At 44.3% G+C, this 288358-nt stretch overlaps 2 protein-coding genes across 2 annotated transcripts; one reads left to right on the forward strand and one right to left on the reverse strand.

The window, feature by feature from the left end:
* Positions 1–50833: 50833 nt before the first annotated feature.
* vwa5b1 (von Willebrand factor A domain containing 5B1) lies at positions 50834–214489 on the reverse strand. The gene is made up of 22 exons (XM_063033000.1): positions 214414–214489; positions 180540–180725; positions 173629–173784; positions 169032–169251; positions 164743–164897; positions 162537–162668; positions 141903–142027; positions 140649–140825; positions 138490–138600; positions 125311–125513; positions 119945–120059; positions 116770–116955; positions 114763–114913; positions 108833–109032; positions 103282–103513; positions 90678–90986; positions 85591–85728; positions 80804–80938; positions 65992–66060; positions 61510–61570; positions 56244–56367; positions 50834–51571 (listed from the first exon to the last, which is right to left on the reverse strand). The coding sequence occupies exons 2-22, from the start codon at positions 180676–180678 to the stop codon at positions 50834–50836; spliced, it is 3876 nt and encodes a 1291-aa protein (XP_062889070.1). The 5' UTR covers positions 180679–180725; positions 214414–214489.
* A 9263-nt stretch (positions 214490–223752) lies between these two features.
* LOC134337858 (ATP-dependent RNA helicase DDX19A-like) lies at positions 223753–284098 on the forward strand. The gene is made up of 12 exons (XM_063033170.1): positions 223753–223884; positions 231018–231069; positions 232916–233014; positions 235571–235706; positions 249439–249531; positions 250096–250198; positions 255314–255428; positions 257300–257477; positions 261665–261902; positions 262576–262738; positions 272200–272391; positions 281529–284098. The coding sequence occupies exons 1-12, from the start codon at positions 223828–223830 to the stop codon at positions 281588–281590; spliced, it is 1488 nt and encodes a 495-aa protein (XP_062889240.1). The 5' UTR covers positions 223753–223827; the 3' UTR covers positions 281591–284098.
* Positions 284099–288358: the final 4260 nt, after the last annotated feature.

Consider the following 288358-nt stretch of genomic DNA (forward strand, 5'->3'; position numbering starts at 1 on the left):
AAAGGAGCATATTAATTTCTGCTAATTTAAGGAGATATGTGTCTCAGCTGACACTGCCCAGTACTAATTGACATCACAACTGCTGTGTATTTAATATTTTAGTAGTCTTTGAGTAATATTGTTAATATATTGTTTCATTAAGGATTCTTTGTTGCTTGCATAATGCATTGTGGGTTATCTGTGAAAGTACATAAATGGCATATGTCATCATGTCACCACGTGATAACTGTGCTCCTTGTTAAAAGTAAAAACAAACTAAAGCTCGTATCTCTCGGCCCCCTTGTTTTTCTTTCAAATAGTTTTTTATGTTTTGGAGTTATGAAACAGAACAGTGGTGACAAGGAGCAGCACATTTTCTTGCAAATAGAAAAATGACTGAGTAAAATGATGGCAAAAAACAGAAGAATTCATGGGTTTGTAAACAGTAAGTACGAGGTGATAAAAATCATTAAAAAGAAAAGAGCAGAAATGGAAATTTTGATGTGTTTGATTACACAACAGATAACTGGATATTATATATGGAGCGGATTGAGCAGTATTTTAAAGCAAATGGAATAGCCAATGAGAAACAAGAATCAGGTGCTGAGTGCACTGGATTTAATGGCATACAATTTGCTTAGAAATTTAACTGCTCCATCCAAGCCAGCTGAAATGAACCGTGCTGATATTGTGAAAGTAATGCAGGAGTATTTAGAAAAGAAAACATTGCTGATTGCAGAACATGTCAGTGGAATCAAAAGGAAGGGGAATCCATTTCAGCGTTTGTAGCTGAATTGAAGAGACTGTCTGAGCATTGTCAGTTCAGTGATGGGCTTAATGAAGCATTGAGATATTGTTTAGTTTGTGGGATCTTACAAGAAATTATTCATAAATGGCTCCTAACTGAAACCCAACTTACATTTAAAAGATCAGTTGAAATAGCTGTATCAATGGAAACAGCAGACCGAGATGCAGTTGAGTTGCAGTCAGGAATGAAATGAGCATGGACAAAATTGCAATGAGAAAACAGAAACCAGCCTGTTCTATTATGGCAAGGGCTCACACACACCAGTCCAGTGCAGGTTTAAAAGTGAAACTTGCAGAAAATGCAACAAAGTAGGACACATACAAAGACCATGCTGGGTAGACAAAAATAAGTAGACTGCAGAGGGAAGCAATGAAGATAAAATGCCAAGTTGCAGTTTCAAAGAGAGCACTAATCTGCATGCTGTTGATGAAGAATCTGATACTGATGAGAGTGACTCAGGAATGGCTGGCCTAGATAGTTACAGTGTTAAAACGAACAATAGTCAAGCCATATGGCTTATAGCAGAAGTGAATGGCAAATTAATTAAAATGGAATTGGACGCTGGTTTGGCTGTTTCAGGCATTCCACAAAATGAGTTTGAGTGGCATTTCAAAGATACTGAACTGAAGCCTGCAGATATCCAACTAAGAACTTATGCTGAAGAAAAGATAACTCCTGTGGGAATGACATTCATAACAGTAAAATGTAATCACCAACAAGCCACATTGAGCTTGTATGTGGTAAGAACAGGAGGACCAGCATTGTGGGAGGCATAATTGGCTGAGATGTCTACAACTAGACTGGAGATCCATCCACAATTTGCATGCCACATCCCCTGCGATGAAACCATATCAAAGTGAATTAACTGGATGATGCCACAGCAGTGTTCAAGGATGGCATTGGAGGACCCAAACATAAAGGGTAAAACAGTGTTAAATGAAAGTGCTGCACCCAAGTTTTACAAAGCCCATCCAGTTCCTTTTACCATCTATGATAAAATAGCCAGTGAGCTACATGACATGGAGGCTGAAGGATTTCTTTCCAAGGCTGAGTGGAGCCCATGGGCAATGCCAGTGGTCCCAGTGGCCAAGAAGAATGGGTCTGTCAGGATCAACTCAGTACAGAGAGTAGATCAATGCCCTCTGTCCAGGATAGAAGATATCTTTGCAAACCTTTCTGGAGGAAAACACTTCAGGAAAGTGGACTTACTTATGGAAGGAGATGGAAGAAGAGTCCAAACTGTTTCCCACTCTAAACACTCAGAAAGGGCTTTATCGCTATAATAGGCTTATCTTTGGAGTAGCATCTGCACCTGCACTCTGGCTTAAAGCTATGAACCTCAGGTGCCTCAAGGCTACCCGTGCATTCTGTATTACCTTAATCGCATAATTGTTACTGGTAAGGATGACAAGGAACATCTCAAAAATCTCAAAACAATGTTAAAACTTTAGAAGATTATGGGCTCAGAGCATGACACAACAAGTGTGAATTCTTTAAACCAAGCATCACTTACTGCGGTTGCACCATTGATGCACAAGTGTACTGAGGAAATTCAAGCAGAGGTGGTTGCTCCAAGGCTAAAGGACATGTCACAGTTGCAGTCCTTTTTAGGATTTGTCAATTACTATAATAGAGTTCTGCCAAACCTTGCTACTGTGCTCCAGTCCTTGAATTCATTATTACAGATCAGGAAGAAATGGCAATGGACAAAGTAGTGTGAGGTGGCTTTCCAAAAGGTAAAAGAAATGTTGACATCTGACACTGTACTGACACATTATGATCCTCATCATCCAGTGAAGCTTGTCTGTGATGCCTCATTTTATGATCTAGGTCAGTCATGTCACGTGTCATGACTGATGGAAGGGAACGCCTCACAGTCTTTGCATCACATTCCCTTACCGCTGCAGAGAAAAATTACATACAGATTGACAGAGGAACCTTAAGAATGTTTTGTTGGTGTAAAACATTTTAACCAGTACGTGTATGGGAGAGAGTTTACCCTCATTACAGATCTTCCTTATTGCTTGTACATAGTGACGGAGATGCAACTAAAGATTTTACTCCCTCATGTTGTGAGATGGATGTAAGAAATAAAAAGTTCTAATTCTTATTCTAATTCTAATTCCAATTCCAATCAAACACTAGTGAGTATTTTCCATCCACAGAAGGGTGTTCCATTAACAGCAGCAGCATGAATGCAGAGGTGGGCTCTGTTTCTTGGAGGACATCATTACAAGATTGAATTCATAGAAGTGGTGATGGATTGTCCTGTTTACCCTTTGAAAAGGAAATATCTGAAAAATTTACAAAAGAGGACACTCCTCTTGACCTATTCTCCCTAATGCAAATTGAAAGTCTCCTTATTAAGATGGAGGAGCAGAATTCGGCCACTTGGCCAGTCGAGTCTGCTCCATGGAGTTTATTATGTCAGAGATGGTCCAAAGGGAAACCAGAAAAAATACTCCACACAGTCTCAGGTCTAAGATGGCTGGAATGTGCAGCTGGAGCACCAGTTCCTCCATTTTCACCATCCCCGGGATGAACCTGCCCTTGATGGAGGTTGTCTTATGTGGGGATTGAGAGTTGTTGTACCATCCAAGCTGAGAGACTAAGTGCTAGAGGAGCTATGTACCGATCATCTAATCATCGTCAAAGTGAAAGCGTTGGCTCAAAGCTTTGTCTGGTGGCCTGGGATAGATCAGCAGGTCAAGCAGCTTACCATGCACTGTTAGGGATGGCAACACATCCGGAAGATGCCAAGAGCAGTACCTCGCCATCCCTGGGAATGGCCTGCACTACCCTGGCAGAGGATTCGTGAGGATTTTGCCAGATCGTTCATGGGCAACAATTTCTTGGTAGCAGTGGATGCAGCTACAAAGTGGCTAGAAGTGTTCCCAATGGCCTCCACCACAGTCCTGCACACTGTTGGTGTGCTGAGATGCCTCATTGCAAGGACTGATGATCGAGAACTTAGTCAGAGACAACGTTGCAAAACAGTTTCAGTCATTCCTGAAAATTAATGGAATGAGACATATTACATCTGCACTCTCCCACCCAGCTGCAAATAACTTGGTGGAAAGGTTTGTCCAGGGTCTAAAGACCACACTGTGAGCGGCGTCAGTAGAACACACGACACTGACACTGAATCAGAAGCTCACCAATTTCCTCCTTGCCTATCATAATGCATCACATTCCACAACTGACAACTCACCAGCTATGCTGTTCCCAGGTCGTCCCTTAGTCAAACCCAACCTCGGAAGGAGTTTGCAGGACAAACATCTGAGACAAAATGAAGGCTCTTCAAACAAGGAGGCTCAATGCTTCATTCCTGGACAAGCAGTCCTGGCGAGCAACTACAGAGTTGATTGGAGGTAAGGTAATCAGAAAGATTAAGGACAGAACTGGACCACTCTCCTACACAGTGGAGACGGTGTCTGATATCATCTGGAGGTGACACATTGATCATTTGAGGAGAGCGGAGTCAATTGTTAGAGAAGAAAGCTGGCCAGAGCTGGAGGCCCCGGAAACTGAGATTGTTTCACAGCCACAAAGTCTTGGCTGCGAAGTGGAGCGACTCCCCATTTGCTAGGAAAGATGTATTCCCAGAAGAGTAAGAAATCCTCCACAGCAATTGCCTTTTGGCCTGAATGGCACAACTTAAAATTTACTCTGCTATGGATGTCTGTATATAGTAGTTGTATTATGTAGTGTACTGAGTATATAGTTGAGATGCATTCTATAGTGAGTTGGAGGAGGGAGGAGTGTTATGTATTTCAGTGATATTGTAAATATATTGTTTGATTAAGCATTCCTTGTTGGTTACATAATGCATTGCGGGTTATCTATAAAAGTATGTGAATGGCCTACATCATCACGTCACCACATGAGAAGCGTGAACCTCACTTAAAGTCAAAAAAACAAACTAATCTCCTGGCTCCCTAGTTTTCCTTTCAATTTCCTTTTATTCTTTGGAATTACAAAACAAAACGGCAACCCTCTCGTGTGTTACTCTGACTCCATCCGCACTCACCGGGTGTGAATGAGCCAGCTTGCAAACGACAACAGATTAGAACCTTTGTGCAGCTAAACTAGGTAGTTATTTTAATATCCCTTGCTAAGCAAATCTGATTTAGAGTGATGTTGCCATAGCAGTGCACTACAGATTTATCCCTATGAAAAATGCAAGTGTTCACAAATATTTTGATGTTACTTAAAGTGGCCTAGATTTCTGAAACCTTTTACAGTTTTATGAGGTGATTTAGCATATGGTGTGGTGGCCTTCATTAGTCATGGGATTGAGGTCAAGAGCTGTGATGTGATGTTGCAGCTCTATAAGGCCAGGGTTAGATCTCAATTGGAATATTGTATTCAGTTCTGGTCACCTCATTACAGGAAGGATGTGGAAGCTTTAGAGAGGGTGCAGAGGAGATTTACCAGGATGCTGCCTGGATTGGAGAACATGTCTTATGGAGGATAGGGCTTTTCTCTTTGGAGTGAAGGAGATGACATGATAGAGGTGTACAAGATGATAAGAAGCATAGATCGAGTGGACAGCCAGAGATTTTTCCCCGGGCAGAATACGAGGGGGCATATTTTTAGGTAATTGGAGGAAAGTATAGTAGAAGTGTCAGTAGTACAGTAGTAGATCTTTTACACAGAGACCAGTGGCTGTATGGAATGCACTACCGGGGTTGATGGATGAAAGAAAGATGGAGGGATATGTGGAAGGGAAGAGTTAGATTAATCTTAGCATAGGTTGAAAGGTTTGCACAACATCGTCGGCCAAAGGGCCTGTACTGTTCTATAATGTTCTATGATCTATGTTCAACTTGATGTCAAAGTCCATGTGAAGTGTCTAGACCTTCACATTGGAGTCGGAATCGGGATCGGAATTGGGATCGGGATCAGGATCAGGATCAGGATCAGGATATAAAACTTATTAAAATTAATATAAGTTAAATTAAGAAATGCTGAACATAAAAAGTAAATAAAAGTAAAAAGAGTGAAACAGTGAGGTGATGTTCATGGATTCACGGACTGTTCAAAAATCTGAAGGTGGACGGGAGGAATCCTTTCCTAAAACATTGAGTGTAGGTCTTCCATCATTAATCCTTTCCTAAGATATCGAGTGTATGTCTTCCGTCACTAAAGACCCTCAGCATCTAGGAAAACACCTACTCCTACAGGGACAGGAGCCGGAAGACTCCCTCTCAAGGCTTAAGAGCAGCTTCTCCCCCTCCATCATCGGATTTCTGAATGGCCCACGAAACCAGAGGCACTTCCTCAGTATTTGTTTTCTATTTTTGCACTAGCAATGTTGAATCTTTGTTCCAATTTAATGCGAATGCAGACAGAATCAGAATCAGGTTTGTTACCACTGACAGGTGTCATGACATTTCTTGCTTTGTGGCAGCAGTACAGAGAAATGCATAAAATATATATTAAATCACAATAAGAAATGTATCTAAAATATATAAGTTGTGCAAAAAGAGAGCAAAGATAGTGAAGCATGTTTTCATCGACTGCACAGAAACCTGTTGGCAGAGGGGAAGAAGCTGTTCCTAAAACGGTCAGTGTGGGTCTTCAGTTCTTGTCATTAGAAGCAGGCTGATGGAAGTGAGTGTTTTACAGGATGAGCCTGCAGTCAATATCTTCCTGCAGGGTTAATCCACCAGGAAGTGATGACACCCTCCGTTAATGTAAACGGACAGCATCAGCTTTGCCAGGTGGAGTACCGCTGATTGATGGATTATAACTGGTGAATCAATCACGAGTTCTATGTCATAGAAGAAGAAGATTAATGACACATTTATCTTGGCCTCAGCCCGCAGCCCAATGCTGACAGTACCAAATACACGTTGATACACGCACACGTAGACTTGTTCCCTCTCCTTTTGCACTACCTATTTAACTTTATATATATATATATATAGATACTGTAGATAGATAGATCGATCTTCTGTACATGTAAAAAAAATCTGTAAAGTGAAGATGCTTCCAAAAATAATGAAATGAGAAGTTTCTAAACATCAAAGAATTACTATAAAGAGCAATAAACAGTAAAAAGCTAAATCAAATCAATAATTGGTGTGACCACCCTTTGCTTTTACATGCAGACAAGTGTGAGATGTTGTACTTTGGTAGGACCAATCAGATTAGGTTTTACACAATGAGTGGCAGGGCACTGAGGGTTGCTGTAGAACAAAGGGACCCAGCAACACAGGTCCATAATTCATTGAGAGCGGCATTACAAGTAGAGAGGGTCTTAAAGAAAGCTTTTGGAACATTGCCCTTCATAAATCAAAGTATTGAATATAGGAGATGGGATGTTATGTTGAAGTTGTATAAGACACAGTAAGGTCTAATTTGAAAGATGTATATAAGGTACAGGGAAGATGTAAATAAGGTTGAAAGAGTACAGAGAAAATTTACAAGGATGTTGCCGGGTCTGGAGGACCTGAGTTATAAGGGAAAACTGAAGAGGTTAGGACTGTATTCTTTAGAATGTAGACGATTGAGAGATTTGATGGAAGTATATAAAATGATGAGGGGTGTAGATGGGGTAAATGCACGTAGCCTTTCTCCATTGAGGTTTGGTGGGATTACACCTAGAGGTCATGGGTTAAGGGTGTAATGTGAAAAGTTTAAAGGGAACATGAGGGGAAACTTCTTCACTCAGAGGATCATGAAAATGTGGAACAAGCTCCCAGTGTAAGTGGTGCTTACGAATTCGATTTCAATGTTTAAGAGAAGTTTGGATGGGTACCTGGATGGTAGGGGTATGGAGGGCTATGGTCCCGGTGCAAGTCGATGGGAGTAGACATTTTACATGGTTTTGGCATGGACTAGATGGGCTGAAGGGCCTATTTCTGTGCTGTACTTCTCTATGACTCCATAGCTCTAATTCACTGTTGTGCAGTTTTATAAGAACATTGGCTGATTGAATGATTAGCTGATTATTTTCCAAGCATCTTGGAGAACTTGCTACGGATCTCCTGCAAACTTTGGCAGTCTCGCCTGCGTCTGCCTCTCCAGGGAGTTCCAGACAGCCTGGATGATGTTGAGATCAGGGTGCTGTGAAGGCCATCTCTTCTCAAACTGTATAAAAATCTAGCTGCCTAGGACTTTTGCACAGTACTGCATAAACTTCTGAGAGTAATTTACAGTTTTGATTATTATGTATTGCAATGTTCTGCAGGAAAACAGCACATTTCATGACATACATCAGTGATATTAAACCTGATTTTGATCTGGAGACATCCTTCTGTGAACTTGCTGCCTATGCATAACTTTCAAGTTTCATTTTATGATCTTAGGCTTGCATACACAGGATATCAATTCCACAACATCAAACACTGCCTTAGGTTCCAAACATTAATTGTACACCAGAGACTAACAAAGCTAATGAGCTGATTCCAGCTTCAGTATAAAGAACCATTTACACATCTTTGCAACCAATATGAATACAAATGTAAATGGCTCTATATAATATGCCATCAATTCTGTGTTCCACTATCTGTTCGTACTAATTCCCCTGTGTGGTAAAGCACTAACCTGATAACTGTAGTAGTGCGGCCACTCGAGTTGCGAATGGTGTTCTCCCAAGGGGTTGTCTCCTTAATGGAGATCACTTGTGTGTGACTTTGTTTGGCATGGGGAGGCAGATGCATGGGCAGCCATAACTCAGTCCCTGTCAGACCAGGGTCAGGGATGACATGGGAAACAAGATGACCAGGGACCCTTCACTGCTACAGCCTCCCTCTGCCTTTGCTGTCATTGCGGTCTGTCATCTTCCGCCAGCCCCACCTTGAGCTCTTGGTTGGATCTTTCTTTGTCTTGAACATTCCCCTTGACCTTACCACAACGGGTAGCCTTACCATGACCAAAATAACCCTAGTAGTGTGAACACTTGAGTTGAGTATGCTGTTCTCCCAGGGGTTTGTTTCCTAAATGGAGAATGCCCGTGTGTGATGTTGTTTAACGTGTGGAAGCTGACGCATGGGCAGCCACCACTTGATCCTTGGCAGATTGGGGTCACGGTCCAGTGGTGTGGCATCCAAGAAAACTGGGGACCCTTTACTGCCCTTGTGATGTGTCATAATCTTCTGCCAGCTCCACCGTTGAGGTCTTGGTTGGATCAGTTTTTTCCTGGGACATTCTCCTCGACCTTAGCTGCCATGGGTGACCCTACCAGGAGCTAAGGTCCAGACGGCATCAGTCTTGGGATTTCAGGAGCTTACAAGCCTCTCAACCAAGACAAAGTGATGGTCCTGGAGAAGTCACAAAAATTAACTTACTGAAGCAGCAACACATTATAGACATGGCAAACTTAGACTCAAGATACTAACACAACAAAAAAACTAAAATATAAAATATAACAGCAGCAAACTTATTGTATTTATTTTTACTTACAGATACCAGATGGAAACAAGGTGAAAGAAGGAAGGAATCTAGTCTGGGGTGGTGTTCAGGTTGGTTCAGGAACCTGACGGTGATGGGAGAGAAGTTGTTATTGAACCCTGACCTGTGAGTCTTCAGGTGCCTGATGCAGCTATGAGAAGAGGGAATGGCCCAAATGGCGGCAGGTCCCTGCTGATGTATGTCTCCTTCCGAAGACAGCGCCCCTTGTAGATGCCCTTGATGGTGCGGGCAGCTGTACTGGTGTTAGAATCAGAAGCAGAATCCTTTAATATCGCCAAGTATGTGGACACGTACAGGGAATTTGATGCCAGTTTCCCTGAGCTCTCGCTGTACAGAATCAAAAAGCAAACAAAACAATAGTGCAAATAATCGTGAACTATATACAATGAGGTATACCTGTGTATGTACAGGTGGACTTGGTTTATAATAAACTGAAATTCAAGTGTTCATAAGACTGATGGCATACGGAAAGAAACTGTTCTTGTGCCTATTTGTCCTGGCATACAGTGATCTGAAGCGCCTACCAGAAGGAAGGAGTTGGAACAGGTGATGTCCAGGGTGTGATGGGTCTACAATGATGCTGCTTGCTCGCTTCCTGACTCTAGATGCATATAAATCCTGGATCGAGGGCAGCTTCACACCAATAATCCTTTCCACAGCCCTGACGGTTCTTTGGAGTCTATTCTTGTCTTGTTTGGTAGCTGATCCAAACCAGACAGTGATAGACGAACGGACAACAGACTGGATTATTCCTGAATAGAATTGAATCAGCAGCTCCTGAGGCAGGTTGTATTTCCTGAGTTGATGTGAGAAATACAACCTCTGCTGAGCCTTTTTGATAAGAGTGTCCGCGTTGGGTGTCCACTTCAGGTCCTGGGAGATTGTGACACCCAGAAACCTGAAGGTCTCCACAGCAGACACAGAACTGTTGAGTATAGTGAGTGGGGGGAGTATTAGTGAGCGGGGGGAGAATGGGCTGAGCCTACCAGCCTCTGTAGTCTCTTGCGTTCCTGTAGGTTGGTGTTTCCAAACCAGGCTGTGATGCAACCAGCGTGCAGAGCCTTTGGTGGGAACAGCTTTATACTGATGACTGTGTGGCTAAGCACATCTCCGATACCATATCTGAGTTTGCTGATGACACCACTGTCAGTGGCCGAGTCAAAAGTGGTGACGAATCAGCATACAGGAGGGAGACAGAAATCCTGTCTGAGTTGTGCCAAAACAACAAACTCTCTCTAAATCTCAGCAAGATCAAAAAGCTGATTTTGTGGTGTATAAGAGCAAAAGGCCACATCATTAGCTCTTATGTGCTTGGCTCTAGGAACACTAAGCAAACCGGTATTCGTGGATCTAAGATTACAATTAGGGATGTAAGGGGATACTAGACACTAGACACTAGAATACTACAGCACAGTACAGGCCTTGTGGCCCTCGATGTTGGGCCGACCCATATATTCCTTAAAAAAAAAACGTACTAAACCCACACTACCCCGTAACCCTCTATTTTTCTTTCATCCATGTGCCTGTACAAGAGGCTCTTAAAAACCCCTAATGTTTTAGCCTCCAGCACCATCCCTGGCAAGTCATTCCAGGCACCCACAACCCTCTGTGTAAAAAACTTACCCCTGATGTCTCCCCTAAACTTCCCTCCCTTAACTTTGTACATATTCTCTCTGGTGTTTGCTACTCGTGCCCTGGGAAACAGGTACTGGCTATCCACCCTATCTGTGCCTTTCTAATCTTGTAGACCTCTATCAAGTCCCCTCTCATCCTTCTACACTCCAAAGAGAAAAGTCCCAGCTCTGCTAACCTTGCCTTCGTCCTGACGAAGGGTCTCGGCCTGAAACGTCGACTGCGCCTCTTCCTATAGATGCTGCTTGGCCTGCTGCGTTCACCAGCAACTTTGATGTATGTTGCCTCATAAGACTTGTTTTCCAATCCAGGCAACATCCTGGTAAATCTCCTCTGCATCCTCTCCATAGCTTCCACATCCTTCCGATAATGAGGTGACCAGAACTGAACACAATACTCTCAGTGTGGTCTCTGCAGAGATTTGTAGAGTTGCAACATGACCTCTCTACTCTTGAACTCAATCCCCCTATTAATGAAGCCTAGCATCCCATAGGCGTTCCGAACTATCCTATCAACCTGTGCAGTGACCTTGAGGGATGTATGGATTTGAACCCCAAGGTCCCTCTGTTCATTCGCACTCTTAAGTAACCAACTATTAACCCTGTACTCAGCCTTTTGGTTTGTCCTTCCAAAATGCATCACCTCACACTTATACGGATTAAAATCCATCTGCCACTTTTCTGCCCAACTCTGCATCCTGACTATATCCTCTTATAACCTTCAACAACCTACAGCTCCATCATCAACTCCTCCAATCTTCATGTCATCTGCAAACGTACTCACCCATCCTTCTGCCTCTTCATTCAGGTCATTTATAAAAATCACAAAGAGCCGGGGTCCCAGGACAGATCCTTGCGGCACTCCACTAGTCACCGACCTCCAGGCAGAATATTTTCCTTCCACTACTACCCTCTGCTTTCTTCCTGTAAGCTAATTTTTTATCCAAACAGCCAAGGTTCCACTGATCCCATGCCTCATGACTTTCTGGATGAGTCTCTCATGGGGGACCTTGTCAAATGCCTTGCTAAAATCCATGTACACCACATCTACCACCTTACCCTCATCAATTTCTTTTGTTACCTCTTCAAAAAACTCAATTAGGCTCGTGAGGCACGACCTTCCCTTCACAAAGACACTCCAAAATATACAAAGCTAGATAAAGAACACAATAATAAAAAAAACATAATAAATATAAATACATAAGATTGCTTATATATATATTGATTGCATGTCCATAAAGTGACACAAGGCACAGGAGTATTTGTACATAAGGTGACAAGTTTACCCCTGGCCTTTCCTCTATTCCCCGCTCTGATCTTTTACCTCCTCTGACCTGCCTGTCACTTTCTCCTGGTGCCCCCTACTCCTCCCTTTCTCCTATGGTCCTCTCCTATCAGATTCCTTCCTTTCTAGCCCTTGACCTTTCTCACCCATCTGGCTTCACCTATCACCTTCCAGCTAGCCTCCTTCTCCTTCCCCTACCTTCTTATTCTGGCATCTCTCCCCTTCTTTCTCAGTCCTGAAGAAGGGTGTCGGCCTGAAACGTTGACTATCTATTCATTTCCATAGATGCTGCCTGACCTGCTGAGTTCCTCCAGCATTTTGTGTGCATTGCTTCTGTATATATGTCCTTGATGGTGGGTAGGCTGGAGCTGGTGATGCGTTGGGCAGTTTTGACTGCCCGTTGTAGCTCCTTCCTGTCTGCTGCAGTTCAGTTTCCGCACCATGCAGTGATGCAGCTGGTTAGGATGCTCTCTACTGTGCAGCTGTAGAAGGACGTGATGTATAGATCACTCATTAAAGTTGTGATTAATCTAATTCTAACCTTACCTCTGCATTGTAACCTTTCTTCACCTTGTTTATCAACCATCTATCGGGGCTCACCAGCTGCGGCTGGCGGCTCATCCAGAACGAAATCTCTGATCTCAAACCTCTGTGGCCTTGTCTCTATACCCAGTCATGGGGAAGGGTTTGGGAGTAAACCCTGAGGAAAACTCCAGAGCTGGAGCCCCTAACGCACTCCCACTTTGAGCTCATCACTGACTGACAACTCCTGCAATGCTGTTGGTACCAAACTTTGGAGTTGTCAGCTGCATGGAGAGGGTGAGCCTGTTGCATGGGCAACAGCTTGCTCTCCATATCATACTGCCCTGGCTTGCCTATTGACTTCAATAGCTAGGATGCAACATCTGTGGTTGATTCCAACCATCGGAGGGCCACCATCTGCCATGAAGAGTCCAATGGGTTAAGAGCTTTGAAAAGATTTGCGATTCTTTGTCTTATGGTGCTGTGCTCCCGCACTTGAACACTATCTCTGCCTGAATTTTTCTTCATGCTGGTAGAAACCTCTACAGAGACTAGGATGCAGTTTTCTCTTGTATTTGAAGTCTATTTTTATTAGAAGGTGCACCAGCATTGACTGCCATCCTTAAATAATAAAGGAGATCGACTGTTGTGTTTTATTTAACTCTGCGGAATGGAAAGTAACAATCTCACCTCTTGTAACAAGATTAGAAGTTCAAAGTTCAAAGGTCAACCTAAATGTATTTGCAAAATAAATGTATTTGCAAAATAAATGTATGTCACCATATGCAACCCTGAGATTCATTTTCTTGTGGGCATACTCAGTATATCCAATAACTAGAATAGAATCAATGAAAGACCTGTACCCAATAGGACGGACAAACAGCCAACGTGCAAAGGACAGCGAACTGTGCAAATACAAAGGAAAAAAAATTAATAATAAATATATAAGCAATAAATATCAAGAGCATAAGCTGAAGAGTCCTTGAAAATGAGTCCATAGGTTGTGTGAACAGTTCAGTGTTGGGGTGAATGAAGTTATCATCTGTGGTTCAACATCCTGAGGGGTTGAGGGGTAGTAACTGTTCCTGAAGCTGGATGCGTGAGGCTTGAGACTCCCGTACCTTCTTCCTGATGGCAGCTTTAAAATGATAAATGAGTTGGAGAACCAAATCCAATATTGGGATTTGTAACAAAGTGGATATCATATTGGACCTCAGATGTGTGAGCAAGTAATGCAAACGTACTGGTTTTGAGTTCCACCAGAGTGGGCGGTTTTTAAAAGGGACGGCAACATGGCGGTTAGCACACTTTCTTCATAGCACCAACAATCATTGTTTAGTGTTCAATTCCCACTGCTGTCTGTAAGGAGTTTGTACGTTCTCCTCAATATCGCATGGGTTTCCTCTGGGTGCCCTGGTTTCCTCCCACAGTCCAATGGTTTATGGTTAGATGTGGACCTGCTTTATTGACACTAGAAGCATGGCTACTCTTGAGGCCTGCACGCCCAGCACAATCCTCGGGCTGTGTTGGTCACTGGAGCAACTGAGGCATCTTACCGTATGTTTGGGGCGCCATGGTACTGTAGCAGTTGACACAACACGATTACAGTTCAGGGCTTCGGGGTTCAAAGTTCAATTCTAGCATCCGCTGTAAGAGATTTGTATGTATTTTGTGTGGGATTCCTCTAGGTGCTCCTGCTTCCTGCCACAACCCAAAGATGTACCGACTGGTAGGTTAATTGGACATTGTAAAATGTCTTGTGACTAGGCTAGGGTTAAATCTGTGGGTTGGTGGTGTTGCAGCTCGTTGGGCTGGATGGCCTGTTCTATGCTGTATCTCTGAATAAATAAATTAATGTCCAGATCCTTAACAATCAACCTCAAAGAGGAAAATGAACAGAGCAGCACAGGACATACACAGGCCCTTCAGCCCATCTAGTCCATGTTGAACTGCGATTCTACCCAGTCCCTTTCACCATTGCCTCCGTACCCCTCCCATCCATGTGCTTACCGAATAATGTTGCAACCATTCTTTGGTACAATAAAAGGAACTCTTGATCGGACAATCTACTCGGTATGACCTTGCACCTTGCTGTTTACCTGCACTTTCTCTGTAACTGTTACACTTCATTCTGCATCCTGTTATTGATTTTCCTTGTTCTATCTCAATGCACTGTGTAATCATCTGATCTGTGTGAACAGTTTGCATGACAAGCTTTTTACTGTATCTCTGTACATGTGACAATAATAAACCAATTAAAATTTGAACACACACACACAGAGCATGCACACACATATACACACACACACATACACACACACCTATACACACACACACACACCCACCCATACACACACGCACCCACGCACACGCACACGCGCGCGCACACACACACACACACACACACACACACACACACACACACATACACATTCGAATCCACATCTGCCACTTACACTGGCAGCTCATTCCACACTCTCACCACCCTCTGAGTGAAGAAGTTCCCCTTAAACCTTTCACTTTTCACCCTCAACCTATGACTTCTAGTTACACCATAAGGCCATAAGGTATAGGAGCAGAATCAGGCTATTCTATCATGGCTGATTTATTTTCCCTCTTAACCCCATTCTCCCTATTGACAGCCTGATTAATCGAGAGCTTATCACACCTCTGCTTTAAACATACCCAATGATTTAGCCTCCACGACCACTCCCTGGTTAAATAAATACATCCTCCTCTCTTTTAAAGGGATGTCCCTCTATTTTGAGTCTGCTCGCTCTGGTCCTGGTCTCCCCCCCCCCCCACCATGGGCAACATCCCCTCCACTTCCTCTCTATCCAGCCCTTTCAATATTCTAATAGTTGACTGTTTGTTCCCCTCCACAGATGCTGCCTGACCTGCTGAGTTCCTCCAGCATTGCGTGTGTGTGTTGCTCTAGATTTCCAGCGTCTGCCAAATCTCTTGTGTTTATAAATACATACACATAATGTAAGTGTGTGGGTGAGAGGGGGAAGGTGTGAGCAGGTGGGGGGGGGAGGTTTTGAGGGAGATGTTGGGAGGGGTAGAGAATAGGAAGGGGAGGGTATATATTGGGCAGATGGATTACCGGGTGTGAAAGAAGTTTGAGTTCAAGTTCTTTAGTTGCCATAGGCAGGCATGTATGGGGAAATGTCAGAAAAATTTGCTTTTTTCAGCAGCAGAAGTGGCCGTGTGGGAGGACTTCAGGCAACTTCTTACATAACACCAGAGTGTGTGAAACGTGTTAAAGAAGGCAGCACTGAATCTTCCCTGCTTACGTCAGTTCTGGTTGGTTAAAGATCTGTACTTTCTCTCTCTCTCTCTCTCTCTCAGGCTATCAGGCCTCTCAACATTGCGTTGGAAATGTCACCGATTCATCTGCACTGTACCTGAAAATATTTAACTTATGCACTTTACTTTGTTTATTTATGCATAACTCATTTGTAGATTTAAATCTATCCTCAGCTTTCTTTCTACCCTTTTTCTCCAGTCCTGCTGAAGGATCTCGGTACGAAACGTCAACTGTGCTCTTTTCCATGCATGCTGCCTGGTCTGTTGAGTTCCTCCAGCACTTTGTGCGTGTTGTAGATTTAATCCTTACGTACCCAAGTTATCGTGTGTTCTATGTACTGTAGTACTTTACACCCCAGTCCACAGAAACGTTGTCTCATTTGACAGTATACGGAACTTGTATATAGTTAAATGACAATAAACTTGACCTGATTTATTTACTTACAATACCCTAACCATATATATACATATATATATACGCCTAAGACTTTTGCACAGACTATATTTCTTTATTATTATTATTACTTGATTCTTTTCGTATTTGCACAATTTGTCAGTCTTTGTGTGTAGTCTTTCATTGATTCTATTGTACTTCTTTGTCCAACTATGAATGCCCACAAGAAAATGAATCTCAGGGTAGAATTTGGTGACGTATACGTACCTCGATAACAAATTTACTTTAAACATGTACTGAGGTAGAGTGAAAAACATTGTTTTGCATACCGTTCATTAGCTTAGTTGGAAGATCTCTGAGTTTAGTGGGTAGATCTCTGGGTATACTGGGTAGATCTCTGGGTTTATTCGGGAAGATCTCTGGGTTTAGTTGGAAGATCTCTGGGTTTAGTCGGGAAGATCTCTGGGTTTAGTTGGGAAGATCTCTCTGTTTAGTTGGGAAGATCTCTGGGTTTAGTCGGGAAGATCTCTGGGTTTAGTCGGGAAGATCTCTGGGTTTAGTTGGGAAGATCTCTGGGTTTAGTTGGAAGATCTCTGGGTTTAGTCGGGAAGATCTCTGGGTTTAGTTGGGAAGATCTCTCTGTTTAGTTGGGAAGATCTCTGGGTTTAGTCGGGAAGATCTCTGGGTTTAGTTGGGAAGATCTCTGGGTATACTGAGTAGATCTCTGGGTTTAGTTGGGTAGATGCTCTGTCTCAGCCTAGGACAGGGTACTCGACAGAGCAGGCGCAATATGCCAAGTGGCCTAAATCTGCTCCTCTGTCTGATGGTCTTATAAGACCAGAATGCGGCCATTTGGCCCATCAAGTCTGCTCCATCATTTCATCATGGCTGATTCAATTTTCCTCTCAGCCCCAATCTCTCGTCTTCAACACGTATCCTTTCATGCCCTGACCAAACAAGAATCTATCAACCTCTGCCTTAAGTATGCATAAAGACTTTGCCTCCACAGCTGCCTGTGGCAAGGAATCCACAGATTCACCTCTCCCTGCTACTGCAAACAGGCGCGCTGCAAGGCAGGGTGGCTCTGTGGGCCACGTGAGCCTGTGCTGTGCTGTATCTCTAAATAAGCAGATAAATAAATATGATTGAAGAAATGCTTGTGGGGAAGATGCTTTGTGTTTCGTCGGGTTTCAGCCTGAGGCAGGGCTCTGTTACACTTGCCTTTCTCAACACACTGACTCAAACAACAGGCTTGCAAGATGTTCACAACCTTAGTGTGTTGCCAACATCAAGTCCTGAATATTCATCAAGCCTTAACTATCTGCACAATAAACAAGACAAAAATAAACCCAAGCAAATCAAAGTTACCAATCACTTAAACGTATTCTCTCCAAAACCCCACCCTCCAAGCCATGCTCTTCTCTCGCTGCTGCCATCAGGAAGGAGGTACAGGAGCCTCAGGACTCACACTTCCAGGTTCAGGAACAGTTACTACCCCTCAACCATCAGGCTCTTGACCCAGAGGGGATAACTTCACTCAACTTCACTTGCCCCATCACTGAACTGTTCCCACAACCAAAAGACTCACTTTCAAAAATGCTTCATTTCATGTTGTCGATATTTATTGTTTATTTATTATTATTATTATCATCATTTATTTTTGTATTTGCACAGTTTTTTGTCTTTTGCACACTGGACGTCTGTCTTTGTTATCTCCGGCCTTTCACCAATTCTATTGTTTCTTGTATTTACTGGGAATACCCACGAAAAAATGATTCTCCGGGCTGAATATGGTGACATGTTTGTACTTTGATAATAACTTAACTTTGATGAGCATGTTGACGAAGATGGAGACTCAAGCGACTGAAAATTCTGAAATCTGCTGCTCTCACCTCAACGCAGAATGGATTCCACAGCTGCGGCCTGCAGGTACCAGGCTCCTGGTCCGGCTGCACTCAGCTCAATGCTGGAGTGGCCTTTGGGCTCCTGGACTAGCTTCATTCACATCAGCGCTGAACTGGCTCTGTGGCTGTGGACTCATTTTCAGGAAATCTGAACACTCCCTTCCGGCCCTTCAAACCGTGCCTTCCAGAACCCCTGACAACACCCAGTTTCACCCTAGCCTAATCATGGGACAGTTTACAATAACCAAATTAACCTACTAATCAGTACATCTGTGGACTGAGGGAGGAAACTGGAGCACCTGGGAAAACCGACGCAGTCATGGTGAGAACATACGAACTCCTTATAGGCAGCGTCAGAATTCAATTCCAAACTCCACTGCCCTGAGTAGCATCACTCTAACTGCTACGCTACCATGGCAACCCCGTGTTCTGTGTGTTATTTATTTGCATTTATTTTTGTTTGCACGATCTGTTCTCTTCTCGTACCTTGGCTGTTTGATGGTCTTTGTGGTGTGGAATTTTTCATGGATTCTCGTGTTCCTTCATTTTGTGGATGCCCGAAAGAAGACGAATCTCAAGGCTCTGTATGGCGTACATACTTTGACAATGAATGCCCTTTGAACTTTGAACTTTGAATCAACAGGTCGGGCAGCATCTGCGGTGGGAAATGGACAGTCAGTGTTTCGATCCTGCATTGGTGAGACAGGGACACGCCTGTCCTAGCATGTGAAGTCAGCTCTGGCGAACTAGCCGGATGTGATCTACAGTGAGGTTCAACAGCCAGGAAGGTGGTCCTGCAGTTCTGGCGTGGAGAGTGAAGGTCACGGTGAGGCACAGAAGAGGTCATGGTCATCCACTGCAATTGGCTATCTGTACCACTGGGCCCAGACTTCCAAGGTTAAGAGAGTGGAACTCCCCCAGTACAACAGCCTTCCCACTTTAAAAACTCCCACAAAGGTCACCTGTCATCGTTGGATATGATGGACAACCATCAAAGGTTAAAGATTACCTTCATTTGTCACATGTACGTCAAAGCATTGACACATTCATTATTTGTCCATCTTGTTGTCTGTAGTCTTGCACTGATTCCTTTGTGTTTCTTTGTCCTACTGTGAATGCCGGCAAGAAAATGAATCTCAGGGTTGTATATAGTGACATATATGTACTGTTACGTAACCGGCAACAATGAATATCAACCGAGTCAGGTGATATAAAAACAACCAAACATTTATTAAACACTGATAAACAATAAAAAACAAACAAAAACCTCAACCGGAAATTAACCGCTATGCGGACATTCTACAAACCGCCACTCAATACTGGTTGTTAAAGTGATAAATGCGAAAACAGTTCTTAAAACGGTAAAGTCAAACACAGTTCTTAAAATGGTAAATTCAAAAGTCCAAGAGATTTATACAGTCAATTAGGAGAGACTTCTCTGGAGAAGGATTTCTTCATAGACGCGACTTTCCTGCTGGTTCTGTCCAAAGGATTCACGATGAAGGAAATAAACGGCTTAAAAACAATTGACCTTTCTTCTGGCGAGCAAATCCTGCATGAACTTCCTTGCTCTTTTGGCAAGAGTTATCTTCGACGCAGGTTGCTACTTCTTCAACGAAGACTCAATAAGGTCGATCCTTTGTTAAGCTGCTGAACGATACCAACTTCTCTTAATCCTTCAGGTCCTGTACTCAATAAAGTCTTCACTCTCCAATACTACTGAAAAGGTACATCAACAAATCTGGCAGAGATTGCCAGTCCAGCACTATTGTACCTTACAATAGAACGTAAAACTCCGCTTTAAAAATGAAACTGCGTCATAAAAAAAAACACGTAATGGAGCGGAGCCTCAGGCTAACGTTCTAGCTGAAAACTAACTGCGTCACCAGGGGTCTTCCCTTTTATACCCATGGTGAACATGTCATCACATGACCTCACATCGGCGGGAAAATTACATCAGGTGACCGCCAAAAGACCATTACATCATTCTCACAAGAAAGTCACAAGATCTCCTTGAGGTATGTAACAGTACTTTGATAATAAATTTACTTTGAACTTTAAACTTTCATTCACATTATGCACAAGAATACTGACCCAAACGACAGACCATGTCTGCGATGATTCACTTAACTGACAATTTTACCCCCAAATTGTTTGAGGACACACAACCAGCTTGGTCAAACTCTCTGTCAATTCCAGTCACATCCACAGTAACAACTTACATCAGGAAAACAATATGAGTTTTGCACTAAAAACTACCATCTGATTGTTGGAAGTGAGAATCAGAATCAGGTTTAATACCACTGGCATATGTCATAAAAATTGTTGATTTGTGACAGCAGTACAGTGCAATATATAATTTTAAAAACTATAATTTACCTTACGAAATATATATAGCAATTAATTTTAATAAGTAGTGTGAAAAGAGAGTAAAAAATAGTGACACAGTGTTCATGGGTTCATTGTCCATACAGAAATCTGATGACAAAGGGGAAGAAGCTGTTCTTGAATAGTTGATTGTGTGTCTTCAGGCTCCTGTACCTTCTCCTTGACAGTAGCAATGAGAAGAGAGCATGTCCTGGGTGATGGGACCATAATAATGGATGCTGCCTTTTTGAGGCATCGCCTTTTGAAGATGTCCTTGAAGCTGAGGAGGCCAATGCCCATGATGGAGCTGGTTGAGTTTACAACCCGGTGCAGCTTTATCCAATCCCGAGCAGTGCCCCCCCCCCTCATACCAGATGGTGATGCAACCAGTTCGAATGCTCTCCATGGTGCATCGATAGAAATTTCCTAAATGTCTCCGACTTGCTCACCCTTACAACCATTCCTTGTATCCACAACACGTTCTTGGACATTGCACAGAGTCACTTCCAATAGCTACAATGCATTTTGGTACAAAGTCAGTCAGAATTAATTTGCCTCCTAAACTGGAGTGGACAGTTCATTGCCACATCTGGCTGTGGAGGAAACGTCATTGGGTATATTTAAAACAGAAGTTGATAGGTTCCTGATTAGTCAGGGTGTCTAAGGTTATGGGGAGAAGAGAGGAGCATGGGGTTGAGAGGGAAGATACCAAAGATGAGAAGGAATTTCTTTCGCCAGTGTGGTGTATCTGTGGAATTTATTGCTATAGACGGCTGTGGAGGCCAAATCATTGGGTATATTTAAATTGGAGTTTGATAGTTTCTTGTTTAGTCAGGGCATTATGGGTTATGGTGATAAGGCAGGAGAATCGGGTTGAGAGGGATAATAAATCGGCCATGATGGAATGCAGAGCATTTTGATGGGCCGAATAGCCTAATGTTGACCTTTGTCTTATGGTTCTGTGGACGGTGCAACTTCAATGAAGAGGACTAACTGACCTTTGGGATCACACTTTGTGAGTTAATTTCTGTGGTGGGACATCATGGCAGTCTAACAGTTAGCACACCGCTGTACAGTACCAGTAGCCTGGGTTCAATCCTCACTGCTGTCCATAAGGAGTTTGTACTTTCTCCCCATGACCGTGTGGGTTTCCTCCAGGGGATCTGCTTTCCATGCACATTCCAAAGACGTACGGGTAGGGTTAGTGAGTTGCGGGCATGCTTTGTCAGTGCAGGAAGCACAGCGACACTTGCCGGCTGCCCTCGGCACATCCTCGGACTCTGTTGGTCATTGCAAAGACTCATTTCACTGAACGCTTCAATGTTTTGACAAAAATATCTCGCCTTTATTAATTTTATTTAGAGGAGCAAGCAGTGACAAGCCCTTCCGTCCCACTCCATTACATAAATATGACTAATTAACCTACTATCCCGTATGTCTTTGCAATGTGATTAGATTAGATTCAAATTTATTATCATTGTGCTGAGTACAGATACAAAGCCAATGAAATGCAGTTAGCATCTAACCAGAAATGCAAAGAATAGTGTTATTTACAAAACAACTGCAAATAAAAAGTGCTATAGCACACAAATATAAAAGTACTGAGACAGTACAATACGGGTGCAATACTGCTTAGCGCTGTGATGTGAGGTTCAGCAGGGTCATAGCCTCAGGGAAGAAGCTCTTCTTCTGCCTGCTGCTGCGGGAGCGGAGGCTCCTGTAGCGCCTACCGGATGGGAGGAGAGTAAAAAGTCCATGGTTAGGGTGAGATGCATCCTTGATAATGCTTTTCGCCCTGCCCAGGCAGCGTTTATGGTAGATGTTCTCAATGGTGGGCAATTGGGTGCCAATAATCTACTGGGCAGTTTTCACCACATGCTGGAGTGCTTTGTGGTCCAATATGGGACAATTGCCATACCACACTGAGATGCAGTTGGTGAGTATGCTCTCAATGGTACAGCGGTAAAAGTCCGTCAGTATCCTGGGACAGAGGTGAGCTTTCTTGATGCTCCGCAGGAAATAAAGGCGCTGTTGCACCTTTTGATCAGGATGGAGGAGTTCAGGGACCAGGTGAGATCCTCGGAAATGTGGACACCAAGGAATTTGAAGCTTGATACACACTCCACTACAGCTCTGTTGATGTAGATGGGGACGTGAGTGTGGCTCCTAGCATGCCTGAAATCCACAATGATCTCCTTGGTCTTCTGGGTGTTAATGACCAGGTTGTTGTCGGCACACCACACAGCCAGGTGCTGGACCTCGTTTCTGTAGGCCGTCTCATTATCCCCTCTGATCAGGCCAACCACCGTGGTGTCATCTGCGAACTTGATTATGGAGTTAGAACCATGTACAGGAACACAGTCATAGGTGGGGAAGACCCACGCAGTCCTGGCGAGAATGTACAAGCTCCTTACAGACAGTGGTGGCTATTGAACCCGAGTCGTGGATGCTGTAAAAGTGTTACACTAACCAGTGTGCTACGCAGTCAATTACTTCATATCCAGTGGATTCTGGTTAATTAGGACACATCAGAACCAATACATTTTGACCCAATTTAGCAGATCCCCCAATTTACCAAAGTTTCATGGAGAAATTTAAAAAGATAAAAAATTACAAACTGAGTAACAAATTATCTATTTAGATGAAATACAGACAAATTAGAACACTACCAATATTACTACAGTACTATAAAACTGTGTATTAGTTCCTAATAGTTATTGATGGAGACATTAATCCAGTGTACATTGCCATGTTCTTTTGATTGACTGTAAATTTACAAGATCGGTGTCGACACCTAGTGCAGATAATGAACTGCCTTCATACAATGCTTTTGACGATTTCATCCTCCAAATCTTCGTTTCCATTATAACATTCAAGATGACTGCTGATGCCTTCGAATTCTTCATAGTTTCTAACTTGTCGAAGCAGAGAAACTATTTCATTTTCACCCTCGGCTGTTTCTGGCATCTCCAAGTCTGAACGCTTATTATCTCCAAGTCTGAAATCACAGTGAGCAAAGCAGTTCAGACTTGTCTCACTGCTTATTTCTTGCCAACTATCAGTGACAAAAATTGCTACTTTTTGAACTCAAGCACACACAACTGAAGCAATTTAAAAATTGTTCGCTCTAAGCATGTATCTAACAGCCACAGAACGAGCACACGATTAACGCTAGTTAGAAACTGTTCGGTAACACCCCCTTGTCCCAATTAAATGACATAGCATCCCAAATAAATGAAGGGAGTCCTGGCTAATTTATTGATTAGTTTTTTTTTCTTTATGAATTGTCCCAAATATGTGGCTGCCCTGATTAACCAATGGCTCAGTTAACTGGAATCCACTGTATTTCAAAGGTACTCATGGTGAGATTACTGGTACTGCTTTGAACTGGAGTTGACAGGTAGCAAATGAAGTTCTAATGGCAGCAGCTTCTGACAATGTGGTAGGATCTTTATCACAAGCAGTTGGCCTCTGTTTAAGAGCAGCTTCAACTTTCCACCCACCTGGAGATAGTTATCCCCACTCAGTCTAACAATACTGAGATCAGTCTCATCACCAGGTCTTTCCTAACATACTTTTATCTGCCTGGATTAAAGTGCGTGTGCTCTAAGATTCATCAGATGGACCGACAGCGGAGGAGCTGTGTGACCGCGGTTGTGGTGCGGACCGGCCTTCGAGCCGCAGTGTGCATTAGGTTTAGATAAGTCTCTACCAAAGGAGGTGTAAGGCACTGCTTCCCTCCGCTAGCCTGCAGGCCGCCCTTGGGCACCCGCTTAGCCCCTGATCAGGGTCACATGAAGCCATGGAAACAGGTGGTGGATGGTCGTATGAGCAGCCGGTACACATCACAAGTCCTGGTTACGCGACCACTGACGCCAGGCAGACAATCTCTGAAGAGTATTGATAACGGCTGAGGTCACCAGTCTTGTAAAGACACTGCCCAGAAGAAGACAATGGCAAATCACTTCTGTAGAAATATTTGTCAAGAACAATCATGGTCATGGATAGAGAAAAGAAAAAGAACAACAGTGTGAATGGGGTCCTCAGCACAAACAATGATCAGATTAAGGACTAGTGGGAGACTATGACTGCCCACATGGCACATAATGATGATGATATTTGTAATTTATAGTAATTTTTAAGTCTTGCACTGTATTGCGATCACTCGAATTGAGTATGATGCTCTCCCAAGAAGTTAGTCCTTTAATGGAGAAAGTGTGTGTGTAACTTCATTTAATAAAGTGAGCAGTCATCACAAGGTCTTTGACAGATCGGGGTCAGGGTCCAGATTGGGTTCATGGAATGTAGACGTCTGGGGACCCTTCCCTGCTGCAGCCTTCCTCCACCATCGCTGCCCTTGTGATGTCTCATCACCTTCCAGCAGCTCCACCACTGAGGCTTTGGTTGAATCGCTCTTGTCTACAGCCCCCTCTTGAGCCTACTGCCAAGGGTGACCCTACCAGGAGCAAAGCTCCGGACAACGTTGTTCTCGGGATCTCAGGAGCTCACAGGCCTCTCCACCAATCTCGGAGGAGATTGTACCGTACTGCTGCCACAAAACAACAAATTTCATGAAACATGTCAGTGATAATAAACCTGATTCTAATCTTAAAAAATAAAATCATTGTTACCAGTTACATTTTGCAGAGATTAAAGAATTTGCTTATTTCTACTTTGTAATCTTCCTCATTTGAAGGACACGTGGTAACCTTGCCTTTTCATTTCTTTAGCATTTTTGTCTGTGTAACATGCCGTACTGTAATGGTTTCTCTGTAATGTTCCACTGCTGAGGTAATGGTTTCTCTGTAGCAGCAATGTTTGGGTTATGACTAGAGATAACGGGGCATGCTAGCCAATGAGAAGGATGTTGTTCTTTCTTGTGTGTCTGGGAGCTGGGAATTCGCGTTCTTTTGCCGGGGAAAGGTCGAGAGATCAGGGGAGAAGAGGCAAATGGGGAGAGTTGGAAGACCACCGGACAGAGTAGATTAGGAACGAGGGTCTGAAGGTCACAGGAGGTCGATGGTGGACGAACGGCCTTATCAGTGAGTTTCAATGTTGTGCATTAGACTGTCTCATGAGAATGCACCCTTTTTTTTTGTTTTTTTACTAACTATAGTCAATTAAGAATTATAAAGCTCAATCGTTCAATGACATATCGTAACAGGGGACGTATCACACAGCATCCACCCAAACGAGATTTCTTAAGTTTGGCCAGGCCAGGGGGCTATCATACCCTATATTAGGCCGCTAGCCGAACCAAGGGTTACATCTGTTTTTTCTGAGACCGAGTTGCTAGCTCAGCCATACCCAACACAGATGGAAAGCATGTAAGGAGCTGGCCAGATTCGAACCCAGGACTATTAGCCTCAAAGCCCAGAGCTGGTGCCACTACACCACCAGCCAGCTAATGACTAATTGTAATGTAGGGACAGTATTTTGGATTTTAGGACCAGATATTTAGAAATATAGTGTTGATATAAATGCTTAACCTGATATTTCTTTCAGAGTGCTGACATTTTACACTAATTTTCTGTAATGACTATAATCATTTTCTAATTAAGCAAAGTGCTAGGGTTTAGTTGTGAAGAAAATTATGAGTAATATCCAAATTAACCCTTCACCGTTTTCCTCCAGATAGTTTAACACAAAAGCAGTCAGCCATAGATTGCCTGCAATGGGATTGTCTGCCACAGCTGTAATTTCGGCCGGTTCCAGTCACCGGCCTGAGCTGATTTAGACACTCCTCCAAGGATTGTCACTTTGTACAGGAAATGACATTAAAAAATTTGTAAACTTGAATCTTGAATCTAGATCTTGAACTTTGCATCTAAGTCAACTGTATATTCCACAGAGTGTCCGAGGGGACATTGCAAACAGGACCAAGATAATTTTCTATCCTTAGCAATCATGGGCATATTCCTTATATTTCCCCTGAGAATTCCAGATTGATTAAATTACACCCCACCACTCAATTTGAATTTGACTTGTGCTCATGATGCAGTCTAATAACAAACCAGATTCAGATTCATTTATTTATCACGTGTACATCGAGACAGTGAAATATTTCGTTTGTGTTGTGTTAGCAACCAACACAACCTGAGGATGTGCTTGGTTCATCCCCGCAAGTGTCTCCACATATCCTGGTGCCAATATAGCATACCCACAATGCTCCGCAACGCAACACTGGACACAACAAGCAACAGAACAACAGCAGCAAAACCAGCCTTGCACCCACCAACCCACCAATGCCCTTACAGTGTCCCCCAAACCCAGGACAGGCCGTTTCTGGCCTCTGTTGGACTCTGATGTTTTCACTCCAAGGCTTTTTCAGAAGTCAGGGAAGAGACGCAAAACTTGTTGCTTCACAATCATTTTATTAAGCATTAATAGAACAAAGAGAATTGGAAACGTAGAATAGTGAAAGTCTAGTGGCTAAGATCAAGGAACAGGAAAAGAATAAAGAAGGTGGGGCTTGTACTCCATAGATAAGGAACACTCCGTTCAAATTTGTAGATAGGAGTTAACCAGTCAGGTAGCTTCTATATAAATAATGTGATACCAAGAAGCTTCCAGAAAGAGACATGACTAACAACTAGGGGACAACTGAACAACTGCATATACATACTGTGACCACTAGGGGACACATGAACAATTGCATATACATATTATGATCACTAGAGGGACACACTGAACAATTGCATATACACACTGTGACCACTAGGAAACATACTAAACAGTTACACTTATATAGGTAGTTATATGTAATCCAAGCAAACAATTAATTGTTAAATTGAAAATAACAATTAAGCAGACTAATCCTACAGCTCCAACCTCCAGAATTCAGTAGACTTGCAGATTCGTAGACACTGGGGTTTAATATCCCCAGTGGAAATCTACATATCTACACAGCTACTGCATTCACATGAGATGATCATTGTTAACAGTCAACGTTTATCTCACAATTAGAAGGTTACAAGAAAATACCATCTGTACAGACATCAACACCAAACACCGATGCCAGACGAAATGTAAAATAGTAGAGATGTTGGAAGTTTTGAAATGAAATGAAATTTTTAGGCAGATATGTTTAGTTGAAGCTCAAGTTTATTGTATTCTGACTGTACATGTATACAACCAAATTGTTCCTCCAGACCACAGTGCACCCACAAAGCATACATCACACTCAGCACATAAAACAAAATATCACCACAAATAAGTTAATAAAATATAATTGAAAATGCATGTGAAGTGCTCAGCACAGGTAAGCTGTAAACAAGATAGTAAATAGCTCATTGTCCTAGTGACAGACTGTTAGATAGGTACTGTCCATGGATGAAAGATACAAAAGTTTGAAAGCATGTACCATTTGGCACAGGGACAGCTTCTATCCCACTGTTATAGACTTTTAAATAGTCCCCTAGTATAATAAGGTGGATCCTTGTCCTCACATTTACCTTGTTATGGCCTTTCACCTACTATCTGCACTCTCTCTGTAACCATAACACTTTATTCTGCATTCTGTTACGGTTTTCCCCTGTACTACCTCTGTGCACTGTGTAATGAACTGATCTGTGAGAAGGAGCAGTTTTTCACTGTACCTTGATACGTGTGGTGTTAGTACACCAATTTAGCGATTTATATTCCTTTACTAATTGTGTTTTTGTGGACTTTAAAACCACACAGGACATGTCAACATTCACAAAACACAACCCTCAACCTCTTAATTTCTCTACACAACTACAACACGCGACCTCTCTCCATCACAGAAACAGAGCCACGTACTCCACTCACACACCCACAGTCTACAGTGTATGCAGACACACACACACACGCGCACACACACACACCCACAGCGTCCAGCATACACACGCAGACACATACTCAAAGACATGTTCACACTCACATTCTCTCTCGCTTCTTTCACACAGACACACACAAACACACACAGAGACACACACACATAGCTGTAGCCACACAATAAGACACACACACACACACACACGCACACGCACACACACACATATTATTCATTGTTTCTCAAGAAGTCTTTAAATATCCACAAACAAAATTGATGTACTTGCAAATAGTAAGATGGAATAAATGAGAATCAATCACTCTTTGATTCACAGGTTTGACTTAGTTTGATTTCTGAAGCCAGCAATTGAAACGATTGAGTGATGAAGAGGCTCCGCTCAATTCATTTCAATTTGACTTCCCATTCTCATTCTGTCATGTCGGTGGTCCATTGCCTCCTCTTCTGCCACGATGATGCCAAATTCAAGCTGGAGGAGGAACACTTCATATTTCATCTGGGTAGCCCCCAACCTGATGGCATGAACATCAATTTCTCCAACTTCTGATAATTTCTCCCCCTGCCCTTCTCTCTTTTTCCATTCTCCCTCACCTTGCCAGCCGGCGTGTACTCCTTCTCCTCTCCCCACCTTTTATTCTGACTTCCTCCCCCTTCCTTTCCAGCGCTGATAAAGGGTCTCGGCCTGAAACATCGACTGGTTATTTCCCTCCGAAGATGCTGCCTGACCTGCTGAGTTCCCCTAATGTTTTATGTGTGTTGCTCACTGGATGTATTGATGGGTAATTGGTTTAGAGTGCACTGAGATACGGTGTTGTTACATGTAGAGAGATTACAGCGTTGAACAGACCTTTCCAGCCCAACAAGCTGCACTGCCCAATTTTACAATGGCCAATTAGCCTGCTAACTTTGTCTTTGGACTGTGGGAGGAAACTGAAGCACCCGGAGGAAACCCACGTGTTCGCAGGGAGAAGGTACAAGCTCCTTACAGCTGGCAGTGGAATTGAACTCCGAACTCCGATGCTCTGAGCTGTATTTGTGTTGCGCCAACCAACGCATTGTCGTGACACCAGGGTGAGGAACGTTATCTACACGCCAAGCAGACCAATCGTTTCACCTCATCAGTATGTCAAGGTAGTACAAAGGAAGGCACCGGGGGGCACAGCCTCAGAACAGGACAATATCCCCTTTAGTACAGAGACGAGGAGGGATTTGTATGCGTCCAGTAGAACAATTTAGCCAGAGGGAGATGAATTTTGGAATTCATTGTCACAGTTGCTTGTGAAGGCCAAATTATTTCCTATATTTAAAGCAGAAGTTGATAGTTTCTTGATTAGTCAGCGTGTCAAAGGTTACAGGGAGAATACGAGGTTACAGCTGAGAGGGAAAATAAATAAGCCATAATGGAATAGTAGAGCAGATTCAATGGGCCGAATGGCCTAATTCTGCTCAGATGCCTTATGGTCTCATAGAAAACAATAACAGAATGGAGAATGAAGTGTTACAATTCCACGGGAAGTGCAAAGCAGGCTGGAGTCCAATGGCTGAAGATTAGCAATTCCTTCTGAACCTGGTGGTGTGGGACCCAAAGCTCCTTCCTGATGGCAGCAGTGAGATTGGGGCATGGCCTGGGTGCTGGGGGTCCCTGATTGTGAATAGTGTGTTAAACAGAAATATCAAAGTGTAATGGTAAGAGCTTGCTTTCTGCATTAATGGATCAATTGTTCTTAAATCTGAATACAGTTATCTTTAAAAAAGTGAGAATGGATTAGCCCCTACATTTCTAGATACGGCAGAAAAGCCTGATATAACCTTGACCTACAAAGCAGGTCAGAGGAAAGGAAAAATATGCTCAGGTTCAGTTGTTGTTCAGAGCAAACAGCAGAATGGGGAAGACTTTGACTGTGGAATGAGTGTTGGTGCCAGATGGGGTGGTTTGAGGATCTCTGAAGCTGCTGATCCCCTGGGACTTTCATGCACAACAGTCTTTAGGGTTTACAGTTAATGCTGCGAAACACAAAACAAAACACCCAGCGAGTAGCTGTTCTGTGGGTGAAGGTACCTTGATAATGAGAGGGGTCAGAGGAGAATGGCCAGACTGGTTCAAGCTGACAGGAAGGTGACAGTAACTCAAGTAACCACACGATACAACAGTGGTGTGCAGAAGAGCATCTCTGAACAAACAACACGTTGAACTCTGAAATGGATGGGCTACAGCCCATGAAGACCACACCAAGTTTATTTACTTACTTATTTATTGAGATACAGCGCAGAATTGGCCCTTCTGGCCCTTGGAGGCACACTACCCAGCAACTCCCAATTTAACCCTAGCCTAATCATGGGACAAGTTGCAGTGACCAATTAACCTGCCAATCGGGACTTTGGGAGGAAACCACGGGGAGATCATACAATCTCCTTACAGGCAGCAGTGGGAATTGAACCCAGGTCACCTGTACCGTAAAGCATTGTGCTGACCACCATACTCCTGTACTTAATAAAGTGGCCACTGAGTGTAAGCCTGTCATTCGAGCACTGGTGCTGTGTGCAGTTCTGTCACTTTGATTCCTGCTGGGAGGTTAAGCATTAACTAACCTTGTCTTCTCTTCGTGTCTCCCATGCTGCTTCTTTGCTGGGTTCCAATTAGTGCTCCAGAAATCCGGAAACAATTCAGCCTTTCTTAGAGAACAAAACGCTCCAAGCCCAAGCAGGAAGAAATGAAGAAAGGTTCTGTAAATAAAAATCGTTGATAAAGGTGTGAGGTTAATTGGACATTCTGAAAGCAATGTGCACCAATAAACAAATTAGCCAACATTTATTTTCTTGCAACTTACTGTTTCCTGCGGCATGTTGCGAAGACCGAGGCCTGAGACCCTCCTTTGATCAGGGTTGCCCATCGGTAGCTGTCTACCTGATATGCAAGCCTGGGCAATACCATATGGAGAGCAAGCCATTGCTCGTGCTGCAGTCTCCCCTTCTTCACACAACTAATGAATCCAAAGGAATGGCAGCGACCCATACCGTTTGGCACCTGCAGTGTCACCAGAATTGCCAGTCAATGTTGAACTCAACATAAGGCTGCCTTAGGGGTTCCTGCTCTGGATTTTTCCTTGGGGTTTATTCCCGAAGCCTTTCCCATGAGTGGGTATGGCAGCAAGGCAGCGGAGACTTGAGATCAGAGCTTTCCTTCTCCTAGGTGAGCTGCCAGCCACAGCGGACAAGCCCCACCTGTCCAGAAAGACCGATCTTAACCCGACTTTCCCCCTTCTGCTGTCAGTACAAATGGTTCCACTGGGCTTAGTAGCTAAGCCACACGTGAAGGCCAGGAAGTGGACTTGGTTGTCAGAGGCTATTCGAGACACGTGTCATTGGGAACATTTAATAGGTAGTGGGAGCTTATCCTCACTACCTCCCCCACCCTCAGCTATGACAGCCTTAAGGAACCACAATGCTAACTGTAGAGTTGTTGATGTTGAGTGGGTGCATGGTGCAACATTCCCCGATAATTTTATTAAACCATGAGAAATTTAGCTGCTCCTTCAGCAAGGTTCTCAGAGTAGCTCAGTGTTTTAGATCCATGGGGGTCTCCTACACGGAAATAGGCCATTTGGCCCATTGAGTCCTCACTGGCCAGTAAGCACTAGGTTGCATTTTGACATCCAGGATCCTGGGCATTATTATTTCACAGGATCATATCTCCTTTATTAACAGAAGGCTCCACAGTGCATGTCCTTCTTGCTGCAATTCTACACTGCCTTCAGCGAGAATATCCTCACACCAGCCATTACTGTCTGGTTTGGTGCGGCATCCTCTCACAACGTACAAAAACTACAGTGAACTGTCAGGGCAGCAGAAAAGGTCAAGGGTTGCAGACTACCATCACTCTATGTGTCTGGGACAAAGAAGCGGGCAGGAAAAAAATCATTGTGGGTACTACCCACCCTGAGAACTGCCTTTCTCAAAAGATCCTGGCTGGAAATTCTGATAGGGCTGTTAAAACAAAATCTTCACACCATTTTAAAAGTTTCTTCCCCCCACACATTTAATCTGATCAACCATATTCATTAGCCCACCCCATCCTCCTCTATTACATATTACTATTTAACTATTTATGGTTTTATTACTATTTGATTATTTATGGTGCAACTGTAACAAAAGCCAATTTCCCCCGGGATCAATAAAGTATGACTATGACTATGACTATCTATTACCCCAGTCGCTGCGCTGTAAACATTTTAAACCACTTTTGAAAATGACATTTACATTTTGAATACATGCTAGTATTTGTGTATTTTATTCCCTATCTATACTTTGATTTAATTTTTTTATTTCTTATTCCTTATAATTGATGTCTCAGTTGTAGTGAGAACTAGGCCTTAAGCCTCAGGCTTGCCTGCGCTGCAGACCAGGTGAGGGACATGGAAGTGTTTACAGCATGGGGTCCGAGCTCAGCTGGGGCCTGGCCTCTCCTGTTGGTGCTGCCCTCTATTGTTCGAGTGGTGGAATAACAGGCTGGATTGCATGCATCTGCACACTTCCAGGAGACTGTGCCATTGATTGCCGGTCCTTGTTGCTCGAAGTCTTGGACTATACATGTATGTTTCTTTTTGACTGAAAATGCTTCTTTGCTCACTATTTCGAATTACATTACTTGCTATTTTTGAAAGTTTGCTTGCTACTTTGAATGCTTTACACTTTGACCCCCGAGGAATACTGTCTCAATCAGCTGTATCTATGTACGGTTCGAATGAGAATTAAACCTAATTTCACGTTTTCACATTTACCTGTCATTCATTCTTTCATTCTTTGGGGCACTTCTCTGTTTTCGTGGATGTTTTGCGAAGAAAAAGCATTTCAGGATGTACGTATATTGTATACATTACTCACACATTAAATTGAACCTTTGATATGATTTGATTTGATTTGATATGATATATTTTTATTGTTGCATGTCTCACCCCGACCAACACACCACAGCAAGTTCCTAATCCATGTAAATGTATATGGAGAATAAAGCTGATCCTTGATTCTTATTCTCCAGATATTTTCATCCACACCCCAGATTCTACCACACTCAGACCATAAGGCATAGGAGCAGAGCTAGGCCATTCAGCCCATCAAGACTACTCTGCCATTCCATCATGGCTGATTTATTTTTCTCTCTCAACCCCCTTTCTCCTGTCTTCTTCTTTCACACCCTGACTAGTCAAGAACCTATCAACTTCTGCTTTAAGTATACCCAATAGCTTGGCCTCCATGGCCATCTGTGGCAATGAATTTCACAAATTCACCCGCCTCTGGCTAAAGGGCGAGAGCATCAAATGCACCTCTCGTGCTATCCCCATCATTTCCAGGATCCTTCTTTTCACCCTTCACTGGACTCTCTCCAAAGCCAGCACATCCCTTCTCAGATAAGGGGCACAAAACTGCTCGCGACACTCCAAGTGCGGTCGGAACAATGCCCCAGTCAAAGTCAAGTCATGTTCAAGTTTATATCAGTTGACTATACCTATATACAGCCAAATGAAACAATGTTCCTCTGGACTACAGTGCACTCTCAAAACAGGCGTCACATACAGCACAATAAAATAAAAATATTACCGTGAATGAGTTAATAAATATCAATTCCATGTGCATGTAGTGTGCAGCGCAGGTAAACAGTAAACAGATCACTGGCCTAGTGATGAGATCTCAGTGGTGGCAGGGTATTCATTATTCTCACAGCCTGAGAGAAGAAGCTGTTACCCAGTCTGTCAGTCTAGTCCTGATGCTCCTGTACCTCCTTCCTGATGGTGGTGGATCAAAGATTGTGGGAATAAAAAAAAAGAATGGGGGGGGGAGGAAGGAGGATGGCTAGCAGATAGAAGCCAGGTGGGTGGGAAAGGTAAAGGGCTGGAGATGAAGGAGTCTGATAGGAGAGGAGAGTGGACTACAGGAGAAAGGGAAGGAGGTGGGACACCAGGGCAGGCGATAGGCAGGTGAGAAGAAATAAGAGGCCAGAGTGGGGAATAGAGGAAAAGGGGAGGGGGAGAAAATGTCTTTAATATAAGGAAAGGTCATGCCATCAGGTTGGAGGCTACCCAGATGTGATATAAGGTGTTGCTTCTCCACCCCGAGGGGGGCCTCTGTAGGATCTTGCGGTCCGATACCTTGCAGCTTCCGTACCACACGTTGATGAAGCCAGACATGCCACTCTCAATGGAACTCCCGTAGGAAGTTGTTAGAATGGGGACAGGGAGCCTTGCCTGTCACTATCTCCTTAGAAAGTGTAGGCGCTGCTGTGCCTTCTTGACTAATGAGGAAGTGTGGTGGGTCCAAGTTAGATCATCCATTACGTGCGCACACAGGAACACTCAATGTGTGTCGCTGAGGGACAATTTAGAGCATCCACTTACTAACCTGCCAACGTGCACGCGTTTGGAATCGAGAAGAAAACTGAGGATCCTGGGGAAATGTACGCGGTAACAGGGAGGCAGCAAACGCAGCACAGAGGTGTTCAAGGTCAAGGTTATCGTCATCTGCACGATACAGAGCTGCAATGAAGAACTTACTTGCTGCACGATCACAGGCACACAGCCTCAGAGGCTCAACATCCAGAAGGAAAACATCAATTACACAACATTTTACAAGAAAAAACACAATTAGGACAAAAAGATTTTAGAAAATACTGCAGTGTTTTCATTGGAAGCAAACAGTTTCTTCAATATACTGGTATATAAAACATTGATTTCTCCAGCTTTCAGTAATTTCTCCCCTTCCCCTTTCCTCTTCTTCAATTCCTTACCCTGGCTCCCCTCTTACCCCTTCTCTTCTCCTCACCTGCCTATCCCCTGCTCTTTCCCCTTCTCTCCTATCAGATTCCTTCTTCTTCAGCCCTTTACCTTTTCCACTGATCGCGTCCCATCTTCTTTCTTCATTTCCCCTTACCCCCACCCACCTGGTCTCACCTATCATCTTCCAGCGTGTCCGCCTTCCCCTCTCGCCACTTCCTTACTCTGTCTTCTTTCTAGTGCTGTTGAGGGGTTTGGGTCAGAAGCATCGACTGTTTATTCATTTCTATAGATGTGCCTGACCTGCTGAGCTTCTCCAGTATTCTGTGCGCGTTGCTCTGCTCTGTAAACCTCTGGTTGCAAGAACTTTCCAGCCTGGAACTCTGACCTGACCTCCAACTCCTCCTCAACCCCGTCACTTTTCTCAGTTCCTTCCAAACCTATTGAGTCTTTTTGGTTTGATGAGGGAAGGACGGTTATTCCGTCTTCTCCGAGGATCGTCATCTTGTCGTGGTGAAGAGGCTTGTGAATTCTTGAGATGCCAAGAGTGATGCTGTCTGGAGCTTAGCCCCTGGGAGGGTCACCCATGGCAGTAAGGCCAAGGGGAAGATTCCAGACAGAACGATCAGAATCAGGTTTAAAATCACTGGTGTATGTTGTGAAATTTGTTGTTTATGGCAGCAGTTCTTTGCAATACATAATAAAAACTGTAAATTACAGCGAGAAGTATATATATAACATGTTAAATTAGATAAGTAATGCAAAAAGAGAAAAAATGTAGTAAGGTGGATAAATATTTTAAGTGCCTTAACATGATGTTTTCATACTGTATTGGCCATGGCTGTAGCTGTGGGTTTCAGCTGCAGCTGTCTAAAACAGGAATATTTGATGATTTTTATCATAGCTGCTCGCCCAAGTCACCTTCTCAATGGTGCCAGCAGCAATTCCTGAGTGGTGGATCTGGCAGAAGATGATACGTAATGACGGTGAAGAAAGGTGGCGGCAGCGAAGGGTCCCCAGTTGTCTTGCATTCCATGTCACTGGACCCTGACCCCGATCTGTCGAGGTCTGTGTGGTGGCTGCCCGTTCATCAGCCTCCACATGTCATCAAAGCCACGCATAGACTTTGCCCATGAAGGGAATAACCCCTTTGGAGAATGTTATATGCAACTTGAGTACCCACACTGCTACTGTGATCAGTTTAACGCATTACTACACAGAGAAGTTAATATGAACAGATAGTGGAACACAGAATTGATGGCATATTATATAGAGCCATTTACATTTGTATTCATAGTGTTTGCAAAGATGTGTAAATGGTTCTTTATACCGAAACTGGAATCAGCTCATTAGCTCTGTTAGTTTCTGGTGTACAATTAATGTTCGGAACCTGAGTCAGGTTTTGATTTTGTTCCAGGGGTATTTGGAATACAAAGTATTAAAGCAATTTTTCATGCTGTTAGAATGCATACAATTATAACCTGTAGACAACGTCATGTTGGAACACTCAGTGCTGTAGCGGAGAGCGACGGTGAAGGGGTTGCTGTAACATTTCAATTAGAGTATCAAGTTGTAGTTCTGTTTCAATTCTCTTTCCCCGTGACCTTTTTTTTAATGACTTTAAGATTTAACATTGTTTAAGATTATTCAATGTCATTTCCTGTACACAAGTCTAAAGGAGAACAAAATAATTGTTACTCCAGATCCAATGCAGCACAAAAAAAACACAGTAAGATAAAGATCAGAATATTAATTTAAAAACACAATAAATATAATTACATAAGATAGTTTATATATGTAGATTGACTGCATGTCCATAAAGTGACGCTAGGCACAAGAGGGGGCTTGACAGGAAATGATAAAGTAGTGGAGTTTGGGGGTGTGGAGAGGTGCGTTTGTGGGTGGAGGTGTTGATCAGCCTTACCCATAGCCATCTTGTAGGCAATCTAGAAATTCCCCCTCTTGGAATCCCACACCAACCTGATTTTCCCAACCTACCTGCATATTGAAATCCCCCATGCCATTGCAACATCAGTCTTTTGGCGTGCATTTTCTATCTCCCATTGCAATTTGTAGAACACATCCTTACTACTGTTTGGGGTCAGTGTATAACTCCCATCAGGGTCTTTTTACCCTTGTGGTTCCTTAGCTTGACCCACAACAATTCATCACCGTCCCACCTTATGTCATCTCTTTCCAATGATTTAACTTCACTTTTTATCAACAGAGCTAACACCATCCCCTCTGCATTCCTGCCTGTCCTTTCTATACAATGTGGATCCTTGGACATTAAGCTCCCAGCTACAATCTCCTTTCAGCCATGATTCAGTGATGTCTACAACATCATACATTCCAATCTGTAACTGTGCTGCAAGTTCATCTACCTTATTCCATATACTGTGCGCATTCAACTATAACACCTACAGTCCTGTGTTCGATTCACCTTTCTCAATTTTGTCCACCTTTTATGTTGCAGTTCATTCTGCTGGCTGCAATTTTGCCCCATCATCTGCCTCTCCTTGCTAGGAGTCTCATTACACATTACCTCTGTTTGTAATCCAACTACCTCATCTCCAGCACTATCACTCCAGTTCCCAGCCCCCTGCCAAATTAGTTTAAACCCACCCAAACAACTCTAGTCAAACTGTCCACAACGATATTGGGTCCCCTCAGGTTTCGGTGTAACCTGTCCCTTTTGTACAGGTCAGATCTTCCCCAGAAGAAATCCCAATGATCCAGAAATCTGAACCCCTGGCCCCTCCACCAGTTCCTCAGCCATGCAGTCACCTGCCAAAAACATCCTATTCTTACCCTCACTGGCACTTGGCACAGGCAGCAATCCAGAAATTACTACCCTGGAGGTCCTGTTTCTCAGTTTTCTACCTAGCTCCCTAAGCTCTCTCTTCAGGACCTCCTCACCTTGTCTACCTATGTCATTGGTGCCAACATGTATCAACATTTCTGACTGCTGACCCTCACCCTTGAGAATGCCACAGACCCGATCAGAGCCACCCGTGACCCTGGCTCCAGGGAGGCAACATACCATCCGGGTGTCTCTATCATTCCCACAGAACTCTGTTACATACCTCAAGGAGATCTTGTGATTTTCTTGTGAGAATGATGTAATGGTCTTTTGGAGGTCACCTGATGTAATTTTCCCGCCGATGTGAGATCACGTGATGACATGTTCACCACGGGTATAGAAGGGAAGACCCGTAGTGACGCAGTTAGTTTTCCAGCTATAACGTTAGTCAGTGTCTCTGTTCCGTTGCGTATTTGTTTTATGACGCAGTTTCATTTTTAAAACGGAGTGTTATGTTCTATTGTAAGGTCCAATAGTGCTGGACTGGCAATTTCTGCCAGGTTTGTTGATGTGCTTTTTCAGTAGTATTGGAGAGTGAAGACTTTATCGAAGTACAGGACCTGAAGGATTAAGAGGAGTTGGTATCGTTCAGCAGCTTAACAAAGGATCGACCTTATTGAGTCTTCGTTGAAGAAGTAGCAACCTGCGTCAAAGATAACTCTTGCCAAAAGAGCAAGGAAGTTCATGCAGGATTTGCTCGCCAGAAGAAAGGTCAGTTGTTTTTTAGCCGTTTATTTCCTTCATCGTGAATCCTTCGGACAGAACCAGCAGGAAAGTCGCGTCTATGAAGAAATCCTTCTCCAGAGAAGTCTCTCCCAATTGAATGTATAAATCAGTTGGACTTTCGAATTTACCATTTTAAGAACTGTATTTGACTTTACTGCTTTAAGAACTGTTTTCGCATTTATCGCTTTAAGAACCAGTACTGAGTGACGATTTGTAGAATGGCCGCATAGCGGTTAACTTCCAGTTAAGGTTTTCGTTTGTTTTTTATTGTTTATCCGTGTTTAATAAATGTTTGTTTGCTTTTATATAACCTGTCTCGATTGACATTCATTGTTGCCGGTTACGTAACAACTTCATCTCTGTTCCTCTGTCTATCATCACCGCAGCCCTCTTCACCTCCCTGCTCTTCTGAGTCACATCACCAGACTCAGTGCCAGAGACACGGTCACTGTGGCTCCCCCCAGAAATTCATTCCCCTCAAAAGTATCTAACGTTATATTCTTGTTATTGAGGGAACTGCCACAGGAGTAGTCTGCACTGGCTGTGCTTTCCCCCTCCTTCTCCTGAGAGTCACCCAGTTATCTTGGGGTAACTATCTCCCCGTAGCTCCCGTCTTGCCACTCCTTTTTCTCTCGTATGAGTCAAAGGTCACTGAGCTGCAGCTCCCGTTCCTGAGTACATCCTCCCAGGAGCTGCAGCTCAGTGCACCTGACACTGTATAAAACACTGCTGAGGCCTCACTTGGAGTATGAGCAGGTTTGGGCCCCTTATCTTAGAAAGGATGTGCTGACACTGGAGAGGGTTCAAAGGAGGTTCATGAAAATGATTCCAGGATTGAATGGCTTGTCATATGAAGAGCGTTTGATGGCTCTGGGCCTGTATTCACTAGAATTCAGAAGAATGAGGGGTGACTTCATTGAAACCTATCAAATGGTAAAAGGCCTTGATGGAGTGGATGTGCAGAGGATGTTTCCTATGATGGGAGAGTCTCGGACCAGTGGACACAGACTCAAAAGAGCGAGGCATCCTTTTAGCCTGGAGATCAGAAGGAATTTCTTTAGCTAGAGAGTGATGGAGCTGTGGAATTCATTGCCACTGATAGCTGTGGAGGCCAAGTCTTTATATATATTTAAGGCAGAGGCTGGTAGATTCTTGATTGGTCTAGCCATGAAGGGATACGGGGAGAAGGCAGGGAATTGGTGCTGAGATGAAAATTGGATAAGCCATGATGAAATGGTGGAGGCAGACTCAATGGGCCAGATAGCCTAATTCTGCTCCTATTTATTATAGTCCAATGGAAACTCTGCCTTTAAAATCTCAATCACTGTAAAAGTCGCTCTTTTTACACACTCCTGATGTGGATTGTCCGGCTGAGAGAAAACTGGCTAAAATCTCCGCATTTTAATTCTCGAACATGGACCTGACTGTAAGGTAGCTCTTCATTATGCGTTGCCTCTCGCTGATTGGTCATTCCTCAACTCAGGGGAACTGCCGCGAAACTCTGCCGTTAAAATCTCGATCACCGCCCTGGTTAAAAAGTAGCTCATTTTACGCACCCCAGCTGTGAATCTTCCAGAAATAGTAGGGGACAGAGGGTCCAGTGGGATGGAGGAACTGAGGGAAATACATGTTAGTAGGGAAGTGGTGTTAGGTAAATTGAAGGGATTGAAGGCAGATAAATCCCCAGGGCCAGATGGTCTGCATCCTAGGGTGCTTAAGGAAGTAGCCCAAGAAATAGTGGATGCATTAGTGATAATTTTTCAAAACTCGTTAGATTCTGGACTAGTTCCTGAGGATTGGAGGGTGGCTAATGTAACTCCACTTTTTAAAAAAGGAGGGAGAGAGAAACCGGGGAATTATAGACCGGTTAGCCTAACGTCGGTGGTGGGGAAACTGCTGGAGTCAGTTATCAAGGATGTGATAACAGCACATTTGGAAAGCAGTGAAATGATCGGACAAAGTCAGCATGGATTTGTGAAAGGAAAATCATGTCTGACGAATCTCATAGAATTTTTTGAGAATGTAACTAGTAGAGTGGATAGGGGAGAACCAGTGGATGTAGTATATTTGGATTTTCAAAATGCTTTTGACAAGGTCCCACACAGGAGATTAGTGTGCAAACTTAAAGCACACGGTATTGGGGGTAAGGTATTGGTGTGGGTGGAGAATTGGTTAGCAGACAGGAAGCAAAGAGTGGGAATAAACGGGACCTTTTCAGAATGGCAGGCAGTGACTAGTGGGGTACCGCAAGGCTCAGTGCTGGGACCCCAGTTGTTTACAATATATATTAATGACTTGGATGAGGGAATTAAATGCAGCATCTCCAAGTTTGCGGATGACACGAAGCTGGGTGGCAGTGTTAGTTGTGAGGAGGATGCTAAGAGGATGCAGGGTGACTTGGATAGGTTGGGTGAGTGGGAAAATTCATGGCAGATGCAATTTAATGTGGATAAATGTGAAGTTATCCACTTTGGTGGCAAAAATAGGAAAACAGATTATTATCTGAATGGTGGCTGATTAGGAAATGGGGAGGTGCAACAAGACCTGGGTGTCATTACACACCAGTCATTGAAAGTGGGCATGAAGGTACAGCAGGCGGTGAAAAAGGCGAATGGTATGCTGGCATTTATAGCGAGAGGATTCGAGTACAGGAGCAGGGAGGTACTACTGCAGTTGTACAAGGCCTTGGTGAGACCACACCTGGAGTATTGTGTGCAGTTTTGGTCCCCTAATCTGAGGAAAGACATCCTTGCCATAGAGGGAGTACAAAGAAGGTTCACCAGATTGATTCCTGGGATGGCAGGACTTTCATATGAAGAAAGACTGGATGAACTGGGCTTGTACTCGTTGGAATTTAGAAGATTGAGGGGGGATCTGATTGAAACGTATAAGATCCTAAAGGGATTGGACAGGCTAGATGCAGGAAGATTGTTCCCGATGTTGGGGAAGTCCAGAACGAGGGGCCACAGTTTGAGGATAAAGGGGAAGCCTTTTAGGACCGAGATTAGGAAAAACTTCTTCACACAGAGAGTGGTGAATCTGTGGAATTCTCTGCCACAGGAAACAGTTGAGGCCAGTTCATTGGCTATATTTAAGAGGGAGTTAGATATGGCCCTTGTGGCTATGGGGGTCAGGGGGTATGGAGGGAAGGCTGGGGCGGGGTTCTGAGTTGGGATCAGCCATGATCATAATAAATGGCGGTGCAGGCTCGAAGGGCCGAATGGCCTACTCCTGCACCTATTTTCTATGTTTCTATGTTTCTATGTAACTCAGCAGAACCAGCAACATCTTTGTAAACTTTCTCTGTACACTTTGTACACTTTCAATCTTATTAAACCTGTAGCTAGCTGACCAGAACTGCACTCGATACTGCTAGTTAGGCCTCAGCAATGTCCTATACACCTTCAACAGAACATTCCGACTCCAGTACTCAGTAGCCAGAGAAAATCCGGGCAACACACACAAACCGCTGGAGGAACTCAGCAGGCCAGGCAGCGTCCATGGAAAGTGATCTTGTCATTACAGTGGAGGACGTCATGGATGGACATATTGGAATGGGAATGGGAAGTGGAATTAAAATGAATTAAAATTAAACTTCCTGGTCCCACTCCCATGCCCCCCAACCCCCTCCATCACAGTTTTCCATCCCCTTTTCCCTCTCTCACCTTATCTCCTTGCCCACCCATCGCCTCCCTCTGTTGTTCCTTACCCCTTTTCTTTCTTCCATGGCCTTCTGCCTCTTTCACCAATCAACTTCCCAGCTCTTTACTTCATCCCTCCCCCTCCCCCTCCAGGTTTCACCTGTCACCTGGTGGTTCTCTCTCCCCTCCCTCCACCTTTTAAATCTACTCCTCGGCTTTTTTTCTCCAGTCCTGCGGAAGGGTTTCAGCCCGAAACGTCGACTGTACTCTTTTCCTAGATGCTGCCTGGCCTGCTAAGATCCCTCTGTTCTACCACAGTCCACAGTGCTCTGTTGCTCACTGTGTAAGATCTACCCTGGTGGGTCCACTTCACACTTACCTGCATTAAATTCCATCTGCCATTTCTCAGCCCATTCTTCCAGCTGGTCCAGACCGCCCTGCGAGCCATGATAGTCTATCTCTCTGTCCACTACATCCCTAGTCTTGGTGTCATCCACGAACTATCTGATATAGTTAACCACATTTTCATCCAGGTCATCGGTATAGACGGCAAACAACAATGGACCCAGCACCGAACCCTGCTGCAGTCTCTAGTCACAGGTCTCTAGTCAGAGAGGCAACCATCTACTCCCATGTGATCGAAATCCTGAAACTTCCTCCCCAAAAGCAGCCTGGTGTACTCTCTCCTGAGGATCCGTCCACTCACTGTCACAGACAGGACGTTGACAGAGAGGTACAATATATTCCCTTCCGCGAGGATCATCACCTTGTGTGAATGGGTGTCACTGCTGAAGCAAATTGGAACATTCAACATTGTTTAATATCATTTCCTGTACACAAGTGTAAAGGAGAATGAAATATTTGTTACTCTGGATCTGAAGCGTCACAAGAAAACTCAATGGCGGGTAGGCTGAAGGTGATGTGTGTCCTGCTAGACATATCAAGCTGTCAGTAAGTGCTGGCTGGGAGTATGCTGGCTCTCCTCTCCCATACAACATAACCATCGAGCCACTGAGAGAGATTCAGATAAAGGTAGAGAGAGACATTGTCAACCCTCCCTGTTGTTGACTCCTTTCTTTATTAACACAACTCTGCAGACGTAAACCATAGAGTTTTAATTAAAGCCTGCATTGGGCATTAATGAGGTTCCCGCCTAGATCCGAAGCTCCTGGCTGGAAATAAAAAATCCATTGACTGCTTTCACGCAGGGGCACTGCTGTCACTGTAAATTGAACACAGGACATAGGACACGGGACATGGACGCGAGACATACGACATGGAACATTGGGACACAGGACACAGGACAAAGAACACAGGACATAGAACGTAGAACATAGAATTCAGTGCAGTACGTGCCCTTCAGCCCCCAAAGCTGTGCTGGCCTTTCAACCTACTCCAAGATCTATCTAACCCTTCCCCCCCCCCCACAGAGCCCTCCATTTTTCTAACATCCATGTGCCTATCTAATGTACTGTCCCTAATGTAGAGTATCTTCCTCTACTACCACCCCAAGCAGAGTGTTCCACGTCCCCACCGCTCTCTGTGGCCGGCTTGTGGCGCAGTGAGATCAGTGCCGGACTCCGGAGTGAAGGCTCCCGAGTTCGAATCCAGGTCGGGGCCCCCCCACCCCCCGAGCACGCTTTCCATCCGTGCCAGGTTGAGAATCGAGCTAGCCACTCGGCCTCATTAAAAAAAAGGGTCGAGTCAGGAACGTTCATATCGTGACCTGGTTAATCCGAAAGGAGATCAATCCTGACACCACGTGCCAGACAAGAATGGCTGACTGGTGTGACACGCTAAAAAAACACTCTCTGTGCAGATTTCCCATTACTTAACTCAAATCACCTCAACTTACCATCTCCCGTATTAGGCACTTGCGTCCTGGGAGAATGTCTCTGGCGTCCATTCCATCAATGCCTCTTATCATCTTGTACACCTCTATCAAGTCACCTCCCATCCTCCGTCACTCCAAAGAGAGAAGTTGTAGCTCACTCAATCTACCTTCATAAGACGTGTCCTAGACCCTAGATGAGGACCTGAAACACTAGGCCTTGAACCGCTCACTCTCCGATGACCAGAACTCCAAACACGAGGCCCCAGTGTCTGGACTCCTTGGTGATCATATTTTGCATTTAATATTTCAGTAATATTCGAGTAATATTGAGACCATATTGTTTTATTAAGTATCCTTTGTTGTTTAAATAATTCATTCCAGGTTATATAGAAACATACATGAATTGCATACGTCATGACGCTACTAGGTGATAAGTGCTCAGCTTGCTTGAAGTAAAACTTAACGTACCTGAGTTATTTCCTGGTTTTAGAGTTCCAAAACATAATGGACCAGAACCACAAAAACTAGGCCGTGAACGCCAGACTCTCTGATAACCAGGACCCCAAACACTAGGCCTCGAAATCCTGACTCTCCAATGACCAGAACCCTGAACACTAGGCCTTGAACGCCGGACTCTCTGATGACCAGGACCCCAAACACTAGGCCTTGAACGCTAGACACTTTAATGACAAGCAACCCAAACTCTAGATCTTGAACGCCGGACTCTCCGATGACCAGGACCCCAAACACTAGGCCTTGAACGCTAGACGCTTTAATGACAAGCAACCCAAAGTCTAGATCTTGAACGCCGGACTCTCCGATGACCAGGACCTTGAACACCAGGCCTCAAATGCTGGAATCCCTGATGACTGAGACCCCGAATTAGGCCTGGAACTCTGTTCTCGCCAACTTCCCTGCCAAGGAGGGGTCACTGATACTTACCTCCATGGAATCCTGATCTCTTTCCACATCAACTGCCAAATTGTGAGTTAAGCATCAACAGATCCAACAATTATATTTTGAGGGGTGTAGACAGGGTAAATGCCAGTAGGCTTTTTCCACTGAGGTTGGGTGAGATTAGAATTAGACATCATGGGTTAAGGGTTAATGGTGTATTTTTTAAGGAGAACATGAGAGGGAAATTCTCCACTCAGAATTTGGTGAGAGTATGGAATGAGTTGCCAGCAGAAGTTCGATTTCAACATTTAATAGAAATTTGGACAGGTACATATATGGGAGAGGGATGGAGGGCTATGACCAGGAGGAGGTTGATGGGAGTAGACAGAATAATAGTCAGCATAGACTAGATGGGCCAAAGGGCCTGTTTCTGTACTGTAGTGTTCCATGACTATTTTCTTTGCAATAAAAAAGACTAACTCTGAGGTAGTGAACCAGTTACTGTTTAATGCATCGTACTCTTTTCCAAGGAAGGCCAACGTTAATTACTGCCATGGATTTGTTGAAACATTAAGCAAACATTCTTGTCAGCATTACTTTCAAACACCCAACAGAATAAGAAACAGAGAAGAACAAACTGATTATTTTCCATCCCATTACCAATGCAGCTCCTTCAGAACATCGGTGTGGAGCACTCTGATATACGTGTCACCTGTAAACATTCATCCCACTTTCATCTTCAGTTTTACATTTACACAATGACACTACTTAGGCACTTCATGAAGATCAAGGTGAACCAGAAATGACAAACTCTCACAGCACAGAACACACCATTTATCTTATTATATCTGGGTTGGCTCTTTTAGATCATAAAACATAGAGATAGAATTAGGCCATTCAGCCCATCAAGTCTGCTATACCATTCCATCATGCTGATTTATTACCCCTCACAACCCCATTCTCCTGCCTTCTCCCCATAATCTTTGACACCCTATTCAATCAAGAACCTATCAACCTCCTCTTTAAATGTACTCAATGACTTGGCCTCGACAGCCCTCTGTAGCAATGAATTCCACAGATTCACCATCCTCCAGCTAAAGAAATTCCTCCTCATCTCTATTCTGAAGGGACGTCCTTGCCTCCCGATCCTAGATTCTCCCACTATTGGAAACATCCTCTCCACATCCACTCAAACACATCCTTTCAATATTCGATAGGTTCCAGTGAAATCCCCCTTCATTCAGCTAAACTCCAGCAAGTACAGGGCCAGAGGCATCAAACACTGCTCATACATTAACCTTTTCATATCTGGGATCATTTTTGTGAACCTCCTCTGGAACCTCTCCAATGCCAGCACATCTTTTCCTGGACATGTGGCCCAATTTTATAAAGCTCTCTGCTCTCTCCCTCCCTCCTGAACTTTTCCCACAGCCCTGTAATTTTTCCTTTCATTTATCCCAATTTCTTCCATCCAATATTTCAAGCAGTGCGAGTCAGATTACAGTAACTTGTTGCATAGATCCTCACCTCCTGCTGTTGTCCCTCGTCGATCACCTTAACCTTGTGTCTATTGTTCTCAAGCCTCCAGTTAGTGCAGTCAATAGAATAATGGTAAAACTTCTACATAACTTCTGCTACTCAAAAGCAATTGATCTAGTCACTTTCTGTCTTCGAGGTTCCTCGAGATTTGGAATCACTTGAATGAGGGTTGAGAAATTCAACACATCTAAAACGCTCCCAGGGACAGGCCCAAGCCCGGTTGCAAAAGGAGTAGGATTGCGCACAGGACTAGAAACCCCATCTTACAAAACCCAGAGCTACAGAATCACCAACAGAAGCTCCAAAAACCTCACCCCTGGGAGAGGAAGGATCTTCAAAGATGGTTTACACCTGGGGACAGTTTGAAGGACTGGCCAGGAGAGAGGACTCTGGTGAACTGCCTAGTAGGGGTGATGGGCTCAAGAAGAAGAGAAGAACAAGATGGTGGCAGAGATGCTTACATCTAATCAAGAATTTCTTAAGCTCTTTAGATCTTCATCCATACCATGGGCACAATGCATTTCTCTGAGCTGTTGGGCAGTACACTAAATTCATTTGGTACAAGAACAGTGTCAGACAAATATGACTCATTTAGGAGAATGAGGGAAATCTCATTGAAACCTCTTGAATATTGAAAGGTCTTGATAGTGTGGACGTGGAGAAAGTGATTCCTATGATGGGGGACTCTAGGATCAGAGGGCAGAACCTCAGAACACAAGGATGTCTCTTTAAAACAGAGATGAGGTAAATTTTCCTTAGCTGAAGGGTGATGAATCTGTGGAATTCATTGCCACAGATAGTCGTGGAGGTCAAATCATTGGGTATATTTAGAGTGGAGGTTCGTAGGCTCTTGATTAGTAAGGGCATCAAAGGCTACAGGGAGAAGGCAGCAGAATGGGATTGAGAGGGATAATACATCAGCCATGATGGAATGCTGGAGCAGACTCAATGGGCTGAATGGCCTAATTCTGCTCCAATTGTATGTTTCACAATGAGTGACTTCTGCAGAGTGTGTCCAGGACTGGTGAGATGGCTGGAATAAAACTGACGTGTCTTCAGCACACATTACCATTGTGTACTTCACTTTGCAATCAAGCATTGGCAAGCCAAATCACAGAAGCAGGAAATGACAGAGGAAAACGCCAGACTGATGTCTCCCAGTCGCGAACACAGAGTGCTGAAATGGTTCACTACCCGTTTCACAATATTCCGAAAACGACAGTATTCGCATGCAGGCCATTCGGTAAGCAGAGTTGCCCTGGCATTCAGGACTGCCTTCAAAAATCAAAAACGAACATGATGCTGAAAGTTTACTTCATTTACCTGACAACACAGATCTGATAATCCGCATACCTACTTGCTGATCTGCAGTATGTACAGATTTACTCTGGGCTAAGCCATGAGGCGATTTGATCAGGACATTGTGGTGCCATTTAGCATAGCGGTTAACACAATGCTATAACAGCGCCAGCAGTCAGGGTTAAACTCCCGCCAATGTCCATATAGGGCAATTTATATATATAGTTGTGTAGCAGTCAGAAAAACACTATTTCAGTGCTAGCGAAGTGGGGTTCAGGTCCTGCAGCAGCTTGTTCGGAGTTTGCATGTTCTTCCCATGAATGCATCCGTTTCCTCCGGGTGCTCTGCTTTCCTCCCACATTCCAAAGGCATCCATGTTAAGGCTGGTCAGTACATTATGAGCACACCACGCAGGAAGCATGGTGACACTTGCAGGCTGCCCCCAACACGTTCACAGACTGTGTCGTCTGTTGACACAAACGAGGCATTTCACTGTCTGTTTTGATGTAAGTATGACAATTACACTCAGTGGCCACTTTATTAGGTACCTCCAGCATGTTTGCATGTTCATGGACTTCTGCTGCTGTAGCCCATCCGTTTCAAGGTTTGACGTGTTCTGCATTCAGAGATGCTCTTCTGCACACCGCTGTTGTAACGTGTGGTTATTTGAGTTACTGTCACCTTCCTGTCAGCTTGAACCAGGCTGGCCATTCTCCTCTGACCTCTCTCATTAACAGGGTGTTCTCACTCACAGAACTGCCACTCACCGGTTGTTTTTTTTGTTTTTCGCACCACTCTCTGTAAACTCTAGAGACTGTTCTGCGTGAAAATCCCAGGAGATCAGCAGTTTCTGAGATACTCAAACCACCCCATCTGGCACCAACAATCATTCAATAGTCAAAGTCACTTAGATCAGATTTCTTCCCCATTCTGATATTTTGTCTGAGCAACAACTGAGTCTTTTGACCACGTCTACATGCTTTTATACATTGAGTTGCTGCTACATGATTGGCTGTTAGATACTTGCATTAATGAGCAGGTGTACAGGTGTACCTAATAAAGTGGCTATTGAGTTTAAAGCTAATATTGAATGGTACTGATGCAGGCAATGATCCAGAAGTCAGAAGCAGTCATATTAAAGCAGAGAATTTACTGGACTTTACCCATTAACTTTAACCCTTGGACTGCCAGCACACATCATGAGCAATGAAAATAAGAAGAGACGGACTTGCAGTTGTTGTTCAGACCAAACATCAGAATGGGAAGAAATGTGATCTAAGTGACTTTGACTGTGGAATGATTGTTGGTGCCAGATGGGGTGGTTTGAGTATATTGGAAACTGCTGATCTCCTGGGATTTTCACGCACAGCAGTCTCTAGAGTTTATAGAGAATGAAAAACATCCAGTGAGCAGCAGTTTTGTGGGGGAAAAAAACACTGTGTCAATCAGAGAGGTTGGAGGAGAATGGCCAGACTGGTTCAAGCTGACAGGAAGGTGACAGTAACTCTAATAGCCACAGGTTACAACACATCAAACCTTGAAGTGGATGGGTTACAGCAGCAGAAGACCATGAACATACACTCAGTGACATGGAGGTGGGAACCTTCATGAACACTACCTCCACTTACTATTAGGTAGAGGTAAATACCTCACTGTTTTTTTGCCCTCTTTTAACACTGCTTACTTAATTTAATTTTTTATATATATTTCTTATTGTAATTTTTAGTTTAAAAAATTAAGTATTACCATGTACTGCTGACATGGAACAGCAAATTTCTCATCATCTGGCAATGATATTAAACCTAATTCTGATTCTGATTAGGTACAGGAGGTAGCTAATAAAGTGGCCGTTGAGTTTAGATGCAACAGCCCTCCAACCAGGTAATGTCTGTGGCAAGCAAAAGATTCATAAGGCAAAAGGTTCTGCCGAGAATCTGCTGAACAATTACTCAAGAGCTGGGTTTGAAATGTGGAGCAATAATTTCTTCTGGGAGATACAGTCAGTAAACACAGCACTATACCCAAATACTGTCCCATCTCTATCACCACCCACATAACAGCAGCGTCATAGGTGAAGGAGTCCGCTGAGTGTGGTGTAAATCTAAAGTTATGGAAAACTTGTCTGTAAAGTTAAAGTAGCAATGCACTTGGACACAGCTGCCTCCATGGGCCTGATGCTGGACCTTAAGAACTTCGAGTATGGCAGTCCTTCCCCATCAGCAAGCTGCTGGCTGGTGCAGGAACTGAAGAAACTGGATCAGACAGGCTTCGGAGTCTGCGCACAAAGGCGGTGTGCAGTCTGACAACAACTGTTCATCTCAGTCATTTTTCTGGTGATTGGACATTGGTAATGTGGAATATCGCAAGTCCAGTTGATGGGTTTATTGGCGGGTGACGGCGGGGCGGGGGTGGATGTGTGACCTCGGCTGTAGCACAGACTAGGCCTCATGCCGCAGTGATGCCTGTGGCAGATGCCCAGGAGAGGTGACTCTGTAGCCGGTGTGGCATGGTATCAATGCTGGCGTCGGTGCTGCTCTCTAGTGTTCGCTCAGTCGAAGACAAGCTGGATTGTGTTTGTCTGCAGTCTGTTGCAGGCTTGTTCTTTCTGACAGCGTTCATTGACATTATTGTGTGGCTGTCTTTTACTGCTGTCTTATATGTGCCTTGTGCCGTGTCTGACTGTTGGTACTGTGTTTTGCACCTTGGTCCCAGAGTAATGTTTTGTTTGGCTGTATTCATGGGTATTCATGTATAGTTGAATAACAATTAAACTTGAATTGGAGTTACACTGAGGATAAATACTGACTCGGCTGCCTAGGGACTCTGAGGCAAAGCTGTTAAACACTGTTTGGGTTGTAGCACAACATATTCAGCTGTAGGTTTTCATCCCAGTGACGTAACAGGACAAAGAGTTGCCTGGCTGACGCTTTGACAGAGGCGAGGTCCCGCTCCTCCGGTATCTCCTGGGCCTCCAGCCACATGCAGGCCTTGGCGGCCACCAGCTCCCACTCAATGAAGTACGCGGCCGACCGGTGCTCCAGCCAGGCCAGGGCCACCGCCGTGGACCAGACGGCTCCCTCAGCCTGCGGAGGCTGCTGCCGCTCACCGGGGGCGGTCAGGAGCGGACCGCTGCCGCCACCCGGCTCGGGAGCGCCGTCGGTCTGCGTGGCACTTGGGGCCTGGGAGATCCCCGGGGAGGAAGATCGGCGAACAGGAACTGGCGGACAGAGCAGCTCGCAGCTTCCACTGGCATCCCCCGACTGGATCTCCACCAGGCTGCTTGAGAAGTGGCGTGACCTCAACCGGTTGGACTCTCCCCTGACCCCATCTATGTCCAAGTAACTCAGAGTCCCCGCGTTCCCTGATTCCTTCTGAGGAGCGCTCTCTGCAGACCCGTTCCTCTGGGCTGCCCTCTTGCTGGCGAACCTGCGGGCGTGTGCGTGTGAAGTGGGACTGACGCTGGAGCGGTGGCACATGAAGGGGGAGGTCCACTTTAGCTGATCCATGGAGATGTTGATGGCTTCGCAGAACGCTGGGCTAAGCAGGAAGGCTCCGGATGCCAACTGCAAGTTCACCTGCACAATGGAACAACATTAACCCTTTCACAAGTGTAATAGGCACAGCGTGATACAGACGCACATCTGTGTTTCACCATAAGACCATAAGATACAGGAGCAGAATTAGGTAATTTGGCCCATAGGATCTGCTCTACCATTCCAATATGGCTGAGTTATTAATTCTCTCAAGCCTACTCCCCTGTCTTCTCCCCGTAACTTTTGGCACCCTCAGTGACGGGAGAGAAAAATAAACTGAAAATTGTGTTTATTCACAAAAATATCTGCAGGTGATGGAAAATCAGAATATCAAATACAAAATGCTGGAGGAACTCAGCAGGTCAGACAGCATCTATGGAGAGGGATAAACAGTTGACGTTTTTGGCTGAGGCCCTTCATCAGGACTGGAAGGGAAAGGGAAGAAGGCGGGGGAGGGGAAGGAGTACAAGCCGGCAGGTGATGGGTGAGACCAGGTGAGAGGAAAGGTGGAGGAGGGAAGAGAGAAGCTGGGATGGGATAGGTGGAAAAGGTAAAGGACTGAAGAAGAGGAATCTGATAGGAGAGGAAAACGGGTTGACGCTACTCCTTCCCTTTCTCCCATGGTCCACTCTCCAATGAGATTCCTTCTTGTCAGCCCTTTACCTCTTCCACCTATCACCTTTTTGCTTTTCACATCATTCCCCTGCCCCCCCAAACCACATTCCCCCTCTCACATGCCAGCTAGTACTTCTTCCCCAATCACACTTTCTTATTCTGGCTTCTGCCTCCTTCCTTTCCAGTCCTGATGAAGGGTCTCAACCCAAAACTTCGACTGTTCCCCTCTACACATACTGCCTGACCTGCTGAGTTCCTCCAGCATTTTGTGTTTACAATCATTTCTGACTAATTCTGAAATCAGGTTACTTGGAAACATCATTAAGGCTCCATTGTATGGATTTGACTTTGGGAGATCGAAGAAGCATTGTAAATAAGCACATTCAAAGGTATAGAACATCAAGCTATGAATTACAAAAGGTGCATATTAAATAGTCACCATTGTCTGCTTATTGGGAAGGGTCAATTCCAAATGGGCATTGCGCAAAGGTCTTTGTTTTGGTCCAACTCGTAACATATTCAGACAATAAGATCATGAGACATGGGAGCAGAATTAGGCCATTGGGCCCATTGAGTTGTTCCACCATTCCATCATGGCAGAATTATTATCTCTCTCAACTCCATTCTCCTGCCTTCTCCCCGTAACCATTGATGCCCTGAATTATCAAAAGCCTGTCAACCTCCACTTCAAATAGACACAGTGACTTGGCCTCCACAGTCATCTGTGGCAATGAATTCCACAAAGCCACCACTTTCTGGCTAAAGAAATTCCTCCTCATCTCTGTTCTAAAGGGATGTCCTTGTATTCTGAGGCTGTGCCCTCTGGTCCTAGACTCCCCCACTATAGGCAACGTCCTCTCCACATCCACTCTATCTATGCCTTTTAAAATTCAATAGGTTTCAATGAGCTCCCTCTCATTCTCCTAAACTTCAGTGAGTACAGGCCCAGGATCTTCAAACATCCCTTGTTTGTTAACCCTTTCATTCCCAAGATCATTCCCGTGAACCTCCTCTGACCCTCTCCAAAGCCAGCACAATCTTTCTTAGGTAAGCGGCCCAACACTACTCACAATACTCCAAATGTGGGCTGATGCTTTGCTGCTGCATGTGCATAGGAGGGGGGAGAGGGGTTTTGGGGTTCTAACATTTTTCTGTCATTCATTATTTGGGGTTCTCATGGATGTCTGTGAAGAGTAAGAATTTCTGGTTGTATATTGTATACATTGTCTGATATTAAATTGAACCGTTGAAGCAAACTCTCGTCAATCATCAGCATTATGTCCTTGCTTCTATATCCTAGAACCATGGTGGCGTAGTGGTTAGCACGACGCTATTACAGGTTGGCGCGTCAGAGCTTTGAGATCAATCCTGGCATCCTCTGTAAAGAGCGTCTCTATGTCCTCCCCATGGAATGTGTGGCTTTCCTTTGGGTGCCCCAGCTTCCTCCTACAGTCCAAGGATGTATTGGGCAGGCTAATTGATCACTTCAAATTATCCTGTTAGGTTAGGGGTAAATCAAGGTTGTTGGGGGTTGCTGGGCAGAGCGGCTTGAAGCGCCGGAAGGGTCTATCCGCACTGTATCGCTAAATAACAATAAAATAAATAAACACTTGAAATTAATTTGAACAATGGATTTGCTAAACGAATATTTAATTATGATATTTCCCTCTCTCTGCACCGTTGTTGTGCCTATTGCTTCGGTGTTTTAATCATTGATGAGGCAGACAGCCCTCCCATGGTCTGTCAGTTCACGTGAGAGACTATGCCAACAGAATCAGTGCTTGTAGAATGTGTCAATTTAAGGTGTGGACACGCCTTTCTCTGCTGCCCTAGACGCCGTCAACGTAACAGGCAGTAATTATCTAACACCTTTCTCTCTGAAGCGATTGTTTAATGTAAGTGTCATTTCCAGTATGCAAGTGTAATGGAGAACAAAGTAATTGTTACTCTGGATCCAATACAGAACAAAAAAAAACACAATAACATAAAGAAGACAATAAATAGAAATATAAATAAAAAAAACAAAGACTTTTGTGCAATACTCATTTGGAACTGACTGTTGCCAATAACAAACTATTACACTGGGGTAGTTCCACACTCTCGACCTTTGAAGTACAGTTCCAGTGCTACACATCTTCCTTGGTTACAGTGGATGACCATGACTTCTTCTGTGCCTTGTCATGCCCTTGGCTCTCCGCAAATACACAAGATATTTTATATACATTAATTGTTTGCATCCCCATAAAGTGACGCTGGTCACATCACTTGTCTGTACATGAGGTGACTCTGATAGGAAATGATAAAGTAGTGGTGATTGGGGGTGTGGAGGGGTGGGTTGGCGGGTGGAGGTGTTGATCAGCCTCACTGCTTGGAGAAAGTAACTGTTTTTGAGTCTGGTGGTCCTGGGGTGGATGCCTCGTAGCCTCCTCCCTGATGGGAGTGGGACAAACAGTCCATGAGCAGAGTGGGTGGGATCCCTCATGATGTTACTGGCCCTTTTCTATACATACAGTGCTTATAAAAAGTATTGACCCCAACCCCCGGAAGTTTTCATGTTTATTGTTTTACAACATTGAATCACAGTGGATTTAACTTGGCTTTTTTTGGGACAAGAATCAGCAGAAAGAGACTCTTTCATGTCAAAGTGAAAATAGATCTCTACAAAGCTTTGTAAATCAATTACACACAGAAAACACAAAATAATTGATTGCATAAGTATTCATCCCCTTCAAGTCAGTATTTAGTAGAGGCACCTTTGGCAGCAATTACAGCCTTGAGCCTGTCTGGGTAGGTCTTTATCAGCTTTGTACATCTGGACATTGCAATTTTTCCCTATTCTTCTTTACAAAACTGCTCAAACTCCATCAGATTGCATGGGGATTGTGAGTGAACAGCCCTTTTCAAGTTCAGCCACAAATTCTCAATTAGATTGTGGTCTGGACTCTGACTTGGCTGCTCTAGGACATTAATTTTGTTGTTTTTAAGTTATTCCTGTGTAGCTTTGGCTTTCTGCTTGGGTTTATTGTCTTGCTGGAAAACAATTCTCCCAAGTCGCAGTTCTCTTGCAGACGGCATCAGGTTTTCCTCCAGGATTTCCCTGTATTTTGCTGCATTCTACCCTCTACCTTCACAACCCTTCCAGGGCCTGCTACAGTGAAGCATCCCCACAGCATGATGCAGCCACCACCGTGCTTCACAGTAGGAATGGTGTGTTTTTGATGATGAGCAGTGTTTGGCTTATGCCAAACATAGCATTTTAGTCTGATGATCAAAAAGCTCAATTTTGGTTTCATCTGACCATAGAAACTTCTTCCAGCTGACTTCAGAATCTCTCACATGCATTCTGGCAAACTCTAGCCAAGATTTCATGTGAGTTTTTTTCAACAGTGCCTTTCTCTTTGGCACTCTCTCATAAAATCCGACTGGTAAAGCACCTGGGCCACAGTTGTCTGCACAATCTCTCCCATCTCAGCTACTGAAGCTTGTAACTCCTCCAGAGTTGTCATAAGTCTCTTGTGGCCTCCCTCACTTCTTGCATGGTCTCAGTTTTTGATGACAGCCTGCTCTGGGCAGATTTACAGCTGTGCCATATTCTTTCCATTTCTTGATGATTGACTTAACTGTACTCCAAGAGGTATTCAGTGACTTGGATCTTTTCTTGTATCCATCTCCTGACGTGTGCTTTTCAATAGTTTTTTGCAGAGTTGCCAGGAGAGTTCTTTTGTCTTCATGATGTAGTTTTTGCCAGGATACTGACTCACCAGCAGTTGGACTTTCCAGATGCAGTTGTGTTTTTACTACCATCAATTGAAACACCTTGACTGCACACAGTGATCTCCATTTAACTAATTATGTGACTTCTAAAGCCAATTGGTTGCACTAGTGATGACTTGGTGTGACATATTAAAGGGGGTGTTTAAAAAAAGCCAAATTAAATCCACTGTGATTCAATGTTGTAAAACAATAAAACATGAATGTTTCCAGGAAGTGAATACTTTTAATAGGCACTGTATCTCCTTGATGGTGGGTAAGCTGGTGCTGGTAATGTATTAGGCATCTTTCAACAGTGGAATGAGCCCAAAACAATATTATTTCTCACCAGAGGTGCGTAGTCGTTGTTCTCGGTCTCCGGCTCACAAATCGACTCACTCATCTTGCTGGGTGACCGGGACATGAAGCCTTTTGCAGCCAGGGACAACATTCGAGTCTTGTTGAAGCTCAATCTGGAACAAAAGACAAGAGAAAGATTCTTCAGAGTTCTACCTGTGCTTGGCAAGATGCTATTGACAACAACTGGGCAGTTTACTCCTTGATTTAATTCTGGTATTTGTACATGCAGGAACCAAATGAAACTCCAATACTGGACTGAGCACGAGATCCAAAAAGAAATGTCTGGTGGATATTTCAAATGTTTACTATTAAAAAATAACATTTCAATGTTTTCTGATGTTAATCATCATTTGCAAATCCTTGAACAAGTTCAATCAAACATTTTAAGATGACTTGATAATAGTGCAAGCTTAATCACAATCATTGAGCACTATAGCAGAGAAACAGACCCTTCAGTCTATCTAGCCCGTGCTAGCATGGTCTGCCCAGTCCCAATGACCCACACCCAGACCAAAGCCCTCCTTACCCTCCCATCCATGTTCCTATCTGAACTTCTCTTAAACGTTGAGATCAGCCCTGCATCCACCACTTGCTCTGGCAGCTTGTAGCACGTTTGCACTACTGGAATGGAAGCATAGTGATTAGCGTAACACTGTTACAGCACCAGTGATGATGGTTCATGTTCCGCCACTGTCTCCAAGGAGGTTGTCCGTTCTTCCCTTTACCATGTGGGCTTCCACCAGCATCTCCGGTTTCCTCCCACATTCCAAAGACGTCCGGGTTAGGGTTAGTGAATTATGGGCATGCTGTGTTGTTCTTGTTTCGTATGGCAGATGCTTTCCTCTTCACACTTCCAAATAGTTCTTTGCAAGACCCCCCTCCAGCTCGTGGCTGCATTGATGGACTGTGGCAAGGCCATCTTGGATCTCGGTGAGAGGGCATGTTTGGACCAAGTGGAGGGCATCCTGGGTTGCGGCAAGCTGGGGTTTATGGTGGCTCTGAAGGGTGGTGACTCTTGCAGGCTGCCCCCAGGACATCCTTGATGCAAAATGACACAATTCACTAGATGCGTCGATGTTTTGATGTACATAAGGCCATAGACTATAAGAAATAGGAGCAGAATTAGACCATTTGGTCCATCGACTCTGCTCCACCATTTCATCATTTCATCAATTTTCCTCTCAGCCCCAGTCTTCTGCCTTCTACCCATATCCCTTCATGCCCTGACTAATCAAGAATAATCACCTTCTGGCCCAGGCAGACGAGATTCCGTGCCTGTACAACTGGCCCAGATGCGAGGGTGGATCACGCTGGGTGCCCAGCTGATTTGAAGAGCTTCGGGCTGGGTGTTGAAATCTGGGCCCAGAGCAAGTCGCTGGGTGACGTGGTCCAGGCCCAGAGCATTTTGCTGCAGCAGTGCCTAGCTCCTACTGTGAGGTACGATTTGCGGTTTAGACAATTTAAACGCTGGCCCGGATCGGAGTCGAGAGCCGATTTCGCTCGATCTGCACAATGTTCACTCCTCTCTCCGGGACGCGGAGCCTTTAGCTGTTCTGTTGTTTGGTCAATTAAAATGCTGGCCCACATAGACTGAAAAGTCAGGGTTTCGGGATTGGGGTCGAGAGCCAATTTCACTTGTTCTCCATGATGGTCACTCCTCTCTCCATGGCTCTGAGGCTATGAGGACTACCCCAGCTGCTGTGCTCCATGTCTGCCAATATGATGAACTGATGAACGAGGCTTATCGACTCTGGGCTGCTCCGGAATTTGGATCTGCGGACTCACTTTTGGTTCGAAATGCTACTGTTTGCATGATCTATGTTTTTTTTTACCTCTTGCATGTTAGGTGTTGGTCTTTTATTTTATTTTTATTCTTGTTTTTCTTTAATTGGTTTCTTTCAGGTTTCTTGCTTTGTGGCTACCTGTAAGCAAGCAAATCTCAAGTTTGTGTAATTTATACATTCATTGATGTACTTTGAATCTTTGAATTTTAAATATACCCAATGACTTGGCCTTCACAGCCGGAAGTGGCAATGGATTCCACAGATTCACCGCCCTCTGGCTAAAGAAATTCCTCCTTGTCCCTCTTCTAAAAGGATGCCCCTTTATTATGAGGCTGTGCCCTCTGGTCCTAGGCTCCCCCCACCAAAGGAAGGATCTTCTCCACATCCACTCTGTCGAGGCCTTTCAACGTTTGATAGGCTTACTGTATATGTGACAAATAAAACTAATTTTTAAAGTCCTTGTCAAGATATTCCATTGGAATTTCTACTTGGTTTTATGTTCGTCAACAGGGCACTAATTTTAAATGGCTGTGCAGAAATGTGATGTGGACATGGGGTGGCTCAGAGAATGGAGAACAAGCAGGAAAATGGAGTAAAGATGAGATTCAACCAGCTATGAGTTTATTGAAAGTGGAACAGAAAGTGAATAACCCCCTCTTCCTCAATGATCAATGACCTTGGATCTTAGATTAAGAAGAGTTAGGGAGGTGATAGGCAGATGAGGAGAAGAAAATAGGCAAGCGATGAACCAGAATGGGGGATGAAAAAAGAGAGAAGGGGAAAGGGAGAAATTCGTGCAATTGACGTTTATGCTATGAAATTACTGGATTTCAGTAATTACTGAAATAACTGGAATTAGGAGGAGAAATTACTGGAAGTTAGTGAAATTATGTTTACACCATCCGGTTGGAGGCCACTCAGATGGAATGTGAGGTGTTGCTCCTCCAATCTGAGTTTGACCTCATCGCGGCAGAAGAGGACGATATGGACCGACATTTCAGAATGGGAATGGATATTTGAACTGAAAAGACAAAGAAGAGAAAATCTGCAGATGCCCGATATGTCGACTGTACTTTTTTCCAAAGATGCTGCCTGGCCTGCTGAGTTCCTCCAGCGTTTTGTGTGTGTTGCTTGAACTGAAATGGTTGGCCACTGGGAGATCCTGCCTTTTGTGGCAGACGGTGTGAAGGTGCTTGATGAAACAGTCCTCCAGTCCGCATTGGGGTGTCACCAATGTGTAGAAGGCCACAGCGGGAGCACTGGATACAGTGGACGACTCCAGTACGGGTCACTCTGTAGTGCACCTTGCACCCTGAGATCCCTCCGCGGGACCATGGACAGAAACCTTTCAGAATGAGAACGCTTGGATATTCTCCTGCCATCAGGCAAACGTTACAGGAGCATCAAAACTAAAACCACAAGGCTACTAAACAGTTTCCTCCCACAGGCAGTCAGACTGCTAAATAGCTGCTCCACCTGACTCTGCTTTGGACACTTTTAACTCGCACTGGACACTTATAACTTGATTTTAACTGACATGTGGCTGTTGTGTTTTACTATTTATTGTTACGTTTATTATTTAGTTTTGCATTTGTTATGTTATGATTGCACTGCTCCTGGGAAACGCTGTCTCATTCTGCCCTGAAGAGGGGATGTACGGTTAGAATGACAATAAAGTTTTTTGAATCTTTTGTAAAGCAGCCAGAAGTCTCCTCTTCCCTTGCCTCCTGCCTCCCCCATTTGTGACGTTTACCAGGAGCATTGTTGAGGATCCCTACCACCCATCCCACAATCTCTTTGACCCACTACCATCAGGAAGGAGGTACAGGAGCATCAGGACTTGGACTGACAGACTGGGGAACAGCTTCTTCCCTCAGACTGTGAGACTAATGAATACCCTGACACCACCGAAGTCTTGTCACTAGGACAGTGAGATGTTTACTGTTTACATGCACTTTGAATTCTGTTTTATTAACTTATTTATGGTAATATTTTATTATTATGTACTGTACGTGATACGTGTATTATGGGTGCACCACGGTTTGGAGGAACTTATTTTCATTTGGTTGTATATATGTACAGTGAGATGAGAATAAACTTGAACTTGAGAAGTGAAAATGTTTCCCTCTCTCCCTGGATCTCCCTCTTTCCCTACAATGAGAGCAGCGACGAGGTTTTTCTGTGCCCCATGGTTGGGTATCAGTTAGCACAACCCTTGGGCCTTTCTGGAGGTCAGAGTTCATTTCCACTGTCACTCGTAAGGAGTCTGTACGTGTTCCCTGTGGAATGCATGGATTTTCTCCCAGTGTTCCGATTTCCACCCACAGCCCTACAATGTACACTGTAGGTTAATTGATGATTGTAAATTGTCCCGTGATAAGATTAGGGTTAAATTGGGATTGTTGAGGGTTGCTGTGCTGTGCGGTTGGAAGCGCCTATTGGGTGCTGCATCTCAATAAATAAATAGCAGGATTGAAAGTGACTCCATGATGGGTCAGCACACACGCATAGAAACACCGTAAAAAAGCCAATCAGGCATTCCTGCAATTCCATCTCTACCCCCTAACTGAAATAAAAGTGCAAATAATTTCACTGCCTGCAGCTCAGAAAGAAACAAACAAGCATTTCTTTTTGTGAATGTATTTGTTTAACGTTTTATGGAGCTGGTTAATGTTTAAAAGCTGGGAAAAGAAAACAATGAGGCCTTGTTGGAGGCTTAGAAAAATGAACTGTCTTCTGGCAATGCAATCAAATTGTAGTTTAGCAATTCCCACATAGACTAATGATAAATTAGTGTGACTAATTGATTCTCATTCCAAGAGTCTGCTGCAGAGAACGGGATTGGAAGACGGAGAGAGTTTTCTTTTATTGAGGAAGGCATTGAAATGTTACTGGGAACCATGAAACTGCAGGTACACGAGGAACGACAGGTACACATGGAGCGGTAAGCACATGGTGGACAGCAGATACACAGGGGAAACTACTGGTAACCACAGGTGCACTAGTAAAGAATAGCTTTATCTTTATTTGTCACGTTAGATTGCAACTTATAGTGAAATGCTTCACTTGTTTTGGGGATGTGCTGGGAATGCACAAATTCTTTACAGATATGTACAAGGAAACTACAGGTGACTCCAGGTGCACAAGGAACTTTAAATGACTACAGGTGAACCAGGGATCTACAGGTGACTGCAGATGCACAAGGGACTGTAAATGCCCACAGGTACACAGAGACTATTGTCTACAACCCCCTCAGCGACCGAGGAGTGCAGCAAGCAACAACCATTTGTGGACCCGAAACAGACTCAAAACTTGAAAAACAGCAATGCAAAGAATTCCTAAAGCAAGGAAGTCCCAAGTTAGTGATATTTTAGATGGCACCCGGAGGGGGGCAACAATAGTTCACTGGTGGACTGGGAATGGATAGCATCCAGTAAGAATTAAGTTAATAAAGACATTAATTTCAGCTACCTTGCAGAAAAGAGGCTCTCGGTGGATCGTTGTGATGAAATTGAAGGACTTTTCAGCAAAGCTGTAAGACACAGAGAGAAAGTAGTCAGAAATTTCAAGGTGACTGGTTTGCCTAGTAGTAAATTGTGTCTCAGAATCCATTGTAGATGTATGTAAAACTTCACCAGAAAGTCTTGAAGATAAGATTAGTTTTATTGTCACATGTACATTGAAGCATTCAGTGAAATGCATCATTTGCGTCAAATCAAATCAGAGTGGGCTGTGCTGGGCAGCTTGCTTGTGTCTCCATACTTCCAGTGCCAACAGCTTACTAACCCTAACCCTCACCTACCACGCCATGAGCTTCCACATCCAACACATCAGAACTTCTGCCATCTTCAATGGGATCCTACCACCAAACCCATCTTTACCTGCCCCACCCCCCACACTACCCACATTTTGCAGGGATTGCTTGTCCATTCGTCCCTCCCCACCAATCTTCCCCCCGGCACCTATCCCTGAAAGTGGCAGAGGTGCTAGACCTGCCCATTCACCTCCTCCCCCACCTCCATTCCCAAACAGTCCTTCTAGGTGAGGCAACACGCCACCTGTGAGCCTGTTGGGGCCGCCCAATGCTCCCAATGTATCCAGTGCTCCCAATGTGGTCTCCTGGATATTGGTGAGGCCCTGATGATGATTGGGGGACCACTTTGTTGAACACCTTTGCTCCATTTGCAAATTGCAGGATTTCCTATCCCTATTCCTGTTCTGACATGTCGGTCCATCTACTACCATGATGAGACCACTCTCAGGTTCGAGGAACAACACCTCATATTCCGTCTAGGTAGCTTCCAACCTGATGGTATGAGTATCGATTTCTCCAACTTCTGCTAAATTTTCCCTTCCCCCTTCCCTCTTCCTTTATTTCCCACTTTGGCCGCTTACCTCTTCTGCCCATTACCTCCCCCAGTTGCCCCTCCTCCTTCCCTTTCTCCTGTAGTCCACTCTCCTCTCCTATCAGATTCCTTCTTCTTCAACCCTTTACACTTTTCACCTATCACCTCCCAGTTTCTTACTTCATCCCCTGTTCCCCACCCATCTGGCTTCACCTATCACCTTCTAGATTGTCTTCCTATCCCCACCCCACCCCTGTCCCCCATCTTCTTATTCTGGCGTCTTCCTTTCCAGTCCAGATGAAGGGTCTGGGCCCAAAATGTTGACTGCTTATTCCTCTCTATAGATGCTCCCTAATCTGTTGGGTTCCTCCTGTATTTTAAGTGTGTAACCCTAACCACACGTCTTAGGAATGTAGGAGGAAACTGGAGCACCTGGAGGAAACCCATGCAGTCATGGGGAAGACGTGCAAAGAGAGAGCAGTGGGAATCGAACCCTAATCGCTGGCACTGTAAAATATTATACTAACGCCTATATATAGTGAAGTAGTGTACATGGGTTCATTGTTCATTCAGAAATCTGATGGCGAAGGAATCATTGAGTGTGTCTTCAGGCTCCTGTAACTTCTCCGTGATTGTAGTAATGAGAAGGAGCATGTCCTGACTGGTGAGGATCTTTAATGAAGAATGGTGACTTATTGAAGAAGATGTCCTCAATGTTAGGGTGCCTAGTGCCATGATAGAGATGGCTGAGGTTAGAACCTCCTGCAGCTTTTTCCCATCCTGTTCATTGGAGCCTTGATGCCAAATGGTGGTGTAACCAGTCAGGATACTTTCCACTGTAGAGCCATAGAAATTTGCTAGGGTCTTTGGTGACACATTAAATTTCCTCAAACTCCTGATGAGGCATAGTCACTGGTGTACCTTCTTCATGATTCCATCATTATGTTGCGACCAGGATAGATCTTCAGAGATGTTGACACCCAGGATCTTGAAATTTCTGTGATCCTTTGATCCAATGAATTTGTCATTCAATGATTCCTCCAACCTATCCACTATAATAATGAAGGTATTTAAGATCGTTGACATAAATGTTATTTACACTCAGTGGCCATGTTATTAGGTACAGGAGTGGAACCTAGTGTGATCTGCTGCTGGTGTAGCCCATCTACTTCAAGGTTCGATGTGTTGTGTATTCAGAGATCCTCCTCTTCTGCACACCACTGTTGTAACGTGTGGTTATCTGAGATACTGTCATCTTTCTGTCAGCTTGAACCAGTCCGGCCATTCTCCTCTGACCTCTCTCATTAACAAGGCATTTTTGTCCACAGAACTACCACTCACTGGATGTTCTTTGGTTTTTCACACCATTCTCTGTAAACTCTAGATATTGTTGTGCATGAAAATCCCAGGAGATCAGCAGTTTCTGAGATACTCAAACCACCCTATCTGGCACCAACAATCATTCTATGGCCAAAGTCACTTTGATCACATTTCTTCCCCATTCTGATGTCTGGTCTGAACAACAAATGAACCTTTGACCATGTCTGCATGTTTTTATGCATTGAGTTGCTGCCACACGATTGGCTGATTAGATATTTGCATTAATGAGCAGTAGAGATGTACCTAATAAAGTGGCCACTGAATGTATACTCCCATGGGAGCTGCCTCACTCTAAAGGCCAATTTATACTTGTGCATCAAATCGACGCCGTAGGTATGGCATAGCCACGTACCCTACACCGTACCCTACCCCATAGCCTGATGCGCACCTCCCCAAAAATGTAACTACGCGTTGATGCGATGCAGACTGCAACAACTGTGACTGGTCCACTTGGTAACATCACGTTTCCTCCTACACTGCAATAGCTTCCCACTGGGCGACTGAAGGGCAGGGAAGGAACTCTGGCTGCAATGCTTTCCATAAAGCTTTACAGACCTCCGAAATTATGGAGGACCCTGTGCTTGACGCCAGTTTGTAGCTAGCTGCTGCAGCCTGTTGACTTCCACCTGAAGCTAAAACTTGAATGGTGATTGCCAGTCTCTGAGTATACTGTGCGTACACTGATGCAAAATAAATGGTTGGAGACGATGAACCAAATCGTCAAGTCTACCTGCCGACATCCGAAAATATTTGAAATGCATTTCCTCGTCCATGTCTGTCAGTGGCCGGACAAGCACAGAAAATTCACCCCCCTTCAGTTTCAGTCGCCATTGTTTGAAGTTTGAGTTTCTTTGTGTTGAGTTTCAACACAAAGAAACTCAACACAGTGGCATAGAAACCCCACCGTCAACTAGCGTTTTGGCAGTGAATTGCAGAGCGACGCACAGACACCAACACACAAGTATAAATGCTCACAACGGCGTAGCCCACTTGCATAGGCTAAGGCGTAAGCTAGTAAGCACAAGTATAAATTAGCCTTAAAATGTGCCACATTTCACTCCTCAGCCATTTGAGGTGTTAACGTACATCAAAACAGAGCAAACATGAAAGAGTCCCATCACCATGGCAATAAGATTTAGTTAATTAGATACTGTATTTCTCTGACCTCTTATACTGATCTTCTCCAGCGAGTGAAAGCCTAATATTACATAAAAATAAGATTTAATATTCTCCACACAAGTTAATTAAATATTCTGGACGTATTTGAGTCACAGGCTGATGTTGAAATCTATTATGCGAAAGGCAAATCACACAAGCAGTCACAGTCCCACCGCGGGTGGCATATTAGCATTCGGTTAGTGTAACATTATCACAGCATCAGTGACCCCGGTTCAATTCCCACCACAGTCTGTCGGGAGCTTGTATGTTCTCCATGTGACCACGTGCGATTTCTCTGGGTGCTCTGGTTTCTTCCCGCATTCTAAAGGCTAGAGTCAGGAAGTTGTAGGAATGCTACGTTGGTGGTGACATTTGCTGGATGCTTCGTACAATCTTTGCTGCCTTGATTTGATGCAGACGAGGCACTTTACTGTATGTTTTGACGTCGATGTAACAAGTAAAAATGAGTTTACGATAAAACTATTCATAGGACGGCACAGTAACATTTTTTTTAAGGCATCCGTTAGTCTTGCGAGACCATGGATCTGCGCCTGGAAAGTCTTCACTCTCCAGGGCGCAGGCCTGGGCAAGGTTGTATGGAAGACCGGCAGTTGCCCATGCTGCAAGTCTCTCCTCTCCACAACACTGATGTTGTCCAAGGGAAGGGCAAGGGCCGATACAGCTTGGCACCAGTGTCGTCGCAGAGCACTGTGTGGTTAAGTGCCTTGCTCAAGGACAGAACACGCTGCCTCGGCTGGGGCTCGAACTCACGACCGCTAGTCAAATACCTTAACCACTTGGCCACGTGCCCACACGTGGCACAGTAACATTGTGGTTACAATAACGGTATCACCGCACTTGCAGCCCAAGTTCAATTCCCACCACAGTCCGTAAGAAGTTTGTACGTTCTCCCCATGGCTTCCCACATTCCAAAGATGTACTGATTGATAGGTTAGGGTTCAGTCAGATAGGTAACTGGACAGCGCAGGCTCACTGGGCTGACAGCACCTGTTACTGTGCTGTACATCTCAATAAGCAAAAATAAAGAGTGAATTTATCTAGTCCATACCTTCAGTGTTTCTCTCCCACCCCAAAGAGGAAGGAGATGTGCAGGGCGATTGTCTGGTATTCTCTGATGCTGAAAAATATACAAACACATAAAATATCTCATCAGAATTAGGTTAATTATCACTGCAATACATAAAATATTACTGTAAATCACAATAGGAATATATAAAAAAAGAAGTGGTGCTAAAAAACAGAGTAAAATATTGAGGTAGTGCTCATGGATTCATTGTCCATTCAGAAATCTGATGGCGGAGGGGAAGAGGATGTTCCTGAAATGTTGAGTGTGTGTCTTCAGACTCCTGTTCCTCCTCCCTGATGGTGGTAATGAGAAGAGGTCATCTCCAGGTCCTTATTGATGCACGCCGACTTTTTAAGGCATCACCTTTTGAAGATGACCTTGGTGGGGGGGAAAGATGTGTCCGTGATGGAGCTGTCTGAGTTAACAGCCCTCCTCAGCTTTTTCCAATCCTCTGCAGTGGCCCCTCAATAACAGACAACGATGCAACGTTAGAGTGTTCTCCACAGTACAAAGTTTGGATTTGGCCTTGGCAGAGAAATGTTACGGCCCTCTGGTCCATGCATGTGGGCACTCCCCTGGATACAAAGAGGAACTGAATACTCTTGGAAAGTGATGCAGTGCTGGGGCCCACCTCCAGAATATGCCTGAACAAGAACTTGTGCCACGCATCAAAACTGTGAAAGATTGTCGAAACTGCCCAATGCCTCGCCGGCACCAGCCTACCCACCATCAAGGACGTATATACAGAAAGATGCGGGCAAAGGGCCAGAACTTCATGAAGGATCCCACCCACCCTGCTCATGGACTGTTTGTCCCACTCCCATCAGGGAGGAGGCTACATGGCATCCACACCAGGACCACCAGACTCAAAACCAGTTACTTTCCCCAAGCAGTAAGGCTGATCAACACCTCCACCCACTAACTCCACCACTTCTTTATATTTCCCATCAATCACCTGATATATAGCCCAGTGCCACTTTATGGACATGCAGTCAATCTGTGTATATAAGCTATCTTATGTATTTATATTTATTGTATGTGTTTTTACTACTATTGTTTTCTTTATCTTAATGTGTTTTTTTTTGTGCTGCATCAGATATGGAATAACAATTATTTCATTCTCCTTTCACTTGTGTACAGGAAATTACATTAAACAATCCTGAATATTGAAATATTAAGGTAAAGTAAAAATTAATGCTTCCCCATCTCCCGATCAGTAATCCTTGAACGCTAGTGTGTCTAATTCTAGACTGTTGTTGGATTCAGGTGATAGCTCCAGATGGACTGCCAGGGAATTCCAGCGAGACAGGGCTCTACCATTGAACCCTGTGGCACAGAGCTTGGAGGTACAGTAGCGTAGCTGGTAGAGATGCTGCCTTGCAGAGCCAGAGTCTCAGGTTCAATCCTGACTTCGGGTGCTGTCAGTGTGGAGCTTGCATGTTCTCCCTGTAACCACAAGAGTTTCCTCTGGGTTTCCTGGTTTCCTCTCATGTCCCAGGAGATGAGCGTTGATTCAAGTACAGTCCAAAGACAGTTTCTACCTCTCAACCATCAGGCTCGAACAAAAGGGGATAAGGCAATTACAGCACCAGTTCAATTCCGCCACTGTCTGTAAGGAGATTTTGTGTTCTCGTCTAATTTTTCTCCTATCTGTTATGATCATAGCAAGTTCAAGTATATTGTCATTCAACCGTACATATGTATTCTGTTAAACTAGACAACATTCCTCCGGACCAAGACACACAGCACTGTACATATAACTCACACGCAAAACACACAGCTCAAATGCATAACACACAACTCACACGCATAACACACAAAGTAATATTACATATTACAGCAATATTTCATAACATGTAAGTAATATTACCACAAATAAGTTAACAAAAATAAATAACAAATATGATCTTATGGATTTAGACCCAGCGATGACGAAGGACTGGTGACATATTTCCAAATCAGGATGACATGGGTCTTGAGGGGATAGAAGGTGTGGAGATGATAATCTTCTCCTGCATCTGCTGGTCCACATTTTGGGGAGAGGTCACATAGTTGAGAAGTGCTGTATATTCCTGCCTTTATATTTCGTGAGCCATTGTCATGTCGTCAGAACTGTTACGAGCTATATATTCCAGATTTAATTAATTACTTGATTTCAAATTCACCAGCTACCGTGGTGAGAGTTGAAATTCCACCCATGGATTAAAAATTAAATAGCTGAACAGTAACTTCATCACGATATTGCCATACTCTGATTCATTAACTTGTAAAGTATAATCATGTGAAATCTCTTCAGGTTGCTAAGTGTTTTTTTTTGGTATTAAATTTGTTAAATTTGCCTTTGAAATTCTTTAAATGTTTAATTACCTTCGGGTTGTATTCAGCGGTGAATTAAACAAGGCAAAAGTCGTACATTACTCAGAAATAACCTACTTTCACCTGTAAAATTGTCTCTCTTTGTTCTTGTTTCTATCTAATGTTCTGCCAGGCAGTCAGACCACACATGGGACAAGGATGTAGAAAAATGTGGTGTCTACAGAAAGTGGTGGACCCATCGCAGTCCACTGAGCACGTGTACCATACGAGGAGAGCTGCCATGCTGCTGGCATCAGGGACCCCCACCACCCAGGCCATGCCCTCTTCTTGCTGCTGCCATTGGGCAAGAGGTACAGGAGCCTCAGGACTCACACCACCAGGTTCAGGAATAGGTATTATCCCTCAACCTTCAGGCTGCTGAACCAGCGTGAATAACTTCACTAGCCTGAACGTTGAACTGATTCCACAACCTACAGGCTCACTTTCAAAGACTCTACAACCACGTTCTCAGGTTCTCAGCCCGAAACGTCAACTGTGCTTCTTCCTATAGATGCTGCCTGGCCCACTGCGTTCCACCGGCATTTTGTGTGTGTTCTTGAATTTCCAGCATCTGCAGATTTCCTCGTGTCTGCGTGATGTTCGCAGTATTGTTTATTTATTTTTATTTGCAGAATTGTCTTTTCTTTTGGTTGTTTGTCAGTCTTTGTGTATAGTTTTTCATAAATTCTACTGCATTTCTTTATTTTTCTGTAAATGCCTGCAAAGAATGACTCTCAGGTGGTATAAGATGACGTATACCTACTTTGACAATAAATTTATTTTGACTTTGACTGTGGAGAAGCGCAGGAAAGATTCACCAGAAGGCTGCCTCAATTAGAGGGTATGGTTTTAAAAGACTCTCAGATGGACACAAGCATGTAAGAAAAATGGAAGATTATGACCCTGTGTAGGAGGGAAGGGTTAGATTTATCAATATGTTTCTTTCCCTCCACCCCACCTTCTTATTCTGGCCTCTTCCCCACCCCCCACCCCCACAGTCCTGAAGAAGGGTCTCAGCCCAAAACGTCAACTGTTTATTAATTTCTGTTGATGCTGCCTGACCTGCTGAGTTCCTCCAGCATTTTGTGCGTGCTGCGATGATGAGATTGTTTAGTTATTGCAAGACAGTCTTCTGCACGGGTTAAATGGCTGAATCTATGTGCAGAAAGAGGTAAGTGGGAAATCATAAACACAGGAGATGCTGCAGACGCTGGAAATCCAGAGCAACACACACAAAATGCTGGAGGAACTCAGCAGGTCAGGCAGCATCTGTGGAGAGGTCTGGTAAAGATGGCAGATTTTCTTTCCTGAAGATCTCAGGAAATCAGAAGCTTCACAGCCATCATTACAAAGATGTGATATTTTTAAAATACTGAAGTATTTAATAAACTGGGTTTAAATTTCACAGTTACTACAAACTTTAAACACAACGAAATCTGCAGATGCTGGAGATCTTGAGCAACACACAGACACACACACACTCAGGCCAGGCAGTATCTATGCAGGGAAATAAACAGTTGACGTTTCGGACCAAGACTCTTATCAAGTAATTCGTTAATCATTATACATTGCAATCATCCATAAGTTGACATATTGTTAGCCTGCTTTTCAAAAGTAAAATTTGATAGACTGCAGATGATGCGAAAGTCTGGTTAAGAAGTTATACAGTGTGTTGGTCTTCATCAGTCAGGGGACTAAGTTCAAGAGCACCAGGTAACGTCACAGCTCTATGAAACTGTGGGTAGGCCACACTTGGAATATTGTGTTCCATTCTGGTCACCTCATTATTGGAAGGATGCGGAAGCTCTTGGGGGGGTGGGGGTTGCAGAGGAGATTTACCAGGACGATGCCTGGATTAGAGAGCAAAGCTTTTGAGGACAGAGTGAGCAAGCTAGGGCTTCTCTCTTTGAAGAGAAGGAGGATGAGAGGTGACCTGATAGAGGTTTACAAGATGATCAAGTGGATAGCCTGAAGCTTTTTTCCCAGGGCAGAAATGGTTAATACGTGAGGGCATACTTTTAAAGTAGTTGGAGGAAAGTGCAGAGTTAGGTATTTTACACTGCAGTGGTGAGTGAGTGTGTGAGATGTGCCGTCGGGGTGGTGATAGAGACAGATGCATTGGAGACTCTCACATAGGCACCTGGATGATAGAAAAATGAAGAGCTATAGGGAAGGGTTAGGTTGATCGTAGAGTTGGTTAAAAGTTGGCACAACATGATGGGCTGAAGGGGCTGTATTGTGCTCTATTGTTCTGTTTTCTATGATAATACCCAAAGGCTGGGGCAACAAAAATAGCAAAGACAGAAGATGCACGAGCATTATCTCAGGATCCCTGAATAAACGCAGCCATTTCCCTGGACACTGAGATTAATGTTTTGTTGTTGGCTTTTGCAGTTCGATATTAATCTGTTGAGCTGTGTGTTCGGACAGAGACTGAAATTCTTCTGCACTGCCTAACTCACTGAATCAGCAATATACTGGAATTGAGCAAACACACACAAAATGCCAGAAAAACTCAGCAGGCCGGGGAGTATCTATGGAAAAGAGTAAACAGTTGACATTTTGGGCCGGGAAGCTTCATCAGGACTGGAAAGGATGGGGGAAGAAGCTGGGGGGAGGGGAAGGAGTACAAGCTGGCAGGTGGTAGGTGAGATCAGGTGGGTGGGGGAGGGGGTGAAGAAAAGAAGCTGGGAGGTGATAGGTGGAAGAGGTGAAGGGCTGAAGAAGAAGGAATCTGATTGGAGAGGAGAGTGGACCATGGGAGAAAGGGAGGGAGAAGGGACATCAAAGGGAGGTGAGGAGAAGAGAGGGGAGAGAGGGGAACCAGAATGGGGGATGGAAAAAGAGGGAGAAGGGGGATATGGAGAAATCAAGATTCATGCCATCAGGTTGGAGGATACTCAGACAGAATACGAGGTGTTTCCTCTCCAACCTGTGCGAAGCACTGATATCTGGTACATTGTGCCTGGGTGGCTTATCTCAAGACCCAGGTGTTCAAGATTCAAGTTTATTTATCATGCGTACATCAAAACATACAGTGAAAGGTGTTGTTTGCATTGACGACCAACACGGCCGAGGGTGCGCTGGGGCTAACCACACAATCCTTCACTGCTCGTTGGTCTGTCTGTCGGAGAGTGAAGCTGCCGGCTGCCACCCTCTCCGGCTGAAAAGGGTCAATTTCTAAACTGCTAATCACAAATAACTACACGTCCACATACGTGCACACCCACACCTTCTCCAATTCATGTGCTTCATTAAAGTATATTGAACCTTAATAGAAACCTAATCTGCTTCATCACTGCAGTCTAATGTCATTATATCACACTCCCACACAAACACACATACTGTACTGGTCTTTATGGAGCGATGTCTTGAGCTGTTATTAGTACACACTATACTAATCAAGTATACAGGAGTAGAATTAGGCCATTCAACCTACTGGGTCTGCTCTGCAATTCCATCATGGCTAATTTATTATCCCTCTCAACCCCACTCTCCTAATAGCGTAGCCGTTGGCGCAACATTATTACAGCTTGGGGTGTTCTGGAATTTGGAATTCAGTTCCCGTGCTGCTCTGTAAGGAGTGTCTGCACCCATTGAATGTGTGGGTTTTCTGCAGGTCCTCCTCGTTCCTCCCACAGGCCAAGGACCTACCAGGCAGATTAAGTAGTGATTGTAAACTGTCCCGTGATTACATTAGGGCTAATGGGGGCTGTGGGGTTGCTGAGGCGGTGCGGCTCGAAGGGCCGTAAGGGCCCACTCCACACTGTATCGGAAAAGAAATGAATAATCAGAATGTATTAACCTCCCCTTTCAATAGACCCATTGTCTTGGGCTCCACAGCCATCTGTAGCAATGAATTCCACAGACTCACCAGCCTCCGGCTAAAGAAATTCCTCCTCACGTCTGTTCTAAATGGATATCCCTCTATTCTGAGGCTGCTCTCACCGGTCCTAGACTCCAACACACTTGGAAACATCTGCTCTGCATCCATTCTATCCATACCTTTCAATATTTGATAGGTTTTAATGAGGTCTCCCCTCATTCTTCTAAACTCCATCAAACACAGGCCAAGAGTCATCAAACACTCCTCATTATTAACTCTTTTAGTCCCAAGAGCATTCTCGTGAAGCTCCTCTGGACCCTCTCCAATGCCAGAACATCCTCGGCTTGTAGCAAATAATCACTATGTAACGCCCTGGGAAAGGTTTTACTGCTAATGTAGCTGCAGTGTTTGGGTTATGACTGGAGATAATGGGGGCTTTGGAATGTGCGCTGCCCAATGAGGGGAGGTTTTTCTTCCTTGCATGCCCGAGAGCGAGGAATTCGCGGGCTTTTGTTTGGCGGAAGATGGAGAGAGAAGATGCCAGAATGGAGTGGTCGTAGACTGCAGGACAGAGTGGACGTAGAATGGGGCGGGAAGTCAACGATGCCCCGGGGGAATCGATGGAGAACTAACGGACGGGAAAAACATGAGCTCCAACGTGAACAATGGATTCCCTTTTTCTTTTTGTTTTTCTTTACTAACCCTCTAGTCAAATTAAGAATTATTAAGCTAAATCGTTTAGTTGCATGTGAGGGACTGTTTGTTATTTTGTGGCACTGATTTGTAACAGGGGAAAACATCACACAGCACCCACGCAAACGAGATTTCACAAATTTGGCGGGGCTGGAGACTGCCTTCTCCTAGACTAATGGTGCTGGTCGAACTTAAGGGTTACAACTATTTGAACAATAACTTCCTAACCAGGTCTAAGAGCTCAAAGGAATAATGCACAGGATTATAAACACAAGAGGTTGTGCAGACGCTGGAAATCTAGAGCAACACACATAATGCTGGAGGAACTCAGCAGGTCAGGCAGAATCTAAGGAAATGAAAACCAGTCTATGTTTCAGCCGAGTCCCTTCATAAGGACTGGTCATGTGTAGAGGATTAGCATCCTAGATTGATAGCCTCTCTCTGACATTGCCTTCTGAAAATCCAAGCACACAACATTAACTGATTCTCCTTTGTCTATCCTGCTCGTTACTTCTTCCATAACTCCAACAGATTTGTCAGGCAAGACTTTCCCTTGAGGAAACCATGCTGACTACAACCTATTTTATCATGTGCCTCCAAGTACCCTGATTAGTAATCGACTCCAACATCTTCTCAACCACTGAGGTCAGAACAGCTGGCCTATAGTTTCCTTTTCTGGTCTTCTGGAACCATTCCAGAATCTAGTGATTCTTGAAAGATAATATTAATGCAAATTTACATGGAAAACTCAGGGCAAATGTTCAAAGGTTTGTTTCCCTGGTGGAAAGGATCATATTATGCTCTCCAGGCAGTCTGCGAAATAATTGTATGATTCAGCCAATTGTTCTTTGGACAATGTTAGCTTGAAACACATTAGTGTGCTCCATCTACTATCAGAATAATTTAGCTGCATACCTCAAATGAGCCAGTAACTCTGGAAAGATGGAGATTAAATATTTTTTGTTCATGATGACAGGGGAATTTGTTACTTATTATTTGTTTGTTGAGATATAGCAATAAAAAAATTCCAGCCCTTCGAACTGCGCTGCTCAGCAACCACCGATTTATCACTCACCTAAGCACGGGGACATTAACAATGATCAATTAACCTACTAACCAGTGCATGTTTGGAGTGTGGGAGGGAACCAGAGCACCCGGAGAAAACCCCGGCGTTCCACAGGGAGGGCGTACAGACTCCTTACAGATGATGTCGGAATTGAACTCTAGTCTGATGCCCTGAGCTGTGATAGTGCCATTAATCGCTAACTGCCTACTCTCAGGCAGCAGAGTTGAAGTTTTTAACTAAAGGGTAGTCAGAGAGCATAGCACTAGTACAGTGCCAGCAACCTGGGTACAATTCCCACCGCGGTCTGTAAGGAGCTTGCATGTTCTGCGTGGGTTGTCTCTGTGTGCTCTGCTTTCCTCCCACATTACAAAGACGTACAGCTTACATTTGTGAGCTTTATTTATTTATTCGGATACAGTGCCGATTGGGGGTTGCCGGACAGTAAGGCTCGAAGGGCTCATTCCACACTGTACGTCTAAAATAAAAATTTAAAAAAATAACATGAATGTGATGATCAACTTATTCTTAAAATTGAAAAAAATACATCAGCAAACCCTCATTAATTAAGCTGTAGTGATTGCATAAACTAGTTTTAATCAGGGGAAATGGCATTCCTGCAAAATCTTAAACTGTGCGCAGCGACACTTTCACAAATCCCAGTAGAATAACAGTCAAAGTTCCTGCATTTTCGAAATAACATGATGGTTGCAATAAATTGATTGCCTTGCAAGTAATATAAAGATATTTTTAAAAATGGAATATTCTTCAATGGGAAAGGAGAGAAATGAAGTTAATATTAAGTTGCAGTGGGAGTGGGGAAGGGGTGGATAGGGCAAAGTCTACATTCAGTGGTCACTTTATTAGGTTCATCTGTACCCCTGCTCATAAATGCAACTATCTAATCAGCCAATCATGCAGCAGTAACTCAATGTATAAAAACATGCAGTCACAGGCTGCATCACTGTCTAGTATGGAGGGGCTACTGCACAGGACCGAAAGGAGCTGCAGAGGATTGTAAATTTAGTCAGTTCCATCTTAGGTACTAGTCTACAAAGTACCCAGGACATCTTTAGGGAGCGGTGTCTCAGAAAGGCAGCGTCCATTATTAAGGACCTCCAGCACCCAGGACATGCCCTTTTCTCACTGTTACCATCAGGGAGGAGGTACAGAAGCCTGAAGGCACACACTCAGCGATTCAGGAACAGCTTCTTCCCCTCTGCCATCCGATTCCTAAATGGACATTGAATCTTTGGACACTACTTCACTATTTATAATATACAGTATTTCTGTTTTTGCACATTTTTAAAAAAATCTATTCAATATACTGTACGTATACCGTAATTGATTTACTTATTTATTATTTCTTTTAGATTTTTTTTTCTCTGCTAGATTATGTATTGCATTGAACTGCTGCTGCTAAGTTAACAAATTTCACGTCACATGCCAGTGATAATAAACCTGATTCTGATTCTGGTCAAGAGGTTCAGCTGTTGTTCCAACCAAACATCGGAATGGGGAAGAAATGTGATCCAAGTGACTCTGACCATGGAGCCAGACGAGGTGATTCTCAGAGAATCTAATGACCTCCTGGGATCTTCACGCACAATAGTCTCTGGAATTTACAGAGAATGTTGCAAAAAACAAAAAAACATCCAGCGAGCAGCAGTTCTGTGGGTTAATGAGAGAGGTCAGAGGAGAATGGCCAGACTGGTTCAAGTTAACAGGAAGGTGACAGAAACTCAAATAACCACACGTTACAACAGTAGTGTGCAGAAGAGGATCTGTGAAAGCACAGCATTTCAAACCTTGAAGTGGATGGGCTACATCAGCTGAAGACTACAAACATACACTCAATAGCCACTTTATTAGGTGCGGGAGGTACCCAATAAAGTGGCCACTGTATGTATATTGGTTTATAACTGAGGAGTGCTTCCCTGTGAACTTGTGCTGAGAATTCATTTTCCATGATAGTATCGGCTGCTCTTGATTTATTGAGTGTCATCGATCAACATTCAGTAACTCCTAGTGAACTGAAGAAGATTGCCCCAGGTTACAGTCACTTTCAGAAAGCTGTGATAGTATTAGACTTGGTACTTTAACTTGCAAGACCAGATGAATTAAAGTAGTTTTTTTTTGTTGGTAGGGTTGCTTGCCAAGCCTGGAGGTTAGGTCGCAAATGTTTCATCACCATTCGAGGTGACATCATCAGTACTCAATCTCACTTGATGTCTTCTCAACTGCTGATGAAACGTGGGGGGCTTCACCTCCAGGCTCGGCAAACAACCGAACAAACAAGCAGCCAACCCAAGCTACCACCCTGCTCTTTCATTTCAAACTTATTACTTATTTACTGATTTAGGGATATGGCATGGAACAGACCCTTCCTGACCTTCGAGCCACCTGAATTCGACCCTCACCTAATCACAGGACAAGTTACAATGACCAGCTAACTGGTACGTCTTTGGACTGTGGGAGAAACTGGAGCACCCGGGGAAAATCTGTGCATTCCATGGGGAGGAGGCTGGGAACGCCAATGCCCTGAGCTGTAACAGTATCACACTAACCACTACACTACCACAGCGCCCTTAATGATTTAATATGGTCATTTAAAGATGATCCGGGTCCTGCACTGAGCTGATCTGTTTGTCGATGCCGAATTCTTCGTGAAGATTCTTGGAACATCGTCTGTGAAAATGGCTTTAAAGAATAAAAATCCCTTCAATTTTAGGGTATTCAGCACCATTTCATTGTTTTACAAGCTGTGGACTCACTTTCAAGGACTCTTCATCTCATGTTCTCTATATTTATTGTTTATTATTATTATTATTATTATTATTTTCTTTTTGTATTTGCTCAGTTTGCCATCTTTTTCACATTGGTCATTTGTCCATCATGATGTGCATGGTTTTTTCCATTGATTCTATTGTGGTTGTTTGTGTTTACTGTGAATACCCACAAGAAAATGAATCTCAGGGTTGTATATGCTGACGTGTACAGTACTGTGCAAAAGACTTAGGCACATATATATATAGCTAGGGTACTGTAGTAATTTTATGTATTGCACTGCACTGTTGCCACCAAAACAAATTTCATGACTTATGTGAGTGATGATAAACCTGACTCTGATATGGGTGTCTGTTGTGGACTGAGAGCGGGAAGGGGGTATTAGACTGACTTCAGGAATGAAGGAGTTAACATATGAGGAACGTTTGATGGCTCAGGGCCTGTACTCACTGGAGCTTAGAAGAATGAAGGGGGATCTCATTGAAACCTATCAAATATTGAAAGGTCCAGATACAATGGATGTAGGGAAGATGTTTTCTGTAGCAGGTGAGTCCAGGACCAGAGGATACAGCCTCAAACTAGAGAGACGTCCATTTAGAACAGAGATGAGGAATTTCTTTAGCCAGAGGGTGGTGAATTTGTGGAATTCATTGCCACAGACGGCCGTGGAGGCCAAATCATTGAGTATTTTTGAAGCGGAGTTTGATAGGTTCTTAATTAATCAGGGCATCAAAGGTTACAGGGAGAAGGCAGAAGAATGGAGTTGAGAGAGACAATAAATCAGCCATGATCAGACTCAATAGGTCAAATAGCATAATTCAAAATTAATTCAGAACAAACCTTCTCCCATAATCGGCATCAATCTCCACTTCAGAGAATCACCAAACTTGGAAACTGATCTGTCGGGGTAGACTTGAACAGAGGAAATAAAAGCGGAGAAGGAAAGTGATGTTGGGAGTATGAGGTACTAAAAAAGTTCTTTTATTTCTCTTTCCTCAATCTTGATTCACCTCCCCCTGCTTAAATCTTCTTCGCATTTCATTTCAGTTTCGTTGGTATAGATTTGCTGAGACTCATTACAACATGATTCGAACTCCTTCATGGGTGGTCCCAAGCTTAGTTGTGAAAGGAGGAGAACTGGGAATGGGGCTAGCAACCTCATCCCATAAAAACCCAGAACTACTGAAACGCCAACAGAAGCTTCAAAGACCTTATTCCTGGGAGAGGAACGATGTTTGCCCAGAAGGCGTGTCGTAAGAAATGCTCGTCGGTGGAAGTAACAGGATCGATCAACTTTCTACCATCCAGGACTACCACCAGACTGGCCCAGGACAGAGGACTCCGGCCAGCGGCTATTAGCGGCCTTTGCCCCAGTAGGAATAATGGGCTTAACTATCTAACTACAACATGCTTCAAGGACCAGTTCATTCAGCTCAAACATCCATGCTCAACACTGGTAAACTCACCAATACAACTGTGACAAAGACCCCAGTGAAATACAAAAAGATTTCTTCAGCTTCTAGGAGAAAACGTGTCCTTTCAATTGCCTAGTTCAATTTGCTTTTGAAATCCTTTACCAAGATGTACAATTTCAGTATTTACTGTAGTTTAGACTCACCGCTGGAAAGATGTCAGTTCTGAGCTGATATCAGAGATAATAATTGGATGCTTTCTCATCACTGTATAAACAGTGTAATCGTTGCCACAGCAACACACACCAAGTGCTGGAGGAACTCAGCCGGTCAGGCGGTATCTGTGGAGATGAATAAACAGTCAACATTTCAGGCCGAGATGAAGAGATGAAGGGTCTCGGCCCGAAATGTCGACCTGCCGAGTTTCTCCAGTATTTTGCGTGTGTTGCTTTCGATTCCCTGCATTTTCAGAATCTCTTGTGTTTATTGTACAGTTTGTAGTGACTACACAGCTTGGTGTAGGGATCCATAGACCAGTCAAGACAAAGTCAAAAAAAAGTTATTATCAAAGTTCATAAATCTCACCGTGTACTACCTTGGGATTCATTTCCTTGCAAACATTTACAGGAAAATAAAGGAATATAATAGAACTTAGGAAAATATACACATAAGCAAAGACGACAACTAATTTGCGAAAGCCAATGAACTGTGTAAATAAAAACTAGATAACACAAAGCATATGAGCTGTAAAGTCCTCCACTGTACAATTAAAGGGTAGGGTAATCGGTCATTTTAAATTGCCTCATGATTATGTTAGGGTTAATCGGGGTTGAAGGGTTGTTGGGGCAGCACAGACCGAAGGGCAGGAAGGGCCTATCACAATAAAAAGAAATGAATAAGAAGGTGAGCCTGTAGGTTGTGGAATCAGTTTAGTGTTAGGTGAGTGACGTTATCCATGCCAGTTCAGGAGCCTGATGGTTGAAGGGTGATAACATTTCCTGAACCTGGTGGTGTGGGACCTAAGGCTTCTTTACCTCCTTTCTGATGGTGGCAGTAAGACAAGATCATGGCCTGGGTGGTGGGGGTACATGATTGAATGATTAGCATGCCAAAGTCTCCTCTAACGGAACCACCACTTCAGTGATCTGGAGAGCTAGTTTGTCTGGAGTCAAGACTTTATGCTTTGGCTCTTGGTAGGGTCTCCATACCAAGTAGGTCAAAGGGTAGAGGCCAGACTAAGAGTGGTCCACCGGTCCTCCAGGTACAGGGATTCAACTCAGGGCAAACAAACAAAATTTTTACAGAAACAGGAATGAAGAACCATTCTATATCTGAGCACGAAGGTATTCCTAATTCTCCATCGGGACTTGCATGACTGACACGAGTGAAAAACGAGCTACTGACATGACGAAGGAAGTCCTGGGTACCACCAGAAATGGAGGACCTCCGTTGCTGTCCTAAACGCCAGCGGTGTTACGGGTAGTCGAGAGTAGAAATGCAAAGTTCTCAAACAATTCAAAGCCTTATTGTTCTCTTTGTAAGTACAATAAATCAATAATATAAGTCATATTATGTCAGCAACAATGCACAAGTATTCTTCTGGCACTGAAGATCTGTAATATAAACTACCAGACAGTGTCTGTGATGTTGGTATCTCCTGAGTGAGCAAGTACTGATGCACTGATGCCCTGGTTCCAAGAACAAGTTTTAAAACTGGTGCTGACGTCTTTGAGGTCAGTGAGACCCACCTTCAGGAGAGGTGAGTTCTGATCACTGTTGCCTCACGGTTGAACCCCCAGAGCAGTCTGCTAACGGAAGTCCCCCCAATCTTACAGCTCAGATGTAGATAGAGTATTAGCCCTGCATGTGAACCTCAGCATCTCCGCGTTGTGAATGTGTTTGTAGTTGTTGCAGTTCTAGAACCTACACTCAGTGAACACTTTATTAGGTGCACCTGTGCACCTGCTCATTGATGCAAATATCTAATCAGCCAATCATAAGGCAGCAGACACGGTCAAGAGGGTCAGCTGTTGTTCAGACCAAACATCAGAATGGGGAAGAAATGTGATCTAAGTGACTTTGACTGTGGAATGATGGTTGGTGTCAGATAGGGTGGTTTGAGTATCTCAGAAACTGCTGATCTCCTGGGATTTTCACACACAACAGTCTCTAACGTTTACACAGAATGGTGTGAAAAATAAAAAAACATTCAGTGAGTGGAAGTTCTATATGTGAAAATGCCTTGTTAATGAGAGAGGTCAGAGGAGAATGGCCAGATTGGTTCAAGCTGACAGCAACAGTAACTCAAATAACCACACGTTACAACAGTGGTGTGCAGAACAGCATCTCTGAACACACACCACGTTGAACCTTGAAGTGGATGGGCTACAGCAGCAGAAGACCATGGACTTCTTTATGTACAGGAGGTACCTTATGAAGTGGCCACTGGTTTACAGAGTATGTCAGGATGCCAGGGTAACAACCTTCAAAAGTGCAAGTTCTGCATAATAATTATTGAAAGGTTGGCTGTGCGGTATTGTAATGTTGATGTAAATAGGTCACCATGGACACGATGGGCCAAATGGCCTGTTCCTGTGCTGTATGATACTGTGACTCTATGACTGTCACAATCAAATAATGAAAGTCTTGGGGCCTTACTCAGAACGGACAAAGCATCTTCTGTTCCATCGGATGTGTATTCAGACTGGGAGTGTCCAAGGCTCCCAGAGTATGTTCTGTGCCTCCGACTTCCTGAGTGTGACCTCCTGTGACTTCCTGGCTTTGACCCAACAGCTATTGATGAAAAATAAAACAGAATTGGTTATTAATTCTGCCAAACAACACTGTTTCAAAGCACTGCTGTTTAGCACATCGGTAATCCATTCTGCACCTTCACTTCCAACTTCAGCAGATACTTGTGTCCCATTAGATTCTCCCATTATTGTAAACATCCTCTTCATATCCACTCTATCTAGGCCTTCCAATATTTGATCGGTTGCAATAAGATCTCCTCCTCATCCTTCTAAACTCCAATGAGTACCGGCTCTGTTGTAATCACTACAGTTTAGCAACACTATGACTATTCAGATCACTTTGTATTAAAATGTTTTTATTCTGATTGCAATCATTCCAGCATCTCTATAAAATCTAGTTATTTATTTATTCATTGAGATACAGTGCAGAACAGGCCCTTCCAGCCCTTCGATCCACGTTGCCCAGCAACTCCCAATTTATGATGACCAATTAACCTAACCGGTATGTCTTTGTACTGTGGGAGGGAACCAAGAGCACTCGGAGGAAACCCATGTGGTCACAGGGAGAACGTACAAAGTCCTTACAGAGAGTGGTGGGAATTGAACCCGAGTCTCTAACTACTACGTTACCATGGCGCCCTAACCACCGACTTTGGTGGGACTTGAACCCAAAACCTTCGAATTAGTTCATCACACCGCCTATGAGGGTGGTCTAACTAAATCTTGATTAGATCACGCTTGTAGTATTCTGTTCAGTTCTCGTTACCTCATTATAGGAAGGATGCAGTGGAGATTTACCAGGATGCTGACTGGACTAGAGAGCATGTCTTATGAGGAAGGGTTGAGTGAGCTAGGGCTTTTCTCTTTGGAGAGAAGGAGGATGAGAGATGACTTGATAGAGGTGTACAAGATGATAAGAAGTAACTTAAGTTCAAGACCTCGTGGCTTTTGAACTCAATTTCCCAACTAATGAAAACCAACATAACCTACCTTCATAACCACCCTGTCAACTTGCCCAGCAACTTTGATGGTTCTATGCATGTTCCTCCACATTGCCAAAAATCCTGCTATTAATCTTGTACTCTGCCTTCTGGATGTTGGGGTGGAAATATCCCTCTACCAACAGAGTTGTAAGGTGCTCCTTCCCTCCACTAGTCTGCAGGTCACCCCTGGGCAAGATGTAGCACCTGCTTAGCCCCCAATCAATGTCATGTGAAGCCATGGGATCAGGTGGTGGATGGTCGTATGAGCAGCTGGTGCATATCACGTCCTGGTTATGCGACCACTGACACCAGGCAGACAATCTCTGAAGAGTATTGATAATGGCTGGGGTCACCCGTCTTGTAAAGACACTGCCCAGAAGAAGGCAATGGCAAACCACTTCTGTAGAAAAATTTGCCAAGTACAATCACAATCATGAAACCATGATTGTCATGTCATACGACACAGCACATAATAACAATGATGACTCTACTTTCAAGTTCAAACTTCCAAAGTGAATCACTTCACACTTTTCTGGATTGAACTCCATTTGTCACTTCTCAGCCCAGCTCTCTACCCTGTCAATATCCCATCAGAAAACCTATGACAACTTTCTACACTATCCTCAACACCACTACATCTGGAGTACTGTATACAGTATTGGTCTACATCTAGGGTCAGAGTATCACATAGAAATGAAACAAACCATTCGGCCCAGCTGCTTCATCCCAACCCAGATACCTGTCCATAGTTGTCCCATTTGCCAGCATTTTGCCCATTTCCTTCTCTGGACTGATTATTCCAAGTGGGGTCTAACCAGGGTTTTATAGACCTGCAAGATTACTTTGAGGCTCTCGAGCTCAATCCCCTGTTTAATAAAGGACAACACACATTACACCTTCTTAACCACTCTATCAATTTGCGTGGCAACTTCGTCAGATCTATGGACATGAACCCCAAGATCCCTCTGTTCCTCCTCTCTGCTAATTCCTGCCATTACCCTGTACTCTCCAGGTTTGACCTTCCAACTGAATTACTTCATTCTTTTCTGGATTGAACTCCAGCTGCCACTTCTCAGCCCAGCTCTGCATCCTATCAAAGTCTGGCCGTGACCCTTGACAACCTTCTACACCGCCTACAACACCATCAAACTTTGTATCATTCTTTGGACATTGTGAATGTAAAGTGAATGAACAGAATGCCGGATGAGACAGAGCGATGACTCATAAAGATTAAAAGTTATGAAATGGTAACTAACGCTAATGTCTAATTTAATAATTCAGAGACCCTGTTGGATTGCCAGAGCGAAACAAACAATGATTAAATGTTCAATTAAATGAGTACATTCTAATACCTTTGATTTTCTTAATACTTCCAGGAAATCTAAATGAAAAATTATTCACTAGCTGCTGAGCTGTGATAAAGTTTCCACAGGAATACTGAGGGTAACTGTAATATTAATTGTTCCTGACGGACTACAATAACATGTGTCTGTCTATTCCATCTGAACCTTTCAATCAGTGATGCAAAGAATAGCTTTCAATGTGCATTTGATTTCATTCCACTGTTCCACCAACGCTGAACAAACTTCACTGAGAAAGCCCCTGAGACTCAGTCTTATGTCTTTCCAAACTTCACAGGTAAACAGAGTGCTGAAGAGAGCTTTTGATACATTTTGACCAATCCTGATAAAGGGTCTCAGCCCGAAACGATGACTGCTTCTTCCCTCCTGATTGAGGAGTTCCCCCACTGTTTTGTGTGTATTGCTCTGGATTTCCAGCATCTGAAGTTTTGACATGTTGGCTCTCGTAAATCAGACCTGGCTTCAACTGTCACCTTCCAGCTTGTACTCCTCCTCTTCCCCCCCTCTTATTCCAGCTTCTTCCCCCTTCCTTTTCATTCCTGATGAGGGGTCTCAGCTTGCAGTGAGCATTCTTTATTCCTTTCGTAGAGTCACAGAGCACTACAGCACAGAAACAGGCCCTTTGGCCCAGCGAGTCTATGCCGAACTATTAATCTGCCTAGTGCCATCAAACTGCATCTGGACATAGCCCTCCATACCCCCTACATCCATATATTTGTCCAAATTTCTCTTAAGTATTGAAATCAAACCCACAATCACCACTTCCACTGGCAGTTCGTTCCACACTCTCACCACACTCTGAGTGAAGAAGTTCCCCCTCGTGTTCCCCTTAAACATTTCATCTTTCACCCTTAACCCTTGACCTCTCGTTGTAGTCTCACCCAATCTCAGTGGGAAAAGTCTGCTTGCATTTACCCTGTTTATACCCTCGTAATTCTGAATACCTCTATCAAATCTCCCCTCATTTTCCTACGCTCCAGGGAATAAAGTACAAACCTATTCAGCCTTTCCCTGTTCCTCGGCTCCTCAAATCCTGGCAACAGCCTTGGAAGTTTTCCTTGCGTTCAGAGATGATTTCCATAGATTCTGCCTGACCTGTTGAGTTCCTCCAGCATGTTGTGCGTGTCACTCTGGATATCCAGCACCCACACAATATCTCGTGTTGAGTACAGGAATTGGGATGTTATGTTGAATTTATATAACTTGTTAGTGAGGCTACATTTGGAGTATTGTTTGCAGTTCTGGTCACCTTCCTACGGGAAAGATATCAATAAGATCGAAAGAATATAAAGAAAATCTGCAAGGATGTTGCCAGGACTTGAGGATCTGAGTTATGGGGAGAGGGTGAATAGATTAGGACTTTGCCTGAAGTGCAGAAGAGAGAAGGGAGATTTGATAGAGGGTTACAAAAGTATGTGGGGTATAGATCGGGTAGATGCAAGCAGACTTTTTTTTCACTGACTTGGGTGAGGTTAGAACTAAAGGGCATAGGTTAAGGGTGAAAGGTAAAATACTTAAGGGGAATCTGAGGGTGGTGTAAGCGTGATAAAGCTAGTGATGAAGATTTAGGTTTACTTGTCACATGGAGACATGGAACCTTAAAGTGAAATACATCATTTCTGTCAAATCAAATCAAATCAGTGAGGATTGTGCTGGGCAGCCCGCAAATGTTGCCGAGCTTCCAGCACCAACACAGCATGGCCACAGCTAACTAACCCTAACCTTTGGAATGTGGGAGGAAACCAGAGCACCTGGCGGAGGAAAGCCACGTGGCCAGGGAAGAGAACAAACAAACTCCTCACAGACAGCAGCGGGAATTGAACTCTGATTAATCATCGATCATCATCAATCTGATCAATCATCACTGGTGTCGTAAAGCAATGCTCCTAACCACTATGCTGCCATGCGCCAGTGGAACTGATTGATACGGGTACGATTATATCATCTAAAGAGAAGCTGGCATAAGTATATGGATGGAAAAGGTATGGAGGGCTATGGGGTGGGTCATCGGGACTAGGCAGAGTAACAGGTTGGCACAGACTAGATGGGCAGAAGGGCCTGTTTCTGTGCTGTAGTTCTCTACGACTCTATGGTTCAATGTGCAGGTGTTTTGCAACAGTATTAATCCTGGGTTGACAGGAAGGCAACAGTAACTCAAGTAACCACACGTTACAACTGTGGTGTGCAGATTGGATGCAAATTGCTAACGTGGGGGTGTCCAAAGAATGGAAGAATTTCCTTTTTGTAACTGCGATCATTCCTTCTCAATCGCTTGGACCTACCGTTAAATAAAGAGCAATATACTGAAGAACCTGTTGAAATTAGGTCAGCATTGCACAGCGTATTACCTGGACTTGAATACTCGATAACGTTCGGTAGATATTCTTTGTTGTCGAGATAGATAGGGACAAAAGCTGTGTACTTGCTGATGACGTTGCACGCCTTGCTGGTTTGAATTGCGTTCAGCTGGTATCTTCGTCCAGAGCCTGCAGCCCAAAGGCAAAAATCACATGCACATTTGGTAATCTGAACTTTGGTGTACTGATAAGATCATTGTAGAGAAATACTCTCAGTGGCCACTTTATTAGGTGTACCTGTACACCAGCTTGTTAATGCAAATATCTAATCAGCCAATCGTGTTGCAGCAACTCGATGTATTAAAGCATGCAGACATGGTCAAGAGGTTCAGTTGTTGTTCAGACCAAATATCAGAATGGGGAAGAATATAATCTGAGTGTTGGTGCCAGACAGGGTGGTTTGAGTATCTCAGAAACTGTGATCTCCTGGGATTTTCATGTAGAACAGTCTCTAAAGTTTACAGACAATGGTGTGAAAAACAAAAAAAAAAATCCAGTGAGTGGTATCTGTGGGTGAAAAAACTTTGATTGGGAGAGAGATCAGAGGAGAATGGCCAGACTGGTTCAAGCTGACAGGAAGGTGACAGTAACTCAAATAACCACACGTTACAACAGTTGTGTGCAGAAGAGCATCTCTGAATGGAGAGCACATCAAACCCTGAAGTGGATGGGCTACAGCAGCAGAAGACCACGAACATACAATCAGTGACTGCATTATTAGGTACAGGAGGTAACAAACAACATGACCAATTCTATATATCTATTCATTTAAATTAAATAATATATATATCTGTTATGATCAACCATGGCCACTTCTGGTCTTGTTTAGCATTCACACAAAACAAAATTTGTTAATGACAAAACATAGACACTCCCCATAGCATATCCATGGGATAAATAACAATTAAATTATATTTCAGTAACTCTGTGACAATTCATTATCTGCACGAAATGCTAGAGGAACTCAGCAGGGCGGGCAGCATCTATGAAAAGAGCACAGTTGATGTTTCGAGCCAAGACCCTTCAGCAGGAATATTGCGTTCAGTTTTGGTCACCTCGTTATAGGAAGAACGTGGAAGTTTTAGAGGGGACGCAGATGATATTTACCAGGATGCTCCCTGGATTAGAGGGCATGTCTAATGAGAATATGATGAGCAAACTGGGGCTTTTCTCTCTAGAGCAAAGGAGGATGAGAAGAGACTTGATAGAGATGTATAAGATGATGAGGCAAAAATAGACAGCAGAGACTTTTTACCCTGTATGGAAATGGCTAATATGAGAGGGCATATTTCTAGGAGATTGTTGGCAAGTATAGAGGTAATGTCACAGGTAGGTTTTTTACACAGAGAGTGGGACGCATTGCTGGGGAGATGGCAGAGGCAGATACATTAGGGACATTTAAGAAATTCTTAACACAGGCACATGGATGAAAGAAAAATGGAGGACTATGTGGAAGGGAAGGGTTAGATAGATCTTAGTGTAGGTTAAAAGGTTGGCACAACATTGTGAACGAAAAGCTCTGTACTGTGTTGTAACATTCTACGTTTAAGAATGGTTTGTAGAGCTGTGGGAAAGGACAGAAATGTTCTACAAAAAAGGGGAACCTCAGTGCTTTAAGTTCTTTGTGAAAACTGAATTGGGACATGGGAGGCAAAGTGCTGTGAGTAGAGTCACTCACTGGGAGTAGATTAATTTGCAGACGTAAATTGTGTTTCCCAGACATCAATTAATTCTCGGGCTCCAGGCAATCCATTATGCACAGACAGGGGAAATAAACACAAAGGAAACACAATTAAAAAGCAGTATTTACAAGAGATTCTGCTGATGCTGGAAATCCTGAACAATACACACACAAGGCTGGAGGAACTCAGCAGGGCAGGCAGCATCTATGGAGGGGAATAAAAGGTCAAACTTTTGTGAAGCGACCCTTCATCAGGACTGGAAAGGAAGGGAGCATGAGGCAGAACAACAGGGTGGGGGGGGGGGAGCAGCCAGAATAACAGGGAGGGAGGGGAGGAGGAGGAGTACAAACTAACAAGTGATAGGTGAGGGGGGAGGTGGGTGGGGGAGGAGGGATGAAATAAAAAACTGGAAGGTGATATGTGGAAGATGTAAGGGTTGAAAAAGAAGGAATCTGATAGGAGAGGAGAGTGGACCATGGGGGAAATGGAAGAAGGAGGGGAATCAGATGGAACTGAATGGAAGGGGTATGAGAGGAGCCGGAATGGAGCATGGAAAAAGAGAGAAGGGTGAAGGAGAGGAAATTACTGGATGTTGGAGAAATTAATGTTCATGCTATCATGTTGGAGGCTACCCAGGTGGAATATGAGGTGATGCTCCTCCAACCTGAGAGTGGCCTCATCGTGGCAGTGGGGAAGGCCATGGACCAACAGGTAGGTACGGGAAGTTTAATTGAAATGGGTGGCCACCACGAAACACACCTTTTGTGTTGGATGGAGTGAAGGTGTTCAACAAAGCAGTCGGCAAAAAGGAATAGGGAGTGCTGAAATATGCATTATTTCAGATGCAATTGGTAGCATTAACTCAAATTTCCCAGGACATTGATTTGATGGCTGCTCATTGACATTTTCTGAATGAACAATGTGGTCATGCTTGTAACTGAATGTAACAGACCTCACGTCACGCACTGAATGCAAGTATTTCTCTATTTACAAACATTCTAATCATACATTTTCACTGGCACGGTGATACCGGTGCTGTGAGCAGTCTACTTACAAATGACAACTCTTTTTTTCATCATCTTGAACGGTGCAGTGCTCTCTGCCCAAGAATATACTTTCCAAAATACTATTAGTGTTCTGGCTTCTAGAGGGGCAGTTCAGTTTGTATGAACATCATTTCCTGTTTTATATCACTTCCTGCACAGATAGTTTTTATTCTGATTTGAGGCGTACAGTGGAAAGATATTCATCTCTATCCACTCTTTACTTGCTCTTGAAACAACACCATCTTTAAAACTCTACTGCTTTCAGAGTGAGAAACACAATTAAAAATGAATACGGTGGATTCTGATTAATTCAGGCACTTCGAGACCAGTACATTTTGGCCTGACTAGCTGAAGTTTCATGGAAATAGTTAAAAATATATAAAAGAGATGAACTACCATTTAACTGAGTAACAAATTATGCATTTAACTGAAATACAGAACAAATTAGAACACTACCAATACTACTACAGTACTATAAAACTGTGTATTAGTTCCTAACAGTTATCGACGGAGGAAATCATCTTGTGTACACTGCCATGTTTTTACAATTGACCGTGAACATATTGGCACAGACACCTAGGGCAGATAATGGACTGCTTTTATACAATGTGTTTGATGATTTCATCCTCCAAATCTTCATTTTCATTGTAACATTCAAGGTGATTGATGTTACCTTCAAATTCTTTGTAGTTCTTAAATTGTTGAAGTAGTGAAATCGTTTCATTTTCACTCCCAGCTTTTTCTGGCATCTCCAGAATGTTTGAAACTACAGTGAGCGAAACAGTTCTGAATTGTCTTACTGCTTATTTCTTCTCAATTATAACCATATAACCATATAACAATTACAGCACGGAAACAGGCCATCTCGGCCCTTCTAGTCTGTGCTGAACTCTTTCTCTCACCTAGTCCCACTGACCTGCACTCGGCCCATAACCCTCCATTCCTTTCCTGTCCATATATCTATCCAATTTAACTTTAAACGACAACATCGAACCTGCCTCAACCACTTTTGCTGGAAGCTCGTTCCACACAGCTACCATTCTCTGAGTAAAGAAGTTTCCCCTCATGTTACCCCTAAACTTTTGCCTTTTAACTCCCAACTCATGTCCTCTTGTTTGAATCTCCCCCACTCTCAATGGAAAAAGCCTATCCACGTCAGCTCTATCAATCCCCCTCATAATTTTAAACACCTGTATCAAGTTCCCCCTCAACCTTCTATGCTCCAAAGAATAAAGACCTAACTTGTTCAAACTAAATTATTATCTAGGTTGTTATCAGCGACAAAAATCACTATTTCTTGAACACAAACACATACCACTGACGCTATTTAAAAACTGTTCGCTCTAAGTATGATGTAGTGTTTAGCAGCCATGTGACTGATGCTAGTTAGAAACTGCAGCAACAATCTCCTGACCCAATTTAGTGGCATAGTGTCTCAAGTAAGTGAAAGGAATCCAGGCTTTCTTTATCAATAAGTTTTTGTTCTTTAAGAATTGTCCTAAATAAGTGACTGCCCCAATTAACCAATGGTCCAATTAACTGGAATCCACTGTATTTACAAGAGGTCCTGCAGATGCTGTGCATGTGGACACAACTATGCAGCAAGCAAAAACATCTTCTCATTAAAAACCCTGAAAGGAAGTTTCCATCTTGTGTCATTTTTGGTAAGTTGTTTAGCTCACTGCATAGCTGTGTCTACATGCACAGTGAGGGTAACAGAAATAAAACTTTTTGACCAACCATTTCAACACGGAATTTTACTTGACAAAGCAGTTTTTAGAAACACAACCTTCCGTAACTTGAAAAATGATTGTTCTCTTTATGGTCATCATGTAGAGATGAGTTCTTCCTATCCAATACAAGTCAATGCAGAGAAAATTTACAAGGACATTGCCAGCTCTTGAGGACCTGAGTTTTAGGGAAATGTTAAATAGGCTAGGACTTTATTCCGTTGAGGAATGGGGGAAGATTTGATAGAGGTAAACAAGATTATGTGGGGTATAATTAGGGTACACGCAAACAGGTTTTTTCCACTGAGGCTGCGTGAGACTAGGAATAAAGGTCATGGGTTAAGGGTGAAAGGTGAAATGTTTAAGGGGAACATAAGAGGAAACCTCTTCACTCAGAGGGTGATGAGAGTGTGGAAGGAGCTGTTAGAGGGAGTGGTGAATATAGGTTCGATTTCAACGTTTAAGAGAAATTTGGATGGGTATGTGGATGGGGAGGCATGTAAGGCAATGGTCTGGGTACAGATCGATGGGACTAATAGTTTTGCATGGACTAGATGGGCCAAAGGGCCTGTTTCTGTGCTGTCCTGTTCTACGACTCTATGACCCCTTCATGTCCTTACCCTGTTCTATCTCAGTCTCTTTTTCGGCCAATTGCTCAAAGTCCCGGATAAGCGACTTGGCCGCTAGCTGGTGGATTGTTTCATTCCACAAGTCTTCCTGGGACGTCTTACAGTTTGCCCGGTGATTGAGAAGTGACTGAAGATCGAACGTGACTTCCCACTCAGTGACTTTGCCGCAGAGCAACCCAGAAATGACTGCCTTGCAATCGAACTTGCTCTGAAGGCAGTCTGCATTACAAATCTGTGACTGCCCCTGGAGCTCAAATGATGGCTCGTCTTCGAGAGTTGAGGATCGATCGTGAAAATATCCTAAAAACAAGATTCAAGAAATAGTGTTTCAAAAGAGATATTAAAATACAGACAAATCCACAGATGTGCTAATCTAATGTGTCACAGTCAAAGTCAATTATCAATATAATATAATAATATTAGAATATAATATTATACACTCAATGGCCACTTTATTAGGTACATCTGTGCTACAGCTCGTTAATGTAAATATCTAATCAGTCAATCATTTGGCAGCAACTCAATACATAAAAACATGCAGACATGGTCAGACCAAACATCAGAATGGGGAAGAAATGTGATCCAAGTGACTTTGATCATGGAATGATTGTTGGTGCCAGATGGGGTGGTTTGAGTATCTCAGAAACTGCTGATCTCCTGGGATTTTCACTCATAGCATTCTCCAGAGTTCACAGAAAATGGAGTGAAAAAGAAAAAAAAAACAATGTCCAGTGAACGGCAATTCCCGTGGGTGAAAACACCTTGTTAATGAGAGAGGTCAGAGGAGAATGGCCAGACTGGTTCAAGCTGACAGGAAGGTGACAGTAACTCAAATAACCACACGTTACAACAGTGCTGTGCAGAAGAGCGTCTCTGAACACACATGTCGAACTTTGTGAAGCCGGTGGGCTACGGCAGCAGAAGACCATGGACACACACACGCAGTGGCCACTTTATTAGGTACAGGAGGCCACAGAGTGTATTAACAGGTGTGTCAAACAGGACGAGCCAAGTGTCAAAGTTCAAAGTAAATTTATTATCGAAGTACATTTATCTCGTCACATACAACTCTGAGATTAATTTTCTTGTGGGCATTCACAATAAATCATAATAGAAAAATAACGATGAAAGACCGCACAAACTTGAGTGTTCAACCAGCATGCAAGAGACAACAAAGTGTGAAAGTAAAAAAAGAAAGAAAGAATAATGATAAATAAATAAGCAATAAATATCGAGAACATGAGATGTCAAGTCCTTGAAAGTGCGTCCATAGGTTTTGGGAACATATACAGGGGGCGAGTGAAGTTGAATGAAGTTATCCCCTTTGTTTCAAGATCCTGATGGTTGAGGGTAATAACTGTTCCTGAACTTGGTGGTGTGAGTCCTGAAGCTTTTGTATTTCTTTCTGATGGCAGCTGTGAGAGAGAGAATGTGCTGGGTGCTGGGGTCCCTGATGATGGACGCTGCTTTCCTGTGACAACGTTTCTTGTAACCATGGTTTCTCAATGGTGGGGAGGGCTTTATCTGTGATGGACTGGCCGTATCTACTGCTTTTTGTAGGATTTCCTTTTTTAGGATTATATAATGTAGTAATAAAATATAGTATTATAATAGTAAATTCATTACCATAATAGTTGTCCTATAAGCTCCCAAGACAGGTGAAGTGAGGATATGACAGAAGAAAATAAAAATAAGATTTAAAAAAATACTTTGAGGAAGGTGGACATTCTTCAAGGAGATTAGGGCTTGATCCATTGGCGCATAGGAGAAAGAGTGGAGATCCTATAGAGGGATACAAAATTATTAGGGGCAGAGACAGGGTGAATGCTTGCAGGCATTTTCCCCTCAGGCTGGGTGAGACTGGAACTAGAAGTCATACGTTCAAGGTGACAGGTGAAATATTGAAGTAATCCCCTTCAGATTCCCTTTAAAAATAAGGGAAATTACTTTATAAGGAAAAGTAAGATAAGACTTAAGGGGAACCTGAGGGGAAACTTCTTCACTCAGAGGGCCCCGCAGGTGTGGAACAAGCTGCCAGTGGAAAAGGTAGATGCAGATTCAATTGTAACATTTAAGAGAAGTTCCGACTGGTATGTAGATGAGAGGGGTATGGAAGGCTATGATTCAGGTGCTGGTAGATGGGACTAGGGAGAAGACCAGGTTGGCATTCCCTAAATGGGCCGAGTGGCCTGTTTCTGTGCTGCAATATTTTATGACACTGAGAATGGAAAGCAGATAATAATTTTTAAAAAGATTGCTTTCATACTTCCTTAAAACCGTTACCTCTCAGCTATGATGAAAGTTCATCAGCAAGTTTATTTGGATAACACTCTTCAAACACAAGACAGTTCAAAGTACTTTACATAAAAGAAGATATAAAAATCATACATCAAATTTCAGACAATATATAAGAGAATAAAATCACACAAAAATAGACTTGTTAAATAAAATTTACAGTGCAGAACATTCTAATTAAAAGCTACAGCAAAAAGAAAAGTTTTAAGCCTCAACTTAAAACAGCTAAAAGTTGGGGCAGACTTCAGATCCTCTGGAAGGTTATTCCAGATATGTGGAGCAGAGTTACTAAATGCTCCCTACCATGTTTAGATTTGACCCTGGGGATGGTAACCCGTCCCAGACAACCTGTGATCTCGGGAAGGTTTGTAATACATCAAGAGATCAGAGATGTATTTTGGCCCTAGACCATTCAGTGCTTTCGGGCTGAATCATCTTTCTTGAGGCAAAGAATTCTATCATTCCATGATATTCTCATCCTGTATGTGAATTGTTTACGTATAGCTTTTCATAAAAATCTATTGTATTTCTTCATCTTCTTGCAAATGCCTGGAAGAAAATGAATCTCAGGGTAATATATGGTGACATACATGTACCTTGATAATAAATTGACTTTGGCTTTGTCATTGAATTGGACCATAGGTGCAGAATTAGGCCATTTGGCCCATCGAGTCTGCTCCACCATTTCATCATTCCCTCGCAGTTGATCCATTTCCCTCTCAACCCCATTCTCCTGCCTTCTCCCCGTCACCTTTCATGCCCTGACTAATCACGAATTTATCAACCTCCGCCTTAAATGCACCCAATGACTTGGCCTCTGAGGGCTATGAATTTCACAGATTTACCGTCCTCTAGCTGAAGAAATTCCTTTTCATCTCTGTTCTAAATGGACATCCCTCTATTTTGAGGTTGTGCCCTCTGGTCCTACACCTACTCACCATAAGAAACATCCTCTCCACATCAACTCTATCAAGGGCTTTCAACATTCAATATGTTTCAATGAGATCCCCCCTCATTCTTTTAAATCCCAGCAAGTTCAGGCCCAGAACCTTCAAACACTGCTCATATGATAACCCTTCCATTCCCATAATCCTTCTCATGAACCTCCTCTGAACCCTCTCTACTGTCGCTCCGATATTGGGTTAATTGGTGAAGGAATCTCACAGTACTCTGTAGTACGGTGTTGAGTAATCCCAAACTCCTTGAATGACCTGTGTGTGTGGCTCGGTTCCAGTTAATGACAGTGGAATTATTGATTTATGTATATCTAGACCACTAGTTTAACAAATATCCTCTTAAAGAAACAAACTAATATTTCCTGATATTCTCCATAAGAAATGAATCAATTTATATGTAACATAAATTAAATCTCTGCCTTATATTAGATGCACCATTGATTTTTGAGAACAGAAATAAGATAATCGTTTCCATATAGACCATAGGAGTAGAATTAGGCCATTCCGCCCATCAAGTCTGCTCTGTCATTCCATCATGGCTGATTTTTTTATCCCACGCAACTCTATTCTTCTGCTCTCACCTCATAACCTTTGACACCCTTACTAATCAAGAACCAGTCAGTCTCCATGTTAAATATACCCAATATCTTGGCCTTCATAGCCATCTGTAGCAATGAATTCCACAGATTCCTCACCTTCTGGCTAAAGAAATTCCTATCATCCCTGTTCTAAATGGACATCCCTCTATTCTGAGGCTGTGCCCTCTGGTCCACGACTCCCCCACTACAGGACATGTCCTGTCCACATCCACTCTGTCTAGGCCTTTCAATATTTGATAGGTTTCAATGAGAACCCCCCCCCCTTTATTCTTCTAAACTCCAGCAAGCACAGGCCCAGAGCCATCTAATGCTCTTCATATAATACCCCCCTTCATTCCTGGAATAATTTTCATGAACCTCCTCTGACCCTCTCCAATGTCAGCACATCCTTTCTTAGATAACTGGCCCAAAACTGCCCACAATACTCCCAGTGAGACCTCACCAGTGCTTTAAAATTCCTCAACATTACATCCTCGCTATTATATTCTAGTCCTCTCGAAATGAACGCTCAGATTGCATTTGCCTTCATTACCAACAACTCAACCTTCAAGATAACCTTCAGGGAATCCTGCACCAGGACTCCCAAGTCCCCTTGCGCCTCTGATTCTTTCTCCCTATTTAGAAAATAGTCTATGCATTTATTCCTTCTATCAAAATGCAACAAAAGCAGTATTCGCAAGAAAAGCAATAAGCATTTAATGCCACTGCAGTGTTGTGTGTCTCTGTGCTAACTCGATTTCCCTCTCTGCAGATCCAGCCTAATCTGCTGAAGATTTCCAGCAGATTTATTACGGAACAGTCAGCACTGTACTTCCTCCCTTCAGATAGTCACAAGGCTCTCAGGCAGATGGAAAACTGTCTCCAGCCTCTGTTGGGGCCATCTAGACTTCAGTGCCTAAAGCCACATCCAAGAATTTAATTTGAGCCCAGCCCCTGCACCGTGTTGTGACTGGCTGTGTTCTCAGAGATTTCAGATCTCTGTAATTTCCCAACCAGACCGGCTAATGTTCGCAATGTCTGTCACCAATACCACCCCAATTAGATTAACTGGCTGTTAAATCAGATCACTCAGTGCACAGCAGGGATGGACTGAAGCTAGCTTATTATGTTTTATCGCTGTTAATTAAATCTTGTTGCAAGCCACATCCTTACTAACAGTGAGTTTGAATAAACTCCTTTTATATAAAGTTGTTGAGTCAATTCAATAAAACTTCGTGGGTTTATGGATAGTGGCCCTGTGATGTTGTTGAGTGGAGTAGTGGGTAGCTTCATCAGTCTTACTGGAGGGAGATGAATATAGTGACTCATCAAATCCTGGTCAAGATATCAATAAGACTGCAAGAATACAGAGAAGATTTGCAAGGTGTTGCCAAAACTTCAGCACCTGAGTTACAGGTAAAGGTTGAATAGGTTAGGACTTTATTCACTGGTGCGCAGGAGAATGAGCTCAAAGTTCAAAGTAAATTTATTATCAACGTACGTTTATACCACTATATACAACCTTGAGATTCATTTTCTTGCAGGCATTCACAATAGAACAAAGAAACACAATAGAATCAATGAAAAACTACACACAAACTGACAATCAATGTGCAAAAGTAGATAAATTGTGTAAGCACAAAAAAAATAATGTTAATAATTAATTAATAAACAAACAAATAATAATGAGAACGTGAGATTAATTTTCTTGCAGTCATTTACAGAAAAATAAAGAAATACAGCATAATTTATGAAAAACTATACACAAAGACTGACAAACAACCAAAAGAAAAGACAATTCTGCAATTAAAAATAAACAATATTGAGAACATGGCTGTAGAGTCTTTGAAAGTGAGCCTGTAGGTCGTGGAATCAGTTCAGAGTTCAGGTGAGTGGTTAGATTAGATTATGAGGACACTCAGTCCTCATTTATTGTCATTTAGAAGTGCATGCATTAAAAAATGATACAACGTTCCTCCAGAATGCTATCACAAGAAAGTTATGCATTCTGGTTCAGGAGCCTGAAGGTTGAGGGGTAATAACTGTTCCTGAACCTGGTGGTGTGGGACCTGAGGTTCTTGTACCCACTGGCAGCAGTAAGAAGTGAGCATAGTCTAGATGGTGAGGGTCATTGATGATGGGTGCTGCTTTCTTGTGGAATAAAGGGAGATTTGTTTAGGTATACAAAATTATGAGGGGTATAGATAGGCTACATGAAAGTGGGCCTTTTCCCAATGAGTTTGGCTGAGACTAAGAAGAGTTCATAGGAAAGGTGAAATATTTAAGAGGAAACTAAGGGGGAGGGTTTTCACTCAGAGAGTGGTGTGAGCATGGAACAAGCCACCAGAGGAAGTGGTAGATGTGGGTTCGATATCAACATTTGGATGGTCCAACTGTGGGTCGATGGGTTAAGCAGAATAGCAGCTTGGCTCAGACCAGATGGACCAAAGGGCTTGCTTCTGTGCTATGGTGCTGTACGGCTCTAACCAGTTATCAAAGTGATGTGCTGAATATTTCTGTCCTTTTCGGGTTCAGATTTTCAGTGTCCCAGGTACTGGGCTTTGGTGTTGATGTGAGGACCTCTCCTTGAATTCTTATCCATTAGGAAGCATAAAAGGATAAAGATTCCTTATGCTGGCTCATTCTGCACCTGGCATAATATGATCTCAACGTAGATCGTAGAACACTACGGTGTAGTGCAGGCCTTTTGGCCCACAGTGGAGGTCCAACAACAGAGCTTCCCTCTGCTAGATGAGCTGCCAACCATGGCCGATTATCCCGCCATATCTGCCTCTACCACCATCCCAGCAGCGTCTTCCACGCACCCACCACTCTCTATGTAAAGAACTTACTTCTGACATCCCATCCCCTGTATTCTCTTCCAATCATTTTTAAAGTTTGACCCCTGAAATTAGCCATTACTGTCCTGGGGAAAAAGTCTCTGTCTGTCCACTCGATCTGTGCCTCTTACTATCTTGTACACCTCCATCAGGTCACCTCTCATCCTCCTTCACTCCAAAGAGAAAAGCCCTAGCTCACTCCACCTATCCTCACAAGACACGCTCTCTAATCCAGACAGCATCCTGGCAAATCTCCTCTGCACCCTCTCTAAAGCTTCCACATCCTTCCGATAATGAGGCAACTCGAAGTGATCGGAATAGTCCAGGTGTGAACCAACCGGAGACTTTGTGAGCTGTGATACTACCTCGCTGCCCTTGAACTTGTGGGTTTTCTCTGGGTGTTCTAGTTTCCGTCCACGTCCCGAAGACGTACGGGTTTAGGTTAGTGAGTTGTGGGTGTGCTGTATCGGTGCCAGATGCACGGAGACATTTTGGGCAGTCCACAATCACAATGTAGGTTATTGACGCAAACTATGCATTTCACTTCATGTTTTGATGTGCGCATGACAAATAAAGCTGATCTTTTAAAAATCTTTTTTTTGTTAATGCTGAATAGAGAAGAGTGATCTCTGAAGTATTTCATGGCATATATTTCTACGATGACAGCCTTCCGTTTTCTTTCATTCTTGTACTCAGAAGCATAAACAATACCAGCTGCACAAAGAGGCAAGCAACAGGCGTACGAAGACCGTACTTTATAACCACAATAAATCAGTGCAGCTCCACCACTTCCCCTGTCTAGATTCCAATTGTGTTGAATTCTCAACACTATTAAAGAGAAGTGTCTCATTAAAACAAGTGCATCACATAAAAGATGCATTTTATAACTAATTAGATTCTCTGTGCATATCCTATTGTTACTCAGAACAATAGCTTGCAACCATGAGCACGCTGTGGAAGATTAGAAGTCAGCTACTTTCCTGTGGGTTACCTATGATTCATATTACTAAACACAACCTCTCCCTACAGTGTCACCCCACCTCCTTCTCACAAGCCCGACCTTCATCCAGCTTCTCTAGTGGTTTCCTCTAAGCCTGACCTCGCTTTAGCAAATCCCTCCTGTGACACTAATTTACATTTATTTTCCTTTCTTCGTCAGTTTCCCCCTCTCATTTAATTTGAAATGGAGTGACTATTACATGGCTCTTGTACTCGACAAAGTCAACATCACTGTCGAAAACACAAGAGATGCTGGTAATCGGACAAAATACTGGAGGAACTCAGCAGGCCTATGGAGAGAATAAACTGTCGACATTTCGGGCCGAGGCCCTTCGTCAGGACTGGAAAGGAAGGGGGAAGAGGCCAGAATGAGAAACTGGAGCGAGGGGGAGGAGGCCGAGCTGGCAGGTGATAGGAGAGACCAGATGGGGGAGGGGAATGAAGTAAGAAGCTGGGAGGTGATAGGTGGAAAAGGTAAAGGGCTGAAAGAAGAAGGAACCTGATAGGAGAGGAGAGTGGACCATGGGAGATAGGGAAGGAGGAGGGTCTCCAGGGGAAGGTGATGGGCAGCTGAGAAGAGATGAGAGGAAGGGCCAGGATGAGGGAAGGGAGTTGGAGAAATCAATCTTGTTGTCATATGCACGAGATCAAAAGAAGCTAAAGGACTGGTCAAAGAACACTGAGGCTGTCTACAAGAAGGGTCAGACCCGTCTCTATTTGCTGAGGAGACTGAGGTCCTTTAACATTTGCTGGACGATGCAGAGGATGTTCTACGAGTCTGTGGTGGCCAGTGCAATCATGTTTGCTGTTGTGTGCTGGGGCAGCAGGCTGAGGGTGGCAGACACCAACAGAATCAACAAACTCATTCGTAAGGCCAGTGATGTTGTGGGGATGGAACTGGACTCTCTGACGGTGGTGTCTGAAAAGAGGATGCTGTCTAAGTTGCATGCCATCTTGGTCAATGTCTCCCATCCACTACATAATGTTCTGGTTGGGCACAGGAGTACATTCAGCCAGAGACTCATTCCACCGAGATGCAGCACTGAGTGTCATAGGAAGTCATTCCTGCCTGTGGCCATCAAACTTTACAACTCCTCCCATGGAGGGTCAGACACCCTGAGCCGATAGGCTGGTCCTGGACTTATTTCATAATTTACTGGCATAATTTACATATTACTATTTAACTATTTATGGTTTTATTACTATTTATTATTTATTGTGCAACTGTAACGAAAACCAATTTCCCCCGGGATCAATAAAGTTTGATTATGACTATGACTATGGCTATAAAGACAGTTTTAAACATAGTCAGCTCCATCATGGGTACTAGTATCCAAGACATCCTCAAGCAATGGTGCCCCAGGAAGGCAGCGTCCATTATTCAGGACTACCACCACTCAGGACGTGCTCTCTTCTTATTGTTACTGTCAGGAAGGAAGGTACGGAAGCCCGAAGGCACACACTCCGATATCCTTCCTATCATGGGGTGACCAGAACTGACCATACTACTGCCAGTGTGGTGTAACCTGGGTTTTATACATCTGCAACATTACCTCGTGGCTCTTGAATTCAGTTCCCCCCCAGTAATGAACACAGCAGGTTCTTGAACTCAGTCTTTCAACAAAGGGATTGGAGCAGACATGATGGGCTGAATGGTCCAATTCTGCCCCCAGCTCTTATGGTGTAGTCTGACAAATCTCAGACAGTTTATCACGCACATACTCTGAATCCGTAATTCAGTGAACTGCAAACAGACATTCCTTCCCCAAGACTCACATCACAGTGACTTCTGTACATAAAAAAGGCAGGAATTCAATTTGGTTCTTAAAAATTAATCTGAAGAATCAAAATTCAGAGAAGAAAATCTTGAGCCGAGGCATCTTACCTCACTCCTCATGTTAATTTGCTGATTATTTCACTTTTTAAAAAGCTGGATAACATCCAGTTTGCAGCTACCCAACGCATATTCCTGATTAATTATTCATATACCAGTTTATAAGTTCTAGCATCCGTCTTTAACTCTTTTGGGGCATGTGGGACTGAGCCATTAAGGCATTAATAAATATGTGTCTGATCAACCATGTCAATTGTGAATAGCCTTCTGCAATCAACAGTGAATGCGAGTTGAGATGTCCACGTGACAAACGGAGCTGCTTTTTTGTCAGAATCAGCCAACAAAGCATCTCCCTGGCCTGATCCAAAATTGATACGTCTGATAAACTTGTTATTATTTCATGACAAAGCCTTCCTCCCTAAACAAAGCAGATAACCACAAATTCAAAATTAAAATGCTGCTGTGGGAAACCTCGACATTTAATAAGAAGTCAGTTTATGTGTGATTTTCTGACATGTTCCGTGAACTTTAGAGATTCCGTATAATGTCCTTGCTGACGTAAGAGCTGTCTATTAACTCTCAGAATTGGTTCAGATTGAATTTCAGGTTTATTTATCACAGTGATAACAACTGACACAACTTTGGGATCAGCTAGGGGCAGCCCACAAGTGCCACCACTCATTCTGGTGCCAACAGGGCATACCCACAATGCTCGGCAGAAAAGACAAAACGCATCCCGCAATAAGATATGTGCTTTCCTCCCATGGGATCCAGACCTTATGAAGCTTATCATATGAGGACCGTTTGTTGGCTCTTGGCCTCAGCTCACTGGAATTCAGAAGAAAGAGGGGTGGCCTCATTGACACCTATCGAATGTTGAATGGCCTCAAAAGAGTGGATGGGGAGAGGTTCGTTCTGCTGGAAGGGTTTGTCCTGAGCTGTATCTCAATAAATAGATAGATAGATAGTACAAGTCTTCCTTCTCCAGGAGAGGATCCTGCCTGCTTGCTTCTCACACGTTCAGAAACTTCTATCAAGTCTCCCCATCAGCCTGAGGAGCTCCAGAGTGAATAACCCAACTTGCTCTGCGCATCTTTACACATTCCCCCTTCACCTTACACACACTCTTCATTCTGCACTATCTCTCATGGTCCCAGAACAAATCTTACACAGACAAGAAAGTTCACCAACTCTCTGAGGAGGCTGAAGAGAGCTGGACGATGCACGTCTATACTCGCGTCATTTTTAAGGTAGGGACATGTTCGGCACGACTTTGTGGGCCGAAGGGTCTGTATTGGGCTGTAGGTTTTCTATGTTTCTATGTTACAGATGTGCAGGAGAGAGCGCCCTAACAAGCTGCGTCACTGCTTGGTTATGGAAAATGCACTGAGGCAGACAGGAAGTCTCTACAATGGGTAGTCAAAGCAGCCCAGCACGTCACCAGCACCAGCCTACCCACCATCAAGGACACATACACAGAAAGGTGCTGGAAAAGGGCCGGTAACATCATGAAGGATCCCACCCTCCCTGCTCGTGGGCTGTTTGTCCCACTCCCATCAGAGAGGAGGCTACGTAGCATCCACACCAGGACCACCGGACTCAAAAACAGTTACCTTCCCCAAGCAGTAAGGCTGATCAACATCTCCACCCACTACTTTATTATTTCCGGTCAGTCACCTTATGTCATTTTATGAACATACAATCAATCTATATATATAAGCTATCTTATGTATTTTTATTTATTGAATTGTTATTATTATGTTCTTTATCTTTTGTGATTTTGTTTTGTGCTGCATCGGATCCAGACTAAGAATTATTTTATTCTCTTTACACTGTATACAGGAAGTGACATTAAACTATATTGAATCTTGAAGTTTGAAGTGCAGATCCTCTCCTATTTGATTCTAGTATTCTATTTGTGTTTGACTGGTGAACCCTGCTTCTTCACATAATATGAGCTAATATTGAACAAAGAGGGGTCACTGACAATGGGCTGCTTGTAAAGGATCAGGAAAGAGCTCGAGCCACAAGGAACACATTTATTGTTATAACAAAGACATATAAATTGACAGTACAGGGCTAATGACAGGATTCTTCGCATTTTGGAGGAACAGAGGGACATTGGGGTCCATGTCTATAGAACCCTCGAAGTTGCCATGCAAGTTGTTTGGGTTATTATGAAGGCATATGGTGTGTTGGCTTCATTAGTTGGGGGATTGAGTTCAAGAGCCATGAGGTAATGTTGCAGATCTATAAAACTCTGATTAGACCACGCTTGGAATATTGTGTTCAGTTCTGCCTGTCTCATTAGAGGAAGGATGTGGAAGCTTTCGAGAAGCTGCAGAGGAGATTTACCAGAGATTTAGAGAGTGTGTCTTATGAGGATAGGCTGAGCAAGCGAGGGCTTTTCTCTTTGGAGAGAAGGAGGATGAGAGGTGATTTGATGGAGGTGTATAGGATAGGAAGAGGCATTGATCGTGAAGATAGCCAGATACCTTTTCCCCAGATGAAAGTGGCTAATACGGGGAAGGGTTAATTTTAAGGTAATTGGAGGAAAATCTGAGGGGTATGTCAAAGATACGTTCCTTACACTGAGTGACGAGTGTATAAAATGTCCTGCTAGAGGTGGCGATAGAGGCAGATACATTACTCTCCTCCATAGATGAGACTATACAATATAGGAGCAGAATTAGGCCATTCAGCCTATCGAGTCTACTCTGCCATTCCATCATGGATTATTTATTATTCCTCTCAACCCCATTTTCCTGCCTTCTCCCCATACCCTTTGACACCCTGAATTATCAACCTTCACTTTAAATATACTCATTGACTTGGCCTCAACAGCTGCCTGTGACAAAGAAATTCACAGATCCATCATCCTCTGGTTAATCTCCATTCTAAGATGCTGTCTGACATTGAGTTTCTCCAGTATTTTGTATGAGTTATTCAACATTCCCAGCATCTGCAGAACCTTTTGTGTTTTTTCACCACTCTATCAGCCTGTGACTCCAGAATCTTCCAACCCCAGGCTCCCATTAGCTGCCTCATCCCACTTCACCCACCCACCCTCCACGTCCCGGTGCCTTGTCTCACCAGGTTCGGTGCTGCTGCCAAAGGACGCACTTTCTGTAGATGACCTGGAGGTGAGGCTCCCCTCGCAGGGCGACATGCCCCTCGCTGAGGGTCCCTGCTGACTGCTACAATGTATCTGGGAGGACTCCAAATCCTGACTGTTTGAGACACAGCTCTGATGCAGCAAGGATGGTCTCATCTTCCCACCGAGGCTCGACCCCTTGAAGTTCATGTACGAGCCTGCTCCATCTCTCTGCAGAGAAACAAAACATAGTTAAAGAGATTAAAGATTAAAGATTAGCTTTATTTTGTCACCTCTGCATAGAAACATACAGTGAAGTAAACAACCAGCACAATCCAACATAGCATGTCCAGACTCTTTAGCCTGAACCCGTAAGTCTTTGGAATATGTGAGGAAACAAGAACATCCAGGGAGAGACCAGTGGTCTCAAGGAGAACGTACAACCTCATTACAACCAGCAGCGGGAATGGAAGCCCAATCACTAGCACTCTAATAGTGTTACATATGCCATCCCCATGCTCAAAACAGAATTATTGAAAGGATTGTTCAGCGGAAATTCAGAAAAAAACTTTGATATAGTAAAGTCCCTAGTGCTGGACAGACGTAACTTAGCAGGTGGCGGTTCCAAAAACTCTCTTCTGGAAAGTGCTATCGGGCTACTAAAACGAAAACTGCATGCCATGTTAGAAGTGTCTTCAGCCAGGCAGTTAATCTGATCAACCATTCTAGTTAGCAGTTCCTCCAGTGCTACCAGATCATCCAGGAAACAGTGCTTTTTTTTCCCCTTTTCAAGGTGGCTTGGCTCCTGTAGGAGTCCGTGATCTACAGCTGACACTCAAACTATGTTCTTCACTGGCAGTGGGTTCACACTCTCGGAATCCACCTAGTGGCCTGGCGGTCTGGGACCTTCAGGCGGGGCCTGGAAGACCGGTGCCTTCGGGGTGAGCTCCTGTGGATGACCTGATTCCTCACCAACGTTGCCAACTGGAGCGTCACGGGAGATTGAAACGTCGAGACAGCGGGTGGTGTGCACCGCTGTCAGACGCCCCGGCACCCGAGCAATCTCTCTGTCTCTCAATGGTGAGCAAGACTCTGCTGGTCTCCGAGCCAGGAGGCTCAGAGAAGTGACACTGCAGATTGGAATGCTGGAGCAGCGAGCTTCCGGTCTCCCCTCTTGTTTGTTGCAGGAGTGGTATCTCGCTCCCTCACTAGTGCATTCTAATGCATTTCTATCATTCATTCTTTGAGTTTTTTTCTCTCTGTTTTGTGGATGTCTGCAAAGAGTAAGAATCTCAGGTTGTATACTGTATACATTCTCTGACTTTATTTGAACCATTGAACCATTGAATGCTACTTTTTGTTGCAAGCCATGTCTGAGCAACGCACCACAGCAAATTCCTAATATATGTAAACGTATACGATGAGTAAAGTTGATCCTCGATCCTTTGGTGTTGATCTTTGCATTCTCGCTGACCACAGGACTAATACCTAAAGTTTGAAGGGTGGCAAATATTATTCCTTTGTACAAGAAAGGGAGTAGGGATAACCTTGAGAATTATAGACCAATGAGTCTTACTTCAGCGGTGGGAGAATTATTGGAGAAGGTTCCTAGAGACAGGATTTGTGAGCATTTGGAGAAGCATTGGCTGATTAGGGATTGTCAGGGTATAAGGTACAAGGTATAAGGCAGGAACAGGATACTGATTGTGGATGATCAGCCATGATCACAGTGAATGGTGGTGCTGGCTCGAAGGGCCGAATGGCCTACTCCTGCACCTATTGTCTATTGTCAGCCTGTCTTTGTGAGGGGCATTCGTGCCTTATAAGCCTGATTGCCTTTTTTGAGGAAGTTACAAAACAAATTGATGAAGACAGTGCAACAGATGTGGTGCATATGGATTTTAGTAAGGCATTTGACAAGTTTCCACATGGTAGGCTCATTCAGAAAGTCAGGAGGCATGGGATCCAGGGAAACTTGGCTGTGTGGATTTGGATTTGGCTTGCCCACAGAAGGCAGAGGGTGATAGTAGATATTCTGATTGGAGGTCAGTGAGCAGCAGTATTCCACAGGGATCTGTTGTGGGACCCCTTCTCTTAGTGTTTTTATAAACAATTTGGATGAGGAGGTGGAAGGGAAAATTAGTAAGTTTACAAATGACATGAAGTTTGGTGGAGTTAATGGATAGTGTAGATGGTTGTCGTAGATTATAATGGAATTGACAGGATGCAGAGCTGGGCTCTGAAGTGGAGGGTGAAGGTCAACCCAGAAAAGTGTAAGTTATTCACTTTGGAGGGCTGAATTTTAAGGTAAAGATATAGAGTTAATGACAGGACTCTTAACAGTGTGGAGGAACAGAGGGATCATGGGGTCCACGTCCATAGGTCGCTCCAAGATGGTATGCAATCTTGAGGGTTGATAGAATTGTTAAAAGCCATATGGTACGTTGGCCTTCATTAATTGGAGCATTGAGTTCAAGAGTTGCGAGATAATGTTTTGGCTCTATAAAACCCTGCTTAGACCACACTTGGAACATTGAGTTCAGCTCTGGTTGCCTCATTATAAGGATGTAGAAGCTTTAGAGAGGGTGCAGAGGAGATTTACCAGGATGCTGCCTGGATTAGAGAGCGTGAGGATAGTTTGAGTGAGCTGGGATTTTTCTCTTTGGAGTGAAAGAGGATGAGAGGTGACTTGATAGAGATGTACAAGACGATAAGAGGCATAGATCAAGTGGATAGTCAGAGACTTTTTTCCAGGGTGGAAATGGCTAATAGGTGGGGGCATAATTTTAAGGAGACTGGTGAAAAGTATAGGTGAATCACAGAATTAAGTATTTTACAGAGCCGTGAGTGCATGGAATGTGCTGCCAGGGGTGGTGGTAGAGGCAGAGTCATTAGGGTCATTTGAAAGACTCTTAGACAGGCACATGGATGATAGAAAAACAGAGGGCTCTATGGGAGGGAAGGGTTAGATTGATCTTGGAGTATGTTAAAAGGTCAGCACAACATCACGGGCCGAATGGCCTGTACTGTGCTCTACGGTTACATGCTCTACGTTCTAGTCTAACCCAACACTTAATTTGTCTCATCTAGAGATAAAGACTGGCTTTGTTAGTCACAAGTACATCGAAACATATAATGAAATGCATTGTTTTGCGTCAACAAACAACACAGTTCGGTGCTTTGCTGAGGACAACCCACTATTGTCACCATGCTTCAGACGCCAACGTAGAATGCCCACAGTTTACTGACCCTAACTCTAACCTCTTTGAAAGATGGGAGGAACCTGGAGCACCTGGACGGTCAGAGGGAAAACGCGGACAGCAGCGAGAATTGAACTCAGGTAGCTGGCATAGTAACAGTGTTGTGCTAACTGCTGACTCCACTGTGTGCTACAATGCTGCCCCACCATGGGGAATGCATTCCCTACCCCACCCACTAACCCCAACAGAGAGGGACCACTTAGTGCCGTTGGCAAATGCAGTCGGAGTTTTGCCAATTATAAAGACTTCACAGATTATAACAATGGTGCCCAATTAAGCTCATTTGTAATTTGCAGTGTAGTTTTTCCTTCGGTACACATTAGATGCCCTTCATTAAATGTTGCTTCAACACACTCAAATGTCAAACACATGACATTTAGAGTTCTACAGGATTAATACCTTACTCACTAAATGCCAGAGACAACGGTTAAAATAGGAAACAATGTTCAGCATTGAGTTTGGAGACTTGCACAACATTAGCTCAACGGATTCAAGCTCAGACTTTATAAGGCATTGGTCGGACCACGCTTGCAGCATCGTGGGCAGACTTGGGCTCCTTATCTAAGAAAGGGCATTGGAGAGGGTGCAGAGCAGGTTCACGAGAATGATTCCTGGAATGAAAAGGTTAACATATGAGGAGTCCTGATGAAGGGTCTCAGCCCAAAATGTCGACTGTTTACTCTTTTCTATAGATGCTGTCTGGCCTGCTGATTTCCTCCAGCATTTTGTGTGTGTTGCTTTGATTTCCAGTATCTGCAGATTTTCTTGTGTATGAGGGATGTTTGATGTCTCTGGGCTTATATTCGCTGAAGTTCAGAAGAATGAGGGGCGGTGTCTCATTGAAACCTATCGAATACTGAAAGGCCTGGATAGAGTGGCTGTGAAGAAGGCGTTTCCAGTGGTGGGGGAGTTTAGGACCTGAGGGATAGCCTAAAAATAGAGATGAGGAGGAATTTCTATAGCCAGAGGGACATAAATGTGTGGAATTCATTGCCACAGATGTCTGTGCAGGCCAGGTTATTGGGTATGGTTAAAGTGGAGGGTGATAGGTTCTTGATTAGTCAGGGTGTCAAAGGTTACAGGGAGAAGGCAGGAGAATGGGATTGAGTGAGATAAAGAAAAAATCAGCCATGATGGAGCAGACTCGATGGGCTGAATACCCTAATTCAGCTCCTGCATCGCATGGTCTTATGGTCATATGGATTCATGGAACTCACTTTTCCGGATTGCTGGAGTTGATCTAAGCTTAGAGTTTTGATGGAAGTTGCATTGACTGAAATGTTGTATTTGGGAATAGAACCATCGAATTACTACTGCACTGAAGCAGTTGACATTATACAAAAGGTTTTAGTAAGGCCACTTCAATCAAACCCACTCCCCATACAGCCCCCATAATTCCACAGCTTCAAGTCCCTGGGTGTCAACATCTCTGGATCTATCCTGAGCCCAACATACTGATGCAATTACCAACGGATGAAATTCCACAGATGCACCATGGAGAGCACTTGGAACAGTTGCATCGCCATCTGCTCCAGAAGGGCCACTGCGCAGGATGGGAAAGAGCTGCAGAGGGCTGTAAGCACATCCAGCTCCATCACTGGCACCATCCTCCCCAGCATCGAGGTCACCTTCAAAAGCCGATGCCTCAAAGAGCTGGCATCCATCATTAAGGACCCACATCACCCAGGACATGCCCTCTTCTCATCGATACCAACAGGGAGGAGGTACAGGAGCCTGAAGACACACACACTCAATGATCTAGGAACAGCTTCTTCCCCTCTGCAATCAGATTTCTGAATGGACAATAAATCCATGAACACTATATCACCATTTGCACTACTGACTAAATTTATATATACAGTATTTCTTAATGTAGTTTACCATAATACAAATTTTTATTGTAATTTATACTAATAGCACTGTACTGCTGCTGCAAAACAACAATTTCATGACATAGCAACACACATCAAAGTTGCTGGTGAACGCAGCAGGCCAGGCAGCATCTCTAGGAAGAGGTGCAGTCGACGTTTTGGGCCGAGACCCTTCGTCAGATCCAACCCGAAACGTCGACTGTACCTCTTCCTAGAGATGCTGCCTGGCCTGCTGCATTCACCAGCAACTTTGATGTGTGTGGCTTGAATTTCCAGCATCTGCAGAATTCTTCATGTTTAGATTTCATGACATATGTCAGTGATATTAAATCTGTCCTAATTCTAATATACATTTTGAGTTGCAGGAAAATCAGTTCTTCATTCATTTTTGCAGAAGTGTGGAGATGAAGGAAAATTACCTGGAAGTCCCCTGGAGATGGAGAGAGTCGTTCCGGGCTGCTCCCTCCCACAAGCTGCTGGGCACGTGCCCTTCGAAGAGGGTTTTTATTGAACACTGACCCCGGGTCACTGGGCGTGAAAGCTCTCTTGGAGGCACGCTGTCTGCCAATGCAATTGCTACTGAAAGCTCGTCTTCTGTGAGCGGTTTCTGTGTGGACACCTGGAAATACTGAACTTGACAGGATTTAACGTCAACCATCATTCCATAAATCTGCTGATTATTATACTCTTTCCCGAGATTAGTTTCCAGTCACCAGATTGGCTTTATTTGCAACATATATTTTGAAACATACAGTGAAATGAGGTTTGCCTTCAAGGTTAGGTGAGACTAGAACTAGAGATCAGAGGTTAAGGGTGAAAGGTAACACTCACAACACGCTGGAGAAACGATGAGTCGATGTCTCCACGGATGCTGCACGACCCGCTGAGTTCCTCCAGCGTGTTGTGAGTGTTGCTTTGACCCCAGCATCTGCAGATTATTTTGTGTTAAGGGTGAAAGGTGAAACATTTAAGGGGAATCTGAGAGGGAAACACTTCACTCAGAAGCTGGTGAGAGTGTGGAACGAGCTGCCTGCGGAAGTGGTGGATGTGGGTTCAACTGTTATCTTTTTTAGAGGTTTTGGATAAGCACAGGACGGGTATGGAGGGCTCTGACCCAGATGGGATTAGATAGAATTTCAGTTTTTTTAAAGATGAACTTTATTTGTCACAGGTACATCAAAGCAGACAGTGAAATGTGTTGTTTGCATCAATGGCCGACACAGTCCGAAGGTGTGCCAGGGACAGCCAACAAGTGTTACCATGCTTCCGGTGCCAACAACTTACTATCCGCAACTTGTAAAACTTTGGAATGTGGGAGGAAACCGAAGCACTCGGAGGAAACCCACAAGGTCATGGGGTGAACGTGCAAGCTCCTTACAGGCGGCGGTGGGAATTGAAGTCTGATCGGTAATCACTGACGCTGCAAAGCATTACTATGATACTGGACCATTCCTACTATCTAAACATCATGAAGGCCAACTCTGGTCAAGGTGAACCATAGAACCATAGAAACTACAGCACAGAAACAGGCCTTTTGGCCCTTCTTGGCTGTGCTGAACCATTTTCTGCCTACTCCCACTGACCTGCACACGGACCATATCCCTCCATACACCTCCCATCCATGTATCTGTCCAATTTATTCTTAAATGTTAAAAAAGAACCCGCATTTACCACCTCGTCTGGCAGCTCATTCCATACTCCCACCACCCTCTGTGTGAAGAAGCCCCCCCAATGTTTCCTTTAAACTTTTCCCCCCTCACCCTTAACCCATGTCCTCTGGTTTTTTTCTCCCTTTGCCTCAGTGGAAAAAGCCTGCTTGCATTCACTCTATCTATACCCATCATAATTTTATATAACTCTATCAAATCTCCCCTCATTCTTCTACGCTCCAGGGAATAAAGTCCTAACCTATTCAACCTTTCTCTGTAACTGAGTTTCTCAAGTCCTGGCAACATCCTTGTAAACCTTCCCTGCATTCTTTCAACCTTATTTATATCCTTCCTGTAATTTGGTGACCAAAACTGAACACAATACACAATACACCATCAACTCCTGGGCCCTCAGAGGCTCCATCTTCCTCTCACCCCAACCCTCCCCTCTCCATTGACACCCCCAGCCTCCCCCCTCCCCCCTCTGATCCCAGCTCTCATCCGTGCCGGGTCTTTACCATCCCCTCCGACCTTCAACTGTCGGAGGCAGAACGCTCTGTTCTCAGTAAGGGCCTCACGTTTGTCCCCCTTCGCCCACACCTCAGCGAGTTCCGTGTTCGCCACGATGCCGAACTTTTCTTCCGCCGTCTCCGTCTCCGAGCCTACTTCTTCGGCAAGGACTCTTCCACCCCCACCGATGACCCCTTCTCCCGTCTTCAACCCTCCTCTTCTTCATGGACACCCCGCTCTGGTCTTCTGCCTGCTCTGGATCTCTTTATTCCCAACTGCCGACGGGACATTAACCGTCTCGACTTCACCGCACCTTGACCCCATTCCAACCTCACTCCTTCGGAACGCTCTGCTCTCCACTCCCTCCGCACTAATCCTAACATTATTATTAAACCCGCTGATAAGGGGGGTGCTGTTGTAGTCTGGCGTACTGACCTCTACCTTGCCGAGGCACAGCGACAACTCACGGATACCTCCTCTTATTTACCCCTCGATCGTGACCCCACTAAGGAGCACCAGGCCATTGTCTCCCACACTATCACCGACTTTATCCGCTCAGGGGATCTCCCATCCACTGCTACCAACCTTATAGTTCCCACACCCCGCACTTCCCGTTTCTACCTCCTACCCAAGATCCACAAACCTGCCTGTCCTGGCCGACCTATTGTCTCAGCTTGCTCCTGCCCCACCGAACTCATTTCTGCATACCTCGACACTGTTTTATCACCCCTTGTTCAATCCCTTCCGACCAATGTTCGTGACACTTCTCACGCTCTTAAACTTTTCGATGATTTTAAGTTCCCTGGCCCCCACCGCTTTATTTTCACCATGGATGTCCAGTCCCTATATACTTCCATCCCCCATCAGGAAGGTCTCAAAGCTCTACGCTTCTTTTTGGATTCCAGACCTAATCAGTTCCCCTCTACCACCACTCTGCTCCATCTAGCGGAATTACTCCTTACTCTTAATAATTTCTCCTTTTGCTCCTCCCATTTCCTCCAAACTAAAGGTGTAGCTATGGGCACCCGTATGGGTCCTAGCTATGCCTGCCTTTTTGTTGGCTTTGTGGAACAATCTATGTTCCGTGCCTATTCTGGTATCTGTCCCCCACTTTTCCTTCGCTACATCGACGACTGCATTGGCGCTGCTTCCTGCAGGCATGCAGAACTCGTTGACTTTATTAACTTTGCCTCCAACTTTCACCCTGCCCTCAAGTTTACCTGGTCCATTTCCGACACCTCCCTCCCCTTTCTAGATCTTTCTGTCTCTGTCTCTGTCTCTGGAGACAGCTTATACACTGATGTCTACTATAAGCCTACTGACTCTCACAGCTATCTGGACTATTCCTCTTCTCATCCTGTCTCTTGCAAAAACGCCATCCCCTTCTCGCAATTCCTCCGTCTCCGCCGCATCTGCTCTCAGGATGAGGCTTTTCATTCTAGGACGAGGGAGATGTCTTCATTTTTTAAAGAAAGGGGCTTCCCTTCCTCCACTATCAACTCTGCTCTTAAACGCATCTCCCCCATTTCACGTACATCTGCTCTCACTCCATCCTCCCACCACCCCACTAGGAATAGGGTTCCCCTGGTCCTCACCTACCACCCCACCAGCCTCCGGGTCCAACATATTATTCTCCGTAACTTCCGCCACCTCCAACGGGATCCCACCACTAGGCACATCTTTCCCTCCCCCACTCTCTCTGCATTCCGCGGGGATCGCTCCCTACACAACTCCCTTGTCCATTCGTCCCCACCATCCCTCCCCACTGATCTTCCTCCTGGCACTTATCCGTGTAAGCGGAACAAGTGCTACACATGCCCTTACACTTCCTCCCTTACCACCATTCAGGGCCCCAAACAGTCCTTCCAGGTGAGGCATCACTTCACCTGTGAGTCGACTGGGGTGATATACTGCGTCCGGTGCTCCCGATGTGGCCTTTTATATATTGGTGAGACCCGACGCAGACTGGGAGACCGCTTTGCTGAACATCTACGCTCTGTCCGCCAGAGAAAGCAGGATCTCCCAGTGGCCACACATTTTAATTCCACATCCCATTCCCATTCTGACATGTCTATCCACGGCCTCCTCTACTGTAAAGATGAAGCCACACTCAGGTTGGAGGAACAACACCTTATATTCCGTCTGGGTAGCCTCCAACCTGATGGCATGAACATTGACTTCTCTAACTTCCGCTAAGGCCCCACCTCCCCCTCGTACCCCATCTGTTACTCATTTTTATGCACACATTCTTTCTCTCACTCTCCTTTTTCTCCCTCTGTCCCTCTGAATTTACCTCTTGCCCATCCTCTGGGTCACCCCCCCCTTGTCTTTCTTCCCGGACCTCCTGTCCCATGATCCTCTCGTATCCCCTTTTACCTATCACCTGTCCAGCTCTCGGCTCCATCCCTCCCCCTCCTGTCTTCTCCTATCATTTTGCATCTCCCCCTCCCCCTCCAGCTTTCAAATCCCTTACTCACTCTTCCTTCAGTTAGTCCTGACGAAGGGTCTCGGCCTGAAACGTCGACTGCGCCTCTTCCTATAGATGCTGCTTGGCCTGCTGCGTTCACCAGCAACTTTGATGTATGTTGCTTGTCACAATACTCCAGATTTGGCCTCACCAATGCCTTATACAACCTCATCATAACATTCCAGCTCTTATACTCAATACTTTGATTAATAAAGGCCAATGTACCAAAAGCTCTCTTTACGACCCTATCTACCTGTGACGCCACTTTTAGGGAATTTTGTATCTGTATTCCCAGATCCCTCTGTTCCACTGCACTCCTCAGTGCCTTACCATTAACCCTGTATGTTCTACCTTGGTTTGACCTTCCAACGTGCAATACCTCACACTTGTCTGTATTAAACTCCATCTGCCATTTTTCAGCCCATTTTTCCAGCTGGTCCAAGTCCCTCTGCAGGCTCTGAAAACCTTCCTCACTGTCTACTACACCTCCAATCTTTGTATCATCAGCAAATTTGCTGATCCAATTTACCACATTATCATCCAGATCATTGATATAGATGACAAATAACAATGGACCCAGCACTGATCCCTGTGGCACACCACTAGTCACAGGCCTCCACTTGGAGAAGCAATTCTCTACTACCACTCTTTGGCTTCTTCCATTGAGCCAATGTCTAATCCAATTTATCACCTCTCCATGTATACCTAGCGACTGAATTTTCCTAAATAACCTCCCATGCGGGACCTTGTCAAAGGCCTTATTGAAATCCATGTAGACAATATCCACTGCCTTCCCTTCATCCACTTTCCTGGTAACCTCCTCGAAAAACTCCAATAGATTGGTCAAACATGACCTACCATGCACAAAGCCATGTTGACTCTCCCTAATAAGTCCCAGTCTATCCAAATGCTTGTAGATTCTGTCTCTTAGTACTCCCTCCAATAACTTACCTACTACTGACGTTAAACTTACTGGCCTATAATTTCCCGGATTACTTTTCGATCCTTTTTTAAACAACGGAACAACATGAGCCACTCTCCAATCCTCCGGCACCTCACCCGTAGACAGCGACATTTTAAATATTTCTGCCAGGGCCCCTGCAATTTCAACACTAGTCTCCTTCAAGGTCCGAGGGAACACTCTGTCAGGTCCCGGGGATTTATCCACTTTAATTTTCCTCAAGACAGCAAGCACCTCCTCCTTTTCAATCTGTACAGTTTCCATGATCTCACTACTTGATTCCCTTAATTCCATAGACTTCATGCTAGTTTCCTTAGTAAATACAGACGCAAAAAACCCATTTAAGATCTCCCCCATTTCCTTTGGTTCCGCACATAGCTGACCACTCTGATCTTCAAGAGGACCAATTTTATCCCTTACAATCCTTTTGCTCTTAATATACCTGTAAAAGCTCTTTGGAATATCCTTCACTTTGACTGCCAAGGCAACCTCATGTCTTCTTTTAGCCCTCCTGATTTCTTTCTTAAGTATTTTCTTGCACTTCTTATACTCCTCAAGCACCTGATTTACTCCCTGTTTCCTATACATTTCATACAACTCCCTCTTCTTCTTTATCAGAGTTGCAATATCCCTTGAGAACCAAGGTTCCTTATTTCTGTTTCCGTGAACTTCAGTATTTCATTGACTCCTGGTTCCTGCTGGGTATTTGGGACTCTGTAACATTAAACTCTGCTTGAAGTTCCCCAACCCCAACCAGCTTACCTTCCTTCTCAGGGTCATCAATCACGGAGGTGGTTTCCCGGGCAGAATCTCGGCACCCTCTCCAGTTCTCATCGTCCTCCTCTTGCGAGTGGTAAAAGACCGAGCTGCTGGACTGCTGAGACCAGGTCTGGCTGTACTTCCACTCATCGCTCTCAAACAAGACAAGAGAAAGTGTCCTTGTAAAGCCTGCTCCACTCTTCAGCAAGATCGAAGACCATAAGAAATAGGAGCAGAATTGAGCCATTTGGCTAAACGAGTCTGCTCCGCCAGTTCATCGTGGCTGACTTATTATCCCTCTCAACCCCATTCTCCTGCCTTCTCCCCCGTAACCTTCAGCACCCTTACTAACCCAAAATCTATCAACCTCCACTTTAAATATATCCAGTAACTTGGCATCCACAGCTACCTGTGGCAATGAATTCCACAGATTCATCACCCTCTAGCTACAGAAATTCCTCCTCATCTCTGTTCTAAATGGACTTCCCTCTCTTCTGAGGCTTTGCGCTCTGGTCCTAGATACCCCCCGCGATAGGAAACATCCTGACCACGTCCACTTTATCTCAATGTTCAACAAGTTTCAATGAGATCCTCTCTTATTATTCTAAACTCCAGTGAGTACAGGCCCAGAGCCATCAAAGCCTCTTCATATGTTAACCCTTTCATTTCTGGGATCATACTCGTGAACCTCCTGTGGACCTGCTCCAAAGCCAGCACATATTTTCATAGATAAGGGGCCCAAAAATGCTGACAATATTCCAAGTGCGGCCTGATCAATGCCTGAGAAAGCCTCGGGGTGATGAGCCTTGATCAGGCAATCAAGGCTGTTTCAGTCTTGGTATCAAACCCACACTCAGTGGAGAGGACATTTAAGAGACTCTTTGGGAGGCACATTGACGATAGGCACATGGAGGGCAGTGTGTGAGGGAAGGGATTGATCTTGGAGTAGATTAAAAGGTCGGCACAACATCATGACCCAAAGGGCTGCAATGCTGTAATACTCTATATTCTAGATTCTCTTAATCTTTACTGATCTACCAATTTCTTCCAGGATTTCACAGAAGTTGCATCGTCAAAACACTCGCACGGAATTAATTCTGAAAACAAACAACTGTCATGCAGGAGCTCAACACTGAAGAGATTTATGACAGAACTGCAGGCTTGTTGTGGCCAAAGAAGGCCATTCAACTCATCCAGAATATGCCAGCTCCTTGTAAAGCAATCCAGTGGAGTCCTTTTGCTAGACACAAGAAGCCCTGTGGTTTCTTCCATCAATAGCTGATCTACACAGGTGATTATGTACCCATGCACCATCAAGCTTCAGGCCATATTGGGCTAATATTATTTCTTGTGACTGCATTGTATGTGCTATTGTAACTTTGTGTTATGTGTGGTGTGTGACTGTATGCACTGTGTGTGACTATGTACTGTGTGTGACTGTATGTATTGTATGTGACTGTATGTGCTGTGTGTGACTGTATGCACTGTGTGTGACTACGTACTGTGTGTGACTGTACATACCGTGTGACTGTATGTGCTGTGTGACTGTATGTGCTGTGAATGACTGAATGTGCTGTGTTTGAATGTATGTGCTGTGTCTGACTATACATACTGTGTGTAACTGTACATATTGTGTGTGACTGTATGCGCTGTGTGACTGTATGCACTGTGCATGACTGTACGTATTGTGTGTGACTATACGTATTGTGTGTGACTGTATGCGCTGTGTGACTGTACATACTGTGTGTGACTGTATGTGCTGTGTCTGACTGTACATACTGTGTGTGACTGTATGTGCTGTGTATGTCTGTCAGTACTGTGTTCCACACCTTGGCCCTGGAGGTACACTCTTTTGTTGAGCTGTATACATGAGTTGAATGACAGTTAAGCTTGAACTTGAACTTATCACCATAGTTTGTGATTAATTCAATCTGATTAGTGCAAACTTATCACTTTAAGTGACTCAGTAACTGGTGTGCAAAAGAACAAAATGCAGGATTTCATACTTACTGACTTGGAGTTGGACTGATATCTTGAAGTGTCACACACAACGCAATATTCGATTAATCTGTCTCCAGGGAACAGAAAACTCGTCCCTATTGGAGACGGGAGAACTTCGGTTGTCACAGGAAAGAACCAATCAACAGTGACGTCACTGAGGAAGGGGGCCATTGCTTTCTTCAGGGATTTTACCATCTACAAAACAGAAAACAGAGCAATTAATCCATCCATCACTGTCATTTAATGTATGTCTCTCCTCCTGAAGATACATTGCTTCTGCACCATAACAATCAGTGGCTATATTTCATTGGGAGTTTGAGCAGACTGGGTGTGTCCCCAAAGACCCTCACAAATTTCTATGAATGTACCATAGAGAACATTCTGACTGGTTGCATCACCAACTGAATGGACTTTTTCAAAGACCCTACAAATTAGTTTCTCAATATTATTTATTTATTTAGTTATTTTTACTTAATTACTTTTTATCCTCAGCTGAAGCTGGTAAAACCTGAGGTACGGGCATAGCTAAGCACGCTCATTTCTCAATTGCTAGGAACTTTCAGACTATTCTAGTGGTGTTTAATATTGTGGCTTTCTGAAGGTTTACATAAATATTGCTGATGCACCACCAATAACTCCAAAAGACTGGAAATAGAGTAAATACTGAAAGGTTTTTATTAGCAGTAAAATGTGACCTCCACCATGCTGAGTATCTGCCCCTGGACTGAGAGGAGGAGCAATGGCACAATCGCCTTTATTCAGGGGTCTGTGGGAGGAGCCATGGGGCAGTCAGCAGAGGGACGTGTCCAGACAGGTAATCCAGTTACAACATATATGTATGGTTTACCACAATTGCTGTGTAAGATTAATTGTATAATGCTATTGTGTGGTGACTTTGGGATGATACCAGCTGTAGGTATAGCTATTGGGACAATATATACCCTGTTCATGTTCCATAGTCTTTCAATTTTCCCTTTTAATTCAGTGTTTTTCTGGTTTTTTATTGATTTCTGTATGTTTTGTGTGTTTGGAATGGCTGTATTGATTAAATAACTTGTTCTTCTTTGTTTATCCTGCATTATTATATCCAGAATGGTTATTATGGATTGTTGTACCTGTAATAATGGATCAGTCATAATATAATTTGTAGGACTCTGACTCTAAAACTGGATGTCTTACATTTAAAGTAAGATATGGTATCTTTTATGAGTTAGTATTTTAAAGCAAGGTTTTGGTGAATGATGTTTGCCACTTGATTGTGCCTGTGTAAGTAATCAGATTGAGTTAAACTGCTGCGGGATCCTGTAATGTGTTGGATTATCTCTAGCTATTATTACTATTATTATTATTAGTTGTTGTTTTGTATTTGTAGTTTGTCTTTCTTTGCATATTGGTTGTTTGTCCATCTTTGTACGTAATTTTTATTAATTCTGTTGTGTTTCTTTATATTTACTGTGAATGCCTGCAAGAAAATGCATCTCAGGGTCGTATATGGTGACAGATACGTACTTTGATAATAAACTTACTTTGAACTTTGAACCTTGGTACAGAGGCACCAGTGCACAGGATTGGAAAAAGCTGTAGAGGGTTGTAAACTCAGCGATCTCGATCAACCTTCCCACCATTGAGGACATCCTCAAAAGACAATGCCTCAAGAAGGCAGCATCCACATGACCCAGAACATGCCCTCTTCTCATTACTACCATCATAGATGGGGTGGACGAACTTGAAGACACGCACTCAACATTTTAGAAACAGCTTCTACACCTCCTCTATCAAACTTCAGAAATGTCCATGAACACTAAAAACCTATTTCCTCATTTTTGTACTACTTATTTTTCATGATTTTAATTGTAAGCCATAGTAACTTTTTTATGTATTATACTGTACTGCTGCTGCAAAACAACAAATTTAATGACTTATGTCAGAGGCAATAACCTTGATTCTGAATCTGATCCCATTCACATGGCCTATAGACTATCCAAGAGGTTCCAATCAGAACATTTAATGCAACAGGACCTCAGGAATGAATTAATACAGCCTTGTGATTGTTTGTCAGTTTCTTCATTTCATTTATTTAATAATTACTCTGCTTGTTAGTCTTGGAAATTGAAATTATTTTTATTTTTTATTTTATTTGGAGATACAGCACAGTGACAGGCCCTTCTGGCCCAATGAGCCTGCACTGCTCAATTACACTTGTGGGACCAACTAACTGACCAACCCTTATGTCTTTGGGACGTGGAAGGAAAGCATTGCACCCACAGCAAACCAACGTGGTCATGGGGAGCTCGTGCAGGCTCTGTACAGACCTCTGGACAGGAACTGAACCTGGGTCACCAGCTCTGAAATAGTGTTATGTTATTGTGAAGACAGAGTACAAGACTGAGACGAGGACAGGGTGCTAGATGAGAATTCAGAGTTGAGCTGATGATTCAGCACCGAACCTCAGTTCAGGGTGCTCTTTAAATATTAAAACCCTGGCATCAAAACATGGCCACCAGTTAGCGGGGTGGGCCTGAATCTTTAAAGGGGCCACCGATCCATATTCCCAGGAGTTGGAGTGTCTAAACCCTGGGAGTTGGCGTGGCCGGGTGCGTATCATAACAGACACCTCAAAAAGATGATTGGCTTTAAAGCTTAGCTTTATTTGTCATAGGTACATTGAAACATACAGTGAAATGTGTTGTCTGCATCAACGGCTAACACAGTCCAACAATGTGCTGGGGGCAGCCTGCAAGGGTCGCTGTGCTCCCAGCGCCTACATGGCACGCACACAACATACTAACCCAAATCCATTCATAGACCATAAGACCATAACACACAGGACCAAAATTAGGCCATTTGGCCCATTAAGTCTGTTCCACTATTCCATCAAGGCTGCTTTGTTATCCAACTCAACCCCATCCTCCTGGCCTCTCCCTGTAACCTTTGATGCCCTCACTAATGAGGAAGCTATGCTTTACCACATACTGTATCTGGAATGTGGGTGGAAACCAGAGCACCTGGAGCTAACACACGTGTTCAGGGGAGAGCATTTACTGAAATGGAATGTTTACTAAAATTCCAAATTTTAGCTTAATCCATGTGACGCTTCAGGTGACTGTTACACGTTTAACTTCCTCACATTTAATCAGACTGAGCTCAGCTGCAGTAAGATTCTGCAAAACGTCTGCTCTCGTACCTTTGTCTGCAATCTTTCCCCTTCGTCCAGAAACTCAGCCGCACCTTTCAAAGCAGAGGCAAGTCCCAGGACGAGTCTTCTGGAGGCGTTCTGTCCAATACCAAAACTATAGCACCTGGGGAGAGTAACGATTCCAGATTGGAGATTCAGATTCGAGATACTTTATGTCATTCTTCAGTACACGATTGTAAACGAGACAAAACAATTGTTACTTCAGATCCAATGCAGCATAAAGAACTCAACAAATATAAAAACAATCCTATAAAACACAAGGCACAAGTAACTGTTTGAGTGCGGCCATATTTACATAAGATTGGTTTATACACACAGGTATGCAGATAAAGTGACGTGAGGTGAGGAGTTTCTGAACATTGGGTGACCCTGTCAGGAGATGATAAAGTGACAATGTGACCCTTGACAAGAGGAATTCTTCTAGGTTGCAGGGCCAATGGAAACACAGTAGGACAGTGACTGTGTCAGTGTGGGTATGAGGTGTGGAGTGTCAGTGTGGAGTGACAGTGAATGGGGGGATGAAGGGGGTGGTGAGGGACTGTGGAGAGGAGTGTGTCAGTGTGGGTGTGAGGTGTGGAGTGTCAGTGTAAAGTGACAGTGAATGGGGGGATGAAGGGGGTGGTGAGGGACTGTGGAGAGGAGTGTGTCAGTGTCGGTATGAGGTGTGGACTGTCAGTGTGAAGTGACAGTGAATGGGGGGATGAAGGGGGTGGTGAGGGACTGTGGAGAGGAGTGTGTCAGTGTGGGTATGAGGTGTGGAGTGTCAGTGTGAAGTGACAGTGAATGGGGGGGATGAAGGGGGTGGTGAGGGACTGTGGAGAGGAGTGTGTCAGTGTGGGTATGAGGTGTGGACTGTCAGTGTGAAGTGACAGTGAATGGGGGGGATGAAGGGGGTGGTGAGGGACTGTGGAGAGGAGTGTGTCAGTGTAGGTATGAGGTGTGGAGTGTCAGTGTAAAGTGACCAGTGAATGGGGGATGAAGGGGTGGTGAGGGACTGTGGAGAGGAGTGTGTCAGTGTGGGTATGAGGTGTGGTGTGTCAGTGTACAGTGACAGTGAATGGGGATGAAGAGGGTGGTGAGGGACTGTGGAGAGGAGTGTGTCAGTGTGGGTATGTGGTGTGGTGTGTCAGTGTACAGTAACAGTGAATGGGGGGGATGAAGGGGGTGGTGAGGGACTGTGGAGAGGAGTGTGTCCATGTGGGTATGAGGTGTGGAGTGTCAGTGTGGAGTGACAGTGAATGGGGGGATGAAGGGGGTGGTGAGGGACTGTGGAGATGAGTGTGTCAGTGTGGGTATGAGGTGTGGAGTGTCAGTGTGGAGTGACAGTGAATGGGGGATGAAAGGGGTGGTGAGGGACTGTGGAGAGGAGTGTGTCAGTGTGGGTGTGAGGTGTGGAGTGTCAGTGTGGAGTGACAGTGAATGGAGGGATGAAGGGGGTGGTGAGGGACTGTGGAGATGAGTGTGTCCGTGTGGATATGAGGTGTGGAGGTCAGTGTAAAGTGACAGTGTACAGGGCAGTGCATTGAGGTGTTCTGCTCGAATTCTAGGCGGGAATGTGGCAGAGACTAAAGTGGGGTTTGTATAAGACTGGTGTAAATGGGTGCTTGGTGGCCTGTATGATACAATGGGCTGAAGAGCCTGTGTCCGTGCTGCCTGACGTAAATCAGCTATCAGAGAAGATCCTGGAGCCGTTGGCCGCCCCTCTTTCACCGTTACCACAGCACCATCACTGTGGAGATGCGTCATTGCCAGTGGAGGGATTTGGGACATCTGGAGGTCATGGCCGGTGGTGGCGAAATGCAGGTAGATTCTTCATCTTCCCTTGGCATGATGAGGAAGTTCATCCAGACACCACCTCCACTCAGGACTACAGTGTGGTCTGCCAAGAGATGTTGTGTGTGGTGTTCTGAGTGCCTCATTCTGAGTATCCCCGAGCCACTGAAAGAAACAAGGCAGCCATTTTGTCAGCTATACATTAGCTGATTCCAACACCACCACAGCGTTTAGCGCGACACTAATACAGCTCAGCGCGTTGGAGTTCAGAGCTCAATCCAAGGGTCTTCGCACGGAGTCTCTGTCTGTCCTCCCTGTGGAATGTGCTGGTTTTCAAAGACATACCAGTTCGGTTAATTGTCCTGTGATTAGGCCAGGGTTAAATCAGTGGGTTGCCGGATGATGCTGGAAAGACCTATTCTGCATTGTATCTCTAATTAAATAAAAATAATACCCGAGGTTGTATTTTAATTGAAACTGGTTGATCGGATGAAAATTAAAGCCTGGTCAAAAGAGAACATTTGACCCTGGTGCAGGCTTAGATAAGGATTTATATTCTTGTACTTTGTAGGAAAACCATTAAGACATAGGAGCAGAATTAGGCCATTCAGCGCATCGATTCTGTTCTGCCATTCCATCATGGATGACTTATTATCTCTCTCAATCCCATTCTCCTGCAGCCTTTGGCACCCTGACTAATCATGAAACTCAAGAAACTATCCACCTCCACTTAAATATACCCAATAACCTGGCCTCCACAGCCCCCCGTGGCAATGAATTCTGCAGATTCACCAGCCTCTGGCTAAAGAAACTCTTCCTCACCTCTGTTCTAAATGGACGTCCCTCTACTCTGAGGCTGTGCCCTCTGGTCCTAGACTCTCCCCACTATAGGAAATATCCTCTCCACCTCCACACACTACCTAGGCTTTTCAAAAACTCATCTGGACAAAGTCATGGAGGAGTTCAGGATGATAAGGGAAATTAATAATGGACTATAAAGCTATCAGCTAAATAACTGAAGGAACAGGGTCTTTGTGACGGTGTGACATAGTCACCTCATTTGTACGATTTCTAGAACATAGAACATAGAACATTACAGCACAGTAAGGCCCTTCAGCACAGGATGTTGTGCCAACCATATAACCTACCGCAATATCAATCTACCCCTTCCCTCCTACATAGCCCTCCACATTTCTATCATCCATGAGCCTATCTATGAGCTTCTTAAATCTCCCTAATGTATCTGCCTCAATGACCACTCCTGGCAGTCCAAGCACCCACCAACCTCTGTCATTCTTCCTATGCTTCCCTCCAATCACTTTTAAATTAACGTACACCTCCTCATATTAGTCATTTCCGTCCTGGGAAAAAGTCTCTCGGTCTCTGCCTTTTATCATCTTGTACACCTCTATCATAAAGTCTCTTCTTATCCTCCTTTGTGTTCCAAAGGGAAAAGCCCTGGCTTGCTCAGTCTATCCTCATAACACATGCCCCCTAATCCAGACAGCATCCTGGTAAATCTCCTCTGTACCCTCTCCAAAGCTTCTACATCCTTCCTATAATGAGGCATCCAGAACTGAACACTTTAACGTGAGTTTTATAGAACTGCTACATTACCTCATAGCTCTTAAAATCAATCCCTCGATGAAAATAGGCCAACACACCTTACACCTTTTTAATAACCTTATCAATTTGCTCAGCAACTTTGAGGATTCTATGGACATGGACCTCGAGATCCGTCTGTTCCTCCACACTGTTAAGAAACTTGCCATTAGCTCTGTATTCGATCTTTACATTCAACCCTCCAAAGTGAATCACTTCACTCCTTTCCAGACTGAACTCCATCTGCCACTTCTCAGCCCAGATCTGCATCCTGTCTATGACAACCTTGAACACTAATTTTTGACTGGAAAACATTTAATCTGGAAGGTGACACCGTTCCTATCCATACAAGTGTCTAAGTGCTTTTTAAATACTATAATTTTATCTGCCTCTCCAGCTTGTCCCATAGACTCAATACCTTCCATCTAACAAAGTTGCCCCTCATGTCACTTTTAAATCTTCAAAGTTAAACCACTTTAAACCTACTTCCCTCAATTCCCAGTACTAAGGGGAAAAGACTGTCAACTTTTGCTTTATCTACACTCCTCATAAATTGATAAACAACTGTCAGCGCACCCTTCAACCTTCTACATTCAAGGAAGAAAAACCCAGCCCATCCGTCCCTTCTCCTATGATCTACTCCCCTCTCTTAACAGAATCCTTCTTCTTCAACCCCTTACCCTTTCCACCCATCCTCTGTCAGTTTCCTCATTCAAACCCCTCCCCCACCTACCATCCTCCCCTTTCACCTGGCTTCACCCATCACCTGCCAGCTTGTACTCCTTCCCCATCCCCTTTTTATGGCTCCTTCCCCCTTCCTTTCCAGCCCACAATATCAATTAAATGATTATCCCACTCCATAGAAGCTGCCTGACTTGAAGAGTATTTTGTGTGCGTTGCTCTGGATTTCCAGCAACTGCCGAGTCTCTTGTGATTCAGATTTCCAGAACATCTAATCTCTCCATATAACTCAAGCCATGTCCTTGTGTCAACTTATAAGAGAAAGGCCCATTATGACCAAAATTTTATTAAAATCAAGATAGAAGTTTGAAAGACAAATTTTCAGAGAAAAAGAACATTATCTCCTTATTCACATCCCATAAATGCATTTCATTGGCTTTGTATCTGTACTCGGCACAATGACAATAAAGTTGAATCTAATCTAATCTAATATAACTGGACTGAAAAATATCACACAGTGGCAAACTCAACAGAATTTTCTTAAACACACAAAATGCTGGTGAACGCAGCAGGCCAGAGAGCATCTATAGGAAGAAGTACAGTCGACGTTTCGGGCTGAGACCCTTCGTCAGGACTCACTGTATCTCTTCTTTCAGTTAGTCCTGACGAAGGGGCTCGGCCCGAAACGTCGACTGTACTTCTTCCTATAGATGCTCTCTGGCCTGCTGCGTTCACCAGCATTTTGTGTGTGTTGCTTGAATTTCCAGCAGTTCCTTGTGTTTGGGAATTTTCTTAAAGTTCTTTTCAGAGATACAGCACAGAACAGGCCCTTCTTGCCTAGGGAACCAGGCCACCCAGCAACCTACCGATTTAACCCTAGTCTAATCACAGGACAATTTACAATGACCGATTATCCTACCAGCTAGTGTGTCTTTGGACTGTCGGAGGAAACCAGAGCACCCAGAGGAAGCACACACACTCGCACAGTACTTACAGATAGCGCCGTAAATGAACTCTGAACTCTGACGTCACAAGCTGTAATAGCGTCACGCTAACTGCTACATCCTGCCATGGACAGTCCCAAGCTCAGCTGCAAATGGAGGAGGGTCATTCATGGGACTGACAGTCCCAGCCCTAAAATCTCAGTGTTACAGAAAAGCCAAAGGAAGCTCTGGGAGATCATTCATGGGGTGAGGAGGCTTAACTAACTGACTAACCACTGTCGCGCCCAAGATACCAAGACGAACAGGACACTGGGGGTATTTTGAATTCAGGAACCAAATGCGCTGGTGTGGTACCTGCAGGTCTGTGCGTGGCTGCGGATGAGAGCGATCACTTTCCCCACGTTACTGACGGAGCCGTCCGTCAGCAGGAACAGGAGGCGGGGGTGACCCCTGTGGACGGGCTGCCGGAAGATCCAGTTCAGTGGAGCCAGCAGGTTTGTGGATCCCATGTCAGCCCTGACCTTCCTGATGTAGTCACAAGCTGCAGCCAGCGACTCCTGCAGGGGATTACAGAGTCACAGCACTGTACAGCACAGAGGAACAGTTCGGATTAAATTTATTATCAAAGTACATATAGGTCAGCACTTGTCATCTCTTCCCACTGCTACCATTGGCTAGGAGGTACAGGAGTCTTAGATCCCGCAGCACAAGAATGTTTGGTGTAATTTCCAGCACACTAGTGTAAAGCAGAATGAAATAATTGTTACTCCTGATCTGATTCAACAAAACAAACACAATAACATAAACCAAAGTTGCTGGTGAACGCAGCAGGTCAGACAGCATCCATAGGAAGAGGTACAGTCGACGTTTCGGGCCGAGACCCTTCGTCAGGGCTAACTGAAGGAAGAGATACAGTTAGTCCTGACGAAGGGTCTCGGCCCAAAACGTCGACTGTACCTCTTCCTAGATATGCTGCCTGGCCTGCTGTGTTCACCAGCAACTTTGATGTGTGTTGCTTGAATTTCCAGCATCTGCAGAATTCCTCGTGTTTGCGACAATAACATAAAGAACACTATAACAAAAAAAACACAGTAAATATAAATACATAAGATAGCTTATATACATACATTTGTGGATTGATTGTATGTCCATAAAGTGACACTAGACACAGGAATGTCTGTACATAAGGGGACTCTGACAGGAAATGATAAAGTAGTGGTGGTTGGGGGTGTGGAGGGGTGGGTTAGTGGGTGGAGGTGTTGATCAGCCTCACTGCTTGGGGGAAGTAACTGACTTTGAGTCTGGTGGTCCTGGTGTGGATGCTACGTAGCCTCCTCCCTGATGGGAGTGGGACAAACAGTCCATGAGCAGGGAGGGTGGGATCCTTCATGATGTTACTGACCCTTTTCTGGCACCTTTCTGTAGAAATGTCCTTGATGGCAAGTAGGCTGGTGCCAGAGTTGCGATGGGCAGTTTTGACGACCCACTGGGGAGCCTTCCTGTCTGCCGCAGTGCAGTTTCTTCTCAGTTATCTGGGCCAGCCTCATGTTTGCATCAAAGATTATTTCCACGGCTATAAAGGAAAAGCAAAATTAAGGCAAATTGTGTCTGCTGTTGGACTCGAGCTGTGAGCTATGTGCAGTAGTAATGATGCTTAATTGGACTCTGTGTTGGAGAAAGATCTTTGATCTTGAGATGTGTGGGTGGATGGTTAGTACAAGCGATAGTCTGCTTGCTTCCCGTGGACATGTCTTTGGCCCTGTGAGAATGTGCAAGCGAATATCATTAGCTTTCTGCTAGGCAGTTGCGAGGGAGAGTAAACATAAAAAGTGTGGAGTGTTGGGGGTGACAAGTCCAAAGCAAATCAGCGGCAGATCAGAGAACGGCTGCCTTAGTTGTTGGGATTAATCACTGTGTTATAATGGACCTGTCCACTATGGACAAATCACAGATAGAAATGAAATGAAACACAGACCCATACGGTGAAAACAACCACGATCTGATCTAGCCTTTGACTGTTTTGAGTCATACAGCACAGAAACAGGCTCTTCGGCCCATCTAGTTGATGCTGACCAAGACGCCCCATTCACATTAGCCCCATTTGCCAGCATTTGACCCATAACCTTCGAAACCATTAGACCATGATACCATAAGATATAGGAGCCGAATTAGGTCACCCAGATCATCGTCTGCTCCACTATTTCATCATGGCTGATTTATTATCCCTCTCAGTCCCATTCTCCTGTCTTCTCCCCGTAACCCTTGACACCCTGATTAATCAAGAACCTGTTTAACCGCATTAAACATACCCAATAACCTGGCCTCCACAGCCACCTGTGGCAATGAATTCCATAGATTCACCACCCTCTGGCTAAAGAAATTCCTCCTCATCTCAGTTCTAAAATTATTCTGAGACTGCACCCTCTGGTCCTAGACTCCACCACTATAGCAAACACCTTCTCCACATGCACTCTATCTAGGCCTTTCAATATTCAACAGGTTTCATTCTTGTAAACTCCAGTGAGTAGAGGGAGCCATAAAACACTCCTCATATATTAACCATTTCATTCCCAGAATCATTCTTGTGACCCTCCTCTGTACTGGCTCCAATGCCAGCACATTTTTTCTTAGATAAGGGGCCCAAAACTGCTCACAATACTCCAAGTGTGGTCTGACTGATGCATTTCATATCCATGCCTCTGTCCAACTATCTTTTAAAAGTTGCTTCAACCTCTTCCTCTGGCAGCTCATTTCACACAGACACTACCTTTGTGTAATAAAAGTTGTTCCTCTAGTTCCCTTTATACTTCTGCCCTTAAACCTTTGCTTCCTAGTCTTGATTCCCCAACCAGGATAAAAACACTGAGACTGTTAACTTAATTTCCTTAATAACAATAGAATTGTACGCAAGTCTACTGGTGTGCAGTGGAGAGCATTTGAACAAGCTGCATCACTGCATGGTACGGAAATGGCACCGTGGTGGGCAGGCGAGCTCTACAATGGGTAGTCAAAACTGCCCAATACATCACCGGCACCAGCCCACCCACTATCAAGGACATATGTACAGAAAGCTGCCGGAGAAGGGCCGGTTACATCATGAACGACCCCATGCACCCTGCTCATGGGCTGTTTGTCCCACTCCCATCAGAGTTACTTTCCCCAAGCAGTAAGGCTGATCAACACCCCCACCCACTAACCCACCCCTCCACACCCCCAACCACCACTACTTTATCATCTCCTGTCAGAGTCACCTTATGTACAGACACTTCTATGTCGAGACTCACTTTATGGGCATACAATCAATCTATGTGTATAAACTATCTTATCTATTTATATTTATTGTGTTTTTTATCATTGCGATTTATTTATCTTATTGTATTTTTTGTGCTGCATCGGATCTGGAGTAACAATTATTTTGTCTCCTTTACACTTGTGCACTGGAAATGACATTAAGCAGACTTGAATACATAAAAATCTGTTGTTAACATGTCATCTGGACAGACAGTGCAATATATAAGTACATATGTAAGGGGAAAAAAAGCAAAATAAAAACATAGTGTTGTAGCTACAGAGAAAGTGCAGTGCGGCTAAACCAAGTTCAAAGGTCACAAAGAGGTAGATTAGGAGATCAAGTGTTCATCATTTAGTGTTTGAGAAGCCCCGTCAAGAATCTGATCCTTCGGTTAAATTTGAAGAGACTTGGAAACCATTTATTCAACATTTTCATATGATGTAATTTGACCTTTCCGAATCCTTCTTATTAACTTAAAATATATGAATAGAGGAGCGGAGTTGACGATATTACTGAACGTGTTTGATTTAAGATAATGGTCTAGCCTTGTTCTGTTCCATTTGTTTTCTTTTTTTTTGTGTTTAGTATTTAGTTTTTTTTTGTTTTTCTTTTGGGGTTTTTCTTTGTAATTTTTTTCTTTTTATTTCTTTTTTCTCTGAGATTAATTATATCAAGAGTCTAGAAGTCCATTATACTTGTATTGTTTGAATTTTTTTTGTGTATGCTTATCAACAATAAAATTATTCCAATCTCTCTGTATCAACATTGTTATTCTGTTTATAATTTTGGAAAATTAATAAAAAGATTTAAAAAGAAAGAAGAAGAATCTGATAACAGTGGGATTGAGTCTGGTGCTGTCAGCCTGTTCCCTCTGACATCTCCCAGCCTGCAAGTGCAGGCACCTCCCAGTCTCCACCCGGTTAATAGGATTCACTTGCCACTCGTTCCAGACACGTCACCTGCAGCCCATTGAACCCCAGTTCTCACAGTCCTTGTTCACCCATCAAACCAGCCGGCTTCAACCGTTTTCACTCTCCTCGCCTAAAGTTTACCTTGTTGTCTGCTCGCTCTTGTTTTGTGGCCCCCTGTGGCCTGTTAGTTTGCAATCTATTATTTACTGGTAAATCATCTCCGCTGCTCTGCTTTTGGCTCAAGCCTCCTTGTTATGGCCCTGACCGAAAAGTGGCAGGCATTCAAGTTTCGGAATTCCAATTCCCCGGAGTACGGTCAGCTGCCACTGTCCCTTTAAGGATCAGACTGACAATTATTCCCTGCCATATTCTTCCATGGAAAGCCTGTACTTAAAGGCCTCGTCCTGAGCACTCAGTGCTCAATCATAGGAGTTCCATTTCTAATACTACTGCTTGTGATTTTGACTTTGGATTTTGTTTGAGTTGTCTTAATTCATCTGAGTCTGAGTTAATTCTAGATGTTTCTCTACGCTTAGGTTCACCACCATTCACGGCTCTCTCGTTACACTCCTCTGCAATTCCTGACAGGCAGTCATGCCTTCAGGCTTTTGCATTTTTGCCTAACAGGAGAGGGAAAAGAGAGAAGGTCTGGGGTGAGAGGGGTCCTTGATTACATTGGTACTGGGAACTGTAGATGGGGTGGCTGGTTTTGCTGATATACTGACCATGGGGACCATGTCCACAACTCTGTAGCTTCTTACGATCTTGGGCAGAGCAGCTGCCGTACCATCCAGTGGCACATTAACGTAGACTTTCTATGGATCATCTGGAAAAACTGGTAAGTTATTGAGGACGTGTCAAATTTCCTCAGCCTTATGAGGAAGTAGAAATGTTGGTGTACTTTCTTGGCTGCGTATGCAGTGCACACAGAGACAGATTGTTTGCAAGAGATTGATTTTAACAGAAAAATAAATCACTTTATTTTTCATGAGCTGAGGGTTCTGGTTTTCAGGGTTGTCTTTTTGAAGATTGCTTTTCTGAGCGCGCTTGACCTCAGCCTAGAGTGAAGCAGTCACTCCCTTTCACACAGTCTAATTAACTCCTGGCCCTGGAATCTCGTCGATTTCCTTTGGGTTAGAGTGGCATGTTAAAATTAATAATAAAAATAATAAATACTTTATTGACCCACAGTGGGAAATTCCTTCGTTACAGCAGCAACATTTAAAAACACACTTAGCAGACTTAACTAATAAAGTACAAAATAATGATTTGCCGATGTGCAGTAATTTGTAATGGTAACGTACTAAATAAAACAAAGGCTATTGTTAGCGTAGCAGCGTGATGTTTTACAATGTCGGCAGTGCGGGTTCAGTTCCTGCCGCTGACTGTAGGAGAGTGTACTGTATATTCTCCCCATGAACCTGTGCTAGCGTTTCCTCCCACATTCCAAAGATGTGTGAGTGTGTGGGTTAATCGGCCATCTGGGTGTATTTGTGCAGCTTGGGCTCGTTGGGATGGAAGTGCCTGTTATCATAGAAACATAGAAAATAGGTGCAGGAGTAGGCCATTTGGCCCTTCGAGCTTGCACTGCCATTCAGTATGATCATGGCTGATCTTCCAACTCAGAACCCTGTACCTGCCTTCTCTCCATACCCCTTGATCCCTTTAGCCACAAGGGCCATATCTAACTCAATTATCGTGCTATATCTTTAAATAAATAAAAGAATTCACCAGATGCGTGGGTGGTGAAGAAGGCAAATGCAATGTTAGCATTCATTTCAAGAGAACTAGAATTTAAAAACAGGAACGTAACGCTGAGGCTTTCTATCGCATTGGTTGGACCACATCTGGAACACCAGGAACAACTCTGGCACCTGTATCTAAGATGCAATTGCTCTGGAGAGGGTCCAGAGGAGGTTCACAAGATGATCTGAGGAATGAAAGGGTTAACATATGAGCAGCATTTAATGTCTCTGGGCCAGTAGTCACTGGAGTTTAAAAGAATGGGGGAGGATCTTTTTGAAACCCAATGATTTCTAAAAGGCCTGGGTGGAGTGGATTTGGAGAGGATCTCTCCATTAGCAGGAAGGTCAAAGCTCAGGGGCGCAGCCTCGTAATAAAGGAAAATCCCTTCAGAATTGGTATTAGGAGCAATTTTTTTTTAGCCAAGAGGTGGCAAATCTGTGGAATTCTTTGCTACAGATGGCTGTGGAGGTCATGTCGTTGGGTATCCTTAAGACAGAGTTTGAGAAGTTCTTGATCAAGGACTTCAGGGAAGGGGCAGGAAAATGGGGTTGAAAAAAATTATCTGTCATGACTGAATGATACAGCAGTCTCAATAAACCAAATGGCCTAATTCCGCTCTTAGGTCTTATGATCGCATACCCAGACACCCCACAGAGTTGGCCTCTGAATCGTTTTGCTTATCATCACAGCATCTCGAACATCGAGGACAAGATGCTACTATAGAGACACTGATGCTCTGCAAGCACCTTACAAGGTGCAGTCCAAAACCACCAGGTTCTTGAACCAGTGGGGATAACGTCACTCAACTCCAGTTGCCCCACCACTGAACTGTTCCCACAAACTACGTCCTCACTTTCAAGGACTCTTCATCTCATATTATCAATATCTATTGATTATTTATTCTTTATTATTCTTGTATTTTTATTTTTTCTCAGCTCAGTTAAAACCTAAGGTTCGGGCATAGCCAAACATGCTCATTTGTCAATTGTAGGAACTTTTAGAAGTGGCTTTCTGAAGATTTACATAAACGTTGCTGTGCAGACTTAATCGTTTAATGCTATTGTGTGGTGACTTTGGGATGATAGAAGTTGTAGCTATTACTATCAGGACAATGCATGCCCTGTTCATGTTCCAAAGTCCTTCAATTTCCTCTTTTAATTCAGCATATTTCTGGTGGTTTTCACTTATCTATGTTTGGAATGGTTAGATCTATAAAGTACATTGTTCTTGCTTGTTTATCGTGTAATATTATATCCAAAGGTTCAAAAGTCCAACTTAATGTCAGAGAAATGTATAAAATATACATCCAGAAATGCTTTTTCTTCACAAGCATCCACGAAAACAGAGAAGTGCCCCAAAGAATGAACTACAGATAAACGTACGAACTGGAAGTCCCCCACCCCCAGCTCCCCCCTCCCGTGTGGAAGCGGCAGTGAGCAAACATCCTGGCCCCCACTGGCAAAATAAAAGCATCACCAAGCACTCAAGCGTGAGCGTCCAAACCGCTATTATGGGTTGTAATATAATTTGTAGGACTCTGCCTCTAAAACTGGACCAGATTGTATTTATAGTAAGGTACGGTGTCTTTTATGAGTTTGTATTTTAAAGAAGAACTTTGGTGGATGGTGTTTGCCACTTGATTGTGCCTGTATACATATTCATATTGAGTATTATTATTATTATTCCTTCTCTTTCTTCTTTCTTTTTGTATTTCCACAATTTGTTGTCTTCTACACATTGCAGAATATGATTTCTTCAGGGGAAAGAGGATTGAAGAAAAACTTGCAAGAAACATCATCCATCATCAGGGACCCCCACCATCCAGGTCATGCTCTCTTCTCACTGCTGCCATCAGGAAGAAGGTTCAGATGCTTCAGGACCCACACCAGCAGGTTCAGGGACAGGTATGACCCCTCAGCCATCAGGTTACTGAACCAGAGGGGATAACTTCACTCAACTTCACTTACCCAATTTCCCTCGGGATCAATAAAGTATATCTATCATTCTAAAATGTTTCTACAACCAGTTGACTCACTTTCAAGGACCTATTCATCTCATGTTCTCAAAGTTCATTGCTTATTTATATATTATTATTATTTTGTATGTTTTTTTTGCTTCTTTGTATTTACTGTGAATGCCTGCAAGAAAATGGATCTCAGGATTGTACGAGGTTACATGTATGTGCTTTGATAATAAATTTACCCTGAACTTTGAACTTTTCGTTGAGTCTTTCCCCTTCCAGTTGGGTCAGGTCTCCATGCATCACATCACCCTCATGACTGAGGCAGATTTAGAGCGTTGTTTCAGGACTTTACGTCACTTTGAATTATCTGAGGATGTTTGCTTTGAGGATTGAAGTCATTATTTGTTTTTATTGCCGCTGTGCACTGTACATGATTATGGCCGGGGTCAGGTGCGGCTGTTACTCGCTCAGCCGTGCGGATGGGAGTCTCTGATCCTGATTTATTCAACCTGAACATTTCCGATGGAGATGCAGAGCGCAGCTTGCAAATTCGTCAGAAGCCAGCTGCTTCTCTAGTGCAGCAGAACTGGCCTTTCACACAAGGTGCTCAGTGATGGAGGGGGGTGACTGGAAGCAGCTTGGGTAGAAATCAAGGTGAGGAAGGAGCCAGGATGCAGAGAATTAAAACAGTGCTTTCTGACGGCTCCAGTTCCAACTGGTCTCCGTAACTGAATAAACAGTGGGAGTAATTCACTGCTACCAACGAAAGATCCTCAGGTGCTCGGCTTACAAATCAAAGTTGTTTTGTTTTCACCTCATAATCAACAATTTAAACATAACTGATTGCAACAAACAAATACACTCAGTCCACTTTATTAGGTACCTTAATCACCCTAAGCTTAATCCCCCTCGTATTAGCCATTTCCGCACTGCGAGAAAAGTTTCTGTCTGTTTACTCGATCTAGGCCTCTTATCATCTTGTACACCTCTAACAGTGGACCTCGCATTCTCCTCTCCGGTCTAACCAGGGTCTTATAGAGCTGCAACAATACTTCGTGGCTCTTGAAGTCACTCTTGACAACCAGCACACCATACGCCATCTTAACCACCCTAAGAGGCCTCATTGGAGAGTTAGCCAATAGGAGTGTTGTCATGCTTACTTCTTTGCCCAAGTTCATGTGAACCACGTCCTGACAATTCAGTAACTTTAGCTTGGCCATGCAGAGAATATTAATCAATATTGAAGCAGGTCTGTCCAGCGTTTGGCACAATATTATGGGCCAAAGGGCTTGTATTGTTCGATACTCAGTGGCTCCTTTATTGGCTACCTCCTGTACCTAATAAAGTGGCCACTGAATGTGCTGTTCATAGTCTTCTGTTGCTGTAGCCTATTCACTTCAAGGATCGATGTGCTGTACATTCACAGATGCTCACCACTGTTGTAACGTGTGGTTATTTGAGTTACTGTCACCTTCCTGTCAGCTTGAATCAGTCTGGCCATTCTCCCCTGACCTCTCTCATTAACAGGACATTTTCACCCACAGAACTGCTGCTCACTGGATGTTTTTTATTGTTTTTCACACCATCCTCTGTAAACTCTGAAGACTGTTGTGTGTGAAAACCCCAGGAGATCAGCAGTTTCTGAGATACTCAAACCGCCCCATCTAGCACCAAGAATCAATCCAGAGTCAAAGTCCCTGAGGTCACATTCTTCCCCATTCTGTCATTTGGTCTGAACAACATCTGAACCTCTTGACCAGGTTTGCATGCTTTTATGCATTGGGCTGCTGCCACGTGATGGACTGATCAGATACTTATATGGTGATACACTGCAAAATAGGCCCTTCCAGTCCTTTACACCACTCTGCAACAACTACACAACCCCGATTAACCCTAACCTAATAACGGGACAATTTAAATGATCAATTAACCTACTAACCGGTAACCAGTTAACCTACTAACCAGTCTTTGGACTGTGGGAGGAAACTGGAGCACCCGGGGAAAATCCACACATTCTGCGGACAGAGACTCCTTACAGAATGGTGCTGGAATTGAAATCCGGAGCCCGGAACGCCACAAGCTGTAACAACGCTGCACCAACCGTTACACTACCATAGCGCCCACTGCAGCATTGGCAAGCGGGTGTACCTAATAAAGTGGCCATTGAGTGTGTACTGATAAAGCAGTATGACCATGTTATGATTCCCTGTCTGTCAATAGTCAGAAATTCTTTTAAATTATTCACAGAAGGTGAATAATGCAGACAGGGCAGACAAACACATGAACACACAAATTAGGAGCAGGATTAGGCCACTCAACCTTCGAGCCTGTTTCACAATTCAATAAGATCTGATTCGAGCTCAGACTTTGCATTCCAACCTGCGACATGATACTTATCAAGGCAACACAGAAAACATCCTATCTGCTCTGCCCGTGACAGCAAGAAACTGCAGAGGACTTCTTGCTGCCTCAGTAAAGCAGCTAAAATAATCCGAGATTCCACCCACCCTGGATGTCTCCCTTCTCCCCCTCCCATTGGGCAGAAGATAAAAAAGTCCAAGAGCACATCCCACCAACGTTCAATATTTAAAGGAAATTTATTATCAAAGTACATATATATCACCATATACAACCCTGAGATTCACTTTCTTGTGGGCATTCACAGTAATTACAAAGAAACATGATAGAATCAATGAGAAACCACACCCATCAAGATAGACAAACAACCAGTGATGCAAAAGACAACGGACTATGCAAATACTAAAAGAAAAATAATAATACAAACCCTAGCCCCCACCGCCCCCACCGCCCCCACCACCCAGGCCATGCTCTCTTCTCACTGCTGCCATCAGGAAGAAGTTACAGGAGCCTCAGGACCCACACTACCAGGTTCAGGAACAGTCATTACCCCTCAACCATCAGGCTCGTGACCAAAGGGGATAACTTCACTCAACTTCACTTGCCCCATCATTGAAATCTTCCCACATCCTATGGACTCACTTTCAAAGACTCTTCGTCTCGTGTTCTTGATACTTATTGCTTATTTATTTATTTATCAGCTTCCTGAGGAAGCTAAGGAAATTTGGCCTGTCCCCTGAAACCCTCACTAATTTTTATAGATGCACCGTAGAAAGCATTCTTCTGGGGTGCATCACAACTTGGTATGGAAGTTGTCCTGTCCAAGACCAGAAGAAGCTGAAGAAGATTGTGAACACAGCCCAGCACATCACACAAACCAATCTTCCGTCCTTGGACTCACTTTACAACGCATGCTGTTGGAGCAGTGCTGCCAGGATAATCAAGGACACGACCAACCCAGCCAACACACCTTTCGTCCCTCTTCCCTCCGGGAGAAGGTTTAGGAGCTTGAAGAGTCGTACGGCCAGATTTGGGAACAGCTTCTTTCCAACTGTGATAAGACTGCTGAACAGATCCTGACCCGGATCTGGGCTGTACCCTCCAAATATCCGGACCTGCCTCTTGGTTTTTTTGCACTGCCTTACTTTCCCTTTTCTATTTTCTATTTATGATTTATAATTTAATTTAAAATTTTAATATTTACTATCAATTTGTACTCCAGGGAGCATGAAGAGCAGAATCAAATATCGCTGTGATGATTGTACGCTCTAGTATCAATTGTTTGGTGACAATAAAGTATAAAGTATTATTATTTCTTTCTTTTTGTATTTGCACAGCTTGTAGTCTTTTGCACATCGTTTGAACACCTAAGTTGGTGAAGTCTTTCACTGATACTATTATGGTTATTATTCTATGGATTTATGGAGAATGCCCACAAGACAATGGATCTCAGGGCTGTATGTGGTGACATTTATGTACTTTGATAATATATTTATTTTGCACTTTGAATTTTTGGTAATAATGATAAATAGATAAGCAATAAATATCAAGAACATAGGTTAAAGATTCTATTCACTGTTACAAGACTATTGGACGGTTCTCTAGCACATTAAGATGGACTCTCGATCTCACATGATGATGATGATGATCATCATCATCATCATCATCATTATCATCATCATCATCATCATCATCATCAACTTGATCTCACAACCTACCTCATCATGGCTTAGAACCTTATTGTCTGCCTGCACTGCACTTTCTTGGTAACTGTAACACACTCCACAAGCAGACAGGAGATTCTGCAGATGCTGGAAATGTTGAGCACCACACACAAAATGCTGGAGGAACCCAGCCGGTCAGGCAGCGTCTGTGGACCAGATGAAGGGGAATCAGCCAGAACCCTAAACTGAGTCCCTACACAGAAGCTGCTCGGCTGCCCGAATTCCTCCAGCATTTTGTGTGACTCTGCATTATGTTAACGTTTTCCCTCGTACTACCTCAACGCATTGATGTGATGCAATAATCTGTATGCGTTGCAGCTAAAACCAAGTGTTTCACTGCTCCCTGGTACGCGTGATGGTAATAAACTAATTAGACACATTAAATACAATTATGTGTAACAATAAACCAATTATACCAAAACAAAAACTGACAAGCAATCAATGTTAAAAAGAAGACACATTGTGCAAATAAAAAATAGCATGAGAACATGAGTTGTAAATGCAATGTTATAAAAGCAGGGATGTAACGTAAGACTGCATCCAGCCTACTGCGAGCAGCTTTGTGCCCTTTATCGAAGAAAGGATGTACTGACATTGGAGAAGGTTCAGAGGAGTTTCACGAGAACGATTCCAGGAATGACAGGGTTAACGTATGAGGAGTGTTTGTTGGCCCTGGGCCTGAGTTCGCTGGAGCTTAGAAGAACGAGGAGAAACTTCAATGAAAGCTATTGAATGTTGAAAAGCCTGGATAGAGTGGATGTGGAGAGGATGTTTCCTATAGTAAGGGAGTCGAGGACCAGAGGGCACAGCCTCAGAATAGAGGGACGGCCCTATAGAACAGGGGTTCCCAGCCTTGGTACACGGACCCCATGCTTAAAACATAAAAAAAGAGCAAGATGAAGAGGAATTTCTTCAGTCAGAGGGTGGTGAATCTAAGGAATTCATCGCCACAGACGGCTGTAGAGGGCAAATCACTTGGTATATTGAAAGTGGAGGTTGATAGTTTTTTGATTAGTAAGGGTGTCAAAGGTTATGTGGTGAAAGCAGGAGAATTGGGTTGAAAGGGATAATAAATCAGCCATGATGGAGGGGCAGAGCAGACTCAATGGGCCAAATGGCCTAGTTCTGTTCCTATGTTTTTGGCCTTATGGTCTAAAGAGTCTTTAAAAGTGAGTCTGTACACTGTGGAATCAGTTCGGAATTGTGGTGAGTGAAGTCGTACATGCCGGTTGAGTAGATTGAACCAAGATTATTGAGAGCAAGAGACGTTCAGAAGGTTAACGAACATTGATAAAATAGCAAGAAAAATGCGTATGATGTGGAGAATAAGATGTCTGACAATGAGCATTAGCATCAATGAAAAGGCCAAAGTTTGTGCCAGTCCCATTAACACCAATTATTTTTCTAACAGCTTTTACACTTGATATTCAATTACGTATTCTTAATGAATGTTGAAAAGTAATTTAAATCAGTTCAAAAATACAAGCAGCCTCTTGATGTGTGATTTTTCATGATAAATTGACAAAGATAACGACTTACGTCATTGTAAGACCTGCTTGCTGGGAACAAGGTCCGGAACGTGGAGCCAAATCCGATGATATTAAACAGACACGATGGTACCAGGCTCTTCAGAACAACCAGCATTGCTTCCTTTACAACAGCAAGAAAGGGTGGAGAGTTAGGGTAAACCGTACTCACCAGGTCTGAAGCTGAACAATGGTGTGCTGGTCAAACATTGCACAATTCAGCAGGCCAGGTGGCAACTATGGAGGGGAAATGTACTGATCAGGACTAGAAAGGAAGCGGGCAGAAGCCAGAATATGAAGGTAGGAGGAGGGGAAGGATTACAAGCTGATAAGGTTGGAGAAGCAACTCTTCATATTTTGTCTGGGTAGCCTCCAACCGAATGGCATGAATATTGGTTTCTCTATCTTCTAGTAATTCTGGCCACCCTCCCCATTTCTCTCTTTCTCCATTCCCTAATCTGGCTCCCCTCCTACTTCTTCTCCTCACCTGCCTATCACCTCCCCCCCCACCCCCGGTGCCCCTCCTCCTCCCCGGTCCACTCTCCTCTCCTATCAGGTTCCTTCTTCTTCAGTCTTTCCCCCTCACATGATCTCACCTATCACCTGCCAGCTTGTACCGCCCCCCTCCCTCTTCTCCCAATCATCTTAGAACAGCTGGTTAACTCACCTGTACGTCTTGGAGTTGTGAAAGGAAATGAGAGACTAGAAGTCGACCCGTGTGGCCACAGGTAGAACATGCAAACTCCACACAGACAGCACCCAAGGTGAGGATGAACACAGGTCACTGACCCCCTGAGGGGACAACTCTGCTGGCCACACCACTGACAGCACACAGAGGGCCATTCTACCCCTTCAGTCTGTACTAGCTCTTTCTGTTTGTAAGGAGTTTCCTCTCCATTCCGAATATGTATGGGTGAGGATTAGTAAATTGTGAGCATGCTATGTTGGCGCCAGATTTGTGGCAACACTCGTGGTCTTCTGCCAACACAGTCCTTGGACTGTATTGGTTGTTGATGCAACCAACGCACTTGACCGTATGTTTCAAAGTTTCAATGTTAATATGACAAATAACACCAAACTAATAAAACTAAAGTTACAAGCACAAGAGATTCAGCAGATGCTGGAAATCCAGAGTAACTCAGAGGTTTTGACGGAGGATCACGGCCCGAAATGTCAACTGCTTATTCCTCTCCATAGGTGCTGCCTGACCTGCTGAGCTCCTCCAGCATTTTGTGTGTTTTGCTCTGGATTTCCAACCTCTGCAGAATCACTTGTGTTTATAATTTTAATTGTGCCGGCTGCTTTACTGAGGCAGTGAGAAGTGTAGACAGAGTCCACGAGTCAAACGTACAGATGCTCATCGCCAGCCAAGGCAGGATATGTCCTCCAGGCAGGCCAACTCTCAAAGTCGTGCTGACTTCTTCCCCCTTGCTTTCCAATCCTAATAAAGGGTTTCTGTCTGAAATGATGACTGTTTGTTTCCCCTCCAGAGGTGCTGCCTGACCTGCTGAGGTCCTCCAGCATTTTACGTGTCAGAGTTACAAGCAGGTATAATATCACAGGCTTACGTCATGAAATGTGTTAACGTTGCGGCAGCCGTACAATGCAATACATAATAATAGAGAAAAAAGACTGTGAATTACAGGAAGTATATGTATATTAAATAGTTAAATTAAATAAGTAATGCAAAAATAGAAATAAAAAAAGGTAGTGAGGTAGTGTTCATGGGTTCAATGTCCGTTCAGAAATCAGATGGCAGAGGGGAAGAAGCTGATCCTGAAACGTTGAGTGTGTGCCTTCAGCCTCCTGTACCTCCCTCCTGATGTTAGCAATGAGAAGACAGCATGTCCTGGGTGATGAGGGTTTTTAATGATGGGTGTGCTTTTTTGAGGCATCGTTCCTTGAAGATGTCCTGAATACTACAGAGGCTAGTGCCCATGATGGGGCTGACTACGTTTACAACTCTCGGTGGCTTACTTTGATACTCTGCAGTAGCCCCTCACCCCCACACCAGACAGTGATGCAGCCAGTTAGAATGCTAAACGTATGTCACCAGAGCTAACACTGTGTGCCATGTCAAGTTGCAGAGTGTTGGGATTTTTCTGGGAATGGCTTTGGGTGGGGAGACTTTCACCGGCTGTGAATGGGAATGTTCGAAGCGGTCATTGTTACCTTAACTCGACTGATGTTTATCCCACTCATACTTCCACTGCGGTCAATGAGGAAAATGAATTCTCCCTGGGCCATCCTTAGGTCAGGGTGGGAGCTCTTTAAGTCTGGGCAGAAATTCAGCATGACGACAGGGTGGTGCCCAATGTCCTTGTTCAGGCGTTTTCTAATTATCTCCTTCTGTCAGAGAATGAAAAGACCAGCTGAGGGAACATACGTGCAGTGACACAGGTCCGCAAGGGGATTTTGGCCAGTTCCTCGCTGACCATCAGCACAAGGAGGTATGCCTGGCTCTCCTTACACCCACGACTGTGAGGCCAAGCACAGCTCCAACACTACCTACAGCTTCATCAATGACACAACTGTTGGCCGAATCACAGTTAAACATTCAGTGGCCACCTTGTTAGGCACAGCTGTACACATTAATGCAGACATCTAATCAGCCAATCGTGTGACAGCCACACAAAACATAAAAAGCATGCAGTCATAGTCAAGAGGTTCAGTTGTTGCTCAGACCAAACATCAGAATGGGGAGGAAATGAAATCTAAGGGACTTTGACTGTGGAATGATTGTTGGTGTCAGATGGGGTGGTTTGAGTAATTTAGAAACTGCTGATCTCCTGAGATTTTCATGCACAGCAGTCTCTAGAGTTTACAGAAAATGATGCAAAAACCAAAAACAATCCAGCCAGTGCAGTTCTGTGTGGAAAAAATGCCTTGTTAATCAGAGGTCAGAGGAGAATGGCCAGACTGGTTCAAGATGATGGGAAGGCGACAGTAACTCAAATAACCACTCGTTACAACAATAGTGCACAGAAGAGCATCTCTGAACGCACAACACATTGAACTTTGAACTAGGTGGGCTACAGCAGCAGAAGACCATGAACTTACACTCAGTGGCCACTTTATTAGGTGCAGGAGCGACCTTGTAAGTGGCGTCTGTGTGTAGAGCCATGGGACTGAACAGCATGAATACAGGCCCTCCGGCCTAGCCAATCCATGCTGAGCACATTGCCATGGTGACTACCAGTGACATAGAAAGTCTGGGTGAGTGGAGACATAATAACAATCTCTCTGCTGATCTCCAGCACAAAAAGCTAGACTACAGCCCAACAAGTCCACTGACCACGTTACCCACCCTGCTAGTCCTTGTTTCCCGTGTTCAAAGCCTGTCTCTCCAGGCCTCGCCCCTCTGTTAGAAATACTCCTGATTTGAAACTAAAGACATTCTGCAAACTTCTTGCTGCTAGTTGTTACCTTCTTTTCTGAGCTCGGATTCTTTAGGGTTCCTTTGACAAAATCACTTTTTCCTTTTAAAAGTTGCTCATATTCATCAGCTGCCATATCTCCGCTCTCCATCAAGACATGAGGCACATGTGGTTCTGAAAAGAGATGGTCGCAATAATAAATCAGGGAATAATAAGGTTAAAGACCTTAACAATTAGCTTTATTTGTCACATGTACAGTACTGTGCAAAGATCTTAGACACACACATACATACATACATACATATATATATATATATATATATATATATACATATATATATAAAACTAGGGGGCCTAAAACTTTTGCACAGTATTGTAACTGTCCATATGGAGCAGAGGGCAAGTTTGTAAAATCTGGCAGGAACAAAGGATGTTGGGAATGGCGAGGGTGGAGACCTGCGGGAGGGGTGTGGGACCTGTGGAAGGGGTGTGGAGCCCGCGGAAGGGGTTTGGGGCCCCACGGGAGGTGGTGTGGGACAGGTGGCAGAGGAGGAGTGCTAGGGATGGGTGGGTGGTGAGGGTGCAGACACAGCCAGTCCTGGTCATTTGGCAAGGTCATTTGATTCCATACAATTTGTTTATTAATCATTACAAAATGTCTCTCCGGGTATTCCTGCTCCCTCCCCTCTCCCTTCCCCTTTTCCCAACTGTGATTCCCCTCTCCCTGCCCCCTTCCCACTCTCAGTCCACAATAGAGACCCACATCAGAATCAGGTTTATCATCACTCACATGTCATGAAATTAAGTTTTTTTTTGCAGCAGTACAGAGCAATACATAAAATGAATACCATGCTGTGTTAGGCACCTAGCTATATATACGTACCTGAGACTTCTGCGTCATTTGCATCACTGATGATCGCAGTCCGAAGATGTGCTGGGGCCGCCCTCAAGTGTCGGTATGTTTCTGGTGGCAGCACAGCGTACCCACACCTTACTAACCCTTACCCGTACGTACAGCGTACCCACACCCTACTAACCCTTACCCGTACGTACAGCGTATCCACACCTTACTAACCCTTACCCGTACGTACAGCGTACCCACACCTTACTAACCCTTACCCGTACGTACAGCGTACCCACACCTTACTAACCCTTACCCGTACGTACAGCATACCCACACCTTACTAACCCTTACCCGTACGTACAGCGTACCCACACCTTACTAACTCTTACCCGTACGTACAGCGTACCCACACCTTACTAACCCTTACCCGTACGTACAGCGTACCCACACCTTACTAACTCTTACCCATACGTACAGCGTACCCACACCTTACTAACTCTTACCCGTACGTACAGCGTACCCACACCTTACTAACCCTTACCCGTACGTACAGCGTACCCACACCTTACTAACCCTTACCTATACGTATAGCATACCCACACCTTACTAACCCTTACCCGTACGTACAGCATACCCACACCTTACTAACCCTTACCCGTACGTACAGCGTACCCACACCCTACTAACCCTTACCCGTACGTACAGCATACCCACACCTTACTAACCCTTACCCGTACGTACAGCATACCCACACCTTACTAACCCTTACCCGTACGTACAGCATACCCACACCTTACTAACCCTTACCCGTACGTACAGCATACCCACACCTTACTAACCCTTACCTATATGTATAGCATACCCACACCTTACTAACCCTTACCCATATGTAGACCATAAGACCATAGGTACAGGAGAAGAATTGGGCCATTCAGCCCATCACGTCTGCTCCACCATTCCAACATGGCTGATTTATTATCCCTCTCAACCCCACTCTCCTGCACTAACCCTAACCCGTACCCTTTTTTTGGAATGTAGGAGGAAACTAGAGAATCCACAGGATCGTGGAGAGACAAGCAAACTCCTTTCGGACAGCAGCAATGTCTCCCATGCCATCTTGGCCAATGTCTCCCATCCACTACATAATGTACTGGGTGGGCACAGGAGTACATTCAGCCAGAGACTCATTCCACCGAGATGCAACACAGAGCGTCATAGGAAGTCATTCCTGTCTGTGGCCATCAAACTTTACAACTCCTCCCTTGGAGGGTCAGACACCCTGAGCCAATAGGCTAGTCCTGGACTTATTTCATAATTTACTGGCATAATTTACATATTACTATTTAACTATTTATGGTTCTATTACTATTTATTATTTATGGTGCAACTGTAATGAAAACCAATCAATAAAGTATGACTATGACTATGATCAGTAACTGAAGCTCGATCACTGATCACTAGCGCAGTTAGGCGTAACGCTAACCACTGCGCTGTATTGGTAAGCGGTGTCTATGTGCAACAGGACATGGCCAACAGGCCACCTCGTTAAGGACGGCAGACCTGCGTTGAGGATCCAGACAGCAATGTTGATCTTTGAGCATCTTTGTTATGTGTCTGGGTGGGTGGGAGGGGGGAACGGGGCTTGTTTTGCTGTCATTGTTTCATTGCTTGTTGTGTTCTGTGTTGTTCTGCCCAGCACTGTGAGTGAGCTGTGTTGGCACCGGAATGCACGGTGATTCCTGCAGGCAGCCCCCAGCACACCTTTTGGTTGTGCAGGTTGTTAAAGCAAATGACACATTTCACTGCAGGCCAGGCAGCATCTCTAGGAAGAGGTCCAGTCGACGTTTCGGGCCGAGACCCTTCGTCAGGACTAACTGAAGGAAGAGCTAGTAAGAGATTTGAAAGTGGGAGGACGAGGGGGAGATCCAAAATGATAGGAGGAGGGGGAGGGATGGAACCAAGAGCTGGACAGGTGATTGGCAAAAGGGATACGAGAGGATCATGGGACAGGAGGCCCAGGGAGAAAGAAAAGGGGGAGGGGGGAAGCCCAGAGGATAGGCAAGGGGTATAGTGAGAGGGACAGAGGGAGAAAAAGGAGAGAGAGAGAAAGAATGTGTGTATATAAATAAATAACGGATGGGGTACGAGGGGGAGGTGGGGCATTAGCGGAAGTTAGAGAAGTCAATGTTCATGCCATCAGGTTGGAGGCTACCCAGACGGAATATAAGGTGTTGTTCCTCCAACCTGAGTGTGGCTTCATCTTTACAGTAGATGAGGCCGTGGATAGACATATCAGAATGGGAATGGGACGTGGAATTAAAATGTGTGTTGCTTGAAATTCCAGCATCTGCAGATTTCCTCGTGTTTGCGTGTGGCTCCATGAACACCTGGATCCAAACTTCAGAACACTTTGGTGATCGGGACCACGTTCTTCCCCTTCTGTGATTCAAGAATGAGTTAGAGAATTTAGATGGTTGTGAAGCAGCAAGCATTAAAAGTTTTGACAAAAAAATACTTGAAGTCAAAAAGTACTTCATCAAGTCAACATTAATAGGTTTGTCTGCAGAACTCTGCGTTTGCAATCTCTGGCGTGTACCACTTTAGAATACACCGTCCTTCAAGGATCATTTCTTGAACTAATCAGCAAGAAATGGGATTGTTCAAGTGTGTCAGTTTGAGCACTGCCTCGATAGCAGCAAGCGTACTGCCTGAATTTGATCGGGGTAGTTCAGATGCATTGATCTGAAATAATGCAGACAGAGCCTGACATGGTATAAACTGAAATATAGTTGATAAATCGTCTAGCACGTCACGCATCCAAGCACAAGGGTGTGCGCCCACTAGTAACCTCGTTCATTCACGCTGAAATAGTGCACAGTTTACCTGTCACTTCTGGCCGCCGTTTAAAAGATCCTGTGCCAGGATTCTGAAGTAGTCAGTTGGAGGCCTCCATCAGTCACAGCTGACCATGGATATTGTGTCCTAGTTGTCTAGATATGCAAGCCTGGGCAGTACAATATGAAGAGGAAGCTGTTGCCCATGTAGCAAGCTCCCCCTCTCCACACATCTGATGAACCCAAAAAGGAACGGCAGAGGCCGATACAGTTTGGTACCAGCAGCATCGCAGGAGTTGTCAGCCAGTGTTGAACTCAATGTAGGACTGCTTAAGGACTGCTGATCTGGATTTTTCCTTGGGGTTTGCTCCCGAAGCCTTCCCTAGGAGTGGGTATAACTGCAAGGCAGTGGAGTTTTGAGATCAGAGTTTTCCTTCTCCTAGATGAGCTGCCAATCACGGCTGACGAGTCCCATCTGCCCGTTTCTGAAGCACAGGGCCCAGAAACAGTCGGTTTACTGGCGATGGAAGCAGAGGTTAAACAAGCAGCAATAATATTTCATATTTGTTTCAGAGTGAGATTAAAATCAACGTTCCATAAGGCAAAAGCCTCCTTCAAAAGGCCGCGCCTCCATGCATTAAGGTCCCCCACCACCCAGGACATGCCCTCTTCTCATTGCTACTGTCAGGGGGGAGGTACATGAGCCTGAAGACACACACTCAGTGTTTTAAGAACAGCTTCTCCCTCCACCATCAGATTTCTGAACAGACGATCCTATGAATCAAACTAACCACTTTTGTTGTCTTTTTGCACTACTTACTAATTTTTTATATATCCTCCTTGTGGTATTTTATATTTTTATGTATTGACTGTAGTGGATCTCAAGAGAACTAGAATACAAAGGCAAGGATGTAATGCTGAGGTTTTATAAGGCATTGGACAGACTGCACGTGGAATATTGTGAGCAGTTTTGAGGCCCTTATCAATGAAAAGATGCGCTGGCACTGGGGACGGTCCCGAGGAGGTATGCGAGAATTATTCTGGGCATGAAAGGGTTCATGTACGACGAGCATTTGGGCCTGTGCTCACTGGAGTTCAGAACAATGGGGGTATCTCAATCGAACCTTTCAAATATTGAAAAGCCTGGCTGGAGAGGATGTTTCTGATGATGGGGGAGTCAAGACCAGAGGGCACAGACTCGAAATAGGGGCACATCCATTTAGAACAGTGTGGTAAACCATATATATGTTGTAACTGGGTTAACTGTCTGGACTCGCCCCTCTGCTGACTGCCCCGTGGCTCCTCCCACAGAATCCTGTATAAAGGTGATTTCGCCTTGCCCCTTCCCCTCAGTCTGGGAGCAGACACTCACCATGGAGGTCATATTGTACAGTGAATAAAAGCCTTTCAGTATTTTACCCAACTTCAGTCTTTTGGAGTTATTGAAGGTGCTTCAAACAGAGATGAGGAGGAATTTATTTAGCCAGAAGATGGTGAATCTGTGGAATTCATCTCCACTGATGGCTGTGGAGGCTAAACCATTGGATATATTTAAAGCAGAAGATGATAAGTTCTTGATTAGTAAGGGCTTCAAAGATTATAGGGATAAGGCAGGAGAATAGAGTTGAGAGGAATAATAAATCAGCCATGATGGAATGGCAGAGCAGAGTCGATGGGCTGAATTCCAGCTCCTATGTCTTATGGCCTGTATTGCTGCTACAAAACAACACATTTCACGACGTCTGTGAGAATAAACCTGATTCTCATTCTGTTTCTGCCCTTCAAAGCCCAAAAGGCTCAGAGGTTCTGCTTATTCAATAGAAAGCCGAAAAAGCAAAAAATATTTGGAAATAACTCTGCTGACACAGAGTGCAGTTGGACATCAATAACAGCCGGCAGGGCTCTCCTGTGGGAGTATGACCAACCATTTTCATGTGGGAAAGGCTTGATAACATATTGCCACAAAATGTCTGAATGTCCTGATGAAGCGTCTCAGCTCAAAATATCAACTGTTTATTCCTCTCCATAGACGCTGCCTGACCTGCTGAGTTCCTCCAGCGTTGTGTGTGTGTGTTGCTCTGGATTTCCAGCATCTGTAGAATCTCTTGTGTTTACGGTTTAGGGAGAGAGGGGAAAGATTTCGAAGGGACCCGAGGGACAATTTTTTCACGCAGGTGAGTATATGGAAGGAGCCTCCAGAAGAAGTGGTTGAGGCAGGTACAAGAATATCATTTCAGAAGCACTTGGCTAGGTACATGAAGTGGAAAGAGTGAACTAATACAGTGAGACATAAACACAGGAGATTCTGCAGATCTCCTGTCTGCCCTCACCTATCATCCCCCTCACCTGGCTCCACCCATCACCTCCCGGTCTCCATCTCCATTCCTACTCACCGTTCACCCAGCTGTCTATCATCCCCCTCACCTGGATCCACCCATCACCTCCCGGTCTCCATCTCCATTCCTACTCACTGTTCACCCAGCTGTCTATCATCCCCCTCACCTGGATCCACCCATCACCTCCCGGTCTCCATCTCCATTCCTACTCACTGTTCACCCAGCTGTCTATCATCCCCCTCACCTGGATCCACCCGTCACCTCCCGGTCTCCATCTCCATTCCTACTCGCCGCTCCCCCAGCTGTCTACCATCCCTCTCACCTGGATCCACCCATCACCTCCCGGTCTCCATCTCCATTCCTACTCGCCGCTCCCCCAGCTGTCTATCATCCCCCTCACCTGGATCCGATCGTCACCTGCCATACCTTACTCCAATTCTTCCACTTGCCTCTTCATACCGATTACCTCCTCTCTAACTTTCAGTCCCAATGAAGGGTCACGGCCTGGACAGTTGACGATTCATTTCCCTTCACAGATGCTGCCTGACCCACTGAGTAGTTCCTCCATCATCTTGTCTGTTGCTGAATGTTCCTGGTCTTCTGCTGCTGCCGCCCGTCCACTTCACGGTTCAGCATGTTCTGCGTTCAGAGATGCTCTTCTGCACACCACTGTTGTAACCCGTGGTTATTTGAGTTACTGTCACCTTCCCGTCATCTTGAATCAATCTGGCCATTCTCCTCTGACCTCTGTCATTAATAAGGCATTTTCACTCACAGAACTACCACTCACTGTACGTTTTTTTTTTGATTTTTTTGCACCATTCTTTGTAAACTCTAGAGACTGTTGTGGGTGAGAATCCCATGAAATCAGCTGTTTCTGAGATACTCAAACCACCCCATCTGGCACCAACGACTGTTCAACGGTCAAGGTCACTTACATCACATTTCTTCCCCATTCTATTGTTTGGACTGAACAACAACTGAACCTCTTGACCATGTCTGCATGCTTTTATGCATTGAGTTGCTGCCACATGATTGGCTGATAAAATATTTGCATTAACGAGCAGATGTACAGGTGTACCTAATAAAGTGGCCACTATCACTTTTCTCGAATGAATATATCGGCACACTCTCGAATGGACCAGTGTAAAAACACAGTTTGCTTTCGATAAACCAGGCTTGAGGTTTGATTGGCCTGCAGTGGTTTCAGCTTGAATTCGGTGGCCAGTGGAGTGTACATTCAGTGCTGCATTGTGAGGTATGACACTGTCAAAGAGGATGAGGCCCTCCATTGGTCAAGGTCGACCATGGATGTTGTGTCCTACCTGCCTACGTTGTTGATGCAGCGCCATCAGTCAATGCACAAGCAATAGCAGTGCTTTGTGGCGAGCAAGCTGTTGCCCATGTAGCAAGCTCGCCCTCTCCAAGCAGCCGATCAACCCAAAGGAACGGCAGAGACTGACACTGGCAGCATTGCAGGAGTTGCCAGTCAGCATTGACCTCAATGTAGGACTGTCTTAGAGACTCCAGCTCCAGACCGTTCTTGGGTTAACTCAAGAAGCCTTCCCCATGAGTGCATAAAGATGCAAGGCTGCGGAGGTTTGAGATCAGAGTTTTCCTTCTCCTAGATGAGCTGCCAACCTCGGCTGACGAGCCTCATCTGCCCGAACGACTGGTTTTAAGGCGCCTGTAACCCGCTTTGCCCCTTCTCCTGTCAGTAGAAATGGTTCCTCTGGGCTTAGTGGCTAAGCCGCACGTGAAGACCGGGAGCTGGACTTAGTTGTTAGAGACTATTTGTGTCATACACTAGTAGGAGCATTTAATAGGTAATGGGAGCTTGTCACCATCACTGCCCCCAGCTATAACAACCTTAAGGAACCTCAGAGAGGATAATGAACCTGCATCTTCAAGTTTTCGTGCTACATTCAGACAGGCACAGTCACGTATTGGTTAATGTAGTGCTTTGCAGTGCTGGTGATCAGGGTTCAATTCCTACTGCGATCTGTAAGGAATTTGTACGTTGTTACTGTGGCTGTATGGGTTTCCCCTGGGTCATCCAGTTTCTTCCCACAGTCCAAAGACATATGGATTGTTAGGTTAATTTGTCCCCTGAGTAGGGTTGCCAACTGTCCTGTATTAGCTGGGACATCCCGTATATTGGGCTAAATTGGTTTGTCCCATTCGGGACAGCCCTTGTCCCGTATTTCCCCGGCTAAGGTAGAACGTTCCTACGAAACCTTTCGTGCCGAAATGGCGTAAAGCAAAGAAGCAATTACTATTAATTTATATGGGAAAAATCTTTGAGCGTTTCCAGACCCAAAAAATAACTTACCAAATCATACCAAATAACACATAAAACCTAAAATAACACTAACATATAGTAAAAGCAGGAATGATATGATAAATACAAACTATATAAAGTAGAAATAATGTACGTACAGTGTAGTTTCACTGAGCAGAATCGCCAAAATCCGATTTGTGGAAAAATAAGTCAGCACATACACGCATGCGCACGTCCTGTATGTACACGTCACGCATGCGTACACGCGTGCCCGCACAAGGCTTCATGGTCATGGTAGTCTTTCTCGGGGTAAACACAAGAGTCCTGTATTTGACTGCTACTTTTGTCCCTTATTTGGGTGTGAGAAAGTTGGCAACCCTACCCCTGGGTGTAATTGGACAATGCGGGCTCATTGGGCCTGAAGGGCCAGTGCAGGCTGTATGTCTCAAGAAATAAAATAAAGAGAACAACATATTTCCCTGTATGTTTCTATGTGTGGTGATAACTCCATTTATTTATTTACAGATACAGCACGGAACGGGCTGTTCTGGCCCAGAAGGCCACACCACCCAATAACCTACCTATTTAACCCTGGCCTAATCACAGGGCAATTTACAGTGACCAATTAACCTAACAACCAGTACATCTTTGGACTGTAGGAGGAAACCAGAGCTCCTGGAGAAAACCCACGCACTCATGGAAAGGACGTACAAACTCCTTACAGATGGCACCGGAATTGAACTCTGAACTCTGGAATAGCACCGTGGTAACTGCTACGCTACCGTGGCACCTCAGGCCACACACTCCCACGGCCACCTGAGGACCCACCAATAGACAACCCCTACGGTCACCTGAGGACCCACCAATAGGCAACCCCTACGGTCACCTGAGGACCCACCAATAGACAACCCCTACAGTCACCTGAGGACCCACCAATAGACAACCCCTACGGTCACCTGAGGACCCACCAATAGACAACCCCTATGGTCACCTGAGGACCCACCAATAGACAACCCCTACAGTCACCTGAGGGGTCACCAGTAGACAACCCCTTAGAAGAACATCACACTCAACTAGAGTGATCATATTACTACTACTACACTGCAAGCACTTTAAGCCACTTTCTAAAATACTGTTTACATTGTAAATATATGTTGATATTTATGTATTTATGCACAATTTATTCCATATCTGTACTTTACCCTCTAACTTTATTTTTATGTAATTCTTTATTCTTTATCAATGTTGAATGTTGTTTTCTTTTGCAAGTCACGTCATCGCACCACAGCAAATTCCTAATACATGTAAATGTATTTGGCAAGTAAAGTTGCCCCTTGATTCTCGATTTTCCATCTCTGATTCCCCCAGAGTCCGGCACAAACTCTGACTGCCTCTGCCTTCAACCTTCTGAATGACTCAGCACCTACAACTCCCCAGTGGAGAAAACTCCATGAGTCATGGCTTTCAGAGAAAAAAAATTATGCACATCTGCATTTAAAGTGCCCAGTCCTTGATCTGAACCTGATTCTCACCTCTTTCCCCATCAGGAAAAACTACAACTCAGAATCTACCCCGTCAAACCTCTCAGGCTTGATTCTATACAATTTCAAGTTCAAGTTTGTCATTATCTGGCTGTATATATATACAACCAAATGAAACAATGTTCCTGTGGACCACGATGCACAAAACATATATCACACAAAGCACATACGTCACCTCTCATTCTTTTAAATTCCAGAAGAGATCCTTAATCTTCTTATGCCTGTCTTGCCAAAAACAGCCACAGCTCTAGAATATTCAGCTCCTAGCCTTATAACCTTTCAATCATTGTGATGGTTATTAAATTAATTCCAGTTATCAGTAATTCATTCATTCATACATTTAGTTGCAAGTCGTCTATCTGCACTTGCTTTGTAACTACAACACTATGTTATATTCTGTTTTCTTTTTACCAATTTATGCAGTGATCTGTCCAAACCATACCAAAAGCAAAAAGGTTTTCACAGTATCTCACTTGTGGTTGTGCGATTATAATGTTAGAAACATAGAAAAGCCACAGCACAATACAGGCCCTTTGGTCCACAGTGCTGTGCTGAACATGTACTTACTTTAGAAGTTACCTAGGGTTACCCATAGCCCTCTATTTTTCTAAGCTCCATATACCTATCCAGGAGTCTCTTAAAAGACCCTGTCGTATCCGCCTCCACCACCGTTGCCGGCAGCCCATTCCACACACTCACCACTCTCTGTGTAAAAAACTTATCCCTGACATCTCCTAACGGATTGGCTATTGGTAACCCCAGGATGTTAGGGTGGATTCCGTTGATGGAGAATGCCTGTACGTGACTTTGTTTAATGTGGGGAGGCTGATTCATGGGCAGCTACCATGTAGTCCTCGACAGATCAGGGTCAGGGCTCAGTGACGTGGAGTACAAGGTGACTGGGGCACGTCAACACTCCAGCCTTCCACCTTTGTGATCCGTCATCTTGCGCCAGCTCCACTGTTGAGAACTTGGTCAGATCGTTCATGGTCTGCAACCTCCCCCTTGACCTTATCGCCATCAGGAGCTGTGGGCCAGGTGGCTAAACTTCAGATGGCAGACAAACCTCTCCACCACGCCAAGGTGACAATCCACAAAGAAGAGTATCTCAGTACCTGTGACAATAGTAATCCTTTTCCAAGTGCTTTCTTGAATTCAGAAAGAGTGACTTCCATTCTGGCATTGATGTACCCGCATCATCCTGGGGGTGAAGTCTGAAGTTGGAGGTCTGATGTCTGTGAACCCGAGTACATGGGGGAAGAAGGACTGGAGACCTGGAGGGGGCCTGTGTTGGGGCTGGAAAGCCTGTCAGGGTGTGTGGGAGGGATGGGAAAGGGGCTTGTTTTGCTGCTGGTGTCTTATTTTGATTTTGCTGCTTGTGTTGTTCTGCAGACGTCCAACATTGGTGCTGGCACGTGTGGTGACACTTGTGGGCTGCCACCAGCACGTGCTTGGCTGTGCTGGTTGTTAACACAAATGACACATCTCACTGTTTCGATGTACATGTGACAAATAAATCTGAATCTGCCGCTGCATTATGGCCTGTGTACCATTCACTCTCTGCTCATCACTGACAGTATAACTACTCCGCACCTTAACGTTCTCTCCTCCCTCGTAAAGGTCTAAAAAAAGGCAATGTTAGCATTCGTGTCAAGTGAACTAGAATATAAAAGCAAGGACGTCATACTGAGGCTGCACTTAGGGTGCTGTGAGCAGTTTCAGGCCCTCTATCCAAGAAAGGATTTGCTGACATTGGAGAGGTTCCAGTGGAGGTCCTCGAGAATAAAAGGGTTAACATATGAGGAGCGTTTGATGGCTCTGGACCTGTATTCACTGGAATTCAGTAGAATAAGGGAGGATCCCATTGAAGTCTATCGAATTTTGAAAGGCCTAGATAGGCTGCTTCTTATGATGGGGTAGTCTAGTACCAGAGGGCACAGCCTGAGAATAGAGGGGCGTCCTTTTAGAACAGAGATGAGGAGGAATTTCTTTAGTAGAGGGTGATGAATCTGTGGAATTCATTGCCACAGACGGCTGTGAAGGGTAGTCATTGGGTATATTTAAAGTGGAGTTTGATAAGTTCCTAATTAATCAGGGCATTAAAGGTTACGGGCAGAAGGCAGGAGAATGGTGGTTGAGAGGGATAATAAATCAGCCATGATGGAATGGTGGAGCAGACTCAATGGGCTGAATGGCCTAATTCTGCTCCTATGTCTTATGGTCTTCATGTTATTTCCCATCAAAATACATCGACCAGCATCAGGAGGAAATATCACATCAAGAATATCACAGCATTGTGGGCTGAAGGGCCTGTATTGTGCTGTAGGTTTTCTACGTTTCTAAGAGTATACCATGTCAAAGTTACAGAGACAAACTATTAACAACACTGACCGTTATTAATATTCTTCAATCAATTGTGTTGATGGACTCTCGGCACACAAAGGCAGATATAATTTTTTATCAATATCCCTGTATGGATGACATTTGGAAGCCTTGTGCACACTCAGAATCGTTTCCAGTCACTGGACCCTTTCACTATCAGCCAACAAGAAGATATTTTGCTTTTTATTTTACTCCACTGCAGACGTTTAATGCACAGACCACGGACTGATTAGTATTCTCCGCACAGCCAAGCTGAAGTTGCTGAATTTTCAGGACACGGTTCACTGGGGTTTGGTGCAGGGAGCTGATCTCGTCGGCTGTGTCTGTCATTGAGGATCTCCACATGCCCGCATCTCATTGCCACCATCAAGAGGAGGTACAGGAGCCTGAAGACACACACTGAATGTTTCAGGAACAGCTTCTTCCCCTCCGCCATCAGATTTCTGAATGAACAATGAACCCATAAACACTACCTCACTATTTTTGCTCGCTTTTTGCACGATTTATTTAGTTTGATGTTATACAAAGTTTTGCACAGTACCGTAGTAACTTTATGTATTGCACTGTACAGCTGCCACAAAAAAAACATGACATATGTGAGTGATGATAAACCTGATTCTGATCTGGGTTTCTGTTGTGGACTGAGAGTGGGAAGAGGGCAGGGAGAGGGGAATCATGGTTGGGAAAAGGGGAAGGGAGAGGGGAAGGATTGGGAAGCACCAGAGAGACATTCTGTAATGATCAATAAACCGATTGTTTGGAATCAAATGGCCTTGCCCGGTGTCTGCACTCGCACCACCCTGTCTCCCCACCCCCTGGCACTCCTTCTCTGCCACCTGTCCCACACCCCTCCCGTGGCATTCCACCCTCGCTATTCCCAACATCCTTTACCCCCATCAGATCTATGAACTTGCTTCCTGCTCCACATTGACAAATACAGTACTGTGCAAGAGTCTTATTGAAATGTATAGTTTTTATTATTACACTTTGCAGTGTACTGCTGCTGGGAAGCAACACATTTCATGACTCCTGCACTGATATTAAACCTCATTCTGTTCTGCTTCTTGGTTCCGTCCTGCCGAGCCAGGAGGCTGCCAGTGACAACAAACTCCACGGAAGTGACCAGAGGCTACTTGAACGCCAGTGTTGAGTGAGATATCCTATGCACAGAGTTCAATTCCCTCAAGTCTGGTCAGAGTTTTGGACAAAGAAAGCTAATGGCATGCTGGCCTTCATAACAAGGGGAGTTGAGTATAAGAGCAAAGAGGTCCTTCTGCAGCTGTACAGGGCCCTGGTAAGACCACACCTGGAGTATTGTGTGCAGTTTTGGTCTCCAAATTTGAGGAAGGACATTCTTGCAATTGAAGGAGTGCAGCGCAGGTTCACAATGTTAATTCCCGGGATGGCGGGACTGTCATATGTTGAAAGATTGGAGCGACTGGGCTTGTATACTCTGGAATTTAGAAGGCTGAGAGGGGATCTTATTGAAATATATAAGATTATTAAGGGATTGGACACGCTGCAGGCAGGAAGCATGTTCCCGCTGATGGGTGAGTCCAGAACCAGAGGCCACAGTTTAAGAATAAGGGGTAGGCCATTTAGAACGGAGTTGAGGAAAAACTTTTTCACCCAGAGAGTGGTGGATGTATGGAATGCTCTGCCCCGGAAGGCTGTGGAGGCCAAGTCTGGATGCTTTCAAGAAAGAGATGGATAGAGCTCTTAAAGATAGTGGAATCAAAGGTTATGGGGATAAGGGAGGAACTGGATACTGATAGTGGATGATCAGCCATGATCACAGTGAATGGCGGTGCTGGCTCGAAGGGCCGAATGGCCTACTCCTGCACCTATTGTCTATTGTCTATAATTTCACAGAAATAATTTAGTTAAATAATCAAAAACAAACATACAGAGTGTTAATGGCAAAACGTACAAAATGCTGGAGAAACTGCAGGTCAGGAAGGACCTATGGAGAGGAATGAACAGTCAATGTTTCAGGCCGAGACCCTTCAACAGGACTGGAGAGGCAGAGGGGAAGTCAGTGTAAGAAGTTGGGGGAAGAGGAGGAAGAAGTACGAGATGGTAGGTGATAGGTGAAATCCGGAGGGCGGGGTGAAGTAAAGAGCTGGGAAGTTGACTGGGGAAAGACATAAAGGGCTGGAGAAAAGGGAATCTCGTAGGGGAGGACAGAAGGCCATGGAAGAAAGGGAAGGGGAGAGGAACACCAGAGGGAAGTGATGACCAAGTGAGGAGATAAGGTGAGAGAGGGAAACAGGAATCGGGAATGGTGAAGGGTGGGGGAGGCAGTTACCAGAAGTTCGAGAAATCGATTTTCATGCCATCGAGTCGGAGGCTACCCAGATGCTGGCAGTCCAAGGTGTTACTCCTCCAGCCTGAGTGTGGCCTCATCACGACAGTAGAGGAGGCAGCTGAGGCCACACTTCACCTGTGAGTCTTTTGGGGTCATATGCTGTGTCCAGTGCTCCCAGGGTGGACTCCTGTATATCGGTGAGACCCCTTGTAGATTGGGAGACCGTTTCACTGAGCACCTCCACTCCGTCCTCCAGAAGATACGGGATCTCCCAGTGGCCACCCATTTTAATTCCACTTCCCATTCCCATTCCGACATGTCAATCCATGGCCTCCTCCACTGTCGTGATGAGGCCACACTCGGGTTGGAGGAACAACACCTTATATTTCGTCTGGGTAGCCTCCAACCTGATGGGATGAACATTGATTTCTCAAACTTCCAGTAATGGCCCACCCCCACTTCATCATTCCCCATCACCTTTTCCCATCTCTCACCTCATCTCCTTGCCTGCGCATCGCCTGCCTCTGGTGGTCCTCCCCCCCTTTTCTTTCTTCCATGACCTTCTGTCCTCTCCTATCAGACTCCCCCTTCTCCAGCCCTGTATCTCTCTCACCAATCAACATCCCAGATCTTTACTTCATCCCTCCCTCTCCCAGTTTCACCTATTCCCTTGTATTTCTCCCTCACCTTTTAAATCTACTGCTCATCTTTTTTCTCTCCAGTCCTGCCAAAGGGTTTCAGCCCGAAATGTTGACTTTTCTATTTTCCATAGATGCTGCCTGGCCTGCTGAGTTCCTCCAGCATTTTGTGTTGACACTCTGCCAGATGGATTCTCTTTAGTTCAACCTGGCAGCAAAGCCCGTTTCAATTTGTTCCACTTATCAGTGAATGCATTGCCTCCATTGGTGATGACGCAGTTTATTTTGTTATGCCTAATGAATCACAAAGGCACCTGTCAGTCCCCTGAGCAAATCTCCCTATCTTTACTCGAACACAAGGATTGTCTGCCACTCAGTCTCATTGTTCAACGGTGAATCGCACTTTTCATTAGCAGGCAATTCACACACACACACACACACACACAGAAACATAGAAAGCCTACAGCACAATACAGGTCCCTCAGTCCACAATGCTGTGCCGAACATGTCCTTACCTGAGAAATTATCTGGGGTTACCCTTAATTTTTCTAAGCTCCATGTACCTATCCAAAAGTCTCTTAAAAGACCTCCACCACCATATCTGCCTCCACCACTGTCGCCAGCAGCCCATTCCACGCACTCACCACTCTCTGAGTAAAAAACTTACCCCTGACAACTCCCCTGTACCTGCTCCCAAGCACCTTAAAACTGTGCTCTCTTGTGTTAGCCATTTCAGCCCTGGGAAAAAGCCTCTGACTATCCACACGATCAATACCTCTCATCATCTTATACACCTCTATCAGGTCACCTCTCATCCTCCGACGCTCCAAGGAGAAAACACACACACACACACACACAAAGAGCATTGAACTTCTGCTACAACGATATCTTGTAGTTCAAATTGCAGTCCATACAAAGATAGAACATATACTCTGTGGCTGCTTTGTTAGGTACACCTGTACACCTGTCCTGTAATACAAATATCTAATCAGCCAATCATATGGTAGCAACTCAAAGCATAAAAGCATGCAGACATGATCAAAAGGTTCAGATGTTGTTGAGAATAAACATCAGAATGGGGAAGAAATGTGATCTAAGTGACCTTGATCATGGAATAATTGTTGGTGCCAGATGGGGTGCTTTGAGTATTTCAGAAACTGCTGATCTCCTGGGATTCTCGCCCATAACCGTCTCTAGAGTTTGCAAAGAATGTTGTGAGAAACAGGAACCATCCAGTGAGTGACAGTTCTGTGGGTGTAAACTCCCTGTTAATGAGGGAGGTCAGAGGAGAATGGCTGGACTGGTTCAATCTAACAGGAAGGCGACAGTAATTCAAATAACCATGACTTGTAACAGTGGTGTGCAGAAGAGCATCTCTGAATGCACAACACATCAAAACTTGAAGTGGATGGGCTACAGCAGCAGAAGACCATGAACGTACACCGAATGGCCACTTTATTAGGTACCTCTTGCATCTGATAAAGTATCCACTGACTGTAGAACACTAACACACAATACAGGTCCTTCGGCACATGATATTGTGCCAAATGATGGGCAGACCTGCTTCAGGCACTGATTGGTGTTGCTGGACATCAAATTTTTTTCGAAAGCATTGCTTCCTCAGAATTTGTTTTGTTATGATAGACCGCTTGAAGCTGAACACAAATATAATTTCAGACTACTTGAATCGCTTAGGAATTTGGAGGAAGAAGAAATTGATTTTTATTGAATATAATGCATTTAATCGCATAATGGTGCTGATGTTTTGCAATAGTTCAATTAAGCTATAAAAGTTTTGTTGTTGATTTTCATTTGTACTCGGTGTCTAAGGCGTCTTGCTTAGGTGTCCAACAATAATCAGCCAGGGTTGATGAATTCCAGTTGTTCTGATATTGTTTCTCCACGACCACAATGACCTGGTGGAACCTTTCACCATGCTCATCACTGACAGCGCCAAGATTTGCAAGGGAAGAAGTCCAAATGGGAATGCAGAAAATGAATCTTTAGTGACATGTTGCTCTCCATGGTTTTGTATGCTTGAAAAATGTTGCCGACCAGCTGCACATAATTTGGTGCCCTGTAGTTGCCAAGAACATTTTCAACAACATCTCTGAAAGCCTTCTGTGTGATTTTCTCCAGTGCCAATGGAAGTCTGTCAAATTGTCTGTCATTGATTTTTAAAAACGCAAACAACAGGAATTCTGCAGATGCTGGAAATTCGAGCAACACACATCAAAGTTGCTGGTGAACGCAGCAGGCCAGGCAGCATCTCTAGGAAGAGGTACAGTCGACGTTTCAGGCCGAGACCCTTCGTCAGGTCGGCCTGAAACGTCGACTGTACCTCTTCCTAGAGATGCTGCCTGGCCTGCTGCGTTCACCAGCAACTTTGATGTGTGTTGTCTGTCATTGATGACCTGTTTGATCTGTGAACCAACAAAAATGTTTTCCTTAATCTTGGTATCAGTTATTCTGACTTGAATTATGAATTGAAATAACAAATACAGGTGACTTCAAAAACATGGAGCGTGGCCGGAAAATTTCATGGTGTTTTTCCTGTTCAGCAGCTCAAAATCCATAAGATACATCCAAAAGTATTCAGGAAGCAAAATCTTTATTGTCCAGTGTATTCTCTGCGGAGCCAACCTACAACTGCTGAATTTTCAGGCCACGGTTCACACAAACTTATGCAGAGAAGTAGGTTTGACAACAGTCCCATTGGCTAACTGTCCAGTAATGCATCTTAGAGTGGCTAAGAAGGCATATGGTTTATTGCCTTCATTAGTCAGGTGACTGAATTCAAGAGCCACAAAATAAAGTTGCAGCTCTATAAAACCCTGATGGACACTTGGAGTATATGTTGTTACCTGCTCAAGGAGATCTGTTTTTTTGTGAGAATGATATAATGGTCTTTTGGAGGTCACCTGATGTGATTTTCCCGCTGATGTGAGGTCACGTGATGACATGTGCCCCGTGACTATATAAGGGTCGACCCAGGTGATGCAGTAGGTTTTTGAGTTTGTAGATTTCCAGGTAGAACGTGTTGTGCCTCCGTTTCTGTTGCGTGTTTGTTTTTGTGACGCAGTTTCATTTTTAAAACGGAAGGTGCGTTCTCTTACGAGATTTGTATTATTGGACTGGGAATTTGTGGCTGGAAGTGCCAATTTACTCAATTCCGACAGTATTGAAGGGAGAGTGAAGAAATTCATCGAAGTGAAGGATCGAGAGAAGTCGGCATCGTTTGGCAGTTTAATAAAGAATCGACCTTACTGAGTCTTCGTTGGAGAGAACCTGCATCAAGATAACTCTTGCAAAAGGGCAATGAGTTCATGCAAAAAAGTGCTCTCTCTCTAAAAGGAATTTAAGATTGGTCAATTTAAATTGTTTATTTTTGGCATCGGGAATCCTGTGGACAGAACTGGCAGTAAAGGTGCGTCTGTGAAGAAATCCTTCTCTAGAGAAGTCTCTCCCAAATGAACGTGTAAATCCGTTTGACTTTCGAAGTTATCGCTTTAAGAACTGTTTTCGCATTTAACACTTTAAGAACCAGAGCCGAGTGGAGTTGGTGAACGGCTGCGTACCTGTTAATCTCCGGTTAAAGTTTTCCTTCATTTTTTCTCTCCTCTTATCGTTTATACGTGTTTAATAACTGGTTGTTTTTATAAAACCTGTCTCGATTAATATTCGTTGTTGCCGGTTACATAACAGTGTTCAACTTCATTACAGGAGCAATGTGGTAGCTTTAGGGTGGGTGCAGAGGAAATTTACCAGGATGCTGTCTGGATTAGAGAAAACGTCTATTGAGGATAGGCTGAGTGAGCTAGGGATCTTTGGAGTGAAGGAGGATGAGAGGTGACTTGATGGAGGTGCACAGATGATAAGAGGCATAGATCGAGTGGACAGCCAGAGACTTTTTCCAGGGTGGAAATAGCTAATACAAAGGGCATTAATTTTAAGGTGATTGGAGGAAAGCACGGATGGGATGTCAGAGTAGTGGGTGGGTGGAGCCCCCTGCCAGGGGTGGTGGTAGAGGCTGATACATTAGGGATATTTAAGAGACTATTAGATAGGCACACGGATGAAAACAAAATGGAGAGAAGGGTTAGATTGATCTTAGAGTGGGTTAAAAGATCAGCACAACATAGGTCTACAGCGGATGCAATCTCACTGGCTGTCCACTTGGCTTTGGATCACTTGGACAACAGCAATATGTATGTCAGACTGAAATTTATTGATTACAGCTCAGCATTCACACCATCATCCCCTCAGTACTAATCAACAAGCGTCAAAACCTGGGCCTCTGTACCTCCCTCTGCAACTGGGTCATCATCGGAGAACACAGTCAGTGCCGATCAGAAGTAACATCACCTCCTCACTGACAATCAACACTGGCACACCTCAAGGATGTGTGCTTAGCCCACTGCTCTACTCTCTCTACACCCAGAGCTGTGTAGATAAGCACAACTCAAACACCATCTATAAATATGCCAATGACACAACTACTGTTGGCAGAATTTCAGATGGTGACAAGGAAGCGTAGGGAGTGAGACAAATCGGCTGGTTGGCTGGTGTCACAGCAACAACCTCGCACTTAACGTCAGTAAGACCAAGAAATTGATTGTGGATTTCAGCAGGAGGAAGTCAAGGGAACACCACCAGTTCTCATCAAGGGACCAGAAGTGGAAAGAGTGAGCAGTTTCGAGTTTTTGGTGTTAACATCTCTGAAGTTCATTCCTGGGCCCAACACTTTGAGGCAATTATGAAGAAGGTACGACAGCATCTAAATTTCATTAGTAGTTTGAGGAGATTTGGTATGTCACCAGAGACTCTAACAGATGTACTATGTAAACAATTCTAACTGCAGAAAGTTGTAAACTCAGCCAGCTCCATCATGGGCACTGGCCTCCCCAGCATTGAGGACACCTTGAAAAGATGATGCCTCGAAAAGGCGGCATGCGTCATTAAGGACCCCCATCACCCAGGACATGCCCTCTTCTCATTGCTACCATCAGGGATGAGGTACAGGAGCCTAAAGACACACACTCAACATTTCAGGAACAGCTCCTTCCCCTCCTCCATCAGGTTTCTGAATGGACAATGAACCCACGAACACTATCTCAGTATTAGTTGTTCTCATTTTGCACTACCTATTTAATTATATATACTGAACCTATTTCTTATTGTGATTTACAGTAATTTTTTATGTATTGTACTGCACTGCTGCCACAAAGCGACAAATTTCATGACGAATGTCAGTGATTAAAAAACCTTGATTTTGATTCTGTAAGCTGGCTGTGCAATCATGTTCGATGTTAATTACACCGTCCTAGGGAGAAGATTCACAGAGCTGATTTTGCACAGCTCTGCCCCTGGGATCATTAAAAATTAAGCAACTGGGACATCCCGGTTTCCAAATCTTTTTAGTTCTGTGCATGATGAGCCGGTCTGTTGGCAGGGCTCACAGGTACAGTTTATCACAGATCGCACGGACCAGAATTTAAAAAAAGGAAACATTTCCCAACCGCTGGGATGAATGATGATCTCCACAGGTCTGTCGAAGGTGTGTTTTTCTGCCAAGGTGATCGTCACGCTGCTGGCACATATTGCGGTGGGGTCAGCGTCAGCGCGGATCGAGTGCGTCGGGCTTTCCACACCTGCAGAGGACAGAGTCCGAGGGTCAGTCAGGGCTACCGGTAATGGCTTCCACACCAAACCAAGGAATGAGATAACCAAAAGAAATAAAGATTCTGGTTACAGTCATCAAGGAGAAGATACAGGAGCCTGAAGACACACACTCAACATTTTAGAAACAGCTTCTTCCCCTCCGCCATCACATTTCCGAATGGCCCATAAAACCATGAACACTACCTCACTATTTTTTCAGCATCTATTCATCTATCTAACACTGACTGTTTATTCCTCTCCATAGATGCTGCCTGACCTCCTGAGTTCCTCCAGCATTTTGTCTGTGTTATCTATCACAATCTACCGCAATCTCATTGTCTTCAGCAAGGACGATAAAGTTCTTTTCTATTGTATTGTATACTATCTGTCTGTCTCTCTCCACGTCTAACTCTCTATATATTTTTGTAACTTAGTGACTTTTTATGTCTTGCGTGGTCCTACTGCCAGAAAACAATAAATTTCATGACGTCTGTCAGTGATAGTAAACCCTATTCTGATTCCTCATTCTTCTGAACTCTGAGGTTCCAGTTTAAAATCAGACATGAATGTTCAGTCCTTGATCCAAAACCCCGTTTGCCATCGGATTTCTGAACGGTCCACGTTCCCGTGCTCCCTCACCATTCCTTTCTTTTGCACTCTGCATTTATTTTCTAATTGGTGGTATTTTTATGCCTTTGCCCTGGCCTGCTGTTATAATTTCACATTGTAAAGGTTACATGTCACGTCCTGTATGGCGGCATAGCGGCCCTACGGTGCAGTAGTTACCAGCGAGTGGGGTTCAGTTCCCACTACTGTCTGTAAGGAGTTTGTACGTTCTCCCCGTGACCGCGGGTGTTTCCTCCGGCCGATCCCGTTTCTTCCCACATTCCAACGATGCGTGGGTTAGCGTTAGTGAGTTGCAGGCATGCTCTGTTGGTGTTGAAAGTGGACTGCCCCCAGCAGATAAGACCGTAAGCCATAGGAGCAGGGTTAGGCCATTCGTCCCATTGAGTCTGCTCTGCCATTCCATCATGGCTGATTTATAACCATATAACCATATAACAATTACAGCACGGAAACAGGCCATCTCGGCCCTTCTAGTCTGTGCCAAACTTCTACTCTCACCTAGTCCCACCAACCTGCACTCGGTCCATAACCCTCCATTCCTTTCCTGTCCATATATCTGTCCAATTTAACTTTAAACGACAACATCGAACCTGCCTCAACCAGTTCTGCTGGAAGCTCGTTCCACACAGCTACCACTCTCTGAGTAAAGAAGTTCCCCCTCATGTTACCCCTAAACTTTTGCCCTTTAACTCTCAACTCATGTCCTCTTGTTTGAATCTTCCCCACTCTCAATGGAAAAAGTCTAACCACGTCAACTCTATCAATCCCCCTCGTAATTTTAAACACCTCTATCAAGTCCCCCCCTCAACCTTCTACGCTCCAAAGAATAAAGACCTAACTTGTTCAACCTTTCTCTGTAACTTAGGAGATGAAACCCAGGCAACATTTTAGTAAACCTCCTCTGTACTCTCTCAATTTTATTGACATCTTTCCTATAATTCGGTGACCAGAACTGTACACAATAGGATTTATTGTCCCTCTCAACCCCATTTTCCTGCCTTCTCCCCGTAACCTTTGACACCCTGACTAATCAAAAATCTATCAACCATCACTTTAAAAGTACCCAATGATTTTGCCTCCACAGCCGCCTGTGGCACTGAATTCCACCCATCTCTGTTTTAAAAGGATATCCCTCTATTCCGGGGGTTCCCAATGTGGGGCCCATGGACGCCTTGCTTAATTGTATTTGGTCCATGGCATTAAAAAAATTGGGAACCTCTGCTCTATTTGGAGGCTGCATCCTCTGGTCCTGGACTTCCCCACAAAAGGAAACATCCTCTCCACATCCTCGGACTGTGTTGGTCATTGATGCAAATGACACACCTCACTGTGTGATCGTCAGTGCTGTAAAGCGTGACACTACCCCGAAGCCCAGACCCTGGACAAGTGGAGAAGGGTGCACAACCCACAAGAAGAGTGACTGTTTCCAGCTCTGACCTGCCAGCAAGCACGGTGCTCGTATCTCAAGGTGAAAACTGAAGTCATACACGATGGCGTTGGTGACCTCATCATCCACGAGCTTTGCTAAACACAGCGGGCTGCCAGTCTCCTGGTGCTGTTGATGGTTTGAGCAGCAGCGCTGCCTATCTCTCCTGGGAACACATGGAATTCAAAAGGCTGGTTAATATTGGCAGTTTGGGGTAATTTTATGTTCTTAACAAATAAAATCAGGCATCACTCTCCATTCTAAACACAAAAGATTCTGCAAATACTGGTTTTCCAAAGAAACGCATGCAAAGAGCTGTGGAACTCAGCAGGTCAGGTGGCATGTATGGAAGTGAATTAACAGTCGATGTTTCAAGCTGAGGTGCTTTAAAGTCATAGAAGAATATAGCTTAGGAACAGGCCATTCGGCCCACAATGATGTGCCAAACCAACTAAAAAGCGAATTAAAAACACCCAAACACTAATCCCTTCTACCTACACCATGTGCATATCCCTCCATCCTCTTTATATCCATTTACCTGCCCAAACATGTCTTAACAGCCTCTACCACCATACCAGGCAGCACATTCCATCAAGGGTGATGGATCCGAGTCCATCATGTGTAAAACCCTCCCATCATTGAGAAGATCTACATGGAGTGTTGTCACAGGAAAGCAGCATCCCTCATCAGGGACCCCCACCACCCAGGCCATGCTCTCTTCTCACTGCTGCCATCAGGTAGAAGGTACAGGAGCCTCATGACCCTCACCACCAGGTTCAGGAACAGTTAGTACGCATCAATCATCAGGCTATTGAACCAGAGGGGATAATTTCACTCAACTTCACTTGCCCCATCATTGAAATGTTCCTACAACCTATGGACTCATTTTCAAGGACTCTTCATCTCATGTTCTCAATATTTATTGCTTATTTATTATTATCATTAGATTTAGATTATGAAGATACACAGTCCTCTTTTATTGTCATTTAGTAATGCATGCATTAAGAAATGATACAATATTATTTCTTCTTTTTGCATTTGCACAGTGTGTTGTCTTCTGCACTCTGGTTGATTGCCCAAGTTGGGCAGTCCTTCATTGATTCTGTTATGGTTATTATTCTATAGATTTATTGAGTATGCCCACAAGAAAAAAGAATCTCAGGCTTGTGTATAGTGACATATATGTACTTTGATAATAAAATTTACTTTGAACTTCATCAGGACTGTAAAGGAAGGGCGAAGAAGCTGACTCATTTTGGTCAGTGATAATAAGCCTGATTCTGACATTGTCTTACCCCCGTTCCTCCACTGGTGGACTCCCATCTGGCTGGGTGAATATAGAACCACAGAACTGTAGAACCATGGACAGCCAGGCCTGGTGTCGGACTGGAACATAGAACCACAGAACTGTGTGTTCGTCCGTCGTCGATGTCAATGAGGACCTCAACACCATTATGATGGTGTGGAGACAAGCGCGTGATTTGGATTTAAGTGAGAGAGAGTTGCGCAGCGTCAGCCTCACTCTCTCTTCCCAATTCCCATCTGGATCCAGTGGCAAGACACAGTCGAGATGGCTGGAGATGGGACTAGGCGCAGTGGATGACCAGGACGTCTTCTGTGTCTTGTCCTGCTCTACGCGTTCCACGATGCTTGCAGAGACTGCATTCTTGACCGTTGGACCTTCCATTGGTCTCGTCCGCTCATAGAAATGTAGAACCATGGACAGCCAGGCCTGGTGTCAGAGTGGGATTCTCTATTATGTGAATTGGGATTCCAGATTAGGAAATATTTTCAAATATGTTTATAACATTTGTTAGCTGAACATTTTTCAATTATTTATTAGTGTTTTAATGCACTTTAATAATATATTCTCAAAAATAGTTATGAGGATTTTAAATAATTTAAAGCAATTTTAATGGTTTTTTAATGCCTTGTGAAAGACGTCAGATCTGGAATACTGGAATTAGCTGAAAACTGTCTTTGGTTTTGCAGAGAACAGAGACCAGTACAGTACAGGAACAGGCCCTTCGGCCCACAGTTTCCGTGCTGAATACGACGCCAAATTAAACTAAATATCTTCTGCTTGCACACAATCCATATCTATCTATTCCTGGCCTCTTCAACTGCCAATTTAAAAGCCTTTTAAAGGTCACTATCCTGTTTTCTGCCACACAATTCCTGGCAGCCCATCCCAGGCACCATTCTCTGTGTAAAATGAATTTGCCCCATACATTTCCCTTAAACAGCACAGTAGTGTAGAGGTCAGCACAACGCTTTACAGTTCCAGTGACCTGGGTTCAATTCCCACCACTGTCTGTAAGGAGTTTGTATGTTCTCCCTGCGTCTGTGTGGGTTTCCTCCGGGTGCTCCAGTTTCCTCCCACAGTCCAAAGACTTGCATGTGGGTTGGTATGCTAACTGGTCATCGTAAATTGCCCTGAGATTAGGCTAGGATTAAATCGGGGGATTACTGGGCAGCAGGCTCAAAGAGCCAGGGGGCCTATTCCGTGCTCTATCTGTCTATCAATCTATCTAAATAAATAAATAAACAAACAAACAAATAAACCCCCAGCCCCCCCCCCACTTTCATCTTAAATGCATCTCCTCCAGTATATGAGATTGCCCACCCTGGGAAAAGATTTATACAGTCCACCCTACCTAAGGCTCTCACAATTTCGGGTCAGGGTGGCACTAAGCTGCACTATCTATCGATGGCCTGACTGTGTGTATGAGGGGGTAGGGGGTAGGTGTGAAAGGAGCTCGTTTTGCTGTTGTGTTGCTGTTGCAGCTTGTGGTGTTTTGTTAAACATTGTGGACAGGCTATATTGACACCGGAACGTGTGGTGACACTTGCGGGCTGCCCCCAGCACCTCCTTGGGTGCGTTGGTTGTTTATGCAAACAGCACATTTCACCGTATGCTTCAAAATACCTGTGATAAATAAATCTGTATCAGAATCTAATTTTACCATGTGGCGACCTCAGGAAACTGGTGAGGAGGGAAATGGATTCCACAATCCAATGATCAGGGCGCACACTCAAAGACAGGTAATCTGGTACAGGTAGCTAAGGCTCCTATGGAGAGCTGGTGAACTCCCTATCCTGATGAAGGCTCTCAGCCTGAAACGTCGACTCTTTATTCCCTCCATAGACGCTGCCTGACCTGCTGAGTTCCTCCAGCATTTAGTGTGTTGCTCTTGATTTCCAGCGTCCGTAAAATCTCTTATGTTTATGATTAGCTCTCCGTCTTCTCTGGCCTGGGGATTCTGTCGATTTCAGGTTCCTCTTCACTGAACTCACTCAGAACCAAAGGCCAAGGGTTTTACAAAACCTCAATAAAAATTTAACTTTTACTTTTCTGCCCCTGAAAATTAACTGGAATAAATGAAGTTTACAATTTTTACGTTCACTGTTTTATATTTTTACTCCCTTTTTTGCAATACTTATTTTATATATATAATTATAATATATTGTTTTTTTATTATTATGTACTGCTGCTGCGTTAGTCCATCATTAAGAACTCCCGTCACCAGGACATGCCCTCTGCTTGTTGCTACCATCAGGTAGGAGGTACAGAAGTCTGAAGACACACATGCAATGATTCAGGAACAGCTTCTTCCCCTCTGTCAATGAATCCAAGAACACTTTCTCACTCAATTTTTGTTCTCGTTTTGCACTACTTACTTAATTATAAAGTAAAGTAAAGGCATCCGTTAGTCTTGCGAGACCATGGATCTGTGCCTGGAAAGTCTTCACTCTGGGCAAGGTTGTATGGAAGACCAGCAGTTGCCCATGCTGCAAGTCTCCCCTCTCCACGACACCAGTGTTGTCCAAGGGAAGGGCATTAGGACCCATACAGCTTGGCACCAGTGTCGTCGCAGAGCACTGTGTGGTTAAGTGCCTTGCTCAAGGACACAACACGTTCCCTCGGTTGGAGCTCGAACTCACGACCTTCAAGTGGCTAGTCCAATGCCTTAACCACTTGGCCACTTGGCCATGTGCCCACACTATATATATATATATATATATATATATATATAAATAACTTACATTATTTCTTATTTTAACTTATGGTATCTTATATGATATTTTATGTATTGCAATGTACTACTGCCGCAAAATAACAAATTTCACAACATATTCTGGTGATATTAAGCCTGATTCTGATTCTGATTATGTTTGGGATTGTGAGTCCGATTCTGTTTCTGATTCTAATAGTAATCGACTCTGTTGACAATCGATTTTCCAAATCGCCTGTCCTGGCGGCTGAAATAATGTCTGACACAGCCGATGTACGACTTACCTTTTGAGGTGGCTTTCTGCGGTGGTCTGTGAATCGCTGCCAAGCGTAACCAGCGTGGGGACGTAGACAGACGGAAGCACCAGCCGGATGGTGCCGTTGGGCAAAGTCTGTAGCTCCAGCGAGGTGCTTATCAAAATGGTCACTGTTTCCAGTGGAGTGATTGTCCCCAGATTCACTGCAAACACTGTCCTCTCCAAGTCCTCATCCAGTACGAAGTGACCTGCCAGAGAAGGAAAACAAGCTACTCTCATCCTCAATATGAATTCAATTTAAATAGTGCGTTTCTTATCCATCAGCATTTCCAGACACTTAACTGAATCTGTTCATGACATTTCACTGAATGACTGGCCTTCCATACAGAAAAGGCTCACAGAGATATGGTCATATAATTGAAGGAACAATAGACTTATAGGCTTAATTGTAAGGTTGTTAATTAAGTTTTATTTAATTAATATCTCAAGAGCCAAAGTAACCCACATAAAATGCGGAAGGAATTCAGCAGGTCAGGCAGTATCTATGGATGGGAATAGACAGTCAACATTTCAGGGCAAGACCCTTCAGGATGGGAAAGGAAGGGGGAAGAAGGCAGAATGAGCAGGTGGGCGTGGGAAGGGGAAGGTGTACAAGTTGGCAGGTGATAGGTGAGACCAGGTGAGGGGGAAGATGAAGTAAGAAGCTGGGAGGTGATAGGTGGAAGAGCTAAAAGAGCTGAAGAAGAAGAAGGAATCTGATAGGAGAGGAGGGTGGGCCGTGTGAGAAAGAGGAGAAGGAGTTTCTGGAGAAGATAACAGGCAGGTGAGGAGAAGAGAAGAGAAGGGGCACGTGCGGAGACAGAGTACGTACAAAGTACAGCCTGACTCACTGACCTCAGGTGGAAGGCACTTGACTATGTTGCTTGGTTCGGATCAGGCCAAGCCTGTCCCGTTATGATTTTGTCAGTATCACTACACACCTTCTCTGTTCACCAGTCAAAATTGAGTCTATTGTCGTGTCTATGGTAGCTTAACAGTTAGCCTAACACTTTACAGTGTCGAAGATCCAGGTTCAATTCCCGCTACTGTCTGTAAGCAGTTTGTACCTTCTCCCCGTCACCATTGTGGGTTTCCTCCAGATGCCCCAGTTTCCTCCCACATTCCAAAAACGTATCGGTTAGGGTCAGCGAGTGGACAAGGGACTTGACCCAGACAGGAACGTGATTTTCAGGGCATGCTATGTTGTAACCGGAAGCGTGATAACATTTGCAGGCTGCTCGGACTGTGCGCCAGTTGATGCAAACTGGGACATCTCACAACGTTTTGATGTTTCGATATGTATGTGACAAATAAAGTGAATCTTAAACTTAAATATTACATGTGTGTCCGGGGACAGCGAAAAACTTGTAGCAGTATCACAGGTGCCAGATGCAAACCGTTTTCAAGAAAAGCATAATCTACACATAAGTAAATTATACAGAAATTATACAAGAAAGAAGACAATAAAAAATGTGAAAAAACTCCATTTGTAGTGCAAAGTGATCACACTGTTGCCATGCCGACTGAGTGACGAGGGTTGTGCTGGCTGGTTCAAGAACCAAATGGCTGAAGGGAGGCATCTGTTCCTGAACCTGGTGACGTGGGATTTCATGCTTCCGTACCTCCTGCCCGATGGGAGCTGTGAGAAGATGGCGTGGCCCAGACAGCCGAGATCTTTGATGATTGTTGCTCTCAGGGTCAAGTTCTTCATGGACTCAGGGTCTGAGGTCCAGGACTATTTTTTTTGTGTGACTATTTTACTGATATATATGTGCTTGCTAACTTATATGTGTTTTACGTGCCTTGAGCTGTGTATGACTGTTGGTACTGTGTTTTGTACCTTAGCCCTGGAGTAATGCTGTTTCATTTGGCAGTATTCATGGGGATCCAGGTATTAAACTTGAATTTGAGGCAGTGCCTCCTGTAGACACTACCGATGGAGGGGAGGGAGGTGCCTGTGAACTCTCCTCAGCTTTGGATACTTATCCACCATTGAGCACATTTGCATGGAGCACTGCCACATGAGAGCAGCATCCATCATCAAAGACCCTCACCAGCCAGGCTCTGCCCTCAGCTCACTGGCACCTTCAAAATCAGAATCAGCTTTAACATCGCTGGCCTGTGTCCTGAAATTTGTTGTCTTGCAGCAGCAATGCATTGCAGTACACAATAAAAACTATAAATTACAATAAGCAATATATTTGACAGAACTAAACTAGATAAGTTGGGCCAAAAAGAGAGCAAAAAAAAAGGAAAAAATATTGAGGTAGTGTTCATGGGTTCATTGTCCATTCAGAAATCTGATGGTGGAGTGGACAATGTTCCTGAATCATTGAGTGTGTGTCTTCAGACATCCGTATCTCCTCTTTGATGGTAGTGATGAGAAGAGGGCACATCCTGGGTGTTGGGGGGTCCTTTCTGAGGCAGCACCTTTTGAAGGTGTCTTCGATGCTGGGGAGGCTAGTTCCCGTGATGGATCTGGCTGAGTTTGCAACTTTCTGCAGCTCTTTACAATCCTGTGTCGTGGTTCCCTCCATATCAGAAGGTGACGCAACCAATCAAGATGCCCTCCATGGTATATCTGTAGAAATCTGTAAGAGTCTTTGGTGTCATACCGTTGTCTCAGACTTCTGATGAAATATACCATTGAGCAGGAGGTACAGAAACTCCACGTCCTTTAACACTGCCTGATGAGACTTCCTACACATGGAGTCCCAGAGGAAACCCACAAGAGAAACCTAATCTGAGTTTGTGGGACAGAAAGAAAACATTGCTTCAATGTTAATGTTGGATGAGACTGGTTAAATGTTACCTTCTTTGCAGCTTAACAATTTATGTCTGCTGGTATTTTTATATCACTTATAGCTGTAACTGTTCAGTATAAACACAAGAGATTCTGCAGATGCTGGAAATCCAGAGCAACGCACACAAGATGGTGGAGGAACTCAGCAGGTCAGGCAGCATCTATGGAAATGATGTTTCAGGCCGAGACCCTTCATCAGAACTGGAAAGGAAGGGGGAAGATGCCAGAATAAAAAGGTGGGGAGGGAGGGGTTGGAGGATGACTGGAAAGTGATAGGTGAAGCCAGGTGGGTGGGAAAGGCAAAGTGCTGGAGAAGAAGGAATCTGATAGGAGAGGAGAGTGGACCCTGGGAGAGAGGGAAGGAGGAGGGGCACCAGAGGGAGGTGATAGGCAGGTGAGAAAAGGTAAGAAGGTCAGAGTGTGGAATAGAAGAAGATAGAAGGAGAGATCAATACACATACCATCAGGTAGGAGGCTACCCAGACAGAATGTAGGGTGTTGCTTCGCCACCCTGAAGGAGGCGTCATCGTGGCACAAGAGGAGCCCATGTTTGAATGGGAATGGGAATGGGAATTAAAATGTTGGGCCACTGGGAAGTTCTCCTTTTGCCAGATGGCGAAGGTGCTCAGTGAAGTGGTCCCCAAATTTACGACGGTTCTCACCGTTGTATATCAGGAGCACCAGACACAATGGACGACCCCCGCAGATTCACAGGGGAAGTGTTGCCTCACCTGAAAGGACTGTTTAGGGCCTTGAATGGAGGTGAGAGAGGAGGTGAATGGGCAGGTGAAGCACTTTGAGCTGTTTAGTATGTCCCCTAGTAGTCACAGTATGTATATGCAGTTGTTCAATGTGTCCCCTAGTGGTCACTGTATGTAAATGCAGTTGTTCAATGTATCCCCTAGTGGTCACAATATGTAAATGCAGTTGTTCAATGTGTCCCCTAGTGGTCACAGTATGTAAATGTAGTTGTTCAATGTGTCCCCTAGTGGTTACAGTATGTAAATGCAGTTGATCAATGTCTCCCTAGTGGTCATAGTATGTAAATGCAGTTGATCAATGTGTCCCTAGTGGTCACAGTATGTAAATGCAGTTGATCAATGTGTCCCTAGTGGTCACAGTATGTAAATGCAGTTGATCAATGTGTCCCTAGTGGTCATAGTATGTAAATGCAGTTGATCAATGTGTCCCTAGTGGTCACAGTATGTAAATGCAGTTGATCAATGTGTCCCTAGTGGTCATAGTATGTAAATGCAGTTGATCAATGTGTCCCTAGTGGTCACAGTATGTAAATGCAGTTGATCAATGTGTCCCTAGTGGTCATAGTATGTAAATGCAGTTGATCAATGTGTCCCTAGTGGTCACAGTATGTAAATGCAGTTGATCAATGTGTCCCTAGTGGTCACAGTATGTAAATGCAGTTGATCAATGTGTCCCTAGTGGTCACAGTACTTTGCAAGTTCTGGAAGTGTCTCTGCTGCTGCATTATTTCAATAGTGGCTATCTGATTGGTTAACTATGAATTTGAATGGAATGTTTCTTTTCTATGGGTATAAAAAGTGCTGACCACATGGCTCTGCAATCTCCTTTTGCTTCGTCTCTCCCTCCGACTACTAGTATCTGCTCCTGTTACTGTCCATTTCCAATTCTCTTTGTTCTATCAACATTTAATAAAACAATTGTGAAACAAGTTTTGTGCCTCTTCCCTGGCTTCTGAAAGAACCTTAAAAATATAAGAATCCAAATTTATGTAATACAAATCTTTAAGGAGTTTTACCATTGCCATTCTGGAAGGTTCCAGATGAAATATTACTGCAGTCAAAATAACAGTCATCTAATTTAACTTTGTCTTTTATTTGCAATGTTACAATGCGTCCAGAAACCGTTGCCTCGAATCCGACCACTGTAGTGAACTCATCCACGGGATAGATGAAAAGTCCTGCAGGGAAACAGAATTGATAAACTCAAAGAACCAACAAACATCACAAGTTTTTCACCAAAGCACACAGAGAGGCAATATAATAATAATAAGCACAGGAGAGTCCGCAGATGCTGGAAATCTTGAGCAACACACACAAAGTTCTGGAGGAACTCAGCAAGTCGGGCAGCATCTCTGGAGGAACATGAACAACTGAATATCGATTCCTCTAATTTCCGGTAATTTCTATCACCCTCTTTCCTTCTCTCTTTTTCCATTCCCCATTCTGGTTCCCAACACAACCTTTCCCTTCTCCTTACCACCCTCTGGATCTACCCTGCCCCCTTTTCCTTTCTCCCATGGTCCACTATTGTATCCAGTCAGATTCCTTCTTCTTCAGCCCTTTAAATCTGCCACAAATCACCTCTCAGCTTCTTACTTCACCTCCCTTTCCCCCTCACCTGGTCCCATCTATCACCAGCCAGCCTGTCCTCCCACCCTTCCCCCCAGCTCCTTATTCTGGCTTCTTCCCTCTTCCTTTCCGGTCCTGGTGAAGGGTCTTGACCTGAAAGATCGACTGTTTATGTCTCTCTTTAGAAGCTGCCTGACCTGCTGAGTTCCTCCAGTGTTTTGCATAATAACATGGTCCTCCAGGTTCGGGGGTTCAGCTCAGAGCTAACAAAACTGCTATGGAAATGACAAAGAAGAATCCTTCTACGTCTGAGTGGGGCAATATTCCTGAGTCTCCACCCGGACCTTGCATGAGTGACAGAAGGGAAAACCAGGAGGAAGTTACTGACTGATGAAGGAAGCCCTGAACACTGCCAGAGATGCAGGACCTTCATTGCTGCCCGAAACGCCAGCGGCGAAACGGGCAGAAAGTAAGTAATCATAGTAACAATCAGTCCTGAATTCTCTCCTCTTTCTGCATTGATTCCATTTGATTAAGGAACACGTACATCCAATCAAACAGTTAGCTTGGACAGATGATTCAAATAAGAGGAAAGGAAACATATTGACATTGTGGGTGACATGGTAGTGTAGTGGTTAGCGTAATTACTTTACAGCCCCAGTGATCACCGGTTGGAGTTCAATTCCCACGGCTGTCAGTGAGGAATTTTTTACGCTCTCCCCGTGACCGCATGGGTTTCTTCCGGGTGCTCCGGTTTCCTCCCACATTCCAAAGACGTGCGGGTTAGCGTTATTGAGTTGTGGGCATGCTATTTTGGGGCTGGAACTGTGGCGACACTTGTGGGCTGTTTCCAGCATCATTGGAATGTGTTTCTCGTAAATGTTTCACTATGTTTCGATGTTTCAACGTACATGTGACAAACAAAACTAATCTTTAAAGATTTTGTCAGGATATTCCATCCGGATTTCTTCTTTGTAGTACGTTTGTCAATAGAGGACTTTTAATTTTTAAATGGCTGAGCAGAAACACAATGTGGACGTGGGGTGGCTCAGCCTGTGGAGAACAGGCAGGAGAACAGAGTAGAGGTGAGATTAGACCAGCTTTGGGTTTATCGAAAGTGGAAAAGACCAGAGAGGTCAGATGACCCCCTCTTTCTCAATGATATGAGGTTAAAAAAGCTTCCCCTGTAATGCATAAACACAAGAGATTCTGCAGGTGAGACTAGAACTAGAGGTCAGAGGTTTCAGGTAAAAGTTGAGATGTTTAAGGAGAAAACTTCTTCACTCAGAGGGTGGTGAGAGTGCAGAACGAACTGCCAGAGGAAGTAATGGCTGTGGGCTCGCGCGTGACGTTTGAGAAGTTTGGTCAAGAGAGGTGTGGAGTGCTATGGTCCACGATCAGGTAGATGGGACTTGGCAGTAGATCAGGTAGGCATGGACTAGATGGACTGAATAGCCTGTTTCTGTACTGTGGTGCTCTATGACTCTGTGCATTGTTGAACTATACTATAGAGAAGAAGGAATTCACATTGACTTCTCCCTTTAATGACCTCAGCACATTCCAAAACACCTCACAACTCAGCAAGTATCTTTTTGAAAGGAGTCATAATTTTTCCGGCTCAACTGCCAGTCTGAGCACTGCGAAAGGTGGAAGGCAGGATTATCTGTTTTGCTGACGTTGTCTGGTAGTGGATTGCTGAATCTGGAATTCGCTCCCTTGTCCTCTCCCCTCTCAAGCTCTCACTCCTCCTTGAAGCAGCTCTTTGACCAAGGTTTCTTGGGGAGTTTCTCTGCCATCTCCTCGCGGGACCCTGTGTTGGTAATCCATCTTTGCAACTTTATTATTGCTCTGTAAGCGCAAATTATTGTTGGTGTTGCCCTAAAATAAACTTGAAGAAGGAAGTTCACCTGCTAATGAATTAATTAAGATGCTGGAGCATACATTTGTTGAATTTAATGCAGAGGTTTTATAAATGGACAATTGCTGTGAAGTTGCCTTCGTAGGACATCAGCCTATTTATCCCTAGTAACTATATCGGTTAGCGCGATGCTATTACAGCTCTGAACATTGAAGGTCAGAGTTCAATCTGGCATCACCTGTAAGGAGTTCATATGTCTACCCCATGGAATGCATGGGTTTTTCCCATATGCTCCGGTTTCCTCCCACAGTCCAAAGATGTGCCAGGTAGACTAATTGGTCATTGTCAATTATCCCATGATTAGGTTAGGATAAAATCATGGTTGTCTAGGTTGCTGGGTGGTGTGGTTCAAAGAGCTGGAAGGGCCTATTGCATGCTGTATCTCTAAGTAAAATTAAGAAAAATAATAATTACGCAGAAATATTATCAGTGTATGTTGTATGATATATGCATTCACAGTCCCATGACCACGATTGTTCTTTGGCAAATTTTTCTACAGAAATGTTTTGCCATTGCCTTCTTCTGGACTGTGTTTTTACAAGATGGGCGACCCCAGCCATTATCAATACTCTTCAGAGATTGTCTGTCTGGCATTAATGGTTGCAAAACCAGGACTTGTGATGTGCACCAGCTGCTCATACGACCATCCACCACCAGCTCCCATGGCTACACCCTGATCGGGGGCTAGCAGGTGATACACATTGCTCAAGGGTGACCTGCTGACCAGCAGGGTGAAGTAGCACCTTACACCTCCTTTGGTATCTCCACCCCATCACCTGGCAGAAATATCATGAGGCATTTAACACAAAACAAAAGGCTCTTGACTTGATCAAGAGGAAGGGAACCTTCCCCTGGAGACGAAGGTGAAGCAAGGCTGCTGTGGCATTATGGGGCATTGACCAGACTGCATCTGGAGTACTGAGAGCCATTTTGGGTCCCTTTTCTAAGAAAGAAGTTGCTGGCATAGGAGAGGGTTCAGAGGAGGTTTCCGAGAATGATTCCAGAAATGAAAGGGTTAATGTATGAGGAGTGCTTGATAGTTCTGGGGCTGTACTTGCTGGAGTTTAGAAGTATGGGGGGGGATCTCACTGAAACCTATGGAATATTGAAAGGCCAAAATAGAGTGAACATGGAGAGGATGTAGTCAGTGAGTCTGGGACCAGAGAGCATATCCTCGGAATGCAAGGACATCCCTTAAGAACAGAGATGAGGAGGAATTTAGCCAGAGGGTGGTGAATCTGTGGAATTCATTGCCACAGATGACTGTGGAGACCAAGTCATTGGGTAGATCTAAAGCAGAGGGAGATAGGTTCTTGATTAGTCGGGGCATCAAAGGTTACGGGGAGAAGGCAGGAAAATGGGTTGAGAGGGATAATAGAGTGGTCGTGATGGAATGGCGGAGCAGACTCAATGGACCAAATGGTCTATGTCTTATGGAGATTTATTTACATGCTGGAGTATGCAGTAGTGATGATGAAAGGACGGTGGTGCTGGTTGGGTGCGGAGGGGGAGTAGGAAGAAATGAAACACCCAAACCGTCTCCCAATTGTTCGCAAAATAATTAACTCTACTGCCCACTGGTGAGTGGCAAACAGCTTCACCTTACATCTGGCAATGGATCTCAACTGGGGTCGCATGATGGTGTAGCAGTTAGCGCAATGCTTTACCACACCAATGATCACCAATCAGTGTTCAATTCCCACCACCGTCTGCAAGGAGTGGGTACATTCTCCCAGTGACCATGTGGGTTTCTTCCGGGTGCTCTGATTTCCTCCCACATCCCAAAGACGTACGGGTTAGTAAAGGTTAGTATGTTGTGGACAGCCTGTGTTGGTGCCGGAAGCATGGCCATACTTGTGGGCTGCCCCCAGCACATCCTTGGATTGCACTTGTCATTGACGCCAAACCATAGACACCGTAGAAAAACTACAGCACAGAAACAGGCCTTTTGGCCCTTCTTGGCTGTGCTGAACCATTTTCTGCCTAGTCCCACTGACCTGCACACAGACCATATCCCTCCATACACCTCCCATCCATGTATCTGTCCAATTTATTCTTATATGTTAAAAAAGAACCCACATTTACCACCTCGTCTGGCAGCTCATTCCATACTCCCACCACTCTCTGTGTGAAGAAGCCCCCCCTAATGTTCCCTTTAAACTTTTCCCCCCTCACCCTTAACCCATGTCCTCTGGTTTTTTTTCTCCCCTTGCCTCAGTGGAAAAAGCCTGCTTGCATTCACACTATCTATACCCATCATAATTTTATATACCTCTACCAAATCTCCCCTCATTCTTCTACGCTCCAGGGAATAAAGTCCTAACTTTTTCAACCTTTCTCTGGAACTGAGTTTCTCAAGTCCCGGCAACATCCTTGTAAACCTTCTCTGCACTCTTTCAACCTTATTTATATCCTTCCTGTAATTTGGTGAGCAAAACTGAACACAATACTCCAGATTCGGCCTCACCAATGCCTCATACAACCTCATCATAACATTCCAGCTCTTATACTCAATACTTTGATTAATAAAGGTCAATGTACCAAAAGCTCTCTTTACGACCCTATCTACCTGTGACGCCACTTTTACGGAATTTTGTATCTGTATTCCCAGATCCCTCTGTTCTACTGCACTCCTCAGTGCCTTACCATTAAACCTGTATGTTCTACCTTGGTTTGTCCTTCCAACATGCAATACCTCACACTTGTCTGTATTAAACTCCATCTGCCATTTTTCAGCCCATTTTCCCAGCTGGTCCAAGTCCCTCTGCAGGCTCTGAAAACATTCCTCACTGTCTACTACACCTCCGATCTTTGTATCATCAGCAAATTTGCTGATCCAATTTACCACATTATCATCCAGATCATTGATATAGATGACAAATAACAATGGACCCAGCACTGATCCCTGTGGCACACCACTAGTCACAGGCCTCCACTCTGAGAAGCAATTCTCTACTACCACTCTTTGGCTTCTTCCATTGAGCCAATGTCTGATCCAATTTACCACCTCTCCATGTATACCTAGCGAATGAATTTTCCTAACTAACCTCCCATGCGGGACCTTGTCAAAGGCCTTACTGAAGTCCATGTAGACAATATCCACTGCCTTCCCTTCATCCACTTTCCTGGTAACCTCCTCGAAAAACCCCCATAGATTGGTCAAACATGACCTACCACGCACAAAGCCATGTTGACTCTCCCTAATAAGTCCCAGTGTATCCAAATGCTTGTAGATTCTGTCTCTTAGTACTCCCTCCAATAACTTACCTACTACCGATGTTAAACTTACAGGCCTATAATTTCCCAGATTACTTTTCGATTCTTTTTTAAACAACGGAACAACATGAGCCACTCTCCAATCCTCCGGCACCTCACCTGTAGACAGTGACATTTTAAATATTTCTGCCAGGGCCCCCGCAATTTCAACACTAGTCTCCTTCAGGTCCGAGGGAACACCCTGTCAGGTCCCGGGGATTTATCCACTTTAATTTTCCTCAAGACAGCAAGCACCTCCTCCTTTTCAATCTGTACAGTTTCCATGATCTCACTGCTTGTTTCCCTTAATTCCATAGACTTCATGCCAGTTTCCTTAGTAAATACAGACGCAAAAAACCTATTTAAGATCTCCCCCATTTCCTTTGGTTCCGCACATAGTCGACCACTCTGATCTTCAAGAGGACCAATTTTATCCCCTACAATCCTTTCGCTCTTAATATATCTGTAAAAGCTCTTTGGATTATCCTTCACTTTGACTGCCAAGGCAACCTCATGTCTTCTTTTAGCCCTCCTGATTTCTTTCTTAAGTATTTTCTTGCACTTCTTATACTCCTCAAGCACCTTATTTACTCCCTGCTTCCTATACATGTCATACAACTCCCTCTTCTTCTTTATCAGAGTTGCAATATTCCTTGAGAACCAAGGTTCCTTATTCCTATTCACTTTGCCTTTAATCCTGACAGGAACATACAAACTCTGCACTCTCAAAATTTCTCCTTTGAAGGCTTCCCACCTACCGATCACATCTTTGCCAGAGAACAACCTGTCCAAATCCAAGCTTTTTAGATCCTTTCTCATTTCTTCAAATTTGGCCTTCTTCCAGTTCAGAACCTCAACCCTAGGACCAGATCTATCCTTGTCCATGATCAAGTTGAAACTAATAGTGTTATGATCACTGGAACCAAAGTGCTCCCCTACACAGACTTCTGTCACTTGTCCTAACTCGTTTCCTAACAGGAGATCCAATATTACATCCCCTCTAGTTGGTCCTTCTATATATTGATTTAGAAAACTTTCCTGAACACATTTTACAAACTCTAAACCATCAGACCCCTAACAGTAAACGGCGCTGTTTGCTGTATATTTCGGTGTACATCTGACAAATAAAGCTAAAGTTTATCTTTTAATCTTTATCTTTGTAAACGTAAGTCTCTGAGAGTGAAAGCGAACCTTCGACTGGGTGATCCTCCATGTTGGTGTAGGTTAATGAGGCACACATCCCGAGGGTGTAGCCAGTCATACAAGACGAGACTTCAGATGAACTGAGCAGGAGATTCTGGCCGTTCTCCGGGTTGATAAGACCTGGCATCTTGTTGCAGAAACGTTCCTCCCAGCGAGGCCCAAAGTGACGATAGTCTGGTTGAGAGAAGGGGAAAAAAGTGAAAAGCCAGACGCCCTTCAGCAGTGAGATGGCACATTCGCTACCACACCCTCTCCCCTCTCCAGCTGAGAGATGCCTGCTTTGACCTTCACACAAAATATCAGAGTGTACGGCATTATTTCAAGTAGCGTACCTGAGTTCAATTCCCAACGCTGGCTGAACGAGCTTGCTCATTCTCCCCGTGACTGCGTGTGTTTCCTCTGGGTGCTCCAGTTTCCTCCCACATTCTAAATGAAACATTTATGGGCTTGCAGGTTAATACAAGGGGCATAACTTTAAGGTGTTTGGAGGGATGTTTTTTACACAAGAGGATGGTAGGAAGGCGTGTGGTGTGTTGACCTTCGTTAGTCAGGGGGTTGAGTTCACAAAGGGATGTTGCAGCTCTATAAAACCCTGGTTACACCACACCAGGAGTATTGTGCTCAGTTCTGGTCACCTCATTATAAGAAGGACGTGGAAGCTTTAGAGAGGGTGCAGAGTAGATTGACCAGGATGCTGCCTGAACTGGAGGGTATGTCTTATGAAGACAGTGTGTGCAAAGTAAAGCTTTTCTCGTTGGAGCAGTGGAGGATGAGAGGTAACTTGATAGATGTGTACAAGATGATATGAGGCATAGGTAGAGTGGAGTCAGAGACTTTTTCCCAGCGCTGAAATGGTTAATACAAGGGAGCATAATTTTAAAGTGAGACCACACCTGGAGTATTGTGTACAGTTTTGGTCTCCAAATTTGAGGAAGGACATTCTAGCTATGGAGGGAGTGCAGCGTAGGTTCACAAGGTTAATTCCCAGGATGGCGGGACTGTCATATGTTGAAAGATTGGAGCGACTGGGCTTGTATACTCTGGAATTTAGAAGGATGAGAGGGGATCTGAATGAAACATATAAGATTACTAAGGGATTGGACACGATAGAGGCAGGAAACACGTTCCCGATGCTGGGGGAGTCCAGAACCAGAGGCCACAGTTTAAGAATAAGGGGTAGACAATTTAGAACGGAGTTAAGAAAAACTTTTTCACACAGAGGGTTGTGGATCTGTGGAATGCTCTGCCTCAGAAGGCAGTGGAGGCCAATTCTCTGGATTCTTTCAAAAAAGAGTTAGATAGAGCTCTTAAAGATAGCGGAGTGAAGGGATATGGGGAGAAGGCAGGAAAAGGGTACTGATTGTGGATGATCAGCCATGATCACAGTGAATGGTGGTGCTGGCTCGAAGGGCTGAATGGCCTACTCCTGCACCTATTGTCTATTGTCTATAAAGTGAATGGAGGGAAGTATAGGGGAGGTCCAAAATAAGTTTCTTTTTTACAGAGTGTAGTGGAACAACCTGCCAGGAGTGATAGTAGAGGCAAAATCATTAGGGACATATAACAAGACACACGGATGATAGAAAAATAGAATATTCTGTGGAAGGGAAGGGTGGGATTGATTTTAGAGTAGATTAAAAAGTTGGTACAACATTATTGGTTGAACAGCCTGTACTGATCTGTGCTCTCGGCTCCATGTTAATTAGTTAATTAGTTAATTAGTCACATGGGTGTAATTGGGCAGCCTGGGTCATTGAGCTGGAAGGGCCTGGTACTGTGGTGTATCTCTAAATTAAATAAATGGAAGAGTGAGTGAGTGAATATATAAATAAACAGACAGATAAGTAAATAAATGGATAGACAGGCACACAGATAGATAACAGCCCATATCAAAGGTGGTGATGAATCGGCGTATCGGAAGGAGATTGAAAACCTGGCTGAGCGTTGTCATGACAACAACTCTCACTGAGTGTCAGCAAAGCCAAGAAACTGCTTATTGACTTCAGGAGGAGGAAACCACGGGTCGACGAGCCAGTCCTCATTGGAGGATCAGAGGCAGAAAGGGTTAGGAACTTTAAATTCCTCGGTGTTATTATTTCAGCCCAGCACTTCAGTGCAATGATGAAGAAAGGACGGCAGTGACTCTATTTCGAAGTTTGTAGAGATTTGGCACAACATACAAAACTTGAACAAACTTCTATGGAATGTATGGTGGAGAGTATATGAACTGGCTGAATCACCACTTGGTATGGAAACTGCAGGTGTTGGGACCTGAAGCGAAAACAATCTGCTGAAGGAACTCAGGAGGTCGAGCAGCATCTGTGGGGGGAAAAGAATGGTTGACATTTCAGGTCAAGACCAGTCTGAATCAGTCCCAGCCTGAAATGGCAACCATTCCTCTGCCCCCATAGGTGCTGCCTGACCCGCTGTGTTTTTCCAGTAATTCATTTTTGCTCACCTCCTGTCTCCTTTTGCAACAGTACAAGTATCAGCAATCTCCATTAAAGAACTACCCATCATCAGCGCAAGTCTACCCATCATCAAGGGAAGGTGTTGGAAAAGGGCCAGTTACATCATGAAGGATCCCACCCACCCTGCCCATGGACTGTTTCTCCCACTCCCATCAGGGAGGAGGCTATGTAGCATCCACACCAGGACCACCAGACTCAAAAACAGTTACTTTCCTCAAGCAGTGAGGCTGATCAACACCTCCACCCACTAACTCACCCCTCCACACCCCCAACCACCACTACTTTATCATTTCCTGTCAGAGTCACCTCAGGTACAGACACTCCTGTGCCCAGTGTCACTTTATGGAATCAATCTATGTATATAAACTATCTTATGTACTTATATTTATTGTGTTTTTTTATTATTATTGTGTTCTTTATTGTGTCTTTTGTGCTGCATCAGATTTGGAGTAACAATTACTTCATTCTCCTTTACACTTGTGTATTGGAAATGATATTAAAGAATTCTGAAGAAGTTTCTTTGTATGAGGCAGGATGAAGGGAAGATGATTCCCCAGGTGGAGGAAACAAGGGGTCAGAGGTCATGGTCTCAGACTATTGACTGAATGGTACAAGACTGGGGTGCGAAGAAATTCCCCCCCCCCCCGACCAGCTGAACCTTTAGAATTAGTTACTCCAGAGAAATATGGGGGAGAGGGTTTGGATTTATTTAAAACAGAGGTGGCTGGATTTAGACAATAAAACCATAAGACATAGGAGCAGAACTAGGCCATTCAGCCTATCAAGTCTGCTGTTCCATTTCATCATGGCTAATTTATTATCACTCTCAACCCCATTTTCCTGTCTTCTCCTTGCAACGATTGACACCCTTACTAATCAAGAGCCTGTTGACCTCCACCTTAAATAGACCCAGTGACTTGGCCTCCACAACCGTCTGTGGCAATGAATTCCACAGATTCACCGCCCTCTGGCTAAAGAAATCCCTCCTCATCTCTGTTCTAAATGGACGTCCCTCTATTCTGAGGCTGTGTCACCTGGTCCTAGACTCCCCCACTACAGAAAACATCTTCTCCACGTCCACTATATCTCGGCCTTTCAATATTCGATAGGCTTCAATGAGATTCCCACCTCATTCTTCTAAACTCCAGCAAGTATAGGACCAGAGCATCAACCTCTCCACATATATTAACCCTCTCATTTCAGGGATCATTCTCATGAACCTCCTCTGGACCCTCTCCAATGCCAGCACATCTTTTCTTAGATAAGGGGCCCAAATCTGCTCACAATACTCCAAGTGCAGTCTGACTAATGCCTTATAAAGCCTCAGCATCACACCCTTGCTTTTGTGTTCTAGTCCTCTCGAAGTGAATGCTGACATTTGCATTTGCCTTCCTTACTACCAACTCACCTGCACGTTAATCTTTTGGAAAACCTGCACAAGGACTCCCAAGTCCCGTTGCACCTGGATTTTGGGATATTAAGAGGTTTGTATAGGACTATTCTAGTGATGTTTAGTATTGTGGCTTTCTGGAGATTTACATAAGTATTGCTGTGTAGGCAATTGTTTAATGCTATTGTGTAGTGCCTTTGGGATGATACCAGTTATAGATATTAATATTGGGACAATGTATACCCTATTCATGTTCCAAATTCTTTCAATTTCCTCTTTTAATTCAACATATTTCTGGTGTTTTTCACTTATTGATTTCTGTATGTTATGTGGGTTTAGAATGGCTACATCGACTAAGTAAGTTGTTCTTGCTTGTTTACCTTGTAATATTATATCCAGACAGTTATTATGGATTGTCCTATTTGTAATAATGGATCAGTTGTAATATAATTTGTTGGACTCCATAGCTGGATCAGGGTTGTATTTATAGTCAGGTATGATTTATTTTATGAGTTTGTATCTTAAGCAAAATTTTGGAGAATGGCATTTGCCACTTGATTGTGCCTGTGTCAGTAATCAGATTGAGTTAAACTGCTGCAGGATCCTGTAATGTGTTGGATTGTTTTTGCTTTCTCTTGGCAGTTTCTGCATTTATCACCTTGAATTTCTTGGTCTTTTATTATGTATTTTTGTTATTTTTTTGTGTTAACCACCTGGTCCTGTATTGCTACAGGAACCCTTTTGTTTCTGGGAAGAAGTCTCCAACTCTGAGCCAGGCATTTGACGCCTCCTTGTTGACACATAGTTTACTCAGATCATTGGGATGTCTTCCATGGAGGGTCGTGCTCTTCCTTTTTCTTCTGTAGTGATAATTTCTTCACTCTTTTGGGTTGTGCTTTCATTTAAGTTTAGTGGTGTGTACCTTTTATCAGAATTGCATATGCTCGCCTGGAGTGCTGAATCCTATTTTCATTGATGAAGATATATCCTTAGAAGTTTTATCTGACTGTTGTGTAAATGTTTTATGTCTGTCATTCCTCCTCCTCCTTCTGTCCTAGTTAGTGTTAATCTAAGGACATTCAAATGTGCATAATGTTTTCTGAAATTTGTCATTTCAGTTCTTATTTTTCTTTGTAAATTTTCCAGATCGGTTTTGAACCAAGATATTATGCCAAAAGAATGTGTTAATATGGGTATTGCAAAAGTATATATTGCCTTTGTTATATTTTTACTGTTGAGCTCTGTTTGAATGATTTTCTTAAGCCTTTAAGTAAGTTCTGTGGAAAGTTTTCCACTTTATTGCACAATGATCTATTTTCTTTGCCTGTTGACATTCATATGAAATATGACTGTTTCATATTCATCCATCAGTTGTGTTGTATCCTGCCACCCTGGGGAACCTTTCCTTATGCTTAATGTTCTGCACTTATCTCGACCAAAGTTGATGCTTATATCTTTAGAAAGTAGTTATACTATTTGAATTAATTGCTTACTGATGAAGCATTGTATAATTTCAAATTATCTATGTATAGAAGGTGAGTCAAGGTTTAATTCATTTTATCGTCTTGGATGCCCAATTTTCATCCAATTCTGTAAATTAGAGAGCGGGTTTAAAGCTAAACAGAGCCGTAGTGGGCTTAGAGAGTCCCTGTGGAAAACGTTTTGGCTTCTTTTGAGAATGGAAGTTGTTCTTTTTTAGGTTGTTAATAGATAGGGTGATTATAGTACTCCAATGCTTCATCAGATGCTGTAGGAGTCTCACAATTCTTGAGAACTCTTTCACAATTATTGGTATTTTTCGCAGCTCAAGCTGATTATTATTATTTTGTATTTGCACAGCTTGCTTTCCTTTGCACATTGATTGTCAGTCTCTGTGTGTAGTTTTTCATTGATTCTATTGTATTTCTCTGTTTTACTGTGAATACCCGCAGGAAAATGAATCTCATGGTTGTATTTGGTAACATACATACTTTGATAATGAACTTACTTCGAACGTGGATGGGAGAGGGGAGAAGGGAGAATGCCTGGGGTGGGTGGGTGGGGTCTTTGATTGCGCTGGCTGCTTTACGGAGGCAGTGAGAAGTGTAGACTGAGTCCATGGAAGGGGACATGAGGATTGTAGAGGAACACAGAACTGAGGAGAAAGGTTATCTATGATCATCCAAGCAGTCTCAAAAGCAAATTCTATCCCTTATGTTGGAACATACATAGAATAGTACAACACTGGACAGGCCATTCGGCCCCACTATACTGTGTTGATCTTGATGCCAATTTATGCTAAATGTCCTCCTTGTGTGCATCATAGATTTTGCTCCCTTCATATTGCTGTGTCACTCCAAAAGCTCCCTCCCTCTGAATGTGAGGGAATAATTAGTAAGCACTGGGTGCTGGCTGTATGACTGAGTGCCTCCTGCTAACGTGGGTATTTACAAATGCTTGATATGAGTGGGCACCACATGAATCACAAACTGCTTACCCGCAAATAACCCCGATAAAAGTCTGTGAAATCAGAAATTGCTAAACCTGTATAAGACAGCCGCTGAGAGACCAAGGTTTCACTATGAAAGGTGGTTAAGACGGCATATGACATGCTTGCCTTTATTACTGAAGGGATTGAGTTCAAAAGTCAGAAAGATATGTTGCAGTTTTATAAAACTCCAGTTAAGCTGCATCTGGAGTATTCCATTATAGGAAGGATGTCGGGGCTTTGGAGAGGGTGCAGAAGAGATTTACCAGAATTAGAGGGCATGTGCTATAACAAGAGGTTGGACTAATGGGTTATTTTCTCTACAGTGGCAAAGGCTGAGGGGAGATCTGATAGAGGTTTATAAGACAGGTAGAGTAGACAGACAGTATCTTTCTCCTAGGGTTGAAATGTCTAGTACCAGAGGGCATGCATTTAAAGTGAAAGTGGGGTGAGTTAAAAGGAGCCGAGAGAGAGTTTTTTTTTAAAAACAGAGAGAGCAGTGGGTACGTCACGTCAATTAAACCTTGCAAACAGGAACGAAAGATCATGGGGACACAGGGGCCTTCCTCCCTGCGGAACCATTTCTGGGAATGAAGAGGAAAATATTCATCTTCTCACTGTATACTGAGATTCACACAGCATGTCCTTTGTTCAAAGTCCAAGTGTTGTTCAAGAAACAGCTTGATTTTTTTTATCCACCTTCACGCCGAGCGATGCCGTGTCGTTAGTAGCTGTGAATTGTGACTGGCAAGGAAGCAGACAGAGAAAAACATGACAATCGCTTTGCCACATCTTTCTCTCGGCAGCCAAGAGGCTAAGGGTGTCTTGACAGTTTGCATCTCTCGTGAAGTACTGCTGGCAGTTAATTAGAGACTGTGTTCAGACTAGCATTACCAGAAACTGTATTCAACCCTGAGTAGTTCTGGTTGCAACCAAGGATTGTGCTCCACTGAGAGGTGTGAATGGATTTAGCAAATCTTCTGAAACTATCAGGAATGAAAGGGTTAACACATGTGGAGCGTTTGATGGCTCCAGGCCTGTTTCGAAGAATGAGGGAGAATCTTCTTGAAGCCTATTGAGTATTGAACCTTGAAAGGATGAAAGGATGTGGAGAGGATGTTTCCGATAGAGGGAGAGTCTAGGACCAGAGGGCACAGCCTCAGACTAGAGGGACGTCCCTTTAGAACAGAGCTGAATCGGGTCTAATATCACTGGCATGTGTCATGAAATTTGTTGTTTTGTGGCAGAACTACAATGCAATGCTTAATAATAAAAATATTTTCATGATTTTAAATTACAGCAAGATATTAAATTAAGTAAGTAGAGTAAAAAGAGAAAGAAGTGGTGAGGTAATAATGTTCTTGTGCTTCTTTATCAAGGGGGTAGTGAACCTGTGGAATTCATTACCACAGACAGCTGTGGAGGCAAAGTCATTGGGCATATTTAAAGCAGAGGTTGATAGGTTCTTCATTGGAGTGTCAAAAGTTATGGGGAGAAGGCAGAAGAGTGGGGTTGATAGGAATAATAAATCAGCCATGATGGAATGGCGGGGAAGACTCGATGGGCTGAATGGACTAAATCTGTCCTTTTGTCTTATGGTCTATCCGGGACTATCCCCATGTCCTGAAATCCATCGTTCTCTGTTTTAGATAAACCCAAAGCTTAAGCATCTTAAACATCACCACTTGTTATTGCAACAGCTCTTCCAAGACCGCAAGAAACGGCAGAGAGTTGTGGACACTGTTCAGACCCAGCCTCCTCCCCCAATAACTGTACACACTTCCGACTGTACACGTCACACTCTATAGTAACGTTTCCGGAAGTGTTCTCACTTCCGATATAATTCACTGTGTGCTTCAATGTATGCGTGACAAATAAAATTAATCCTTAATCTAATCTGTTACAGAAAAGCAGCCACCAATCAAACACTCCACCTACCCCAGGCATTCACTCTTCTTCCTCCTTCCTCCTTCCATCAGGCAGAAGACACAAAAGTCTGAACGCACGTACTGCGAGTCTCCTATCCCGCTATTATCAGAATATTGAACAGCTCCCAGTACGATACGGTGAATTCTTGATCTCTCATGACCTTGCACATTATTGTCTGCCTGCACTGCACTTTCTCTGTAGTTGTTACACTTTATTCTGCACTCTATTATTGTTTTCCCTTGTTCAACCTCAATGTACCTACAGTACTGTGCAAAAGTCTTTGTCACATATATAGTAGTAGTAGTCATACTTTATTGATCCTGGGAGAAATTGGTTAAATCCCGGGGGAAATTGGTTAGTATATAGTATATAGCAAGGGTGCCTAAGGCTTTTGTCAACACGGAACAGAGAGCAAGTTTGAAAATCTGGCAGGAGAAATGGATGTTGGGAATGGCGAGGGTGGAGCAGAGAGGGTGTGGGACAGGTAGCAGAGCAGGAGCTCCAGGGGTAGGAGGTGGTGCAGATCCAAGGTCATTTAATTCTAAACAATGGTTTATTGGTCATTACAGAATGTCTCTCTGGTGCTTTCTGCTCCCTCCCCTCTTCCTTCCCATTTTTCCCAACCATAATTCCACACTCCCACAGGTCTTAAGGTGATAAGTCACCTGGACCAGATGGACTACATCCCAGAGTCCTGAGAGAGGTTGCTAAAGAGATAGCAGATGCATTGGTCATGATCTTTCAAGAATCACTTGATTCTGGCATGGCCCCAGAAGACTGGAAGATTGCAAATGTCACTCCACTCTTTGAGAAGGGAAGAAGGTAAAAGAAAGGAAATTATAGGCCAGTTAGCCTAACTTCAGTAGTTGAGAAAGTGTTGGTGTCTATTATTAAGGATGAGGATTCGGGGTACTTGGAGACTAATGATAAAATAAGTCAAAGCGTGGTTTCTATGAAGGGAAATCATGCCTGACAAATCTGTTAGAGTTCTTCAAGGAAGTAACAAGCAGGGTGGACAAGTGAGGGTCATTTACTTTGATTTTCAGAAGGCATTTGATAAGGTGCCACAAAGGAGGATGCTTAACAAGATAAAATCCTGTGGTGTTACAGGAAATATACTGGCATGGATAGTGGAATGGCTGACAGGCAGGAGGAAGTGAATGGGAATAAAGGGGCCTTTTCTGGTTGGCTGCCAGTGACTAGTGGTGTTCCTCAGGGGTCAGTATTGGGACTGCTACTTTTCACATTGTTTGTCAATGATTTAGATAATGGAACTGATGGCTTTGTGGCAAAGTTTGCGGATGATATGAAGATAGGTGGAGGGGTAGGTAGTGCTGAGGAAGCAATATGATTGCAGCAGGACTGCAAATTGGAAGAATGGGCAAAAAAGTGGCAGATGAATACTGTTGGGAAATGTATGATAATGCATTTTGGTAAAGGGAACAATAGTGCAGACTATTATCTAAATGGGGAGAAGATTCAAACTTCAGAGGTGCAGAGGGACTTGGGAGTCCTCGTGCAAGACTCCCAGAAGGTTAATTTACGGATTGAGTCTGTGGTAAAGAAGGCAAATGCAATGTTGGCATTTATTTCAAGGGGAATAGAATATAAAAGTAAGGAGATAATGCTGAGCCTTTATAAGACACTAGTCAGGCTGCACTTGGAGTATTGTCAATACTTTTGGGCCCTTATCTCAGAAAGGAAGTGTTGTCATTGGAGAGACTCCAGAGGATGTTCACGAGGATTATTCTGGGAATGAAAGGGTTAACATATGAGGAGCATTTGGCAGCTTTGGGACTGTACTCACTGGAATTTAAAAGAATGTGGGGGTATCTCTTTGAAACTCACCGAATGTTGAAAGGACTAGATAGGGTGGATGTGGAGAGGATGTTTCCTGTGATGGGGGTATCCAGAACTAGAGGGCACAGCCTCAGAATTGAGGAGCGGCCCTTTAGAACAGAGGTAAGGAGGAATTTCTTTGGCCAGAGGGTGTGGAATCTGTGGAATTCATTCCCACATTGCTATGGAGGCCAAGTCATTGGATATATTTAAAATGGAAATTTTAGGTCCTTGTTACGGCAGGGTGTGAAAGGCCAAAAAGCTGCAGAAAGTTGTAAACTTAGCTGGCACCATCACGGGCTCTAGCCTCCCCAACGGCAAGGCCTCGAAAGGTGATGCCTCAAAAAGGTGGCATCCATCATTGAGAACCCCCATCACCCAGGGCATGCCCGCATCTCATTGCCACCATCAGGGAGGAGGTACAGGAGCCTGAAGACACACACTCAATGATTCAGGAACAGCTTCTTCCCCTCTGCCATCAGATTTCTGAAAGAACAATGAACCCATGAACACTAACTAATTTTTTTTGCATTTTTTTTCTACCACTTATTGGATTTATTTTTATATATACTTCCTAATGCAATTTATAGTTTTTTTATTATTATGTTTACAATGTACAGCTGCTGCAAAACTACAAATTTCACAGCCGTGGTATTAACCCTGACCTGATTCTGATTCTCTGCACCTTATAGTCTATAAATAGTGAGATTATAAACACAAGAGGTCATGGAATGAAACGTCAATTGTTTATTCCTCTCCATAGATGCTGCTAAACGTGTTAAATGGTGAGATTATTCATATTTTTGCAAGATTTCTAGTCGCTGAAGAAGGAGGCAGTGTGCCAGCTATGAGTAGAATCGAGCTGGTGATATCCCAGGGAACACAGACCAGGAGTGAAGCTCTCCATCTGTCTCATGGAAAGGGTTTGCTTCCAACAGTTTTATAGGTTCTCTGCACAGACTGGGTGATAGATGCTGCATTAATAAAAATTCATAGATGCTGCATTAATAAAAATTCATAGATAAATCCCATTTTTATACCTCACATAGTGTTCTACAACTGCACACTACAAATTGATTTTAATAGGATTAACCATTAGGATTCATACTTGGTTGGACATTACATAGGACAGCAAGTTCAAGAGCCACACGGTAATGTTGCAGCTCTATAAAACTCTGGTTAGGCTACACATGAGGTATTGTGTTCAGTTCTGGTCACCTCATTACAGGAAGAATGTGGAAGCTTTAGAGAGAGTGCGGAGGAGATTTACCAGGATGCTGCCTGGATTAGAGAGCATGTCTTATGAGGATGAGTAGAGCGAGCTGGGGCTTTTCTCTTTGTAACAGAAGAGGATCAGAAGTGACCTGACAGAGATGCATAAAATGATGAGGCATTGATAGACTAGACAGCCAGAGACTTTTTCCCAGAATAGAAGTGGCTAATAGCAAGGGTCACGATTTTAAGGTCTTTGGAGGAAGGTATAAGTGGGAGGCAGGTTTTTTACACAGAGAGCGGTGGGAGTGTGGAACACACTGCCTGGGATGGTGGTAGAGGCAGATACATTAGGGACATTTAAGAGAGTCTTAGATAGGCACATGGATGATAGAAAAATAGTTCAATAGTTCCATTTAATATCAGAGAATATTTACAAATACAACCAGAAATTCTTGATCTTCCCAGACATCCATGAAAACAGAAGAGTACCCCAGAGAATGAGTGACAGAAAAAACATTAGAACCCTAAAGCCTCCCCTACTCCTCCGCCCATGGACAAGCAGCAGCAAAGCATCGACTTTCTCCCTCTGCCATTTACCTCAGCAAAAAGCATCAGCAGTATCCACTAACCCCCCCCCCCACAAGCAGGCAACAGCAAGGGCCGCAAGAAAGACCATGATCTGTAGTACAACAAGAACTAATCATTTGCACGACAATTCGACATGCCACAGGATCTCTCTCTCTCTAATAAAGGGACAGAGAAGTGTCACACAGCTAGAGGGGAGGCCAACAAGCCAATAAAAAACACTCACTGATTTACGATTAAAAGAATGAAGGGCTACGTAGTAGGGAAGGGTAGATTGATCTTGGAGCCTCGTACCCCATCCATTATTTATTTATATACACACATTCTTTCTCTTTCCCTCCTTTTTCTCCCTCTGTCCCTCTGACTATACCCCTTGCCCATCCTCTGGGTTTCCCCCCTCCCCCTTTTCCTTCTCCCTGGGCCTCCTGTCCCATGATCCTCTCTTATCCCCTTTGCCAATCACCTGTCCAGCTCTTGGCTCCATCCCTCCCCCTCCTGTCTTCTCCTATCATTTTGGATCTCCCCCTCCCCCTCCCCCTCCCACTTTCAAATCTCTCACTAACTCTTCCTTCAGTTAGTCCTGACGAAGGGTCTCGGCCCGAAACGTCAACTGTACCTCCTCCTAGAGATGCTGCCTGGCCTGCTGCATTCACCAGCAACTTTGATGTGTGAAGATTGATCTGTGCTGCTTCTAGAATCAGGAGGTGGAACTATGGAGACACAAGATGCTCGAATCTTGAGCAAAAATTAATCTGCTGGAGGAATTTGGTGTGTTCAGCAACATCTGTGGAGGGAAATGAGCAGTTGACAGTTTTGGTTCAGACTCAGTTTCTTTCTAGAGTAACACGCATAAAATGGAGACCCGTATCAGAATCAGGTTATCATCACTCACATATGTCATGAAATTTGCTTTTTTCTGTGGCAGCAGTACAGTGCAATACATAAAATTACTACAGTACTGTGAAAAAGTCTTAGGTTCCCTAGCCTAAGACCTTTGTACACGACTGTAGGTGATTATATAAGTATACAAGCAGGTAAGAAAGCTACTGGGAAAATAACAATCCTGCACCCTAATCCAACATCCAAAACGTCAACTGTCCATTTCCTTCCAGAGGCACAACTTGAATCATAGAATTCCTCCAGTGGTTCATCTTTCACCATGGGAAATATTATAATAGTGAGATTAGAGACAACAGAAGTCAAAAATATTTTGTAGGGAACTCTTATGTGCATTGACCTTAATGTTAGAGAGAGAATTAATCAAAAACTTGTAGAAAACCTAAAACAATAGTCAGGATGTCAGAAATCTGAGCCTTAGGTCCCACATGACCAGGTTCAGGAGTCATTACCCTTCAACTGTCAGGCTCCTGAACCCGTGTGGATAATTTCACTCACCTCAACACTGAACTGATTCCAGAACCCCAGGACTCACTTCCAATTACTCTACAACTCATGATCACAGTATGATTTACTTACTTACTAATATATCATCATCACCATTATTATTATTATTTTATTTGTACAGTTTCTCTTCTTTTGTACATTGTCAGTCTTTGTGTGTAGTTTTTCATTAATTCTATTGTGTTTCTTTGTTCTTCTGTGAATGCCCAGAAGGAAATTAATCTCATGGTATAATATATGGTGAAATATAAGTACCTTGATGGAATGAATATCGATTTCTCCTTCCGATAAACAAATTTCCTCCCTTCCTCTATTCCCCTCTCTGACCTTCTCACCTGCCTATCACCCCCTCCTCCTTCCCTTTCTCCTGTGGTCCACTCTACTCTCCAATCAGGTTCTTTTTTCTCCAGCCCTTGACCTTTCCCACCCACCTGGCTTTACCTATCACCTTCTGGCCTCTTTCCCCTCCCCTGCCTTTTAATTTGGCATCTTCCCCCGCCCCTCTTCCTTCTCAGTCTTGGGAGGAGGGTCTCGGGCCAAAATGTCAACTGTTTATTCTTTTCCATTGATGCTGCCTGACCTGCTAAGTTCCTTCAGCCTTTTTGTGTGTGTGTGCGTGTGTGTGTGTGTACTTTACTCTCAGGTTGATCTTTACACGGTATGGAGATGTTGAATTTGAAAATATAATGCAGATATTGTAGTTAGGGGGTTTCCTGGCACAGCTGGAACTGCGCAGGATCGAGCTATGGAAGACTGTGGAGTTAATGCGTTGTCAACATCACTGAAAACCGCCCCACGTTGTCTGCAACCGTGCCCATGAGCCACCAGTGCAGGCAGCTCGCTGCTCTCACAGGACAGTTGTGGCAGCAAGTGGCAGCTCACCCCTACCCCCAGACTCAGAGTGTGTCAGTGTGACACACACAGAATGCTGGAGCAAGTCAGCAGGTCAGGGGAAATGAATAGACGGTCAATAAGTGTGATTGTCTTTCAATATCTTTGCCATTTACGCTCAGTAACACTGAGGTAAATAACCAAGTATTGTTAGAAAAAAATAAATGCAATTTTTATCTTTAAATTTATAAATTCAGAGATTTTTATTTGAAGAAATTTGTTTCAATTTATCATTTTCTGTGGAACTCATTGCCATAGTGAGCTGTGGAGTTATAGGTACGTGAATAATCCTGGAATGAAAGGGTTAATGTATGAGGAACATTTGACGGCTCTGGGCCTGTATGCGCTGGAGTTTAGAAGGATGAGGGGGAATCTTGCTGAAACCTACCGAATATTGAATGACCTAGATAGAGTAGATGTGGAGAGCATGTTCCCTATGTATTCCCACTGCTGTAAAGAATTTGTACGTTCTTCCTGTGAGCCTGTGGGTTTCCTCCGGGTGCTCTGGTTTCCTCCCACAGTCCAAAGACATACCGGTTAGTAGGTTAAATAGTCATTGTAAATTGTCCTGTGATTAGGCAGGGGTTAAATCAGGGGTTACTGGGCGGCCCGGCTCAAAGGGCGGGAACAGCCTATTCCGCACTGTATCGCAATAAGTAAATAAAAATATAGTGGGGGAGCCTAGACCAGTCAGTGCAGTCTCAGAGTAGAAGGATGTCCCTTTAGAACAGAGATGAGGAGGAATTTCTTCAGCCAGAGGGTAGTGAATCTATGGGATTAAAGGAGAGATTGATAGGTTCTTGATTAGTCAGGGTATCAAAGGTTATGGGGAGAAGGACGGAGAATGGTGATGAGAAGGATAGTAAATTAGCCATGATCGAATGGCAGTGCAAACTTGATGGGCCAAATGGCCTAATTCTGCTCCTATATCTGATGGTGTATTAAGCCAGGAAGAACACGTGCAGAATAAAAGTCAAGTGAAACCATTTAACCTAACTTAAATAAATAATAATATACAAATACTTGTCTTCTCCCCCACCCCAGCCACAATGTTGCCTGTTCAGTGAATGAGATCTGCCAGATCCACGATAATACAGCATTTAGAGTAATGCTTTAGAACCGCGGAGATCGAGCTTCATTTCCCACTGCTGTCTCCCCGTTCTCCACCAGACTCACAGTCACAGAGAGAATGTACGAGCCCCCCCTGGATGCACCTGCTTCTTCCCACGTTCCAAAGACATATGAGTTGGGGTTAGAGAGCTGTGGGCATTCTATGTTGGCACGAGACGCGTGGCGAAACTTGTGCAATGTGTTAGTCTTTTGTGCAAATGACATATTTCACTCTATGTTCCAGTGTTCCAATGTACATGGGACAAATGAGAATGATCATTAAATCTTTACACCCTGGGTTTAACCTGCCTCAGGTTCAGGCTCTAAGGTGCAATCGTAGATAAGCCGGAGACTACAAGATAATAGGAAGATGCAATTATAGGTTCTGAACACGTTTGGTTTTCCAAATAAAAGAGACCAACTGATGGGGGTGAAGAGGAATAAATAGGAAGAATCTGAAGCAGGGTTGTAACAACTCTACAAATCCCTGGTTGGGCCACACTCGGAGTATAGTGATCAGTTCTTGTCGTCTCATTATCTGGAGAACGTGGAAGCTTTAAAGAGGGTGCAGAGGGGACATACCAGGATGCTGCCTGGATTGGAGAGCGTGTCTAATGAGGATAGGTTGAGTGAGCTGGGGTTTTTCCTCTCTGCAGCGAAGGAGGATGAAAGGTGACCAGACAGGGGGTGTACACGATTGTAAGAGGCACGCACTGTGCTGTAATTTTCTATGTTCTATTTATACACCAGGGCCTGAATACTGAAAGGTAGAAGACAGGAAACTTGGAAAGGGCTCTTTTAATTGACAGTGAGTTCAGTTGAATAAAGAGGCACGGCAACACAGTCAGGAAACCGGGATGTCGAAGTGAGTCTGGTGAAATAAATAGTACTTTTAAATTAAATTAATTAAATTAATTGCTATTTTATGTGATTTTGATTGGGATGGACACGCTCTGCAGCTTGCAGTCAATGAAATATTGAGAACCGAACTGAACTAAACGTTCCTAGACTGTGTCAAAGACTCTGTGGTTTGATGTTTTATGTTATGAGTGTTTTTAGCTCATTTTTTTGCCGCCTGCACGATTTGTTCTTTTTCTTTTGATGCGTTAGATGTTTGATGTTTTCTTTGAACAGGTTCCATGATTTTCTTTGTTTCATGGCTATCTGTGGGAAGATGAATCTCAGTGGTGTATACTGCCTACATACATAGAGAACATAGAACAGTATAGCACAGTACAGGCCCTTCGGCCCACATTGTTATGCTGACCTTTTAATCAGCTCCAAGATCAATCTACCCTTCCCTACTACGTAGCCCTTCATTCTTTTAACCATAAATCAGTGAGTGTTTTTTACTGGCTTTGATAATAAATGTACTTTGTATAAAAAGAGAGAAAAAATTAGTGAGGTAACCTGTCAGGATACTTTCACCAGTACGTCGATAAAAGCTTGTTAGAGAGTTCAGTAACAAACCAAATGTCCTTAAACTTCTGAGAAATGGTATAGCATAGTATACCGGGGTATACAAAGAACCAAAAGTTTTTTTAAAAACCATTACAGGGAATTTGAAACCAGAGGGAAAAAGGAAGCTGGTCCTGAGGCTCAAGGGATAGTTTGTTGTGGAAACAATTATTGAGGTGTTTCCCTAGATTTGGATTGTGCACTAAAATAGGATTAAATAACAGCCTCTTCCTGAGAACGCCCCAAGGCAGCTGTGTCTCTAATAGAATTGAATCTTAGATTCAGCTTGAGGGAGAGAAGAGTGAATGGAAGACTAGCATTTTAAACTTAATTATGGGCTCGTAAGAACAGAACTGGCTAAAGTGGACTGCCAAGTTAGATTAAGGGATCAGTCACTCAGGAGGCAGCAGCTAGGATTTAATGGGATCATTCAGATTCTGCAGAATATTTATTTATTTAGAAACACAGCACGCACCAGGCCCTTCCAGTCCAATGAGCCACACAGCCCACAGTACCGTCGTGTTTGTTTTGTAAATGCAATCTTGCGTTTAATCAGGTGAATGGGGTTGAAATCTATAAAACACTTCACTGTAAGTGTCGATGTCCATGTGACAAATAAAACTAATCTTTTTATTTTATTGTTTATTAGCATATTGTGCATAATGGAAACTCAAAGTTCAAAGTAAATTTATTATGAAAGTACCTATGTCACCGTATACAACTCTAAGATTTGTTTTCTTGTGCGGATACTCAGTAAATCCAAGAAACACAATAGATTCAATTAAGGACCAAACCTAACAGGATAGACAAGCAACCAGTGTGTAGAAGACAACAAACTATGCAAATACAAAAGAAAAAAAAGGAAACAATAATAATAAGTAAATAAGCAATAAATACAGAGAACATGAGATGAAGAGTCCTTGAAAGTGAGTCTTTTGGTTGTGGGAACAGTTCAGTGATGGGGTAAGTGATCTTGAGCGAAAATTATCCCCTCTGGTTCAAGTGCCTGATGGTTGAGGGGTCATAACTGTTCCTGAACTTGGTGGTGTGAGCCCTGACGCTCCTGTACCTCCTTCCTGATGGCAACAGCTAGAAGAGAGCATGGCCTGGGTGGTGGGGGTCCCTGGTGATGGATGCTGCTTTCCTGCGACAGCACTCCGTGTACATAGATGAGCTCAATGGTGAGGAGGGCTTTACCTGTGATAGACTGGGCCGTACTCACTACTTTTTGTTGGATTTTCCATTCAAGGACATTGTTTCCAAGCCAGTCTGTGAATGCGGCCAGCCAGTATAACTGCACCACACCTATAGAAGTTTGTCGAGGCTTTAAATGTCATGTAAATCTCTGCAAACTCATAAGGAAGTAGTCTCCGAGCCTACTTCTTTGGCAAGGATTCCCCTCCCCCAACTGCTGCCCCCTTCTCCCGTCTCCAAACCTCCTCCTCCTCCTGGACACCCCATCCGAGTCTTCTACCTGCACTCGATCTTTTCGTCTCCAACTGTCGCCGAGACATCAACCGTCTCAACTTCATCACTCCTCTCTCCTGTTCCAACCTCACCCCCTCTGAATGCACTGCCCTCCACTCTCTCCGCACTAATCCCAACCTCACCATCAAACCCGCAGACAAAGGTGGTGCCGTACTAGTCTGGCGGATGGACCTCTATCTCACTGAGGCCAAAAGGCAGCTCTCTGACACCTCCTCTTATTTACCCCTGGAACAGGACCCCACCAAAAAACATCAAACCATTGTCTCCCGCACCATCACCACCCTTATCAACTCCAGAGACCTTCCATCCTCTGCCGCTAAACTCATAATTCCCACACGCTGTACCGCTCAGTTTTACCTCCTCCCCAAGATCCACAAGCCTGACTGTCCCGCCAAACTTGTATCTGCCTACCTGGACTCCATTTTGTCACCCATAGTCCAGTCCCTCCCCACCTACATCTGGGATACATCCCATGTCCTCCACCTCTTCAATAAGTTCCAGTTCCCCGGTCCCGACCGCTTCATTTTCACTATGGATGTCCAATTCTTATACACCTCTATTCCCCATCAAGAAGGCCTCAAAGCCCTCTGCTACTTTCTGGACAATAGACCTCACCAGTTCCCCACCACCACCACCCTCCTCTGGTTGGCGGAACTGGTACTCACACTTAATAACTTCTCTTTTGGCTCTTCCCACTTTCTTCAGACCAAGGGTGTAGCTGTGGGCACTCGCATGGGCCCCAGCTATGCCTGCCTCTTCGTTGGTTATGTGGAACAGTCTGTGCTCCAAACCTATACTGGTACTGCTCCCCAACTTTTCCTTTGCTACATTGATGACTACATTGGCGCTGCTTCCTGCACCCATGCTGAGCTCGTCAATTTCATCGACTTTACTTCAAACTTCCACCCAGCCCTCAAATTCACTTGGTCTATCTCGGACACTTCTCTCCCCTTTCTCGATCTCTCGGTCTCCATCTCTGGAGACAGATTGTCCACTGACATCTTCTACAAGCCCACTGACTCTCATAACTACCTCGACTATACCTCTTCCCATCCCGCAACATGCAAAAATGCTATTCCCTATTCCCAGTTCCTCCGTCTCCGCCACATCTGCTCCCAGGATGAGGCTTTCCATTCCAGGACATCTCAAATATCCTCTTTCTTTAAGGATCGTGGTTTCCCTTCTGTCGTCATCAATGGTGCCCTCACCGACATCTCCTCCAATTCCCGTATTTCGGCCCTCGGCCCATCCTCCTGCCACCACAACAGGGACAGAGTTCCCCTTGTCCTCACCTACCACCCCACCAGCCTCCGGATCCAGTACATTATCCTCTGCAACTTCCGCCACCTTCAAAAGGACCCCACCACTAAGCACATCTTTCCCTCTCCACCCCTCTCCGCTTTCCGCAGGGATCGGTCCATCCGCGACTCCCTTATCCACACGTCCATTGCCACTGATCTCCCACCCGGCACTTATCCCTGTGAGCGCAAGTGCTACACCTGTCCCTACACCTCCTCTCTTGCAACCATTCAGGACCCCAAACAGTCCTTCCAGGTGAGGCAACACTTCACTTGTGAGTCTGTTGGGGTCATCTATTGCATCTGGTGCTCCCGGTGCGGCCTCCCCTACATTGGTGAAACCCGACGCAGATTGGGGGACCGCTTCGTCGAGCACCTCCACTCCATCCGCCACAACAGACAGGATCTCCCGGTTGCCACCCACTTCAACTCTGCTTCCCATTCCCATTCAGATATGTCCATACATGGCCTCCTCTACTGCCATGATGAGGCTAAACTCAGGTTGGAGGAGCAACACCTCATATACCATCCAGGTAGTCTCCAGCCCCTGGGCATGAACATTGAATTCTCCAACTTCTGGTAATTCCCTCCCCCTCCCTTCCCCCATCCCTATTTCACTCTGCCCCCTCCTCCAGCTGCCTATCACCTCCCTCATGGTTCCGCCTCCTTCTACTACCCATTATGTTTTCCTATATTCTTTCTTCACCTTTCCTGCCTATCACCTCCCTGCCTCCCTTCCCCTACCCCTTTATCTTTCCTCTTTCTGGTTTTTCACCTGGAACCTACCAGCCTTCTCCTTCCCACCCTCCCCCCACCTTCTTTATAGGGCCTCTGCCCCTTCCCCCTACAGTCCTGACGAAAGGTTCCGGCCCGAAACGTCGACTGATCGTTTCCACGGATGCTGCCCGACCTGCTGAGTTCCTCCAGCGTGTTGTGAGTGTTGCCTTGACCCCAGCATCTGCAGTTTATTTTGTGGTAAGGAAGTAGAGGCATTGCTGTGCATTCTTTGTAATTGCACTTATGTGCTGGGACCAGGATAAATTCTCTGAAATGAAACACCAAGGAATTTAAAGCTGCTGATCCTCTCCATCTCAGATGCCCCGTTAAGGATAAGTTTATGGACCTGCAGTTACCTCCTCCCAAAGTCAACAATCAGTTCTTTGGTTTTGCTGACACTGAGTGAGAGGTTGCTGTGACACCATGCAGCCAGATTTTCAACCTCCCTCCTATGTGCTGATTCATCACCACCTTTGATTCAGCCAGTGTCAGTGGTGTTGTCAGGAAACCTAAATATGGCATTGGAGCTGGGCTTGGTCTCACAGACATGAGTGTAAAGCGAATAGAGCAGAGGGCTAAGAATACAGCCTTGTGGCACACCGGTGCTGATGGGGTTTGGCTGATGCAGAGTATGGCTAACCTTTTTTAAACGATTGGAGACAGTTGCTTTTACAGCTAAACCACTGAAAATCAGAATAAAGAATAATGAAGAAATTAGATTATGAGAACACTCAGTCCTCTTTTATTGTCATTTAGAAATGTATACATGCATTAAGAAATGATACAACGTTTCTCCGGAGTGATATCACAGAAATTAAGAAAAATAATAAAGAAAATAGAATAAAGAAATAATGTAAATAGTAGTTAGACCACAACTAGTGTGAGGAGTTCTGGTTAACCACTACAGGACTTGTTCGGTTTGGTCTAGATGGGCTGAAGGGCCTGTTTCTGTGCTGTACTTTTCTATGACTCTCTGAAAGCAGTAGCAGCATTAAAAGACTGAGAGAATTTCCAAAGGTATGGTTAAAGCTGGGGAAGTCTGGTTACAAAGAAAGTATTGAACACAGGGTAGGATTGTTCGCTGTGATTTGATTGAACTCTTGTTGGGTTTCTGACTGAAAAGCATTTACCTGTAGTAAAGTATCTGGGGCTATTGGCATTCATCGGTCCAAGGATTCAGCATGGCACCAAGAATACTGGACTGAGTTTATTGTCAGTTAAATACAATGACAGTTCCGGGTGTCTTGGCACGTGAAAACAGAGTAGAACAAGCAAGTATTCCATACCACAGAATAGGGCTGGAGAAGGGTTGCACCTTGAGATTATTTTGCAGAGGATAGCAGACATTGATGCAGCCTCATCTGGAGTATTGTATGCAGTTGCTACAGGAAGGATGTGCTTACTTGCTTATCTTAATAAGACTGAAAGAGCACAGAGAAAAATGACAAGGATGTTGCTGGGACTTGAGGACCGGAGTTACGGGGAGAGGTTGAACAGGTTTGGACTTTATTCCCTGGGGTGTAGGAGTTTGAGGGGAGAGTTGAAAGAGGCATATAAAATTATGGGGGGTATGGACTGGATAAATGCAAGCAGGCTTTTTCCACTGAGATGGATGAGACTAGAACTGTCATTCGTGGGTTAAGGGTGAAAGGTGAAATATTTAAGGGGAATATGAGGGCAACTTCTTCACTCAGAGGGCAGTGAGAGAGTAGAACAAGCTGCCAGTGGAAGTGGTGGATGCAGGCTCGATTTCAACATTTAAGAGACATTTGCACAGGTACATGGATGGGAGTGGTGTGGAGGGCTATGGTCCAGGTACAGCCAATGGGATTGGGCAAATTAATGGTTCACCACAGACTAGATGGGCCAAAGGGTCTGTTTCTGTGCTGTAGTGTTCTGTGGTTCTCTGTGGTGTAGCAGAGGACCACAATTCAGTGTTTGTGTGCTGATAATCAGACAAGCGAGGTTCCATAGTCATGTTAGAATTGAAGATTTCTCATTCCTTATCACATACTCCACATTTAATCTGGCAGGATGTTAGTTTTGACAGAAACCCTGGCCTGAAGTAACTTCCACAGTTTCTGACACACGGTTTATGATCAACAATCAATTTAGAATAATGGTGATGGACAATCCAAACATTATGAAAATTCACAGTGAAATTTAACTTCCCCCACTGCTAATACGAGCAGTCCTGTCTGCTGTTACAGCCATTCAGTGACTTTCTACAGACTACAATGCAGGCTCCACCCAACAGCACCTCAAAATCATAAAGAGTCCAAGTACGTCATATAGACCTGATGTCATATATGTCATATGGATCAAAGATCGATTTTGATCACAGCTACATGGATCGCTGTTGCAGGAAAGCAGCATCCATCATCAGAGACCCCCACCATCCAGGCCGTGCTCTCTTCCCACTATTGCATTGGGAAGGAGGTACAAGAGCCTCAGGACCCACACACACCACAACTTGAAATCCTTCGGTGTTATCACTCCAGAGGATCTGTCCTGGGCCCAGCACGTAAGTGTAATTATGAAGAAAGCATGACAGTGCCTCTGCTTCTTTAGGAGTTTGTGAAGATTTGATATGACATCTAAAACTCTGACAAACTTCTACAGAAGGGTGATGGAGAGTATATTCACTGGCTGCATCACAGCTGGTATGGAAACACCAGTGCTCCTGATTGGAAGTTACTACAGTCTATCATGAGTAAAGCCCTCTCCACCATTGAACACATCTACATGGAGCATTGTCGCAGGAAAGCAGCATCCATCATCAGAGACCCCCACCACCCAGGACAACCTCTCTTCTCACTGCTGCCATCAGGCAGGAGGTACAGGAGCCTCAGGACTCACACCACCAAGTTCAGGAACAGTTATATTATAACAGTTATAACAACCATTTATATGCCTATCTATCTGTATCGATCTATCTATCTAGCTATCCATCTATCTAGCTATCTATCTGTATCTATCTATCTATCTAGGTATCTGTCTATCTATCCATTTATCCATCCATTTACATATCTATCTATTTATTCCTCTTTTGCACTATTAATTTATTTTATAACTTATAGTGATTTTTGTACATTGCACTTTACCGTTGCCGCAGATCAGCAGACTTGACAACATACAAGCAACACACACAAAGTGCTGGAGGAGCTCAGCAGTCCAGGCAGCATCCATGGAAAAGAGTAAACAGTTGACGTTTTGGGCTGAGTCTCTTCATCAGGACTGACGAGGTTTCCAGCATCTGCAGATTTTTCTGGTGTTTGTGACTTGACTACACGTCAGTGATAATAAACCTGATTCACTTTTGGGTGAAGGTGGCGTGCATGGTGGGTCCTCTGGGCTTACGCTATTGAGCTGCTAATTCTGGAGCCTGGAGATGGAGAGTTTGGCAAAAGGGCAGGAGAGGGTGAGGGGAATTAGTAATCATTTAGTGTTGTCACAGGTACTGAGGAACAGTGTAAAAACTTCATTTGCGTGCCATCTGGACAGATCATTTCAAAACACAAGTACCGCAAGGTAGTCACGGTAGCGTAGAAGTTAGCATGACACTATTACAGCTCGGGGTATCGGAGTTCGGAGTTCAACTCCAATGTCCTCTGTAAGCAAGTTCGTACGTTCCTTCCCATGAGCACGCGGATTTCCTCTGGGTGCCCCGGTTTCCTCCCAAAGTCCAAAAAAAAGTGTACTGGATAGTAAGTTAATGGTTGCTACAGATTGTCCAATGGTTAGGCTAGGCCAGAAGGGCCTGTTCCACATTGTATCTCTTAATAAACAAATAAAAATAGCAGACCTAAAGCCTTCAAATTTAGAACAGTAGAAATATCATAACTCATGTAATGAATTCATTCGCTGTGGGCAGCTTGCAAAGAGTCATCAATTTTTTTGTCACCTGCATGTTAGATAGGCCTATGGGTGAACTTGACAGGGACGTATATGATATGGGGCAGCCAGGGACTTTTTCCTGTGATGGAAATGACTAATACAAGGGGGCATTGTTTTAAAACGATTGGAGAAAAGTTTAATGGACGAAGTCAGAAGTAGGCTTTGCTAATCACAGAGAGGGGTGGGTACGTGGAACACCCTGCCAGGGGTGGGGGTAGAGGCAGATACATTAGGGACATTTAAGAGGCTTTTAGATAGGCACATGGTTGACAGAAAAATGGAGGGCAATGTGTGAGGAAAGGGTTAGATTGAAATCAGAGTAGATTAGAAGGTCAGTACAACTTTGTGGACTGAAGGGCCCTGTACTGTGCTGTACTGATCTACGTTCTACGAGTTGCCAAAGGCAATTGGAGATTCTGATGAGTGAGGTAACACATCAGCTCCCCTGCTCTACTGCGACCCTGTATAATTAACAAAGTATCTCCCAGTTAACCAGGTAGTTTGCAAAAAGTGCTCTGAATCAGTGGTCCATATCTCACTGCCCCCACCCTGGCTCGGCGGAAGATGCTGGATGCTGGACTGGAGTGAATCATCGACTGACAAGCCTCCCCTCACCCTGAGAACTGTCTCACTTCAGCTGACAACCCTCCCACACTCACTTGCTAAATCCGGCAGCTCACCGGGTGGGTTCGCAGTATCTCTACATTCTGGCACTTGAAGTCCCTCACTAAGATTTGCTCAGCAGGGACGTCTGCTGTAATTCCCTCTGCATTTCATTAAAGACCCACCGGCAAACCTTCATTAGGAATTATATTGCGTTCTTAGAGTGGATTATTGTCATTGAGAGTCATATAAGGCAATGCAGCATAGATAGCTGCCCTATGGCCTAATCAGGCTATGCTGACCACAGTACCCACCCAGCTGGTCCCTGAACCAGATCGGATCGATTGCAAGAAGGTGGCAGATGCGCATGTGGACATTTGATAACGATGAACCAACTGGGCCTCCTACGCGCAGACGATTTGCGCTCTGTGGCGCAGGCCGTCACGTGAGTTCGTTTTTGTCTCGGTGGGCCCGGTCTGTCACTCCCACACTGAAAATGCCCAGCATTTACCATTGCTAAGATGACTCAGTACAAACATTTAACCAGATTACTTCTTGCTCTGTGCATGTGTAACAGTCCCAATTTCCTGCATTCCCCCTTTCATAACTCTAGTCCTTTCCTAGTCTTGATCTTCGAAAGGCAATGCCTCAAAAAGGCAGGAGTCTGAAGACACAAACTCAACAATTCAGGAACAGCTTCATCCCCACCGCCATCAGGTTTCTGAACGGTCCATGAATCCATGAATCCTCAATATTTTTGCTCTATTTTTGCACTACTTATTTATTTTTCATATATTTCTAATTGTAACAATAATAACAACAATAGCAACTGAACAACATCAGCAAAGCAAGTGCCGTGCCCAGCATTTAATGAACAGCACTGTTGAATGCATGTGGCAGAGCTACAGTGATCGTCAAGGGTCAACAAAAGGGGTTATGGAGTATGGAGCACAGTATAAAAGGAACACTGTGACCAATAGGACCCCCCCGCCCCGTTCGATCACACTTCTCTCTCTCTCTGTTTCACACTTTAGACCATAAGATGACTACTATTACTACTACCACTACGTCGACTCAGGCCTAGGGGGCCGGCGTCGGGCACGATGACGAACTCTCCACTTCTCCCTCACCAGTGTGTTCAGTTCATCTACATTAGCCGCGTCGCTGTCTTCTAGGAGCCTGTTGACCATAGTCTTGGGAGGGTGCCCAGGGTTCATCCTCCCGTGCTTGGGCTTCCATATGATGACTAGGCTGGCAGGTGGCTCGGGGTGGCGTAGACAGTGCCCCGTTAGTTGCAGTCTTCTCACCTCAATTTTAGTGGTGAGCATCGGTAGGTTGTTATAGAGCTCAACGTTCATCATGTGCTGTTGCCAACTCACGTCAAGAGCCATCCGGAGCATTCGTGTATAGCAACCACCTAGAGACTTTCGCATCATCTTGGTGAGTGTCCATGTCTCGCATCCGTATGTGAGAATGGACTCTAGGACTGCTATGAAGATCCTCTTTTTAAGCCCTCTGGTCAGGTTCGACTTCCAGATTTCCTTCATGTCGTTCATAGCCCTCCACGCCAGCGCCTTCCGTATCTTTATGTCCTTCTCCGAACTCATCATTCCTGACCCGAGGTACTTGTAGTCAAAGACTTTCTTAATGGTATCATTCTCTACAGTCTTGAGAGTAACTTCGTCACAGTTAAACACCATGTACTCCCTCTTTTCAGCGTTTAGGTGAAGTCCAACTTTATTGCACTCAATTTCCACTTTTGTCAGTAGCTGCTGTGCTTCCTCCATCTGGTCAGAGAGCAAGACTATGTCATCTGCAAAATCGAGATCTGTGTGTAACTGGTCTGACCCTTTTGGTTCGTCCTGGTTTTATGGTAAAACCAAGCTTGTCATGATCTTTGGTAGCTTGACGCAGAGTGTAATCAAGGACGATTATAAAGATGTAGGATGCCAGAGCATCTCCTTGCAGCACACCAGCTAGGAGCTCGAACACTGCTGTTCCTCCGTCTGGTGATACAGCTTTCGCCATGGTTTTGGTATAGCTAGACTCTGTTGCTCTCAGTAGGTGGTCTGGCACTCCGTAAGCTTTCAGGATCTTCAGCATTTTACCTCGGTGAATGGAGTCAAAATGGAGCCATAAGACATAGGAGCGGAATTAGGCCATTCAGCCCATCGAGTCTGCTCCGCCATTCCATCATGGCTGATTTATTATCCCTATCAACCCCATTCTCCTGCCTTCTCCCTGTAAACCAAGGGTTCCCAAGCTGGGGTCCCTGGACCCCTCGGTTAATGGTAGGGGTCCATGGCATAAAAAAGGTTGGGAACCCCTGCTGAAGACCTTTGGCACCCTGACTGATCAAGAACATAGCAACCTCTATAATGACTTGGCCTCCACTGCCATCTGTGGCAACGAATTCCACAGATTCTCCACCTTCTGGCTGAAGAAATTCAAGGTGTATTTATTTTAAAGTATCTATGCAGTATACAGCTCTGAGAGTTGTCTTCTCCAGACAACTATGAAACGAAGAAAACCGTGGAAGCTGTTCAATGAAAAACATCAACCCCTCCCCCTCTCCACGAGCTAAAAGATCATGCAGATGGCATGAAGAACATCAAATCCCTCCTCATCTCTGCTCTAAATGGACGTCCCTCTATTCTGAGGCTGTGCCCTCTGGTTCTAGACTCTTCCACTATAGGAAACATCCTCTCCACATCCACTCTATCCAGGCCTTTCAACATGACCACAACTCGGTGATCGGTGAAATGCTCACTCTCCCTCCCTGTTTTTCTAACCCCTGAAGATGAAAATCAAATCAAGCCCACTTCATGTCATCCTGTTACATATCAAATGGAAAGTTTCATCTAACGCATAATCCAATCTTCATTTCAACCTTTGCCTTTAAATGTATTACAGTTCTTAAGACATGTCAACATCATTACCAGAATTAATAGACTCTGGCAAGTAGAGCGGCATTTATCTAATGTAGAAATGACTCAACAATATAGAGACAGAAATAGAAAGACAGGTGGCACAATGACATTCAATTAAAATATAATCCTTATTTTTTTAAAAATTTTGCTCTTGATATTTAATATTCCTCCAAGTTCAAGGGGAATAAATTGTAAAATTATTTTTTGAAAATCCCATACCAGAGGAATCAAAAACAAGTCCTACCCTTTCCTCAATATCTTTGGTTCGTTACAGTGCAATATGAACATACAACATCTAATTACACTGAGCATTAAATTATACAGTATCACTGTGCTTTTATAAAGATATCCCGCCGATTAATGCTTATTTAGTAGCAAGCCCATGTAGATTCATTTAAAGTCTAAGTCTCAATGTTTAAGAAAGTCAAATAGAACCATAAATGTGCACTAGATGATGAAAGAGATTTAAAAAAAGGGAAACTTAATTCTAAAACCTTGGTTCCTTGGGCTTCTGCAGTTCACTGGATCATCATAAGAGGGCTTTAGGTATACTCAAAACAGGGTAACAGCAGTCCTGACAGCCACCCATTTTAATTTCACTCCCCACGTTAGTCCAAGGCCTCCTCTTCTGCCATGGTAAGGCCACTCTCGGGGTGGAGCTTCTTCCCCCAGGCTGTGAAACTAATGAACACCATGCACCACCGAGGCCCCATCACTAGGATAGCCAGCTGTTTACTGTTTACCTGTGCTGTGCACCACATGCTTCTTGAATTATATTTTATTAAATTATTTGTGGTAATATTTTGTGTCGTGTGCTGTATGTGATGTATGTTTTGTGGGTGCACCATGGTCCAGAGGAACATTGTTTTGTTTGGTTGTATATGTGTACAGGCAGATGATAATAAACTTGAACTTGAACGATTGGGTGACCAAAAGTGTTTTCTGTGGTAAACCATACATATATATATGTATGTAGTAACTGGGTTACCTGTCTGGACACGCCCCTCTGCTGACTGCTCCTGTGGCTCCTCCCACAGACCCCTGAATAAAGGCGATTGTGCCACTGCTCCTCCCTCAGCCTGGGGCAGATACTCAGCATGGACGCTGGACCATTTAAAGCCTTTCAGTATTTACTCTACTTCCAGTCTTTTGGAGTAATTGATAGTGCATCATTTTCCTTCTCCGATTTGTAGCATTACGCAATATTACATTGTATAGCTAGAAATTAGTGAGTGTTAAAATTATTTCTTTACAACTCAAAGAAAGGACGGTATTTCAAAGTTCTAAGCAGATTGATTATAAAAAGTGCGTATAGGAGAGCGCATGGCCTGGATGATGGGGGTTCTTGACAAGGGTGCTGCTTTCTTGTGGCAGTGGTCTTTGTAAATGTGCCCAGTTGTATGAAGGGCTCTGCCTGTGATGGACTGGGCTTTTCTGTTCTTGGGCATTGGTGTTTCCTAACCAGCCCGGGACGCAACCAGTCCGGATACTCTCCACTGTGCATCAAAAGAAGTTTGTTTCTGGCTTTGCCTCAACAAGTCTTTGCTCAGTTTCTCTGACAGGAGATTGAAGAAAGAAGTCCTTGAAAGTGACTGTCAAATAACAGCTTAGATGGGCCAGGAGGACTGGAAATCACAGAAGGCCCATGCCCTTCCAAACAGTGGGAATGGTTCAGGCAATGGTAAACACTAGAGATTCTGCAGATGCTGGAAATCCAGAGCAACACACACACAATGTCTTTCAGCTCAATTCACTCTATTGACACTTTTGTGAAGCCATTTCTGTATTTTCTACGGGAAGAATAGAACAGAGGTGGCAATCTGTATTGGTTCTGTGTTTCACTAATGCAACAACAAGGTGCTGAGTAATGGAAGCACGGAACAAGATGCTGCAGGTAAAATCCTATAATGCAGTGACCAGAACGGCTCCAGGGGTGGGGGGGGGGGCCACGGTAGTGTAGCGGTTTAATGACACTATTACAGCTCGTGGCTTTCCAGAGTTCAGAGTTCAATTCCAGCATCCTCTGCAAGCTAAGTTGTACGCTTCCTCTCGTGACTGTGTGGGTTTTCTCTCACAGCCCAAAGACGTACCTGTTAGTGGTAAATAGGTAGTTTAGATTAGGCTAGTGGTAAACAGGTAGTTTGCCGGGCAGTGCAGCCTGTTCCGTGTTGTTATCTCTAAACAAAATGCTTCAGGAGCTCAGGAGGTCAGGAAGCATCTACGGGAGAGAAATAAACAGTCCACATTTTGGGCCAAGACAGGTCTTGGGGTATACTCAGTCATTACCCCCCCCCCACCACCTTTATCAGCCCCTTCACATCTGGCTTGCTTTGGGTCACCAAACTAAGATCCCAGGTTCAAGATCGTTTAATGTCATTACCAGTTCACAAGTGTAAAGGAGAACAAAATAACTGTTACTCCAGATCCCATGCAGCACGAATGAAAACTTAATTAGGTAAAGAACACAATAAATATAAATACAGGAGATAGTTTATATCAAACTTGTAGCTTACATATACAGAACAAAGGCCTCGAAAGAGTGGATGTGGAGAGGATCTTTCCTCTGGTGGGGGGAGTGTAAGACCAAAGGACACAGCCTCAGAATAGAGGGGCATCCTTTTAGAACGGAGATGAGGAAGAATTTCTTTAGCCAGAAGATGGTGAATCTGTGGAATTCATTGCCACAGGTGGCTGTGGAGGCCAAGTCATTGGATATATTTATGGCAGAGGTTGACAGGTTCTTGATGAGTCAGGGTATGAAGGGATATGGGGAGAAGGCAGGAAATTGGGTCTGAGAGGGAAAATTGATCAGCCATGATGAAATGATGGCAAAGACTTGATGGTCCAAATGGCTTAATTCTGCTCCTCTTATGGTCTTATATACAGGTACGTACATAGATTGATTGTATGTCCATGGAATGTCACTAGGCACAGAGGTATCTGTACATAAGGCGTCTTGAGACAGGCTCTGTGAGACTCACTGTCACAATGGCAATCCCACACCACTCCCTGCCCCTGTCAACTAGCTAGATAGAGATTACTGGATCAGGACAGCACAGGCAGTTCAGCCCATGAGGAGAGGGATAGTGTTTTGTTATATGTATCTAACTGCAAGAAGTGCTGAGATATTTTCTTGCCCATCAACCCAATAAAAAACAGGAAGCAAGGCTGTACAGGGACTTTGGCCCACGACGTTGTGCCGACCCAGTAACCTACTCTAGGATCAAACTAACCCTTCCTTCCCACATGGTCTTTCATTTTTCTATCAACCATGTGCCTATCTAATAGTCTCCTAAGTGTCCCTACAATCTGCTTCTATAATCACCCACCATTCTCTGTGTAAAAAAACCTACCTCTGACATCACCCCATACTTTCCTCCAATCAGAGTCTCATAAATGTCCCTCGTGCATCTGCCTCTACCACCACCCCTTTCACCTTCGTTGGTGATTCTTGTTCTTCTAGAACAAAGAACATAGAACTACAGCACAGTACAGGCCCTTCAGCCCATGATGCTGTGCCAGCCCTTTAACCTACTCCAAGATCAATCAGAATCAGGTTTAATATTACCCGTATACGCCGTGAAATTTGTTGGTTTTGCAGTAGCAGTAGAATGCAATACATAATAATAAAAACTGTGAATTACAGTTAAAAAAATATATATTTATTTATTATAGGCATCCGTTAGTCTAATGAGACCATGGATTTGCGCCTTGGAAGGTTTCCAGGGTGCAGGCCAGGACAAGGTTGTATGGAAGACCAGCAGTTGCCCATGCTGTAAGTCTCCCCTCTCCACGCCACCGATGTTGTCCAAGGGAAGGGCATTAGGACCCACACAGCTTGGCACCGGTGTCATCGCAGAGCAATGTGTGGTTAAGTGCCTTGCTCAAGGATACAACACGCTGCTTCAGCCAAGGCTCGAACTAGTGACCTTCAAATCACTAGACGAACGCCTTAACCACTTGGCCATGTGCCAACACACACACACACACACACACACACACACACACACACACACACACACACACACATATATAAAAGAAATAGTTAAATTAAATAAGTAATGCAAAAAAATAGTGAGGTAGTGTTCATGGGTTCAATGTCCATTCAGAAATCTGATGGCAGAGGGAAAGAAGCTGTCCTTGAATAATTGAGTGTGTGTCTTCAGGCTCCTGTACCTCCTTCCTGATGGTAGCAATGAGAAGAGGGCATGTCCTGGGTGATGGGGGTCCTTAATGATGGATGCCACCTTTTTGAGACCCCACTCCTTGAAGATGACCTGAATCTAACCTTTCCCTCCCACACAGCCCTCCATTTCTCTTTCATCCATGTGGCAGACTTATCTCACAGTGAGAGTCCCTGATCAGATACATTGCACTGTTGTGAATTCATAGGTAGTTCAACCTCTCATCAATCAAATAAAAAAATAAAGCAATGCAGCTTACGAGAAATTAATTCTAATGTGCTTTGCAGTGCCAAATACCTAACATTTCAGGAAGATTTGGTCACCATGCAACCATCTGACACCATAGCATCTGTCGAATTCAATTCCATACAATTAATTGTTCAGAAAGAGAGGCATTAACTTTTACACAAACAAGAGAACCCGACTGAAGCTGTCTGCAATCACAAACACCAGGCGTGCTAAACTAAGAAGAACAAATACATCACAAATACTTTTACAAGGTGTTTTTTTTTAAACCAGAATCAGAATCAGCTTTAATATCACTCGCATATGTCGTGAAATATGTTTTCACGACCAGAATGAAAGAACTCTCCCTTTTTGTGAGGGAGTCGGAAACCAGAGAAGCAATTTACAACTCCCCAGTCTTATAATGAACATAAGACATAGGAGCAGAATTAGGCCACTCGGCCCATCAAGTCTGCTCTGTCATTCCATCATGGCTAATTTGTCTTCCCTCTCAACTCCATTCTTCTGCCTACTAATGAACAAAAGCAGCAGAATTCTATTCACTTCACCACCAAATGAAGCCACCATCAGTTGATAGGAAGAAGAAAATATGCATAAAATTTGCATAATTTACATAATTTAGGTAAAGTAATTGCTGCTGTTAGGCCAGATAGTATTACAAATAAGCAAGCTGAGATCCAAAAAATCCTTTCATCTTCATTTAAACTATTTTAAAAGCATTGCTTGCAATGATCATTTTGGATTTACTGAATACATCATGCAGCTGTCAACTATTTCAGTGGCAGAAAAATTGTAAATTCATTACTCAGTAATGACCTCAAACATTTAGCAAAGAAATTAATGGAGCAAGCATTCTATTTTATATATTTTCCATAATTCTTTTTGATTTTAAAGTATTTGGAGTAACGTGTACAAAATGCTGGAGGAGTACAGCAGGCAGCGCAGCATCTATAGCTGGAACTATGACTATGACTGTTCATTCCTTTCCACAGATAGAACACAGTATAGTACGGTACAGGGACAAGCCCTTCGGCCCACAATGTTGTGCCGATCCAATTAAATTAGTAATCAAATGGTCAACCAAACTAATCTCTTCTGCCTACACCACGTCCGTATCCCTCCACTTTCCTCGCATTCATATGGCTATCTAAACATCTCTTAAAAGTCCCCAGTGTATCTGCCTCTACCCAGGCAGCAGATTCCAGGCAGCCGCCACTCTCTGTGTAAAAAACTTGCCCCTCAATTCTCCTTTAAATCGCCCCCCCCCCCACTTTAAATGCATGCCGTCTGGTATTAAACATTTCAACCTTGGGGAAAAAGATACTGTTTGTCAAATAAGCAGTTGCATTTCCTCTCCATAGACGCTGTCTGACCTGTTGAGTTCCTCCAGCATATGTCTGTGTTACTTTGGATTTCCAGCATCTGCAGAATCTCTTGTGTTTATGAATTAAGACCCATATCTTGATAACATTGTATTGTTGATATGATCAAGCATGCTGCTTGGTAAATGTTCTGATGTTTCGACATGCGACAAATAAAACTAATCATTAATCTTTACTTAATTTAATCAACAGACTAAAAGTAACATCCTCAGCTACAATGCTGCAACATTTGACTACATAAGTAATCTTCCAGCCTAGATGATATTCAGAGAAGGAAGTTGACAGGAAACGATAAACTTACCGTTTAGATTCAGTTTCAAGTGCCCTCCTCGGTCAGTGGCCCGAAGGAGAGGGTGAGAGAATCTCACAAATACCTGTAGATCTGTAATGGTGACTGTCGCTTATTTTCAGCTTTGTGCTCTTTGAGACGGTTTCTTGAAAAATAAATATCTGCCAGCAACATGTGCCATTGTCAGAGCAGGCTCCTGTCAGTATAGGATCGGTGCTCTTCAAACACCAATTACCAGTGATCAGCAGTGCTTTCCAAGAAAAAAATACTCGCACACCTTGAATGAGAGCTTTCGATGGAAATATCTTTGGTAACTGCATTATAGGGGCATCATTACACAGACTCTGTTTGTCAGCATGTAACCATGGCGATCGACGCGTAGCTGTGTGTGTGTGTGTGTGTGTGTGTGTGTGTGTTTCTGTGTCTTCCTTAAAGGACACTGCAAAGTCTGCAACCAAATTTTCTTTTATTTTCCCCACTGTGTAGTTATTTCAGTTCTGCTTCCTGGAGCAAAGCAGAATAATTTCATCAAACAGGTGGCGACAAACAATCAGGAGATGAGGGGTGTATCAAGTGCAGTTCCTGATGTGTGATACTGTTAGACCTCTGAACACCCTGCCACCACCCAGCACATATGGACACCCTGTCTGAATGCCCTGTGCACCTCCCCAGCTCACAGACACGCTCTCACCCTGCACCGGTCACCTCTCATCTGTTACTGCTGCTGCTTCATATATTTATGCAACTGCCTTTATAAATGATGGACCCCATCACCCAGGACAGGCCCTCTTCTCATTGCTACTGTCAGGGAGGAGGTACAGGAGCCTGAAGATGCACACTCAGTGTTTCAGGAACAGCTTCTTCCCCTCCGCCATCAGATTTTGAATGGATATTGAATCCATGAACACTACCTCACTGCTTTTTTTAAAATCTCTTTTGCACTATTTATTTAACTTTTATTTTATATATGTATGTATTTACTGTAATTTTTTTATTATTACGTATTGCAATCTATGGTACACAACAACCTTCACGACATATGTTGGTGGTATTAAACTTGATTCTGATTATAATAGTGACAGTAACATTATACTCTCTTACATGTGTTGGGCACATGGCCAAGTGGTTGAGACGTTCGTCTCGTGATTTGAAGGTCACTAGTTCGAGCCTCAGCTGTGGCAGCGTGTTTGTGCCCTTGAGCAAGGCACTTAACCACACATTGCTCTAGTGTCTGTGTGAGGAGTGGTGCCCCACACAGACTTCCGATCTGCGCCTTGTAAGGCATGAAAATGCCCGACGCAGGCCTCTCATGGTCTGAGTCGACGTTCCCCTCTCCTCTTACATAAACATGCACATTGCACTTTACATCAACGTCAGGCCATGCCTCTCTGGAGCTTGTGCTAATATTATTTTGTGACAGTAGCCACTTTATTTATTTATTGATACAGCACGGAACAAATCCTTCCAGCCCTTTGAGCCGTGCCACTCAGCAACCCCCAGACCTTCGTCCTTGCCAGATCATGGGAAAACTTACAGTGACCAATTAACCTACCAACCAGTAGGTCTTTGGCCTGCGGGAGGAAATCAGAGCACCTGGAGGAAATCTACGTGGTCACGGAGAGAACATACTGACTCCCCACAGAGAGTGTCGGGAATCGAACCCGGGTTGCCGGTACTGTAAACCGTTGACTTAACCACTACACTACTGTGCTCCCCCCTCTTCCCATATCCCTGCATTTAATAACGTTGTCACTGAGTTCCGATGACCATGTCTGCATGCTTTCATGCACTGAGTTCTCTAGACTGCTAAAGCATCAGGATCCAACAGGTACACATGCTGAACGAAGTAGATTGTGAGTTTGAGAGTCTATCTTTTCGTATCAGGGAATTGCTGACTGAATATTTCCCTCCACAGATGCTGCCTGATCCAGCTGTTTGATTTTTTTTGCTCCAGATTCTATCATCCGCTGTTCCTTGCGTCTCTGCTATATTTCTGCCTGTTTATGTGTAACATCTGGAAATCTCCATTTGAGTTTGGTAGTAGAAAAATGGATGTGTGTGTGTGTGTCTGTCTGTCTGTCTGTCTGTGTGTGAGTGTATGTGTGTATGTGTGTGTCTGTCTGTGTGTGAGTGTGTCTGTATGTGTGTGTGTGTGTGTGTGAGTGTGTCTGTGTGTGAGTGAGTGTGTGTGTGTGTGTGTGTGTGTGTGTGTGTGTGTGTGGTGGGTCTCGGAGTTTATTCAGTACGGAAATACTACCTTTCCTTTGAGGTTGATGGATTTACTTGCCAGTTCAAGCTCAAGTTTATTGTCATTCAACCATTCACATGTGTACAGCCAAACGAATCCATGTTCCTCCAGAGCCAAGATGCAAAGCACAGTACATACAGTCACTCATAGCACAGGTAGTTCCAAACCGGCATATATATTCAGTGGTCACTTTATTAGGTACACCTGTACCCCTGGTCATTAATGCAAATATCTAATCAGCCAATTATGATTATGAGGCAGCAACTCAATGCATTAAAGCATGCAGACATGGCCAAGAGGTTCAGCTGCTGTTCAGACCAAACATCAGAATGGGAGAGAAATGTGATCTAAGTGACTATGACCGCAGAATGATTGTTGGTGCCAGATGGGGTGGATTGAGTATCTCAGAATCTACTGATCTCCTGAGATTTTCACGCATAACAGTCTCTAGAGTTTACAGAGAATGGTACAGAAAACAAAAAAAACATCCAGTGAGTGGCAGTTCCATGGGCAAAAACACCCTGTTAACAAGAGAGGTCATTAATTGTTTTGGTGCCCAAGAAGAGAGTAGTAACCTGTCTAAATGACTATCACCCAGTGGCACTTGCATCCACAGTGATGAAGTGTTTAGAGAGGCTGGTATTTGAAGCAACACACACAAAATTCTGGACGCCAGCATTTTGTATGAGTTGCTTGGATTTCTAGCATCTACAGATGTTGTCTTGTTTGTGGTGCTTGAGTATATCAGCTCCTGTCTGAGTGGCGACTTGGATCTGCTCCAGTTCACCTACCGAAGCAACAGGTCTACAGTAGATGCCATCTCACTGGCTCTTCACACAACCCAGGTACATCTAGACAGCAAAGGCACAAATGTCAGGATGCTCTTTATCGATTACAAGCTTGGCATTTAACACCATCATCAACTCTAAACCAATCAATAAACTCCAAGACCTGGGCCTCAATATCTCCTTGTCCATTGGATCCTGGATTTCTGCACTTGTAGACCCCAGTCAGTCCAAATCAGCAAAAACATCTCCTCCACAATCTCCATCAGCACAGGAGCACCGCAGGGATGTGTACTTAGCCCCCTGCTCTACTCACTCTACACCTGTCACTGTGAGGCTAAATTCAGCTCCAAACACCATATTCAAGTTTGCTGATGACATCACTGTTGTGGGTCAAATCAACCTGGGGAATTTTATGTTCAAGAAAAAACCGCAATAACTCATTTATTGAACTCCAAGTCCTGAAGACAAAGTGCAGTGAAAGTACTTTACGTAGTTACGTAATCATGTCAGACCAGCCTCTTAAAGTGAACTCAAGGACTCAATGTCAGTCATTGTGAATGATGCACATTTCCACCAACTACGTTACCCTACACAGGATCCCCACTTCCGCCCACCAGAATTTACTAAAACCAGCATTGTGAGCCCGCCTGGAGCTCGAGCCAACCTCCTGGCCCGGGTCCTGGGTTCCATGGGTGGAGGACCGGCCAGTGCCTCTGGCTCAATCAGAGATGGGTTGTCATGCTCATGGTGATGTGTGACACCAGGAGCACGGCAGCGGAATCATCCAAATCCTGGTGGGCCGGTTTAAGGCGATCTACCGAACTGCATTCAGCTTTACCCCTCTTGTGTTTGATAAAGGTCTTTTCTCTCCGTTCCCAACCGCAGAACGGGCCATCATAAGGGGACCTGAAGGGATGCTGGTGTGCGTTGTGGTGGACGAAAACAAACGAGGTGAAATGTAGGCCAACCGGAACCCAAGAGTGTCTACATCATGGTGGCAGGTAGGAATAGGTGAAAGGGAATTGAATTTACTGAGGAGGGGGGAACGTTGTTGGGAGGCCGACCAGGCCTCCGTGGCATCAGGAATAAAATCACCTGCCATCCTTAATGGCTGTCTGTACACCAACTCTGCCGCGGACGACTGCAGGTTGTCTTCTGAAGCTGTTCTGAGCCCCAGTAGGACACACGGGAGACAATCAAGCTAACACCTCATCCATCGGGGAAGCCCTCAGAGCAGACTTTAAGGAGCAGTGAAACCGCTCGAGAGGTGTAATGTAGCCTAATGTTGTGGTTCTGGGCCGTCGCAGCTCAGAGGTGTGAGACAAATTGGGGAATGCACTCAGAGGAAATAGCAGATGGGGTGGCAAACTGAGCGACCCAGCTGCTGATGAAAGCCTGGGCCACGTCTGCGGCTGTCGTCAATGCTAGAGGATATGCTCCACCTGGGTAAGGAAGTGCCTGAAACCGGGTGAAGAGTACCAACAATATTCACGTTGACATAGTCAAGCTGTCGCTCAGGGACCTCATAAAGTGCCAATGGTGCCTGGATGTGCCGGTTTATTTTTGCCTACTGGCACGCCACACGGGCTGCACTCCAATCTCGCACGTCCTCTCGAGGGTCCTGCCGCGCAAACTTCAGTGCAACCAGTTTCTGTGAGGCCTTCCGGCCCAGATGCCAGAGGTCTTGTATGGCAATGGTCCCCAACCTCCGGGCCACGGACCGATAGCGGGCTGCGAAGAATTCAGCAGTGCAGCAGTAGCCGGAATGCACCCAGCACATCTTTAAGAAAAAAGCCGAAACAAACAAGCTAATTAATTAGGTGCCGTCGGTCGGCCCAGATCGGAGGCGATTGTCGATTGCGTCGCCTCTGATCTGGGCCAACATTTACGTGCCGGGTGGCACCTACTTATGTCGTGTGCTTGACAGAGTCGTTGTGGGAAACCTACCGGGGGAGCAGGGTAACGACCTAAAGTTCTTGACATCCTCAAGCCGACAGTTTTTAAGATTGACCAACAGTCCTTGGGCACACAGGAAATTTGCACTGAGCAGAGGTCTATCCACTTTTGCCAGGATGAAGTCCCAGGTGTAACGTCACTCTCTGAAGCAGAGCGTCACCCGTCGTGTCCCATAGGCCTGGATCCTGCTGCTATTGGCAGCCTCCAGCGAGGTTTTGTTGCTCTTTGCCTTCTCATCAATAGGCGATGTTGGTAGCACACTCACTTGAACACCCGTATCACACAGGAAGCATCACTCTGAAAGGGTGTCTGTGATGAACAGTAGACGTCCCTGGCAACTGGAGCCCACAGTGTTCCCAGACCTCTGATGTCCTGATGCACTGGCACTGTCAATGCTGCAAGGCAGTCGTCATCTCCTAGCATTCCTACCAAAGCAAGCAAGGTAAAAGCACAGGCCCAGGGTCACCTGTTTCAGAGGCACGGGCGTCCTTACGTTGGGGGCCTTGCTGACCAGACTTACTGAGGTGGAGAAAGGAGGAGGAATGATGTATCACTGCCCGGCTGAGCGTAGACTGTCAGCCATTTTAGCAAACTCCCTATCATCCATCACAGGTGCATCAGCCAGGGCTACGTGGACTGGATCAGGCATGAAGAGTTCTTTAAAAATAAAACGAGGATGGTGATTTCCCAGGAGAGACAGCATGCGGACCATTAGCTCTGAAGGCTTACCATCGCTGATACAGGGGAAGAAGAGCAACTGCTTGGCACGCAGAGACTCTGATAGTCCAAAACTCTGTAAAAGGTGAGTGTTCAGTGATCGGTAGTTATCGTGTTCAGGTGGCTGTTCTAGTAGACTCACCACCTTCATTGCCGTATAGTTGCTGAGCAACACTGCCACATAGAAATATTTGGTGCTGTTGGCGGAGATTTCTCACAGGGCGGACTGGGCCCCGGGTTGTACAAAGCAAGCGACGGCATTTTGTTCCCGAAACTCCAACAGTTTCAAAGCGACTGCGTTAGCCGACATGTTTATTAACTCCAGAATCGTCCTAGAGCATTGGGGTCTCCAATGCTGGTTTCTACGAATAAAATGAAGTGAGGCGTTTTATGCTTAAGAAAGTACCAAAGACTAAACACAAAGTGCAGAAAAAGCACTTTACGTAATCATATCAGAGCAGCCTCTTAAGGTGAATGCCAACTCAATGTCGGTGGTTGTGAATTCTGTACGTTTCCATAAACTACATTACCCTTCAGTGGATACGGCCCAGTCCATCACGGATAAAGTCCTTCCCCCCGCCCCCCCCCCCCCACCATTGAACATATCTACACGGAGAACTGTCTCAGGAAAGCAGCATCCATCATCAGGGACCCCCACCACCCTGGCCATGCTTCTCGTTGCTGCCATCTCGCTGCTCCCACACCACCAGTTATTACCCCTCAACCATCGAGCTCCTGAACCAAATGGATAATCTCACTTGCCACATCATTGAAATGTTCCCACAGCCTATGGACTCACTTTCAAGGACTCTTCATCTTATGATCTCAATATTTATTGCTTATTTATTATTATTATCATCTCCTTTTATCTTTCATTTTGTATTTGCACAGTTTATTGTCTTTTGCACACAGATTGGCCGCGATGTTGGTGAGATCTTTCCCTAATTCCATTATAGTTATTGGATTTATTGAGTATGCCCGCAAGAAAATTAATCTCGGGGTTGTATATGGTGACATATACAGTATGTACTTTGATAATAAATTTATTTCGAACTTTGAACTATATTTTCTACAGACGTACTGTTTAAAGACATGTGGGCACGTGGCCAAGTGGTTAAGGCATTCAACTAGCGATCTGAAGGTCATGAGTTCGAGCCCCAGCTGAGGCAGCGTGTTGTGTCCTTGAGCAAGGCACTTAATCACACATTGCTCTGCGACGACACTGGTGCCAAGCTGTATCGACCCTTGCCTTGGACAACACTGGTGTCGTGGAGAGACTTGCAGCATGGGCAACTGCCAGTCTTCCATACAACCTTGCCCAGGCCTGTGCCCTGGAGAGTGAACACTTTCCAGGCGCAGATCCATGGTCTCGCAAGACTAACGGATGCCCTTACTTATTATTTACTGTTTAAAGAGCATTCTAACTGGTTGCATCACCATGCTATATAGAGGAGTCAATGCACAGGATTGGAAAAGGCTGGACAGGATGGTAACCTCAGCCTGCACGTTCATGGGCACGAGCCTCCCCAAAACTGAGGACCCCTTGAAACGGAGATAGTTCAACAAGGTGGCGTCCATCTTTAAGGACTTTCACCATCTAGCACATGCCCTCTTCTCAGTGCTCCCATCAGGGAGGAGGTACAGGAGCCTGAAGGCCCACACTCAATATCTGTAGGAACAGCTTCTTCCCTTCCACCATCAGATTTCCATGTGCTCAAAAAAAGTCAAAAAGTCAAAAGTTAATTTATTATCAAAGAACATATATGTTACGATATACTATCTTGAGATTCATTTTCTTGCAGGCATTTACAGGAACATCAAAAAACACAATAGAATCAATGGAAAACTACACACAAGCAAAGACTGACAACCAATGTGCAAAAGAAGACAAACTGGGCAACTATAAAATATAAATAAATAGTACAGAGAACATGAGTTGTGGAGTCCATGAAAGTGAGTCTGTAGGTTGTGGAATCAGTTCAGAGTTGAGATGAGAGAAGTTATCCACACCGGTTCGGGAACCCCACTGTATTGCTCCCTTTGTGCACCATGTAGTTAGTTATGTTTATATATTGCTATTGCAAAACAACAAATTTCATAGCGTATGCCAGTGATAATAAACCTGATTCTGATTCTGATAATCTTATTTTCCATTTTTCCTTTCAAAGTGGATGACCTTGCATTTACCTGTGCTGTACTCCATCCGCCAGAATCTTGTCCACTCACTTATCTTTCTTCAGGCTCTCTGCATCCTTTGCACTATTTGCTTTTCTACAGAAGTGGCTTGCCATTGCCTTCTTCTGGGCAGTGTCTTTACAAGACAGGTGACCCAGACATTATCAATACTCTCCAGAGATTGTCTGCCTGGCGTCAGTGTTGGCGTAACCAGGACTTGTGATATGCACCAGTAGCTCACACGACCATCCACCTGCTCCCATGGTTTCATGTGACCCTGATCACTAAGCAAGTGCTATACCTTGCCCAAGCGTGACCTGCAGGCTAACAGAGGGAAGGAGCACTCTACACCAAACTGCAGCATTCCTCTGAAATTGTTTCTTCCCCATTCAATGTCAGTGGAGAGAACCATCACCTCTAACCTATAGGCTTGCGGCTTCTTTTCTGTCTGTAAGCACAAAAAGCTGAGGTTGATAGATTCTTGATTAGGAAGGGCGTCAAAGCTGATGGGGAGCTTTGTAGCCACGTTTGCGGATGATAGGTGGGGGAGCAGGTAGTGGTGAGGAAGCAGGGAGTGTGCGGAAAGAACTAGTCAGATTGGGAGGCTGGCAAAGAAGTACCAGATGGAATATTATGTAGAGAAGTGTATAGTCATGCTCTTTGGTAGAAGAAATACAAGTGTTTCAAGGTGAATAAAGGAGAAAATTCAGAAATCAAAGGTGTAAAGGGACTTGGAAGGACTTGAGCAGGATTTCCTTAGGGTGAACTCGCAAGTTGAGTCGGTGGTAAGGGAAGGAAATGCAATGTTAGCATTCATTTCAAGATGAATAGGATATAAAACAAGGATATAATGCTAAGGCTTTGTAAGGCATTGTTCAGACTGCACGTTGGAGCACTGTGAGCAGTTTTGGGCTCCTTATCTGTGAAAGGATGTGCAGGTATTTGAGAGAGAGTACTAGATTTCGAGCACATCCTCTCCAACAGTATCTAGAGTTTACAGATAATAATCACCGCATTTAGAAAGCATTTGAACATGTACAGTACACGAGTAGGAAAGGAATGGAGAGATATGAGCCAAACACATGAGAGGTGGATATTTTAAAAACGCAAACAACAGGAAAACCATCTCTCACAGCTCCCCATCTGTAATTTCTTCGGCTCTTCAACCTTTCGATCACATTTTGACTCAGACTGTGTTGCTTGAAGGTGGATATTTTGTTCAGAATGGCCAATTTGGGCAGAAGGTTCTGTTTCTGTGCTGCACTACTCTTTGACTAAGCAACTGGAGGTGATCTCCTCATCTAATCAGCCACAATGTCAGTGCAAAGTGTCACCCTCTCTTATCCTCTATTACAGGAGACAAGCTGAATCTGATTTTCTTTTGCTGATTTGGGGTTCAGCCATGCGTCTCGGAACCAAAGGTTGGCGTTACGGCTACAGCACGGTGATACCGAAGGTAGGACTAGACGCGACGCATGCGCATTGACTGTTGTCCACCGCCTGCTTCGCTCCCCTGCCTTTCCGGTTCGGGCCTGGCGAGTGATGGCGGCCGAGTCGTGGGCGCGGGCGGTCGATCTGCAGGAATCGGCGGCCGAGTCGGTGGGTATGGCCTGGGGAGCGGTCTGGAGGGTGGGGGCGGGGTGCTGAACGAGAGGTCGGGCCGGCGGCGGAAGGGAATCGGGATACAACCCGGCGAAGAGACGGGGCCCGGGACTGTGGTAACAACGGGAGGGGAGAGGGGTGAGGTTGAGGTTTGGGGGAAAGAAGCGGATTGGGTGGGAAGTAGGATAGAAGGAGAGGAGGGGCTGGAGTGATGCTAGAAATGGAGTGGGGAGGATTTGAAGGAGGCTAAGAAGGTTTGGGGTTGAGGAGGAGTGGGGTGAGGCCAGAGGGGAGGAATTGGGGTTGGGGAGGCGTTTGAGAGGGTTTGTTGAAAGACGAGAAGCAGTGGTTCTTGGGGCAGGAGTGGGTGGGAAGGGAGGGAGCTCCAGTGGGATGGGGGGGTGTTTTGAGGATGGTGGGGATGAGGTGTAGCAGAGAGATAAGGGAAGGGAATGTGGGGATGATAAGGAATAAATAAGGAGGGGGTTCAGATGGTGGCGGGGGCATGTTTTCCCCCAAAGTGTTTTGAGTTCCTGTCCTGACTTGGATTTATTTTGATCTACAATTATATTCCTGCACTACTGAGGTGGGGTTGGGATTCTCCCTCAAACACAACTTTTAAAAGATCCTTCTAATTCCCCGGCATTGATTTTGTCCAAAGATGCAGAAATGTTAGAAACACTCATCGGGTCAGACTGCATGTGTGGAAAAAGAGAGCGAGTCAATACTTTAGATAATCTTTACAAAGATTAGCTCTGCCTTTGTCTACAGATGCTGAATATCTCCAGCATTTTGTGTTGGCCTGGGCTGGGGAATCCCACGTCTGGGTTAGATGTATTCAATTCCCCCTCTACTCGTTTGAGCTCCCAGTCTAGATGTTCAGACAGTACTGAGCTACTCGACATCAGTTGTCAGATTAACCCTGTGTGTAAATGAAAGATTCCGCATTGAATAAGGAGTGCAGATAATCGCTGCAAATGTTGGCTGCCACATTCCCCACATAATAGCTTTGGCTACACCAGGAATATTTCAAATGCCATCAAATATTTTTGTAAACACTAGAGATAGTGCAGATTCTGCAAATCCAAAGCAACGCACACACACACTGCTGGAGGAACTCAGCAGGTCAGGCAGCATCAATGGAAATGAACAAACATAACTTCCATGCCCTCTCGTGCCACGATGAGGCCACTCTCAGGGTTGGAGGAGCAACACCTCATATTCTGTCTGGATAGTCTCCAACCTGGCAACCTGAACATTGATTTCTCTAGCTTCTGGTAATTTCTCCCCCAATCCGTTCTCTCATTTTCCATTCCACACTCTAGTGCCCCTCTCACCTCTCCTCATCCGCTTGTCACCTCTCTCTGATGCCAGTTGACTTTCCCTTTCTCCCATGGTCCATTTTCCTCTCCTATCAGACGACTCCTTCTTCAGCCCATTACCCTTTCATCTATCACCTCCCTGCTTCTTACTTCATCTCCCCTCCCCTGTACACCCACTTTCCCTCGCACTTGGTCTCTCCTATCACCTGCTAAATTGTACTCCTTCCCCCCCACCCCACCCCACCCCACCCCACCTTCTTATTCTGGCTTCTGCTTTTCCAGCCCTGATGAGGGGTCTCAACTCGAAACATCAATTGTTTATTCCCCTCTATAGTTGCTGCCTGACCTGCCGAGTTCCATCAGATACTTTCAGGTCTCTTCTCAGAACATGTAAAACTGAGAATTGGTTTATTACGGTGACATGTACTGAGATACAGTGAAAAGCTTTTGCTTGTGTGACATCCAAACAAAACAGATTTGTTCTGTCTCCACATATTGAACACATTCCACATCATTCCACACATTCCCGGTAGTGCAAAGGTGAAAAAACTTTACTGCACAGTATAGAGTTACAGGGAAAGTACAATGCAGGTGGACAAAAAGAACATAGACATAGAACATAGAATAGTACAGCACAGTACAGGCCCTTCGGCCCACATGTTGTGCCGACCCTCAAACCCTGCCTCCCATATAACCTCCCACCTTAAGTTCCTCCATATACCTGTCCAGTAGTCTCTTAAACTTCACTAGTGTATCTGCCTCCACCACTGACTCAGGCAGTGCATTCCACGCACTAATCACTCTCTTGAGTAAAAAACCTTCCTCTAATATCCCCCTTGAACTTCCCATCCCTTACCTTAAGGCCATTTTCTCTTGTATTGAGCAGTGGTGCCCTGTGGAAGAGGCGCTGGCTATCCACTCTATCTATTCCTCTTAATATCTTGTACACATTTATCATGTCTCCTCTCATCCTCCTTCTCTCCAAAGAGTAAAGCCCAAGCTCCCTTAATCTCTGATCATAATCCATACTCTCGAAACCAGGCAGCATCCTGGTAAATCTCCTCTGTACCCTTTCCAATGCTTCCACATCCTTCCTATAGTGAGGTGACCAGAACCGGACACAGTACTCCACGTGTGGCCTAACCAGAGTTTTATAGAGCTGCATCATTACATCGCGACTCTTAAACTCTATCCCTCGACTTATGAAAGCTAACACCCCATAAGCTTTCTTAACTACCCTATCTACCTATGAGGCAACTTTCAGGGATCTGTGGACATGTACCCCCAGATCCCTCTGCTCCTCCACACTACCAAGTATCCTGCCATTTACTTTGTACTCTGCCTTGGAGTTTGTCCTTCCAAAGTGTACCACCTCACACTTCTCCGGGTTGAACTCCATCTGCCACTTCTCAGCCCACTTCTGCATCCTATCAATGTCTCTCTGCAATCTTTGACAATCCTCTACACTATCTACAACACCACTAACCTTTGTGTCGTCTGCAAACTTGCCAACCCACCCTTCTACCCCCACATCCAGGTCATTAATAAAAATCATGAAAAGTAGAGATCCCAGAACAGATCCTTGTGGGACACCACTAGTCACAACCCTCCAATCTGAATGTACTCCCTCCACCACCACCCTCTGCCTTCTGCAGGCAAGCCAATTCTGAATCCACCTGGCCAAACTTCCCTGGATCCCATGCCTTCTAACTTTCTGAATAAGCCTACCGTGTGGAACCTTGTCAAATGCCCTACTAAAATCCATATAGATCACATCAACTGCACTACCCTCATTTATCTGCCTGGTCACCTCCTCAAAGAAGTCTATCAGGCTTGTTAGACACGATCTGCCCTTCACAAAGCCACGCTGACTGTCCCTGATCAGACCATGATTCTCTAAATGCCCATAGATCCTACCTCTAAGAATCTTTTCCAAAAGCTTTCCCACCACAGACGTAAGGCTCACTGGTCTATAATTACCCGGACTATCCCTACTACCTTTTTTGAACAAGGGGACAACATTCACCTCCCTCCAATCCTCCGGTACCATTCCCGTGGACAACGAGGACATAAAGATCCTAGCCAGAGGCTCAGCAATCTCTTCCCTCGCCTTATGGAGCAGCCTGGAGAATATTCTTTCAGGCCCCGGGGACTTACCCGTCCTAATATATTTTAACAACTTCAACACCTCCTCTCCCTTAATATCAACATGCTCCAGAGCATCAACCTCACTCATATTGTCCTCACTGTCATCAAGTTCCCTCTCATTGGTGAATACCGAAGAGAAGTATTCATTGAGGACCTCGCTCACTTCCACAGCCTCCAGGCACATCTTCCCACCTTTATTTCTAATCGGCTCTACCTTCACTGCTGTCACCCTTTTTTTCTTCACATAATTGAAGAATGCCTTGGGGTTTTCCTTTACCCTACTCGCCAAGGCCTTCTCATGCCCCCTTCTTGCTCTTCTCAGCCCCTTCTTAAGCTCCTTTCTTGCTTCCCTATATTCCTCAATAGACCCATCTGATCCTTGCTTCCTAAACCTCATGTATGCTGCCTTCTTCCTCCTGACTAGATTTTCCACCTCACTTGTCACCCATGGTTCCTTCACCCTACCGTTCTTTATCTTCCCCACCGGGACAAATTTATCCCTAACATCCTGCAAGAGATCTCTAAACATCGACTACATGTTCATAGTACATTTCCCTGCAAAAACATCATCCCAATTCACACCCACAAGTTCTAGCCTCATAATTTGCCCTTCCCCAATTAAAAATTTTCCTGTCCTCTCTGATTCTATCCTTTTCCATGATAATGCTAAAGGCCAGGGAGCGGTGGTCACTGTCCCCCAGATGCTCACCCACTGAGAGATCTGTGACCTGACCCGGTTAATTACCTAGTACTAGATCTAGTATGGCATTCCCCCTAGTCGGCCTGTCCAGATACTGTGACAGGAATCCATCCTGGACACACTTAACAAACTCTGCCCCATCTAAACCCTTGGAACTAATCAGGTGCCAATCAGTATTAGGGAAGTTAAAGTCACACATGATAACAACCCTGTTATTTTTGCACCTTTCCAAAATCTGCCTCCCAATCTGCTCCTCTGTATCGCTGCTGCTGCCAGGGGGCGTATAGAATACCCCCAATAGAGTAACTGCTCCCTTCCTGTTCTGACTTCCACCCATACTGACTCAAAAGAAGATCCTGCTACATTACCCACCCTTTCTGTAGCTGTAATAGTATCCCTGACCAGTAATGCCACCCCTCCTCTCCTTCCCCCCCCTCTCTATCCTTTTTAAAGCACTGAAATCCAGGAATATTGAGAATCCATTCCTGCCCTGGTGCCAGCCAAGTCTCTGTAATGGCCACTACATCATAATTCCATGTACGTATCCAAGCTCTCAGTTCATCACCTTTGTTCTGATGCTTCTTGCATTGAGGTACACACACGTCAGCCCTTCTACCTTACTGTCTTTACACAGTTTATTCTGCTTCTCTTTCCTCAGAGCCTCTCTATATGTTAGTTCTGGCTTTACTCCATGTACTTATTTCACTGCTCTATCGCTCCAGGTCCCATCCCCCCTGCAAATTAGTTTAAACCCTCACGAACCATGCTAGCAAACCTACCTGCAAGGATATTGCTCCCCCTCGAGTTCAGGTGCAACCCATCCAATCTGTACAGGTCCCACCTTCCCCAGAAGAGATCCCAATGATCCAAAAATCTAAAACCCTGCCCCCTGCACCAACTCCTCAGCCACGCATTCAACTGCCATCTCCTCCAATTCTTACCATCACTCTCACGTAGCACTGGCAGCAATCCTGAGAATGCCACCCTTGAGGTCCTGTTCTTCAGCCTTCTGCCTAGTTCCGGAAACTCACACTTCAGGACTTCATCCCTCTTCCTGCCTATGTCGTTGGTACCAACATGTATCACGACTTCTGGTTGCTTTCCCTCTCGTACCAGGATGTCGTGCACCCGGTCAGAGACATCCCGGACCCTGGCACCCGGGAGGCAACAAACCATACGGGTGTCCTTCTCACGTCCACAAAATCTCCTGTCTGCTCCCCTGACTATAGAGTCTCCAATGATGACAGCTCTCCTCTTCCCCGTCCCACCCTTCTGCACCACAGGGTCAGACTCAGTGCCGGAGGCCCTGCCACCGTAGCTCACACCTGGCCAGTTGTCCCCGCCAACAGTATCCAGGACGGTAAACTTATTATTCAGGGGAATGGCTACAGGGGTGCTCTGCACTACCTGTCTGCTCATCTTCACTTTCCCCCCTCTGACTGTCACCCAACAACCTGCTTCCGACAGCCTAGGTGTGACTACCTCCCTGTAGCTCTCATCTACGACTGCCTCATTCTCCCTTCTGAGTCGAAGGTCATCCAGCTGCTGCTCTAGATTCCTTACACGGTCTTCCAGATTGCCCAGCCGCATGCACTTCTGGCAGATGTGACTCTGCGGGAGAGGGGCGTTCCCCCCAAGACTGCCACATCTCACATGAGAGACACATCACCGTCTCAGGAGGCATTGTAAACATAAATGGAAATGTTATACAAATTAAGATTAATTTAAAAAGACATTTCAAACAAATCTGGACATCTGTGGCAGGTTCCATCTCGAATGGAACCAACTGACACTGGAGATGGAAGTGAAAAGTCAACTGTGTTGATTAGCCGGCACTGTTCAGAAGGCAATCATGGCAGGTTTTGTTTCATAAAGACCTTTAGTAAACCAGACTGATTTTTGCAGCCATCTTGACAGTTTTGAGTTCATTGTTACTGTTCTGAGCAGTAAATTCCAGAATTAACCAAATTCAAATTCCTCCACTGTTATGATGTTATATAAACTCACAGTTCAAAGTAAATTTATTATCAAAGTCCTGTATATGTCACCATATACTACCTTGAGATTCACTTTCTTGTGGGCATTTGTAGGGCAAAAAAAAATACAATAGAGTTTACAAAAAAAATGAATAAAGACTGACAGACAACCAGTTTGCAAAAGAAGACAGACTGTACAAATAAAAAAATACTCAGAACATGAATAGTAAAGAGTCCTTGAAAGTAAATGTGTAGATCATAGAGTCATTTCAGAGTTGAGGTGAATGAAGTTATCTCCTCTAGTTCAGGAGCCTGGTGGTTGAGGGGTAATAACTGTTCCTGACCTGGGTGGTGTGGGACCTGAGGCTCCTGTACCTCCTTCCCAATGACGTTTGCAAGAAAAGGGCATGGTCTGGATGGATGCTTCCTCGTTGTAGCAGCGCTCCTGTAAATGCAAGAACTTGATCAATTGTGTCAGTTTTGAGGTTGCTGAGAGCTTAATTAAACAATTATACTGTCATGCCTTCCATGACTTGTTTTTCTTGTCCTTGCTGCTGTTTTGTTACCCTTTTTAAAATTGAAACAAACACCATTGCCAGTGAAGAAAAGGTATCTCCTTTGTCCCAATATTACCTCCTGATTATTTTCCCTAAGTTGTCCATTTATTTTCCCTTACATCTGCAACACTACCTTACTCTAACTGCCTCAAACTTCATGACAAAATCCTTGATTCAGTAGAAAACCTGGAGGCAGATATACTGAGGACCTGATCAGAAGTTTGCTGAGATGTCGAATTGGTGGAAGTTTCTAAAGGTGGAAATATGAAGTGTCTGTGGCAAAAGTTTGAATGTGAATGGCTTTTGTGGATTGTAAAGTAAAAGAGTATCATGTTCAGTCTCTGATTCTCTTGCTCTTTCCAGGTTACATGTTCAGGATGCTGCCATTCCTATGTTCTAAACAATGTGCCTTTTCTTTTAATTGCAGCTGAGTAACCTGAAACTGAAAGAAGAAAGTTCAAACGCTGAACCGAAAGAAGGTGAGAATCAGCTCTTGGCATTTTTTCCAAGTTCAAAATTTCGAATTACCATCAAAGGACGTATGTGTCACTATATACTGTTCCCTCCAAGCTGCATCAGTGTGCAGTCGAGCAGTAACTGAAATGCTCCTAGGCTCATAGCCTTTGTTGCTACGCAGCTGGAGTTTTATTTTATATAATTTTAAATAATTTTGAAGCTATGCTAATATAAGTTTGAAGTCTGTGTTAATATAGTTTTGAAATACCCTGTGATTAATGATGTGTTCATGAATAGAATCCATGAATTTTCTAGGTAGTAAAAAATACCACAACCTTTACTTTGAAACAGTTTAGAGCTTCAATATATTTACATTATCAGTGTTTCAAGTTACAACACTGTTACATATTGAAACAATAAACATAAAATGGATGTTGGTAGCTCATTGTCAATAAACTGCCAGCCTGCTGAATGCCAATGCCATCTAGAGAAAACATTTTTTTGTCATTGTGCCTGTAAGTTTTGATTGCTTGACATTGTTTCCTTATGTTGTGGGTTTTGCTTTGTTGCTTGATGTGCATATTATATACAAAAAAATTAAATTGTTGTGTAGTTTTCAGGCTGTATAAGTATTTTCTGCTCAGAGCAGTGGTTGGTCCCTCAGCTGTTTATAAACGAATAGAGCATGCCATGTTCAACAGTGAGATTCACTTTCTTGTGGACATTCACAGTTAATAGAAAGAAACACAATAAAATCAATGAAAAACTACACAGGACAGGGGCAGACAAGCAACCAATGTGCAAAAGACAACAAACTGTGCAAATAGGAAAAGGGAGAAAAATTATAATAAATAAATACTGTAAGCAATAAATATCAAGAACACGAGTTGCAGAGTCCTTAAAAGTGAATCGATAGGCTGTGGGAATATCTCCATGTTGGGGTGAGTGAAGTTATTCACAGAGGTTCAGTAGCCCAGTGGTTGAGGGTTAATAACTTTTCCTGAACCTGGTGACGTGGAACTTGTACCTCAAGTCCCAGACCACCGGGTTCAGGAAAAGTTATTACCCTTTCTGATGGTAAGAGAGAGGGTTCAAAAAGTTCACGAAAATGATTCCAGGATTAAATGGCTTGTCATATGAAGAGCATTTGATAGCTCTGGGCCTGTATTCGTTAGAATTCAGAAAAATGAGGGGTGACCTAATTGAAACCTGTCAAATGATGAAAGGCCTTGATAGAGTGGATGTGGAGAGGATGTTTCCTATAGTGGGAGAGTCTAAGACCAGAGGACACAGCCTCAGAAGAGAAGGACATCTTTTTAGAATGGAGATGAGGAATTTCTTTAGCCAGAGGGAGGTGAATCTGTGGAAATTCTTGCCACAGGCAGCTGGGCAGGCCAACTCTTCATGTATATTTAAGGCAGACGTTGATAGATTCTTGATTGGTCGGGGCATGAAGGGATATGGGGAGAAGGCAGGAGACTGGGGCTGAGTGGGAAATTGGATCAGCCATGATGAAATGGTAGAGCAGACTCGATAGGCCAAATGGCCTAATTCTGCTCCTGTATCTTTTGGTCTTGTACCAATTTTCCTCAAGCTCTGAGTGAAATGTAGCCGCAGGCATGTCTTCTTTGTGATTGTATCAGTGTGTTGGGCTCAGGGTAGATCCCCTCAGATGTCGACGTCCAGGAACTGCTCACCCTTTCCACTGCTGATCCACGCTGCCTTGTGCTTTACCAACTTCCTCCTCTTGTCCTCAATCAATACACTAAGATTGTCAGAATACGATGGAACCAGCCATGCACAATAATTGAATTATGTTTGTGTTCTGGGAAGGTTTTGCCTTCATTTCATTCAATGATTCTATTTCAGTCGTCATAAAGCAAGATCGTTCGGATAAAGTGGACAAAGCCAGTAAACCAGACAAGGGTGGTGATAGTGAGAACGCCAAGCCAGATGAAGATGACAGAGGTATTTTAAACCTGCAAATTTTACATTTTATACTAATCCAAGTACACTTAAACCAAATGTTCTGATAGGTGAGTGCAAAGAGATGCATGCTGTTTGGTTTTTATTTGCCGCATTGTGATTTATCTTGCTCATCGTCCAGGCCAACCTCCAGCATTTAGTACAGCCTTGTGCAGCAGTCTTGGGCACTTTATTATATAGCTGCGACAGTCAAGACTTTTGCACAGTACTGTATTTGTCAATGTGGAGTGGGGAGCGAATTTGTCAATCTGACAGGAACAAAGGATGTTAGGAATGCGAGGATGGAACACTGCTGGAGGGGTGTGGGGCATGTGGCGGAGAAGGAGTGCCAGGGACGGGTGGTGCCTGTATAGACACATCCAGCCCTGACACACCAGGCAAAGTCATTTGATTCCAAATAATTACAATTAACAATAAGTACTCCTGCTTGAGTACTGTTGGGGGGGGGGGGATGGCCTACCTCGGGGAAGCAACAGTGGCTGTGCCCTGGCACAAAGTCTGGCCCTGTGGCTCAGAAGGGTAGGGAAAGGAAGAAGGCAGCAGTGACAGGGGACTCTATAGTCAGCGGGTCAGACAGGCGATTCTGTGGATGCAGGAAAGAAACACGGATGGTAGTTTGCCTCCCAGGTGCCAGGGTTCGGGAAGTTTTCTGATCACATCCACGATATCCTGAAGTGGGAAGGTGAACAACCAGAGGTCCTGGTATGTATTGATATGCAGAGAGTGGTGAGTGTGTGGAATGGGCTGCCGACGAAGGTGGTGGAGGCAGATACGATAGGGTCTTTTAAGAGACTCCTGCGTAGGTACATGGAGCTTAGAAAAGTAGAGGGCTATGGGTAACACTAGGTAATTTCTAAAGTAAGTACGTGTTCAGCACTGCATTGTGGGCCGAAGGGGCTGTATTGTGCTGTAGGTTTTCTATGTTTCTAATTGGTTTATTGATCATTACTGAATGTCTCTCTGGTGCTTCTTGTTCCCTCCCCTCTCCCTTCCCATTTTCCCAATCACAATTCCCCTCTCCCTGCCCCCTTCCCACTCTCAGTCCACTGTAGAGACCCATATCAGGATCAGATTCATCAGCATTCACATACGTCACAAATTTTTTTTTTTTTTGCGACAGCAGTACAGTGCAATATATAGAATTACTATAGTACTGTGCAAAAGTGTTATATATGTGCCTAAGACTTTTGCACCAGTGATCAGAAGAACTTCATAAGCCTATCACCCCTGCTGGGGCATAGGCCACTGACAGCAGCTCACGACAGTCCTCTGTCCTGGGCCAGTCTTTCACGTTGTCTCCAGGTATAGCCCATCTTCTTGGTGTATCCTTCCTCTCCCAGGGATGAGGTCTTTGGAGCTTCTGTTGGCATTTCTGTAGCTGTGGGTTTTTATGTGATGGGGGTTGCTGGCCCATGTGCAACCCTCCTCCTCTCACAGCCAGACTTGTGGCCATCACCATTGAGGTTGAGTACAGGGCTACTGTAGGAAACTTTGTCACATGGTGTGAGCAGAATTATCTGCAGCTTAATGTGAAAAAGACTAAGGAGCTGGTGGTAGACCTGAGGAGAACTAAGGTACAGGGGGTCAGTGTGGACATGGTGGAGGATTACAAATACCTGGGGATACGAATTGACAATAAACTGGACTGGTCAAAGAACACTGAGGCTGTCTACAAGAAGGGTCAGAGCCATCTCTATTTCCTGAGGAGACTGAGGTCCTTTACCATCTGCCGGACGATGCTGAGGATGTTCTACGTGTCTGTGGTGGCCAGTGCTATCATGTTTGCTGTTGTGTGCTGGGGCAGTAGGCTGAGGGTAGCAGACACCAACAGAATCAACAAACTCATTTGTAAGGCCAGTGATGTTGTGGGGATGGAACTGGACTCTCTCACGACGGTGTCTGAAAAGAGGATGCTGTCTAAGTTGCATGCCATCTTGGTCAATGTCTCCCATCCACTACATAATGTACTGGGTGGGCACAGGAGTACATTCAGCCAGAGACTCATTCCACCGAGATGCAGCACGGAGCGTCACAGGAAGTCATTCCTGCCTGTGGCCATCAAACTTTACAACTCCTCCCTTGGAGGGTCAGACACCCTGAGCCAATAGGCTGGTCCTGGACTTATTTCATAATTTACTGGCATAATTTACATATTACTATTTAATTATTTATGGTTCTATTACTATTTATTATTTATGGTGCAACTGTAACGAAAACCAATTTCCCCCTGGGATCAATAAAGTATGACTATGACTAGTGATAGGTAGATTGGGTTTCAAAGCTGTTTGTAAGAAATGTGTGTGTTCTCCCCGTGGTCAGATGGGTTTTCTCTGGGTGCTCCAGTATCCTTCCATGTTCCAAAGTGTTGACAAGTTGTGTTGGTCATTGACGCAGACGATGCATTTCACTCTATGTTTTGATGTACATTTGATAAATAAAGCTAATCTTCAATTTTTTTAGCATTTCTTTTGAAGGGAGTATTATTGCAGTAGTACTCTGTTTCCTATCTGGTGACCATTTTAACTCCTGCTTTTACAGAGGACAAGGCTGCCCAGTCCTTGTTGAATAAACTCATTCGTAGTAACTTGGTTCAGTCGTCACACCAGGTGGAAGTGCTGCAGAGAGACCCAAATTCGCCACTCTACTCAGTGAAGTCGTTTGAAGAGCTCCATTTGTAAGTTTTACCTCTAGGTTACTGTTCCTGTCATTGCCGTCAGTGAGATAAAGTATATATTTGATTGAGCTTTGTGTAGCAAAACAGCTGCTTATTGTGCCTCCTCTGGTGCTTGCTGAGATGGTTTGTTTTTTCACCACACTGATTTAAATTCAACAAAATTTATTCAATATTCGTGATAGTTCATAGTCATTTTTCAGTACGTAAGTGTAAAGGAGAATGAAAAGATTGTTACTCCGGATCTGATGCAGCATAAAAAAAGTACAATAAATGCAGTACTGCGCAAACATCTTAGGCACATGTATATAGCTAGTGTGTCTCAAACTTTTACACAGTATTGTGCTTATCAATGTGGAGCAGAGTGCAGGTTTGTAAATCTGGCGGGAGCAAAGGATGCCAGGAATGGTGAGGGTGGAGCATTGTGGGAGGGTTGTGGGGCAGGTGGAAGAGCAGGAGTGCCAGGGGCAGGGGTGGTGTGGGTGCAGACGCACACAGCTCTGGGACACCAGGCAAGGTTATTTGATTCCAAACAGTTGGTTATTGATCATTACAGAATGTCTCTCTGATGCTTCCCACTCCCTCCCCTCTCCCTACCCTTTCCCAACCATGATTCCCCTCTCCCTGCCCCTTCCCACTCTCAATCCACAATAGAGACCCATATCAGAATCAGGTTAATCATCACTCACATGTCATGAAATTAGTTTACAGTGCAATACATAATTACTGCAGTACTGTATAAATGTCTTAGACACCCTAGCTATATATATGTGCGTATGACTTTTGCACAGTACTGTATAAACAAAAACAATCCTAAAAAAACAATGTACAAGTAACTGCTGTGTTTATGTTCATGGTCTTCTGTTGCTGTAGCCCAACCACTTCAAAGTTCGACATGTTCTGGGTTCAGAGATGCTCTTCTGCACACCACTGCTGTAACACGTGGTCATTTGACTTACTGTCAACTTCCTGTAAACTGGAACCGGTCTCCCCATTCTCCTCCGACCTCTCTCATTAACAAGCCATTTTTCCTGCCGATCTGCCACTCACTGGATGTTTCATTTTGTTTTTCGCACCATTTTCTGTAAACTCTTGAGAATTATGCATGATAGCTAAGAGACAAGCTTTACATGTTGTTCCGGCTAGTGATACCCACATCACATAAATTAATTTAAAATAAGATTTTGCCACAGCTCTGGGAATATTAGAGTGCAGAAACTATCGAAGTTGTAGACATGAACTTCAGGGCACAGTTTTAAGGTGCTTGAAAGTAGGTACAGGTGAGATAGCAGGGGTAAATTTTTTTACCTAGAGAGGTGACTGTGTGGAGTGGGCTGCTGGCAACAGTGGTAGAGGCAGATACGATAGGGTTGTTTAAGAGACTCCTGGCTAGGTATATGGAGCTTGGAAAAATAGAGGGCTATGGGTAACTCTAGGTAATTTCTAAAATAAATTCATGTTCGGCTCAGCATTGTGGGCCGAAGGGCCTGTATTCTTCTGTAGGTTTTCTATGTTTGTATGTTTCTAAAATCCCAGGAGATCAGCAGTTCCTGAGATACTCAAACCACCCCATCTCGTGCCAACAATCATTCCACTGTCAAAGTCACTTAGATCCCATTGCTTCTCTATTCTGATGTTTGGTCTGAACAATAACTGAACGTCTTGACTATGACTGTATGCTTTTATGCTTTCCAGGTTTTTGTGCCTGGTACTTCTGGGTGAGATTATTGATCTCTGGTTGACTTTAGTCCCAGAGTCCCACACTTTGTCACATTTAATCTACAGCTAAAAAGAACACGCGCTTAAACAATTAAACTTGTCAGCAGAATTCCAGATGGTGACAAGGAGGTAGACAGGAGATATACAGGAGCTGGTGAGTGATGTTGCCATACAGCCTTGCCCTCAATGTTTGTAAGACCAAATAATTGATTGAGGATTTCAGGAAATGGAGGTCAAGGGAAGACACACCTTTCCTTATCAAGGTGTCAGCAGTGGAAAGGGTGAGCAGTTTCAAGTTCCTAGTGTCAACATTTTTGAAGAACTGTCTTGGGGCCAACATATTGATGCAATTATGAAGAGGGCATGCTATATTTCATTAGGAGTTTGAGGAGATTTGGTATGTCATCAAAGAACCCAGCAAATGTCTACAGCTGTACCATGGAGAGCATTCTAACTGGTTGCATCACCATCTGGTGATCCACTCCACAGAATCAGAAAAGGCTGCAGAGGGTTGTAAACTCAGCCAGCTCCATCATGGGCATTAGCCTCCCCAGCATCGAGGACATCTTCAAAAGGCAACATTATCAGGGGTCCACTTCACCCAGGATATGCCCTCTTCTCATTTCTACCATCAAGGAGGAAGTACAGAAGCTTGAAGACCCACACTCAAATTTTTTTGAACAGCTTCTTCCCCTCCGCCATCAGATTTCTGAATGTGAAGTAAACCCATGAACATTAGTATTTTTTCTCTTTTTGTATTGCTTGTGTAATGTTTTCATTATTGTAATTTATTGCACTTTATTTTATGCACTGCACTGTACTAATGCACAAACGAATTTCGTGACATACGGCAGTGATAAAGCTGATTCTGATGTCACTGAAGATGCTTTCATCAGCTATTCATACTGAAAGGTGCAATCTGTGAGAGCTGTGCAACTCTGATGGGATGGTCATGCAAACCAGTACACTTTGCTCCTCAAACCATAAAAGCACAGTCATCTTGCAAAACAACTTGGATGGTTCCAAGTGAACGCAGCAGGCCAGGCACGAAGGGTCTTGGCCTGAAACGTCGACTGTACCTCTTCCTATAGATGCTGCCTGGCCTGCTGCGTTCACTAGCAATTTTTATGTCTGTTGCTTGAAATTCCAGCATCTGCAGATTTCCTCATCTTTGGATGGTTCCAAATTGTTACAAAAGCATTTAAACCTGTAAACTAGTTATTGGTTAGTATGACCCAGTTAGAAGTACAGCTCTGCTGGATATGACATGTGCAGGGAATGAGGCCTCCACTGGTTGGCCATGGTTATTGCATCCCAGCTGTCTGTATGCAAGCCAGGGCAGTACGATATGGAGAGCAAGCTGCTGCCCAAGAAGCAGGCTCCTCCCCTCTGTGCAGCTGTTGAATCCAAAGGAATGCAGAGACCAATGCAGTAAGGCACCAGCAGCAGCTCATACGTTTACAGTCAGTATTGAACTCTGTAGGGACTCCAGCTCCCGATCTTTCCTCAGGATTTACTTTGGGAGCCTTCCCCATGAGTGATTATAGCCGCAAGGCAACGGAAATTTGAGATCAGCGTTTTCCTTCTAGATGAGCTGCCAACCACAGCTGACAAGACCCATCTGCCTGAAGTGACTGATTTTAAAGTGCCAGTAACCCACCTTTGCCCATTCCCCTGTCAGTAGAAACAGTTCTGCCAAGCTTAGAAGCTAAACCACAAGTAAAGGCCAGGTTTTCAGAGGTTATTTAAGATGGATGCTATAGGGAGCATTTGATCTGTAGAGGGAGCTTATCCCCACTGTAGGGAAGGGAAAGAGCAGCAGATTAAAGTTGGGAGGAGGGTGGAATCTGATGTTGAAGTTGATTGTGGACTTCAGGAAGGTGTAGCTGGCCCCTCCCTACTGCACGTCAACAGCTTCTCCTTGGAGAGAGTCAGGAACACTAAATTTCTTGGATTACACATCACAGGTGATCTCACCTGGTCCCTCTATACCACCTCTGTGGTCAAGAAAGCACAGCAGTTCCTCCACTTTCTGAGGAGATTGAGGTGGGGGGGAACTCCCCACCCCCATTCTTAGCACATTCTTCTGGAGTACCATCAAGAGCATCCTAAACTCTTTGGTATGGGAATTGCAAGGCACTGGAACACAAGACCCTGCACTCAACTGTGAGGCCTGCGGAGCGAATCATCTGGGGTCCTTCCCCTCCCCCCACCACCCTCCCCACTGCACCATTCAGGGCATACTCCAGAAGGGCTGTGTTCACGGAGCGCTCCACATCTCTAGGACCCTTTCGATCTGTCATGCAATCTCTTTGACCTACAACTGTCAGGCAGAAGGAACACAGGATACAAACAAGGTCTGTTAGGCTGGATAACAGCTTCTTCCCCAAGGCTAGGAGACATCTGAACACCCTGCTACCACCCATACACATTCTATATGACAGTGCCAGTACCGTTATTGTGTTGTATATTTAATTAAATGTCGTATAGTATATGCTCTCTGTAAACTTATAAATCTGCAGAATATATTTTATTATCTGTTGTTATTATTGTGTATGTGATATATATGTACTGTGTTTTACACCTTGGTCCTTGAGGAAGGTTGTTTCATTTACCTGTATACATGCATGCAGTTGAGTGACAATGAACTTGAAATGAGAAGCAGGTAGATCACAGCTCTGTAGAATATGTCCTTTAGAATGAAACCTTTAGTTAACAGTGAACTGTACAGTGTATCATTAAGTCCATTGTTTTCCCTCCAAAATCTTTGAAATTGTTGCCTTCCAAATCTATAGCCAGGTTAACTGGAACTTCTCATTTGAGCTCATCCAGTCAGATATCCAAAAACATGGAGCCAACTCTTACTGAAGTTACTAACAATGTCTTTTGTGAAATTTGACCTCATTCCCTGTCTATATGCAGATAGAGACCAAATGATCCTTATCCCAGTGTTACCTCAGGAATCTCTGTAGATATAGTCATGTCCCTTCTCTGAATATACTAACAGTATACAGCTCGAACTCAGTTCCATCCCCTCTTGAACCCTGTCTAAAGTTTCAGGCTGCTTGTTTTATACTTTTATTTATTTTTATTATCGTTATTATTCAGAGATACAGCATTGTAACAGTAATATAACGGTTAGCGTAACACTATTACAGAGCCAGTAACCTCAATTCAGTTCTGCCACTGTCTGTAAAGACTTTGTATTTTCTCCCCATGACCATGTGGATTTCCTCCCAGTGCTGTGGTTTCCTTCCACACCCAGTAACCCCCGATTTCACCCCAACCTAATCACAGGACAATTTGCAATGACCAATTAACTTACTGATCAGTATGTCTTGGACTTTGGGAGGGAACCGGAGAACACCCACGCAGTTGCGGGAAGGTGGTACAGACTCATTACAGGTGATGTCGGAATTGATCTTTACACTCTGCCCCGAGCAGTAATAGTGTTACGTTAACCGCCGTGCTTCCATGGCGCCTTAGACCAAGTCCATCAGTTTCACTTGCCAGCATAGACTCTGCCTCTTAGCTATATATCCAATGGGGCATCTCCTGGACTTTATAGCATCAGTATCACATTGGCCAATATCCAACAAGTATCCTGCCTCGCTTCAGCTTCATGGGCTTTAAAAATCCTTTCTCCCCCTTTACAGGGGACATGAGAGAACTGGCAGAGGGTTTCAGTGCAAAACCAAACACAGCCACACTTAAACCAGGATTCCCAACCTTTTTTACGCCCTGGACCCAATACCATTAAGCAAGGGGTCCGTGGAACCCAGGTTGGGAGACCCTAATTTAATCTAATCCTTTAAGTGTAATTAACACCATACTATTTACTCTCCAAACACCATAGTATTACTCTCCAACAGAACGGTAACGCTGCTGTTAGCGCAATGTTTTACATCACCAATAATTCCCGCTGTTTGTACATTGTCCCCGTGACCACATGGTGTTTTGGTTTCCTCCCATGTTTCAGAAATGTACAGGTTAGGGTTAGCAAGTTGTTGACATGCTATGGAAACACGGAGTCACTTGCGGGCTGCTCCCAGCACATCCTCGGACTGTGTTGGTCGTTGACGCAAAGAATGCATTTTCACTGTATGTTTTGCTGTTTCAATGTACATGTGGCGAATAAAGCTAATCTCTCTTTTCTTTAACCGTATTTGATCTGTTATTAATCTGGCTCTGTTTTCAAAGTATTACTCATCATTGCCTCATTCCTGAATCAGAACATTTCTTACATTTGTCTTCTCACCTTTAACGTAACAGCAGACAGGCAGGCTCAACAATGAGTATTCAAAACTGCCCATTGCATGACTGGCAGCAGTCTACCCACCATCAAAGACATAAACAGTCTTGAGTGAGTCATCACTGTTGTGACTATTTTGAAATATTTCAGTTACATGATCATTGGGCTAGGGCATTTCTGTTGACCATCATTTCTCTCCTGGGTGTGATAACGGTCTACTTGTATTTCCTTCATTCCATACGCCAGGAAATTTGTTTTGTGGCAGCAGTACAGTGTAAGACATAAAAGAGTTTGTTTAATGAAATTGTTCAATGTCATTTCCTGTACATAACTGTAAAGGAGAACAAATGAGTTGTTACTCCGATCTGATACAGCACAAAAAAAACACAGTAAGGTATACAACACAATAATAATTACCGCAGTTTACATACCACCAGCGGCCGTTTATAAGTAAACATTCACAAAACTGCACGATATTGTCTGTAAACAAGAAACAGCTCAGCCCGACACATTTTAAATTTTAGTTGGTGACTTTAACCAGGCCTGTTTAAGAAAACTCTGCCCAATTATCACCAGCAGGTAACCTTTTGCACCAGAGGTCCCAACACACTGGACCACTGCTGCACTGCAGTAAGTAATGCCTTTCGTCCCTTCCTGAGACCGGATTTTGGCAAGTCGGTTCATTTGGCTGTACACCTGCTGCCTGCATACAGACAGAGCCTGAAGAACAAGACTTCAGAGAGGTGGTCACGGGAGCCAGAGGAACGGTTACAGGATTGCCTTGAGTCAGTGCACTGGGCTGTTTTTAGGAACTCATCTGAGGATCTGAATGACTACACCAGGGTCGTTACAGACTATTAAGATAGCTGTGGATGAGTGTGTCCCCATGAAATTGTTCAGGGATTTCCCCAATCACAAGCTCTGGATGAACAATGAGATCTGGAAACTGCTGAGAACCAGATCAGAGATATTCAAGTCTGGAGATCAAGAATGCTCAAGAGGTGCAGGTATGATCTCTGGAAAGCCATCTCACTGGCGAAGTGGGGGTTCTGGATTAGACTGGAATCAATGAGGGACACTCGACAGCTGTGGCGGGGTTTGAATGCCATAACCTACAAAAGTTAAATCTAGCGACGTAGGGGACAGCAGAGTTTCGCTTCCAGGTGAGCTCAATGCCTTCTATACTCGCTTTGATCACCAGAACAGGGTGGAACCGTAGCGCACCCCCATGTGCTGACCAACTGGCTGGTGTATTCACAGATATCTTTAATTTCTCACTCTGACAGTGTGTGGTACCCACCTGCTTCAAGCAGGCTGCAGTCGTACTGGTGCCCAGGGAGAGCATGGTGACCTGTCTAAATGATTGTTGCCTTTGGCACCTGCATCCACAGTGATTAAGTGTTTTGAAAGGTTGGTGTTGAAGCATATCAGCTCCTGTCTGAGTGGCAACTTGGATTCGCTCCAGTCGCTTATCAAAGCAACAGGTCTATAGTAGATAACAGGAATTCTGCAGATGCTGGAAATTCAAGCAACACACATCAAAGTTGCTGGTGAACGCAGCAGGCCAGGCAGCATTTGTAGGAAGAGGTGCAGTCGACGTTTCAGGCCGAGACCCTTCGTCAGGACTAACTGAAGGAAGAGTGAGTAAGGGATTTGAAAGTTGGAGGGGGAGGGGGAGATCCAAAATGATAGGAGAAGACAGGAGGGGGAGGGATGGAGCCAAGAGCTGGACAGGTGATAGGCAAAAGGGATACGAGAGGATCATGGGACAGGAGGTCCAGGAAGAAAGACAAGGAGGGGGGGGCGCCCAGAGGATGGGCAAGAGGTAGACTGGGAGACCGCTTTGCTGAACATCTATGCTCTGTCTGCCAGAGAAAGCAGGATCTCCCGGTGGCCACACATTTTTTCCACATCCCATTCCCATTCTGACATGTCTATCCACGGCCTCCTCTACTGTAAAGATGAAGCCACACTCAGGTTGGAGGAACAACACCTTATATTCCGTCTGGGTAGCCTCCAACCTGATGGCATGAACATCGACTTCTCTAACTTCCGCTAAGGCCCCACCTCCCCCTCGTACCCCATCTGTTACTTATTTTTATGCACACATTCTTTCTCTCACTCTCCTTTTTCTCCCTCTGTCCCTCTGAATATACCTCTTGCCCATCCATTGGGTCCCCCCCCCCCCCACCGTCTTTCTTCCCGGACCTCCTGTCCCATGATCCTCTCGTATCCCTTTTGCCTATCACCTGTCCAGCTCTTGGCTCCATCCCTCCCCCCTCCTGTCTTCTCCTATCATTTTGGATCTCCCCCTCCTCCTCCAACTTTCAAATCCCTTACTCACTCTTCCTTCAGTTAGTCCTGACGAAGGGTCTCGGCCTGAAACGTCGACTGCACCTCTTCCTACAGATGCTGCCTGGCCTGCTGCGTTCACCAGCAACTTTGATGTGTGTTGGTCTATAGTAGATGCCGTCTTGTTGTTTTCTCACAACCCTGGAACATCTGAACAGCAATGATGCATATATTAGGATGCTCCATCAATTACAGCTCGGCGTTTAACACCATCAACCCCTCAAAACTAATCAGTAAACTTCAAGACCTAGGCCTCAAAACCCCCTTGTGCAGTTGGATTCTGTATTTCGTCACTTGTAGACCACAGTCAGTTTGGATCGGTAAAAACATCTTCTCCACAATCCTCATCAGTACGGGAGCACCGCAGCGATGTGTACTTAGCCCCCTGCTCTACTCACTTTACACCTATGGCAATGTGGCTCAGTACAGCTCTCACACCATCTACAAGTTTGCTGATGACACCACTGTTGTGGGCTGTATCAAATGGGATGATGAATCAGCACACAGGAGGGAGATTGAAAATTTGGCTGAGTAGTGTCATAACAACAACCTCTTATTCAACGTCAATAAAACCAAGGAATTGATCGTAGACTTCAGGAGACAGAAACCAGAGGTCCACAAGCCAGTAATCATCAGAGGTGGAGAGGGTCAGTAACTTTAAATTCCTGGTGTCACTATCTCAGAGGACCTGTCCTGGACCCATCATATAAATATAACTATGAAGAAAGCACAACAGTGCATCTACTTGCTTGGAAGTCTGCAGTGATTAGGCATGAAATCAAAAACCTTGGAAAGCTTCCCTCAATGTGTGGTGGAAAGTGTGCTGACTGGCTGCATTACAGCCTGGTATAGGAACACCAATGCCTTTGGGTGGATAATCCTACAAAAGGTAGCGGTTATGGCCCTGTATATCATGGGTAAAACCCTCTCAACCATTGAGCACATCTACATAAAATGTTGCCAAAGAAAAGCAGCATCCATCATCAAAGATCCTCACCACCCAGGCCATGCTCTTTTCTCACTGGTGCAAGAAGGTACAAGATCCTCAGGACTCTTAACACCAGGCTCAAGAACAGTTACTACCCCTCAACCATCAGGCTCTTGAACAAAAGAGGATAACTGCACTCATTTAAGGACTCTTTTGTTATTTCATGCTTGTTATTTATTGCTATTTATTCATATCTGCATTTGCACCGTTTACTGTCCTTTGATCCTGTTTACAGTTACTGTTCTATAGATTTGCTAAGTATGCCCACAGAAGAAGAATCTCAAAGTTGTATCTGGTGACATGTATGTGCTCTGATAAATTTTACTTTGAACTTTGGAAAAAATCAATAAATATAAATAGTTAAGATAGTTTATATACATTGATTATACAGTACTGTGCAAAAGTGCATATATCTATTGCTTTTGTACAGTACTGTGGTAATTTTATGTATTGCACTGTACTGCTGCTGCAATAAAAACAAATTTCCTGACACATGTGAGTGATGATAAGCCTGATTCTGATATGGGTCTCTATTGTGGACTGAGAGTGGGAAGGGAACAGGGAGAGGGGAATCATGGTTGGGAAAAGGGGGAGGGAGAGGGGAGCACCAGAGAGACATTCTGTAATTATTTGGAAACAAATTGCTTTGCCTGGTGTTTCAGGGTTGGGTGTGTCTGCACTCGCGCCAACCCCAGCCCTTGGCAACCCTCACTCGGTGTTCCCAACATCCTTCGCTCCTGCCGGATTTTAAAGCTCACTGTTTGCTCCGCGTTGACAAATATAGTACTGTGCAAAAGTCTTAGGCAGTCTAGCTATATACAATGCCTATAAAAAGTATTCACCACCCCCCCCCCAGAAGTTTTCATGTTTTATTGTTTGACAACATTGAATCACAGTGAATTTAATTTGGCTTTTTTGACTCTGATCAACAAAAAAGGACTCTTTCGTGTCAAAATGAAAACAGATCTCTACAAAGTGATCTAAATTGATTACAAATATGAAACACAAAATAATCGATTGCATAAGCATTCACCCCTTTTAATATGACTCACCAAATAATCACTGGTGCAGCCAGTTGGTTTTAGAAGTCACATAATTAGTTAAATGGAGATCTGGTTTTGGAGACCAGTGTGCAGTCAAGGTGTTTGAATTGATTGTAGTAAAAATATACCTGTTATCTGGAAGGTCCAACTGCTGGAGAGTCAGTATCCTGGCAAAAACTACATCACAAAGACAAAAGAACACACCAGCCAACTCCATGAAAAGACAGTTGAAACACACAAGTCAGGAGATGGATACAAGAAAATTTCCAAGGCACTGAATATCCCTTGGAGTACAGTTAAGTCAATCATCAAAAAATGGAAAGAAAATGGCACAGCTGTAAATCTGCGTAGAGTAGGCAATCCTCAAAAACTGAGTGACCTGCAAGAAGGGGACTAGTGAGGGAGGCCACTAAGAGACCTATAACATCTCTGGAGGAGTTTCAAGCTTCAGTGTCTGAGATGGGAGAGACTGTGCATACTACAGCTGTTGCCCAGGTTCTTCACCAGTCGCAGCTTTATGGGAGAGTGGCAAAGAGAAAGCCACTGTTGAAAAAAACTCACATGAAATCTTGGCTAGAGTTTGCCAGAAGGCATGTGGGAGACTGAAGTCAGCTGGAAGAAGGTTCTATGGTCAATCAATCATCAGTCAATCAATAAATAAACACAAATAAAAGGTGAAGAGCCATGAGAAAGCTCTTAATTAAATTAGGTGGCTCCGACATTTAACTCGACACGGCGTAGTTATTCTGTAATAATCTCTCAGAGTAGGTTTATAATTGGCAAATTAATTTCAGCGTGGTGAGACATTGCGTTTTTGCCACAGAAGGAACTTTGAAAGTGCTTTCACATTTTTTAGGAAAGCTGTCTTGTGTGATATTTTGAATAATAAACCAGCGTGCACACTTGAAAGTCAACCTAATTAAATCTGCAGTTAGAAATAAATTACAAAATTGTCTGTGCGCTGTAAAGTTCAGCTTGCGTTAACAGCGTGGGGATAATCCAGCATGTCTGCCCTGTAGATTGGGAGTGCAGGGAGATGATGCGAGAGTATTTCCACAAAGGAAGGAAAATTGAGTTCAAAGTAATTTTGCTATCAAAGTACGTATACACTCAGTGGCTACATTACTAGGTACACCTGTGCTCCTGCTTGTTATTGAAGTATCTAATCAGTCACTCATTGCATGAAAGCATGCAGACATGGTTAAGAGGTTCAGTTGTTGTTGAGACCAAACGTCAGAATGAGGAAGAAATGTGATTTTAGTGACTTTGACAATGGAATAATTGTTGGTGCCAGATGGTGTGGTTTGAGTATCTGAGAAACTGCTGATCTGGGATTTTCCTACACAGCAGTCTCTAGAGTTTACAGTGCTAAATTCACTGAGTGAAAGTTCTGTGGATGAAAACGCTTTGTTAATGAGAGAGGTTGGAGGAGAATGGTTCCAGCTGACATGAAGGCAACATGTTAAAACAGTGGTGTGTAGAAGAGCAACTCTGAATGCACAACATGTCAGACCTTGAAGTGTGTGGGCTACAGCAGCAGCAGAACATGAATATGCACTCGGTGTCCATTATTAGATAGAGAATGTAGCTAATAAAGTTGCCATTGAGTGTACGTCCATATACAACTTGAGATTCTTTTTCTAGCAAGCATTTGCAGGCACCAGGAATAGCAGCCAGTTTAATTAAAAGAGAAAGTGAGTAATAGAAAAGTTTTTGTGAACATGTTTTAGGGCTGACTAGAATATAGAAGCAAGGATGTAATGCTGAGGCTTTATCAGGTATTGGTCAGACCATATGGGGGTATTGTGAGCAGCTTTGAGCCACAGCAATATGCTGGCATTTTGAGAGGATTCAGAGGAGGTTCAGGAGAGTGATCTGGAAGTGAAAGGGTTAATGTACGAGGAGCATTTGATGGCTCTGAGCCTGTACTCGCAGGAGTTTGGAAGAACAGAGCAGATCTCATTGAAACCTGTTGAATATTGAAGGGCCTTAATAGAGTGGATGTGGACCAACTGTTTCTTATAGTGGCTGACCTAGGACCAGAGGGCACAGCCTCAGAATTGAGGGATGCCCATCTAGAACAGAGATGAGGAGACCCCAGTCAGTCCGGATTGGAAGCAGCATCTCCAACACCATCATGCTGAGCATGGGGGCCCCCCAGGGCTGTGTGCTCAGTCCCCACGACTGTGCTGCAACACACAGCTCGAACCACATGATCAAGTTCGCCGATGACACGACCATGGTGGGTTTCATCAGCAAGAACGATGAGTCATGAGTCAACATACAGAGAGGAGGTGCAGCGGCTAACGGACTGGTGCAGAGCCAACAACCTGTCTCTGAATGTGAACAAAACAAAAGAGATGGTTGTTGACTTCAGGAGCACACGGAGCGACCACTCTCCGCTGAACATCGACGACTCCTCCACTGAGATCGTTAAGAGCACCAAATTTCTTGGTGTTCACCTGGCGGAGAATCTCACCTGACCCTCAACACCAGCTCCATAGCAAAGAAAGCCCAGCAGTGTCTCTACTTTGCGAAGGCTGAGAAAAGTCCATCTCCCATCCCCATCCTCACCACATTATACAGAGGTTGTATTGAGGGCATCCTGAGCAGCTACATCACTGCCTGGTTCGGAAATTGCATCATCTCGGATCGCAAGATCCTGCAGCAGATAGTGAGGTCAGCTGAGAAGATCATTAGGATCTCTCTTCCCGCCATTCCAAACATTTACACCACATGTTGCATCCGTAAAGCAAACAGCATTATGAAGGACCCCACGCACCCCTCATACAAACTCTTCTCCCTCCTGCCATCTGGCAAAAGGCACCGAAGTATTCAGGCTCTCACAACAAGACTATGTAACAGTTTTTCTTCCCCCAAGCCATCGGACTCCTCAATGCCCAGCGCCTGGACTGACACCATCCTACTGCCCTCTACTGTGCATGTTGTCTTGTTTATTATTTATTGTAATGCCTGCACTGTTTTGTGCACTTTATGCAGTCCTGGGTAGGTCTGTAGTCTAGTGTAGTTTTTGTATTGTTTCATGTAGCACCATGGTCCTGAAAAACGTCTCGTTTTTACTGTGTACTGTACCAGCAGTTATGGTCAAAATGACAAACAAAAGTGACTTGACTTGACTTGACTTGAATTTCTTTAGCCAGTGGATGGTGAATCTGTGCAATTCATTACCACAGATAGCTCTGGAGGCCAAGTCATTGGATATATTTAAAGAATAGGTTGATAGATTATCGATTAGTAAGGGCATCAAAGGTTACAGGGAGAAGGCAGGAGAATGTGGATAATAAGTTAGCCGTGATGGAATGGCCTAATTTTGCTCCTATGTCTTATGGTCTGTTTTTGTTTTCTTTTCTCTCATTATAGGAAGAAGGAACTTCTGCAAGGTGTATATGGAATGGGATTTAACAGACCTTCGAAGATCCAGGAGACAGCATTACCCATGATGCTTGCAGAGCCGTATGTTTATTCCACTAATGTTATTGTGTTATAATGTGCAGCTGATCATTTAAAAGACGTTACTTATTTTACCTGATGTATATAGAACAGTGTAGCACAGGAACAGACCAATTAAATTAGTAATCAAATGGCCAGCTCATCCCTTCTGCTTACACAATGTCCGTATTCTTCCATCTCTCTCACATTCAATGCCTACGTAAACATAGATTAAAAATCTCTAATGTGTCGGACTCTACCACCATCCCAGGCAGTGCATTTCAGGCACTCACCACACTCTGTTTAAAAAAAACGCCCCTTTCATCTCCTTTGAAATTACTTCTCTCACTTTAAATGCATGACCTCTGGTATTAGGCATTTCAACCCTGGGAAAACGATACTCTGTCTAGTCTGTCTATGTCTCTCAAAATCTTATAAATGTCTATTAGATCTCCACTCAGTCTCCGCCGCTCCAGAGAAAACAACCCAAGTTTGTCCAACCTCTCGTTATCGCACATGCCCTCTAATCCAGGCAACCTCCTGATGTCTTTGTGATGTGACCTCCTTGTGTTCATGTTCTCTCTGCAGCCCACAGAATCTGATTGCGCAGTCCCAGTCGGGTACTGGGAAGACAGCGGCCTTTGTCCTGGCTATGCTCAGTCGCGTGGATCTTACACAAAGGTATCCGCAGGTACGGCAGTACAATATTTGTTCTGTATTAAGCCCATCTCCCCTACTGGGCATAGGCTACCAACATAATGTTTTATTGTGTTACTTATTTAATTGGGTTCTCTTTACCTAGTTTTAGGACTTGCGTGAAGATCTGATCACATCTTAGGTCATACTTACGCAGAACTAGAGTGCATTCTACAGGGTTCACAAACTTTCTAACACCACTGTACCTTACACTTCAGTCATCCACATTTCTTTATGTATGATGGGTAGAAGCTAGTTTTGTTTGCTCTGTTCTCACGGTTTAGCTTTATTTATCACATGTACATCAAAACATTTAGTGAAATGTGTGGATTTGTGTCAAATCAAATCACGGAAGATAGGGCTGGGCAGCCCGCAAGTGTTGCCACACTTCTGGTGCCAGTGTAGTTTGCCCACAATTCACTAACCCTAACCATACATCTTTGTGGGAGGAAACCCGCCCGTCACGGGGAGAACATACAAACTCCTTACAGGCAGTGGCAGGAATCGAACTCAGATCTCACAGCTAGCTGCTGGAAAGCACTGTGCTTACTGCTACACTGCTGTGTCACCTTGTCTGTCCGATTAGTTCCACAGTGGGAAGAGCTGTTATGTTTTCTTCCCACATGGACTGATGCCAATGAGACATAAATGTAAACTGGCACCTAGGCGACCTGTGATTACCAACCCATGGACAGGAGGCAACCGTTTAACTCCTCCTTCCTTTTAGAGCCATAGCCACCACTACTTTATAATTCCCTGTCAGAGTCACCTTTTGTACAGACACATCATTTTATGAATATACAAATAATCTATGCAGATAAGCTATTTTACAGATTTATTTTTAAATTGTTTTTTAATTATTATTGTGTTCTTTTTTGTTTTTTTTGTGCTGCATCAGATATGGAGTAACAATTATTTCATTCTCCATTACACTTGTGCACTGGAAATGACACTAAATTATCTTGAATCTAGTTGTAGACAAACTGCAGGGAATAGGATCTTTGGCCCATCTCATCCATGCTGGTTATGATATTCCTGCTTAACAATCAGACTGTGGTTACTTGGAGCCTTACTTGTAACTATTCTGCACGCATGCAGAACTCGTTGACTTTATTAACTTTGCCTCCAACTTTCACCCTGCCCTCAAGTTTACCTGGTCCATTTCCGACACCTCCCTCCCCTTTCTAGATCTTTCTGTCTCTGTCTCTGGAGACAGCTTATCCACTGATGTCTACTATAAGCCTACTGACTCTCACAGCTATCTGGACTATTCCTCTTCTCACCCTGTCTCTTGCAAAAACGCCATCCCCTTCTCGCAATTCCTCCGTCTCCGCCGCATCTGCTCTCAGGATGAGGCTTTTCATTCTAGGACGAGGGAGATGTCTTCATTTTTTAAAGAAAGGGGCTTCCCTTCCTCCACTATCAACTCTGCTCTTAAACGCATCTCCCCCATTTCACGTACATCTGCTCTCACTCCATCCTCCCACCACCCCACTAGGAATAGGGTTCCCCTGGTCCTCACCTACCACCCCACCAGCCTCCGGGTCCAACATATTATTCTCCGTAACTTCCGCCACCTCCAACGGGATCCCACCACTAAGCATATCTTTCCCTCCCCCCCTCTCTCTGCATTCCGCAGGGATCGCTCCCTACACAACTCCCTTGTCCATTCGTCCCCCCCATCCCTCCCCACTGATCTCCCTCCTGGCACTTATCCTTGTAAGCGGAACAAGTGCTACACATGCCCTTACACTTCCTCCCTTACCACCATTCAGGGCCCCAAACAGTCCTTCCAGGTGAGGCATCACTTCACCTGTGAGTCGACTGGGGTGATATACTGCGTCCGGTGCTCCCGATGTGGCCTTTTATATATTGGTGAGACCCGACGCAGACTGGGAGACCGCTTTGCTGAACATCTACGCTCTGTCCGCCAGAGAAAGCAGGATCTCCCAGTGGCCACACATTTTAATTCCACATCCCATTCCCATTCTGACATGTCTATCCACGGCCTCCTCTACTGTAAAGATGAAGCCACACTCAGGTTGGAGGAACAACACCTTATATTCTGTATGGGTAGCCTCCAACCTGATGGCATGAACATTGACTTCTCTAACTTCCGCTAGGCCCCACCTCCCCCTCGTACCCCATCTGTTACTCATTTTTATGCACACATTCTTTCTCTCACTCTCCTTTTTCTCCCTCTGTCCCTCTGAATATACCTCTTGCCCATCCTCTGGGTCACCCCCCCCCCCGTCTTTCTTCCCGGACCTCCTGTCCCATGATCCTCTCGTATCCCCTTCTGCCTATCACCTGTCCAGCTCTCGGCTCCATCCCTCCCCCTCCTGTCTTCTCCTATCATTTTGCATCTCCCCCTCTCCCTCCAGCTTTCAAATCCCTTACTCACTCTTCCTTCAGTTAGTCCTGACGAAGGGTCTCGGCCTGAAACGTCGACTGTACCTCTTCCTATAGATGCTGCCTGGCCTGCTGCGTTCACCAGCAACTTTGATGTGTGTTGCTTGAATTTCCAGCATCTGCAGAATTCCTGTTGTTTGTAACTATTCTTATCTGTTCTTGTCCTGATGAAGGGGTCTTGGCCTGAAACGTCAACTGTTTATTCCTCTTCACAGATGCTGCCTGACCTGCTGAGTTTCTCCAGCATTTTGTGTGGATTTCCAGCATCTGATGTTTTGTGTTGAGGCCCTTTACCATGACTCTTACGTTTTGTAATTTCAAAACGTTAAACTAATTGAAAGGATTCCGGGAATACGGGTCTAATTTCGTGTTTACTTTAAGTGAGGCCTGCACGTATCACATGGTAGTGTGATGACATTTGCAATTCAAGTATTTATACTTATAAACCTCAATGAATTACTTAAATGAACAGTGTTTAATCAAACTATATATATGTATGAATGTCTGTGTATGCATGTATGTATACGCGCGCATACACACACACACACACACACACACACAATACTAAGAATACTCAAATACTCTCTCACTGTGGTGTCTGAAAAGAGGATGCTGTCTAAGTTGCATGCCATCTTGGTCAATGTCTCCCATCCACTACATAATGTACTGGGTGGGCACAGGAGTACATTCAGCCAGAGACTCATTCCACCGAGATGCAGCACAGAGCGTCATAGGAAGTTATTCCTGCCTGTGGCCATCAAACTTTACAACTCCTCCCTTGGAGGGTCAGACACCCTGAGCCAATAGACTGGTCCTGGACTTATTTCTTGGCATAATTTACATATTACTATTTAACTATTTATTACTATTTTCTATTACTATTCTATTACTATTTATTATTTATGGTGCAACTGTAACGAAAACCAATTTCCCCCGGGATCAATAAAGTATGACTATATTATTGAAGTATTAAATACACAACCAGTGTATTGCTTGCTATGTTCAGCCGAGCATTATGGGCATACTGTGTTGGCGCTGGAGTGTGTGGTGACACTTGTGGGCTGCCCCCAGCACAGTGTGTTGGTTGTTAATGCAAATGACACATTTCACTACACATGTAACAGATACATTTGAACCTGAATCTGAGCAAACTGCTGTTTGTGGGAGCTTGCTTTACATAAATTTGTTGCCAAGCTCTTTGTTCGACACAATATCCTGACATTGTGAACGGTACTAATCAAATTCAAAACTTTTTCTTTACTATTAATTAGTTTGTTTGGTTTTCCCAGGATTCTGTCTGTTTTATTGTGAGCATTGATAAGCACAAAGTCAAAATAAATTTATTATCCAGGTACTTATATGTCACCTTAAGCAGCCAAGTATAGCCTTGAGTTTACTTTACTTTGCTTGATGGAATGAAGGTGTAGATAATTTTCTAAATGGGGAGCAAATTCACAGTTCAGAGGACAAAGGGACTTGGAAGTTCTCGTGCAGGATTCCCTGAAAGTTAACTTGTAGGTTGAGTCAGAGGTGAGGAAGAAAAATGTAATGTTTGCATTCATTTCCAGAGGACTAAAAAATTAAAGCAAAGATATAGTGCTTTATGAGGTTTTATGAGGCATTGGTCAGATCACATTTGGAGTATTGTGAGCAATTTTGGGCCCCATATCTAAGTCAGGGTGTGCTGGCATTGGGGAGGGTCCAGAGAGGAGAATAATCCCGGGAGTGAAAGGGTTAATGTACAAAGAGCATTTTATGGCTCTGGGCCTGTACTTGCTGGGGATTAGAGGAATGAGGGGGGGATATCATTGAAACCCTACTCAAAATTCAAGAGCTTCGATAGAGTGGATGTGGAAATGATGTTTTCTATAGTGGGAGAGTCTATGACCAGAGGGCACAGATGTCCCTTACGGACAAAGATGTCCCATACGAACAGAAGTGAGGAATTTCTTTAGCCAGAGGATGGTGAATCTGTGGAATTCATTGCCACAGGTGGCTGTAGAGACTTAAAAGTCATTTAAAGTGGAGGTTGACTGGTTCTTGATTAGTGAGGGTGTCTCGGGGGAGAAGGCAGGAGAATGGTTTGAAAGGGAAAATAAGTCAGCCATTATGGAATGGTGGAGCAGACTTGATGGGCTAAATGGCCTAATTTTGCTGTTCCTATGTTTTATGGTCATGCCCTGAGCTCAGTGGTAAGTGTGCCTCTAATTTATTTTCTTCAGTTTGCTTCATGCATGAGGAATTCTTTGTTCTCTTAGGGTCCATTGTCTGATACACGTCTTTGTCTTAACTGGTTTAATTTCTGTTTAAGCACAGTCCCTGATAATAAAATTAAGATAAAATTAGCTTTATCTGTCACATGTACAGTGAAATGCATCGTTCTGGTCAACGACAACGCAGTCCGAGGATGTGATGGAGGCAGCCCACAAGTGTTGTCGCGCTGCTGGTACCAACATTACATGCCCACAACATACTGACCCTAATGCTTGCGTCTTGGCACGGGGAGGAAACCCACTCACTGACGGGACAAACAAACATATGAACTCCTTACACAGCGCTGAGGATTGACAGTATTGTGCTAACCGCCACGTTAATGGTGTGGGCCCAGGAGGCTGTGCTGCTCTGACTGTCACGGTTCATTACTGTTTCTCTATGTTACAGCCCTTACTGAGGTGTTGATTTTTTTTTACCTCTCCAGTGTTTATGCCTCTCTCCAACATATGAGCTGGCCTTACAGACCGGACAAGTGATTGAGCAGATGGGAAAGTTCTGTCCTGATATCAAGCTGGCATATGCTGTGCGAGGAAATAGACGTGAGTAGCATGGTAGGGTGTTTTCTGATTTTAAAGTGGGGGTTTGTGAAGCCAAAAGAATGACTGGCTGCCTTTCTAAGCGAATTTCAAGAAATACCTCTGACACTAAAGGTCAACTTTTACTTGAAAGCCTTCATAAATCAGAGTATCGAGTACAGGAGTAGGGATTTTGGTGAGACCTAATTTGGAGTATTGTGTGAGCAGTTCTGGTCACCTACCTACAGGAAAAATATCAATAAGATTGAAGGAGTACAGAGAGAATGTACAACAATGTTGGCAGGACCTGAGTTCCAGGGAAAGGTTGAACAGGTTCGGACTTTGTCCCCTGGAGCGTAGGAGAATGAGGGGAGATTTGATAGAGGTACACAGAATTATGAGGGGTATAGATAGGGTAAATGCAAGCCGGCTTTTCCCACTGAGGTTGGTTGAGACTACAACTAGAGGTCATGGGTTAAGGGTAAAAGGTGAAATGTTTAAGGGGATCTTCTTCCTCAGAGGGTGGTGAGTGGAACAAACTGCCAGTGGATGTGGGTTTGATTTCATCATCTAAGCAAAGTTTGGGTACACGCATAGATGAGAGGGTATAGAGGGCTATGGACTGGGTGAAGGTCGATGGGACTAGGCAGATTAATAGGTTAGCATAGACTAGATGGGCTGAAGGGCCTGTTTTTGTGCTGTTGTATCCTCTATATTACTCTATATCCGCTAAGCCATATAGGATAAACCTTTAAAAGGACAACTTTGCTTAAGTAGAGTGGACGTGGAGAGGGTAAGAGTCTAGAACGAGAAAGCACAGCCTCAGAATAGAAGGACATTCCATTAGAATAGGGATGATGAGGAATTTCTTTAGCCAGAGGGTGGTGAATCTTTAGAATTCATTGCCACAGATAGCTATAGAGGCCAAGTCATTGGCTATATTTGTGAAGATTAATAGGTTCTTGATTAGTAAGAGTGTCAGGTTACAGGGAGGAGAATGGGGTTGAATGGTAAATTATGATGGAATGGCAGAGCGGACTTGAAGGACCGAATAATTCTGCTCCTATGTGTTATGGACTAAACCATTAGAGTACAAGTTTTACTGAAGAAACCACTAAACCACATAGGGCAAACCACTAAAAGTTTACTGGATCATATACAGGGCAGATATAGCCTTCCCCAAATAAATAAGGATAATAATACCTTGCACTACTCCAGGTGTAGTCTGACTATGCTAACTTAACACTACAGTATCTCCCTATTTGCTTAAACTGTTCAGTTCAATTGTATTTCAAACCAAGAGATTGAAAATAAATGTGTTACAAGTAGCCGAATGGTCTACTTCTGCACCTATTGTCTATTTAAATTCCTGAGAATTGTTAAGGTTTCCTTCTGAATGGCAGACACAATATAGTTTTAGGGTGGCGAGGTGAAGATATGTTTCTAACTAAGGAGGGGTAAGGCGCTCCTTCCCTCCGCTAGCCTGCGGGTCACCCTTGGGCAAGGTGTAGCACCTACTTAGCCACCCCCCACCCCGCCGATCAAGATCACATGAGCCTGGGAGCAGCTGGTGCACATCACAAGCCCTGGTGATGCAGCCACTGATGCCAGGCAGACAATCTCTGAAGAGTATTGATAATGGCTAGGGTTGCCTGTCTTGTAAAGACACTGCCCAGAAGAAGGCAACGGCAAAGCACTTCTGTAGAAAAATTTGCCAAAAACAATCATGGTCAAAGACCATGATTGGCCACATCGTACGATATGGCACATAATGATGAGTATGATTCTATAAATGTGTTACTGTCCAAATATAAATTGTTAAGAACATTAATAATTGTTCCTTCATGAATTTACATGCATTAGGTTTTGGTATTGAATATACTTTGTGTTTCTAGTTGAGAAAGGCCAGAAGATTCCGGAACAAATTGTTATAGGAACACCTGGGACCGTCATGGACTGGTGCATAAAGCTGAAGTTCATAGATACCAAGAAAATTAAAGTTTTTGTCTTGGATGAAGCTGATGTCATGATTGCTACTCAAGGACACCAGGACCAGAGCATTCGAATTCAGAAGTAGGTTCACTCATTACTGAACTGTATTCAAGAAAAACAAACATTAGATTCCGTAACATTTTAATAATGCCCTGTGTTGTTTATGCATTTATTTCATTTAGAGATACATACCCTCTGCCTCTTCAAGCCATACTGCCCAACAACCCCTGATTTAACTCTAGCCTCATCACAGGGCAATCTACAGTGACCGATTAACCTACTAACCGGTACATCTTTAAAGACGGTATGGGGAAACTGGAGCACCCTGGAGAAAACTCACTCTTTGCTCGGGGAGAATGCATAGAATTCTTACAGATAATGTTGAAATTGAATTCTGGTGCCCCGAACTGTAATAGTGTTGCTCTAACTGCTACCCTACCATGGAAATCCTGATAGTTTGGTTTCTGACTGACAAGTTGATACTTCCCGTACTTCCTTGAAACTCACTGGGGCTCCTGTTTCGCAAACTCCATTGAAATGTCCTGGGCTCTCTAAATAAGAGCTATAGATGGAATGGACAGCCAATGACTTCCCCCAGGAACGGACTGTCTTATTCCATCATGATCATTATGTGCCATATTGTATGATGTGGTTGATCATGGTCTTTGACCATGATTGTTCTTGGTAAATTTTTCTCTAGAAGTGATTTGCCATTGCCACCTTCTAGGCATTACCTTTACAAGATTGGTGTCTGAAAAGAGGATGCAGACCAAGTTGCATGCCATCTTGGACAATGTCTCCCATCCACTACATAATGTACTGGGTGGTCACAGGAGTACATTCAGCCAGAGACTCATTCCATCGAGATGCAACACAGAGCGTCATAGGAAGTCATTCCTGCCTGTGGCCATCAAACTTTACAACTCCTCCCTTGGAGGGTCAGACACCCTGAGCCAATAGGCTGGTTCTGGACTTATTTCCTGGCATAATTTACATATTACTATAACTATTTATGGTTTTATTACTATTTAATTATTTATGGTGCAACTGTAACGAAAACCAATTTCACCCGGGATCAATGAAGTATGACTATGACGGGTGACACCAGCCATTATCGATTCGCTTCAGAGACTGTCTGCCTGGCGTCAGTTGTCACATAACCAGGACTTGTGATATGCACCAGCTGCTCATGTGACCATCCTCCATGGCTTCACGTGGCCCTGATCGGGGGCTAAGCAGGTGGTGCACCTTGCCCAAGGGTGACCTGCAGACTAGCGGAGGGAAGGAGTTCCTTACACATTCTTTGGTAGAGGCACATCTCCACCCCGCCACCCAATACCAGTGACATAATTTTAAGGTAATTGGAGCAAAGTATAGGGGGGGATGTCAGAGGAAGTTGTTTTTACACAGAGTGGTGGGTGTGAGGAATGCCCTGCCAGGAGTGATGGTAAAGGCAGATACATTAGGGACATCGAGAGACTCTTAGATAGAAATATGGATGGTAGAAAAATGGAGCACTATGCAGGAGGGAAGGTTCAGAGTGATCTTCGAGTAGGTTAAAAGTCATCGTGGGTTAAAAGGCCTGTACCATGCTGTAGTATTCTGTGCTCCAAAATACACTTAGTGGCCACCTTATTAGTTATTGCTCGTTAATGCAAATATCTATTCAGCCAGTCACGTGGTAGCAACTCAATACATAAAAAGCATGCAGACATAGTCAAGGCGTTCAGTTGTCCAGACCAAACATCAGAATGGGAAATCACCTCCCTCTGGTACTCCTCCCCCATCCCTTCCTTCCATGGTCTTCTGCCCTCTCTTGTCAGATTCCCCCTTCTCTAGCCAATGAACTTCGCAGCCCTTTCCTGCACCCCTTGCCCTTCTCCTGGTTACACTTATCACCTGCCACCTTTTACTAGTTCCCCCCTCCCCCCCACCTTCTTACTCTGGCTTCTCCTGTTTCTTTCCAGTCCTGATGAAGGTCAATGCCCGAAATGTCAGCTGTTTACTGCTTCCCATAGATGCTGCCTGACCTGCTGAGTTCCTCCAGCATTTTGTGTGTATTGCTTTGGATTTCCAACATCTTCAAATTTTCTCATGTTTGAGAATGGGGAAGAAGTGCTATATAAGTGACTTGAACCATGAAGTGATTGTTGGTACCAGATGGGGTGGTTTGAGTATTTCAGAAACTGCTGATCTCCTGAAATTTTCACTCACAACAATCTCTAACGTTTGCAGAGAATGCCGTAAAAAACAAAAAACATCCAGTGAGTGGCAGTTCTGGGGGAAAAAGGGCCTTGTTAATGAGAGAGGTCAGAGGAGAATGGCCAGACTGGTTCAACCTGACAGGAAGACGGCAGTAACTCAAATAGCCACACATTACAACAGTGGTGTGCAGAAGATCATCTCTGAATGTACAACACGTCGAACCGTGAAATAAATGAGGTTTCCACTGTGCACTTCATTGCTTTAGTAGCCTTGTCTCCATTAGAACATAGAGCAGTACAGCACAGCACAGCACAGCCCATCGGCATGCGATGTTGTTCCAATCCTTTAACCTACTCCAAGATCAATCTAACCCTTCCCTCAATCATAACCCTTCGTTTTTCTATCCTTAGTGTGCCTATCTGAGAGTCTCTTAAATGTATCTGCCTCCACCACCACCCTGGGTAGTATGTTCTGTGCACTCTCACCTCTCTGTGGGAAAAACACGGCCTTCCGGTGGAAAAAAAAAGCAACAGCCTCTGTGGGGCTGGTCGGGGGCTCGAAGTTTTCGGACGGACGGACGGACTCAGTGTCGGCTGTGGTCGGGTGCTTCCAATGCATCGGCAGTTGTCGGTGCCTGGAGGTTTATGGCGGGGAGTTTCTCCCTTTGCCACCTGCTATTGGGGACTCGAGTCGATCGACTTGGGACTTTGAGACTTTTTTTTACGTGCCCATCTGTTCCTTATCAAATTATGGTATTGCTTCGCACTGCTGTAACTATATGTTATAATTACGTGGTTCTGTCAGTGTTAGACTTTGGTCTGTCCTGTTTTTCTGTGATATCACTCTGGAGGAACATTGTATCATTTCTTAATGCATGCATGCATTTCTAAATGACAATAAACGAGGTCTGAGTGTTCTCATAATCTTAAATCTTAAACCTACCTCTGACATCCCTACTATTCTTTCCTCCAAAGACCTTAAAATTATGTCGCCTTGTATTGGGCCTTTCTGTCCTGCGAAAAACTATGACTGTCCATTCAATCTATGCCTCTTATCATCTTATGCACCTCTATGGTGTCACCTTTCATCCTCCTCCTCTCCACCAGCTTGCTCATAAGACACTTCTGGATCTACGTTTTGAATACTTTCTTACAGTGACCATATGCATGACCTCCCTAAATAAGCTCATATATCGAGGGCAAAAAAACCAGTTTATGTTGCAGAATTATTATCATTGAAACTGGATTTAAATTGCCTCAGTCACCTTCTTGCCCTCCATACGTGCTGCCTGACCTACTGATTTCCAACATCTGCAGAATCTATTGAGATTTTGACACTTTGGCCTTCATACATCAGAAAATTTGCAAGTACATTGCTGGGACTTGATTGAATACATTAGGACTTTATTCCTTGGAATGTAGAAGATTGAAAGGAGACCTGATAGATGTATACAAAATTATGAAGTGTATAGATTGGGTAAATGCAAGCAAGTTTTTTCCACTGAGGTTGGATAGGACCAAATCACGATAGAAAACCAGAGGTCATAGGTTAAGGGTGAAAGGTGGAAAGTTTAAGGGGAACATGAGGAGAAACTTTTTCACTCAGAGGTTCATGAGAGTGTGGAACAAGCTGCCAGTGATTTCAACATTTAATATAAGTTTGGATAGGTACATGGATGGTAGGGGTATGGAGGGATATGGTCCTGGTGCAGGCTGATGGGAGAAGGCAGTTTAAATGGTTCAGCATGGACTAGATGAGCTGAAGGACTGGTTTCTGTGCTGTACTTTTCCATGACCCTATGACTCTACAAGACAGACAGACAGACAATGGACAAAAAGCAACCAGCTGTGCAAATACAAAAAAACACTTGAGACTGCAGATGCTGCCCAGAGTACAAAACACTGGAGGAACTCAGCGTGTCAGGCAGCATCTGTGGATGGAGATGGCTAGACAATGTTTTGAGTCGAGATCCCTGATCCAGACTGAACACGTCACATGTGACAGATGCAGATAGAGAAGGAATGTTCTTAGCTGGATCATAACTCCTCGTCTTCCACTCACAGGACACTGCCCCCAAATTGTCAGATGCTATTGTTCTCGGCTACCTTTGAAGAATCTGTATGGAAGTTTGCCCAGAAGGTCGTTCCTGATCCTAATATCATCGCGTTGAAGCGAGAGGAAGAGACCTTGGATACGATTAAGCAATATTATGTCATGTGTAACAGCAAGGAAGAGAAATACCAGGCTCTGTGTAATATCTACGGAGCAATAACCATCGCCCAGGCCATGATCTTTTGCCATGTGAGTAAATGCTAGCACTGAGTTGGAGTACTGTGTGCCCCATTGCAGGGAGGAGGTGGGGGCTTTAGGGTGCTGCCTGAATTAGATGGGATGGTCCATAAGGACAGCCTGGACAAACTTGTGTTATTTTCTCTGGAGCATTAAGGCCAAGGGGAGACCTGATAGAAGTTCATAAAATTATGCGGGGCAAAGACAGGGTAGACAGAATTCTTTTTTGTCAAGGTAGAAATGCCAGATACCAGCAGACGTGAGAAGGGGAAAGTCTACGGGAGAAGTGTGGGGCACGTATTTTGCACAGAGAGTGGTGGGTGCCTGGAATATGCTGGAAGCAGATACAAGCATGGTGCTTAAAAAGGCTGTGAGACAGACACATGGTTTATACAGGAAATGGAGGGATATGGACCAAATGCAAGCAGAAGGGATTAATTTGCTATCATGTTTGACACAGACATGATGAGCTGAAGGGCCTGTCTTTAAATCCTGCTCATCTGTGGAGGTGCCAGAACCTTGGTCACTTTCTCCTCTCTTTAAGCAACTAGGCATTGCCAAACTTGTCCCCGCAGAGCCATTTTAGTGAAAGCCAACAGCATTTCTTTGTCAGGGTTAGTTCATAATTGCACGTTTCCTGAGCTCTCTGTAAAAACAATTCTTTAATCTGCTGTTTCACGTGCAGACCCGCAGGACGGCTGGCTGGCTGGCAGCTGAGCTGTCCAAGGAAGGTCACCAGGTGGCATTGCTGAGTGGAGAGATGATGGTGGAACAGCGAGCTGCTGTGATCCAGCGCTTCCGCGATGGCAAGGAGAAAGTCCTGGTCACAACGAATGTCTGTGCACGAGGTAACACACCAAACCTATCCTGGCAAACTGTGATGTGCTGTGGGATTTTAGTACCAATTTCTGGTTCATACCTGCACCATACATCTGCTTATTTAAATTGCCATATTTCATCACCTTGCACTTGTGGAATTAAATTCTGTCTGCCAGAGCTTCAGAATTTCCAGCCCAAAGTCTAGATAGACCATAAGACAGAGGAGCACAATTAGGCCATTTGGTGTGTCAGATCGGCTCTGCCGTTCCATCATGGCTGATTTATAACCCTCTCAATCCCATTCTCCTGCCTTCTCCCCGTAACCTTTGCACTCTGACTGATCAAGAACCTACTAACCTTTGCTTTAAATATACCCAATGACTTGGCCTCCACAGCCGTCTGTGCAAATGAATTCCACAGATAGAGTGGCTGTGGAGAGGATTTTTCCTATGGGAGGGGCGGTCTAGCGACGGCCATCGATTTAACAGAGATTAAGTGGAATTTTGTTAGCCAGAGGGTAACAAGATATGGAATTCATTGCCACAGACAGTAGTGGAAGCCAAGTCGCTGGGTATATTTAAAGTGGAGGTTAGTAGGTTTGTGGATTAGTCAGGGTGTCAAAGGATTACGGGAAGAAGATGAGAATGGGGTTGAGAGGGATAATAAATCAGCTGTGATGGAATTGCAGAGCAGACTCAATGGGCTGAATGGCCTAATTCTGCTCCTACGTCTTATGATCTTTATAGATACATCATGGAACAGGCTCTTCCAGCCCAACAAGCCACACCACGCAGCAACTCCCAGTTTAACCCCAGTCTAATCACAGGACAATTTACAATGACCAATCAACCCACCTGCTGGTACATCTTTGGACTGTTAGAGGAAACCCATGCAGTCATGGGGAGAGGTGGGAATTGAACCTGGGTCACTGATACTGTAAAGCATTGTGCTAACCAATACACTACTGTGCTGCTCAGCTTTCCATCTGATCTATACTTTGTTGTGGCTGTAGACGACCTTCCTCATTATCAACACCACCAACTTCTATGTCAGCCACAAGCATGTAGCTCCTGCAATTACAAGGCAGAGTGGGTCTCGGAACTAAAAGATCCGCCTTCGAATCCTAGGTTTGTCTTATCTCCCACAGTGTCCATAAACACAGCTGGTCTCTGCACATATATCAGCAGCCTCTGTGTGAGTTCTCAGCAAACATTTAGAACACAAAGCCTTCGGCCCACAATGTTGCGACAACTTTTTAACCCACTCGAGGATCAATCTAACCCTTCCCTCCCACATAGCCCTCCATTTTTCTTGGGCCTATCTAAGAGTTTCCTAACTGCGCCTAATGTATCTGCCTCTACTGCCACTCCTCTCAGGGTGTTCCACACACCCACCACTCTCTGTAAAAGACCTACCACTGACATCCCCCTTATACTTAACTCAATTCACTTTAAAATTATTCCCTCTTGTATTAGCCCATTTCTGTTACCTTTCCTCCTCCGCTCCAAAGACAAAAGGCCGAGTTTGTTCAACCTATCTTCATTAAGACATGCTCCCCGTAAATCTCTGCACCCGCTTTAAAGCTCCCACGTCCTCCTTATAATGAGGGGACCAAAACTGAACAGGAGGGTTTATTTTCCTGCACTACCACCATTATCTTTGTGGCGGCACTGTAGCTTAGTTGTCAGAAGAGACTATTCCGCTCTATGTCTCAGTGTAACGCTCAGCTATATCGGCTCGTATTTATCTAGGGGAAACCCCGTCCGCTGCCCAACCATGTCTCTCGGTTACGTCAGTTGCTGTGCAATGCTACCCGGTTCGACCTCAAACATCAAACGTCAGACCGCACGCAGTGTACACTTTACAGATTACACTTTATAAATCTGACTGGGACTATGAGATTAATAGAGATACAATATAAAAGAAAAAGAAAAAGGCGCCAGAATTATCAAAGTTCAATTTCTTCGTGCACACAGTTGGAGCTGAAATACCTGGGGTCTTCTCTCTTCAGCCTGTGATCCACTCCGAGCCCCTTGACTTGCCGCTCGGGACCACCCAAGGTGATCAACCAGGGCGCTTCCAGCACGTCCGTCTTACTCCCGATCTCTCCTCCAAAAACCCGCCAAAAACACCGATTCCCAGCCATATGAGACAGAATATCACCCCAAAAAAGAATAACATGGACACCCATTGGTTCATTCGCTCTCTTATCAATAATATAACCCGAACAAGCCGCTAGCGAGAGAACCTTCTCAGCGTTTAACATAACAAAGAAGCCATTTTAATTAACATACGCAGTAACATAGACGAAACCCCTTACACTCTCCCCCCACCAAATAAAAGTCATGCCCTCATGACATTAACAGGGTTCACCAGTGCTCCTTGCAAAACACAAAACCCAACCCAGGTGCATAAAGCAGTGACATAACTTCCCAGGGCAGTAGAGATCACACCCTGTTCTCCTGGCACTGTGTAGGTCAACTTCTCCGGGGGTTGCCTACTTCTCTGAGACCTTCGTACCTCCTCTGCCGACCCTTCCGGCTCAGACACCACGGGAGACACCCTGGGCCTACCTGTCGGACCCTCACTGGGACCCCTCGGCACCTGTGAGCCCTCTGTCTCGGGTTCTGGTTCCACCTTTTCTCCCCCCAATGCCGGCTGTATCTCAGGCTGCTCCTCAACACCCTCCCTCCTCTCACCTAACTCAGTGGGGGAAGGGCCAGGAGCCTCTTCTTCCGGCACCGGGGAATTAGCGAACAGAAGTAGGTGCCACACATCTGAATCATCATCTTCTGAGGCAGTGCCCCTTTCCGGGGTGGGGCCCGGCCCCGTCTCTTTTGCAGCGGGCTCTTCCCTCGCCCCGCGTCCCTGCAGAGTCCTCGTACTAGGTGTAAACTCCCCTTCGGGCTCTTGGTCTACCTGCACCTCTCGACCCAGAGGCAACAGGTGTTTCCGATGGAATACCTTGCCAGGACCCTTCCCATCACCTGGTCTCACCTGGTAAACAGGTGGATTCGGCATCGGGCTCTCTACCACATAAGGGGTGGCCGCCCAGCGATCAGCCAACTTGTGCTTACCAGGTAGTCCTAAATTCCGTATGAGGACCCGGTTTCCCGGCAGTAGTTGGGCGAACTTCACTTTCTGATCATACCTCCTCTTATTCCTCTGATTCTGCGTGGTGGCCGCCGCCTCAGCCAACTTGTATGCCCTTTTCAACTCTCTCCTCATATTGGACAGATACTTCAGATAGGGCTTCGAAGGTAATTCATCCGTTTCAGTCCCAAAACACGGGTCAATGGGCAACCTCGCTTCCCGCCCGAACATCAGATAATAAGGCGAGTACCCTGTAGCGTCATTGCGAGTACAATTGTAACAGTGAACCAAATGGCCGATGTGCTGACTCCACTTACTCTTCTGACTGATCTCCAGAGTGCCGAGCATGTCCAGCAGGGTCCGGTTAAACCTCTCGGGCTGAGGATCACCCTGCGGGTGATAGGGTGTGGTCCTGGATTTCTCGACCCCAAGCATACCCAGTAATTCATGGATAAGCCTGCTCTCAAAGCCTTGTCCCTGATCACTATAGATCCACCATAATGAACAAAGTACTTCTCTCATAACACCTTCGCCACTGTAGTTGCTTTCTGGTCCTTAGTGGGAAACACCTGAGCATATCTAGTGTAGTGATCCGTGATGACTAAGACATTGGCGGTGCTGCTGGTGTCTGGCTCAATAGACAGGAAATCCATACACACCAGGTCCATGGGTCCCGCACTCTGCAAGTGGGACAAAGGAGCCCCCTGCGCAGGCAGGGTCTTCCTCCGGATGCAGTGACTGTATTTCTTACAGTATTCTTCAACCTCCCCCCTCATCCAGGGCCAGTAAAACCGGTCCTTGAGTAATCCATAGGTGTTTTCCACCCCCAAGTGCCCGGAATCATCATGTAGAGCCTGGAGCACAGTCTTCCCATACTTCTCAGGCATGACCAGCTGCCAGCGGCGGGGGTGGTCCGGGGGCGACGTGACCCGGTACAGGACGTGGTTCTTCAGCTTCAACCGGGGCCACTCCTTCAGTAGTAGGGGAACGGAGGCATGTTTCACCTTCTCCACCTGCCCCATATCACCCTGGCTAACCGCGTACCAGATAGTACCAATGCTCGGGTCATCACGCTGAGCTGCTCCCACTTCCTGGGGGCTCAACTCCAGCAACTGCCTGTTCCTCAGAGCAGTCAAATTACAGTAAACAGTGGGTAGCGCGTCATCATCAACCCCCAATTGATCCACTGCCCGATCCGTCCCCATCGGGGCTCCTGCTTCAGCGTTGCTCCCAACTTGACACATGGCCTTCACTCCCGGGACAGGGACGCTCTCCCACTCCTCGTCTGTGCCCGATCCTTCATGCGCCCGACGATATAAAGCATCTGCATTGATGTTCCGACTCCCCGGCTGGTACTTCAGGCTGAACTCGTAGGCAGACAAAGCTGCCAACCACCGATGCCCAGTTGCATCCAGTTTTGCCGAGGTCAGAATATAAGTGAGAGGGTTGTTGTCCGTTTTCACTTCAAATTTGGCCCCGTATAGATAGTCGCTCAACTTGTTCACCGCCCATTTCAGTGCCAGGAACTCCCAACTTGTGAGTGGGATAGTTTCTCTCAGATGGCGACAAATGTCAGCTGATAAACGCCACCGGCCTCAGTCCGTTGCCCTGTTCCTGGTACAGGACAGCCCCCAGACCCTCTCGGCTGGCATCAGTGTGTAGCACATATGGCTTCCGGGGGTGGGCAAAAGCCAACACCAGGGCCTGTGTCAGCGCCCTTTTCAGTGATTGGAACGCCTCCTCACATTGAGCATCCCACCTCGATCCAAAGGGCTCTGACGGGTTCAGATATCCTCCTGCCTCCTGCCCTTGGTCCCCCTTCCTTTTCTTCCCCATGGAGGGATAGCCACACAACAGCTGGTTCAATGGGTGACTCATTTTAGTGTATCCTTTCACGAATCACCAGTAATATCCACAGAACCCCAAAAATGAGCGCGGGGCGCTCACCTTCTGGGGTCTTGGCCAGGTGGTCACTGCGTCTATCTTAGCCGGATCAGTAGCCACTCCATCTCGCGAAATTATGTGTCCAACATAGCCGACCGACAGCTTACAGAGCTGGCATTTGTCCAGGGAAAGTTTCAACCCTTCCTCCTTCAGCCGACTCAGCACCTTCAGCAGCCACTCCTCATGTTCCTCCAAAGTAGATCCAAACATTATCAGGTCATCCAGGTACACCAACACCTCGAGCAAGTTCATATCCCCCACCATCCTCTCCATGAGCCTCTGGAAGGTGGCTGGGGTCCCCGCTATGCTTTGGGGCATTCGTTTGAACTGAAAGAATCCCGGGGGACAGATAAAGGCTGCCTTCTCTTTATCGGCCTCACTCATCGGAATCTGGTAATACCCACTCCGCAAATCCAATACACTAAACCACTGGGTACCACTCAGACAGGCCAACGCGTCTTCAACTCTCGGGACCATATACTGGTCGGGGACAGTGCGCCGGTTCAGGGTCCTATAGTCCATGCACATACGTACCTTCCCATTTTTCTTCCTAGCCACTACGATGGGGGAAACATAGGGGCTCCGGGACTCTTCGATAATCCCTGCATCCTTCAATTGCCGCACATCTTCCACATCTGTTGGGGCCAACCGCCGCGACCTTTCTCTAAACGGGGTGTCGTTTGTCACCCGGATAGTGTGACGAGTGCTCTTGGAACAACCCACATCAAACTCGCCCTGAGAAAAGATATCCCCTAGCTTCAGCAACTTCTCCACCAGCCTTATACACAGGGGAGTCCTGAAAATTAAAGGCCTCCTCAGTCAGCCGCCCCCTGTTCTCCAATAGTTTTCCTCCATTGGGCATCACAGGGGCGCTAGACATCACCGTCACCAGGAACAAGTGCGCGAGGGGCATCCCGCGCTTAAAGGTGATCTCCCTCTCCGTTGTGTTCCTTACAATCACCCCCATCCGCCATGCCTGTACAGCTGAGGGCCTCTGCAATTCAGGTCTCACCAGCGCTCCAGCCGGGACTCCCCTTCAAGGTCTTCTGGGGCGTCTACTAGCAGGGCCTCGCCCGCTGGTACTCCGGGGAACCTGGGGTTCCCATCACTCATGCCACCTCCCCTGGCCGTATCACTTTAGGCCTCGCCTGAATACACCACACCGTCCCTCATTTGAACTCAGGGTCCAGCCCCTGGGGGTCACCCACTTCTTCGAACATGGCTCGAAACACTGGGTGTACTGAGAGGGTCTCCAGGAAGTTCTCCCCCGCCTTCTCCTTACGGGCTCCCAGGAGCCGTCGCACAAGAGGGGAGTTAGTCCCCACCAGAAGGGCAGCACCACCTGTTTCCACCGGATCCGGACAAAGCAACACCAACGTCTCAAGGGCTTCCGACACTCCCACATTGCCCTCCGAGAATTCCAATCTCACTGACAGCTACCCATTGTACAGGTAGTCACCATCGGGTGTATGGGGTGTCAGGGAGGGGTAGCACCTCTGGTGGGGGAACATATCGCGTCCTTTTCAGGGTGGTTAGTCCACCTTTGGTCCCCACCTGGCACTCAGCTCTCACCTGTGGCTTCCCGTAGCTGTTTGCATGCGACAGCAGCCACACCGCAGGCAACGGCTTCGACAAGCCGGCTAAACCAGGTGAGGGTAGCCGACGGGTCTCAAACCCTCGGTGTGATAGGGAGTTGTGTCTCCCAGCATGTGAAGACAGACTCCGGCGGATTGAGCGGACGAGACCTATGGAAGGTCCAACGGTCAAGAAGGCGGTCTCTGCAAGCGTCGTGGAACGTGTAGAGCAGGACAAGACACAGAAGACGTCCTGGTCATCCACTGCGCCTAGTCTCATCTCCAGCCGTCTAGACTCTGTCTTGCCACTGGATCCAGATGGGAATTGGGAAGAGAGAGTGAGGCTGACGCTGCGCAACTCTCCCTCACTTAAATCCAAATCACGCGCTAGTCTCCACACCATCATAATGGTGTCGAGGTCCTCATCGACGTCAACGATGGACGAACAATCAACCATACCCCAAATCTCCAGTGCATTAAACAGGGTTACTGGCAAATGCTTCAGATATTTGTTGTAGAACGACCAGTACAATAAGGTAACCTGCAACTCTATGTCAAGGATGGCTCTTGCAAAGATTCCCTCTATCCGTAGGGACACACTGGAACGGGGTCCCACTAATCCACCCGGAATAAGGGCTTGGGCTTTCAGGGGTCCCATGGCTGATTTCTGGGAATGTGTTCCTCCAGAGACTCCAGTCCGTTCCCTCACTGAGTCTCTCCTAAGTTTCCCGACACCTCTCCCTTCTTAGTCGCCCGGGAGCTTGCCCTCCGCAGGGCATCTTGTCTCTCACAATCTCTCTGAAAGTGTCCCTCTTCCCCACAGCTGTGGCACACCCCCGGCTGCTCACATTCCCGCCGGAAATGCCCCTCTTTCCCACAGTTATAGCACACGCTACCTGCTGCCCCTCTCCCCCCGAGACGCCTGCCACTCTCAGCTCACTGCATGGGCCGTCCCCCGAAGGGGGTACTCTTCCTGTCCATCCCCTCAAGTGACGGGTCCCTACCCCCCCTGGGACTCCTTGGGTTTCTCGGTTCTCGACCCAGCCACCACCTCCTGTACCACTGAGAATTGTCCCCGGTGGCCTGAGCCCTTTCTCCGGCCCAAAGCGCTCTCATCCTCCTGCACCTCTCTAATCAGCTGCCCGAATGATGAAGGGGAGCTCCTTTTATAGGACTGCTGGAGACTCCAAGCCACCTTGTCCTCCTCCAGGAAACCACTAAATATCTGACTCATCCTCAATCTTGCCACCTTGTCCACCTTCACTACCCCTTGGCGCCGCAACCCAGTAAGCATTCTCTCCAGCCAGAAAATGTATTTGAGAGCTTTTCCCCTCTACCCTGCCTCATTTGGTGAAACTCCGCTAAAAGCTCCCAGGAATCTCCCGACATTCCAAATGCTCCCTCCAAAGCTTCCAGATACTCTGCCAGGGAGGCCGAGGGCTGTTCAGCTTTCAGCTCCTGGGTGACACCGGCCCTCAAACTTTCCACCAATCGCTGTCTCTTTTCCTCATCCGAGCCTGGCCGCTCCCCTAACAACTGGGATGTATTTTCGATCCATGTGTCGTAGTCGTCCTCCCCTTCCGGGGTGGGTGTGGCTCCTGAGAAAATTCTCGGCCCTTCTCACCAGGGAGGTAATGGCAGCTGCTAACTCGGAGGTCTCACCTCCAGCTGGGGGATGGGGCCTGGCCAGGCCTTCCCACTCTGACCCTCCACCACTGGCTACTGGCACCTCCCCGGGGTCTCATCTAGCTCCTCCTCCGGCACCTCCTCACTTTCTTCCTCCGGGACGGTGTGGAGGTCCCACGGCCCCGCCTCCCCCTGGACACTGACTGTCGCTGACAGTTCCAACGTCATGACGTCAGCACTCGTACGAACCAACACCTAGCTGGATTCCACTTCTTTCCCACACCTTCTAGCTATCAGTTCTACCTGCCCGATACCTTTGATCAAACTCAACCCTCACACTAGTACTTCTCCCGAAGTGCGGAAATCCACCCCACTTAACACACAAGCATGATTAACCGGTACGTCCTCTAACTCACACCAGCTTACAATCTTATCTCAATCCATCTTCGCACTTAACGTGGCAATCTATACAGTTTAACAAAAGTTCAATCCCGGACGCGGCCCCTACAAATGTAACGCTGAGCTATATCGGCTCGTACTGATCTAGGGGAAGCCCTGTCCGCGCTGAACCGTGTCTCCCAGTTGTGTCGGTTGCTGTGCAATGGCACCTGGTACGACCTCAAACGTCAGACCGCACGCAGTGTACACTTTACAGATTACACTTTATAAATCTTACTAGGACTGTGAGATTAATAGAGATACAATATAAAAGAAAAAGAAAAAGGCGCCAGAATTATCAAAGTTCAATTTCTTCGTGCACACAGTTAGAGCTGAAATACCCGGGGTCTTCTCTCTTCACCCTGTGATCCACTCCGACCCCTCGACTCGCCGCTCGGGACCACCCAAGGAGATCAACCAGGGCGCTTCCAGTACGTCCGTCTTACTCCCGGTCTCTCCTCCAAAAACCCGCCAAAAACACCGTTTCCCAGCCATATGAGACAGAATATCACCCCAGAAAAGAATAACATGGACACCCATTGGTTCATTCGCTCTCTTATCAATAATATAACCCAAACAAGCCGCTAGCGAGAGAACCTTCTCAGCGTTTAACATAACAAAGAAACCATTTTAATTATAACATAACAAAGAAGCCATTTTGATTAACATATGCAGTAACGTAAAAGAAGAAACCCTTTACATCAGTAAATAAAATAAGGAAAACCTTGCTTACATTTTATAAAATATTTCACTCAATCTCTGATTATGAAATTGTTAACTATTCTGTTTACCCCACCCCAACTATTTCACACCAGGTATTGATGTTGAGCAGGTCTCTGTCGTCATCAACTTCGATCTCCCGGTGGATAAGGATGGGAACCCAGACTGCGAGACATACCTTCACCGGATTGGACGGACGGGCCGTTTCGGCAAACGTGGCTTGGCTATCAATATGGTGGATAGTAAATACAGCATGAACATCCTGAACCGGATCCAGGAACATTTCAGTACGTCTCCTAGTCCTCTTTTCAGTGAAGAATGCTTGCCTTCATTAGTCAGGGCATAGAGTATAAGATTCAAGATGGTTTAATGTCATTTCCTGTACATAGGTGTAAAGGAAAACAAAATAATTGTTACTTTGGTTCTGATGCAGCACAAAAAAAGCACAGTAAGATAAAGAACACAATAATAAAAAACACAGTAAATATACTGTAAGTGCATAAATAGCATCTATACATACATGTCCATAAAGTGATGCTAGGACAGGAGTGTCTGTACATCAATTATATGTACATACAGCAGGCATACATAAGCATCCGTGCCACTCCTGCCCCGGCACTCCTCTGCCACCTGTCCCACACCCTACCCTCAGCATTCCATCCTCACCATTCCCAACATCCTTTGTTCCTGCCAGATTTACAAACTTGCTGTCGGCTCCGTGTGGACAAGTACTGTACTGTGCAAAGGTCTGAAGCACCCTAGCTATGTATACGAGTCTAAAGACTTTCCCACTGCACTCTATGCCATAAAGTGAGGCTAAGCACAGGCGTGTCTGTACTTAAGGTGACAGGCAGGAAATGATAAAGGCAGGTGATGAGGCTGGTGTGGAGTGGGGAGTTAGTGGGTGGAGGTGTTGATCAGCCTTACTGCTTGGGAAGGTAACTTTTTGAGTCTGGTGGTCCTGGCGTGGATGCTACATAGCCTCCTCCCTGATGGGAGTGGGACAAGCAGTCCATGAGCAGGGTGGCTGGATTATTCACGACGTACTGGCCTTTTTCCAGCACCTTTCTGCCTATGTGTATGTCTTTGATGTCAGGTAGGCTGGTGCCAGTGAAACGATGGGCAGTTTGTTAGGATGTTCTCGACTGCACACCTGTGGAAGGATGTTCTCTTCACCCTCCTCAGAAAGGTATTGGTTAACTTCTTGATTGTGTGGAACAGTCAGAAAGTCTTTTACAGTTGTATAAAACTTTGGTTTGGCCACATATGGAGTCGTGTGCAATTCAGGTCACCTCTTTCCTGGAAGGATGTGGTGGCATTGCAGAGGGTGCAGAAGAGATCCAGCAGGGTGCTGCCTGGATCATAGAGAGTGAACTACAAGGTGAGTTGGTCAGATTTGGGTTGTTTTTTCCGGAGCAGCAGAAGCTGAGGGGAGACCTGATAGAAGTTTGTAAAGTTATGAGGGACACAGACAAAGTATATCATCAGAATTTTATTTTTTTCAAGTTTGAAATGGCAAATACCTGATGAGATGCACTTAAGGTGAGAGGGGGAAAGTTTAGAGATGTGTGGACGAGTTTTTTTTATATGGAGTAACAGGTGCCTGAACATGCTACCAGGGACAGTGGTGGAAGCAGGTGTAACAGGCTATTAGACACACGTCTGACCGTAGTACCCTACAAATGATTGTGAGGAAAACTCTCTTCTGCCCATCAGGAGCACAACGCACGCAGGGCCCTCAGCATCGTCAGTGATCCCTCCCATCTGTCCAATAATCTCTTTGACCCCCTACCATCAGGAAGGAGATGCTGTAGATTTAGGACAAGAACTGCTAGGTGGAAACAGTTTCTTACCCAACACCATGATGCTACTGAACTCCCTGCCATCACTCAGGTCTCATCGGGTATGAAGCACCAGTAGCATTATATCTTCTCCGTCTGGGTAGCCTCCAACCTGATGGCATGAACATCGATTTCTTGAACTTCTGGTAATTGCCCCCCTCCCACCATTTCCTAGTCCTGTTTCCCTCTCTCACCTTATCTCCTAACCTACCATCACTTCCCTCCAGTGTGCCTCCCGCGTCTCTTTCTGGTACCGCAAGGCTCAGTGCTGGGACCCCAGTTGTTTACAATATATATTAATGACTTAGACGAGGGAATTAAACGCAGCATCTCCAAGTTTGCGGATGACACAAAGCTGGGCGGCAGTGTTAGCTGTGAGGAGGATGCAGGGTGACTTGGATAGGTTGGGTGAGTGGGCAAATTCATGGCAGATGCAATTTAATGTGGATAAATGTGAAGTTATCCACTTTGGTGGCAAGAATAGGAAAACAGATTATTACCTGAATGGTGGCCGATTAGGAAAAGGGGAGGTGCAACGAGACCTGGGTGTCATTATACACCAGTCATTGAAAGTGGGCATGCAGGTACAGCAGGCGGTGAATTCTAAAGGGATTGGACAGGCTAGATGTAGGAAGACTGTTCCCGATGTTGGGGAAGTCCAGAACGAGGGGTCACAGTTGAGGATAAAAGGGAAGCCTTTTGGGACCAAGATGAGGAAGAACTTCTTCACACAGAGAGTGGTGAATCTGTGGAATTCTCTGCCACAGGAAACAGTTGAGGCCAGTTCATTGGCTATATTTAAGAGGGAGTTAGATATGGTCCTTGTGGCTACGGGGATCAGGGGGTATGGAGAGAGGGCAGGTACAGGGTTCTGAGTTGGATGATCAGCCATGATCATACTGAATGGCGGTGCAGGCTGAAGGGGCCAAATGGCCTACTCTTGCACCTATTTTCTATGTTTCCATGGCCTTCTGTCCTCACCTATCAGATTCCTCCAGCCCTTCCTCCACCTTCTTACTCCGACTTCTGATGGAGGGTCTCAGTCTGAAATATCGACTGTTTACTCTTTTCCATCGATACTGCCAGGCCTCCTGAGTGCCTCCCATTTTGTGTGTGTTACTTTGACTTTTAGCATCTGCAGATCTTCTGTTGTTTGAGTAATATTTTGCTGTTTATCTGTTAGCCTGTGTGCTTTTCAGCTAATGCACCTTACTACTAGTTAATTTATTTGTGGTAATATTACTTTGAGCTGTGTGTGAGTTACATATACTGTGTTGTGCACCTTGATCCGGATGAAAGTTGTTTCATTTGGCAGTATACATGTGTACGGCAGAATGTCAATAAACTTGAGCGTGATGACTGTGCAGGAATTGGGGGCGATATGGATCATATGCAGGTGGAAGAGATTTTGTTTAACTTGACATCATAGTCAGCACAGGAATTGTGGGCCAAAGAACTTATGTTCTATATTAAAATTCTCCACCAGAGACATCTATTATTACAGGGATATCTCTTTCAATATTTATTAGAATTATATAAATTGCATAAATACAAATACAAAATTCACAAGGATACAGGTAAGTAATACAAATTACATTACATTTAAATCACAGTAATATGATCACGGTATCCCATATTCCAAATCAATCATGTAGAAAAAAAAAGATTGAATTGTGAAATGAAGTAAAATAAAATAATTGTATTTTATTTTTTAAAAAATCTACCCCCACTACCAAAATGAGCTGGTTGGTAAAACAAAGGGAAGAAAGAAGTGCCTTACCATACAATATAATCATAATCATAATCATGGCTCAGATCCATACTTTAATAACAGTTCAAAGATTATGAAGGTAACTCAGAAAGGGTCTCCATAACATTAGAAAATCATGTTTAGAATCAGAAATCGAACAACGAATCTTCTCTAGATCAAGGCATAACATCGGATAACCGTTGAACATGAGTAGGCGGGGCGGCCTCCTTCTACTTGAGCAAGATCGCTCTCCTGGCCATAAGAGACATAAAGGCCAATACCCGCAAATTAGATGGCTTCAATTTTGTAGCACTATCCTCAACAATACCAAACAAGGCAGTCAAAGGATTGGGCTTAAAACTAACATTGAAAAGTACAGAAAATCTTTGAAATACACCTTTCCAAAATTTTTCAAGGCTCGGACAAGTCCAAAACATATGAATTAGTGTGGCCACTCCATTAGTACATCTATCACAGTAGGGGGAAATACCTGCGTAGAAATGAGAGAGCTTGTCTGTAGACATATGAACTCTGTGTACCACTTTGAATTGTAATAAAGAATGACGAGCACATAATGGTGAAGAATTAATCAATTTTAAAATAATCTTCCAGCTCTGTTCAGATATGAAAATCTGTAAATCCCTTTCCCAGCCTCCTTTAATTTTATCTAAGGAGGCCTTTTTCAGTCCCAACAGCAGACTGTAAATGTAAGATGTTGAACCATTGTCAAAGGGTTTCAGATTAAAAATTGTATCTGTTATATTGTTTGTAGGAAATGTACGTAATTAAGATCTTAAAAAATCTCTAATCTGTAAGTATTGAAAAAAGTGGGTATTGGAAAGGTTAAATTTCGTTGAAAGTTGCACAGAAGAAGAGAGATGCCCTCCATCAAACAGATCCTGAAATTGTTTAATACCCAATCTTTAAATGATAAGTCAATTAAAGATGGTTTTAAAAAACAATTAGAAAAGATGGGGCTCGAGGGAGAATCTCAATAAACCAAAATGTTTTCTAAACTGTAACCAAATCCTCAAAGTATGCTTGACCATCACATTGTCAGTTAGTTTATTTAAAGATGAAGGAAGCGAGGATCCAAGTAAAGAAATAATGGAAAATTTCATAACAGAGTTGACTTCCAAAGAAACCCATATAGGGCAATTTTCATGGTTAATGTAATATATCCAGAACGTAATATTTCGTATATTAACTGCCCAATAATATGACCTAAAATTGGGTAAGGCAAAGCCTCCATTTTGTTTGGTTTTTTTGAAGGTGAGCTTTATTTATACGAGGTTTTTTATTCTTCCATATATAGGAATCCAAAGAGTCAAAAAAAGATTTAGGAATAAAAACAAGCACAGCTTGAAAAAGGTATATAAATTTAGGTAAGATATTTATTTTAATAGAATTAATTCGGCCAGTCAGTGAAAAAGAGAGAGGCGACCAATTAGAAAGTGTTTTTTTTAACATAATTCATTAAAGTTTAAAAGTTTTCCTTAAATAAATCTTTATAATTCTTAGTAATTGTTACTCCTAAATATGTAAATTGTTTTCTTAAAATTTTAAAAGGAAGGTTAATATCAGTTGGTATTAAATTGTTTAAAGGAAACAGTAACAGTTCACTCTTATGTAAGTTTAATTTATTCCGAGAACTGACTAAAATTAGTCAGTAAACGGAACATAAATGTTAAAGAAGTCGTAACATTAGATATAAAAAGCAATAAGTCATCAGCATAGAGCGAAACTTTATGGATAGTACCTCTCCTTAAAATACCAGTAATATCTTTAGACTCTCGAAAAGCAATTGCTAAGGGTTCTAGTACCAAATCAAAAAGCAGAGGGCTCAAAGGACAACCTTGTCTAGTTCCACATTGGAGATTAATGGGTTTAGAATTCTGAAGATTAGTAGAAGATTAATTAGAAGATTAGTAATTTAATCCAATGAATAAAATTAGGTCCAAAATTAAATTTTTCTAAAGATGTAAATAGATAATTCCCTTCAACTCTGTCAAAGGCCTTCTCCGCATCCAAAGATATCACACATTCCGATATTTCCTTAGATGGAGAATGCATAACATTTAACAGTCTCAGTCTGAAATGTCGACTGTTTACTCTTTTCCATAAATACTGCCGGGCCTGCCAAGTGCCTCCCATTTTGTGTGTGTTACTTTGATTTTTAGCATCTGCAGATCTTCTGTTGTTTGAGTACTATTTTACTGTTTATTTTTTAGCCTGTGTGCTTTTCAGCTAATGCACCTTACTGCTAGTTAATTTATTTGTGGTAATATTACTTTGAGCTGTGTGTGAGTTACATGTACTGTGTTGTGCACCTTGATCCGGATGAAAGTTGTTTCATTTGGCAGTATACATGTGTACGGCAGAATGTCAATAAACTTGAGCGTGATGACTGTGCAGGAATTGGGGGCAATATGGATCATATGCAGGTAGAAGAGATTTCGTTTAATTTGACATCATAGTCAGCACAGGAATTGTGGGCCAAAGAGCTTATGTTCTATATTAAAATTCTCCACCAGTTATTACAGGGATATCAATCATATTTTACAAAAATTGGATTCACCATTAGATCACATCTGCATTAAGTATTTACTGTAAATTTTAAAATTAAATTTAGCTATTTAAATGTTACAAGAAATGCTAATAGACGTGAACTGGAAAGGTTTCAAACGTGCATTAAATTATGAAGTGAAAGCTAGTATTCCCCTTTGCAAACTGGAATCAAGATTCCAATCTATGTTTTTTATTTGCACACTTTGTCTTTTGCACGTTGGTTGTTCGTCAGTCTTTGTGTGTAGTTTTTAATTGATTTTATTTTATTTCTTTGTTCTACTGTGAATGCCTGCAAGAAAATGAATCCCATTGTAGTATATAGTGAAATATACATACTTTGATAATAAATTTACTTTGAACTTGTTTTACGGTTAGAAGAAAAGTGAAAGGTGTGATTAACTCAAAGTCTTTCTCCTTAACACTTGGGCTAGGTAGCTTTATAGCAATACTGTCAAGCCAGAATAATACTTTGTAACTTAAAACCAATCAACGTCACTGAAGCTTTTATTTGTAATGATCCTGTTACAAATGCCCTGGGTGTCGAGGTTCCTTAATGATGGATGCTGCCTTCTTGAGGCACCACCTTTTGGAAGTGTCCTCCTTTGGTTATTGAATGTTAATTTTGGTTTGTGGCTGAGTGGGGGCGACTGGGACTAGCAGTGTGGATGTTACAGATATCATGGAACATTTGGGCCGAAGGGTCTGTTTCTGTGCTACATGTCGCAATGAATCTATGACCCAAAATTGATTTTAATTACCTGCATTGAATTTTGGCTGCAGCTTTGGTCTGTGTTTTTAATACTTCACTCTGCAGATTGCAGAATAAACCGGAATTGGAACTTTTTGTTTATAAACACATTCTATAATATGGTTAAATAAAAAGAAACATTTTTTTGTATTGACAGAGTAGATTATGTTCATTATTAAGCAGGCAGAGAGCCGGCTATAACCAATTTACCTGTATTGCCAAGTTGGAGTATTGTAAGCAATTTTAGGCCCCTTATCTAAGAAAAGTCGTGCTGGCATTGGAGAGGGACCAGCGGAGGTGTATGAGAATGGTCCTGGGAATGAAAGGGTTAACGTATGCGGAGCCGAGCGTTTGATGGCTCTGAGCCTGTATTCGCTGGGGTTTAGGGGAATGGGGGGGGGGTGGAATTTCATTGAAACTTATCAAATATTGAAAGGCTTGGACAGAGCGGATGTAGAGAGGAGGCTTCCTGTAGCGGATCGGAGGGCACAACCTCAAAGGTGTCTATTTAGAACAGAGATGAGGAGATATTTCTTTAGCCAGAGGGTGGTGAATTTGTGGAATTGATTGCCACTGTACATTAAATCCTGATGGAGGGTCTTGACTCAAAATGTCAATTGTTTATTCATCTCCACAGATGCTGCCTGACCTGCTGAGATCCTCCAGCGTTTTGTGTGTGTTGCTCTGGATTTCCAGCAACTCTTGTGTCTGTGAGGTGCCATAGGGTGTGACTTAATTATTAGCATTGATTATTATTAATCAATAATTTATTAATACTGAGTACAGCATTTTCTCCATTTTCTGACGAGATCTCTCTGCCTCTGAGCGTGCTCAGTGTTTTCCAGGAGATGACCAACACCACTGAGCTGCAGTTACTCCCCTTCCTTTCCAGTCCTGATGAATGATCTCGACCCAAAACATTAACTGCTTACTCTTCCATAGATGCTGCCTAGTGTTACTCTGGATTTCCAGCACTTGCAGAGTCTCTGGTGTTTATGACAATAGACAATAGGTGCAGGAGTAGGCCATTCGGCCCTTCGAGCCAGCACCGCCATTCACTGTGATCATGGCTGATCATCCACAATCAGTATCCAGTTATCCCCATAACCTTTGATTCCGCTATCTTTAAGAGCTCTATCCATCTCTTTTTTGAAAGCATCCAGAGACTTGGCCTCCACAGCCTTCTGGGGCAGAGCATTGCATATATCCACCACTCTCTGGGTGAAAAAGTTTTTCCTCAACTCCGTTCTAAATGGCCTACCCCTAATTCTTAAACTGTGGCCTCTGGTTCTGGACTCACCCATCAGCGGGAACATGCTTCCTGCCTGCAGCGTGTCCAATCCCTTAATAATCTTATATGTTTCAATAAGATCCCCTCTCAGCTTTCTAAATTCCAGTGTATACAACCCCAGTCGCTCCAATCTTTCAAGATATGACAGTCCCGCCATCCCGGGAATTAACCTTGTGAACCTACGCTGCACTCCCTCAATAGCAAGAATGTCCTTCCTCAAATTTGGAGACCAAAACTGCAGGTGTGGTCTCACCAGGGCCCTGTACAGCTGCAGAAAGACCTCTTTGCTCTTATACTCAATTCCCCTTGTTATGAAGGCCAGCATGCCATTAGCTTTCTTCACTGCCTGCTGTACTTGTTTCAGTGACTGATGTACAAGAACACCTAGATCTCGTTGTGCTTCCCCTTTTCCTAACTTGACTCCATTTAGATAATCTGCCTTCCCGTTCTTACCACCAAAGTGGATAACCTCACATTTATCCACATTAAACTGCATCTGCCATGTATCTGCCCACTCACCCAGCCTGTCCAAGTCACCCTGCATTCTCATAACATCCTCCTCACATTTCATACTGCCACCCAGCTTTGTGTCATCGGCAAATTTGCTAATGTTACTTCTGATTCCCTCATCTAAATCATTAATATATATTGTAAACAGCTGCGGTCCCAGCACTGAACCCTGCGGTTTATGACGTTGACATCTAATTCACCTTGCCTTGTCCTGGCAGAGAGGGAAGGGCCGAGAAAGTGCTCACCCCTCTCCTCACTGTAAACATGAATGCACACAAAATAATAACTGAAAATATCCCTGAAAACAGAATTTCACAAATACCACAGTAATGTAGCAGTTAGCGTAATACTATTACAGCTCAGGGCATTCCAGAGTTTGTACATTCTTCCGATGACCACATGGGTTTCCTCTGGGTGCTCGTTTCCTCCCACAGTCCAAAGATGAACAGGTTAGTAGGTTAATTGGTCATTGTAAATTGTCCTGAACTTAGACTAGGGTTTAGCAGCTGGGTTGCTGGTTGGTGCGGCTCGATGGGCCGGAAAGGCTAGTTCCATGCTGTAATAGTTAGATTGATGATTGGTGATAGATGGTAGTTGATGATAGATAATAGTTGATGATGATAGATAATGGTTGCTGTTAGATTGACAGATAAAAACTTTAAGCTGGAGCCATTAGCAATCTTCAATGTTATAACCACTATATGATTCTCTTCCAGACAAGAAAATTGAGAAACTTGACACCGATGACCTTGATGAGATTGAGAAGATTACTAACTGAACAACAGGCTGAATTCGCCCTTCTCAACCCTGTGACAACACGCACCCAGATGCAATTGGACTTTTGGACTAGATATCAGTTTGGTTTCTTCTGCAGCCAAGTTTGAGAATAAACTGACAGAATCAAATTATATTCAATTTACCTCATTTAAAAATTTGCATTGGGACTGTAAAATCTTGTATTTTTCCTTCAATGGAGTGAAAAATAAAAAATGCCAGGAACATGTTTACATGACATCATTCAACATTATATAGTTTGTCTTAGTTAGCCTTAAAAGGAATATTTGAAATGCCAAACAACAACGAAAAAGGTGAGAGATATAAATGTGAAGTAAAGAAGACCTTTTCCATTTAGATAGTGTTCATTTTTAATACAGTGGGTTACAATCATAGATTTAATTCTGTTTGGAAGTGAAGTGTTACTGAAATAAATTGAAACACACTATGTTACCTTACACAAACTTAATAACTTCATCATTTAGCAAATTAATTACAAAATGTAATTTATTCTCACCAACTATGGTAGTTGAGATAATTATCAGTTTGTTTTCTTAATTTATTACTTAACAGGTAATTTAGTCACAGCTAGTTTCCTCCTGGATACAGTGATGGTGCTTCGAATCTGTTACTCCCTCTGTATTTAAAGGTATCTAGTTTGCTGCATTAACTCTTGGCTATTTCTACAGACTGAGATAAACAGTTTACCCAGCACCTCTCAAGTAACTTACTGTTAAGCTCTAGTGAATCAAAAAGACCCTCTAATACTTAACTGAGTACTTTAACTTTAATAGGGGTGTTAGTTGCTTAATACAAGAGCTTCCAAAGTGGTTATAGAAAATGTAATGTGTTTTTATAGGACGCAGGCATCTGATTTCAATCTTGGCCTAAAATTTCCAGACTTTTTGGGTAAGAAGCAGTATTGGGCAGATGTAATTTTTAATTGACGAATTTGAACTTAAAGCTGCTGTATGAATAAGTAGACTAGAGCAGCATGTGAAGTGACTTGCTCGAGTTAATAGTTTTTCGAATAGCTGCACTCAATAAACATTCTGCATAATGGCTTGGAATCTCAACTCATATAAGTATCTGCGCAGATGAATTGCCTTGTAGTCATTTCCTGAGTGGTTTCACTTTATGCTTGTGTAGAATATAAACCAGAAGCTGTTCTGAGCTTTTAGGCTGGGAATAGCTTTTGTAGATCCTTGCCTTCATGGTAGGTATAATTGTTCCCCATATTATGCTTATGTAAAGCTGATAATTGAGACAATATTTGCCATGCACTGCATGTTTCTGTACCAGTGGCAGCTGGAGAAATCACTGTCACCGCTATCAAGTCAGATTCCTGCTGTGGCAACACACACAAAATGCTGGAGGTACTCAGCAGGTCAGGCAGCATCTATGGAGAGGAACAAACAGATGATGTTTCAGCCCAAGACCTTTCATGACTCCTGTAGATGCTGCTTGACCTGCTGAGTTCCTGCAGCATTTTGTGTGTGTGTTGCTCTGGATTTCCAGCATCTGCTGAATCTCTTGTGTTTAAGATTCCTGCCATTGTTATTTTTCTCCATTTATACCAGATAATCCATTTAATAAATGTCAAAGTCAAAACATTTGTACACAGCAACTATTTTTAAATCATTTTACTAATATGGACATCGATCCTTTAACATGAATTGGGATGTGTGCATCTTTTCTACCGGAAATCTGTCAAGCGGAGATTGGGTGATTTCTCCTGCTTGTCCCGTGTGGAAGCTTCATATACTGTGGCTAGCAACATAGACCGTAGCTATATGAAGTAGAGGCTCTTGCAGTGTTAAGGGACAATTACTTTAAATAGCACAGCAATTTGAATTAAAGGGGAATTGTGGTTTGGCAATCAATTATTTGCAATATACGGCTAGCTTCTGGATGACTTCTTTCTTGTATTCCACAAGTAATGTTCTCAACTGGTGACTTGCAACTCTGCAGTGAGGGGGGGAGGGGGGAAGTATTTAACAATCACTCCTCTCACTAGAATTGATTCAAATCTGTTGTTTAATAGAAGTGGGGAGAGCAAGGATGAAGCTATAGAAAATAAAAGACAAAACACAAAATACAATCTTATGCAAAAACATTGGCTGTGAAATTCTGTTTAAATACAGAAATAAATTAAACTTTTACCGAGTAAAAATTAAAGATAATTTGAGGTTGTACCTAAAGTTTTAGGAGAATTTGACAAAATGCCCTCTCCACGTGTATAAAAAAGCTTTATCTTAAATTGGGTGTGCAGCTTCAATTACTGTGTGTTGAATTTTGTACTATAGGGTGTATGCATTTGTACACAGTGCATTTTTATTTGGATTGTAATTGGAAATATTTAACTGCAGAAATGAATGAGTGTTGAGGATACATTGAGAGTGAAATGCCTATAATTTTACAAATTGTAATAGATCATTTAGCAGCCATAACAATGGAGATGGCAGATGCTGCTTCTGATTTGCATATTATGTACTAATTGGAATAAAGAATAAGTACATCAACTCTTCTCTATTTTATTTTATTTCACTGGTTACTATTTTCTGAATCTGCAAAGCTTGCGGACAATATGAAGATAGAAACATAGAAAATAGGTGCAGGAGTAGGCCATTCGGCCCTTCGAGCCTGCACCGCCATTTATTATGATCATGGCTGATCATCCAACTCAGAACCCCGCCCCAGCCTTCCCTCCATACCCCCTGATCCCTTTAGCCATAAGGGCCATATCTAACTCCCTCTTAAATATAGCCAATGAACTGGCCTCAACTGTTTCCTGTGGCAGAGAATTCCACAGATTCACCACTCTCTGTGAAGAAGTTTTTCCTAATCTCGGTCCTAAAAGGCTTCCCTTCTATCCTCAAACTGTGGCCCCTCGTTCTGGACTTCCCCAACATCGGGAACAATCTTCCTGCATCTAGCCTGTCCAATCCCTTTAGGATTTTATACGTTTCAATCAGATCCCCCCTCAATCTTCTAAATTCCAACGAGTACAAGCCCAGTTCATCCAGTCTTTCTTCATATGAAAGTCCTGCCATCCCAGGAATCAATCTGGTGAACCTTCTTTGTACTCCCTCTATGGCAAGGATGTCTTTCCTCAGATTAGGGGACCAAAACTGCACACAATACTCCAGGTGTGGTCTCACCAAGGCCTTGTACAACTGCAGTAGTACCTCCCTGCTCCTGTACTCGAATCCTCTCGCTATAAATGCCAGCATACCATTCGCCTTTTTCACCGCCTGCTGTACCTGCATGCCCACTTTCAATGACTGGTGTATAATGACACCCAGGTCTCGTTGCACCTCCCCTTTTCCTAATTGGCCACCATTCAGGTAATAATCGGTTTTCCTATTTTTGCCACCAAAGTGGATAACTTCATATTTATCCACATTAAATTGCATCTGCCATGAATTTGCCCACTCACCCAACCTATCCAAGTCACCCTGCATCCTCTTAGCATCCTCCTCACAGCTAACACTGCCACCCAGCTTCGTGTCATCCGCAAACTTGGAGATGCTGCATTCAATTCCCTCATCCAAGTCATTAATATATATTGTAAACAACTGGGGTCCCAGCACTGAGCCTTGATAGGTAGAGGGGCAGTTAGTTTTGAGGAAGTAGGGAGGCTACTTGGGCAGGATTCCCTAAAGGTTAATTTGCAGGTCGAGTCTGTGGTGAGGAAGGAAAATGCAATGCTGCCATTCATTTCAGGAGGACTAGAATATAAAAGCAAGGACATAACTGGAATTCAGAAGAATGAGGGGTGACCTCATTAAAATCAATCAAACATTGCAAGGCCTTGACAGAATGGATATGGAGGGGTTGTTTCCTTTGGTGGGGAAGTCTTAAGACCAGAGAATACAGCCTTGGAATAGAGGGACGTCCATTTAGAACAATGATAAGGAGGGATTTCTTTAGACAGAGTGGTGAATCTGTGGGATTCATTCCCGTAGGCAGCTGTGGAGGCCGAGTCATTGGGTATATTTAAGGCAGAGGTTGATTCTTGATTAGTCAGGGCATGAAGGGATATAGGGAGAAGGCAGGAGATACAGGCTGAGAGGGAAGGTGATCATCTGTGGTGAAATGGCAGAGCAGACTCAATTGGCCAAATGGCCTAATTCTGCTCCTGTATCTGTGGTTGTATCTTCTTAAAGATTGTTTCATTTTATATGTACGCATTATGTCATGGTAAGGATACATGGATGATTATATTTCCCTCTCTGGCCTCTTGCCTCTTTACCTGCGATCACCTCCCCCCAGGTGCCTCTCCTCCTTCCCTTTCTCCTGTGGTCCACTCTCCTCTCCTGTCAGATTCCTTCTTCAGCCTTTATCTTTCCCACCCCTCTGGCTTTACCTATCACCTTCCATCTTGGCTTCTTCCCCCTTCCCCCTTCCTTTCCAGTCCTGAGGAAGGGTTTCAGCAGAAATGTCGACTGTTTATTAATTTCCATGGATACCGCCTGACCTGCTGAGTTTATCAAGCAGCCCTTTAGGTGTAGATGTACAGCTGAGTCTTGACCTGAGGGGTTAGCCCTCCTTTGTGGGCCATCCATTGGTGAAGTGGTTGTTTTGTCTCACCGGTATGCAGATCTGTGCAGTTCTCATTACACCTAAAGGACAAGGACTCCGTTGATGATAACAATGTGCACATTTTGGAGAGGGAGGACAGATGGTTTGAAAAAAGGGTTAAAGAAGCCATCTTTGTCAAACTGGAAAACCCATCCCTGAACAGAGGGAGTGGGGTACGACACCACATACCAGCTACTTACAATGCAGTCCGAACATCTCTACCTCAGCATCTCCACAACACACTTCCATTCATGCAAAGGTAAGATTAATGACCATCTCATTACCTCTATGACTCTTAAACAAATTTCAGGCAGGGCTCATAGAATAAACTTTTTCTCTAACCGTGTGGGTTTCCTCCCACAGTCCAGAGACATGGTTAGTAGGTTAGTTAGTCATGGTAAACCCTGCGACTAGGCTAGTTTTAAATGTGTGTGTTGCTGGCCGCAGCGGTTTGTTGTTCCAGAAGGGCTTTTTCTACGTATATCTAAATATTAAAAAGTGAGCTGCAAGAATTTAATGAATTTTGCACTTAATTCTTCTAGTGATTCAGTTTATTTATTCTCTTTTGAAGGTATCAATTTCACAGTACCATTGTTGAAGTTACTGTGGGGTGAATTTTGCTGGAGTTGGCAGCTAGGATTAGTATGTTTAAACTTTCAGATGAAAGGTCTCAGCCTGAAATGTCAATTGTCTTCCCCTCCATAGATGCCAAATCTCTTGTGTACATCCCACGTTCGATCAATTCCTCTCACAACCTCTGCTCCTTTGACCTAACTGTCTTTAGACCTAACTGTACCTTTCCTGGAAGGGAATGAACAGTTGACATTTCGGGCTGAAACCCTTCATCAGGATCTGCATTCATTTCCATAGATGCTGCCTGCCCTGCTGAACTCTCCAGCATTTTGTGTGTGGTGCTCTGAATTTCCAGCATCTGCAGAATCTCTTGTGTTTCGGAGAGCGGAACTAAACATGAGATTCTGCAGACGCTGAAAATCCATCTGCTGGTGAGGCCTAATTTGAAATATTGTGTGCAGTTTTGGTCACCAACTTACAGGAAGGATATAAACAAGGTTGAAAGAGTACAGAGAAAGTTTACAAGGATACTGCCAGATCTGGAGAACCTGAGTTATAAGGAAAGATTGAATAGGTTAGGACTTTAGTCCTTAAAGTGTACAGTATTAGATTGAGCTGATTTGATAGAGGTATACAAAATTATGAAAGATTTGGAAAGGATATATGCAAGCAGGCTTTTTCACTGAGATTGGGTGGGACTACAACCAGGGGTCATGGGTTAAAGATGAAAAGTTTAGGAGGAATATGGGAGGAAACCTCTTCACTCAGAGGGCTGTGAGAGCTGCCAGCATAAGTGGTGCATGTGAGCTCAATTTCAATATTTAAGCAAAGTTTGGATAGTTACATTGGTGGTTGAGTATGGAGGGTTTTGGTTCCGGTGCAGGTCAATAGGAATAGGCTGTTTAAATGGAATTGGCATGAACTAGATGGGCTGAAGGGCCTCTCACCTCAGACAGTTGAGGAAGTTTGGTATGGGCCCCCAAATTCTAAGAAGTGAGAGTGTCCTGACTGGCTGCATCACTGCCTGGCATGGGAACCATACCTCCCTTAATCGCAGGACACTGCAGGGTGGTGCAGACAGTCCAGCACATCTGTAGTTGTGAACTTCTCACTATTCAGGACATTTACAAAGACGGGTGTGTAAAAAGGGCCCTTAGGATCATCGGAGACCCGAGTCATCCCAACCACAATCTATTCCAGCTGCTACCATCCGGGAAGCAGTACCACAGCATAAAAGCCAGGACGAACAGGCTCCGGGACAGCTTCTTCCACCAGGCGATCAGACTGATGAACTCACACTGACTTGAGTGTACTCAATATTACAAACCCCATTCTGTTTATTATAAATTACTATGATTGCACATTTAGATGGAGACATAACGTAAAGATTTTTACTCCTCGTGTATGTGAAGGATGTAAGAAATAACCATATAACCATTACAGCACGGAAACAGGCCATCTCGGCCCTTCTAGTCCGCGCCGAACTCTTACCCTATCCTATTCCCACTGACCTGCACTCAGCCCATAACTCTCCATTCCTTTCCTGTCCATATATCTATCCAATTTAACTTTAAACGACAACATAGAACCTGCCTCAACCACTTCTGCTGGAAGC

This window comes from Mobula hypostoma, chromosome 25 (genome assembly GCF_963921235.1).
Source record: "Mobula hypostoma chromosome 25, sMobHyp1.1, whole genome shotgun sequence".
In the NCBI taxonomy this organism is placed as follows: Eukaryota; Metazoa; Chordata; class Chondrichthyes; order Myliobatiformes; family Myliobatidae; genus Mobula; species Mobula hypostoma.

Excerpts from the sequence above, each read along its gene's own strand:
- vwa5b1 (XM_063033000.1), bottom strand. The coding sequence starts at position 180,678 with ATGCCAGGTCTTATCAACCCGGAGAACGGCCAGAATCTCCTGCTCAGT. Across the intron at positions 142,028-162,536 it reads GATCATCATTCATCCCAGCG|AACCACATGTGCCTCATGTC; the intron begins GTTGGGAAATGT and ends ATCTCTTTTCAG. Across the intron at positions 66,061-80,803 it reads AGATGCTTTGTCCGTTCTGA|CATCAGAGAATACCAGACAA; the intron begins GTAAGGCCCCAA and ends TATATTTTTCAG.
- LOC134337858 (XM_063033170.1), top strand. The coding sequence starts at position 223,828 with ATGGCGGCCGAGTCGTGGGCGCGGGCGGTCGATCTGCAGGAATCGGCG. Across the intron at positions 233,015-235,570 it reads GCCAGATGAAGATGACAGAG|AGGACAAGGCTGCCCAGTCC; the intron begins GTATTTTAAACC and ends CTGCTTTTACAG. Across the intron at positions 255,429-257,299 it reads TGCTGTGCGAGGAAATAGAC|TTGAGAAAGGCCAGAAGATT; the intron begins GTGAGTAGCATG and ends TTGTGTTTCTAG.